Source organism: Colias eurytheme, chromosome 5, assembly GCF_061535395.1.
Source record: "Colias eurytheme isolate Ceu_HAF_F1 chromosome 5, ilColEury1 Martin Lab GWU primary, whole genome shotgun sequence".
NCBI lineage: Eukaryota > Metazoa > Arthropoda > Insecta > Lepidoptera > Pieridae > Colias > Colias eurytheme.
The window spans coordinates 4,308,998-4,518,874 of record NC_142984.1 but is presented as its reverse complement, the minus strand read 5'-3'; the positions used below and the strand labels follow the sequence as shown (position 1 = coordinate 4,518,874).

The following is a 209,877-nucleotide window of genomic DNA, read 5'->3' as shown; positions in this document are numbered from 1 at the left end:
TACGTGAAAACATTCGGCTACGTGCCTTAGCATAATGCCTTCCAAAGGGCGCTGAGGATGCTAAGCTTCCGTAATTCGTCTTTCAGGAATCCCTAATTTGAAATGTGGATGACTTTCGAAATACCGCGACTTAAATGAGAACCTCTAACCCTGAGAGGATATAGGACCTTGTGCGTAAGTTAATACATGACTCTGTATTATAAGATTATTTTATTACAATATAAGTGAAGGTAAATTCGGAACATGACCTTAATTATTGTGGTTAGTCATGATTTTTCTTACTAAATTATCTCACAGCATAGTTCACTATTTTTTTTGGAACGCAGGTGTCACTTAATGATAATTAGTAGGTAATTACGGTGGTGTGCACTTTGGCAAGCATGAGCTCTACAAGAAATTACTGGGTTTGACCCCGGTAGAGTCTTATATAAATATTAATACGTCCTTTAAAATAATTAAATAATTTTAGTTGGTAGGGTACATAAAGATAATTATAGACTAGCGAATAAAGAAATTTGATCATTGAAATCGATGCGAATCGAATCTCAAAAAGGGATTGTTTGTTCCATAGGTCATTTAGTGAAACTACAATACTGTAGACATGTGATTTATTTTTTTTTGTTTTATATTCACATTAATTATATTTAGCATTAGTATACCTACTACGTTACCATATGCTTTATAAACTATAAACTAGACACCGCCATCAAAAACCAACGATAACTTCACAAAGGACAATTAACCAAAAAATTATCTTTATTAAAAAGCTTACAACGTTCATGGACTTAAAATTTTCGCCTGAAAGTTGTTTGGAGATTAGCAACAAAGCCGGAGCGATATCTTAAATGTAGATCTGTTGTAAACAAATTCTCGCGCTCACCCCGATTTATGAGTTTATTTATCATTAACAAATTATTATTAAAGCGCACGACGCTTTCGGTTTTTTGTTCTTCCTACGTTTAAGCGTTAAATTTCCGCTGTTGTTGGTATAATTTGCGATACTTATCGCTAGTGTAAAGAGTTTTGCTGTCAAGCTTCAGTATTTAGCTAGCGATACTATAATTGAAAATGATTAATTAGCTAAGTAAATTTTTATGCAATTAGGTAAATTAATTGAATTTTTTTTTTCGAATGTTTATTAAATGTCTCTATTTTCAAGTACTTATTCTATTTGGTTGTGTTGTATTTGTGTTCAAGCTATTTAAGATGATACATAATATGATGATTATGTACCTACTTATAGATTAAAAAAAATACATAGCTCTATTTTAGCATTGAGTACCTACTCTATATGCGGTGAGTAAATTGTATAGACCATAGATCCCATACAATTTTCTTATAAACTTCCAGTGTCTACAAAGCAATGGAAAATGAGCAAAATGACTATCTTCAACTGTAACAGTTCGTCGTTTGCTTCATCCAAAATTCAATTAAATTTTTACTGAAGATTATCACGCAGACATAAACCATGAACCCCGAGAGGTTCGATTAAGTATTGCTATTCCTATCAATTCCTATCAAAAGAAATTCATGTATGCAATTTGAAGTAGGTAGTTACACAGTTATTTTATAAAGATTATATTATTCTAGGTATACTCACATATTACTTGGAAGTAGAATTACCATTGATAAGTGGAAATATTTATTTAATCTCATTAATAACCTATTAAAATAAAAATGAACAGGTAAAGTTTTTGTATATATGTATTCCTTTAACAAAGTCTACTTACAATGTCGATATCTATATCTATTGTGAATTTCATAGTAATCAATTCCGCCGTTTTGAAATCAACATATTATAAACAAATATATGTACTTCTTATAGATTTTTTCGAATTTGAAATCATAATATACTAATATGTGCATTTATAGTTCACACTACAGTAGGAGGTAGGTATAGGGTAAACTATAATTATAAATGATTCGTTCTAAACATTTAATAAAGTACCTTTTTATATTTTCAACCTTTTATAAAACTTTGAATCAAATACATCATTGCATGACAAATTAAAAATTTATGACTTTATCTATCATCTTAATATAATTTATACAAAATTACTTACTACATATTTGTGTTCATTCAGCAATAGACATCAAAGGCTATTGCAATGGCCATTCCACATCTGCGAGCTGTAGGGAGCGCTTGTAAATGAAAAATAAACACGCGTAGAGCTTTATGTGTGTCGCGATGTCATACATATTATCGTTGTTTGCTTCACACCGTTTCCTTTAATTTACTACTTTAATAATTATTTGCATTAATTATTTAATATTGCAATGTTTGATTTAAGTATTTGTCATTTACCCAAAAAGGCAGGTGTTGTTATTTTTGTCTACAATCTTATCTTATCCTACTATGTACTGATATCCTACCGATATCATAAACGTAAATGTTTATACATGGATGGATGATTTTTATTTTTGCAAAAGCAAATGATCGGATCCCTATAAAATTTGGTAGAGACAAAAGATTATACTCGTAGTCAATTAATAGTAGGTAGGTACTTCAAATGAAGCCGAAATCAACAAAAATCTGTTAAAACTTACATTAGATACATGGAATTAACAAACATTTCAACAACGTTCAATTGTTTTAAATAAGATAGTATATTATTAAGCTTAGGAATATATTTATCGGTTCAACCAAAACACGTTTAGACAAGCGCAGAGAGTTGTTTCCATCAAATGCAAGTGAGAATGATGAATGACTCCACAACACTATAAATATTTACGTCCAATATCCGTAGCGTAATATAAATAAAGAATTCGAAACAGATAAGAATTTCGTCTCATCTCCCGAAGCATACGATAGTGCTATACGAACTTACTTTTAATACATTCTATAATTCAGACAGCTCAATACATTTATCATCCCGTAATTATTCGATAAAAACCGACAGCTAATATCTTTATAAGCGTGCCCAAAACAAATTACCATAGAAAAGAGATTCAAAAACTTTCCTACACTCATACCCATTATAAGTTTTACGGAAAGAAGAAGCGTTTTTCGTACACACGTCGGCGTCGCTGGCAATTTTTTCTCCAGCGCAGTTTTCTAAGTGCTATAAATCTTTCACGTAAATAATTGAAACGATATTTTATGCCAAAACATTCTGCGGGTGGGGTGACGTCGCGGGCCACCTGCCGCCCTTTCTCCTAACTTGTACCACTTTCTCACTTTAATTTGGTTGCGTAATGTATTTTCAATTACATTCAAAGTAGCACCGTGATTTGTGGTTCGACTAAAGGAGATTGGAGGATAATAAATTCTTTCTTTACCTAATTTAGAGGCGCTACTGTCGTTAAATAGACTTTTCAGTTACATTCATTTATTATGTCGAATCATTGCTATTCGGACCGAGGATTTCATAAAACTTTGCTAATAATAGTTTAATGTAACTAGTAATATTTATTGCAAATTAACTAATATTATTTGAAAATAAATTGGTACATATTTTAAAAATTTACAAAAAGCTTCATCTATATTGTAATCAAAATCTTCGGCCTACTCTTTTGCAAATGGTCCCTCGAGGATTTAGGATATAATCCACCACACTGGCCAATATATTTTTATTTTTAATTAAAAATTGTGTAGGCACACATTTGGATAAAGGTATATATTAATGTCTGAGACCCAACAGGATCAGATAAAATCACTTGAAGGTTTCGCAATCGCTGTGTCATAAATAAAAGCTTACTTTTTCACATTGGACAAGAAATTTATCATTTCATTTGACTTTTTTCCCTTCCACCCACTTTTTGTACATCTCGAATCACACTTTAAAAGCCATTTATTCTCGATAACGTTTACACAATTTGATTAAGGTATGGCTTTTCGAATGTAGACAATGAAATGTTTGAGTGCATTTTATAGGTCATTTAACATTTTGATAATAGCTTTAAGAAGTGCGTTGTGCTACCTATTTGTGTTGTAAATATACGGAATGAATTTCAAAATAGTTGTATTCAAAAACAAAAATCGAATAATAGAAGGTTAAGTTGATTCGTAAGTTTAGTATAAAAGGCGCTAATGGATGTTTAATATTTTAAACCTTTAATTTACCATTTCATTCGAACCGAAAACGTGACTAATGAAGCGAATTTTTCGCTTTGTCGCGATCGTGTTTGTTGGCCCTAGATTTTTGAATAGAGTCGATTCCATTCTTTTGTGTTCTCTACATAAGTGCAATATATTTTTAGTCCTCTTTCGGCAATAAGTCATACGTGTAATGAATAAGGGTGATTTGTTTTGGATCCGTCCAAATTTATGGATGATATCGGGCCTTTTTACAAGCGTTTTTCTCTCCATTCCGGCATTGTGATCGCCTTTTTCTGGCTCTTTATCCGCGCTCAAACTTTTTTTATTGTCCTTAACACTGACACTTTACGAGTTATTAATTGGTTGTCACAAGTTTATTTATTTCTCTATTTTGACAGCGGAGCGTTTTTCGGGCGGATTGAAAATCTATCATATTCATGCTGTCGTAAATTCGCTGTGATATAGTGCTGTACATGGTAATAACTTAGCGTACGCATCGACTAGTGCGGACGGTTGTGACGCGTGTTAAATAATGACATTCGATATTAAAATTGCCCCTGCATACGATTTTTTGCGCAATTGCACATGTTGTATGCTCCTATTGGAATATTATGTACTAAATTTGTACAACAAAAAGTAAAATTATATGCTATTAATAACAATTTATCGAACACTTTCCCCACAATGCATATAAAAGGTGACGGTTGCTTTAATTAATAAAGGAATGTTCTGAAGTGAACATTGAGTTTGATAAATGTTGTCTATTACAGAATATTTTAACTAGAATTCATGACCCATGCATTTCTTTCGTAATTTAACAGGACTGGTTATTATCAGAATGTTGAAGAATTTACATTTAACAAGACTGAATTTTGATGATGAACGTTCATATTTACGGAGGTACTTTATCAGCGTAGCTTTCTCTTACGCAACACTAGCTCCCATAATGTATGTATGTGCAAAGGTCTGCATGCTATTTCTCCGTCTTATGTAGGTTCTTTTTTCCGCCATAAAGCATTGTTGGCTGCTTTATTCCTTGATTTATAAGAGACGTTCGAGAGACAAATAGCCGGATTGTGTTCCAAATTTTTAAAGCCACATTTCGTTTCGCGCAAACTCTCACCCTCTAATACATACTTTACTGAGTTTAAATAGACTTGACGCTTAGCTTTTACGTGCCTGATTATTATGTGATTATAGTTCCAAGTGACACTCCAGGCACAGCCATTTCAGTACAATGGATACGCTTTTATTCTAATAATGCAGTTTTGAGATTGAATTACAATCTATTTTCAATTTATTTATTTATTTTTATTTATTAAAGGTACATTATCTTTCTATTCTATATAATTGGTATCTTACAATTTTTACTATATCTTATCCAGACTACAATAACAGATATTTTTTTGGTTTCTTAATTCAATATTAATCCAGTTCTCCGTAAACGTGTCACGGACTCTTGTTGATTTATTTCTGTTTAGTTTTAGTTTCAGATTATCGAGTTGCTTGATTTTCTGGTGCTCTTGTTGTTTATGTGCATAATTTGAGAATGTAAATTTTTTTACCCAACGTACCTAGTTCGTTCTTTTCTTGTAGCTTTTGCTCTACATAATATATTTCTAACTATTTTTTATACTTTTATTTTTATAAACTTAAATGTTAAACAATGAAAGATTACTAATAAGAAACAATAAATGCGAGCTGTTTGTCGTTTTTTTCTTGTTTTCTTTTTCACGTCCGACGCTGGTAGAATTTTGATGAATGTTATTATATCTAATAGATAACACCTCATTTCTGCCTCTCTTTGTCAATAATCTATCAAGTCTTTCTTATATTTTATTATATACTTACTTTTTTTTACTTTGTAGGTAGAGACTCCATTGAATGTAACAAAAGCCGAATTGTTTTACCACTGTTCCCTTCCATAAAACTATTTGTATCCAATTGAAAGTCAACACTAAACTCCCGTCGCGACTTAATTTTTACCCCATAAACGCCCCCCACGAATCGCGATACCGTATGGTAATTCGGCCGTCGGCAATATTCGGCTGAACGTGAGTCCCGCGCTAAATTGCCTATTTATTCTTAACTTCATATATTACTTTACGCATGTTGTCTGCGCAAAGCAATATTTATTGTTTGACCGTTATTGCGTCAAATGACGTATTGTTCGTACGGATAGGTTAAGGATGGGATCTGCGTGAGGTTCGCTTGTATCCAACTGAGAATTTATATAGAGGAACTAATAATTCGGATATTTGAAAAATATTTAATTTTTAGTTAATATGTAGGTATTGAAGAGAAACATATTTTTTGTGATCTTCATTATAATAATTATTAATGCAGGGAAATCATTATTCGATTGTTTATTTAGGTATCATCTTTTATTTTCAGCCATTTAGGTAACATCATTTTATTATTCCGACATGAAATCAAGTCTAATCAACTTAGTTTCACTTTTATAATCTACTTTAAAAAATCTATGCTTCTTATTAAGAAAATTATCATTAACACACAGCACAGGTGGTATTGCCACTTAATACCAGGTGAATAGATATTAGAATGCACCTTTACGATGAAATTATCTATTAATTTTCCAAACCTTTTAATTGTCTACTTAGGTAACTAAAATCGGTCTCTGATATCTTTTCTCTATCTCTCTTATTATCCTCATTTAATGTGGAATTAATGAATAGGTTGTGTACTTTTCCATCTATATCAATACTGAATAATACTATATTACAATATTACAAATTCATAGATTCGATTTGTACCTAGTGAGAATATAATGATCCATAGCCAATTATTAAGTTGCCAAATTAAAAAGATCTAATGCAGTGCGATATAATTTCTACTTCTACTACTAATAAAAAATACCTCATAATATGTTTATGGACAAGCTTTTAATTTCCCACAAGTTCAACCAGTCTTTCCCACCCAAAGCTAAGGACTCATACAACTTCCTTAGTGATCATTTCCACTTACGATTATAATAGTCCGATATTAAATAGTTTCCTAAATGTGCGGGGTGATCAATGTGTGTTATTTACGAGCCGCAGACTGGCAGACGTACGATAACGTCCGTACCAATATCGTATCGCTATTACATTTGGTTACTATGACTTATGTACTTGAATGTGGTTCTATTGCACGCCTCATAAGCGAAGCGTTGAGGTGGGTACTACTGTCACTTCGCGCAAAACATCTGATTTTTCAAACTTAAAATGTCTTTATGTATCATACATTGCACTTGTAAGATAATACATACACACACATATTAAGAAAAAACACTATTTTTAACGTTCATGATATTTTTGATGTCATTTTTGTTATTTAAACTAGTTAAAAAACAGTTTAAAAAAGTTCTGTCTTGGACGTCCGTGTGTCTGTATGTGCGGATCCTTTTTCTTGTTAACACGATAGCGACCGAAATACTTTACTAATCGAGTCTTTTTTTTTCTCTTACGCTTGAGTATGCTCAGGAATAGAACCCTTTCATTTTTCAGGGTCTGATTCGATGTGGTTTAATTGTTATTAAATAAACAAAAATAATAATTAATAAATATTTATTAAAAAAAAATTATGAGGCGTGCACTTTTGGATTTTCCAAATTATTTTTATAAACTAGTATGGATATTTGGTTAGATTGTATGTGATTTTGTTTTTCGGCGATAATGGTTGCCTAGAATTTATTTATTGTGGATATTGCGTTTGTTAAAATGATATAGGTAAGGAAATCCTGTTGGTACTTAGTGGAATATAAAAAAGTCAAGTCCCATGTCCCCTAGTGGGGTAAGGGGCAGATGCATTATACATCTGTTTCACTGATCGATGTTCTTTAGGGACAAGTTGGTGATCAGCCTTCTGTGTCCTGCCATACCGAGACATTTTTTTTTCTTCGTCTCCACCGGGAATCGAACCCAGGACTCCTCGATTCTACACGACACTCACGCGTCAATCACTGTACAAAGGAGGCGGTCAGTGGAAAATAAAAAGGTGTGTTAATTGTACAGATTTTTATCATTATTCTTTTTATAATTATAAAAAATTTCGCATTTACATTTATGTATATAGCATGGTATTAACATGGTATTAACATTTGTGTAACATAACTACTTTAAATATCTACTTTAAGTTTTTTTTTTAACTTTCATAGAATTCTATCTTGAATAATTAAAAGCAGTTTAATTTGTTTTCAGCGTCCATTGAATTGAGTTTTAAAAACCTATCTACTGTAGTTCACCTTATTAAAGGTAATCTAACTCACAATCCGAATTACAATACCTAATACAACAATTTCAAAGTAAAACATAGTAATTTCACGCTTTGGCGAGAGAATAGGAATAAGTTGACAGGGACTTGGAGGCTGAGTTATGTTGCTGAAGATAAACGGCGTGGGCGAAATGAAGTCGCGGGCGCCCCCCCTCGCCCCCACCACGTATAAATTTCGAGAAAAATCCCGGTTTCGCTACGTGTGATTTGGATTATTAATTGAATGTATATGCGCTGTTCCATTGCTTTAATGGTGGGGTATAATGATGTGAAAGCGATGTAGAGACGAATATTTCGTACCTATGTACCTATGTATGTACTTGAAAATAAAATTGTCTCAAAATAAAAATGAATTTAGTAAGTATGTAGGTGTTCATGTACTTATTTACTAGTTTGCACTAATGCACCGTATTTTTATCTGATAATATTAAATGTCGATATAAGCATATCCTATAAACGATATTTCTCGAAGATCAATGGCCATATAAAACAAATGAAATCGCGTCAACATCTCATAACGTCCGGGAACTCCGATCACGACCATTTTATCCCTAATCGGCTTTTTTGTATGTTGTTCTTACATTAATAATGGTGTCGCTATCTCGTAAGATATCTATTGCTGACCTGTATTATTGTCATAGGGATATTTACAGCGCTCATTTATTTGTCGGTGTCCCCTCTTATTTTCCGTTCGAGGCCAATCCGATAGGAACGACTGTTGAAAATTTTTCGTAAGCAGCAATACATCTTGTCGCGAGTCCTATCTTTGGGCGCACATTCGACGGCCGCCCCACTGCCGGCTGCAAAGAGTATGTATCTGATACTAAATAGACAGTACATGGACGTGTAACAATATGTTTAATAAAATATTGTTACACGTCCATGTACGAAAATAGTACCTATCTAAATATGTTGATTAACTACCTTGAATATTATAAAATTTAGAATAGATAGGTACCTACCGCATCGTATTAAATTGCATTGTACGAATTTGCTGAATAACAGATATATTTTTTCCATTAGATTCATAGGTAGTTAAAAGTGTATATTATTGACTTTTTAATTTATTTAGCCATGATATAATTTACATGTAGTTGTCTGTTTAAAATTTCATCTAAAATTTAAGCATTAAACTGCTGATAAATATTTTAAAAATATAATTGTATTTGATGGATGACTTTACCTTAAATACCTGAATTTTTTATTAATTTAAGTTTATGCTACCAACCACATCTGTTTTTGAAACTCATCTTTGCACTTCGTCACCCTCTCCCTCCTCGCCCACCCGGCGCAGCTAAAACCACTTGTGCCAATTTTCTTAGGGACTTCTTCCACTTTACTTCAGCTTTCACCCATCTAAAACAAAATGACGTATGTACCAGCCTAGTGCTAGGAAATTCACTCTTACGAATATTAAAATAGAAATGAGAATACCCTTTCACTAAATTGTTAATTAAACTTTTATAGCGAGACACATGACAAAGTTAGTTTTGGGCTCAATACTTTTTCTATTTAATACTAATGCCTGTTTTAATGAGTTTTTGACAGATTCCAATACCAAAATGATTTATCGAAATCCAATAACTTTGCAAAAATAAGTTATTCCAAATACCTAGGTAGATATACATATTACTGCACGTTCTAATTAAAATTAAAGCTATAATATGAAATCGTGCAGCTTTAGGAATCATCAATCAAAACTGTAGTGTGATAAAAATACGAACGGGGCAAACAAGGGTCATTACAATAATCGTTGTGTGGTACTTTTTGTCACATGTAGGTAAATTATTTGGGAGCGTCATAACTCTGGGCGAGCTGAGGCCGCGGCCACACCGCGCCCAATAAATCCCGCCTGTCGGGATCAGGTGACACCATCTTCTTTATGTTTTTTCCCAAGCCATTTTACGGAAAAGATAAAAATCTTTACATATTTTGACGCTGCTTTACTGGGGTTATTCTCAAATTACGCGCGTCCATTACCTAATACCCGGAATGAACAGTTTTTTAGTGACACGAAACTCGAGTGTCAACAGAATAGTACCACGAATGGATGTCGGTAGCATTTTTCATTAAACGGTTCATAGGAATTCTTGTTAAGAGTTGTAATAAGAAACAGTTAAAAACAATAGACGACATTATGATAACAAGATATTTTGAACTTCATATCTTGGAGAATTTAGTAGAGCTATATAATTTTATATGAGAACCAAAACAGGTATGATAAAATTTATCATTTTAATATTATTGTATGTTTCGAATGTAACATAATATTTACTCAAGAGGCTATGAAAATATTTTCTGTAAACATAGTGACTTTGTGTTTTCAGCCATAAATGAAACATCACCGTAATGCTGCTTACATTCATCCATCCACATTTGCAAGTTTGTCTACCACACACAAACAAATTGCTACGATAGCGTTTACAGCAACAAAGATTTATTCAGAAATCGAGCAATTCTAAAGTCGATCTTATGTTTACAGCAGTTACGGCTGAATTTCAATAAAACGCGCACGAAATATAGAACCTTGTCTCTACAACTATCAGGACATACGCTACTCACATCAATTGCTGTGTTTATTTGAAATAGTCGTAAACGAAACTGTATAGATTTTAGGAAATAGAATCTTAGATAGAGAAAACTTTGTGCGTATTTCCATCGCTCTGAATGTGCTACTGACGATAGAGAGTCAGAGAATAGACGAGCAATGTATAAAACATTAGTAAACATAGAAAAGTAGCGAGGCGAACTGACTGGCGTCTATGTACCGTACACCGCACTGGGCAAAACGAAAATATATTACTTTACCGAAGATTTAGGAGTGTTTGGACCGAACAATAATGTCCGGCTTTTGTGGAAAAAGATAAATGGCGATGCATAGGTTACATTGAGCAGAGTTTTTCTTTTGTAAGCGAATGAAACTTCAGCATGATACGAACGTAGCGACGTTATTAATAATATTTATGTTTCTATTAAGTTCTATTGTGCTCATCTAAGGCTCATCTTATGTAATTTGGTGTTATTACGATCCTTATAAACGTTGGCTTCTATTGTAGGTGTATTTTCTAATTAATTAATACAATTATTCAAATAAATTCAACGCTTTGATCGATCGATCAATCATTCTGACAAGAAGTAGATACAAGAAGGAAACAGGTAAGTCATAACACGTAACACGATTGCACGGTAACCAATAAAACCTTGCCGGTGCCTTACAAATTTCTAAGCATAATCAGTTTACGAGAAAACAGCAATTTTATTTCTTGCCAGCTAACTCCTAACGACTCTCTTCTCACCTTTTTACACGAATATCGACACTTGTTAATGTCAGTATTACGCGACGTCGTCTTGGTCAAGTTTAAACGATCATTGCGAATTCGTTTTTTATTACATTGCATTAGCACTTTGAATTTCTTTGCGCAACTTAACGAGTAATAGCAAAGCAAATTGTATATTAACATACTGCTTTGGTCAGGGATTTGCATTGTAAATAGATTTCAATAATTTGTAAGTACCCATAAATGTCTGAGACGCCATAAATTTTAAGACGAAAACAACTCTTATCGAATAGATAAATAAAAATAAATAATATGACAGCTTTAGTAGGCGAGTAGGTATCTATTTGATAAAGGTATTCGCAACCAGTTACTATAATTTAATTAGTGTAATGTCTAAATGCAAACGCAATAAATTTATTTTCTTCTTCCAGTATCGTTGTTTGCTCTACCATTTATAAATAGAACATGGTTTTAGTACATAATAATGAAAACGGTAATGAATATTGTAATAGATATCTAGGTAAATAAAAACCCCGTAGTTTATAAAGTTCTCGTGTTACATAGTGTGTGGTCCAATGATTAGAACATTCATTATGTCAGGTTAATGATTTTCTTTAAATTACGAGGTTTAAGATAAGATTGGGGTATGCTTCCATACAGGACTGATGATCTGAAGCCATCAGATCATCTATATATTTATCTATCTACTCATGTGGTGTACTCATGTTTAATATCTACTCAGAAAACTCGTTAAAAACTTGATCAAACATTAACAAAACATCTTGGTTTAATCAACACTTAAATCAGTAGTGGGTATTAAAAGTTGTAATTTAATATTAAAGTTCTGGTGGTTTAAGGTTTGTCTAATAAGAAAAAGTGTTTCACTTTTAAGAAGTAAAGCTTGTTTGGTTGTTTATATTGTTAGCTAGAAATTGGTTCAAATAAAGATAAGCAAGTATTGTATAATTATCTTGTATATTAAATGCAGGTTTTATTAAAATGATTATTCAAATAATAAATGTTTGAGTTTGAGTTTGAGTTTTGAACTATTGCAACTTGTAACAAGACTCTAGGTGCCTGTCTTAGTACAATAAAATATTTTAATAAATTATGATAGGTACAATGACTTTTGTTCCTTCACCCTTTTAGGTCCTATAATATAGGTAGAGTTAATAACGACACTTATTTAATTAGATACTAGGTTACTTGTGCGTGTTTGACTGCTATTTGAAATTTGTGTAGGCTGAGACATAATATCTTTAGCTGTAGAGGATCAAATTCGTAATTTAAATGCGTTATCAATTTATTAGTGGGAGTTGACTGCTCGGGTAAGAATAGTTCACTATTTGGTTGCTATCAAATTTCCAAAGAAATTCAGCATTTACCTACTTAGGAAGTATCCTATCTTAATTCGAATATGCATGCAATTATAATTTAATTAAAATCATCAACCACAGGTAGGTGCTATAGATACCTACTACTATGTGTTATAAGGCTAGGTAAAGGCGGATTCCTACGGCCCGTTAGGCGACAGGCCGCGCCAGGTACTGCGCCGCCTGTGTAGGCCTGTCGCGATCTGTACTGAGCGTTCCCACGGCATGTGTCGGCCTGGTGTGGCCTGTTGGCAGTCATTCCAACATGTTAAGTGATACAGAGCACATGGTTGCGTGTGCAACCGCTGTGTTTTTATTCAGTGGTGAACATTTGATAAACCAAGCAAGAAGAAAGTAAAAGAAACGACGCTGGTGGGTGTCGTCATACAACAAGAGCCGATCAGGGTTGGCGTAAGCTAAAATTAACCCGACGGTCATGAAAATCTAAATACTTATATAAAAATAATTTTTGATTGAACAATCCTATAGACATCCATAAGACTATAGAATTACCTGTAGATAAAGAAAAGTGCATAGGAGCAACTAGCAAGTATTATTTGTTTACTTATTAGCAAATATCAGTAAATAGGTATTTAATATTTATGAAGTTTCTTGTACGCAGGTAACATGTATAGCTGCATATTATAATATGTTATGGATATCGAACAATGCGGTCACAATAGCAGCTCATTTGGTGCGTCCATCAGGAAAGTCGTGACTTGCAGTGGAATCGTCGATTACTTTCAGGGCCGTGTGGTCGTATACTAATCTGCATGTTAAGCAATACCGGTAGATTGAGCTGGTTTTCTAGTAGGTAAGGTACCTATTTAAAGCCTAAGATTCTGTTGTTATGGTTGCTTGTCATGGTTATGTGAGATGCATGTTTATTTTTATACAGAAATAAGTGGTTGGGAGACATTTTATATATCTAGGAGTAAAAAAGTAAATGATCTATCTTTTTTTCATAAAATTCAAACAAAATTTGTGTCATTTAGCATGTGTTTTAGTTGTTATTAGTTTGCCTAGTTGCCGTGTAATTAGCAATAAGTTTGTTTACTAGTTGTGAATTTTCAATTATCATCAATCAAAAATTATATCCTTAATTTTATGTTTAATTGATAAAAAAAATCAAATTTTTAAAATTTATCTAATTTCGGCAATGTTTACACAAACATAGGATCGATTCAGCCCGTAAGCTCCTACAGTGACGCCATGCTCTCGACTGCCGCGATCCCACTCCGGTCCACTGCAAGCGCCACGCGCGCCGCCCATAAACATGTCACTTCAGGCCGCATACCGCGATTTACGACCTCTCACTCTAACACACCCATAACTCAGCCAAACAAAAGGGAAAGCTATACACTCATCGGTCCCCAGCGAATAGTTTAATTTACACACACAGATGCAATAAATTGAACTAGTATGCGTCTTAGAAGAGCGTTTTTAAACTTTCTTTTAAATCGTGTTTTTATCGGAATGGTATTTTTTTATATTAATTTTTTAAATGAAGGTTTATTTATAATTTTATAATTATTATTCGTTCAAACTTTTCACTCTATCCCTGAGCGCGGGCTCACACAACGAAGTTTATCGTAACAAATGTAACGAGAATAGTATTTTCATCTCTCTCTAACTCACAATTCCCAGGTCGTAAATCGTGAAATGGCCGCATGTAGGTTACGCACACTGCCCGCGCAATTCCGGCGGGAGCGCATAAAGTATAGTTTTCTCTGTTTTATTGCGTGTTTTAGTGAGCGATAAAGGAGATGGGAATATAGCGGGAAATCAGCTGTTTGGGGCATGCTTTAAACGCGCTCAGGAATGTGGCGGATGAAATGTGCTGTGCGACTATCTGAATGTTACTCTACTTCGATAAAATTTTTAGTTTTGAAATTAAATTGTGATTTCATTTTTTTCGCATAGTTAATAAGAATATCTATGGTAAATTAAATTTATATGCTTACGTTACGTTTCATGTTACTAAATGTTTGTAAAGACGTATCTATTATGTGTTGTATAAATGTGACCGTTAACATTCTTGCAACCGTTAGCCTTTAATTGTACTTACATAAAATATTTTTAAAAGAAGACTTAGTTGCTATGCACACTGCAATATGTAGGTATGTTTTGTAGGCACCAAAACAATGGTTAGTATTTTTTTCTTCTGTTTCAGTTTAGGTATATGTGCGTCAAGCACTGGTCAGATTTTGACAAAATTTGGTACCTATGGGGAGAAACTAACACAATTATGACTACCTAAGTATAGATTTTTATTAAAAAAATGAGGTACCTATCATTGTATAGGTATTTGAACATTAAATGGTTTTAGCTAAAAGTAGTTGACAAGATGTAGACATCTAAAGTCTTGAAACTGTCTTAGGTAATATACCTAGATAGTTTATTCTTCGAAAATCAGCGAAATACAAAATTTGTAGGCTTGCATGCCATTCCATGCCGTGGGCGGGAGGCTAGTTTAATATAAACCGATAGGATTATTATTTATTCGATAATTATTATTTTTAACCGACTTCAAAAAAAAGGCGCAGGGCATCAAACATATTTACTAAATAGCACATCTAAATAATATGTAGTAGGTAATTAATAATATCAAATCTTATTTATTTTTTACATTTCCGTTTTTGAAGTTGGTTTTATTAACGTAGTATTTTATTATGATGAAAATTGAAATCTAGGCGTTTGCGTTTTGATCATTAGATAATTATATCGTACACTCTTATATCTGGAATGGGTCACAGCCCACAGGTAGGCAGAATTCCCGCAATTACCCATGTTCCTGGAATAAAATATTGATGAATTTGAATTGAGTTACAGTTCTAGTCTACTGTTGTCAGGCAATTTTATAGTCATAAGTGAAATTGTTGGTCGGTATAATAATTATATTAAATAATTAAAAGTATCTATAATAATAGTAACCTTAACGACAAGTATAGTAGGTATAGGTAGTTCAAGAATATGTTCGCTGTATTATCGTTAGAAGTTTTAAAAATTATTACCTACGTAGGTAAGTATATGGTGCTAGGTACATACCTACCCATAGGTAAATATAGGTACCTATGTATGAGAAATAAAATGACTTTTATGGTCATTAAGCATTTTGTCTTATTGTGCACTTGATAAATTTTATCATCATCAACATGTTTTTGTTACACTGCAGGAAATAAGCCTACCAAAAGAAATAGGTATGAATTTATCTGGCCGAGAGCGGGTTGATAGAGGCAACACATAATGGCAATTGACAAGTAAACATTTATAAAATTTATAAAAGACTGATAATCTTAAAAAAAAAATTATGGGAATTTCCAGCTGATATTATCCATGTTAAATAAATTTATTGATTTAACGTGCAGATTTGTGTCCGTAGTAAGTTTGATACATTTTAGACGAAGGGGATTGGATATTTTGTCAGTGAGTAGAGTGAAAACTATCCATAACGACGCGGGTTCAATGAGCCTATATATATGACTTGTGTAGGCATATAAATAGAAGCATTTAATAGTAATATTCGTTATTAAAATAAATTTTTAATATATCACCCAAGAGAGCGTCCATTGTTTAATTTGGAATGACAATTTTAAATAATGTAATAAAACATATAATATAAGAGCCCACGACGGCCAGACTTTCCTTTCTTTCGGAAAGTTGAAAGTTTCTCTGTATATGTGTCCGATACAGATAAGAACGACTAGCGATTATCAAGTCTGGGTTGTGGTTACTTTGGCAGGAAACAGGTAGTAAGGTTGTATAAAATTGTACCTAACTTTCATTATAATTTAAAAGCTAAATTTTATATATGTTACTTGGGGACCTATAAAAAGATATTACCTTAAGAGCCAGACAGATTTCATGGTTCTTACATCTAGCCAGACACATTTAAAAAATAACTAACATATCATCAAATTCACATAACTACCTAAAAGCGTAACAAATGTGAAATAACCCACTAAAAACATTAGTTAACTACAATTATTAAAAAAATAAAAGTATAATATATAAGTAATAAAGTTATTACTTATCTTTTACTTAGACTTATATGTTGATGGAAATTCACGTATCCCGATGACTTTTTTATTGTGTCATCGAGATACGTGAAATTCCATCAACATAAGCCCCCGTAAAAGATAAGTAATAACTTTATTACTTATATATTATACTTTTATTTTTTTAATAATTGTAGTTAACTAATGTTTTTAGTGGGTTATTTCACATTTGTTACGCTTTTAGGTAGTTATGTGAATTTGATGATATGTTAGTTATTTTTTAAATGTGTCTGGCTAGATGTAAGAACCATGAAAACTGTCTGGCTCTTAAGGTAATATCTTTTTATAGGTCCCCAAGTAACATATATAAAATTTAGCTTTTAAACTATAATGAAAGTTAGGTACAATTTTATACAACCTTACTACCTGTTTCCTGCCAAAGTAACCACAACCCAGACTTGATAATCACTAGTCGTTCGTATCTGTATCGGAGATATATACAGAGAAACTTTCAACTTTCCGAAAGAAAGGAAAGTCTGGCCGTCGTGGGCTCTTGATCTAATATAGTGCCACAAACTTATCTGACCCGGTGACAGTGTCACTGATGTCGCTTTCTTTTATATAAACAAAATATTCCGTATGAAAAGTCTGTGAAAATGTGACATTTCAAAATGGCGGCACGTAGTTCCAGTTTTTGCCACCGGGTCAGATAAGTTTGTGGCACTGTACATTCTAACACTTTCATCATGAAGTTGTCAATAATATAGTCTCTACTTAATAGGTAATATTTTTGTCAACGATAAATATAAAAACATTAGCTTCAAGCTAAAGTCATGTTGTTAAGTCCACTTATGAACATTAACATTTTCTATGAACGTCGCCTTACTCCATGACGTGATGGTATTGCCATGACGCGACCTTGAAATTTTTATCTCAACGCGCCTAAAGAAGTTTCACTTAAAAACATGAAATAAATCAGTACAACAAGAAAATAAAGCTCAATGTCAACGAAAATATTTTACTACCACAAAATAAATCAAAATACATAATAATTTAAGACAAATAATTAATCACAAAATATCAACAGTCATAAAAAAGGACAAACAATATACCTACCTAAGATAATAATGCTTATTTGACGAGCGTAACAGTCGGCCGTTCGGTGACAAATGACTGAAGCGTTCGTTTATCTCGCGGCGGCGAGTTTGGTGGGGAGAGCAATGGCACCCAAACGAACGCTTCTCATTGGTTATTATTATACTCCATTCGAATCTTTTCAATTTGGGCGATCCATGTCTTATATTCTTATGAACACTTCAGTTGTAGGTAAGTTACCATGTGCTCATAATAAAATGTGTATTCATAGTATATGGGAAAGTTGTTTTGTTAACAAAATTAAGCTCGGAATTTATTATTTATTTTATATTAGTTCAATTATTTATTTCAACTTGTTGAATTTATTTTTTGTTGTTATGTTATTCTTTTTTTCTTCAAATAAAGTGAATTAATTCAAGTTTAAAATAATATATACGTTATAATAGGTATATATTTTTTTATTTTATGTGTGCCTAAGATATCTTTTTATTGTCACAGAGATCAAATGGTGGATCGCCTGAAGGTAGATGTCCACCATCACCAGTGATAGAGCCTCTACAAACGCATAGCATGCCTTTAAACAGTAAAGAATAAGGAAATTATTGTCGAAAGGCATAAAAGAATGGACTACGAAGTGTGATACCAGCCTCCGGCTACCTCCTACTATAGGTACGAAACGTACCTAATAGCATTTCTAAAGAACTATTTTACACCGACTTGTGGAGGTGTGGTACTTTCTACGATGCAAGCTGGTCGATTAGTGTATTAATCTATAAATACAATCTATCCATAATATGACATAATATGACCTTCTAAACATCTGGTCAAAGAGTCTCAAGGAAAAAAGATAAAACAAAATGTTTAAAAAATACTTTTTTCAATTTTTTCTGTTTTTATTGAAAATCAAGGATTCAAATGGGATTGGAATTTTGATATATGAATGATTTATTTGACAAGGAATGCCTGCCTGTCAAACATGGAAAAAGAATAGCTGTGTAGGTATATCTGTTTAATTAGTTAGTTTTAGTTTATAAATAATGAAAACCATAGAAGTAGTACGACAAAGTCGTTTTAGTGATCGGTCCAAAATGAAATGAGGTTGATTGACAATTTGACAATCTATTAAGTCAATAGTTCCATTTGGTGCGCACGCGCCTTAAAATAATACATTGATGTATAGTGACATTGAGAGCTTATCTGAACGGCTGTCTTTAGTTAATAGATTCGTTCGTTATAAAATAGCATTCATAGTAGGTATATAATTATTTTATATAAAATAACGGGCAAATGTGTGAAGTAGAGACACTTTCACGTGAAACGTATTAGTTATCAACGTCTGGTGCATCGAACGATACACGAAGAAACTTTACGACGCCGCACTTGCTCGGATCGGCCGTGCTACGGACAACCACCGCCGATACAATTCTATCGCGGACGGAGTGTTCAATTAATCGGCTCGATTAACGTTGTCTCTCGGACATCAATGGTGCTGGCTTAACGGAGGGTGGTGTGTCCTTTTCTGTTGGTCGCAGATTTAGTGCGGCGCCGCGACGTACGTCGCTAGGCGGGGGGTGCGGCGTCGCTCGTAAAGCATCGGTCGGCACACTCAACTGACGCGCGCGTCGGCGACTACGCGTTGCGTAACTCAGCGCGCCATAAACAACGACTTCTCGCGTCGCCGGTCGCACCTGACGGCCGCGTACCCACGTGCGCCTGACGCATTACGTATTGCGCTCATGCCTTCGATAAAACGCTGACACGTGACTTGACGAGTGAAATTCTTAAACTCTGTAGAACTGTGAGTTTGTGAAGAAGTTATTAGCGAGCGGGATGCCGCGAGCCCATTTGCCGACGGCGGACGGCGGCCGCTCCGCTTAAGGTAAGGTTTATTGCCGATTTATTGCTCCCGACTTCGCTCACGCCGGAGCAGAGGGTCGCACATACGTTCTGTTCGCCGAACAAACTTTTGCGCGGGATCTCGATGACATTTCATAGGTATTCCAAATGATTACAACGGCGCATTCGTTGTAAAACGCCGACAATAAATAGCCCTACACACTACGACGGAGAAAATTATTATGAGTCATTTAGCGTGAAGAACGACGCTCACATTTTATTAGAGAAAACATCTAATTAAAAAGATTTTAGACAAACTATTCAATTTGTATGATTGCCAAACAATGACAATAAACATTTCAAAGTTGCTCTAGAACAGCTGGGCAAGAGGTTATTTGAGGAGACCAAAAGTATTTTAAAAACGAATGAATTTACTACCTACTCTGTCTTACAAAACAAACACTGAATTATGTATAAAATGAAAAAAATACAGACTATCACAACATAAATTTTCAAACATATCTACATATAGCAAATCCACAATAATAATCTATTTTCTTACTTAGCTCTACATAGTCATACATTCGAAAATGTCAAGTAGTAATGAACCTTACAACGTTGCTTTAAAGCCTATTTTTGCGTTACTTCAAAGGATAAAAATATATTATTTAAGAAGGCTCTTTTAAATATGCAATAAGTACAGCTACAGCTATTTTATTGTTAACTAGCGGTCCGCCCCGGCTTCGCCCGTGGTACATGTTCACGTTTTCTCTACATAAGAACCATCCTCGTACATCAAGGAATATAATAAAAAAAGAATTATCGAAATCGGTTCAGCCGTTCTCGAGTTATGCGCTTACCAACACATTTTGCGATTCATTTTTATATATTGTTAATGAATAATCTTATATATAAAAATGAATCGCAAAATGTGTTGGTAAGCGCATAACTCGAGAACGGCTGAACCGATTTCGATAATTCTTTTTTTATTATATTCCTTGAAGTACGAGGATGGTTCTTATGTAGAGAAAACGTAAACATGTACCACGGGCGAAGCCGGGGCGGACCGCTAGTATATAATAAAATTCATCATTAGTTTGGGTTGTTTGATAGAGACTATTAAAATTGTTTGAAATAAAAAATATTTACCTACTATGTGTAGTCATAAAACATCAACACCTTATATCTATTAGAAATAATTACCTAATATAAATTACTTACCTAGGTGGTATATAATTGATATATAGAGCTATTGGGAAAATAAATATACCAACCTCTAGAGGACATGATAAAAAATAATTAATAAATTATCTTTATATGAGTGTAGTGTAGAGATGTATTTTATAAGTAACCTAAACCATGTATGTATAATACTTTTTAAATACAGTCAGTACCATCATATTATATCCTCTCATAATTTTCCAATAAAATATAATTAATAATAAGGTACTTGATACCTTAATAAAATAGTGAGGCAATAAAACGGGTAAACGGTAAATCATTTGATAGGTAAATTTATGAGCCCAATAAGGAAATGTTAACCTCCTATTGGAAGACTATATCCACTTATAATTAACTGTATCTCCACCGCCATGTAAATAGTGCCATTAACTAAAATTAAAAGATAACAAATAATTACTTTTCTGTGGGTTCTTGTTTGAATTTAAATTAAAAATATTTCACCTAGCCGCGTGATAAGGGGTTAGTAACCTGGTTCAATGTACAAGGTAATGTTACCTGTTTTTCGATGACGTCAATTATTATATTATATACATGAATTATACATTTTTTATAGTCAAGAATTTGTTTGTATTTGTATTCTTACATTTGGTACATTTAAGCAAAATAAATCTAACTTTAATTTTGAAAGTTGTTTCCAATTTCTAAATTAATTAATATTTAAACGTTGATTTTTATTTAAAAATTGAGCATCAAACATTTTATTTTGTCTCCTACTAAGAAAAGTCTACCTATACACAATACAAAATACAAATGATAGAGCCAACTTATAGCTCCTTAAATTACTTTAAAATATGTATGTATATAAATTAAAACAGATAGTGGCTCTCTATGTTATGATCTTACTGAATACAAAGGATTAATTATATTAGATTCAATTTGTGTTAAATATACATTTGTGGAAAATATAAATAGATCTCTATTATTAAACATAGTGAAGTAAAGGAAAGTTACAAATAACTTACAAAACATCACATTCATTCTATCTAAGAAAAACAAAAACCTATCTAAGAAAAACAAAGCAAGTTGATAGTACCCTAAAGCCAGAAATGGTATGAACAATATTTTAAAACAATCAGCAAAACACTTCAATCTTAGGTACGTTTTATTTCCACGTGTTGACACAACATAGATACAGCATATATTTTCATTGTATAAATACCCAAATTATACATAATACATATTAATAAACTTAAAAAAAAAACCTCATACATGTTAATTACATACACAAAACTAATAAATGTTTTCCCACATAAAAATAGAACATCCATAAAAAAAGCAAAAATAAACTCCGCATTAACGCTTCATATTCCATATTTGTAGGAAAGAATTAAAAGTCCAATTGCAAAGAAATAAATGAGACACTGATCCTAAGATAATATTATAGGATATAATTTATCACACCGTACATAGCTGTATTGGGAGCAAGTTTTTATTAAAACTATCTTGACGAGATTTGTCATAAAAACTACCCTCATTAAATGACACCTACCACGTACTTAGAAAATTGAATTAAACATCGTTTATAGGTGTTAGTTATTGTACATGTATATTTAATCAAACACATCTAATAATGATATCTAATTGTAAGGTTTGTAATAATACAATAAAAATATTATATATGTACATTAAAACAATAATATGATAGTTGGTACCTATGTCAAACCTAAGTTTTGACATAGGTACCTACTAAAAATTTAAAGTGCTAACTTCTCATTGGTGAAAATACTTAATCACTACCAAAAACAAATAAATAATAATCCGTTTAAAACAGTTAATTTGTAATGTAAACCATATAAATTCCATTCACAGAATTATATTGTAATATTATGATGTGTTGAAAACGTTTGCGATTCTGCGCACGCGCCGCCATAATTTAGTTTTCACATAGAGTTTGATTACAATCTGACCTCTGTAGTGTTTTCTAAACTAAAATCTGTATTACGCTTAGTAGCATAAAGGAATAAACAATAGAGAATGTTTCGCCATTACAAAATATGCGAAATATAAAATATATTTTTAGCTCTACATTTTTTTAAACAAGTAAATCGTGATCAATTTGTCTTTAAAGGTTAATAAAACTGAAAATGTGTTAATAAATTTAGTATTTCAAGTTTACTTCATAAAGTTATTAAGTGTTTAATATCTGTTATATGAAATAACCCATTAATACACACAGTATGTGACTAATTAAATAAATATTTAATGTAAATTCTTATAAAATACCGATGAACACTGACAGGCAGTAATTGTATGTAAGCAGGTTTCAACAATGTATCAAATGCATTTTATAAAGGCTAGAAACGGCTTTGCACTAAGTCGGCAAATAGATATTTAGGGCAAAAAGGCCGCTCAAGTTCAAAGTATGCGTTGGGACCATTCATTGCTTTATTCCACTTGTAGCTATGTTATTGTCGCTGGGTATTAAATGATTTAATTAAAGAATTTCAATCTTATTCTTTAGTATTTATGTATTAATTTATGGGTATTCTGTTATATACTTACTTTCAATACAATAAATAGTTTTCCTTGATGAAATTAATGGCAGTCTGGAAGAGATCGCTGCCTAGCGATAAGGCCGCCATTTGTACATACGTGTATCTGTTTGTTCTTTTTTTGTGTTTTATGTAAATCTTGTGTGTGTGCAATAAAGTATTATCTATCTATCTATCTAAATACTTATAGTGTTGTATGAAGAACTTGCAAAGGTTCTGTGTCATTTTTACTGTCATAAAATACATGATGGAGCGACTTATATATGTATAGTTAGGTATGTGTTATGATTTATTATGTGAAATAAAATGGAAGTAGTTCTAACTTCCTACCAATGCTCATAAAACAACAGCCTATAATACAAATGCATAATTATGTATAGATATACATGTATATATATATATATATTTGTTATGCCATATATTTTGCAGATACAAATAAAAAATTAAAGACAAACTCGGTTTTTAAACTATTGAATATAAATGAAAACATAAAAAAATATAAATAAAATAAACGTACAACAACTCGCACAATCGTACCATTATTGTAGTGCATTTATTACTAAAACGGAACAAAAAAGATGAGTAGTAATGCAAAGGACTCTATATCGATCGTGAAATTGTCTCCCTCACGGTAATAAATTATCATCTTAATAAGTTAATGAGTGATTCCAACAATACCTCGGTTTTTGCGACGCGAGGTGTGCCACTCCACTCGTTATTGCCGTATGTGAATCGAGCATCTGCCACTCGAATTTGATTAAAATTCATGTTTATTTATCGACTATTTTATTTCAGTTTCTTGCTTGTTCACACATTAAGCTATGTTAAAAGAAAGTTAGTAAATTTTTTATAGTATCGATACAGACCTGTTTTTAATTAGCGCCGAGCTGTATCTACGATTAATGGTCATTTTACGATGCGCTCTCGATTTATTCGAGAGTCGAGACCGCAGCTTCCTCTAAGACTGTATTTGCATATTTTTATCTTCATGGCACATGAATGCTCGCAACAACTGTAGTGTCAGCGAATAATATAAATATCGATGCAGTTCTAAATATAGGTAGTTAAACGTTTTATTGGCGCCGCATCGCGTCGCGTAGATACGCCGTCGGGGCAGTATTTAATTTTGATAAAAACTTAATTCGAAGCGTCAAACATTCTGAAGTACCAGGTGAACGCGTTACCTCCCGCGATACTTGCAAAAAATCGACATCTGTTAGTGAAAAATGTATGCAAGCGGTCGTACACACGATCATATCTACTTGAAATACGTCGTTGGAGACAAATTGCAGTCACTTCAAACGTGGCGAGCGATCGTCTCGCAGCCGCAGCGGAATAAGCAAATAGCCGTTCGTATCGTACATACACCGGTGACCACATCGCAGCGAATCCGTCCCACCGGTGCGGTAACAAAACGCAAATTGCCTTATCGCTAGATATCGCGAAGAACCGTAAACCGGACCGTAAAGCACACTTCAGCTTTAAATCCGCATAATTATCGAATAAGCTATAAATTATACGGTGTGGGAGCGCACGTTTGTATTCTCATTGGGTCCCGCTTGTTACAACATCATTGTCTTATACTTTAAATATATTTATTACTTAATCGTCCACCCTAAGCATAGGGGAGACCGGGTTTGGTTGTCTCACGGGTTGATTGTCACAGCGGTCTTAACACAAAACTGAACTATCGAATAAGTCTGTTGAACAGCGTGGCAAGAGCGATACAGTGACAACGCTGTCCCAACTTCACGTCAGACCGCTCCGATCTGCCGTGAGGGAATCATACGTGTTTATTGTTTTCGGGCAGCAAAAGTAAATTTTTGTGCTGCTGTGTCGAACCTCGTAAGTATACGTTCTTGTTTTACAGTAATAATCTTTCAGTTCATTTGATGATGATAAAATGTGTTTTATAATATCGTAGTATAATTTTTTAGATATTCATTATCCGGAATTTATTTTCAATGTTATTTTTCTAAAACGTGTTATGGGGCTCGTTGTCACAAATTTTCGGGGTCTGGTTGTCACATGTGACAACCAGCCCCCTGTATGCGAGCTGGCTTTATTTTCGTTTTGAGATTGTTAGTTTCAGCCGATAATTTTCAATCAACACCGGAAAATCACCCTAACGAACCTGCTGGAAGTCCATCTATCCTTGATGACTCTATATTGACTCACGATTATTATAACCTGGCTCTTAATATTCGCGCAATAACGCCGAAAAAATAAAATTTTATAGATAGTCCGATGCTAGGGGAATCTTTGTAGAATCAAGGTCCCAATGAGCTCCTGGCGATACGAGGTCCAAGTGGAGTAAGAACCCGGGAGCCCCTAGCGATACCAGGTCCAAGTGGTGTAAAATCTACACTGAACGTATCCCGCTTATTTTGAAACCACTACCAAAAGCGCCTCCACGCAAGTCGCAGCAAGGTGATAAAATAAAATGTAAATCGGCCATTCTGACAGATATACCGAAAAAGACCTATTTAGAAGAGAAAAAAAGGCGGGTTGCACTCCGGGAGTGCCAGCAGAAGTGAAAACTTGATTATTAATGTTGAGCATGTTTGATATTTTGAAATGGTATCCGTCTTACGCTTTTTCGATCAGGTCACGTGTCCTGAAGCGAGTTTAAGATTTTATACCCATTACAGAAAAAGTGCTCAACGCTGCTAAAGAAGTTTTCACTTCCAAAAGAAGGAGCAAGATGCTAAGAAAAAGAAAGTATCAAAACGTGTATTGAGTGAGAAAAAATAAGAGAAGAAGGTTTCTAAATCTAATAAAAACAAGAAGAAATCTGACAACAATGAAGAAGAGAAAGAGAATGAAGATTTCTGCTTAGTCTGTTTGTCGCCATACTCAGCAAGCAAATCTAGAGAAGTTTGGGTACAATGCCAGGATATATTTTGGGCTCACGAAACATGCACATCTGATCTACTAAATTACATTTGCCAAAATTGTGATTCTTAATATTCAGACTGTAATAAAGACTGTCTACGGTTTTATTAGGTTAAGAGTTCTTAATTAAAAACTATTCCGTAAAATTATAAGACCAAAAAGTGACTTTCTATTTATAAAATACCTGTTATTTAGTATGTGACTACCTACCCTAGGCATTGTGACAACCATCCCTGACCCGGGGTTATAAGTCACATTTTTCTTTGGAGTGAAAATACAAAATATTTCTACAACTGATGATATTACACAAAAATACGTTTATTTATTTTGTACCAGAATAATTACACTATCCTTTGGTATACAAATATCATTCCTAAACAACGTATTTTGGAAGTTACACAAAAAAAGTTAAAAATGTGACTTTCATCCCCGCTCTCCCCTACCCTTTGTCCCAGAACATTCTGTATCCACATAAATATATTGTATTTATACTATAGATAGTTTATAACAAATTATTTCAAGTTTATTTCGCGTGTATAAATTATAATATACCTACCTGCAATCAAAAGTTTAAATAGAATTTTGTTTAAATGCGTATGCAATTTATATAAATACCTATGTATAAACAACAATCAATTTAAATAACTGCATGTAATTAAGTGTGTCACGATTCAGAATATATACTTACAATATTTTTCATTCTTATCCGTTGATTACTTACATTCTCATTTAAATGCAATGACAACATAATTTCGATAAGATTGACGTATATAGTCAATAAATGTAAACATAAAGCTCGATTATAGTTGATCAATTAGGACGAATACGTATCAACTACTTAATCATATTTTCGTCTGATTTAAAGATGTTTTGACCTCACACTTCGATAATGAATGAGGCGGTCGTAAACGGTAGAATCAAGAGAACATTAATGTCAATAAAAAAGCCATAAACTCTATTAGCAGTCATAAACCTCACCGCATCTGTTCAATAGCTGGTTTCGCGTACAAATATCGTTCAAACTCACATTATTTAATAGGCTTCTCATAAAAATATTATCAATAAAGTTACATTAAACAAAGTGAATTCTCGTGAATTTTTTCATACATTAAGAGCTGTAAATTTTCGTGTCAACCGATAGCGTCCTTTGATAAAGAACACGGAAACGAGCTTTTGTTATAAGCCTACATAAATAGAGCAATAAATTACCACAAGGTGTTTCAGCGCCGATCGTCTTTTGGCCACAGTTCTTCAAAACATCATATCATTGATTCATTGTCAAATGCATTACCATAATAATTGGTTACCTGCTTACTTAAGCAGGTGAATTGCTAGAAAATATGAGCTTTGTCTAAATCCTCTTTGTAAATTGTGCAATTTTATTGTCTCACGACCCCTGACGGTCTGTTCCTATTGTCACTAGATAAAAGCATTCTTTTATTTTTTTAAAGTTAACGGACCTTCAAAGAAATTTGTAAACATAACGGGTCTCGTGCGTTGTATTTGCATCTTTTCGCTGTTTAACATCACAATAGACGACAGAATGCAATTTTTTTACTGATTTACTACGAGATGTGCACTTTAGTTTTGAGTTTGTGATTACTGTTACGTCACATTTAAACACATGTTTGTATTTTTTAAACACGCCTTTGTTAAACTTGATGATTCTTTTGAAATGTGAAGATGATTCTTTTGTTTTAATAGTTTTTAATTGCTCCCGTCTCTATTGTGCGCAAATATTTATTATTCCTTTGTAACAAAGGTCAGTGAGGAGCGATTGTACTTCAAAGAAATTCTTTCATTTCTTTTTAAAAAATATTTTATAAAAAACAAACTTCACATGCGTATTGTGCAATTTATGCGTAGTGAATTTTAAATTAGTTTATAAAACATTTCACGGTTAATTAAAAAACTCGTGGTACATTAATAAAATAGAAAAAAACATGACTAAAGACTAACAGATATTAAAATTTAATAGATATTTTTCACTGATAAGACATGTTGCCTCAAATACATTTTAAACTTCCTTCGTCCTTTTCATATTATGACTTCATTATTTGAAACAAGGATTTTGCATTAGGACCACTTAATGTACCTAATTGTAAATTAACCTCCTCAGTGAAAATGGACACATTTTAACGGTTTGTTTACGTTTTTTTAAGCTTACGGTTTTGAAATGGAAATAATATTAATTTTACAACAAACATACATTAATTGTATAACTTCATTCTGTATATTTAACTAAAGACTGTTAATGAATCATATTACTTTGGTACGATAGTAATTGAGTTTTTCTTCAGATAAGCATAAAAATACTCCAGTATGAGTATTTTTCATTAAATTTAAAACGTTTTCTATTCGCTAAATACTCTAATAACTTTTAAGTAACGTTATTTATGTTATAAAAAAGTTTAGCCGGCCCGTCGAAGCTGTGGTATGACTTGAAAATTGTAATATTTCAAAATTACTCAAGAGTCGCGTTTGCTTGAATAATGTGCTAAGTTTTGGGGTGGTTGTTCCCCGTGCGTGCCGCGCCCAACTGTTTCTTAACTTCTGTTCTAGAACAATCAATCATTGTTACTTTATTAACTAAATAAGTTAGAGCTAAATAAGTTAGCCTGGTAGAGATCACTCTGAAATGACAAGGCCGCCCCATTATACGTATTAAAGCTGTATGAGATTTGTTATTTACTTTTCAATTTTATAAAAATATCTAGATACTAAATGAAATAAATAAGTCCCATAAAATATTGTTATCTGTGCAATTTCAATTTAGAAAAATATATGATAGAAAATACAGGCTACAGCACTCAAATTACATTTCGTATTAATCAAATATTTTATGAATTATTCAGAAAAATAAGTTATAAATAAATTTGAATATTTTATCAACTTAATATAAAATGGTATTGTATATCTGTATCGCATATTTTTTTTATTTTCTATTAAAATAAATACCATTTTATTAAATTAAATAGGTAGGTACCTAAGTTTATGTCTAAAACAAGCTATCATTAATCAAATAGCTTACACTATATTCAAGCACAGTCTACATTTTATACAGATAAAATTTTCATACTTTAAATAAAAAGTCCGTTAACATTTTCGTTTAATGGTCCACCAGAGGTCCGAGTCACCGTTTGATTATATATAGATAACTCCATATAGTATATTCTGGAGGCCGCACGTGGCGAGGGCCATGTGACAAACCGGTCTTGAGCAAGCCTAGTAACCTCTAAACGACTCCGTACGTGAGTTAAGGATTCCTCAATTCACTTTTAAGCCCCTTTTGTAACGCTCCGCGCGTGGGAATATGAAAATCGTGTGAAAACTTCACTCTTGCGAAAGTGCTAATTTAGTAACGAGACCGCTACGTTTTTATTTTTAGTAATCATTTAAATATATTCTTACAACGAACTATTTCACAATTCCTTTGAATACTTTATAAATACGTTGTTTATTTTATACTATATCCTTTAGTCTTCCAACCAGTTACATTATTGTCAGTCTCAGCAACTAAGCCATTTATAATACCATGTTGAATTATGAAACAAGGAGCTTATACAAGGAATTTTGTGTAGGTATCAAACTTGAATAGAATACCTACTGTTGGTATTATTAACAAGACAAACAAGTTTATTAAGACGTTTCAATTTAGCTAGATATTTATGGGGAATGATTAAATTTAAACGTAGTTTGAGATAGCAACACCATATTAATTAGATAAATTAGGAAAGTCGATGTTGAATATTTTTATTCGATATCATAATTCAAATTACAGTAAAATTTATGTTGAACCTACATTTTTATTATGTCAATTGAACGATAGGGCGCATTGAATACAATGATATCTACCTCGAAATGAACATTAGATACAATTGTAGTTAAAACTATAGCTTATAACTCGCACTCACATATTTCACAAACATGCTAAGTGCTTAATTCGAGTTGAACGTTAGACTTGGCAAATTCGTATAGAGTTTAATTGAAATCCTTCGCTAAATGTAGAGAAACCGCACCTGTAAAACTTCGAGGCTTGAAACTTGAAGAATTCGCTTCGCTACGCTCGCATCGTTAGATGTTCGCTCTTTGCAAAACCTCTTTTTATTTATGCTATAACTTTGATACGGTTGCGGTTACATTCGATATGGGAACAAAATTAAATCCACTATTTATGACGCGACTAATGTAAGCAAAGTAGAGATGTGCAAAATTATTTAATTTATGCTTCTTCATCTTATAGTCTTTAAAATACTATAAAAAATAATAAGTATAAAAAATAATTTGGAAAATCCAAAAGTGCACGCCTCATAATTTTTTTTTAATAAATATTTATTAATTATTATTTTTGTTTATTTAATAACAATTAAACCACATCGAATCAGACCCTGAAAAATGAAAGGGTTCTATTCCTGAGCATACTCAAGCGTAAGAGAAAAAAAAAGACTCGATTAGTAAAGTATTTCGGTCGCTATCGTGTTAACAAGAAAAAGGATCCGCACATACAGACACACGGACGTCCAAGACAGAACTTTTTTAAACTGTTTTTTAACTAGTTTAAATAACAAAAATGACATCAAAAATATCATGAACGTTAAAAATAGTGTTTTTTCTTAATATGTGTGTGTATGTATTATCTTACAAGTGCAATGTATGATACATAAAGACATTTTAAGTTTGAAAAATCTGATGTTTTGCGCGAAGTGACAGTAGTACCCACCTCAACGCTTCGCTTATGAGGCGTGCAATATGTCAACGCCGTTTTAAAAAGATTATTAAACATTAAATATTAAAATTAATGTTTTTACTTAATTAGATTCATATAGATATATGTGTTATGTACATATTACGTTTGAGTTTGTATGCTCATGCTAAAATGTTAATCTTTACAACTAGTTACCTACATAATATTATTGCAAATTTAGAAGTACAAAGACAGATCGTTTTAATTCGTTCTAAACTGAATACAACACATTTACCGTTTAAAATACCATAGCCAATTAAAAAAACGTACATCACTTTCTAGAATTCGCAACACGCAATTGTAAGGTGTCGGAAAAACGCTGGTAATTCTATGAAAATGCAGTTCATCGAAGAAACCTGCTTTGGAATGCCACATGCCGTCTCATATCAATATCGATAAAATTGCGTCACAATTGAAATTAATCTCTCCTGCTATAGGATTAATGTACATTTTGAAATAGCGGACAAATTGCTTTTACGTTATAACGCTATGTTTCCTTAATTGTTTCAAGTTTTTGTTTGAGCAAGGTGCGGATATAGTTACCGGGGAACCTAATAAACGGCTCATGCTGATTTATTAATATAGGTGGTGCTCTAGGATTACTTTCATGTCTATATTTTTTGATGCAGTTATGTCGTGTTGTGATATTGAATTGTAATTAAGAGTTGTTTTTAAAAACGGATATTGAACTCAGTGTGGTGTTATTATGAATTTTATTCATGCGTTATGTCAGTTGATATATTTTATGGTAAGTTTATGACAGTAGAATGATAAATTGGCATAAATTGCAACTGCTTCATAGCGCACGTTATCTATCTAGGCATCACAGAGCTGACTGCTCAACGCATAATAGCTTGACCTCGCTCTTTGCGATCAAACGTGGACTTCTACTTGAAATAAATTATTGCATGGCATACCTACTCAATATAGGATATAAATTATTTCTAATATATAAATCACTTGATGTTAATTACATGTTATAATAATTTATATTTTTCAAATATTAGTAATAAATATTAAAATCTCTAGTTAAGTGCTCTAACTACATTGATTTTGTTATTGGCCTTAGATTAAAATATTTATAAAGTAGGTATAATTAATACACAATCATATGTAATTTTTGTGTCAATGATTAGTTAATATGTAGGTAAATTCCAATATAATTAGGAATTCCTTTTAGAATGGCATAAGGTATGTACATACACACCTATGTGGGCTATATCTCTGTCAGTACGTGAGTAGGTACATGGTTAATTGTTTATGTATAGTATGGATTGTTTATGCTCATATATTTGGCATATTTACTAATTGTTATTACTAACTATACATTTATATATTAAGTTGGTATATAATATGTATGTATATTCTTGGATTTTGTGATATAGATAGACGATATTATATAATACGTCTCTTGACCCTGTTTGCATAGTAATATCTCATAAAATGTTTTATAATAAAACTTTTGTTTGGAGTGGACCATGTTTATAGATTTGAGCATAATTTCAATATACCAAAATCTGAAGTATATTCTGGTATATTGACACACACATACAACACTGAATCCACATACACGCACACCCTTACAGGCTTACATACACACACATTCGCTCTATATACATATCATAACAATTTGAACCAGTTCACCCTCAATCATCTTCCGTACTTCAATCGCACAAGTAAAATATAGCACAGATCTGAAATACACCTCGTTAATAATAATATAAGGCTTCCGTAGTGTTTAAAGCGTAGTTAGCAACAAAATAGCTAAAGATTGCCAACGATCTTCGCGTCTGAACTATAAATCTCCCCATCACATAGGACCACCTAATTAATTACTCCGGCAGCTAAAATTGTTCACGGTGTTCTGACTACACATAAGTACTGGTATGTAGTATATTAATGGCTCATAAACTCCTAATGAGATTGTATCACAATTTTGTATTCACTCGCGTTGCTTCTATCCCTTAAGTAATTGTAAATATGAACTTTCTAGGTAATTGGATTAATTCAATTAGGTAAAAAGAGAACTTTCTGAACCATTTTATTTGTGAGGTAGCCACTATAGATACTTCATTGTAACATGCTATTGTTGAGTAGGTACATAATAACATAGTCAATAATCTGTATCTTATAGGACTACACTCACTGTATTAACTATAAGGTTAATACAGTGAGTGTGAGTTTTCTATATTATTTTCTATTGATCTTCACTAAAGCATAAAAACAAAATAGGTACATGATTCTAAACTTTGTAATAATTCTTACAAAATAATGCCCATAATACAACAAAATATTGAAGTTTGCAGCAAGTACAAACGTTACGAGATGATGTTTATTGTAAATAATAAATATTTAAAATGTCTCTTAAAAACATAGTGTTTTATGTAACTATGAATAAAATAGACACGGGAAAACGTGTACTTAAATGTTTAAAACATAAATATGTAAAGTCATAATTTATTTTTAAATCATATTTTTGTACATATCAGAAAAATTCCTATGTGCCATTTGATAGGAATTTTTATGTAAAGCGACCAAGCTAGTTTTATGATGAATCATTTCGTTAAAATGAATCATACTTAACTACTAGGTATATTTATTTAAAAATTTCTTAACTATTTAAGATAACAATGATATATTTTTAAACATGAGGTAATTTTTTATCAACAAATCTATCTAAAGCTTACCTATCTCAATTATCTAATCTCCTTATTAGCATAACGCTTTTAAAGTTTTAATTCATACAATTTATTGAAATAATCTTCAATAAATAATTCTTAAGTTCTTTTATAAGCTATATATATACTACAAAAACGGTGGTTTCATTGAAACAATACATCATACACATAAATAATTAAGGGCACTATGAATAGTAAAAACGCTCAACAGTTATACAGCTAATAAAAAACGCGTCAATAATAGCACCCTGTATTAGTACAAAGCCTTAATTGAAGATTTCACCACACTGCCGTGACGAGTCGTCATTGGAATTGTTTTTTAATTTGTCTTCGGCTGCCTTTAACCCATCAATCAAGCGTGTAGCTGCCGTTTTCATTGCAAGCGCACCCATTCTCCTTCAATACGGTTTTTAGATTTCGTATGAACGACAGCTAACTAAGCTATTTAATGAATATTAATTTTACGCATTCAATAGAGTATAGACAGATATACTACAGCTTATAGACTTTGTTTACTATTTCTAACCTTTACTTAATATATTTTAGTTCTTCTGTAGCCAGAAGCCACTGTATGTTATTGCAATTTTATATTAAATTTAATTTAAAAATTAAATCGTTTTAGAATTTGATATTTAATATTGAACCATCCTTACGCACATTCTTCTTAAAAACAATGAAAGTGTAATACGGAAAAGTTGGAAATCCCTTCAATACTATATTTAAAGACTGTTAAGTCATGTTTTTCCCATGATTGATGTGCAACTCGGTGACTGGTATCGCTGGTACGAAAATACAACAAATTTTGCACATAAAACAATGACATATTATTCACTACCTTCTTCTCTAGGTATATCAATAACTTCAGCTATGAAGTAGAGATTTCAGTTATAATAAGACTCTAATTTAAAGTTCTTCAGCCTAAGATTGAGCGTTATATCAATTGGTGCTATTTTAAAATAATTAAGATTAATTACAATAAAAATATCAGGTAGAGGTAGAGGCGTCCGTCTTCGTCTGAAGTCACATCAAAATGACATAAAGTCGACTATGATTTATGCCTTTACATCTAATTAAGCCTGGGCGCATCTCATTCTATGTAAATTTGAACAGCCTACTGGATGAGTGATGAAGTGACATGTTATATGAAGTTATAGAATACAATTATTTAGAATCAAGAAGTTAGTTTAAATTTCTATAAAATATTTTTAATTTTTAAACTGAACGATTCCTATGAAAAAACTTCGAACGTATTCTCCTAATTTCGAAGCTATTTTCTATTAAATATACGACACGTTTCCTGTAAACTTAACTCGTGAAAACCCTGTACCTCGAGACTCATGAAACGTTACAAGTTGTCGAAATTGTTCTGAGATTCGAACATTTTGCTGGCAACGACGCGCACTCTTCGAGACGATAATGCTCCGTGGTACAGGGTCCGAGGACGAGTAATGTTATGAGCAAGCCATTATTGTCTCGGCCCATACCGTAAAACATTACGCAGTTGTATAAACTCAATGGATATATTAAGAGCTGCCAAATTTTCCTCTGATTATTTACTTACAAGTGTTTGAAGAAAATGTTCTGTGTTTAATGCGTTGCATAATTTTTACTGTATTTGTTCCCAATTTATTTAACAGTATTTAGTTCAAATCTGACATCTGGTATCATAATTCTTATTTAAGTTATTGTGCTACCATTTTGTGCTTTATAAATCACTTAACATTATCTTCTTCCTGAAACATTTAATTTAAAAGCTGTCCCAATGAATTAATTAAAGACTGAGAGGAACAACAAAGTGTTGCAATAAATTAACGATCAACGGACATATGTTAGCTGTCAAAATATTTCCCTTTTATTTTCTCTGAAAACACATTAGCAGCTCCATATAGTTACAAAATGTTTAAGAAACCAATAGTAGGGGTTTCAGTTATATGTTCGCAAGTTCTTATGGATATAAAATAGTTATCAATAAGATCGTATCCAGTAACAGATAAAACACATGAGCTTTGATACAAATAAAAATATTATTTTGTCGAACTTTACTTACTTTGGTAAATATTTAAATGACAAATAAGCATAAATCGTTGCCCTCTTTAGAAGTCATACTTTTATACAGTTTATTATTGACTTTTGCAGTAGATATAGAAAAAAATACTTCATAGATTCATCAAAAATTGAAACTCTACATACGTTTTCGGCTCAATTTATTCCTTAATAAAGTGTCCAATAAAATTTTTACATCCATAATATATAAGCGGGAATTGTCACGTCTGTCCAGCTTGACAGGCACGAAATCGCCAAATACAAAGCGAGCGTCAACATAAACTAACATCCGGCGAACGCTGATGTATTGCGGCCGCAGAACTATGGAAACAAATCTCTCTCCGTGATAATTTACGAGCGCAATATGGCTGCAAGCAAAACAGACAAACAGAACAAAAACAGAAGCGCGACCCGCGATAAAGGATGTCGCCACACGCTCGCTTTAAAGATAGACTAGCAAGGATTAGAAAACAAATAAACGAACACCTTCCGCCAATCAGCGCGCGCCGCGTAATTATAGGTTAGCGATAATGATGCCTGAGCGGTAGTTGTTATTGTAATATGCGGTAATTTCATTTTTAATACCGCTTATTAAATCATAATCAACTTATAATTATTGACGTTGTACAAACTTCTTTTTGTTAAAGGTAATTTAGTTTATCGTGTTTGTTAATATAGAATTGAATGAATTGATATAATATAATATACCTACTCCAGTAGCTGTATATATTTAACACTAGCTGTGCCCGCGACTTCGTCCGCGTGGAATAGTGACTGCATAGTAGTTACTACTTAACACACAATTATTGAGTAAACACGTCTTGAAACACGTACTACCATAAACAACTAAATTATAAATACTTACAGATTAATAACTGACTAAGATAAATAACTGTTTGGAAAATCCCCGGGAAATGCTCGGAAAATCCCCGGAAAAATATCCGGAAAATGCGTGAAAATGTCCGGAAAATATCCGGAAAATGCGTGAAAATGTCCGGAAAATATCCGGTAAATGCGTGAAAATGTCCGGAAAATATCCGGAAAATGCCTGGAAAATCCCCGGAAAATGCCTGAGAAATGTCTGGAAAATGCCTGGGAAATGCGTGGAAAATCCCCGGAAAATGCCAGGGAAATGTCCGGAAAATGTCTGGGAAACATCCGGAAAATCCCCGGGAAATGCTCGGAAAATCCCCGGAAAATTCCCGGGAAAATCCCGGAAAATGTCTGGAAAATCCCGGAAAATAACCGGAAAATGAAAGGGGAAATGTCTGGAAAATATCCGGAAAATGCGTGGAAATGTCCGGAAAAAGCGTGGAAAATGCCTGGAAAATGCCCGGAAAATTCTCGGAAAATCCCCGGAAAATTCTCGGAAAATGCGTGAAAATGTCCGGAAAACATCCGGAAAATGCGTGAAAATGTCCGGAAAATGCCTGGAAAATCCCCGGAAAATGCCTGGGAAATGCGTGGAAAATCCCCGGAAAATGCCAGGGAAATGCCCGGAAAATGCTCGGAAAACCCCGGAAAATATCCGGAAAATGCGTGAAAATGTCCGGAAAATGCGTGAAAATGTCCGGAAAATCCCGGAAAATAACCGGAAAATGCCAGGGAAATGTCGGGAAAATATCCGGAAAATGCGTGGAAATGTCCGGAAAAAGCGTGGAAAATGCCCGGAAAATTCTCGGAAAATGCGTGAAAATGTCCGGAAAATGCGTGAAAATGTCCGGAAAATGCCTGGAAAATCCCCGGAAAATGCCTGGGAAATGCGTGGAAAATCCCCGGAAAATGCCAGGGAAATGCCCGGAAAATGCTCGGAATACCCCGGAAAATATCCGGAAAATGCGTGAAAATGTCCGGAAAATCCCGGAAAATAACCGGAAAATGCCAGGGAAATGTCGGGAAAATATCCGGAAAATGCGTGGAAATGTCCGGAAAAAGCGTGGAAAATGCCCGGAAAATTCTCGGAAAATGCGTGAAAATGTCCGGAAAATATCCGGAAAATGCGTGGAAATGTCCGGAAAAAGCGTGGAAAATGCCTGGAAAATGCCCGGAAACTGCTCGGAAAATCCCCGGAAAATATCCGGAAAATACGTGAAAATGTCCGGAAAATATCCGGAAAATGCGTGAAAATGTCCGGAAAATATCCGGTATATGCGTGAAAATGTCCGGAAAATCCCGGAAAATAACCGGAAAATGCCAGGGAAATGTCTGGAAAATATCCGGAAAATGCGTGAAAATGTCCGGAAAAAGCGTGGAAAATGCCACTTCAAATTTGCGAAGTAATTAAAGCAGAAAACCCAGAAAAAAAAAACAAAGCTGTAACGCGCTGTACCTAACGTTCAAGCGTAACCCGGGGTGGGCCCCCTTCTCCTTTCCCCCCCCCCCCCCGCCTCAGCACCGCGCACCCCGCTCGCCGCAGCGGCCGTCGCGGGCCGCATAGTTATCTAGAATGTTCCCTTGCGTAGTCGCCGCAGCGCGCACGCCGTTGTTAATCGTATATTTCGATTATTGTAAGAACAATGTTATAAGTAATGTTAAAATAATGTCTTTGTTAATTTATATCTTAATAACATATTGTGTTAAAGTTAATAAAGTACTTTCAACCAAAATAATGTTATAAAGCTAAAATCTTTCATATTAAATGTATACGGGATGTTCACAATGAGCTCGGGAGGAACTCGCGTGTACGTGGGCGGTCTAGTTGAAGGAATCAAAAAAGAGGATTTGAAACGGGAATTCGATAAATATGGCAAATTGAACTCTGTCTGGGTCGCACTTAACCCCCCAGGTTTCGCTTTCATAGAATTCGAAAACATGCAGGAGGCGGAGGATGCTTGTAGCGCGATGAACGGTTTCGAGATGTTAGGCGCGACATTAAAAGTAGAACTATCGAGAAAACGTGACGGTCCCCGCAGAGGTTTCCGCGGCGGCGGTCGCGGCGGAAACTTCGGCGGGCGAGGCGGTGGCGGCCGCTCGTTTGGTGGCTCCGGCGGTGGGAGCAGACCCTATAACAATTACGGGGGTGGCGGTCGCTCCTTCAACCGCAATGGTTATGGGTCAGGCAACAGAGACAACGGCAGATCCAGGTCACCCATCGGTCGATTTTAATTTAATTGTAGTTTTTAGTTAGGTTTAATGTTAATTGTAATCTGAAGCCTTCCGAGTGTTAAAAAATCAATGTTCGTCTAATACTGGGGGTTTAATGCTAGGAACAGTTCTGTCGATGTCTTAGGACTTAGAGATCCCTTTATCTTTAATTACTTATAGTCGTCGTATCAAAATGAAGAAGAACAACAACCTTCAGTGTATCTTTAACATTGTACCTAAGCACTTTATGGGCTAAGTTTCATTATGTATAATAATTAAAACACAAATGAATTAAAACACAAATATTTCATACATACATAGGTTTTAAGATAATTTTTTTGATATTTCTCGATTTATTTTTAAAAATTTATTACGGCCATTTTACTCATTAGGTTAAGTACTTTCGATATCAGTTTAAAGGTTTTTTGTTATCTGTAATACTTACGGAAAAATCGCCTGTGCACACTTAACGATTACACCCTGTATATAGGTATAGTAAATGGATGAACCGATTTTGATTAAATATGTCTAATTATACTTTACACGTCATGCCCTTTCATTTCATATGTCACTTGAGTCAAAATTCACTTTTTTATTATCTACCACTTTTATACCTATATCAAATAAATGGATGAACCGATTTTGGTAAAATTTGACTTATTTTTACTGATAGGTCGTTCACTTTCATTTAATATATCACTAAAGTATATTCGACAACTTTAGTTATTTTCATTCTCACTTTTACCCCTATATACCTAGTTACAATAAATGGATGAACCGATTTTGATACAGTTTATTTAAGAACCAGCGTCGGAAAATATGCTGCCTAACTAAAAAACATCATCTAATTCGGATTACCTGCTAGCGAGCTACGGTGGCACAAACACACACACACACGGGGGGAGCGGTCAAACACTTATCACCCATATTTTTGCATCGGGGGTTAAAAATATAATATGTATAATACGACATAATTTAAAGGACATTTTATGTATAAAATTTACCTAGAAATAAGTATAATTTTAATTTGACCCCTCCCCCCTACTACCTCAGCTTACCCCCCCCACCCTTGGGGACTTTCGATATGATCACTTGGACATAACTGTAGCGTATAACAGATAACTTACGTTTTATCGTACACTGTATAGTGTACCATAGAATGCCTTAGCAAATGTTCGCCGTGAGTACTTAAATGGTCATAACTTTTTTATTTATGAACCGATTGACATGAAATAAACACTAAATGTTAAATGAAGATTACCACAATATATAAGTGAAAACCACATCGAAATCGGATAAGCCGTTTCTGAGATTAGCGTGTTCAAACATACAGACAAACAGACAAACAGACAAACAGACAAAAAATTTTTTAACTACAGTTTTGGGTTTGGGATCGATTTAATAATAGCCCCTGCTAATTTTTTTTTACATATTTTCATTGTACAGACACCACTTTTCTAGAATTTTATTATATGTATTGATTAAACGACAAAACGATTTCTCAATAAAAATGACGGTATTGTAGTATACGTACGAAAGGGTATATCGGCAACGGCAACAGAACCAGATATTGAAGAAGGAAATTGTTTGGTTTTGGCTTTGCATGATAATTGTACCTTGATATGCTCGTATAGACCACCTTGCTTTTCCAATCCTACTAAATACATAGACTCACTGGATAACATATTAAAGAATACAAAATCTAAAACTATTATATTTACAGGTGACATAAACATAAATATTCTTTCCGGTGACATAACAACACATGGTGCTTATTATTTAAGTTTAATGGCATTTTATGGGTTACTACAAGGAATTGACAAACCCACAAGAGACAAGACATGTATTGATCATGTTATGATTAAATCGCCGCTAAAATGGCAAACTGCTATTTTCGAACAATTGACTGATCACTCGCCCATTCTTTTAATAATAAATGACAGCAATATCTCAAAAAAAGCTTCCACAATTTCAAAAAAATAGGTTAAATTATAACATGATAAAGGAGCAACTGTCGAAGGTAGATTGGAATGAATACTTTCAAATAACAGATACTAACGAAGCCGCTGTATATTTTATATCTAAATTGCAGACAATTATCCAAAATAATAGCATAACCTGTGTCGTACCCAATAGGAAGAAATGTCTTAAACCCTGGATCACCCTAGGACTTTTGAGGTCTATTAGAAAAAGAAACAAATTACAAAAACGATGCAAAGCTAAACCTAATGACATAGAATTTAAAGATTATTTCCAAAGATATCGTAACACATGTAATTATATAATAAAAACAGCTAAGAAACAGTATTATCAAAACCAATTTAGACAGAATGCAGGAAATATTAAAAATACTTGGAATATAATAAAGGACGTATGCAACATAAATAAAACCGCACCAATACCTGATAAGCTCTTAAAAATAAAAACATCTACTACTGACTCGCTGAACGAAGTGAACAGATATTTTACTTCTATAGGTAGCGATTTGGCAAACAATACACTTAATATGTTGGGATGCACTGAGGATTGTTTGGCTAAAAAAGCTTCCTCTGTAGACGCCCCTCCTAATTCATTCCTACTTTTACCGACAAACTGCAATGAGGTTCAAAGTGTAATAAATAGTTTAAAATCTTCCTGTGCTCCAGGTTGGGACAATATATCTACAAATTTGCTAAAAGAAATCCAAAATCTAATCATTGAACCTATTACATATTTAATTAACCTTAGTTTTGAAAGTGCCGTTTTTCCAGACCCCTTTAAAAAAGCCATAGTATCTCCTATTTTTAAATCTGGCGACAAAAGTTTAGCCTGTAACTATAGACCAATTTCGCTTATATCAACATTTTCTAAAATAATTGAAAAAATCGTAAACAATAGATTGATAAAATACTTAACTAGATTTAAGATGCTCAGTTCACTGCAATATGGGTTCAGGATCGGTAAGTCTACAGAGGATGCAGTCTACAGCTTAACATCGAAAATACGATCTTACCTGGACAACAATGAAAAGTGCATGGGTGTATTTCTGGACCTTCAAAAGGCATTTGACACCGTTTCTATTCCCATACTTTTGTCACGTATGCAAAATATGGGAGTAAGGGGAATGCCTCTTGAATGGTTCAGATCTTATCTGTCAGGCAGAACTCAGAGGGTAAGGGTAAATGGCCACTTTAGCAGCAACGCTTCATGTTTGTACGGAATACCGCAGGGTAGTACCCTCGGTCCATCGCTGTTTATCGTCTACGTGAACGAACTATGTAATCTTCGTTTAAATAAAACCGACATAACCATGTTCGCGGACGATACTGTTCTTTTATTTCGTGGTCCTTCATGGAGTGCAGTACGTCAAATTGCTGAAACAGAAATGAGTAAGGTGACAGCCTGGTTAGAAGATAGCCTACTTACCCTAAACACCATGAAGACTAAATACGTTTGCTTTGATATTACAGCTCGTACATGCCCGAAAGAGTCATTCAAAATTCAATTACATACTTACCCATGTAACAGAGAAGTGAGCCTCCCCGCGTGTTGTTCATGTGCCACCTTAGAACGTGTTAAAACGATTAAATATTTAGGAGTCATATTGGATGACCGACTTACCTGGGACCCACACATAACTGAAGTCTCCACTAGATCTAGAAAATTGATGCATGTTTTTAAAAATCTAAGGGAAGTGGCCAGCCCTGATATACTCACTTTAACATATAAATCTTTGTGTGAGAGTATCATAACCTACTGCTTAACCATCTGGGGCAGTGCACATAAATGCAACCTTATACAATTGGAACGTTCACAACGCGCCATACTTAAGGTTATGTATCGTTTACCGTTCAGGCACCCTACCACTGATCTATATCAACAGTGTAATGTATTAACAGTGAGAAAAATGTTTTTATATCGCTGCCTTTGCAAATTTCATCGATACATTGTACCGACACTCTCACAATGTGACAAACGATTGGAGCGGGTTCCTGTTCCAACGTTTAATACTGCGTTCGGTAGTAGAAGTTCAGAGTTCTTTACTCCTAAGATATATAATGGCTTATTTGGTAATAACGTAAAAGTAGTTAAAAAATATTCGAATCATAAATTTAAAAAAGAACTATTAATTATTCTTAACAAGTTAGATTACGAAGCCACAGAGAATCTATTACGGTCGTATATTTAATAAAAAATATTATTTTATTACACACATACACACACAAACACACACACACTCACACACAAACACACACACACACACACACACACACACAAACTTTCATGCATGCAATCTTTTTTTTTCTTTGTTTAAATTGTAATTTAATTATATTTTAAGTTGAAAAAGGCAATCTACAAAAATTGTGAAGGGATTCTAAAGCCTGTAACACAGTTTCCAACTAACACAGGCTTTAGTTTCCCCAAATTTTAAATGTTTTATTTTACTTTTTTTCAATAAAGATATTCTTATTCTTATTCTTTCTTATTCTTATTCTTTCAAATAAGCATTTTAAATTACATTTTTGAGTTTTCTTAAAAGTTACACAAGTTGTGACCCTACAAATTTAGCAACGTTCAACTTTTAAGTTGTCACTTTTGTACGATACCAACAAGGAGTTAAATTGATAGGAATTCAACAATCGGCCCGAGCAATTATCACGACATTTAGTCGAATTTTATTTCAATAGTGACTCATAAGGAAACAAATTAAATGGCCACTGGCCGCGCTAGGGTTGGCAGCCCGATAAAATGCTTCGAATTGTCTCCTGCCTATCTTCATTCCTGACTCGATTATTTAAAAAACGCCCGTTGTGTTAGTGTTTTGTCCTTGTCGCTCGTGATTTAGTCGATATCAGCCGTCTTTGTCGCCGGGTAGCGGCTGCGTCCGCGTCGCCGATAGCAGCGGAATGCGCCGGCTGACTTCAGTCGAGCGGTACTCATAGACAATTTAAATTGGAGAAATTGGTAACCGGGTACTTCGAAGAACTGGTACTAACGGACAAATGTCGACGTATGTAGATAACACATTCGCTCGATAATATATTAAACTCTGGCACTGTCAATATATATACATTAATATTTATTGGACTAATGCATAAAATATGTGAACCGTTCGGTTATATTAGGGCAAGTGTACAAGGCAATTCATTACTTTTGTACCGATTAGATTAATAAATGGATACAAAACACTTTATTATACAATTTTACGAGGGTAATCATTTTTGATCCACCATCATCTCATGAACCGGTATAAACTACACCTTACCTACTCGATAAATAATAAACTTTTAATGCTAAGCATTATTTTTCTGCATTAGCTCATATAGAGCTACGCAGCGAATATTAAAACAAATTGAAAAAGGTTAAATTCAAAAAAAGGCACCTTAAACTAAAACGCTTACTTCCCGAGGAAATTTTCAAGTAGTCTTGAGCGCTGTATTAAGGGTAGCATAATAAGGCTTTTTGGATTAGGTGTAGCGCTCTTGAGTGAGAATAAACCCGGGGGAAATCCTAGCGCGCAGCTTTCCTCTAATTTATTACTCCTTCAACGGCCAGCGGCCTTTGTATTGGATGCCGGGAACGTGAAGCATATTTTTAGATGGATTAACATGTAACACATTGTAATTAGTGAATTAGGATACTTTTATTGAGATTTAAGACACGTCGTTTACACGTGTGTTTTGGTTAAATATAGGTACTTTTATGCTGCGTAGATATGGTATGGAAATTATTTCTTGGCATGATATCAATGATAGTTGTAATTCTAAGCCAGCAATGGTAAACTTATGAATCAATACATACCAACATTGATATACATCATGTGCAGAGAAAACATATTAACACCGAGGTACCTACCTATTACATTTTTAAATAACCTTTTTTGTTATTGTGATACACAATCTTGAGCTTAATACTTTTGATGATAGTCGTATACTTACTGAGATGTATTTTTTACTGCATTAAAAAGAAAAACAATATACAAGAGGTGCTAAGAAGTCACAATAGCCGTTAATAACTAAATTGGTCTTAAATGTTAACTTTATTTATCGTAAAGTATATGTAGCGCTATATGAAGATAAATTAAGATCAAGGTTACTGGACCACTGAGATTCTTCAGCCATAAATTAACTTTACATAAACAATCAACGGATCTTCTGAAAGCACCTAAACCGAGAACGGGAGATAAAACAAGCTATTTGGAGTGAAGCCATCGAAAACAAAGACACGTGATGTATTTGTGACTAAGAAATGAATCGATTTAATGACTCTCTTATCTAATTGGATTTATTTGGTCCGTGTATTGAGACAGACGTTCGTCAATTTCAATTTGTAGAGACTTCACACAAGTGCTTAATACAAGCCGTTGCTAAGCCCTTATAGAATGTAGATCAATTTATAGATTGGCATTAAAAGGTTACTTAAACAATGTGCGATTATCATTTATCCATTTACATATAAACGATTATAAACTGATTAATGGTGAAAACAACACAGCTCGTAAATAATAGATATCAAAATGTATAACGGCGGTAAATAATGACTGCAATGTTACTTTCTTAAAAAAAACGTTATTAAGTAAATCCCGAGGCATTAAGAACATATAAATACCAAAGACTTCTATTTAAATAGAAGTCGTCCTCAAAATACATATTATGTATTTCTTTTGTCAAATCGTTTAATATCTCAAAGCTCCAAGCTTATCTAACGTATTTACTTCGTTAGCTAAAACTACGCTGAAATACGCGATATATTTTTACCGGATGCGGTATACCAATACCGCCACAGTGCATCTAATAGTCGGTAGTGAATTAGTGCGCACACGTTTGTAGTGGAGACACTTCATTATGGGGGCAGGACATAAATCAGGACTTCTAATATTAAACATGCCTTGGTGAGGCAAATTGCGAGCCTGTCTGCGACCAGTTACCGTGGCCAAAACGATGAACTGTTCATATATTTGCGATCGCTAAAAATGTTATATTCGCGAAATTAAGTGTACATTTTATTATGTTGTAAAAGTGTCAATTACGCATGTAATATCTGATGTTAGAGTTCTAATAGAGTTAATAATATTTGATGTTTTTCGAGTAGGAATGTAAAGTTTGTCTGCATGTTTTATAATATTGGTATAAATCGTTTTTTTTTCGTTTCGTAATTCTTTTATCGCCCCTTCCATATAATTAAATTTGGAGCCATCATTTAAATGACATAATAAATAAATGTTTTATGTATTAATTTTTTTAACATCGTCAGATAAATTCGCGAACCCCTCTGCGTTTCTTACTAATGTGATTTTAATGTACCCACTTGAAATGTCTTTTTATTTATATTTGTATAATCTATGGAAGGTGCTGTAATTTTGTATTTTAGCTAAGCGTCTCATTACTAAGGGCCTAAGTAATTAAAATAAATACCTCATGATAATGATTACAGCGTTGAGATCAGATATGTATCTGGTAATGTATTTTTTATTAATTTTTTATTTATTTCTCAGAAGTTTAATTAAAATTTACGCCTCTGACGAAAATTATATACCTGCTATAAGTGTGTGCTGTGAAGTCTCTACTAAATTAATTAAAACTGATAAGTTTGTTTAGACAATGTTCATAAGGTGATAAATTTCCCATAAATAAATATAAGAAGTGGGTAATAGCAAAGAGGAGCAATTTATTTTATTTTTATCTTTTTTTGACACTATCGTTGTTTCGTTCAGAAGGGGACAGGGGTGTATTGAGACTCTCCTCCCCTTTTTGACTTACGGAATATTATGGAGATTAAAAGACAATGTTTTGCTGGAACCGTGAAAATGTGGATTTGATATTATGATATATGAATCACTGAACACAAAGAAATGATGTTTATATAAAACTCAGATTTAATATTTATTGAAGTTATATAGATTAATTTAATATTGCGCATTAATAATTACTAAAAGATACAATAATACACTATAAAACATAAAACTATTGTCTGTGTTGGTTTGTTTGATTGCATTCAATAATTCCAAGCTTACGACATTTTCAAACACACGTGTTTCAAATATATAACGAAAATCATCTTGTCGTAGAGCATCTTAGCTTAGTACATCAACTTATTCCACTTAATCGGACGGTTGAACGTGTTTCAAATGGATCGGAAAATGTTAGGATGTATGAAATTATTTTTGTCGCGTCGCCTCCCGTGGCGTACACTTTTATTTGCCAGTGAATCAACGCCCTGCTGATAAATTGCTGTATTCCCGTCGTATGTGCTCTATTACACATTTCTGTAAGTGAATTCTTGTTTTTTCTTTTAATTGCTTTGTGTAATTAGGAGCGTAGTTCAGTTGAAGGATGTTAAAACTTTTGAACATTGTTTGAGAGAGTTTGGCTTAGATGTTATATGAAGATATGATCATTGTTCAGTGAGAGGTTTTAAACTTGAAGATGTTCCATACGATACTGAGATGAACTAGTTACTAGAGAAAATGATTAAAAACATATTTTTCACAATATTATTCAAACTTTTAAAACTTCTTTCAAAAACAAATGTAAATTATAGTCTTCATTCCTGTCTGATTTCGTTACCGAAAGTTTGTGTAAGGTCGCTTAGACGTGGGTACTTACACATTAAAACTTTCTCGAGGTAAGTGAGAAGTTTCGGTGTGGCGGACATGGTAAATGCATTACGCAATTAGTCAATTAACTGCTGCTAAGAAAAAGTTAAGAAAAAAGCTATTATCGAGTGTTGGTAAGAATGTAGCGCGTTTGAAAATTTTTGGTGGACTAGGGTTTTTACAATTTATCTTTAGGATTTTTATTTAAGTTACTTAAACACCTTTAACAGTTGCTTCAAACTACATCAACTTATCATACAAAAAGTTTAAGTATTATATAATAAGGTTCCTTATATCTTATATCATAGACTTATATCTTTTCTCTATCAAAATAACGTAAAATTTTTGCTCATGAAATATACTGTATAATTTATCCCACAATTTCATTAAATTCGTAACGTTATTTCGCGACACCATTGAAATATTCGCGTATTGATCCAAATTATACCGCACATAACTCAAGCGGTAACTTAAAACAGTGTCTAACATAACACATGGTGCAGACACATAGTTGTAGAAAGCAATAATTTATCCCTCATCCCGACTATTCCCTTGGCACCATACATCTATCTATGTATTCGACGCACACGCATATACATACTGGATACATTTTACTAGAACAGCGTAGGACGGTTCTTGAGCTTTCGATTACAATCTCAAATCTTATCTGTGACGGACCTTTGTTATTTAATTAGATTTAAGTGTAAATTTAATCAATTTAAATGAGGATTTATTTTACTAATCTAAATAATAAACAAGTAATGAAATAAGATTATTTGGAATCAATTTTTAGACTTGAACTTTAAGATACTCAAGTTTAGTTAGCTTATAGCTATGACAGACAGTAATTAACATCTTAAATTTTAGAAATTAAATTATTCTGAAAAATACTATTTCAAATTAACGAAACTGAATACTATCTATGTAAATCTACATTTTTGTCATATATATATCAAACACACAGGTATAATGCAATATCAAATTTGATAAACATACACAGCATTCTAAACCTTTTCTATACCAAGAAATTCTTCATAAACTTTATTCTCCCCATAAAATATATTCTCGGAAAGTACAACGGTAACCGTCCATAGATACCATGAGATCTATGTAACTGATTCCGTTTATGCCCTTCCAGTTCTAGATATCCCCATAACTCTACCAAATATGAAAGTTACTCGCGAACAGCACACGCGTTGCACAATATATCACGTTTTGATTCGGCCGCGCCATAAACAATACAATATATCAATATGAACACACGGTGGCGAAAGGGCGTAACGTAGTATAGCTACATTTATATGAAGGCAAGCTTTATAAAGTTGTTGTATGTTTATTATTTTATTTCGATGTTCGCAGAGCGTATAAGATGGTTATTAAAGATAGCGATCGATCGGACAGTTTAATGTATTGCTTCATGTATGAATAATAAATATTAGTTACATTCATGTAATTTAAAATGCCTTTTTGTTAATTGTATCAGTTACATTAAAATTAACTGCGAATTTCGGTTTATTGTAGTAGCGAAAACGCAATTTAAAGGTCTTAATTGTTTTTATTTTTAAATCGTTTTTGTATATTAAAATTCGAAGTTAACGGTTTGTTAAAATTGTGTACCGACCTATGAAGCTGTGTACTAGCCTGATAGATATGTATATTATTATTATGGCATTATAAAATGCCACATTATACAATTACCTACATACCTAAATGTAACGGTTTTGTTATAAATTTTACCAATAGATATTATATAATAAAAAAAGTATTTAAAATGTTTGGATATTGCAATATTTAGTTACAAGAGCACGTTCTAGTAACGAGTCATGAATAGCATCTGCGTATTTTTCCTTCTAGTACCTTTATATCTTTGTAGCATTATAACGAATACGTAATTCATAATTAATGCTTCGTATTGTCATTTTGATGGAAGCATTTAACGTTGATGTCTCGAAACCGGTTGTTTATTAATTAATTCGTTTATCACAAATAGAATAAGAGCACTGAGAAGTGCACATTATAATGTATTTTCCATTTTACAATGTAACCTCGCTATATTTTTATTCGTATGCACTTTTTCTCGTAATTTGTCTTTTTTTTTAAGATTCAATGAGTTAGATCGTATCGATATACGATACTTTACATGTAGGTAATTAATTATTAATAAGTCAATTATAATAAGTCCCTATAAAACGTAAAAAAAACTGGAGTTCAATTTCTATCTTTAGCTACAGCATCATTTGACCTTTTGTTTTCTATTCTTGTAAAAACTGTAGAAAAAGTAATAAAAGTCAAAAGATTAATATAGTATAGTGCAATAGACACATACAGATACAATGTACGTGCCGCGGTCCGGCCTCACTTCACTCTACACGGCTTTGTTCTAAACTTTGATTAATTCAACGCTTGTACCGTGTTTTCTGTTGATTAGTTCCTTGTTGCTTACATCGCATCGCTAATCGCTATCCGTTTTAAAGTTTTCGAGATGTGCATTGATTTAATAAATATTAAATACTTACTTACTGCTAGTCCCTATAGGAGCGAAATTATCACTTTTATTGAGGTATGTTTTCGCCTTTCGGTAGGGCTTGTCACTAGAAAGTATAATAAAAAAATATTAATTTCTAATATAAAACTTTTCAGGAATATTAGACTAGAGTTAATAATTTTTGAAACAAAAAAAAATCGCAGTCGGATGAAACCCATTAGAAAAGGAGGGGAATATGATAAAAATGTAAGGAAAAATAAATTACGGTCAATCCGAGTTCGGGAAGCGGGAGGGGGGAGCTTTTAAGAGAAAAAAATGGTTTCTCTCGATTTCCGACAAAACTACAAGTCCTATAGAAAAAAGTTCAATGGCAAAGTTGTAGGTAATTAAAAGTTCTACAACTTTTGTATTCACAATTTTTTCACATAACCTAAAAATTTAGGTGAAAAATTCAAAAAACCAAGATTTTGGTCTTTTATTTCTATCTACTTCAAAATTAATTTTTTTTCTACGAAATTTGGTGGAAACTTACTTTATTATGTCCCAAATACACTGTAATTTATTTGATTGAAAATATTTATTTTTTCGCCTTATTTTGAATTAATACCAAAAAAACAACCTAATTTTCAATCGAAAAGTCACCCGTCAAAATATCAGTTTTTTTCAAAAACTTGGGGTGCCTTTTATTCATTGAAATCTCTACTTTCATATGGTGTAAAAAAAATAAACACCACCATAGTAAATGTTCTCAGGAAATGCATACAAACAGTCTGAAAATTAGCTTTTACTAAATCAGGCACACTTCTCGAACTACCTGAAATGTTTTTATCGACATCATTTTGCTTTTGAATATGCTGTAAAATATTAAACTTAGAACAGATAATTATTTTTCTTTTGAAATATTACCGAAAAGCCGATACAAGAGAAGATATAGAGTTCAAGAAGTGTGCCTGATTTAGTAAAAGCTCATTATCACACTGTTTGTATGCATTTCCTGAGAACATTTACTATGGTGGTGTTTATTTTTTTTTACACCATATGAAAGTAAAGATTTCAATGAATAAAAGGCACCCCAAGTTTTTGAAAAAAGCTGATATTTTGACGGGTGACTTTTCGATTGAAAATTAGGTTGTTTTTTTGGTATTAATTCAAAATAAGGCGAAAAAATAAATATTTTCAACCAAATAAATTACAGTGTATTTGGGACATAATAAAGTAAGTTTCCTCCAAATTTCGTAGAAAAAAAATAAATTTTGAAGTAGATAGAAATAAAAGACCAAAAACTTGTTTTTTTGAATTTTTCACCTAAATTTTTAGGTTATGTGAAAAAATTGTGAATACAAAAGTTGTAGAACTTTTAATTACCTACAACTTTGCCATTGAACTTTTTTCTATAGGACTTGTAGTTTTGTCGGAAATCGAGAGAAACCATTTTTTTCTCTTAAAAGCTCCCCCCTCCCGCTTCCCGAACTCGGATTGACCGTAATTTATTTTTCCTTACATTTTTATCATATTCCCCTCCTTTTCTAATGGGTTTCATCCGACTGCGATTTTTTTTATCTTTTCATTATTTTCAAAGGCTTCTACCCCAGTCTATATACCAAGATAATGATATAAAAATTGCTCATTTAGTTGACACAAAATTGACAAAGATCCCGTACCTATAACTTATACGCATTACCTATGGAAGAACTAAGTAACTACCTACTTCGTATAAAGAAAAATGTAGAAATTACTTGATTCACTAATGAGCATATTCAGAAATACTAACACAAGTTCATGTAGCTTCACATTTCACATAAATTACCCATTAAACGAATTTGAAAATTAAATAAAGACATTTATATTTAACAAATAGGTATACTTTAATAAACGATAGGTACATCCAGAATAAATAACTAAAACATTAGTTCATTGAAAATGTTTTTATCATTTGATTGAAAGGGAAACGAGCAGATGGTAAACAACAAACATACATTAGTATTCATATTATAGTGTATTCTAGATGTAAACGTCCAATTTATATATCACTAGCTTTTACCCGTGGCTTCACTTCAGTGGTTCTGTCGGATGTGCCTTTATTTATATTGAAACGTAAATGTTTTCGGCATAAACAGAAGTATGAATCAACAAACAATAATATATCTATATTCTATACATATTGTTACCTAGTTCTAATTATTCCTGTTACGACATAACTAAATATAATTCGTTTTAAATTTATCTTGCTTATGAATATTAATACATAAGATAAAATTGAAAGATTAATGAATGCATTTTTAATTTCAATTTACGAATAAATTTTGAAATGAAATTATTATAAATTTAAATTTATGCTTACATACATTGAGCTATTATTACTAAGTAATACGTATAGACTATGGAGGAGACACCATGAACAAAATCTGTGCTGCAGCGCGGGGGCGCTAGCCGCCCGGGCGGCTAGTGAGTCAGATTATGCGATGTCATCGACTCACCGCTATAGAGGCGACACTTTGTAAATATTCTGCCTATTACTAATTATCAATTATTAAGAACAATCAATTTAACAAAAACATATAATTAATCTAATAAATAAATTATTAATAAACTTATCAACTAAAAACTTTTCAATTAAAACCAATCAATGTAACAAAAAAAAATTGATACGTAGGTAATTTATTTTCATCTTTCATGATTTAACCTTTTTTCAAATAATATCCACAGTACAATCCTTTCTAAATGTGTAAAATTATTACCTATTTTCCACTATAAAAATTTACGTCATGTAATATTTGCCGCATTACTTGAATTATTAGTGCAATGTTGTAACACATTCGACATATTTGATGAAATTTATGGTTTTTTGCTTTAAAACAAACAAGACATAAACGCGACCATCGCGCTAAAGCGACTGAGTGCAGTGTGGCCGGTTGACCTATGTTGAGCGGAACATAAGTGATGTAGGCGGTGTCTCCTCTATACGTAGTAATAGTATCTCAATGCTTACATATTTTATTTTGTTTGTGTTTACAGTTTACTGTTTTGTGCACTATGTTCATTAATTGATTGAATATACTCACTGCATACTAACAATAGAGTATAATCAAGTTGATACATCATCATTGTATTACCAAAGAATCAGCAAGCCTACAATCTTGCAAATATCAATTAGAGCCTACAATCAAGCGCAAAAGTCAACTATCCATCGCAAATACGAACCACCCAGCCCTCAAACCAGCTGAATTGATATTCTTATCTCACGAATTACATTAATTAGAGCCTTGTCGGTAATTAATATTAATTTAAATCACCTTTACTTCGCAACACTGACTGCGTATCACAGTTAATAAATTTCCCCGCGCATCGACTGCCCACTACCTATGGACGTCTGATAAAGGCTAAAGAAACAGTTTTTACAATTTCTGCAAACAAATCTCAACCTTATTTCCTGCAATATCGACTGCTATTAAAGGCATACGCCACTTGGTAATCGCATGCAATGACTGTGAATATAAGTAAATTAAAACGAAAATTATAGTGATGTTACGCAGTGTTGCGTTAGTCGGAAATAAATAAATTCTGTATTATGTTTTTTTGTTGAGAGGCATCGTCCTAGCTGGCACGTGCCCAACCGAATTATTAACTGGTAACACCATACTTTTTTGTGTGTAATTGATATATGTTATCCTTCTGCTAAATATAATGTGATTTGGGGTTAAGAGCTTAAACACAAAAAAATATACGTGTGGCACTCGAGGACTGCCGCGGTAAAGCTATTGCATAGCATCGCATCGCTGTGTCAGCCGGTTGGAGTGGGGGGTGTTAGGTTTTTTCGTTACGGAATTTTTACATTCGGTCGCCGCGCTCAAAGTCCGAGACAAAAGCTATGCAATAGCTTAAAAATTGTAAATGAGTAGTACGTAACCTAGCTTTTTGTTAAATACAATATATATATAGGTACATAAGTTATTACCATCATAAATATTCATAAAAAAGAACCGAAAAGATTCGTAGATTTGTTAAAGTAAAAGTTAAATAATATTTACATTTAGTACGTTTTACTATTTAATTAATATAATCTTGTAGGAAAAAACAAGAATCGCCTATAATTTATTCTACGCGAGCTTTAAATTTAAATACAATATTCCGACAGATAATAATAAGCAACTGATTTTTTTTCTCATGCAGAAAACTGTTTCGGTCGTTTCGTCAGTCGTGTACAATAAAATTCATTTGAACGATTATTTGCCAGTTAGGACAGTATAAATAATAAATATATTATAACACCATCAATACGTTAAAACTGTTTCATAATTCTTTATAATGAGGTAAGTAGCTACTGTAACTTCAAATCGAAAACAATTAAATTGATAGTCCTTGATACTAACTTAAAAATATAAAAAACATGTGCCTATAAATAACAACGTACAATTATAAAGTTATGTGAACAAAAAAAAAACAAAATCATTTACTTTCTTTCGTATTATTATTGTGTAATTCAAACCAAGTTAGTAAAGTTAATTATTTTGCACGCCTCATAAGCGAAGCGTTGAGGTGGGTACTACTGTCGCTTCGCGCAAAACATCTGATTTTTCAAACTTAAAATGTCTTTATGTATCATACATTGCACTTGTAAGATAATACATACACATACATATTAAGAAAAAACACTATTTTTAACGTTCATGATATTTTTGATGTCATTTTTGTTATTTAAACTAGTTAAAAAACAGTTTAAAAAAGTTCTGTCTTGGACGTCCGTGTGTCTGTATGTGCGGATCCTTTTTCTTGTTAACACGATAGCGACCGAAATACTTTACTAATCGAGTCTTTTTTTTTCTGTTACGCTTGAGTATGCTCAGGAATAGAACCCTTTCATTTTTCAGGGTCTGATTCGATGTGGTTTAATTGTTATTAAATAAACAAAAAAAAACTCAGATGTTTTTTTTTTTTTTTTTTTTTTGAAGTGAATTTTTATATTTTTATTGAAATTGATTCCAGAAGATTACTGGGAACTTTAAAAATTCATTTTGTTACTTTTATTAGTAGGTACGATCCTTATAAGTATTTTAGTGTATTCAACCAACTTAAAAAAGTGTGACTATTTTACAACAATTTGAATATGAATTGTATTATTGTATACAATATCGAAGCTTTTTAAGAAATGTATAAAATACTTTTTTAAGAATTATTATCATACATAATATTATGTTACCGGCAATATATTAAAACCGGCATTGTATGCAATTCTTAGTAAATGTATGTTATTCCGAGAAACAGTCGGAATGAAATAAATTAAATTCGTCACATTACCTACTTATATCTTTAAATCTGAACTTTTCCTAAGTAGCAAACACATTTGCAAATGTGGGTGGTTTTTGGGGTAGCTATTAACCAATATGAGGTCAAAACTAAAATCCAAGATGGCGCCGACGAAAATTTGAAATCTTTTCGTCATGGGTGTCATTTTCATGGTTTTTGGGGTAGCTATTAACGAATATGAGGTCAAAACTATAATCCAAGATGGCGCTGATGAAAATTTGACTTTTTTTCGTGATGGGTGTCATTTTCATGGTTTTTGGGGTAGCTATTAACGAATATGAGGTCAAAACTAAAATCCAAGATGGCGCCGACAAAAAATTTACATCTTTTCGTCATGGGTGTCATTTTCATGGATTTTGGGGTAGCTATTAAACAATATGAGGTCAAAATTAAAATCCAAGATGGCGCCGACGAAAATTTTACACATTTTCGTCATGGGTGTCATTTTCATGGTTATTGGGGTAGCTATTAACCAATATGAGGTCAAAACTAAAATCCAAGATGGCGCCGACGAAAATTTTACATATTTTCGTCATGGGTGTCATTTTCATGGTTATTGGGGTATCTATTAACCAATATGAGGTTAAAACTAAAATTCAATATGGCGCCGACGAAAATTTTACATCTTTTCGACACGGGTGTCATTTTCATGGTTTTTGGGGTAGCTATTAACCAATATGAGGTCAAAACTAAAATCGAAGATGGCGCCGACGAAAATTTTACATCTTTTCATCATGGGTGTCATTTTCAAGGTTTTTGAGACAGCTATTACCAAATCCCCAATGTAACCGTCGATAATTAGGTATATTTTTCTTACTCCTTTAAAATAAACTTAAATAAAATAACAAAAACGTTAACAACTACAGTTTTGTAGAAAGTCTTAAAAAAAACAATTTTAAAGAACACTATTTTAAAGAACATTGAAATACATAATTATTTAGAAATGTAATATAAAACGCAACTCTGTGGCAATCATGTTAATATTCTGACAGATATTATTAACTTTGAATATATTCGCTAAACTTTACTTAAAATAAAGTTTATCTAAAACATTTAAACGAAGAGAATAAAATAAAAAAGAACGTGTGTGCCGAGAAAACGTGTCAGGAGTGAAACTTCTTTGGCGAGATTCATAGATACCAAAATCGCCGCCTTGCTCCATAACGCGACAGTATTACCATGACGCGATCTTGAAATTCGACGACAATCTTGGATTTTAGTTTTGACCTCATATTCGTTAATAGCTACCTCAAAAACCATGAAAATGACACCCATCACGAAAAAAGTCAAATTTTCGTCAGCGCCATCTTGGATTATAGTTTTGGCCTCATATTCGTTAATAGCTACCCCAAAAACCATGAAAATAACACCCATGAAGAAAAGATGTAAAATTTTCGTCGGCGCCATCTTGGATTATAATTTTGACCTCATATTCGTTAATAGCTACCCCAAAAACCATGAAAATGACACCCATCACGAAAAAAAGTCAAATTTTCGTCAGCGCCATCTTGGATTATAGTTTTGACCTCATATTCGTTAATAGCTACCCTAAAACCATGAAAATGTCACCCATGACGAAAAGATGTCAAATTTTTCGTCGGCGCCATCTTGGATTTTAGTTTTGACCTCATATTGGTTAATAGCTACCCCAAAAACCATGAAAATGACACCCATGACGAAAAGATGTACAATTTTCGTCGGCGCCATCTTGGATTTCAGTTTTGACCTCATATTCGTTAATAGCTACCCCAAAAACTATGAAAATGACACCCATCACGAAAAAAAGTCAAATTTTCGTCGACGCCATCTTGAATTGTTTTACCCCACCAATCTATTCAACAACCCATAAAAAAGAGGATCTCAGGCAAGGTAATTTTTAAAACATAATTGCACGCCTCATAAGCGAAGCGTTGAGGTGGGTACTACTGTCACTTCGCGCAAAACATCTGATTTTTCAAACTTAAAATGTCTTTATGTATCATACATTGCACTTGTAAGATAATACATACACACACATATTAAGAAAAAACACTATTTTTAATATTCATGATATTTTTGATGTCATTTTTGTTATTTAAACTAGTTAAAAAACAGTTTAAAAAAGTTCTGTCTTGGACGTCCGTGTGTCTGTATGTGCGGATCCTTTTTCTTGTTAACACGATAGCGACCGAAATACTTTACTAATCGAGTCTTTTTATTTCTCTTACGCTTGAGTATGCTCAGGAATAGAACCCTTTCATTTTTCAGGGTCTGATTCGATGTGGTTTAATTGTTATTAAATAAACAAAAATAATAATTAATAAATGATTATTTAAAAAAAATTATGAGGCGTGCACTTTTGGATTTTCCAAACTATTTTTTAATTTATTTTTATTCTCAAATAAAATATTATTAATTATTATTCTCAAATAAAATATAATTAAGTACATCCCGTTATTCCGCTTTACTTTACGTATGTGAACTTTTAACAGTAATTTTTGTTACGTTTATTTACAATGAAAGTAGGCACAGTACCCAATAATCGTTTCTCGATTAGTATAGAACATAAGAGCTTTTACCATTCCTAAACTACTTACATATAGGTACAACAAAACTTTAATAAATTAGTCATGGTTCGACCGCAGATAATTTCGAAATAGAAAGGGTTTAATTTATTATTCTCTTGCAGACGTATTAAAATAGGTCTCGTTTCATGAAAATTAAATACGGGGTCCATTACACCCCTTTGTCTATGACCACATGTGCCCGGGATATGCAAATGATGTATCGGATTTCTATATATACCTTTTTGATTAAAGCGAAGCTTGTACAGTGTACACGCTTATCTAGATATTGTATTCTTTTTGTTGTAATCATGATATTGAAATTGGAAATGTATGTATTAATGGTAAATAACATTTAGAAAACATTGAAAAGTATAAACTAGGTAATCCTTGGACGTGTTTATTTTCCGTATAATATTTCGCTCTAATTTTTTAAAGCAAAACCTATATTTCTCCCATGTGCCAGCGCACCAAAAACAGAGTCTAAGAAACACACAAAACCAAATCCGGACCACTTAAGATTCCAAAGATTACATGAATATAACATTAACAAATGCCTGTCTAATCCAACATTCTCGCAGGCCACTATTTTAAAATCTTTGTTTTACTTTTATTGTAGCGTTGATTCAATTTTATAATGCCGTTTATAAATGGCGGGACGTATTTATGCGGAGTATAACTCATTCTGTCGGCTGGACACGTTTTAGTTGAACTGAAATTGCATGATAATTTTGATTAGAATCCGCCCGAGTGATGAGCGATGCAAAAACACGATGATGTGTGCTTGTGTGGTTTGAATTTAATAGCTGTTAGATTTCATGATTGATTATTATCCGTTTGTACTGTGTTGTCAGCAGAATTATTTAAAATAGGTATGCAATATTTAAGCTTCCGATATATTATTATTACGTCTGGCTTTTAAACAATCCAATGCTTTTTATCAGAACAATCCTTGGAACAACGAGACTTTGAAACTGACAGTTTCAAACTTTTATTCGCAAATAAAATATATTTTCCATCCTCCAATCTCTATTTTCACAACATTACTATTAACTAAGGTAAACCGTATAAAATCTAAGTTGGTTGACCTGAAAGTAGGTAAATTGATCGACAATCGCTCCGGTATCTTCAGAACTACTAAATTGAGGAAACCACTTATCAACCTCGTTGACAAATCTTTGATGGAATCGCACTGCGGGACGATAGCCTAGTAAAATAGATCTGCTTATAAAGATAAGTGATGTTTACAAATAACCTGCATTTTGTCCGAAACCTACATAGGTACCTACTTAGTGCATAATAATAAAATCCTTGATTTTATATAATCAAACAATTGCTATAATTGAAAATTTGCAATTTAACCCTTAAATTGATTTCGTCCGTTGTAAAGGACATAGTATTTACACACATGCTGGCGCTGTTACAGTAGACCTAGGCATTTCCAATTGGTATATTGGGAAGGTACTAGCTATGTCCTTCGCGTACATGCTGGTTTCATTAGCGAACCGAAGTACAGTCGCGAATGGTGACCATTTGAAATTTGCAAAAAACGGATCTTTTGACTCTCTTGATAAAATTGGTAATAACTGTAAGTATTTTGGCTATTTTGCTTATAATGTTATATTATTCGTTAGAATACGATTGTAAGTATAGTATTTTGACATAATTTTTACATATTTTACAATATTTGGAATAAAAATCTTAGTTTATTTATGATGTCCTATAAAACGGACGTTGACAACTTGCAGTATACACTAGGGTATTCTTCACATGTCCTATGTAACGGACGTTGCCAATAAGGCCCTCCATTTTCAACGTCTTCATTTTGATATATTTTTCACTATTTTTATTATGTTTTACAGGAGCATGACTTGGCAATAAATAAAAAATTCCCTCACTACCTCTGGCGGAAGCTGAAGAGTCTAATATTGAGTTGAGATGACGATTTCGAAGGAAATGTAGACCTACGGGAGTGATTTCACTATGATAACAATGTAAACCATTTACCCCCAGCACCATACCTCCGGAATAACACGACATATTGATTTGAGTGATGAAATTTGACACAATGAAGACCCAAAAATTCAGAATTTTTACCATCACCAAATATTATTGCTGCAGAATTACACCCATTACATGCGGTGCCAGATGAATCTTCCCTACTTCTCAGTAGTTCTTCAGCCACAGCATCATGTTACTTACCAGAAATACCACCCAATGTTTGAAAATTTAAATAATAATACCTTACAAATTAAAAAACTGGCAGCAAATGGATATATATATCAAAGAATCCAAAAAAAAGCGTATTGAATTTCGTGTTTGTTTTCGTACTTTAGGCATGGTATATACGACTTCTTTGCATACGATGAAGCAAACACATTTCAATCTATACAATTTAGTGAATGGGAAGAGGACTTTCTTGGTGTATTAGATAAGTTTTCAGGCTATGTAATACTATTTCTATTCCCATTCTTAGCATATTCTTAGGCTGTGATTTTTGGTAGTGTCGTTTTTTAAAATCCATCATTTTTAACGATATCGTTAAAGTTTTAACCAATATTTTAAGACAGATGTTTGAAAAGCTTATACTAGATCGTCCATTATTATAATTTGATAACAATTTTGAATTACAGAGCTGAAAATGTGCATTGTATTCATGTACCACCGTTGCAGGAATAATGTGCAATGTCCGTTATATGTGACGGTTCGAACATGTACATATAATTGGCAATGTCCGTTTTATGTGACATAGTGAAAACCATAGAAAAAAATAAAATTTTTAATTTTTTTTTTCATTTTCCTCTTTTCTATCCTAATTCCAACACATCCTCCAAATTTCGACATTATACACACAAGTTATCTAGGGGTGACAATTTAAGGGTTAAGACGCAAACACGTACGATACATATCGTGAACGACACTAATAAATGATTATAGGTAGGTATAGAAATTATTTATTTTTACCATGGAATCTATTAAGCACATAAATTTACGAGCTAAAACAAAAATTCACGAAACGAAAATTTTATAAATTATTTGAACAATGGCTTTACTATAAAAACAATACCAGACTGTGAAGGCAACTAAATAAAATATGAGGCGACAATCTTTTATGAATGTTAATAATTATCAACCCTATAACAGGCGTTGCAATTACGTCACAATAAAACTGTATCAAACTACAGAAGGGTTTATTATATTCACTACATAAACCGAAATAGACAATCAAAATACTTTTATTCACTACACAGATCGTCTTAACCCTCAACCCTTTCTATTCGGCTCATAAAATTGGCGAAATGTACAAAAATACGAACATAACGCCATTTGCATAATGTTTTAGGCTTTGTTTTTTCATAGAGGATCGAATTTCAAATGTCACCGCAGAGCAAGGGTGCGAAAACATCCATTAATGGGGTGCAGGCCGTATTAAAAATCGTTTCGCGTCCTTTGCATTCTTAAGGTTATGAGTTTTGTGGTAGAACTAAATGTGAAGGATATTTATTGAAATAATCCGGCTTACAATTATGCAGATGCCGAATTTTCTAATAGTCTTATTTCTCTTTATAAATTGGTACCTAGTTAATTTTAAAATGTAATAAACAAGCTTAAAACTGTACAACTTTTAAGCAATTATACAAATTATAATTAGAAATTGTTAACTTTTTACCGAATTTAATCTTACCTTACCTACCAAACATTTGGTAAAATTCAATATTTCGCCGTAAAACAATACAGCATCATAATCCTTAAAACCCGCTTGGAATAAAAATACAAAAGTTGATATAAAATCGAAAGTAAATCGCATTGGAACTGGGAAAGTCCACTAGCTGGAGAATTTAATAGGTCGTATCTGTACGTGGAAAGTATACGCAATGACGTGGCCTCTACTAACGGTTGTGTCCACTGATTTTGTAGATAAGCTCATCGTCCACGTCTCTGTCGAGATTTGTAATCCGACAGAATGTTATTTAGATGTACTATTCTTGGTGGAAACGGCACTTTCGTGTACCCATATAGAAAAGACGTACGAGTAGTAAGAAGTCCCTTGTAAGTTGTAGTTACCTAATACGAATCATAATTTGGTGTGTTTAGGACCATTTCGTTTGCCTGATTGAATTATGGCCAGTTAATGAATACAGTCTGTATTATATTCAAAAGAAAATTGTACGAAGTATTTACAATGACAAAATAGCAATAAATATTTAGTACACGAAATTCATTTTGTTAATTCGTATTTTATAAACTGCGATGTTTTCAACAAAAGCTGTCACTTGGGAATTACGATTTATTTCCGTCATCTGCATCTTCGATATTGTTTATGTCTTTCGAACCCCAATCGGATGGCTATTTGGGGTGAATAACAATTATAAGAATCGTCCTAAGCATTTAATGTCATGCAAAATTTGTAATTGCGTAAGCAAAAGTAAAGAAAAACCTATGTAGCTACATTTATGTATATAGAATAATATGTATCCCATGTAACAAACAAGCAGAATTCACACAAACTATAGATCTTACAAAACTAAATCGTGAAATAATGATTGAGAGTTTATTAATATAAAGTATGTTTATTTTAATTACGATAGCATTTGATGGGAATGACAATTTATGGATATTAGAATATGGTAATGTTGGTGCCTGCTGCAGAGAGAGGGCCTTGAGTGTTTTTAATTTGGCGGAAAATTAATGAAGATTCCTTTATTTTATTTCGTGGATTGTGGTATTTAAGACGAACTCTGTTTTCTGTACAACGTTTTATCCTTTTATTAAATTTAATTCGTGTTCGTTTTGTATGTGAATATAAATCAAATGTTTGTTTTGAATACCTACGGCTGAACCGTGTGATTTACAACTTAGCTTTAGGCTTTCGATTCACACTAACGCGACGCGCAACATTTATCAACACATAACGTGGCACCCCATAATGGGATATTTTTACATAGGTCCCCTTGGAAAACCAATAAGAACAATAATAAATAACTCTTATCATATTTCGAGTATGCTCCTGGTCGCATCGCGAGAGATCCGAACCAATATATCACCAGGAATTTACGAGGCAAGATACGACAAGAAAATTGCAAGAATGGTGGCGCAATCTATCTTAGTTGGGTCGGCTAAGGGAGGCTGCTGGGGTAGCGCCGGAACGGGAGGCCGCGGCGCGGGCGGGGGCCGCAGGGGAAACTTCGAGAGGTTATTAGTCCAAGCATCTGTTGTTGAGCGGGGGCGTGATGAAACTGCTCGGGTACAAGCTAACAAATCTAATTGCTCAGTAGGCGCTCGTGTATAGTGGAGGCTGACAAATGGCCCCTCATGTGGTAGCGCGGTACAAGGTAGCAATTTGTTAAACGCACAGGTCACACATGATAATTGATGATTTTTCTGTTTTTTCATGAGATAACTAAATTTGGACGAAAGAGTGATAACAACGATCATGCACAGGTATATTAAACTGCCATTACTGCATTATGCATATTATATTAAACTGATAGTAGGATCTTTTTGATTCTGTAAATTAATCATTATTTTTCATTTTCGTATTTTCATCAGAGTAGTTAGGTATCTAGAGGTTGTCGGAACGCGAGCAAAATTCAAAACATCAAAGTTTAAAATCTATTGCCAACTTGAATTTTGGCTACATCCTCCTATGTTTCAAGGAATAGGTGTAGATTCTTTTATATCGGGCCCGCTTGATAACGAAATACGAAAAGTTTAGTTCTACCGTGTACCTACCTCATACAATCTTTTTATGCTTATCTTTCTGTGATTTATGACTCGTTCGGCGTCCAACAACGGGAAAGAAGGAAGGTATACAAAAGTAATTTATTTTTTAAGTTTGTTTTTCTTGTCTTCCCGTCCGTGCGTGTACTCGCCGGGCAAACATGTTTTTGAAGTTGGCATTTTTGAGTTGTCGTGTATGATTTATCTTTGACCCGAGTATAGGCGGTGCTTAGCCCGATCGGTATTTGGGCAGTTGGCCTGCCAGACATATATCAGTATAAACACAGCGCTTATGTAACGTCACCTCTTTTGTTCGACCGAAAAGGTGAATGAGATTTTTTAGAAATAAATTAACATTCAAATCTACTTAACTGCTAACAGTGATTTATGTGTCCGAGAGAAAGGATTGTCGTCTCTAGGAGCTGAGAGTTGTTGAATTTGTTTCGAAAGTGATTGACTGGTTTAGCACTACAAACTAGAAGTTGTAGTGGTTAAGAGCAGTTTAAATTAATTATTTATATATTTTAAACTATATTAAAAGTAGAGTTTGAATTTGGTTAAATACGTTTTATGAATTAATAGCAGAATCCATACAACCGAGTTTAATAAGATAAACACAAACATTACAATTTAGTGAAAAAAATATATGGAACTACGTACGCGTTGAGATTGATATAATGTGATAGGTAGGTACAATTCATTACCAACAAGGATGATTGCGTTTTATATTATGCATAAGATTGGCAGTAGCATTAATACCTATAATAATCACGATTGTTAAGAGGCGCTTTGATATATATTTTCACACGAGCTTCCTGATAACTATCTTGATATTCGTTCAATTAGGCGTCTTTACCAACCGGACGCGCCATTATTCATTATTCATTACACGACCCGAAGACATATCACCTGAATGATTTATTATTTTAACACATTACGTTTTCGGCTTAATTAAGATTATTTATTTTCGTTCCCAGGTATGCATCTACCAGATTCACGTGTTTATTTGGAGTGAAAGCCGGCGTAAGTAACTAGTTTTAATAAATTATTTATGTGTCATACATTTATGATGTTATGACGACTGTGTACGAGATTGTCGTATAAATTTAATTACGCGGGCGCGGTAATTAAGCTTTATTTTTTTATATCAACAGTTATTGCGGCGTGTAAATTGTAAGCAGGCATTACGTTAATTGGTTTACATCTGAATTTGCACAATATAAACGTCTTAATGGCCAGTAATATAAACATACGTGTTATGTTGTGACAGTTAAAATGATCTACATTATTTTAAAATGCATGAGAAACTATTGACGATAAATATGAGTGTAAATATTGTCGCAGTCGTCAAATAAAACGTCAAATCAAGCATAGAAAAGCTCGGCCCGAGGCTGTGTCCAGCAAAAGAGCATTGCATTATGAAGATTGCACATCTAGCCGAGCCAAGTAGCGGACTAACGTTCGTTGCCAAAAATCACACGATAAATAATAGAGGGGCAAGCTGCATGCATTATAGCTGCACCTTATCTTAGTGAATTTGAAGCCAAAAATCGTCCATTAAATATGCATTAAAATTACCTGTCTCGAATGAAAAATAAGCGAAATTTACGACCATTTAAACCGCTTGTTGGTTACGTGACAAATTGCGGCATGTTATATCGAATAAATGTATATTAAGGTAGCATTGAAGGTATCTCAGTGCATAATAAGTGTAGGAACAAAGATCTGCGAAACCCTACGCTCAGATTTCAATTTAAACAGTTGAAGGTGGTAAAAACGTAAACAAGTAACATCTATCAGCGTTAATGCGTAGAAGATCGTATCTCACGGTAATTTATGCGGTTACGCATACGAATTTCTTAATTAAATACAATTTTCAAACATTTAATACGTATCGAAAAATCATCACCTATAACTTATATTTAATTAACAGCATTCCAATAACACTTTAAATGAACGGTTATAAAAATGAATTCCCTCAAGCGCGATAGTATCAATTTCAATTATAATAGGAAACGTGGATTTATATATTCTAAGCAGGCGCTGGTCACAGCCTCCTCAATTAGATGCGTCGCGGATAATATTGTATAACTGGATTTTCTATCAAGTGACCAGCTTGTTTATTGCATTACATAATTCGGGTATTTCCATTTGGATCTAGTGTAAGTTTTGCGTTTGTTGTAACTTGTAATGTTTATGTAACACCTTTTGCTATTCGCACCAAATACATTATCATAACTAGTTTTACATACCTACGCGTGTGTGATATCAATTTTAATTGAGGCTGGGAAAAAAGTAATTGTGTAAATTGGTAGTGTAAAAAACGGTAATAATTTTATGTAATTATATTTGTTCTAGCAAGTTGAAATATTTATACACATCCAATATCAGACACATGTACCGAAATTTATGAAATTTAAATGACTAAAGAGTTCTTATTTGGAGATACATCCTTATAATTATTCGTAATTCCAATTAACATAATGTATTCCTAGTAATTGAACGACTTACCTACTATTTCCCAATAAAGTAAATAGATGAGTATGATGCGTACGATCGAGTTTATTAGACATGCACATTGTAGGTACATCCCTACTCTCATTGTGAAGATTAATATTATGTCAAATTTTCAAAATGAAATATTTAATAAACATAAATCCGCGTTTTCCCATGTCTGTAACCGGACATGCTCCTCAAAGTGCCAACGTATCAGCCCACTCATTGTCAACATCATTGTCCTTTGGTAACTGCCAAGATTCATACAACTGAGTGTCCCATACTATTGTATTCAATTGTGTGAAGTTTATAAATACAAAACATGTACGTGAAAATACTATAAAATACTTACCAGGAAATTATTGTTAAATTAACAACACTTTCTTCTTTGCCTTTTTAATCTGGACAAATAATTTCATATCAATCTTAGTTGCCACGATTCAGGTTTATACAAAACACAATGCGGAGCTTATATTCTTCCCTTCAAATTTATTTCCAACACTACACAAAATTTACAAATTCATAATTTCCGAATTGAGTATAAATATAATAATTCCACTTCACAGCTATGCGGTAACTTCACTACTCGAAGTCACCTCGAACTTATCTCGTACTCACTACTCGTGTCGAACTCACCTCGAAGTCACCTCGAAGACGAAGCCATAGTAGCTGAGCACGCGGCTTGGTGCCAATGTTCGTCGATTGTTATTCACCGGCCCTCTGTTGACATCGCGCGCTTACGACGAATACCCAATGTGGGGAATTTTTACAAACCACGCTTTTTGTATGGCCACTTATAGATTCTGATAAAATTAACGTGTCGGCGAAGGCTTTAATATACGCCGCAATTGCTATTTTTGGAACTTATTTAAATAGGGCTTGAATAATTGTACGTGTATGAGTAGCATACGAAATATTCTGTCGGATAAAATTTAACATCTAGGTAACTGTTGTGTTAATATGTTATTAGTTATTACAATATATTATTTGCAAACTTTATAAAAATTAATAGAAATTTTCTGAACAATTACGATAGAGAGTAAACGTGAACACTTGCTTTTCATAATATAACATACCTACCTATATTTTTAAATACAAGGACAAAGGGATAGGAAGTCAATAATACAATTAGCTTATATATTCTAGTATTCGGACCACAATAGAATACAAACAATGAGTCTCATAAACAATCCTACGGTGAGGCTAGGAGATACAATAAATATATGCACATTTGAATCATTTGGCCATAATTCACAGTCTCATTAAGGCACAGTTAATTTAAAGCTAACGGAAATGGATCTCTTGAAGCATTCGCCTTAAATAATCTAAATTATTAGCTTGGACATTTTCCTTTAATCGTTTGTTTTGGCTAATGGCTATTTGGATAATGATGAAATAAGATGTCCTTTTTATATTGCACTTGATAACTGATAATTGATATTCCGCTAGCTAAATAGCGCTTGAAAAGTAGTAAAAATATAATAGAAGATCACTCAATAATCACTTCTTTAATAATTGCATAAATTGAATTTAATTGATGTGGCAATTAGTCTCACTGTCATGTTTGACGTCAAATACAGACCTAATTCTTCTCCGAAACAATCATTGTGATAACTTGGTATTTTATTTAACAAAATATATTTTTAAAACCTTTTAACTCATATTTAGCTTCCGCCCGCGACTCCGTCCGCGCGGATGTCGGTCTTCGCGTGGATGGTCTCCATTTTGATTAACTCTGACAATGACATCTTATAAATATCTATTGGACCCAAATACGGCTAGGCCCATGATAATACGCGACGTGTGTTCGCGGTTCTACAGAACAACGTCTATGGATAAAACTGAAAAATTAAGATTAATTTTTTTTCTACGTATTTTTACAGGATAAAAAGTATTCTATTTTACGCCCAGTATAATAAGGTATAGGTAATTATACCAAGTTTCATCGAAATCAAAAATTTTTTTAATCTCATATTTGGGTTTGGTATCGATCCAGTAACACCCCCTGCTATTTATTTTTTCAATATTTTCAATGTACAGAATTGACCCTTCTACAGATTTATTATATGTATAGATAACAGTCATTGTTTATCCGTCATTATTATTTCCGTTTATTTATCGACAGACGATGCAATCATTGTTTTGTTATTCAACAGTACAGTTAGCTGCGTATAATTTAATTCAATTGATAAAATGTATTCCGAACACAAAGTAATCTAGAAGGCAAGTCACAAGCCGTCCGACTTTAGTTTTCAAGTATTCCCGCCTTGTCTTAGCCCTTCGTATCTACACTAACATATGAATGAGAGCGCTATCGGGTCCAGGACCAACTGACAGATGTATTCGTTCCCATGTTAGAAAACATAAGTGGTGTGACTGTCACATGGCATGCACTTGAATAGATACGTCTTGATACAAAGCGATCTCAACGAGAGCCTCTCATGTGAGCGACATCATACCTAAGAATAAATACATCAAACCGTATCGACATTTTAAAATTACAATCGTGACTTTCCTCCGTAGATGTTGAAAGCTCACGGCGATGTTTTATTTAAAGTGAAGGCGCGAGATCCATAAATCATTTACTGTCTTTCACTTCGATTGTTCGATTATATTTTAAAGAATAAATCGTAACAGAATACGAGCCTAATTGCACCGTTCCGTGCGGTGTCGTCAGTTGTAATAAAGAACGAGTTCATCGTATTTTCGTAGTAAAAACCGCGTATATTGTGTTGACTCGGTAAAAAAATTGTGGCAAGTTTATTATTTAAGAGAGATGTGAGAGAATTTCGCTCGCACTAATTATAATAAGTCAGAAACGGTACGCAATTAATCCCATTTGTTCTGCCGCTGTTATTAACATTGGAATTAGGAAAAACTGGTTCAGATGCGAATAAGAAGTGGATTTAAGTGTCCAGTTTAAATCAGATTCAGCGAAGTGCAAAAGCTGACGCGAAGTCAATCACTTATTTACATACCTACTTACCGCTGACAAAACATTTCAAAATGGTAATAATAGGAGATACCGTTTGCTTCTGACAAATTTTAGTGACCAACTGAATTGCTGGCTTAAATTAATTTGTAATATTGAACAATGAACTACTATAACATAGATATTGGGTAATCATATTGTAAGCAAATAAAACATTTTGCAAACATGATGTCTACCTACAAATGATTAGAACCAACAAATATCTAAACAGAACGCTATTCTTTACACCTCGTCAGTAAGAATGTGTTTTATATAATTGTTGGACGATATGCGGCTATAATGTCTTCATCAATAACTGATAATTTATGTACAGCACGATCTGTACACGACGAAATTGCGGCCGCCGGCTCCCCTTTGTAATCAGTGCAGAATTATAAACCCATTGCAACACCGCAGGCTCCGATCCATAAGTTATTAAGAAAGTTATATCTCAATGATTTCAGCGAATGACGATGTGAACGTCTGTCGTACCTATTATTTAGGTACATGTGCGCTCTATGGGTTAAATTATTAATTAATAGTTAATACATTGAAATGTCTTTATTTTTGTAGAGTTAATTTCAATTTATTATTTTATCTATACTTACTCGAATATTTCAAAATTTGCAAGCAATTATTAACAGATATTAATAACAATAATATAATATTAAGTTAAATATATTTAAATCTATTCTCGCTAGGCAGACATGCCCTTTCATAAACTGCATCACTAGGTATACTTACCATCAGGTAGTAGTGCAGTCAAATGCCTGGCTATTCTACATATATATAAAAAAGTGATTGGTAGTTACTCGAAAATCCAATAACAAACGTCTTTAAAATATCAAAGAAAATTCCCTCATACTTGATTCCAAGTTAAATACAAGACTCATTCTTGGATCTGAGCCTCTGCCAAGATTAACAAAAGTTATTACAATCTAATAAATAACCACCGAATTATTATATAATAATCCTAAACACCTCATCGTGGAACATTAACGTCCTCGAAAGGGTTAATAAAACAATACATAAAACACGAGTGAGATTGTTCAACAGATGTATTCAGTACAGATATTTTTGTACAGGGTGGATTGATGTACATCATTAGCTTTAAGATCGAACGGTCTTGTTTACCAAAGATAAACTCGGCCACTTGAAATTTTCGGTGGCTATTTTAAACGAGCTCTTTTATTAGTTTTAAAAAAGGCCGTTAAGATTAGAGCGTTCGAGGGTTAGCTTTTTGGTATTTGAAATATTAGGTGGGAGGAATGGCACTCCTACGCGCTATTAATAGCTTTTTTATGGACTCCTTTGTAAGTACATGACTTTTTGTTTTAGCGACTAAACGATATGGCTGTTAATTATCATAAGTGCTATGAAACGATTATATAAATTATCACTTAATTTTAAGTATAACATGCGTTGAACGAGATTAAAGAATTTAGTCATAAATTACGACACCTATACTATTGATTACTACTTATTGATTTTATAATCAACAATATATGTAGTAAGTTGGAACTGTAATGTTATCAACTGCCACCACATCATTGTCCTTTTTATTTAAAAGCTAGAATTTAGGTACACTTTCTTAATTTGTTCTAAGTAAAAAATCCACTACTTCTGAAAAAAAATCACATTGACTGTAATTTATATTATTTATCAAAACAAGAATTTCTGACGCCACCTTTGTAGGTATACCTAAAGAGATGCTACCTTGTTTTGTGTATTGTCCGCTCAAACAAAAATTGAAACTCTTTATACTGATGACGAAATTTTAATAAGAATTCAGAGAGAGATTCGCAATTCAACAAAACAAGGCGACAAGAAGTCATCTTTGGTATTTTTAATGCACAATCTCCTCCAAAGATCGCGAGATAAACGGTAAAAATGAGTCTTTTAAAGCATTTCTCTCTCTGGCGCAGTTTGTCATTTAGCACACCCTTATCGATGCTTGTGCCAGATAGCTCCGTGTTTATGTCGCTTAAATTAAATCGCCTGTGTTGATTATCATGACATTGCTTTTTATACATTCGCAGATTTATTTCACTCGAAACAAGTCTTTTGTTTTGTACAATAACACATCGCTCGCGTCTTTTATTTAGCGTGCGACCGTTTGTTTAGTTGTTTTGATCGTTATTTACATGTCTATCGTTGCGGAATAAAAATCGATTCAGCTGAACATAAACGTATCGGGCAATAACAGAACATAAACGGTCATGTAACGCCCACGGAGCCGAGCGGCTCGTAATAAAATTATTATCACATAAAATTCAATATAAACACCATAACATTCTATAAAGCTCGCCACGATTTGAGTTAACATCTTCATTAGGGATCGCACGACCTCCCGATTGCGGGAACTCGATGCAATTTTCGAATCGAGTCGAGTTGTGCTTCGCTTTGTTGCTCAGTAATTTGCGTTGGGTTCCGATTTGTTAGCCCTTAGTGTGTACCACGATTCGAAATGCGCTCGACAATTTCTTAGACGATACGTTGGGTAATTTTCGATCGCGGAGGATTGGCGCTTTCGAGGTGCCCAGGCTCCACGCCGTAATTGAGGCTTAGGGCAGGTCGTAATTTTAAAATTGCAAGCTTTGAATGTTTGCTTCTTATTGTTCAACTTCATTTAAAAACATTTTACTTAAAGGTATATTAAGTTTGTTGTAATGATCTGTAATTCAAAATTTTCATCAAAATTTACGAAAGGGTAGGTATTGTTTTTTGTGTTCAGCGCTAGGTACCTACATTCAATTAAATAGAAATAGAAAAAAAGTGAAATTATTGATAATAATTGTTGTAATTTGTGCAAAACCACTTCTATTATTGAAAAAAAAAAACCAAAAGACTTATTTGTAAAGTTGGGTGATTTACGATCCACCTTACCACACCACCATAGACACCTAATTGTATTACATTCCAAAAAAATTCGATGTATTATCCCGACAGTTGACAGGTAAGAAATCTTGTTTTTTTAAATATTACTCATCGTATTCGATTTGGGAGCGAGCTATGGAGCTTTATCACCACCTACTCGGTATCCCGCGGTTCCACGGCTCCCCAAACTTTAATCTAATGCGGCACACATTCCGCTAGCCGTCTCGCTCTAACCTAGCGTTATTAGGCGCCGGCGAACTATTGCTATCTCGCACCCCACTAAAATAGACTGCCCAAGCGCAACGCGCCGTGTCAAAACTTTTGTGTAATGGCTTACGAAATTTTCCCCTACCTCGTCACTTTTTTCTACAGTCGAGCTTGTGGGTTAGGGTCGTAGAGTTGTGTTAGGGAATTTTCTATAGATGCGATGTCGTGTTTATAGTTGAGCGGGCTTATATGCAATGCGCGGCAGATGCCTTCTCAATCGCTAGTCTTTTACTATTATACAATGAACAACAGTGTCAGTTGTAAATAAGGATTAGTATAGACGATACGTATCGGACAAGTGCATGAACTTTGTGCTTTTTATACAGCGCAATTATTTATTATTCACTCATTAGTGATCCAATAAGATACTTATTGAACTTACAGTGCTATACGTGATACTGAAGAATATATTTGGAGTGTTCTTGTGATATCACAAAATAATAGTGCTTTTTGTTTTGAAGGATTTATGTTGATTGTAAGTAGTCTTCATTTAGTTTGCATATTGTTTTTTTACTAGGACTAAATCAGGAGGGAAAATATTATGAATTAAATAATTCGTACGCTTAATATTAATGAAATACAAAAAATAATTTAAATAGCAAATCTTATCTTATCAGATTTAATTAATTATAGAGGCTATAATATATTAAAAGTCTTACATCATTTTATCTTTACATTGTGAAATGAATATCTAGTTGCAGATAAGTCGTTACCTGGTTATTTATGGACATTAGAAGATAAATATTAAATACTCCCCTGATCGAAAACTAAATTAGGTGAATAAATTCGCCAATTCAATGAATTGCAGTTACATATATAAATTATAAATTTGGGTCGAAGTCAAACTCTTTAAAGATCAACTTGGAATGTATCGAGATAAAAGATGTCATCCGAAGTATCAGACCTTAAAGCGAAAAGGAAATAAAGTTCATTGTGTACTGGAAAATGTGCCTTAAAAACTATGAAATAGAATTGAAGTTATCCTGGCAAATCGTAGACGTCGATTTACTTTTTTTGACCCATTCGGGATAAAACTTTTGACCTAGCGCTGAGAATTCATAATATCAAAGGTCCGATGTCCGATACGTTATTCTTCGAAATAGTTTTTTAAAATAAATATTATTTTTATGTTCTAATTTGTTCTTTGGAATTTTCAGGTAATTGTTAATTTATAAATCAGCACATTTTAAATGCAAATTACGAACGGAACATCAGAGATGTATTTTTCATATTGTAATGTTATAAATAATAATTCAAAAAATATTTAAGGCTTTATATATTAGGTAATATTCTTACTCGTGAAAGAAGCTCGTCGCAGAATTTTATCGTTAAAAGAGACAGGATTCAGTACTTTTATCACTTAGGTATTTTTGTCAGCGACTTCCTCAGATAGCGGAGGCTTTCTGAGTCGCGAGGAAATGAAATTCTTATCGTGCCTTCGGAGAAAGAAGCTCACTTGTCTGTTATCCGCAGGAAATATATAGAGGGGGAACCGCGGCACGCAATAACCAACATCTGATTGCTTTAAGGAATCAACAAAATCTCCAGCTCAATCTAAAAATGTATCGCAGTTCTTTGGAAAGAGCTTTGGCTTGACGTAAATCAAATGTAGGTAATACGAAATAGATATTCTAAAGAACATTCATATGGTAATGTGCTATGTGATTATTGTAGTCACGTTAACTTTAATAGAGCGATTTTTTATTAAAAATGTGGAAATTACTTCGTACTATTCGTTTGAATATAATTTAGATAGTACAGTAGGTAGTTTTAGTGATTAATATTAAAATGCTGCTTAATTATTTACATTGATAAAGCAGGTAACTTTGTATTATGTTAATAAATTTTAACTTAAATAGGGCGTATTGATATGCGTCAGTCGATGTGTTAGCGACGTAGGTAGGTAATATAGAACATACACTGAGCCTAAACGATATGATGTACCTATCGGGGCCATACTTTATGAAAATGTTGATAAATTTTATGATCATTATTATGCATATTCACGGAGCGGTTTAACGTTTGGAATCACAGAGCCCGCTTAAAAACTTTCAACAATGATGTCCCCTTTTTCATTCTGACGCTACACAAAATTTACGATCGGCCTGCGTTCGAGCATTGCGTGCTTGATGATTCTAAAAATGTGTCAACTTTTTTACAAACTTCTTTCATTTAGCGTCTGGCCTTCCAGTGTAGCCTTGTGATATTATTCTATTGTTCATTTTTTAGTATCTATAGAAATGTCTCCGGTATAGCAACGTAAACAAGGGAACGGCATGTGGTAGTGAAATTCGACTAAATATGCTTTTGTGTGTGTCATCTAAAAAGGGAACACCTTTCGAATTTTGTTGTGTACGCTTTTATTTTACTTTTTTAGAAAAAGAATTGGATTCCTGGAAGATAAATTGTAAATTATAAACTACATACTTTAATTAGAAATATTTGTGTTCAGATGATAGAGTCCATATAAACGGCATATCAAACATAAAAACTAAAAAGTCGATCGAGACCTACCTAGTCTCTAGCACCCATTACAACCAAAACTAAAACTTCTATCCATATAAAAAAGCTTTAGGTACATTATAAGACAAGCGCCCAACAATACATACATAGAGCCACGAATTACGAAGCGCCAAAAGCCTATTATTCAAACCGTTCTGTTTCCAGAGAGATAAAATCCTAAACCTCATCGAAGTGTACACTGTACACCTATTTCATACTTATCTGTATGCACAAGACATATTTGCATAATCGGTTTATTTTTATAAATGCCCCTGAGGAGACCATCGTTTAGATAATATTGTTCCGACTGCCGTTTGTTATAAATGCGCTCATTAAAATATATTAAAAAAATGTCGAGTATTTATTTATTTTATGTTATATGCGTAGGTCGAAAAATAAATGGATTGTATACCTAAAGTAAAATGTTAGATTTTTATGTAGAGATAAATAATAAAAACGTTTAATAATTTTGAAATATCATGTTTTAATATTTTATATTATAATAAAAATACAATACATATATTACAATATAATATCCACTGCAATCTGCCCGAAAAATATTTTCATAAATGTTAGTCATAGACTACAGCATGAGAAAATGAATAATTTCCTAAAGTGTTGACATCTACGTAATAATGTGCCGGCTGACATTTATGTTCACTCGTAAAAAATTGCAATTTATTATTTGTTTTTATTACTCTACATTCGAATTTAAAGCGAAAAAATGTTAAGGAATATTCGCTATTCATTGTCTATTCAATATTATATTTGCATTCACGTTGAAGTTAAGTTAAATTTGTGATAAAACTTTGAATAATACGTCTCGACGTTGGCTTCTAACCTCTATTTCGGAGTCTGATTACACGGGCAACGCAAATATATGGCTATTTTATTCGACGCAATAAAGTTTACGGAAATGTCGTACAGTGACAGACGAACAGCCGAGCATAGAAAAACAAATAACGTCATAAAGTAGCCGTGTAGTATTAGTGTCACCGAAAATGGAAAAACCGAATTCACCAGAGCTTTTTATGCTAATTACGTAAGCCAATAGTCTGTTTTAAGGCATTCGAGCGGTGTGTTCATATTACTGCTTATTCGAATTTCAAATTTAGAAATGCGTGGGCGCACAAGAATTAGGTGGTGTTTAAAAAGATTAAAATCAGTCGCATGCTTGAGTAGGTAGGACGTGAAATATCGTTTTATCTAATATACATTTTGCCTGCATGTTGAATTTATCTTCTAATGAGTACCTACCTACTCGGGTTCGATACTAGGTACATTTTAGAAATCTGTCTATATCCGACCGAGTGCAATCGATTATATTATAATGCAATACGAGTAATAGCATACACCTATTACCTAGGTATAATATATTTTGGGTTGATATTAAAATAAAGTATGTATAATTCGGTTCAATTTGAATTTTGAATAGTAACAAGTACCTAGGTATTAAGTTTGATAATTTTTTATTAAGTTTTTAATTAAATACCTATAGTTATATAAATGTATTTCTTTATTCACTAAAAAATAAAAAAAATATATTATTTAACATAAATTAAAGTAATTTTTCGTAGACATAATAATTTTTTGTAGTCAGGAAAATATAGCTTAAAAAATCAAGAAATCTAAAACTGACATACCTAGATAGTAGATACATGTGGCGCGCATATTAATATGTTCTTAGTCTTAATTGACATATCAGAAAAAATAAATATGTATTTTTATAATAATCCGTTTACATTGTACATAAAGAATGTCCTCATAAATAGATGTTATTCTTGCCATAGACCTCAGAATATTCTAAGCATCACTTCAATATTTAATAATTTAATAAAATGCAAATCAAGCATATTATATTAGCTGCGTTACTTACCTGGATATTAAGGGTTGTTACATAGTTGTAAGTACCGATGTCCGATTACAAAGAGCTTTTTGATTAGAACCCTCTATCTCACAACACGCCCAATCTCTCCAAATTATGTCGAACTAAATTACTAACACTAATAGCTTTATAATTTCGCTCATTTCATAAGCAGGTAATTCGCAAGATCAAATCTTTGTGAGACGTTCAAAATTCTTTTGGGTTGTTTTTTTGGGCGCGTTTCCCGTTGCGCGGGGCCCTGCCCTAGTCGCCTGTTGTGCCCAACCCTAATTTTAATGGCTGCTCTGCCATATCCGGCTATTTAAGTGTGGAAGACGCTCTTTTATTATTTTTTGTAATTTTTTTGTGTGATATTGATTTCGTAGTTATTAATTAAATCATAATTATTTACCTTAATATAATAAATCTATCAATATGGAGTCAAATAATATGAGCGTAGTACGGTTGAATTTTACAAATCGATTTTATGCACTTTTCAAATTGATTTTAAGGCGTTAAGATTACTGATCAAATACCTGCTTCCGATTGGCTCCATGTAATCTTGATAAACTCTGTAACAAGCAGAGCTTGATGATCGAAGAGGCATTAAGTGTTAATCGATCATTTTTTCCGCCATCTTTATCATCAATCAGCATGGAACGAAACGTAAACGTAACTTTTTATATATGATCTAAGCCGTTTCTAAAACATGTCAATGGGAATTATAACACCGGAGGCGTAACTAATTGCCGTAATTAAACTGCAATAAATCAGTCATTTATGGGCTGGCTATGTAGAGTAGCTGCTTTAATGCATAGTTTTTACTCTCTCACAAAGGTGGGATGGACTCTGAATAATTATCAATGTTCTTATTTGTTTTGTGATGAAAAAATAAATAAAAATAAAGTTGCTATGCCGATGCGTTGTATCCTTAGCTTTTTGTAATTAAAATTATAGATATGCCGTTCGGTATGCTAGAGTAATTCGATATATTTGCAATTATATTTTACTGTATGTAAGAAATTTTATCAATTGCTCCGCGTAATGTCAGTAATTTTTATTCGCTGCATAATATTTATATTGCGCGCTGTTTATAAAAATGAATCTGACCGATAATTAATGAAGGCTCCATAAATCAAAAGTAGGTACAATGTCTGGCTGTTCAATTACGATGTTACAATTATCTTAATTTCGTATAACATCAGAGGGCACGCATGGAGTGCACTTAATTTAGTGAGATAAGTGTGCCATAAAGCGGGTACCTTTTCAGACTGAATTAATTAACCCTCTCGGATCGGATTCGTGTGTTGGAGCGTATTAATACAAACTATAAGTCATCGGAGCTGCACTCGCGGCCAACCCTTCCGCGCAAGCTGATGCATGAGTTACGAGTGTTTCGGACGGGCCTCGTCGACCCCGCCGCGCCGGCCGATCGATACGCGCTTTTTGTTATATTCAACCCGTAATTGCTGAAAAGTTTTCACGCCGTAGTCCCGGTCACGCGTATTTTATTACTATGAAATTGAATTATTTATGACGCAATGCACGGTGAGCGTCCATTGTGAACGCCACGCAGCCGCCGCTGAATTTTAATATTGAAATTATGTATTTATACACGCGGGATTGTGCGATTAGTATCGCTCGGACCCGACTCTCGTCACAAAATGACATATCAGCGAGAGAGGCTTAATTGCGTCGGCCCTAAAGCCTTGCATGAGATTTATGTATATCCAATCCCGGCCGCCTAATCCCGCTCTTGCCCGGGTCAATTCGACCCCGGAAAAGGTTTTCCCGGTTATTTTCCGTGGAACTTTTAATCCAGCTGAATACCGACATACATCATAGAGGATTAAGAGGTTTAAATTGGAAGTTACCGACGTCCGAAATAAATTTAAATCGGCTGGCAGCCGGTATTGTGATATCGGTGCTGATGCTAAATGGGGACCAATTTATCCATAAAGTAAATCTTCTATTACTTTAAGCTTAAAACAACTAATATACATTGTTCGCCCACCAGACTCGTATATCAATATCCCTCTTTGCATTGAACAAAAAAATATCCCTTGATTACTGATAATTTATTTATGAAAAAATTCAAAACATTTTCTCTGAAATATCCTCAATAATTCCTTACTAAACTATGTAATTACTAGATAGTACATCCCGTACAATACCTATACTGCCATATTTCACTCGCTCCCTTTTCAACTGCAAGATTAAAAGGATATCAATAAGAGGCCGATAAATCATTGAAAACCTCTGACTGTGACCGACCCTTCGAGTGGACCCTTCTGAAACACCTGACCACCATATAGTATTATCCCATGTCCCTATATTAAAGCTAAATGCTATAAATATTGTAGAGGATATGCAATCAAGTATTTTAATTGTATTTTAAATATGGGTACTATCAGTTACCTACTACAATTACTGTGGGTACATTTTGTAATCTTTTTTGTAATCTTCCTTTAGTCAGCTTAAAAAAGTTTATCACAGAAATTTGATGAGTTGAACTTAATTAGTGAAATTTCCTCCACAATATTTAGTGTAGTTTGATACGATTACGTAATTTAATGTAAACATTTTGTAATTTATTACATATTCTAAGTTCAAGTTCGTCGAGTGTTTGAATATATTAACATTTTTTACTCTTTTTATAGTTAATGATATTTGATATTAAAACTATGCCTACTTAGATCAAATTTTCTATGAGGCGATAGGTCAAGAACGCTCCACTCCCTAAATATTTAATACATTAGTGTTGTGTTAGAACGGGTTTAACGATCTAAAATGCCGTTATGTTGAATTAGTTTCTTTTAAAGAATGGGTAAAGAAACAATGAATGTGAATTAATATTTTTTAAATCCATAGCAAAAAAGCATTCAACGTTTTACAACTATTTGTTACCAATTTTACTTTTTGTAGTCAATAATTACCTAAGGTATTTTTGTATATAGGGAATTTAGTATCTAGGTATTTCCTGTATTTCAAACCTATTTTTTAAGCTTCTAGGTTCAAATCGCATCTTTATGATATTTATTTTAAATTCCCGGTAAATTATCCGTGAATTATCTTTCTGAGAATTAACAAGTTAATCTGCATTTATCTCAGTCAACTCATTTGTTCCCGCTAAATTAGTAATGACCGTGCAACCCTTGAGCGAGCTTCAGATACCTATATTATTTCTTATTCTGATTGTATTTTTGAACTAATGTTTTCCATATTAAAAATAATATTCTATGTATCGGATATCTATTATAAAAATAATGATGATAAATGTCAGTAGGTAGTTTCCTCTCATTGCCGGAAACTATAAATCGTGAATAAAATTATATAATATTGATTCATACTATTTATTTTAAAACGTCAATTGAGTATGAGTAGGTATCTGATTTATATACACATAGGAACATGAATTATATACAAATTACTACATGTTTATTGAACCAGAACGAAGCATTAGCTTTGCTAAAATTTACTCAAATTATCAAATTTTTGACAGAATTTATGACTTATCAAAAGCCAGAATGCACGGGACTGCACAAGCTTATGAAGAAAACCTTAGAAAACATTCAAACCATCCTCACTTAAAGTAACAAAAGCTATAAAAAATATAGATGCGGTAATATTTCAAGCCCAGAACAACTTAGTTGCAAAGTCGCCTCAGCTAATCAAGTGTGAAGTAGCTTTACAGGGGGTCCTCTAAAGGGTGTAATAGAAGGGTTGGGCACAGTACAGGACTTCGGTGATTAATGTACGCGTAATTGTTCCCACATAATGTACAATAACTCGTGTAGATAAACACTAAGCCGCAAGAAATATTTATGAGACTGTAGATAGAGACAAATTGTGGCTGCACTGAATTTAGCGGATATTGTTCATCTACCGCCAATTTGTATCATGTGGGAGTGAGGAATTTTTATGTTACGACTAATATGATGAAGCTATGCGTATTGACAAATAATTATCGTTTATCGCTACATTATACCTACTTATATATTTTGTACAAAAAGGGTAAGCTTTGATAAAAAAAATATTAGATATATTTTCGGGATTAATTCTCATTTTGAATATAGTTTCATATGTGAAAACAATATGTCTTTAATAGTTAAACATGGTACCATTAAAATATTTCAAATGAATTGTTAAAGTCCTTAATAATTCACTCTAGTAAACTTTAACAAAGTTTATTTATTACGTACAAAAATTCTTAACCAAAACTTTGTACATTAATTTTTCCCTCAGTAATTGTTTACATTCCGAAAGTTGGTTCATATGTAAGGGTCGAATAGACCCAACCCGGTCTATATTAAACCATACCACTTTAGGCAAATAATTACACTACAATCGGGGTCATAAATACCTTTAAAATTGTTAGCTTACAGCTGCCCGAAATTCTTTTCTAATTTTATATCCGTATATTGCGACTATTTACCCATTTTCTATTATTTATTTTTAATGACAATAATAGGTACCTTATCTGATATATTTGTGCTTGTATTATCTTTGTTCTCAAAAAGGCATGATACCGGTTTCTTTTTTAGTTATAATAGTACCGAGTAGGTTTGTTTCTTACTACCTTTCTATAGATCCCAAATAATTTTCACTGAATACATTAAAAATTACATATTGTACAGCAAGTCTCTCTCTACACAGGAGTGCGCAATTACGCGTAAGCAAAGATGTATGATGGTATAAGGTTTATAAATTAAATGTGCTATCTTACCCACGATCTTGGAACAACGGCGTTCTTCTATTGTCATCGTTCCGTTTAATTCACCTTTAATTACGTATGTGGCTTAACCTTATTTCTTGTTCGATAAAGGTGAAGAATGCGTTTAGCCCTTGGGCTCAAAAGATAAATTCATGTAATATTTCTTACAACTTCGGCTTATTTCCTGGGTGGTCCAGTAATTGCGCTAATTACAGCATGCTTCTGTTTTAATAGAATGAATTATTGATGTTAGCTTTGATAAATGGTTATTGACCGCCGTGGTCAGTCATTTTTTGTCTATGCCTCCTGGCTGTTGGTATATCAGTTTGTGTGCATTTATTTTATAATTATAAATATTTATAATTGTTCATACATAATATGTAAATTGGATTAGAAATATCTTCACGATCTAAAACATTCAATTCGTTTAAATTCAAAACTTCTTTTTTACATTTAAATGTGCTTTAGTTTTTTTTATACCTATTCAATGAATCATGAAAAAGGTTTTAAACAATTAAATAAGATCATTTTGTAATTGTTGTGTAAAAACGAATACAAGTAAACGTCACGAATCTTCAACAGCTAGTGTAGAAAATCACCGCTAGATGGCACGCTTTTCAAAATTGTTTATTGTTCTCTATTTACAGCTGAGCACCTTTTATAAATCTTATATTGGTGAAAAATGATAATACTAAAAAAAAGTTTAAAAGGTACTAAAAAAAATAAGTATCTAGGTATAAATAATTAAATAATTTTGAAAATGCCTATAAATGTTTAGTTAAATAACTTTTACATACCTGATATGAATCTACGGATGTTATAGCACTTTTATTATAATATTTATTTTTTTGTAGAACTAACAATATAGTGGATACATAAGAGTACCTACATTGTACCTGTAGGCACACAAATTGTTGCTGTTAAGAAAAGAGCGTTTAGCGTCTTCTTCGTTTCTTAACTAATAAATGTTTTGTCATCGGAATGTTTAAATACACACCTACATAATTATATTATAAATTATTATTACCTACAACAAATTTTATCGATAAGTAGGTATACTGTTTCGACGGTGCTCATAATACAAAATTTATCAAATATAATAAGAGAAAACAAAAATAATTTCAAGATGTACTAGAATCTAGATGGTCTAAAAATCCAATTCACACGAAATGAGACAAAAAATAAAAAAATTAAATATTTTGCAATTTTATTCCACCATCAAAGCACCTACGAAGATTGCAAAAATTGTCTCCTCTCTTAATAATAATACTCATAAGGGTAACGTACCCCTAAAAATTAAAAATGGCCGCTAGAACCGCGCTCTCGATTGGTGGCAATAATTCATCCCGCCGCCGCTAGGGGCGCTAGCAGCATGTCATTTGTCTATGTCAACCCCCGCCCCCTCTCCGAGACTACTCAGCAAGATGTAAGCTACAATACTTGTATTGTATAGATATAAACTGAATCTATTATCCTAAATTTTAAATGCATTTAATTTGTTTCCGTAGAACACTTTCCATACTCTTGTTTCGCATTAATGAAATAACATTTTCGTTTACATTATTCATCGTGAATACCTATTTAAGGCTATAAATAACAAATTATGATAAATGTAGTGTGGGTGATATTATTATGATAATTTACCTATAGCTGTCGCAGGTATGTGGCGTAAAAAGTGTAGACTGGGTCTGGGCGACAAAAACACATTTCTTTGCAGTCATTGAAGTTATATCCAATTTTAATTTACCGAGTAAAAACTATAACGATTTTTGTTTGGATGTTGAACATCTACTTACAAATTTTATTTGACTTTTTTAATATTTTAGAATCTACAAAATAATAATCATAAATTTACGAATTCCATTTATAATGCCTGACAAATTTGTTTCTTTATAAATTCAATTTAGTTTTAGTTTTTGGATACGATACGAGTAAGATTTAATTATAGTAATGATAACATTTACCTATTTAGTTTTCTATTTTCTCACGATCGCGTCGCATATAACTACACATTACAAGTAAATAAATAATTGGATTAAGCGTGCCTTCTAAGCACACATAAATCTAGTCTGTTTTTATAAATACACTACCTAGAGCTATAAGTCAAGGGGACAAGTTCAACCGTTGATTAGATTTTCTAAATAGAATACTTTTATGGTCGCAAAATGGACCTTATTACCTACGTATTAAATCTGTATGTGATTGGAGCTTGGAAATAGGAAAAAAGTGGAGGAGCCATCGCGTGATCAAGGGCAGTATCAGAACGCGCACGCACTTACCCAAAATATTTTAATAAACCAGATTATGTGGAGGTTTTGATTTTTCCATACAAAATAGAAGTTATTCGGACGTGTTTTTATGGAATTTTCGTTCAGCCCTTTCCTTAATATACCTATCAAATTTCCCTGTTTTGATCGAAATATGTCGGTTTAATGTCAGTGCATTTTTAGTTCCCAGAAATAAAAGGTAGATACATTTTGAACGTTTCTATTAACAAAATTCATTTTATATTTTTAGAGATAAGGAATGAATATAAATTGTGTGAGAATGAGTTAAATTTCTTTAAATACAGAAACTTTTTGCTTCAAAAACTAGTTCACACTATGAAATTATATATTTAAATAAATAAAAGAGGACACAAAATAACCAGTTTCGAATAGTTAACATGTTACTTGGAAATTCAGCGTGGGAAATACAATACTAACATTTCTAAGAAGATTTTATATGACTTCTGTTTCATGACATAAAATGTGGCAACATTGTAAGTGATCGTGAGCAATTATCTTGATGTAAAAAATAACTGACCAGCGGTGCGATGTTGTCAAGTATAATTACTTTTAGGTGTTCTTGTATCATTTAATATCTAACTAGAAAATAAAAAAAAATTCCAGCTAGTTGGTAAAAGGATAATCAACACTGAATAATTACTTATATTATGAAAAGTTTTTTTTTTCGTTAGTTCTAATAATATATGTATTACTATTATATTTTACGCGTAAGAACGCGTCATAAATAAGGAATCTAGCAATCGAAAGCAAAAAGCGTACACAAAACAAACGTAAAGTATTTCTTTGCATAATTCGCGTTGCGTTAACCTCTATTAAGTCCAACAAGAGTTGACCAAAAATAAATCACCGGCGACAACTCTATCTTTGAAACAACAAAGCATTCGCATTCGCAACGATTATTATCTCTAAAACAAACTTAATGCATTTACGGGTAGTAGCGACACGCTCTAGAGACATTTTACTGCACACAAACTAATAAAGCCATCGCCCTTAACCTTTATATCGTACTCGATAAGGAATATTTTGCTTCGCAATAGATACATGCGTACAGAGCTAAGGTTGCCAACATGCGATTGCGGGCGGCGTAGGCTTTAAGATTAATTGGTTAAAAGTGATTTTTGAATGGATTAATGTTATGTGACGGAGGTGAATAACTAGCAGAGGACCAGTCGTGATCGGGGATCGTGATTGCAACACCGCTGCGTGCCCTTTGTACATGGGTTTTGTAGCCGTGAAAAATCACTTGAACATATAGTTGCGGCTGCCGCCCTCGACGTTCTAATCTAAGTAAGCGACAGCAAAACTGTTGAGCAACTATACTAAGGAATTATACATGTCAACAGGACATGTATAATCTACCAATTCCAATGAGTAATGTATTTGAACCGGGAAATGTTTTCAATCATATAAGAATTAATTCTTACTAGAAATGTTTTACTTCCCTTTCTGACCTGAAAGGAGTAGGTGTCTATTTTTAGCACATTCTTAATAGCTCTGTGAGTTCATCTCGCAAGTCTTCCGCCATGAACGATCCTATGAATCCAACGACATTGCTGGCATTGCCATTTTCAATTTAAATTCACCAAAATACGATCTTGTATTTCATTGCACATCACTACATAGTATAAAACAAAGTCGCTTTCCCTGTCCCTATGTCCCTATGTCCCTATGTCCCTTTGTACGCTTAAATCTTTGAAACTACGCAACGGATTTTGATGCGGTTTTTTTTAATAGATAGAGTGATTCAAGAGGAAAGTTTATATGTATAATAACATCCATTAAATAGTAGAGAAGTACTGTTATTTTTGAGTTTTCTGATGTGATGTCGTAAAAAATTACATTTTTTCCGCTTACACTGCAAACGCAGGCTGAACCCTACGAGTTTTATCAAAATAATGTACTAAGTATTATACACATTGAAAATCACTACATAGTATAAAACAAAGTCGCTTTCCCTGTCCCTATGTCCCTATGTCCCTTTGTACGCTTAAATCTTTGAAACTACGCAACGGATTTTGATGCGGTTTTTTTTAATAGATAGAGTGATTCAAGAGGAAAGTTTATATGTATAATAACATCCATTAAATAGTAGAGAAGTACTGTTATTTTTGAGTTTTCTGATGTGATGTCGTAAAAAATTACATTTTTTCCGCTTACACTGCAAACGCAGGCTGAACCCTACGAGTTTTATCAAAATAATGTACTAAGTATTATACACATTGAAAAGGTCTATAGAAAAGTCCGCGATGGTATATGTCTATTTCTTATGGATAACCCACAATAACTTTTTTTTGTCATTTACTTTTTACGACAAATATTGGCTAATTTTCGATGCGATTTTAACCAATACAGCATTAATCCTTAAGCAATTAAACACCTTCAATACATTGTTTATTTAATATAGATCTATATGGCCCTTTACACCGTATGATTTAAGTGAATATTTTCGAAGATATTACAGATTTAAAAATTGCGGGACGTAGCGTTTGCGGCGGTACCGGCCGGTCGCCCGGCTATCTATTTTATAACCGTGCGAAGCTGGAGCGGGCCGCTATGTTTTTATATATGTACAACGTTCAAAGTTTTTATGTAGTGTATTTAGTATCAGCATTGCACCCGTGCGAAGCCGGGGCGGGTCGCTAGTTATTTATATAAAATAACATTTGCATCAAGTATTAAATCATTCGAACAGATAATTATGAGTTTAGTTGAATTGTTTAAAAAGAAAATAAAATAATGATGGCGTTTAAAAAATCCGCTAAAACTAAAATACGAAAATCGCCTCAAACGGGTCAACGTAGACGGCCGCGGTTCAAACCGAGTTTAACAAAGCAAACCAGAAATCGAATATGAATGTAAATATTTCAAAATATATCTGAATGCATTTAATAAATACTGTTGTCCGACCTTTATAACGTGGAGTTCAAAGAGAACGTTCTCATCTGTTATTCAGAAAAGGTACCTCTAAGACTAATATAAATGAAATATAACATATATATAGAAACATGTGGTATTAGCTTGTGGTCCTTGATTAGTTGTGTTGTTGTTTAGACTGTAAACAAATGTAAAAAGTGACCTTATCTAACTAAATAATAGTTTAGTTGCGTTTTACATGAAGCTTACTTTCATGCCCTAGATATAGTTTTTTTTTTGTCGCTTACTTCCTATATCTGCGTGAATTTTGCAGTTACACTTCACTCTACATTCTTAGTCTTTTTTCGTGAATTGCTAGACAACTCTTAGAGGATTTTATTGAAATAGAAGCACAATATGTGAAAGTGCACATGACACATCTGTTTTAGATTTTCTCGAATATATCTCCACATACAAAAAAAAGACGTGTGGCACTCCTATTGCATGCTATGCCTTCAAGCCACACCTCCGCGCCCGTTGAAGTGGGGAGCGTGAGGTTTTTCGTTACTGAATTTCTGGATTCGGTCCCCGCGCTCAAGGCCCGCGATAGAAGCTATGCAATAGCTTAAAAATATTTTCTATACGCCTCCACATGTCATAAAATAACCATAATATATTTAATAAGGTCATTAACTGTTATCCATTCTATTTGCCTACACAAAATAAACACACAAACAAAACTATTATTACAAACGATGACTAATGTCAAAGCTATCGATATGTCTATCGGTTGAAATTAAAAATTCGAACACCGCCATATCCTAGTATGGCGCACAAGGGATCGTAAAAACGTTATGGCTCTATTCTACGACGTGATGACTCCTGGATCAGTGTTAGCTGAATTTTAATGTAGGGCCCGACTGACCAGTGCGCCATCGTTGGCTTCCGGGAAGTGCTAGTAGCTTAAGCTTGTTGATACGGTTTTCGATGAGAAATTTGAGTTTTAACCGGTTTAAAATGAAATCTTTTTAGTGTATTTTCTATCTTGATTAGTTAGATTTCTAAATTAATTCTAAATCAAACAAGACAATAAATAAGTTTTTTTACATAGTTTTTGATGAGTATAACGCGAAATTCATTACTTCAATTTTGGGAACGTGATTTTCTCATAGTCAGACTTTTCTAAGTCGCATATAAATCTGATTTAACATTTACGTGTGTACGATGTTAACATGATAATCAATGCAGGTTCTACGGAGGCACAAATCACACTGCATCACGTAACATCCTGAAAGGGCAAATGGCTCAGAAATTTTATGTGACACTGACTTGTTGAGACGATATTAATGTTACTGTTGTGAACAATTTATACAACGGTTACATCGATGTTATTGTTATTTGAAAGCGTGCATGATTTGTTTGTTTACAACGATAGATGGCTCTATTTATCTGTTTTAAGTGCAAATGTTTGTTTGTGACGTTTTTAAAGCTTGTGTTATGAGCTGTTGCAAAATTTATCAGGGTTATAGACGAATTTATTTTAATAAAATAAACTTTTTTATACTTATATAGGTACAACGTTCTTCTGAAATGAAAGAAGGGAAGTAGAGCAAACAAATAATGTTGATTTTCTTCGTATTAATTTGTTTTATTAAATTTCAATGCTTTGCCACCCAAACCGTAATTTCATTATTAGTCTAATTATTAGACTTCTTAAATATTATGAACTACAGAATTTTCCAAAATGCTAATCCAACCATACATTTAAAATGCGTAATTTCGTGAAAATCATAGGTGTTCGCGCATGCATAGTTTATCACTCGTTAGCTCGCCAATCTGCATGCATGTCCGCTCATCTCGCGGTGTCATTAATTATTTCGACACTGATTACGTTTAAATCAATCTTGTGATTGGCAGCTCGTATACCTTGTTAGTAGGGTAGACTGGGTACGGTTGTGCCAGGGTACGGTTGTGACAGTCGCTGTATTGTCGAAAATATAGGGATTAGCGGGGGGTGTGCAAGGGGAAAGACGGGCGCCTTGCACGTCTCAACCTGTGTCACAGTGTTGCGTCATCCGACGCGCAGAGTGTACGTGACCAGGAGCACATTTTGATTTTTGAACGCAAAAAGTAAGTATTTTGATTCATTATTATTTCGTAATTGCTATTACATGTATACTGATAGGGTATTGAGTGTTGTTCATCGATATAAATCAAATAGTAGCAGTGTAATATAAGTGGTTACATTTATTGTAGGTTATTTTGTTTTGACGTGGTGGTGTTTCTTTTATTAAAACGATCTGTGGGTACAGTTGTGACATTTTTACTGGGTACGGTTGTGACATAAGTAAAAGCGGTTGTTTATTGTTTTAGATGCCTAGAATACGCAAACGAAAGACTACAAGAGCACAGTGCAGCTTGAATCAGTATGAAGATGCTTACAAAGAAACTAAACGCGGGACTTCTTTGCGACAAGCTGCGGAAATGCATGATGTTAATCGCATGTCACTATTAAGGTATATTCGAAAACGCGATAATGCCAGCACGGGCGATAGTGAAAACAATAGCATTAGCATGGGGTATGTTTCTCACAATAAAGTGTTTTTTGAACAACAAGAGCAGCAGTTGTCAAAATATTTATAGCGTTGCGCGGACATTTATTTCGGACTTACTCCAAAAGAGGTGCGGAAGTTGGCTTTTGAGCTTGCAACTCAATATAACCTAAAGCAACCTGCTACTTGGGCTGAGAATGAGATGGCAGGCGAAGAATGGTTCCGTTCATTCCTGAATAGAAATCCTTCTCTATCTGTTCGAGTAGCTCAAGCTACAAGCCTTTCAAGGGCAACTAGTTTCAATAAAACAAATGTGGAAGCTTTTTACGACAATTTGCAAGTTGTTATGGATAGACATCCTTACGAACCACAGGATATCTACAATATAATATAATATATACAGGATATGTACTAATGAAGACTACTGATTGTAAGCAAAGATCCTATAGTGCCTTATATGTTGTAAGAAATTAAAATGTTCAAAGATTTTATTTCTTTTGTTAGGAAAGTATAATTTAGTTGATTATTATATAAAAATAAATAAATATTTTTTGCAATTAAAGTGTTTTATTGGCATTTTAGAGTATTTTTATTTTATTTTGTGATCATATTACAGTATTTTCATCGTGTCACTATTGACCCCCAGTACTGTCACAACCGCCCTTGGGGTGGGTACGGTTGTGACAATTTACCTTTTTTTTAAAATTTCATTTTATGAACTAACCATTTGATTTAGACATATACTTTCATGTTTATACGTTAAGCAATGAATAAACTTCATTAGAATACATTTTTTGTTCAGATTAATAGCATAAATAAAAAGCTATAGTCAATCATTTGAAAATTGTCACAACCGTACCCAGTCTACCCTACCTACTAATAATTGTGCATCTATTTATATATAGAATAGGTAAAACAAGAACAGCGTTGTAGAATACATTAATTACATATGTACCTACTAGATTTCCGCCCGCGTCTTCACCCGCGTTTTCAAAGGAAAACCCGCATAGTTCCCGTTCCCGTGGGATTTCCGGGATAAAACCTATCCTATGTGTTAATCCAAGTTACCCTCTATATGTGTACTAAATTTCATTGTAATCGGTTTTTACGTGAAAGAGTAACAAACATCCATACATCCATACATCCATACATCCTTACAAACTTTCGCCTTTATAATATTATATATGTATATTAGATTTGCTGCTAACCATTAAAATACACGCACAATGCCTTATATAACTTTAAATTAGGTAATAAAGCTCATATTTTAATGCAAAAAAGGATAAGCATTTAGCATCGTCCTAAGATGTAATGCAAATTTTTAAATTAAGTTATTTGTAAAAGTTAATGAAGCTATAACTAAAGTATTTCTTAATAATTAGACGCCGTTGTTCAGTTACCAATGCAAATATGCGAATCGAATGCAGGCTGAATGACCGGGTTATGTCTATTTTATCCGATATTTGCTAAAGGTTTTGCTATTATCGCTCATTTTTAATGAGACCGGTAAGTGTTATAAAAAATTAATGATTGGACGGCTGGTGTTCAAAGGATAGGCAATAATTCTAAGGAATGTAAACTCGTAAAATAATACGAGTGATGCATAAAGTTGGAACTGTATAAACGACGCTCGTATTAGCTTTGGTCCAAGGAATCTTTTTAAATGAACTGCTTCGTGCCAAAAATAGTGCATTGTTCTTCAAATGAAAAATTATTATGCTGTTTGTCTCACTTTTTAAGGGAAGAGCTTTAGTGTCATTTTCTTTTGATACCTCTGTTTTTATTGAATTTAAACTTTTCAGTGCGCTTTTAAAGACTGAGTCATGGGAAAGAAAAAAATAATATTTACATACCCATATACCTAACAGAGTACTAATAGTTAATTAAAATTAATAGTTACGTGTAAAACATTGACATTTCTCTATCGATGTGATCGTTTACTAAAGAAAATTGTCGCAAAACAGCTGGCTCGTAATAGAGACTTAAACGTAGTGATAAATGTCGTACGATGTCCCAAGTTGTAAGATCGTCAATTACACCGCACATAACACCTCATAAAGTACACGCAGTTTATATCCACTAGAACATCGCGTGAAGGAAATGCGAATCTAATGAAGAAATGATGGCACCGTAGTGATGTTTATAGCAACCGTGTCGGATAGCTTTCCTATTTTATCTTTGAAGGGCTAAGTGATGTATTATTATAGTCGTTCTATAATAATTATCGCCCCGCTATTTAGACGTTACGTTATTAACTATTATGTTTTCTTTTATATGTAAATTTTATTGCGAATAATTACATTTTATTATATTTCAGTTTACACAATTGCTCGTTTCATTTGTATATTTTTTCCAATAATCTCTTTCAATATTGTTAAGACACATGCAGCCAAGGTGCTAGAAAGAATTAATCTTATCCACGATAAACAAGCCGTAAAAGTCAAATAAATATAAGCGACCATAAACATACATTTTACAGATTAAGTGAATCTAATGTGAAGCCGATAATTTATGGTGTCATCAAATCAATTAGTTTAAAATCCCTGGTCACACCTCCATAATTCGAGATCGACACGCGCGCTCTTTTTTATCAATATAAGCGACACATTGATATGCGAAATGCCTCCGCGATTCGCACGTTGCATACATATGATTAAAAATCGCCGCGGTAGGTGACCGGTGCGTACACAGCTTTAATTGAATAGATTTAAAGCCACACATCGACTCTTAATTGTCTAATTTGTAGCGAAAACAACGCATGGTTTGGCGGACGAATATATTAAGTATGGTATGCAGAAGGACTTTCTTTTGGTACGGGAAATAAACAAAGACTTGTGGAGCATAGTAAGCAGTGGACGGTTTAGGCTTAAGGTGACCTCTGTGATAAATATTCATCCTGTGAGTGTGTGCGTAGATATAGGTGGATAGCAATATGCAACACGAATGCATCGGTTTTATCGGCGTTGTAACTATGTATTACATACAATCTACATTGCTAAACTTTAGCACAACGTTTATACGCATATATCTAGATATTAATTTCACGAATCCCTACTACCTACCTACTCATATAATTCCAAAGCATATTTAGGCTCCTTATAACTATTATTACATAATATAATATCATAATATTATTATTTATTGTGTGCACCGACCATATCATAGCAAGTGGGAACTGAGGTAGACTTTATCTTGTTGTTTACATTATATTATCGTGATAATTATATGTTATAGTTATCAGTATACGCTAATAAACGTTATTATAAGTTAATTGGCAGCTCAATATAAAATGGAAAGGCAATTTTTCAAACTGTTGGCATGTTTTTAATGTCTAAACTTTTACTACAAGGACTGTAGTAGTCCCTTATTACGGTTTCATACCAAAATTCAAAGTTTAAAACCTTGATATGAAGGATACTAAAGCCTGTATCACCATTAAAAATTCGTAAATTCTGACTTAAACGGTAAAGACATTAGCAGATTTAACTTGCTCTTGTGAAATGGGTAAACGTAGAGCTTTTATTTTTATATTAAATCAATCATTTAATCAACAAGTGATGTTTGTACTAAAATATTTATTTACTTTCTTAAACGGTGTCGCATTATATTTGAGTTTTCAAGTCACAGCTCTATGGGCACTACGTCTCAGAATCGTATTAGGATAAAAATCAATTAAGTCTGAGTATTGTGAAACTACATTACTATTCTTCAGATAGTTCGTAGTACGTTTTAGTCGTATAATATGGGTGGCCAGTTGGCCACGGTAGGAAGACCAACATTGTAGAACATACGAAGGTAGAATACGAATCCTGCTAACTGAATTGTATCTAAATACTAAAGCCAAATATAAGATATCGACAGCTATATTGATTCTTTTACTTAAGCAATAAACAGCCAACCTTTATAAATACATACAATATTGACAAATATAATAGTTAAAGACTTGTACCTTAGGAATAATTAATTTAGCAAATAGATGTTCATTTTCATTAAGCAGTCGGTACTCCGACAATATTCTAGCACATTTTTTCTCACAAAACAAGAAATACGTTCACAGTGAAACCGTTAAATAAAGACAAAAGACGACATCCATAAATCGCAGCTGAAAAGTAACCAAAGCATTATACAGTTGCATAACAGAACCGTAACAGTAAATAAAAAGGAGCAGAACTGCACGAAACTGTGCGCTTTTAAATACGGACGACGCTCTGCGCGGGCAAGGCAAAGACATTTATGTTCACTAAACAAGTAGTAAAAGTCACTACTTGAGCGTTTTTATGGCACTCATAAATGTCAGATTGTAAGCGGGTTTTAGCTCGGCCCGTGCGGGCTTTTCGTGGGCGGCCCTATAATTGATTCCGTACGTTCAATTTGTGCATTATAATGATTTCGTTTATGTTTACTTGACATTTATGACACTCGCGCCACGTATAATAAAACGATTTGTTTTTTTTTCAGGTAAACATTTTCTTCGGACCATTAAGTAGACATCAGGGTGCAAGTTAATGGTAAGATGTAGATGGTTTATTAGTGTAAAAAATTGTTGAGGGTGTCAGCTGTTCGCTGTCTGGAACTTCGCTATTCACTTTACTTTTATGTAGAGTAAATATTATGGTAACGTTATACAATGAACAGTTTAAAAGTAACCGACTCACGCTATTTTTGTTACGCGTGACGAATTAAATCAAAGTGAAAAAATTGTTTCGATGCAATCAAGATTTTCCAGAGGTTTATCAAAATGAATAAAAAAGAAAATAGGACAATACAATCATTTTCTCGGGAGGAGAAACATTTACTTTCGAATAATTAATTATATCCTCAATCTTATACATATCTACTTTAATGAAGCTTATCGGGAAAAAAATTGTATAAATTTTTAAGCCAAGGATAAAAAACTAGTGTCAGACTCTACATAGATGCTCTACAAAAACAGAATTATTGGTACTACAGCTTTTAACTTCCGTTACAATTAAATAATTTATACAAAATATATCTACTATTTGAAATAAGATTGTTTTGGATGAATAAATAATTGTATAAACGTATTTTAAAATACTTCGCTTCATTAGGTTCGTTGTTGTAGTAAATAAATAAAGATGTCTTTCTTGTAATAATTTGTCTGATAAAGTTGCGTGTCTAATCTATACCTATTATCAATTATTGAATAAAAGTTCAGTAAGGAACTTAAACCTAATCAATATTTTATAACGAATCATTTATTCAATTTCCAAGAATAAAATTCTTTGTCAGTACCTATTTAGTTACAATTGTACTTTTTTGTTAACTTTACTCTCACAATTGTAAATTGTTCGTTTTAAAATTATATTTAAACATTCTATTTTTTTTTTGATATAATGTAAAGCTCGATTTTCTTAACTTAAAAGCAGTGTTGTAAGCCCAGTGACATCTTGCTTTTGCATTCCTCACTTTCACACTATCTGAAAAATAGTACCAGCATTTATTTACCACCCAATAGATAATTCTCTACTACATTACTACCACCATACGTAATCCCTATTAATTGTAATACTGTGCTATTACCCCGTGTTAACACGTTTTACCGCTGCATAAACACTCACATTTTGCGTAACAAGGGTGTCGCTGTATAAGGCAAGCGATGGACACTAGAATAGCTTGCATTTCCACAGCCCCGCTATGCAAATTATTGCATCATTAAACAGTGAGCTTTCGTGTTAGATTGACAGTCTCTCGTCTCCGCGATTTGTTACTGGCTCTTGATTGGCGTCCTCACAATTACTGTTAGACGCGCGTTTAGTTTCGCTTGTCTTCTGTTTCCTTTTAGGAATTGCAACACCTAGATGTCAGTGCGTCTGTGCACTACAGAGGTCTGATTTTTTGAGTTTAGCTACTTACGTATGTTTTATAAATATTTGCCAAGTTTTGGATTATTTAATCTCATTTATAATCCAAGTTACTATCTAGTATCCACTTGGAAAACGAAGTACCATTCAATATAAACTTTTTATTCATCAAAGTATCATTCAAAGTTGTAAAGCACTTCTTCTTTAATTAATCGAATCCAGAAACAATACAGATTATTACGTCCCTAACTTATAGCAATCAGCGAAACATTACCAACTACAATTATCTAATAATTCTAGATAATCGTAATGTTAACGGTATCTAATGCCTATACAAAATCAGCGGAGGACAGCTGCACCTGCGGCGGGACATGTGTATGCTTGTAATGCGACTTTTATTGACATAGCGGCTCCGTTTATTGCTCATACTAACTGTATAAAGACTTATTAAATTTCTAAATATGTAGTTTTAACACGTTTGTGATATGAAAGTTATAAACGCCAAATTTGAAACGAAAAAAAAAGCCTTTGACTTTATTTACCTATTGAAAACAAATAGTGTATCCAGGATTCTTAGTTTGTTTGCCACACAATCACATTTATTCAGGTTCTGTGGGTTTAGTATGTCTTAGTGAGTTCAAGAAGTGATAGTATATGATATATCGCATCGTAAGCCTCAACGATATACGTCTACGTTACCATAAATTTGTAAAGGCAGTGTAGAGATTGGATCCTGACTGTAGTATCGAAATTGTACCGATTACAAATTTCTCATGTGTGCAAAATAAATAGATTTTTTTTGTGAAAAAAAAAAGTTATGGCGACAAAAGAATATTTCCATAACGTTTTCTTTGCATACTAAGCATATTATTCGCTCGATTGTACACTTAGAAAGGCATCTCTGGGATTTCCAACAAGATTACTTGTAACAGTTTATAGTTTTGTAGGTGCCAAACTCTCTACCTTGCGAATCTATTTGCAAGCCACGTACACGCCAGTTGTAAATTGAATTTTATATCTGCAATGATGGTGGCCTGATCGTGTGTGGCAAAGTGAAAACCTAGACTGTTTTAGAGGAAATTCTTGCACGTTTTTCTTGTATTAAGATGTAAGAGAAGACGCAATGAGGTGCAAAATTTCTTAAAAAAAGATAACTTTACGTTATTTAACAAAAATGATAAAAAACCCGTTAGATATTTTAAATTTTAAATTATCTAATAAAACTATATTGTATAATTGTAAATCCTTTGAGACAATTTGTTATTAACTTATTAGGTTTCCGAAGAGCCTAATGAGCTTTATTGAATAGATTAGCGAGCACTTATAAAGTTGATTTTAGTAGTAATCCCTACCGACCCTTACGATTACATTCAATCTTTATAAAAATCTTGACAAAATAGAAAAAATACTTGTTTGTCAAGGATAAATTAAAATTTAGCATTTTTTTTTCGATTACAATCATCAACCTGTGGTACAGTCATGATCATCAACAAAAAAAAAAATCTCAAAAAACGCTTTACACAAAATTGCGCCATTCCACACCTATTTGCCACACCATACTTGAATATTGAAAGCTAATCATTGCACCGCTTGCACCAATAGTAATGGCGCGAAGCCCGATGCTTGCCCGATAGCATTGTGCGCGCGCGCCGATCGCGTCGCCGATTGGGGCAGCCTGTCGCTTACGTGTCGCCTCTCGACTATCTCGGACCCCATCGCACGCAAATTATAATCGATACCATTATTGTAATATCCGAGAACATTCGAGAACTATTGTTGCTACGATCGCTGCGTGGGCGAAAGAAAAGAGTTTAATAGAAGTGCCTGGAGGCAGTCCCATTTAATTGCAACCTTTTAAGCTGGTAGAGCGCTACACATAATAATATTATGTACTGTTGTTAATCATTCATAGAATTCAATACTTGGTTGTCGTTTGACATTTTCTACGCGACTGTCCAATAATACTTAAATAAGTACTTGCAGTAAAGTGTTGCATAATAGCTTAGTATGTGTCTTCAGCTGCAAATAGTATTTGTATCGTATCAATAGAAATTAGACAATATGTTAGTTAGTTACATTTAAAAGCTTGAAAACATCACACTCAAGTTATGAACTGCTAATGTTTGATTTATGTATGATCATATCATAATAAGTTATAATATGATCGAACAATTTGTCCGATTCTTATCTTTTCAATTAATGTTAAAGCGTCGTTATTATAATTTTTAATTACCAAAAGCTCGCATACTGATTTAAATAAAGTATAAAAATTAAAATTGATTTAAACTTCATTTAAAGTAGTAGGTACATAATCTTTAGAATACGTAAAAAATGCTTAACATTACCGCAATACTTGTTCGTAATTAAAAATTTGTTCTAAAAAATATTTAATTTATAGCGCGAATTAAACAGTTCTTTTATCGATCGCAAATAAATGATTTGGCTTTACATAAAACTTGTAAACAAAACAAAGGGACAGGTGAAAGTCCTTTGGAACAAGGTTAATACACTAAGGCATCACGCGAGACACAACAGCTGTTACGTAAAAGAGCGTTTAACGGCTTTAAGCTATAAATTGGAACGATATAAGGTCAGGGTCCCCATATAAACGTTCAGTGCTCGATGCACTACACCGCAAAGTGGTCATTCGTTTCAAATAAATTACCATGTAATGGCACGTTAATTTGCATACTCTGGTCCTCCGCCGCAATCACGACACTCGAAAAACAACTTTATTTTGTAAAGTTTAAAATGGTTATTTCATTTTATGTGTGATTTCATTCAATAACTTCGGCTACAGTGCTGCCGCTGCGGATAAATTGAAGACTAAAACGTTTTTGGTAGTTCGAGCACCATCTACGAGATGGCGCTAGGGGACGAAAGCTCTCTGTGGTTCATGTCAAAGTACAAGGGTGGCGCAGGGGTTGTAATGGTTCGTGAAATGCACGAAGGGATGTTTTCATTCGACTGAAATATTTCGTAGCAAATCTCAAAGATGGCGCTCTACTATATTCGCATACCCAAAAGCTTTTAGGAGCGGAGTGAGAAATTCATTCGAATGTAACGTGTTGTAGGTATAATATGTAGATTTATGCGAAATTTGAAACTTGTGTATGATATTTATTTTAAGGGTATACAATTGCACCTCATCACTTAAAATTCAATCAAATAAAATTAAACAATTGTTATGTATAAATTTTAGGACATCTTCAAATAGCTCTACATTCTGGATCGTGCACAATAACACTGAATATTTAACCTATTTTATATTATTACCTACAACAAATATGAAAACATTTTATTATATACCTTTGCATAGGAAAATATAATATTTTGAAGAATGGGTCAATGGGATAAACATCGATGAATATTTTTAGCTTTTTTTTATTATTATGATTAATATAAAAATATTTAATTATATATCTTTGTACATTTGTACATTTATGAAGAATGGGACAAAAGCCGAACTATAGTCAAGAACTAACAACCCAACTTATTTGCCCTACAAGCAACTCGGTCAAAGTGTTAAGAGCTAGAACATTGTAATATGTTTTCTAGTCTTGATCTTACATAGCTTTATATTAAGTTTTAATAGATTTTGATATAATTTATATTTATATTTACTTATCATTAAATGTAGTACTTATCTAAAAAAAGTTAATTAGAAAGTTGGTACCTACACATCTATCGTATTGTTGCGAGGAATAAAATAAAACCTCTCTTTAGAGATTTATTAAAATAGACTAACTAAAACTTTATTATACTAAAATTAAACTTTCAAACATCGTTATCCTTGTAGAAGTTCATTTATAAAAATGAAATTAAAACATTTACCTTTCTATTCATTATTTTATTCATTTGCTCTAAGGTACCATATAATATAATGTATATGTGTCTCCATCGCGTAACTACAATCTAAGTCAATAGTACCTATTCCATTTGTCTAACTTTTATAATTTTTCCTTTGATAATAATAATTTGTCTTCGTTTATTTCCGCGTTGCGCAAACAAATCGTTCTCACAAAGCTTTGCAGTCATTCAACAATTCATCGCAGAGAACGCGACAGCTACCGTAGTCGCTTTTAAATCGCTCCATTATACTAATCTCTAACAATAAAAGTGAAAGCCGAAAACTTCATGCAAATTTCGTTTCACATAAACATACCTGGCTTCTTACTTTTGATGCATTGTTGAATCGGTATAAGCAAGCCAAGCGACAATGGCGGCAATAAATTAGAAACTCCCGAAGGATTTGACCCAATTGTCGCTTTTGTTGCGTTCTGATATTGTTCAGTAATTGTTTTTGACTTACCTGTTAATTTCAGTGGGCGGAAACCCATGGCTATAAATAACTCATACCTACGTTAAATATTCTTTATTATTTTATTCACGTATTCATCTGATGTATTTTAAAACAATCGTAATATGATCGTCCATTTCGTGAAAATCTATTACTCGCTTTTAAATTCTGTCCTTTCATGGAAGAAGTATAACTTAGCGCGATATTGATACGGGTTATATTGGTTTAACGTTGGAACTTGGGATTATTAAACAAATCCGCAAAACCACCCCTCGTTTATAAATTTCGTCGCTAAATTCGGTTTCAGCGAACATTTACAGCCGTTCGGGTCTCTCAAAACAATGTACGAACGCTCTGAACAATTATACACCCCAAGCCATAAATACGAAGACAATTCAAGCATACATCCGAGAAATTTAGACGTCTCATGCACTAAGCAAACACATATGATTTATAACTAAACACGGGGACCGTTGACGTTTCCACACCATAAATCGCGTCCCTTCAAGGCGAGCGGACATCGGGTGGTATATGAAGAGAATGGACTCGACGACAGTGCGGATAAGTTCTGCTAGGTACCGTGTACCGGGCCGGTGGCCGGTGCGCCGGGTGGCCACCCGGCCGGGTATAAATCTGGAGCATCCGGCTCGCCACCGCGCCGGTAGTGGCGACGATTATTCACCCAATATCGAGTTTTGGCTTCACTTGCTAGCTTCTAATCTTCGGTTTCGTCGCACACAATTTATGAGCTCACAGCTCGATATTTTTTAACAGTGTTTACAGGCATAGCTCTGAAATGGCGCTGTATTCTGATTTTTCATGATTTATTCAACATAATAATGCATTTCATAAGTGATAGGGAAACGTAGATAAAGTGTACATATACAAATAATCATCTTGCAGAATTATCAAAGGTTCAGAAGAACGATAATACAATTTAAAGGTCTCCTTATTTCAGTCAAGTCACGAATCCTTATAATAAAAACATTGTCCCGACCTATGACTTATACAAAGGCGACCCAAATCAGATAATCTATATCTAGAATACTAATCTACCTAAAGAATTACAACCTACTTTTATCAAATAAATACATCCGTTTGTTACTATTTCAAAAAGTTTCACATAATTTTCATGATATGTATTTAGGTATACCTATACAATTTTAATTTTATACTTGTAAGTATATTGTTTATTATTTTGGTGGCATAGAGACACCATCATTATGTTCTTTATTCAAAATCTTATAAGGAAATAGTGCAAATAAAAAAACCTGAAACAATTCATTTATCTTCATTTTATTTTATAACAAAATATTAAAACAAAATTATTTATCAATAATAATTCCAGAACACACGACTAATACAGAACCTTGGCAATAAATCACTTCGCCATTTTTGTTTTCAACGCACCGATAACTCTTTTGTCACGGGGTGATGTTGGGGCCAATGGAGTTATTTATATTTTCTTTTGCTGGAAGAAAATTTCCTTTCTGTAAGCTTCATGGGTCAGTGATCAGATTCGACGTTGTAGGCGAGCGGACGTTCTGAAAACCAGTGTATATTACATTTTCTATGGAATAAAGTTGAGTTAAATATAGTAAGAAGAGTCAAGAGATAGTTGATTGTTGTATTTTATTAAAACACAATTAAGAATTCCATTGTGAAAAGCTTAAATGGCTTAATGATACTGATTTGACTTTCCTTAACTTAGAGATAAGTTCTTTCAATTTAGTTTCACACATAACTTTATTATAAATGTATAAAATATCTGCCAAATTTCATTCATAAATCAAGTACAATAATTTCGCGATTGACGCATGTTTTATAAAGCTTCCATCATTATTTCCAAACCTTATTAGATAAGGTTCTTTAAGATTTATTTGTAAAAATGACATTTATTTTCCATATTCTCGAATTCTCAGTTGTACCCTCCTCCTTAGTAAAAGCACCCCACCGTTATACGGAACCCTGGCCCGAGCGCACCCCAGCGGGCAAATAATTGTTTATTTTCGATCGCCACACACTTATGTGCAACTACCATTTATTATTTGGCTCACTTTGAATTCATTTCGGTAATGAGTTTAAATAATGTTACAAAATTTTATTTAATTTTTTTATAATTATGAATTTATAATTCGTAATATTTCATGGCAAATACAGGGAAGTATTTACTTTAGAATAATTAAACTCAAACTATAAGTAAGTATGTAGGTATATTATTTATTACAAGTGTTATCATTCATATTTTCATTAAAAATAAGTGATTAAAACTTAACTAATATCCATGATTGAATAAATGATAACATTCATTACCATCCCCTTCACATTTCTGTTTTTGATTGATGATTCAAAAAAATAATGTTTTGATAATTATTGTGCATATTTCATACGGAATAATGCACAAAAAATTTAAACCACTACACTACACCACATTTTACCAGCGTTTGGTAGAAATTAGACCAATTGACCGACTTCCCCGATCTTAACCAGCCCATTTATATACTACCATGGTTCGTTTACCACTAATAAGATAATTCTTATCATTGTACCTACTTCTACTCATAAATATTTTTAAATTATTCAAAATTAGAAGATAAATAATTTTTGAGATTTCGTTTGACCATGGTTCGGTTACCACTTTTATGATTATTATAATTTTATTGTAAGTAGTTATTTACAGTCAGTTTATTTATAAATTTTATGAATATGAGCATAAAACCCCTCTGCAATTAGTGATTTTTGTGATAAGTTTTGTAAAATAATTTAATTAAATGAACTCTATAAATAACTTTACGCATATTTAATTGTTTAAAATCTAAATTTAGACCGGTACGCAATAACCGGCTCAAGTGTTAAAGAAAATTAATATATTGAGTTATTCATTGGTAGTTTTCATTATCATCCTTCACCCCGCCTAATTCTCATACATAGAGGAGTTGACATAAATAACAGAATATAGAGGAAAGCGGCGCATAGACAACACAATAGCAAATGTCGACTCACTCGCGACCATTGTACCGTGGCGCGGGAGGCGTTACGAATCAATGGAGGGAATTATCGGCACAGAGCAATACGTAGAAACGCATTAGAGCTAATTAATTTGTATAATTATTGTTTACAGAAAATACTAATTGTATAAGACAGCGTGCTTTCATTTGTAACGCTAATTAGATTGTGGCCCCTGAGATGATCTGATAAGTTGAAAATAATAATATACCTATATTTTACTACAGGTATAAAAATACCTTTACAAGATATTTTTAGTGTACAATGTTAGGTTAAATACATATATGTATATAATAAATTGTCCATAAAGAAGTATAAAGTGACAAAATTGTAGATAGGTAATCTTTAAATTCTAAAATTTGCATAATAACGTTGCACTCCATCGCACCTGAAAATTACAAGTACCTATACAATTAATTATTTAATAGCTATAAATTAAATGATGATGAAAATCAATACCGCTTGCAATTGTTATTTTATTAATGTATTACAAAACGATTATTCAACATGAACATAAAATATGATAGATATTATTATTAACGATGTCCGACGAAGCATGTTCATTTGAATATTTAAGCCGGAAAATTATGTTTTGCTTACTTCTAACGCGTTGTAATAATCGAATTTATATTTTCCTGTGTTGCGTATAAAATTGTAGAACGACTGTCTGATCTATGCCAGTCTCTGTTCAAGATTAGTCCGTCCCACGCAGCGTGTCGGTTGAAGAGGTAAATGAAATGCTATCCGGAGGGGAAAACTTAAATTACTGAATTTGGGGGTCAAAGAAATAAGTCTTTTAGACACATACGACACGCCACACTGAATTTATTGATTTAAAAACGCTGAACTATTTAAATTAAATTGTATTGATTTTTTGCTACCCTATTCGCATTTTACCCTAAACGTGTGCCGCTATGATAACTAGTGCTTATGTAATATATTAGTGATAGATATATAAATTATGAAATGTGTAAAATGAGAAGCACAAGCAAGCAATTTACTATCGATGTCATTTTAAATTTTGTTTACAACCAGAATACGAACCTAAAATAATTTTATTGGTAAAAGATAACAATCAAAAAATCTAATAAAACTATTACGTGATAGGAAGCTATAAAATAAGTGTCTTTCAAGTCGCCTACCATTAACTGTTTGACAAATGCATCACGTTACATATTGCTTAAATTAAGGAAGGGTCCTAGTAATGATACCATTTACGATTATCATCGTCGATCGCTACCGCACCGGGCTAAATGCCGCCAAATTTAAAATTAGAACGTCATAATCTAACTCATCGATAAAAAAAAATATATAGCCTGCCAGTTTTCCACCTTTGAATTATATTAAGCTTTAAGGTCGAGATGCATAAAGTTTATATTCAGTCGATTTAAATTAAACATAGAGCGAAACATCTGCCGTTTTAGCTCGGAGTCTACATTTGAAATTTTGAAAAAAGAAGAAGCCGCAACAGATGCGACATGTTGGATTCTTCCAAGCAGATGTTAATAAAACTCCCTCATCATAGATTAGACTGGCTGATTTTTTGTTTTTGTCCACTTTTATTGAAACAATACCGTTCCTTATATGGCAACGTTTGTTTTTTAGCATGCGGGTAAGATAATGGTTATAATCGGTCCGTCGCATTACGTGTACAATGTAATCGACATTTTTTATAATTTGTTTTAACAAGGTGTATTCATTGTTGTGCTATTGTAAATTAACGTAATCGCTAATCAAATTAAAGATCGCGATGACCTTCTCATATCCATATTATGCTTGTTACCAGCCCTTAATAGTAGTACGTGACAATTTTATTAATTAGGTTTAACATACTTTTGGATACTTAGTGTAAATGATCCGTTGACTTGTATGTCGCTAATGATCATTAGTGGACTCTCTTAAAAAACTTATAATTGCATTTTGTTTTCAAGAGCATTGATATTTAATTTCAAATAGTTAAACAAAACAATTACTTAAAAATTAAAATTAAATATTGCGAGTAATATTGAACATTTCAAAATCATAGAGTAGTAAACATTGCTAACACCCAGAACGAATCAAACATTCGTAGTATCGAAAAAAACCTTAACGAACTTTTGAAAATATCGTGAAGCCGAAATTTCACGGTCAATTTTTATTAGTGTCCGACCGAAACTGGTTTCCAGGCCGAAACCGAAACCGAAACCGAATGTTCGGCCGTGGATTCAGTTTCGGCCGAAACCGAAACCGAAACCGAAACTCACGTGGTCAAGTATGAAATTTCTAAAAATACTGAACTTTGGTGCATTTTACCTATTATTTTGCCTTAATTAGGGCATAAAATGAAAACAAAGTATATTAAATTTGTTGTAATCATTTATTTAATATAAAATAAAAAAATAATATTTTTAAAATATTAATAGTTAATAACAATTTTTATTTTTATTATTTTTTCAAATTAAGTTCTCAGTAAAATCAGTCATCTAAATCAAATCAGTAGGTCATTGTTACTGTTACTTTAAATACTAAGTATTGGTATTTTGAGATCTTTCTCTTTATTAAAGAGTCTTTAATACTTTGGATTGGTATTTGTACTTGGAATAATAATCAGTCTCTATTATATAATATTATATACTATAATAATCACCTCATATATAAAAATTATAATTACTATTACACCCAGTTCCAATCTCAACATAGATAATCAAAAATTGTTTCCACCAGCGTGGGTCAACCAACGCTTTGACAGCGTCCGTCAAAGCGTTGCCGAGGAAAGCGAAGGCGTGAACGTGTGTGAACTAAGTTCACTGAACTTGCGAAATAAGTTTCGGTTTCGGCAAAAGTTTCGGCCGATTCTGGCCGAAACCGAAACTGCGGCCGAAACTTAATTTTTGGCCGAAACTCAGCCGAAACCGAAACCGAAACCGAACCTTCGGTCGGACACTAATTTTTATATACAGCGGCGGTTGGCACTGGCTTAATCATAGTACAATCTAGTTTAACTGTCGTTTGACATGCGAGCCTTCGTGGACTGAAATTAGATAAAGAGGGAAAACAATTTCGTGTATTAGGAAACGTCGAGACCTTGGCCAGAAACGTTGAGAAATGTGCGTTCAAGTTTTGTGTAAAAATATGGAAAAGTATTACAGTTATTTCTGTTTTATGTTGTCGCTATTATAATGTTGCTTGCACGTTACTCGGCTTGACAAATTGCGGTCATATATAATTTCTTTCGACATACTCGTAAATATTTAATGAAATAAGGAATATGGTAAAATATCAACTTCTGATAAGACATTATGCAAATATTTTCCTGCCCTTTAGTAAATTTATACTGTGCAGGGTTGGGATTAACATAAATAGGATTAACTAACCATTTTTAGCAACTCAAAAAGTTTTCACGATGTGGTTTCTACTTTCTACTCATGCGTCATTCAGGGAATGTAAGCTTTTAGATTCAGAATTTTACATGTCCGTTACGTACGTTATACGTATGTAAAGTATGTACATGTGATTAGACAGTAACTCGCAGCATTATATAGCTCAGTTTTTCCACATCTATTGTAGCTAGTATTTAGGCATGACGTCACCAAACACCGCCATGGTCCGTGGTCTCATACAATAGGCGCCACGGGCTATTCCGTCGGCCTCGCCCTCCACCACGGATATAAAATTTATGAGGGGTACATTCTCACTCTATAATTACGTATCGATTCGGGGGCCCTGTCACGACGCCCAAATATTATTATTCATGCGTCTTCAATTACGGCTTCAAAGGTTACATAGATTGTTATTTGGTTGTTAAATCTGGGCTAGACGGACGATATTCGATACAATTAATCGCGTTCCTTTTTTACTATAATTATAAAATACCCTTTCGATTATAGGATTTGAATTGAAACATATAAAAACTAGGAAGAAGATGAAGTTGGTATCAGCTTCCTTACTACTGAATGCAAGCTTTTAATAATATCTACCTATAGACGAAGACCGCACACCGTCTCTACATCCAACGACCATCAAAGGGACAGTAGTCAAAACTCAAAAGTAAAGAACGAAAGGGAAAGTATGACACGTGATCGCAGTCCCGTTGCCACAATACCTGTTGCAGTCTTATTTACGACCCAAAACAATCGCTTTATCTTGCCTCATCCATATAATGCGACCGTAAAACCCGATTTTTTACACGACTCAACGTTTATAGCTTCTTGCATAACGTTTTGTTTATAAACAGTACTTTTCAAGGACTCGGCTACCTTCCGTGTTCCTTAGTGACAAACAAGTCGTCCCGGACAGAAGGTGCTTTACGAAATGTAACAAGTATCGAGATAATGGTCTATTAAAATTCATCTGGCGTCTATTAAAGTACGCGTTCGATTTATCGCTTTATTTAAATACCTTTACTTAATAACGGGCCATTTAAGTAAATAATGAAGTGTAATGCGATAATAATGTTCGAAATATATGTGTTTCAATTTGTATTACTTACTATTCTTATTAGTGCGACAATATGACGAATAGCTTTTTTCGATTGGAATAAGCCGAAATTTTAGTGCAGTGTAAAAATGTTGTGTATAATTTGATATAGTCTGTGAACAAAAAGCGCGGTAAAAAGTGTACCGTTCGTCGTACAAAAGATGAACAAAAAGTTCTTACGCGAGAAATGGCGGCCGTGGCTTTTGGGTGGGGAGACTGGGGACAAAAACTAATAATAACTGTGTGTCACCCCATCACCGCTGTCCTATTTTGCCGCACCTACTCGTCATATGAACTTCGCTATCGCGAAGATTTAAATACCTTACTTTGAAGTTCAAAGTAAGGTATTTAAATATCACAGTTATGTATGTATGCAGCTTTTCTACTAATTAACAAACACATTTGAAAAAATATATATTTTTTAATTTATAAACTCAAAACTTAATTTAATAAAAACATGTTTGTAAAATAATAATTGCTACTGATGTATTTTTAAAAGACTTTTTTTAACGCCAAGCACAATAGCCCAGACACATACCTACATGAATCGATACGACTAGATATAAAGCTCTACTACTCAAGCCTTAAAGAATTGTAATTTTTAACCTCAAAAATCACTTTAAAAATTCGACCACAATCTTCTTATCTGTAAGAATACTAATCACCTACAATTAACTTAAACACTATAATAGAGCATAGTCCCAAATTAATTTGCAGTTCATTTACACGATACACAATTATATTTATCTCAAGGGTCCAATCGGGTCGTAATCTAACGTAATTATAACATGCCTGCTAGTGTAAGTCACGATTTTAACTAGGCGTGGGGCGCGAGTTTAAAAAGTTAAGTCCTCGTTAGTACGAGTACATAGCAATAGTTAAAGAAATATGTATAGATAGCGTGGCCGGAATCAGATTATCATCGCGGCTTGGTAAAGGCGGTGGTACACTGGACGTTTTGGTATTATTTAGGTACTTGTTACGTGTACGAATAAATAAAAACTTGGGAATAGATCTCAGTTTTTTAAAGTGATAAAAAGTAGGATTATAAATTTGATCTTAAATATTGAAAGTAAAGATTTAAAACATTTCCAATTTGCATGGTTGATCCATCAAATATTTGACATATTATCAACCAATAGATTTTATAATGTACTCCAATCAGTAGTGTTTCTAAATTGTAATTTAAAAATAAAAGCTCATTGTGCCACCGGCGCTACACCGAGACCGTGAGTTAAAGCGGGCCGATAATCCTGGATGTAAACACGCGAAACACGATCAACTCCACCGTCTACTTCTTTACAAGTTTTTAAAAATATTACCAATAGCACATTATTAAATACACATACTTACAATTTAAATTTCTAAACATGTAAACAAATTAGCAATAAATTGATATCCAACCTCGACCACCTTTTAGTTAAAAAAGCTAGCACAAATAAAAAAAAAAACATATTTTTAATCTGTAGCAGTTTTCAATATGAAATTAAAACTCAAAAAGTTCGTAACATCCGGAATGCTGAATGAAATCAAATATCGAACGCGGAAGTCGCCCCCGTGTCTCCCGCGAAGATTTATTATATTTGTCCTGCGCTTATTTCATTATAGTCTGTCGCGAACGGCCTATATGATTTTTTTCAATTTAAAACAGGCACAAATAAATCTGTGAGGATTATTGTCTTGTAAATATAAAACAAATACGCTCAACGAGCTTTAAATGCAACAAAAAAGGAATGGGTAAAGTTTATTTATAATAAATAGCGGTTGGTTATAATAACCAGGAAATAATTTCCTAGTTATTAAATTTAATTAGGTCAGGTCCAAACAGTGACTTGATTAGCGTAGCTTATTTTTTCGTACTTATAAATAAAAATTATAAAATATTACATTTCATTCGCTCAACTCTATAAGTTTTGCTAAAGTCCGAAAACTAAAAAAACAAGAGCTTAATTAGAGATTAAGATATAAATTTTCAATTAGCCGTAGAATCACTTACTAGGATGAATGAATATCTGTCCCGTTCACACTCGCAAGCTTATCAATCTAACACGAGTCGAACAATAGCGTCGCATGTTTGATTTATACAGGCGTTTAGTGGAAACATTACGGATAATTATTATACTACGACCACACTACGACCGTGTAGTTTTAATGTTTTATGTTGCGTTTCGCAAAATATCGCGATTATTTAAAAAAAAGTTAACGATATTCGATTATATATTTGGATACTTGTGAGATGAAAGTATACGTGAAACTGAATTTAGGTGTAAAAACAAGTTGTGTTAAAAGTTTTTTGTCTGTATGTTTGTGTGCTTGTTTTGTGGTTCACAAACAGAACTTTTCGGATTTTTTTAAAGATAGTCTTGCTTTGTAAGAAGATAATTTTGAAGGAAATATACGTAGCCATATCCAAGATGTTCAGGCATTTCAAGTGTGGAAAAATCATAATGGTGGTTAATTTTTAAATGTTCAATACCATATTATATTTTAATACTATATTACTTACAACAAAAATATTTAATATTGAACGTTTCAACCTATTTATTTCAGTATATTATGCTTCGTTTAGTTAATGTGACATCAGCTTACATAATTCTGTAAATAATTCTTAAGTTCAGTACATGGGTATGGTCAGCAGATGATAATCTGATAACATATTATGCGATACGTTTAACAGTAATCGATATAAAATAAATACCTATTAACTAAGTACCATGATCTCGTTGGAAGTTCGGGAGTTAGGAACAAATCTTAAATTGCGAACTGTCAATTGGAGAGTGGAGAACAAATCCCAAGACGTTTCGCTCGAACTACACCTCCACAAAAGCCGAACAGAAGTAGGAGCTCAGCTCACGAGCTTTTCAAGGGTGGTGGCTGCTTTCGGCGGGAAAGCGGCTTGAAGCGGTGTAGGGGTGGGGTGGTGGGAGGGGGCGTGATGGCTCGTATTGATTTAGTGCCGTCGTCGACGAAGCTATGTACTGCTAGCTAGGTGAGTATCGTCGCTTGATGCGCTTTCTTCTGCCGCGGGAGCGCTACTTTCGCTTTATTGGTGTCGAACGCGTTATCGCATTTTAATTATAGTAATTATGATTCGGTCTAGTAGAAACTTCGATGGACAGGCATTGAATTGGAGACAGAAGTTACAATTTTTTGGATGATAAATTGATAATAGGAATCACTATTATATTCATGGAGCAATTAATGTATTCTTCCCATTTCTAGGTAGTTTTAAATTATTCGTCTAAATCATGTCAAAGGTACAACTAAGAGGTAGAAAACAAAAAATGCTACGCATTTACGGTTCAAATAACAGGATAATTTAGAAAAGCGCTTTTCGTAGCTGCAGCGCTGAATTCCCAAGCGTCTTCCCGGCGTCGAAGATTTAAATGGATATTTAACTTTAGTCTCAAGGAACCTAAAGTCTATTGCTTTTAACGTCCTCTGAGTCAAAGGCGTTTTTTTGGGAAACTAGAGAAGCTTTTAGCAAATGGCTTAAAATTGTCTGGATTTAAAAAGTTGTGAAACTTTCCTATTTACTTATTTTTTTGTTTCGACGATTTTGCATACAAATTGATTTCATATACACGAGCTAGGCTATTATAATGTATTAATTGTTATCGATAATTTGAAAAAGTTTATCATTAGGTACCTAACATATCATTATCAGTAGGTATGTGCCTTATATGCAATATTTTACATTATCATTATCGTACCACTGGTGTCAAACACACATAAAAACAGAAAGATCGATACTCATTATCTAAATTAATCTATACTTCTACAAAATATAAAACCTATCACTTAATTTACAATCATCTCACATTAATATAAACTGGTTTAATTTAATTACTCCACTTAGCATTATGTTGTAAGAATTTAAAATTGTTTTTGAGTAATAAATGTCATTACATCATTTATAAGATGTTGAGTACAGAGTAAATATTTAAACGCATGGATACGTATTACGTATGTTTCGACTTTTATAAACAAATTACCGTGTGTAAAATATCTTGATATTCACATAATTTAAAAATATTGAACATCATAAAAATAATATTACTTATCCAAACTATAGACTAGAGTAGATAAGTTTTGAAACAAAAAAAAAAATCGCAGTCGGATGAAACCCATTAGAAAAGGAGGGGAATATGATAAAAATATAAGGAAAAATAAATTACGGTCAATCCGAGTTCGGGAAGTGGGAGGGGGGAGCTTTTAAGAGAAAAAAATGGTCTCTCTCGATTTCCGACAAAACTACAAGTCCTACGGAAAAAAGGTCAATGGCAAAGTTGTAGGTAATAAAAGGATCTACAACTTTTGTATTCATAATTTTTTCACATAACCTCAAAATTTTGGTGAAAAATTCAAAAAACCAAGTTTTTGGTTTTCTATTTTTATCTACTTCAAAATTTATTGTTTTTCTACGAAATTTGGTGGAAACATACTTTATTATGTCTTAAATACACTGTAATTTATTTGATTGAAAATATTTATTTTTTCGCCTTATTTTGAATTAATACCAAAAAAACAACCTAATTTTCAATCGAAAAGTCACCCGTCAAAATATCAGCTTTTTTCAAAAACTTGGGGTGCCTTTTATTCATTGAAATCTCTACTTTCATATGGTGTAAAAAAAAATAAACACCACCATAGTAAATGTTCTCAGGAAATGCTTACAAACAGTGTGAAAATTAGCTTTTACTAAATCAGGCACACTTCTCGAACTCTATATCTTCTCTTGTATCCATTCCCGAACTCGGATTGACCGTAATTTATTTTTCCTTTTATTTTCATCATATTCCCCTCCTTTTCTAATGGGTTTCATCCGACTGCGATTTTTTTTATCTTTTCATTATTTTTAAAGGCTTCTACCCCAGTCTACTAGGCACTACAAAGAAATAAAAACTTCTTAAACTACTAACTCTGTCAAAAAATCACGGATAGGTATTTTAAATAGTTTCATAAAAACAATCAACGTACGATTTGTGAGCGTTGTATAAATTTAAACAAAACAAAAATAATATCATTGGACACGTTTAAACATTCAAATATAAATAACATAAATAACGTCATCTAAAAATGCGTAGTCGAACGTTCTAAATACACTTGAAAGTCTCTCTTTCGTAAGGTTAACCTGTGCGGGTGTAAAAAAATTTATGACTACGCGACTGCGCCTACGTTTACAACCTATTTTAGGCGCTTCCCGCATATTATAATCACGATTTTAATTACCAAAATTGATAACAATCATAATACCACCTATTGTTTAGATTCGCTCGCAGGGAACTAACTTAATTATTTCTGTAATTTAATTTTTATGTTCGTCGAATAATAAAACGTCTTTTAAAACCACCATACTTCATCCAGAATATTTGATATTTGCAATTCTCAGACAAAAGTCACCCACCAGGTAGACGACTTTAGAAAATCTTTTATTTATAAGTCCGCGAACAATCTACATAATATGTCCGTACTATATTTTTTCGATCGAAAAGTAGTTGAAATTCGTTAATAGGAAACATACATAAATGTAGTAAGTTTATTAGATCCATTTCAACCAATTAAGATAAATATAACGGCATTGTATATTAATTTACACTTCTGATGAATTTGTGCCTATTTTTTTTAAGTTCAATGACTTCAATTTTAATAAGCAGTTCTGAAATTATCTCATTTGAATTGAATGAAAAACTTTATGTCTAACGAACCTCGCTTTCATTTCTAGTTTAGTTTGCTTAATTACAACATCTAATTTATACAATCTGAGGCTATCAACTGCAATCTCTCCGGGTTCGAGTTTCAATCGAGTTCTAAGTCGAATCAATAAATAGTAGGATATATGTAAGGCCGGAAACCAGCGGGTGTTCGCTCTCATAATTATATTCACGGCTGATATTTTTGAACTTTCACGTGAGCTCTTTATTTCGGGTTTTTTTTCTAAACTTTGTGATTTACGCCGCGACTCTGATTCTGTGACTGTTGGGGGTGTCGAAAGCTTTATGCGACTTCCAAATTTATTCCATTTTAAACGATCCTTTAGTTTAGGGTTTTTTTATTTTCCTGTTATCTGTTGAAATTTATTAATTTCTACTGATATACTTAACTAATGTTGTAAATTGTAATAAAACAAGACAAATTAATTTTTGAAAGGATTCAATCTGTAATTACAAAGTTAAAAAGGCGCATATGAAATCGAGTATTTATCATAATAATAGGTCAGGTGCAAGCTGTTATTGAGCCACAATTACAAGCATTTATCGGCACAACAAAACTTATAGAGAATCAAACAGGAGGCCGCGACGTGGGCCACGTAAATCTTTTGTTCCTTTTGCTCCGGAAAAGTGCAAGGGAGCGAAAACTAACAGAAAAGTAATGGGTTCACTTCTCTGTAGCATTCGCCCGAACTAATTGTTTTACTTCGGAAATACTTCCACATACTATTTTATTTATAAAGGCTGTTTCTGTTATTTTTGTCTTTTGTTATGGTTCTGCAATACATAATTATAAGATGCTTTTATTAAAAAAATATTAATCTCTTATAATCCAATTTTTTATTACAGTCATTATAATAAAAATTGTTTGTGTTATTGGTATTGCACGCCTCATAAGCGAAGCGTTGAGGTGGGTACCTACTACTGTCACTTCGCGCAAAACATCTGATTTTTCAAACTTAAAATGTCTTTATGTATCATACATTGCACTTGTAAGATAATACATACACACACATATTAAGAAAAAACACTATTTTTAACGTTCATGATATTTTTGATGTCATTTTTGTTATTTAAACTAGTTAAAAAACAGTTAAAAAAAGTTCTGTCTTGGACGTCCGTGTGTCTGTATGTGCGGATCCTTTTTCTTGTTAACACGATAGCGACCGAAATACTTTACTAATCCAGTCTTTTTTTTTCTCTTACGCTTGAGTATGCTCAGGAATAGAACCCTTTCATTTTCAGGGTCTGATTCGATGTGGTTTAATTGTTATTAAATAAACAAAAATAATAATTAATAAAAATTTATTAAAAAAAAATTATGAGGCGTGCACTTTTGGATTTTCCAAATTATTTATTAACTATGATCCTATAGATTATTCTTAATCTATATAAATAATAGAATTTAACTGAAGGTAGAGTGAAAAGCAGATTCTGAATGTTATTATTCTAATTAAAATTTTCTTCTAGTTGTGTCACAGCTCGTGTTTCAAATTCGTATAAATCTTCGAACTCGTCGGTCGGAAATAGCACCTCGTCCGTGCATAAATCACGGTCTATTTAAGCAATCTGAAACGAAAAATCAAAAATAAGCCGCATACATGTCGCTTTACATTTTTTGTTTGTGCGCAGTCTTTTTGATCTGGTACGTTTTGAAAATCGTGTATTGGTAACTGTTCAATTGATTTTAATGGAAGTATTTTTCAAACAGATAATAATTTACAGTAATTTACGTTCAATCGACTACTTTTTGGAGCAATATAATACTTATCAGTTACAGTACGAAGTGCAGATGTTTTAATTGCACATTTTCTCATTATTTAGATATGAATACTCTTTCCTTACTCTATACAATATAATAAAAACAACAATGTACTCGTAATAATTCACCTCGTGCACAAAGAATTCTTGGAATGTAATTTTACATTTATCTCAGCATTAAATCTTGAGTCCTATTGAATATTCTGTTTCATTAAGACTGGATTAGAGCATTTTTGCTAAATTCTCATGAGAATACCGTTATTCTCTTAGTGTGTTGGTCACACTCATAATCAAAATATTTACACTAACTTATACAAATTTTGTGATCTACTTTCCGTGGGAATCGTATCGTTCTTGTTTTTAAAGGAAATAAATGTGAATAAAACTTGTTCGAAACCTGATTGATGAGTGAAATCAGCTCAATATATTAATTAAAAATCAAATATCCTGTATATTAACTCGGTGTTTTAATCGTAGTTTTAGATATATTATACCTTCAAGATAATTATATGAATTTTATGAATATCGTGATATGCATATTCATTCGAAGCATCCTCTTAAAAAAATATATGGAAGTGGGTAAATTATTATACTTCTCGTCGTAGTTTTTTAAATATTCCTACAGGCATATCGTAATGAACGTATATCCTTCTTGATTGATTTCGTATCAATCAAAAACGACTCACCAATTCACTTAGTCTATAAATGGTATTTGGTATAAAAAATACATTTTTGTGTAATTGCTCTTAATACTTATTTGTGTGTATAATTTATTGAGTTCGTACAAATATAATTAACGTGGAAAGGCTTTATAATCGTGCAGGTGAAAGCGCACATGTTTCCACTATACTTTATAGTTTATAGGCTTTTGTTAATAACTCATAAATAAAGAGCATTGTATGATGATTTTTAAAAGAGATCATAATTACCTTAACAATTAACAAGCTTACTTATTTTATTTAAGACTAAAGCCTGAAGATGCTAAAGCATAATGATGATAGGTATTCCGTATTTTTAATAGAAATGATTTAACTATGGAACATTTTAGTCGAGTAACTTCCTTACCATGAAAATAATTAACGTATTTAATTTATATAAGCATTCAATTTAGATAATTTTTCAAATGGTAACCAAATTCGTAATTTAAATAATTTAAATATGAGAGGGCATTGCGTCTTGCGGTCTTGGCAACAGAGCGTCGCGTCAGTAGAGCACATCCGTAACGCAGTTTGCGAAATTGTTCATTAAATTACCTATGACTGAACAAAATACCAAAAACTAGTATTAGAATCCGTTACACTAACCTCATTCTATACTTTATGATCAAGTGTGTACGAAAATGTAGATATTCCGTTATCTTTAAGAGGTACATGAATAAATTCAAACCTGACCGAAGTAATTACACGATGTTTACAACCTCTGATAAAACTTAATTGTTACTTCTCGTACATTACACATGAAATACATGCATTTAAAATTTTTGCATTCATTTCGCTATGAATTTGATTTTAATTAATTTTTTTAAACTTTTTATCTGCTATTATATTTCTGAACTGTTAATTTTATTTATGTTGTGTGTTTCATTTATATAATCGTTATAAACGGTAATTGCGTTTAAGATTTTGTAATAATTATAATCATATTATTTTATAACTTCTTAAAATAAATAATAAAACAAAAGAAGTGGGTTGGAACGCTTTTGACCACAATATAAATGAATCGAGGTAAATGATTACTTAACGTTTATTTCCATAATTTTGGAAACTTTTAAATTATATTAAAGATTAAATACGAAATGTATGAACCCAATTCAATTGAGTAAAGATTTGTTTTGAAGCAATCATTGAATGGAGTCGAATGTTTTACTGTTACTTAAGAGCCGTTCCAACAGTGAGGACGTTAGACAAGTTCTGTAATTAATTGTAGGAGCCGATTGTACCGACGACAGGGGAATGATCCAATAGATTTATCGTCTCTTATGCTCTGATTCAAGACTGTTAACTATTCTCGAGATAGTCACATGCGAGAGTGAGATGAGGTATTTATTAATATGATAAAAATTTAAGGAAAGTCGTATGGAACATTTTTTTATAGAAAAGCGTAAAGAAAAGCGATTTACTTCTTGAAATATTATAGATTATTGATGGATCAATATTATTTTCTGTTTATTTAAAAGCTCCGGAAAATAAAATTCATTTGCAGAAAACAAAAGGAATAAGGAAGTAACTAAAGTAAAACAAAAGTAGGAGCCCCTTATCGAACTAACGTCCGTCTTCTGTAGTAGGCTTTTTTATTGGGATAACAAAAACGCATTTTAGGAAAGGGAAGCAAATTAAAGTTATCGATAAAAAATCGAACACGAACATCGATAAGCTAACTATCGATATTGGCTACAAAAATCGTTGGTGGCACCTACTTAATCATGTCCATGCACCTGCTCCATACATATTCATTAACCGATATCGGCTACCGGTCAGTATCAATGACTGTTTTCGCGACATTGCAATGAATACGAGATAAAAATAATATGAATTATTCGATGCAAGAATACAAGTTCTCGTCCACCGTAATGGGTAATTGAAAAGCATATGACATCGTCATGTTTGACGTGAGAAACTGTTTTGTAAGTATTATTGATGAATGTAATTAATATTTATGTAATGTAAATTGGATGGTTATTTTATTTTGCATTTAATAGGTTTCATCTCATCTTTTAACATGTATAATATACCAGCTGTAACATAAAACGGTGTGTTCTTTTCAATTCTCTACACAACTAGGCTAAATCACATGCAAATTTTACCAATTAGAATTGTTACGAACCGAAAGAAATATGCAAAATGGAGACGAATTTAATTTAAAATGAGATCCGTCTACGTTCCGCTTGGGCCCGCGTCGATCGGAACGAAATTGAAAAAGAGAAAAAAAATTCGAGAGCGGAATAAATAAAAATAGATATCCCGCTACAGCGCAAGTCGCCGTTGAAATGAAAATAAAACAGCACAATGCTTTTTGTGGACGAAATAAATTAAAAAGTGTGTCGCGATTTTGTGAGCAACAAACCGTAGTTTCGCAATGCCCAATGTCTGTATATGTGGTGTGTATGTTGGGTATTCTGTATTGACATTCGAATAGTTTTAGCCGCGTCCGCAATATTTCAATGATGTTCAATTTACATTCTATTTGTGAGGATTATCGCATGGACAATCATTTAGTTTATGTTTGAATACAAGTGTTCCAATTCACTAGCACTCGCTTTTAATGGCTTTCATGTCACAAACCGTAAAGGATTCTTTAAGATGTAGGTCAGCTGGTAATGTTTTTTTTTTTTTTGTTTTATTCGGATATCCTCTATAAATTACGAGATCAGTTACATATTATTTTGCTACGAAGTTCAGAAGTGCCAAGGGAAAGGAATACAATTGAGGTATTGACTATAACTTTATTTACCCTACGTGATGTTTAAGGTTGATATTATGGATAGCCATTTGTTATACATAATGTACTTAATTACGTTAACATAATTTTCTCTTAGATTCTACGAGTTACTTGAAGGATCAAAGTATATCTACCTATTTGAACAATGTTCAGAAATTGCTAAATGAAAAACTGTCTTATTATTGTTTAAACGATTAGTTAATGCACTCAAAAACAGTAGGCAAGCATTAATAAAGGGGGAAAGTTTTACCTAAATTATATTTGTGGGTCGTCACGCTTTCCCGGGGTGCGGGGCGGGGAGGCGGGTGATAAGAGGGGTCCTATAGGCCGTAGGTGGATGTCCCGTATTCATAGACTAGGTATTGAGACACAATTGATGATTTTTTTATATTTCATATCTATTCTACCTATTTTACAGTTTAGTTTGAAATCATATTATATTAATGTAAACAAGCTCTAGGACAGATCATTGAAGTTTTACCTATGTTAATGAAATTCTGATAGTACCAATTGGGTGTCGTATAAAAAACACTGACAGAACTTTCTGGTCCAGTAGGATTAAATTAATAGTAGTAGGTATTCAGATTAGTAACGTGTTTCGTAGACATACAAATCGTGCTTGGCGTCGGATTTTTTATGGAAAACTGACTTATCAGTCTGGGTAATTCAAGTCATTTGAAATAAAATAAGTATAATTGTAAAGTAAAGTTTTTTTGTTAAATGAAAAATCGGAAGCAAATAAAAAGCTGTATAAAAAGAAAGAGCTGCCAATGTATCAACAAAGCTTTTAAGGTTATGCAAACAATTGCAGAATACATTCAGGGCGTGATTAAATATTCGAGTGGTCTATACTATAACTACATGTCTTTTGTAATCCAACAGCACTTAAGTCGCGGGGCGATCGGCTGTGCACACTCTACATTTACGCACTTTGACTAAAACCAAAGTTTTGCGTTAAGGACTCACTTATATCTTTACTGTTATAAGATTTTATCTCTGTAAGCGCTCCTGAAAACAGAAACGTTACAGAAAGTTACTATTTTTTCGAAAATAGACACATATCCGAGAAAGTTTGTAAAAGTTGTTAACGTTACAGAGAGCTACGATTGCCAAAAGAGTTCTGAAAACAATTACAAATGAGCTCCAACGAGCTGTCTTACCTGACCTGGCTCGCAAAGTAGAAGCTTCTGATGGGTCTTCTCCATCGACATGACAGCTCGTTTAGCTGAAGCAGCTTCAGTGAAGAGAAGAAAGTTTGCGAAGAATTAAGGAATGAGGCGTGCGAGTGCGGGGGCGAGGGGCGGTGTCGCGGCGGCGGCGCGGCAGTGCGCCGCGCGCGGCCGACGCGCCGCCCGCCCAGCAGTGGTTCCGCCGCCAGCCGCCGCAGTCGCAGTCGTCACCGCCGCCGCGATGCCGTCCGACCGCTCGCCGCGAAACCGCTCCGAAACGCTCGCGATTTGAACTCGCGCGCGAACCCCCACGAAACTGAATAAGTTCGACAAATCCTCCTCCTACCTGGACCACTATATAGACGGACGTGTTACCGGTGATAGTTCGATAGTTTTTTTTCTAGTACAAAATTGTATATCTTCGGTAGAGAGATGAAATTAGTATTTTTTAAAGTACAAAGTATTTAGCGCTGTAGCGACTATAGATTACCTTCTAATAAATACAGGGTCAGTTTTGTATGAATTCATTGTGATTGTAGATTAAGTCGCTGAAACGAGAACTCTATATAACCCATATACTGTTTTAAGGTAGCCTGGAGTATTTTTGTTTGGTAAGTTTATTGAGTGAACGTAGAAATTGATCGATCAATTCGCACCTAATCAATTAACTGTAGTAAAGAAAATAAAATGGAACATAATAAAAACATAAATTATATCGAACAACGATGATTAATTTATTCGATTAACAGTGAAGCAATGGCCAAACAAACCATTTATATCACGTCTGAAACTCGAATGATTTTCACGTCACGTAAACATAAACAATGTTTATTCCATTGTTTAAAGAGCTCGAGATGTAACGATAGCGTTATTGTTACAGGCATTAGGACCGCGGTAGGTGCCTGAGACGGTTGCGCTCGACAACACTTCGTACCTTGCAGTCCGAAAATCGTTTGTCCCGCCTCTATCAATATATATTTAGAACGAACAAATGCCGATCGTAAATCGAATGCTCCGCGATTGTTTTGAATATAGACATGAAACATAGCAGCAAAACAAAGTCGAACGGTGTATGCAGCTCAGCGCGTGCCCAAACTTTGATTAATAATTTCCCAGCATGCATCTGTGTTTTATTATGATGCATTGTTTTCGTTTGTTAAATAAATTACACGATAGATTAATATAGCACCTGAAGTTTACATGAACGATCGCCGGTCGAATGGCCTTTGTTTTGCAGACGCTTTCTCCTGTATCGTTAATCATTTAATCGTAGCGGAGTTGCGAGCGATAAATAAAGCCATAAAAAGGACCGACTGATTGAATAAAAGTTCAATAAAATTATATCAGACGTGTTATCAGACGCAATAACATTGATGTTTCACGGGGTTTGAGTGTAGAATTAATGTAGATATTCCACTTCTCACATATTTATTACCTAATTTGCAGTTAAATGTTATATTAGTGTCGCTCTCTATGCTCATGGGAAATGTCGGTCAGTGAGACAGGAAAAAATGCAACGCTGAATATAATAATATATCTTATGTTTGTAGCAATGAACGTTTGTTGTCCAAGCGTTAAAAGCTCTTAGGATGCTAATTAGATACACATTACAAGTTTCTTTGTCACGTATTTAAATATTTAAATCGATATAATATTATAAATAGGTACGTAGCAGTAATCTATAAAACAGTAGGTAATAACGTATTCTTTGAAATTTTTAATTAATCGATTCAGTTCATATTAGTACTATTGTTTGTTAGATGAGAAATTATAATAATTGTTCTAATGAAAAAACTGTAGTTAGAGCATCTGCAAAAAACAATAAATGTCATAAATCATAAACAGATTTTTTTTAAAGTCAAAAGGTACCTATTATGAGTTTTTATGAATAAGTTGCGTGGGCCTAACGGTGCAATGCACAACAATGTTAGTTCCCCAAAAAGGTAACAATGTGAATGGTCTTGCGCAAGATTTTTATTTTGTTCACGAAAAGTCGTGAACATTTCAAACGCGTATTGTAAGTGTCTCGTCGCCCGCGCCGGGGTGGCCAGTGAAAGCGCTCATTGTAATTTTAATATGCGAGACCTCTCATTTGTATCGATGCTTGCCTACTGAGCTTTATGTTTACTCATTTTGATGCGCATTTATTAATTTAAAAAGCGGATATTAGGATTTTATATATTTTTAATCACATGCGAAACTGTGAAACTACGACTGGGATCTTCGCACACGCAGCCTCCGCAAGGAGGCTGCGTGGGGAACACTGTTCGGGGCCTGTGAAACTAATATATGCATAAAACGTAAATCAAATAGGTATGTGTAGGTAGGTATGTAGCCGTCATTGAAAACGCGTCTAACCCATTCGCAACCAATAAAAACATTGTATCACCGCAACACAACGTGTCTGCCATTTGTGCACGATTGCAAAATAAATCATTTCTGAAACAAGTAATTAAAATACTAGTGGACGCCAGAATCAGGCATTCCGAATACGCGGCTGGCAGTGAGATGCAAAAACATGAAAGTGTTATTGCTCTCAGCGAATATGGAAAATAGTTTTGTGAAATTTAAATTGATTGCTTGATTTCATCGTTTGTTGAAATACAGATTCAATATTATATTTTATCTATATCATTGTCATCCAAAAAATATGGAGCACGATTTCCCGCCAAAATTCGCAAATGTATTTTTTTTCTTTTTGTCATTTTATATATTAGGTATCTTAAATCTTTCAATTTTTTATTTTATATATCTAATAAGTTGTATATAAAGTAATAAACATATTATGATCAACAAAATCAATAAATATTATGAGTTATTGTTAATTAATATCATCTGTTTAATTAGTTTGATACAATGCAAAAGTTTATTTAACTCTACGATATCATTTACAATGTAGCAGGTGGAGCTTTTAAAATTCTTCAATAACTAATGAGCATTGATAGTTGGTATTTAATATTCATTCCTTTTAAAGTTGAACAATTTTAAGGTAGGTATGGCAATGATTATTTCTCAGTAGATAGATATATAAATGGCCCTGGCAAGTCATTTATGATTTATATTTTGATGTTACTATAGTTTATCATTTGAAGAAAAATATAAAAACCTACCATAAATTGTAATGTAACATGATAATATCTACTTTTCTAACAGAACTGCTATATTCATTGATAATTGATATTATACACACGTAAACATTTTACGATACAATAAATTTAATTGATTTTATCACACATACCTATCGAGATCAATTAAAACATAAACGACACGTTATACGAGAAAAACAATTCGTCACAGGAAGTTAATTTTAATATCGATATATTAAAGCATCTTAACCGGAAAATCACGATCGTAAAATAAGTGACGATGACGCCTTAAAATCAGCTGTGACATTTATCACTACAATAATAAAACAAGCTGTAATAGGCATAATCTCAATACACCAATTAAGGTTAGTGTTACGACTGGTAAACGGTCGGCCGGCGATATAAGTGCGTCGTAAAGTTAAATTTAATGGCTCAGTTGAGCAGGGAATCCTCTATAAACAAACAGATATAAACAACTTTTCTTTTCTTTATCATTTGAAAATTGCTGCCCTTTAACAAAAAGGTGTTTTCGCGCTCATTAATTTTAATAGGATTAAAGAATTTTAAGATAATGTCATTATGGAAGCTAAGCCTTTTCGTTTAATTAAATGTTTTTATTGTATTTTATGGGACGTGTTCGGTTTGTTAGTACAATATAGTGTCATTATTGGCAGTGTTTATGACAATAAGCGCTTTGTGTTGTTTCAATAAAAAACGGAAGCAGAGAATTATGACTTTTGTTCACGAACAATTCCATCTATCCACTAAATATTAATGTTGTACCTACGTACTGATGAATGATGGTTAATATCTTGTAACATCAGGTGTCTTATTCTAACCACACATAGTTTTGTTGCAAAATGCTCGAACAGATATAATTATCTAAGTCTAAGATGGAAGCACTGTAGAAATAGAAAATAGAAACATTTCAACATCGCCAACCAAAACAAGGCTGAAGGCGAATTTCATCTATATTTATAGGAGCCAATTAAGCAAACGCCATTCCTATCTGGCTCATCTTTGTACGTATACACGGATACATTGCGTGACTCTAAACACAGAGTTTCTTGTCGTAGGGCACGCCGGCCTTAAATTGTTATGTATCGGATCCTACATCTCGAGCCGCGGATGTCTAGCGATCTCGCTATGTTTATGACGCTCTGCCTGGACGTATAAACAGTTGACGATGTGACATTTCATTTCAATGTATTGCATGGAAAAGCCATTTGTTATCAGTTATCACACTTAATTTTTGTCATAAAAATCATGATATAATTTTTTTCATACAATATTATAAATTAATTTTATCAACAACATTTGCGTCTAGAAAATGAATATGAAAATTTATTTGATTATGTCTTCAGATTTACAGACATCTTCATTTAGATTATATACAGTTATCAACGTTTATGTATGAACATTATTTACCAAAATCACTCGGAACATTTGCTAACATTCAGGAAAGTATTACATAGATCCAAGAGGCAAGCAATTTCCTCTCAATCCCGCCTGTTTGCTATGCAGGTCGTGGCAACCACTGATTTTTGCTCGATGTCGACACAGCTCGAAATGTATTAGTGGGTTTAACGCCTACGGAATAAGACCCTTGAACCGAACTGTGATACGAATTCACTATTAGGCCCCTTTTCAAACCTACCTTCTCTCGTATCTCATTCGTTAAAATATAATAATTACTTACGTATTTAAAAGAAAACATGATAATTTTAACTGAAAATAAAAACATGTTTTTATCAATGAAACTCATAATAACTCTCCATCATTTCAACAACTAGCGCGCTTGTTTAGTAATGAATATAAATTACGCCACAATATATAAAAACGAATAAATTTTATTAATAGCTAGTTGAGGGACGTGTCTTATTCTAAACGCAGACAGAAGTGGGTGTTTCGTGGGCTTATCTTGAAAAATATCAAAATCAACGGGGAGTCTATGAGTCATTACATTCGTTTCCACATGGTATGAAATCTACGAAATCGCCAATCTTTACTTTTTAATTTATGTACAAAATTTGGTAAATGAAACTTAATTAAATTTTAACGATGTCTATTTATTAAGAAAAGATAAAAATCGATAACTCTATGTAATAATAATGACTCTATCTAGATAATATTTAAAGTACCTACCTATGCTTGAGGTGTTTAGAAATGTTTTTTACAGGCTTTCTTCACTCGTTTATTATATATATGCTATTATATTATATATTTTGTTATATTATAATATTAAAAACCTTTGGCAACTGAGTGAGTTTACTAAATTTTTCTCTTACATATTTACCTGTTCAAAATATACATATAATGAGGTACCTACATTTTATTTATACACAAGAAGTAGATATACATTTTAAAGTGAAACTTTTATTACATCGTCTCAAACTTTTTGGTCTGTGTAGCGCATGTCGCGTGACGGTCGGCTGCCGAGTAGATATATAGCAGTGTTCGGAAAGTTTCACTTCCGTGGTTTCATAAAACCACACAACATTTTTTTATTCTGGCTCAAACTCGATAAGTGATCACTATTTCATATTTTGATATATTACATTTATTTAGGTACTTATAAGGGTTGTAATATCACAAGATACTATCATCAGCTACAATAAGCTGGTTCAAGCTTACTTGCATGACTCTATATTTGATATGTTATTGCGATAAAAAGTAATTATGTACCTGTCACATTTTGATAATTGTTTTACATTGTGGTCAATTATTATTTGAAAATTTTAATTGCTTTTAATCACAAGTTATGCATTTATCCTTTATATAAAAACATCGATGAAATTTTTATGAGCTCGTTTGAACGTAATTTAGCCAAATTATGTTTGACAAGTTTCTTATTCAAGTCAACCTTCATCTGTCTTCGCATATAATAATATTTTGTTTTAATTAAAATAAATATGTTTGAAAGTGGTTTACCGAAAATGACATCAATAAAACAATATAAAATATGGGGAAAAAACTGACAAATGCGAAATCTTACACATACCTTCAAAAATCACAGTTAAGACAGGTCTTTAACTAAATTACTCAATCTATATATCGAAGATCTAAAAAGAGGCACATATTTCATACCCCATGTGTTGTCTAATAACCGTCGATATGACAAAAACCGGTAGCGAGCGGGATCTTTTTCGTCAGCCTAATGCGATGTTATCAGAGGGGCGAAGGACCCGGCGGCAAGCTTTGCCACTTAAATCGATACTATTTATATCTTTAAAGTGTACTTTCTTCCATGTATGGATATGTACATCTGTCACATATTGTTTTCATGTTATAATTCATAAATATTTCGAAAGTAAATGATAACATTTGGCTTTCCAAACATTTGCATAAAATTACGATTTACTGTATTGTTATTGATTTAAATGTATTATAGATTGATTAAAGTAGTATCTAGTATATATTTTCTAAGCTTCTTAATTAATCTTAAAGACACTATTTATGTTTGGATTTACTTCTATTGAGCATTGAAATCAATTGGCTGTTCAGAGCATCAGAAGATTATATGTTTTTAATCATATTAAGCCGACTTAATGAACTCGATCTAGGTTAATAAAAAATCTAGGTTATACATTTAATAAACGTGTAAAGCGACTTTGCTTTAATTTATTGACGGATGTTGAATTTGATACCTACTCATTTTATGTTACATTCAAAATAAATTACTTTAGAGAAGATTTTGTATGTATTTACGATGTTTTCAAAGAAACTCAAGAGGTCATAAATTTCGAAAAATATTTGAAACAAAACTGAAATAAAGTTACCATACTATTTAAGAGTTAATTACGTAGAAAGTGTAATTACTGGCTATGAATTTTAATCACATTAAAAGAAATGTAAAACATTACATTTTGAGTTTGTACACCTTGAAAATATTATTCTGTACTCTCTGTAAGATCGTGGAGATAAATTAAGATGTTATAAATGTTTAATATTTACAACTGGTAATTACAAAAGTCATAATTTAAAATGATTCCTATTTATGTTTTGTTTCTTGAGAATAATATAGAATAAAATAATGTTGTAATACAATTCAATGTAGTAAATCAAAATGGTTTAACATATTTTTATTGTTGGTTTAAATAAATAAATATATTTTTTGTACCAAATAATGTTAATAACTTTATAAGTAATTCAAATCCCTGATGCTTTTTACCAACAAGCGACAATTCTTTAGATGATATTCTTTATAATTTCTTTTAACCCTAGAGTGGGCGCGTCTTTTTGCGTAACGTCAGTAGGCGCGTGGGGAGCATTTTGCCGCCTCATTTTCTTTGACTATTTTGACTAGTAATACAGCAATTTAATATTTTTTCTTTTAGGATTTAAATAAATAAACAGTAAGTAATAATAAATCAACATATTTATTCAACTTTGCAACGCAAAATGCTCATAGCGCGCCCACTCTAGGGTTAAACGAACATGGCCGGCTGTAGAGCTTTTTAAGTGTTTCGTAACTTAGGGACCAAAAGGCGTCTGTTACTTATAAATTAATACAAAAAGGGATCATAGACAGCCATTCATTAAAACCAGATGTTTAATAAGCAATTAAGTATGTGCTGTAAATGTCCTCGTTTACATTTGGGCGTTTATTCAATACATTGAACATGTAATACCTATAACAACTATTATACTAAATGTGTTATTTTTGTTTCAGGTAAATCTTCGAGATTTCTGTTTTCGAATAAGTTTTAATAGGTTAGTAAATTATATTAAATGTATATAAAGTTCAAAGTAAAATTTGAAATTGTTAAACTACAGATAGAAGATAAAATAGACATACCCAGCAACTTTACGGAACATTTTAGAAAGTTAGTACAACACAATGAAAAATCTCTTGTGCAATGCTCTTACAAAATCTTTAGATACAAAATGCACTAAAAAGCGTTGAACTTTACAAAAGCTCTCAGGTAAGTATACCATGTAATAGCTAGTGCCACTTATAGAATAGAACGGTATGATACGACACGATATCTTCCCCAACGTATGAAATAGAAATAGATATTTTTAATAAGTGCGAGCGCGACAGGTGTATGCAACTCGGTTGCGCCCTTGCAAAGCTTAGCGCTCAGCTGTCCGTTCGGAGCGGTGATGTTTGAAACACGGGACAGGCGGAGCTTAGCTACAAATCACTCAATGTCACATTTTGACATTTGAGATATTAGCTCTTTTTTTCTATAACTCCGCCACCTCTGTAGATATGTACATAGTTGCGAATGCGACGATATTTTTTTAATCGACACAAAATATTATCTACATATAATTTGATATGAAATGTGTTCTATTTCCGAAAGTATAAAATAGTTCTAAAGAAATTCTACTCTGTGGCTGACCATTAAAAATTCTCACGCCTCATCACAGAAGCCATAAAATTTACGATCGCCGTGTTAACATTGTTGTCGCGCCTTTTTTAAAATTCGAAGCCAACGGAACAAACTGGAAATGGCCCGCGTCCTAAAAAAGTAACATAGCCAGTTTTGATTAGGCCCGCTTAACAGTAATTAAAATTAAATTATATGATGTCGATAACGGGATTTGTTGGAAAACATTAATATTGTAAGCTTTAGGCAGATAAGAAGCAAATTTTTTGTATTATTTATTCAGTTATTTAGCTTGGTAGCGGATATCTCTACAATATAGGTAACGACGTTTTAACACGATAACAAGCAAGAATTTATTATGTATAATAAGTTTAATTTGCATGTAAATTTATTATTATTCCTCGTGTAATTCTGAACTTATCTATACAACTAATAGTTCAAATAAATAAAAAACCTTATCTGTTGTATGAATTCCGTATGAATAATGGATTTTTACAAAAGACATTTTAGGTTGAAAACGTGCGGTTTTGTTCCCCACACAAGTGTCACGTTCGTATTGTTGGTGATTACGCAAATTGTCCAAATAGTCCCCAAGTTTGTTTCCAAAGACAATAACCATGTTACTGAGAACATAATTAATTTCTAGCTCCGAAATGTTCGAAAGATCTTGCCGTTATACTCGTAAACGCAGCGGGGCTTTACACCTACAAACTTAATAAAGCGCCACATAAGTCCTTTAATCAACACGTTAAAGTTCATTTTTGTGTGGCACACACACGTTCCTATTTTTGTTAAAAATTAACTTCACGCATTCTAAATCCACATTTTTACCCATAGACAAAACAATACTCATAATGAATAACATTATAAGTAATTACCCAGGGATTGTTGCTTGCGTTTTGTTCTAATGCAATTCAAAAACAAAATTTACGACGCAATAAATGACATTATTCTATTTTAAAAACGTTCGTGGAATATTCATATTTTTAACGGTTTACAAATCCGCTAAAAAACTTTAAAAGGTCATTGTTTGAGTAACGAAGTAGTACGTCCACTCTTGCATCCGCTGACATCATATCCTCTGTTAAATTCTCAAGAAATAAGTAATTCAAACCTTGATGTTGATTGATTTGTTTCCCAATATTTAAAGGTTACTAATACTTGTTACCCTTTCTCACTAATAGACGATATATTATATGCAACAAATATTACCTTATCATTGTGCCTAATATATTGTATACGATGAATATTTAAAGTTCGGACATAAGCTTAAATTTAGATAAGATTACGTAAGTCATTATTTAGCATGGTGGAATTTTTGGGAGGGGCTGAAAGTATTACATATACCTATATCTAGCAATCAGCATGTTAGTTATCTAAATATTTTTTGTTGATATGAATTATTACACTCAAAGCTCTTAATATCTGATTATTTCAGAATGGTAGCTTTAAGCTTTATTAAAGCTCATAATCATTTGCTACTAAGTAAATTTCTCCACGTGAAATATTACAAGGACATCTGCATCATTACTAGGAGTTAAAAAAATTAATTTAAACAATCGTCAGTGGCAGGACCACCATTCTCATAATACTTCGCTATGTGCCAATTCTAACGCTGGTAATCCAATTTTAACGGATGCATTAAGAAGATTGCAAACTAGCAGTGTTAATTAAGACCGGACATCGGATCGGACGTAATCACACGACTTAGTCGTCACTAAGAAAACAATTTAACGCTTACTGACGAAGGTTGTCTCATATAGTCGACTCCCCGTTGGGCTAAGACGCCTTGATGGATGGTCACAATATTGAAAACCAATATACGTATGCCATACCGTGAGCTCACGCGAACCATAATAAGATTATAAAAGTAATGGCTCTTAATTTGATTATATCGATGAAAATGGACTGTAATTTATTGAAAACATTTTGATTATCATGTAATACGATACATTTATAAAAAGCTTGACGAATTGTACCTGTTTTATACAGGTTTTTGTATCGTCGAAATCAATGATGTAGGTAATGTTATGATATTTAGATATCTTATTTGCGTGAAATTGCGAAAGTGTTTACGTTAGAAGTATTTTTAACGTCACACTAACTGTTACTATTAAATCTGGTATTAGCCTTCTCACTTTTACTGTCAGAAATATGATCTCATTAACCATTTTCCAAAAGCAATTAACACAGTTTGTTAAGTTTCACTTACAAATTACTTATATCTAATTGATAGACCCATAAAACGCTGTCGCAAGATAAGTTAAATGTATCCCATAAAAATTATCGCAGGAGCTGTCAATCTAGCTAATTTATGATTCGGCATCAAAAAATTAATTATGACTTCAAATGAACCAAGGTCGCATATAATTGGGACTATGAAGTTTACAAGGGCACTCATAGACAAGTTTATTGCTTTTAAATTGTGGTCAGAACACGGTGTGGTGAGCCTGCTTAGTCGCGCCAACTTAGTTTTATGATGCCCCAATCATACCAACAACTGATGGATAGATACACTTTTATTGCCCATCAAATGTAAACGAAACTAAACCTTATGATTCATTATGGGAGTATCGAGTTTTCTATGCGAAAAACTTTGATGATTACGATTCAAATTTGATGTATAAAAATGCAAATACAAGTGGGGATTACGGTAAACTCTTAATGATGAATCGAACTTCCGTACATTATTATTTCATTTTTAACTGTGTTGCTTCGTAATTTTTAATATTATTTTTTCAATATTCTCCCCTTTATATGGTAAACTGATAAAGCGGCGCGCGGCTCGCACTTGCTTCTTAGAAAAACAAAAGAGATTACTCATCCGCTCGAACTCTATCTGAGAATTCTTCGAACCTATCGCATTGTAGCGACAGCAAATAAAGTAAGTAACTAGTAAGAGGTGAAAATTGCTTTGTTAGATATACGATCTCCATATTGATACAGATTGATAAATAGGTATAAATTAGTTAAAATAAAAAAAATATGTGCAAATTTATAAATACATATAACAAATAACAAGAGATAAAGTATATTTTAAACCTCTCAAAAATATTGTTGAAATTATTCAAAAGTTTGTATAGTTTAGTTTGGTTACCATTTGATTGTCTATTTACGGTTCTTCTATATAAAACGATTTTAATATTTAATAATAAATCGTGAAACTTTAATATTAGCGACAAAAATTCTTCATCAACCGCCATCATGTATATTCTATTACAAGCGCGAGATAAAAAGGCGATTATTTCGTAAAGTTCTATCCATACCCACCCCAAGTCCACGAGACGAGAACATAAGACGGAGCACGGAGAAAGTTTGAGTGACGTGCCCCCTCCACCGCTTCGCCCCCTCGAGGATTTATGGCGCCATATTGGATTGGGACAAGATGACACGATGCCCGGATAATTTGGGCAACGCTATCACGTGACGGGCACGAACTGAAACAGCACTTTAATTATGATATTCCGGAGTTTATGCCCCGAGTTAGCGAATGTTTGTAGTTCACTTCGATAGTTCTGTAAGCGAGCTCTGATTAACAAAGCTCGCAACTTTTTGTTAATTCCTCGTTACGATTGCGTCTAGCTGTAATGCCGCATTCGTAAGTTTTTTCCTGGCGGAATGAAAGATGTTATAAACAAAGTGTTCATTGGTGGGGCAATAAATTACTGGACGCTGCACGCACTCGCGCGCAGCGTCTGTCTTGACACGCATGCGCCGGTTTTGCGTGCCAAAACACTGCATCTATGCAGGCGTTTCGAAATATAGATTCCCACAGAAAATTTAATTTATGAGGCCATTCCGTTAAAGAAGCAACCGGTTTAATCAAGGTCGTCAGTTTCGTGCTTTTAAAAGTTTGTGTTTAGTTTTGGTCGTTTAGGCATTTTAATTATGTTCATTAATTTCTTTATCAAAACAATGCTACCGCTATTCGTTATTGATGATACTTGGTGATTAAATACTTATTCGTTTTAAATTATTACTTCATATTATTCATACAAAATATTGCTTAATACATTTTTAATTATTATCTTGTACATATATAGGATGAAAAGAACTGGAATAATTTTCAAATAATTTTCTCTTCTATATTTGCTATAATATTAAGTGCGGATTACCTAATTGCAAAGACGAATCTGTTTGTCAGAGGGCCCAAAAGTGCGAATGTTGCTAAAAGAAATCTTGTTAAGATGACAATTTATGGGTTGTTTTTGCTAAATGAAAATAGTCGCGGCCCGTGAACTAAGCAGACCTTTTTGATTTCCTTAATGGAATCGTTTCGCTTGGGATTTGAGCTGTGCGTTTCAGATCCGTCCTACGCGGAATTTTATACCATCGACGGTCCTTTTGTGGGAACGTTTTATGATATTAAATTTTAATAGTAGTTACATAAAATAATAATAAATTGTACGCAAATGTCAATGGAAAGGAACTTCGTTGAGCTATAGGTAGTTCAAATTTTTCCTCGTTTTTTAGTGAAGATACGAATATACATAGGTATTAAATTCTATTTTGTTTTTTTATAATCACATATTTCTTAAACAATTGCAAGTTGCTAATTGATTTCTATAATAAAGTTAACATAATAGTAGGAAGAAAACATTATAATAGTAATTAGTTTTTTTAAATCCTTTGTTACAATAATATATAATATATTGGTTATGCAATAGAATATTTTTTGTTTCTGTAAAATGACACCTAAAAAGTTACATTGCATGACTTTATCACATTTAAACAATTTGCATAACTAATTGTGCTAATCACTACCACATCACTACCTTGTAGGTATAGTTTTTATTTTAACGTGCATCTAATTTTCTATTATCATTATCTACAAAAAAGTGGAAGATAAACTAAATAAAATAATATTCAACAAGGCAGCTGATAAACTGTAGTCCACCGATTAAGGTTTAAACATCTATCAAAACAAAACAATGAAAAGTTTAAAACTTTCTTTGTACCAACGGTCGGATGTATTTCAGGATTTATGACAAAGCGAATTTCTGTACCCGTTTCTCTTTTGTTTATTTTTTTACCACAACTCTTCGCTGCTTTCCATTAGCGAAAATGCGCCATGAAAAGTCTGAGATGAAAATGTGAGAGCTGAAAAAGAGTGGAAAATGGAGCGTATGCTTTTTGAGAAATGTTAATGTTGTCGCGAGAAATCTGCTTTATAAAATACGTAGTAAATACTAAATACGCGATGACAGGTTACAAGTTACAACAACTTACAACTACAGGGATTGTTGAACTTTTAAGTGATTATACTACCTACTCGTGTGCAATAAGGATTTTTGTAAGAAAATAAATAAGACAAGGTGCTGCGGGTGCTAACCTACAACTCAAAATGGAACGCAAACTTGGAATTTAATAGAACATTTTATAGAACATAAATAAATATTAACGTTAATGTCCTCATTTCCTCTGTGTGAATATGCAAATGAATGTTAATAAAATTATATTAAAATATTAGAGAAATCAGGTTGTTGAGTAAAACGTGTGATTGGAACGCTTCTTATTGATTTTAATCGGTGTGTAATTTATTTTTATGTCAACGTTGATTTAGTTGATTAGCATCTGTTTGACATGAAAAGCCTTTCACTCTTAATTTAATCCAAAATAATAAAAACAGACAAAATTTTCTTATTAAATCAACAAATTACCTTCTAGATAAACAGACTGTATGAATAATATTTTTATATTTTCATATAAGATTGGTTGTGGCATAAATACTAAATGTGTTGTAATTAGGACTGACAGTGGTTTTGCTATTCCTTTTCCATATAGAAGTCGAAATTATTATGATTTATTAATACAAACAAATTTAAAATTCAAGCGAGATGTTGTAAATAATATCTATAATATTAAGCAGATCGAACATGAATATTCTTTGGTAATTCGATGCACTTAATGTATTATTGATAAATATATTTAAAACAATAAATTTACAATACTGACAGTTATTTTGTAAATATTTAAAGAGATAAAATATTTAGAGAGTGAAAAGAAATCGTACAGTACATCCTTAACGAAGTATAGTTTTTTGCTGCATATCGCCATAAAAATCATTTAGATAAGAAGGCGCTTTTCCAAGACTGGAATGAAAATTATTCTTAGAATATTGAGTTAATATATTGCCTATTTGTATATAAATTCGATAAGATATAGCTTTTATAAATATACGACATATTTATAATAGCTATATCGCATCGAATTTATTCATAATTATATTATAAATATACTTCGACACAATCACCCATCACTTAGTACATTGCAGCAAATGTTTCGTCAGATTCCACACAATTCAATGTACTGACTCCTTTATAGGGTTACGTTTTGTTTGACACAAGCGTTGTTCATAACCCTCGAGATTCGGAGGCGAGTTCCCTTTTTGTCCCGTTTTCCTGCCGCTTTCCACTTCCTCCCTCCTACGAGTTGGGATGCATTTGTTGTGTTTACTTGGAACTTTGTTTTGCTGAATATACGTACCTATAGTAGGTATGAAGTAAGGAAGGATTGAGCAAAATATGTTTTTCGCAATTTTTTTTTGTTTGTCTATAGGTATGTGAAAAAAAAATTGCAGTAATGATACAATTTAAAAAACGATTGGGTATATAGATATGAGTTAGTAGAGACTTTTAGTTATAAAAGAAGAAAAAATTAAAACATTTTAATACGCATAGGCATCCAATTTAGACAAAAGCTCTACATTGGTAGAGTTTTAACAACTAAGCAATATAACTTTGAAAAAATAAGTCTGTAAAGAACCTAGTAAGTATAAAAATACAACATAAAAATCTAATTCTAATCTCAAAAAATAAACAGTATTCGAAGTTGCAAATCTAGTACAGTTTTGTCGCGACACACGTCGGACTATTTTCTTTACTTCGCTTTATTTCGTTGCTTTGCCTCCCGCTGTTTCCGTACCGCGACCACTTTTGGTTACTTTGCTCTGTTTCCTTATAATAAATAATAAACCATTTTAGCCTTTTATTAAGAGAGGAAAAGTATAATTTAATATTTATGTGTCTTGCATTTAAATTATTGTCTGCACACACTCGTTTATGCAACGACTTAAAATGCAATACATTTCGCTCGGTTTACCAAAATTCAATTTAAAACGATGTTCACAAATTAAAAATGCATGAGAATTGCCGCACGAATGAACGTATTCATCGGGAAACCATCAATCAATATTTTCTTTGTAAAAAATTAAATAACCATAAAACCGATACTGGGACATTTAGTATGCAGATATAATACAAAACTATTTCTATGCTAATACGAATTTCATATTCTGCTAACCGATTATCACTCGTGTATTTAAAAGCTATAACTTTAAATGATTGTGATGTACGATCAATAAATCAACCAAACACAGTATTGTCAATAATGTGTTACGATTTTTAGCGAGCATGGCACGCGACGTCACCTAATATAATGTATTTCTGATAAATAGCCCTTATTTAGCGGGGCTAAATTATTGATATCAATACAATGACTTGATTTATACTGCACCGTGAAATACATCCAAAACATTTTAGTCATATCCCTTCGATAGGCCGTTAAATACGGTGAAAGACTTTCGTGTCTAGAAAGATAAAAATTTAATTCGATTCAGTTATAATAAACTTTTGTTCACTGTTGTCCATTTTTGTAAATGTCAGAGCACTTTTATCTCTAGTTTTTAAAATTAAACATGAAATATATGATAATAACATGAAAGTTATTCATTAGCGAAATATTCCAAAAACATTGTACGATCAACGTTATGTTAAAATTATTGTTATTTTATTATCATGTACAATGTGATCGTATAATCTGTACCATTTAAGTATTCCCAAAATGCTATTACGTTTTTCAAAGATTTTCAAATTATAAGAACTTTTAAATCATACCATTCATTTCCCAATACGTACACATCAAGATTAATAACTCGGTAAATGTATTTGTTCTGTGCATCGCGAAAGAATCAATTTTATTGGTAAAACAAGCGGCAGTTGATTTATGCCCTACGAACGTGTTCCCGCGATACCGTGTCACCGGTCCGCCATGTTCGCGCCTCGCTCTAGAATTTGCTAGAAATTTCTTTGTTTACTGTTTCAGTTATTTTATACTTTAGTCTTGGTATTTAAAACTACATATTGTAATATGAGAGTTGCTATGTTCATACAATTTCTAACTTTTTTTATCATAAGCTAAAATTAAAAAAAAAAAATGAAAAATAGACCACATACCTACCACAGAATATATTCTATGAAATATATTGTCTGTGATTTTCTTAATGCACATTAAAATATACCTACATACTTGAACCTTGTTTCATAACAAATAAGGTTGAAAATAAATAAACACTTCTACAGACAACATAATCAAAACATACCTATATCTTAAGCTCTTATTGTTTCTACAAATTATGTTGTTATGTTTCTACAAATTATATATCTAACTTGATGTGGCAAAATGTTAAATCCGTTTTATTAAAGTATCCGTTGTACTAAACACAACAATACAATTAAAAATATTCAACCACCACAAAATAAGAAACTATAATAGATTTAATATCGTGAATTCCGTAACTTTTTACACCTGCTCATACCTTCGATTAGAATCTTAACAAATTCGTTGGAAACTATGCAATGCTAATTGTGTAAGTTATCTACGATTGCTTTTGTATATTATGTCTGCATTAAACATTTTCTTTCGTATTAACATTAATAAATTAGTCAACCGAATGAAAACACTTATCATTTTTATTGGCTTCGCGTTTTGCATTCATTACGAATGGCGTTTTGTAAAAAATGTCACACAATGCAGCTTTCAACGTACCCAATTTAACAGGCGTTTGGAATAGGAAGAGTGAAAGTAGACGTAGTTTATCTATAGATGTACAAATCTGCGACATGATGTTAGCGTAGATTATAATAATAACAGTACTGTAGTTAAACAGTGTGATATAGTTTCATCATTAATATCAAGATAAATATCTACGACATTGTCCATTTAATATGCCCTCAATTTATTTTTCTTCATAATAGAAATAGGACGGTGTCAAATGGACCACCTCCCTTCTTGGAAGTTGGTTAAAAACATTAGCTACATACATACAAAGTATTTGTCACAATCGACAACATCACCTATTAATTAAATACTGTACTTGCCAATTTGTTGTATTTTTTTACCATTTGTCATCATTAGCGTACTTGGAATTATTCTTCATCAACATAGCGTTGTCTGACGCTCTTCGGAAAGACATAAATTACGGTCATCGCCTTTTTTACTACAACCAACGTTCAGTTATTGAAATATTTCTTTCATTCAAACATATACCTGCCACGCTTCATAAATTCCAACATTATCGTCGCTAATGCGGCTATTATCACTGTATCTAGAAAATAAAAGTACCCTTAAATGACTTGAAGACTTTAAAATATCTTAAGGGGAAAAACGGCGCTGTATAATGATTCAATTAACAAACACCAAGTACCTACCTATATTACCGAACAATACAGAAGTGAGTCTCTAATGAGGCGGTACATTTATAGCCCATAACAGTACGCGCACCTTGTCGCTCAAAAATAGCTTTAATAAATATTGTCGCAACACTATCGTGCAGCTACAATATTGTATCAGAAATATCTCGGGCGAAAGCTACCAGATCCACAAGGATTAGGGTCACGTATGTTGAATAATATAAAGTGGACACAGATATGCCAATTTCGTGACTTAGATATAAACCTGATATCTCGCATTGTTGCTAAACTGAGAACGAGTGTTACAATCGAACCGAGCATAAAAACGTTTGATTAATTGAATCGGACGGAACGAAGTTTTGGGCGAGATGTTTAGTGAATTAAGTTAATGGTTTCCATCAGCGATGAATGACCAATTAACTCTTCAGAAGCACTTCTGAGTTGCCGTCAATCATTATAATTAGTGCTCGGTGTGATATAAAGCTGCATAGCTCCGACCACAAATCCACGTTCGGCTTCAATTTCTAACGGCCCGCGCCGGCAACTGTTTAAATCATGCGCCTGATCCAAAAATAAACTGCGCGCGATCACTTCTCCGCCACGCTGTAAATTCACCGCTAATTTACAGCCCCACACTGTTATAAATAAATAAATATTCGTCGCCACACTATATCCTCCGCTGACAAAATGTGGCATTACTTGTATGGTTTTGTCATAACAGATCCTTCGTGGGATACACTTAGCGGATAAATTATGAACTGCTTCCAACATTTTGTCGAATGGGAAAATCACCAATATCGATATACAACTTTGATAGTGGTTTGTTTAGACGCGATCCAAATTGCCGCAATAATTTAGGGAAGTGCTCAGTAAAGTGTAATGTTAATGCCATCAATATGTCACACTTGCGGACAATGTAGAGAAAAATGTGAATCTCGTTTCAGTTCAATTAATTTGGTGGCACTAGGTAGTGAGCTACAAATTATTCCGCCACTTTCGACGGTAGGAAAGTTATTGAGTGCCAAATGGATTGAAGCAAGGGAACAGCCGGAGCGTCCGCTCTCGTGCCAGGGATCACTGCTGATTGTAACAGAAATTCTTTGACATTGTTACCGTTAATCTTGCAAATACGATTTTAAATAGAACTTTTGTTCCGATGACTCATCGCTTTTACTAAACGCTAGACTAAAGGTTAAAATTTCAATAAAAACTTTCTTTATCAATTTGTTGTCTACATTCATAATAAATTGCATTCATATTTCTAAAATCTAATACTTTTGACCTTTAAAGAGTGTTTCCTCGTTTGAATGTAAGTTAAGAAAGCAGCTGCTAAATTTATCGTCATTATAAATCGAGGTTGTAAGACCAAAGGGCGGACTTAAAATATGTATTGTTACACTATTATTTTTCATAGTCATTGAGTATTTGTTTCTTTAACCGTCGGTACTAACGACCGGCCGTTTTGTTATACATATTACATAATATTATAACCTATTAAGGTGGGTTTATTGTTCTTATAATATGATGAATGCATGAACTACGGTAGCGTAGCGAGTTATCATTTCTCATATTGTTATGACTTTAACAAAATATTTTGGTCTATATACTTACCTGGTTCCTCGTTTGTTTCAGTGAATTAACAACGTTTCATATTATCTTTTATTTCATAACAAAATATTATTCGAATTAAAAGGAGAGCTTGTACCTAGGTAATGTTAGTATACAATACTTTGAACGATGCACTACAATCTCAGCGTACGATATTACACAACCCAAACATCATTTACTTGAGAACACGTAAAAGCATCCAGATTATACCTATATCGACAAATGACGTAGGGAATTCATCTCTATTGAAATATCATGATGCTATGTTGCCAACGGGCGGAGTTTGGCCGGTGCCAAGTATGGCGGGCGCGTTAATGTACCGTCCAAGCTTCACAAAATGCTCTTATTGTCCGTCTAGCCATTAGTTGATCTATGTGGACACACACGGTGCATTGCGAAATGTCAATCTGTATGTAATGATTAAAATTGCTGCATATCCAATTCGAATATGATTTGACGGCATCTCGTCTCGCTCACGAATCTTGCCAAACTTTTACATCAGCATTGTTTATTTGTTTTGTTTTATAGGTCGGTATAACGTGTTCCGTAAATTTGAAATATAACACGTTAGTTAACTAAATTTTATTACCGTATATTTCCAGTAGGCATGTTATCGCATAGTAATTAATTAGTAAAATGCTAATAGAGGAACTAACATTTATAAAGGTTGATTATCTAAATGTCATTTATCAATGTGTGAATTAGCCTTGCAATTGAATAAACTAATCTTAAGTACAATTACGAATTATTTATTAAATGTGACATTTACATTACTGCGCAATAAAAACGCGTAAATCATTTTTTAATTATAAAAATTAAAATGTAAAACAAATGACGGCAAAAACAGTTGGATATTTATAAGTGGCTCGAAAAGTTTAAGCTAGTCTCTGACTCAGACTTATCTATTAATTCATCATTCAACCTTTTATTACAACTAACGTGCTCGCAATACTAATTTATAAGAACACACACGTTGTCTGTATCGATCTGCGAGACATTATAATCCGGTAGGTATTTTGTATTAGTGATTTTCCTCGTTGTAAATTGGTATTCGCAATAAATTTCTTTTAAATCTTTATGCAAGGTGAATTGGAATACTTAGTTAGTTTTTTGTCTAAATAAATAGTTCAATTTAAAATGCAAACGGTTACATTTTTAGAAGTGATACGACTGAAACAGTAAAACGTGTTGCTTTTTTAAATAAAAGATTACAGTAGAAAATCCTTTGTATAAATGTTCGTAACATGGAATTCAATAAAGCATTAAAATTAAGTGTATTCAGTTCGCGGGAGGAAGCAGTTCAAATCAGATGCTCGGATTAAGATAGGATAACACAACTTATAATGATATGTATGTACGTGAGAAGGGCCCGCCATGTTTTATTTATCTTCTCTCGTGATACAGTCGTGCCGTGAGATCGCTCGCCACGTTTTTTGCCCCGGTCCTGTCTGTATTGAGACGTCTCCGTATGCCTGTCCCTACAACCGACATGACGGGGACACTTATTTTTCAATGTTTTTTAGTCTTTAACAAGCAGTGTTTCACGTTTTTCCTGCTATTAGAATCAGTAGTACGGTAACACGCAGTTTTTGTCAAGACGATTCGTCCAATCATCTACCTACTAGGTACGAGTACAATGCGTATAAATTATACATAAGTCTTTAGAAAAACATTTTTCATCAAACGACCTTCGTATCGAGACATCTGCAAGGGGATATTAAAAATCCATTCATCACGCCAACAAAAAATAGGAATTCAGATTCACACTCAAATACGGCGACTGCAAAATCTTGAGAGACGAAGAGGTATGTGTATCCCACCCTCGCCCGGCCTCGCCGGGAGACGCCTCCCTTTTGACAGGAAATGATTGTCTAATATTAGCTTTGTTATAAGGCTCCTCTATTGGGATTCGAGCACACCTTTTAGACGTTTCGATATAACGTCGGATCGATTACACGTAGGTATTCGCAATATCAAAATAGCATTAAGGAAGATCACACAAATTAACGTCGTTACGACTTTCAACAATTTACTAGATATATCGCTCGAAAATAACACTAAATTAAACAAAGAATGTCGGGTCAATGGCCTCGTCTAGTCGATGGCATCTCAATTTTTTATACACCCCCGATTATCAACAAAAGTCGTCGCATGTATCGGAATGAACTTCAGAGTTTTATTTTGAATACAATTTATTGGTCGGACGTCTATTTCGACTGTGCTTTCGTCAACACCGGGAAGCGTTTGGGCTCGAATAGACGACACTTTGAATAGTAGCTTCGAGACGCGGAGTGGGTATCTGCCGCTGACAGATTTGTGGAATACACGTATCCGACACGCCACCGGAAGGTTTTTGAGGCCATAAATCTCCTTTATTACATAGTAATATGGCATTATTATGAAAAATCCCGCACGTTGTTTAAAAGAGATATTTTTTGTTTTAATCAAATTTCATCTGGAATACGATAGGGCATTTTCGACGGAATATTTTTGTCGAAATTGCAATAACTGAAACTCGCATATTGCGCGATTCGCGTGTAGATAACAGAAATAATGGGGTTCAAAAATGAAATTAATTCCAGGTTGATGATTTCAAATTGAAAAGTCACATCGGCTCGCGCCATAATTCATGATCCTGAAACGTGTCCGGGCGGCTGTGTCGGACGACAATAGGGTTGCCGCTATTGTGTTTGCGATACGTTCCGTTGTTGTCCTAGATACAAATTGGAAAACATCCTTTCGCTAATAGCATTGTCTCGATTCTGCTCGATGAGTTAGAGTCGTGACGACACGAAATCAACGACGGCGTAAATAACCCTATTTCTAAGTTTTTAGTGGAATGTCGGAGTTTTAAAACTTACCGGAACTTAAACAAACTGAACTTAAAAAGTTCGGAGCTTAATAATTATTTAATTGTTGTTTAACATCACTATATATTATTCAGAATAGAGAATAAAGGGAATCGTTCGTTAATCGTCAAAAATAAGCTTTTCAAAAATAAAACAAATTTTATTAAAATAACCAATATTAAATAATATAAATAATATAATATAAATAATATGCGAGTAAGTGACTTTCGTTCAACCCTACTCCGTTCATTTTCACAGTACTTTGTCGGGCGACTCTTCCGCTTCACCACACACTCTATCTCTAGAGGTAGAGCATCAATTTTAATACATTTACCTTTAGCCTTTTATATATACCTATAATATATTTTATATACCTTCATAATCTCGTTTCCTAAATATTTAATTCGTAAGAAAATTTTAAAATATAACATAATAATTAATAATCAAATATTGTTCAGCCCTGTTTCAAGCGCTCACCAAATATAAGTTTTCACAGCTCTTTGTCTACCTCTGAAACGTTGAAGTTCTATAATAATATAATCTGTTTCATCATATTACTATAAAATTTTTAGATGCGTAAATTTCTACAGCGAGTATAATTATAAAAGTAGTTCTAGGACAAAAAGAAGCTCCACATATCGAAACTGAATTAAACATGTTTAATGCAATGTTCACATAATTCCATAGGTTTTAAAATAGTATGTAATTTTGCACTTGCAAAGGCAATGTAAAAACAAAGTTTTATATGTAAATACTGGTCGGTAGCAGGCCTCATGTTTAATGCAGCCGCTTGTCATGAACATTTGTCGGTCGCAGTAATTCAAACCTTCCCACTTTTATATCACTATAGATAGATAAATTAAAATTTTTCAGCTTATCACTAGTAATGGAAACACAGAAAATATAATGATACTGTATATTAGATCGTTGGTTTTTTTGAGGAAAATCAAAGTATTGATGGCGATTTTTATGGGTAGGTACATTTTTTCTTATTTTTCCTCGTAATTTTTTTTTCATGCGACTCTTTTTAAATGAACTTCTTAGCCTAAATATACAATTATTTATAAGCATTTCTTACTTATCTATAAAATCTACTAAAAAATATATGAGTTAAATAAAATTTAAAAGTTAAACTATTAAGAAAATTAAATTGGCTTCTAAAACTTGATGGTTTTCATTAAATGAATGAGTATTATGAACACATAAGTCATCAGCCCAAATATGAAGTGCTATCCCAATTTATTTAATTTAGCAAATAGTAATTAGCATAATAATAACATAATAATTAATCGCCATGCCGTCTTTGGTCAAACACAAAAAATAATTCATTTTAATAAAGTATTACGATTTTATTTCGTAAGCTACCGTATTAAATTAATTACGACTAAACCTTTTTAATAACCTCGGTGACGTTGAAAAATAAAGCTAGCGTTACATGTTAATCCTACTAATTATTGCTACGAGTTAATTAGAAAAAACATCGTAAATCATTTAATCCACGACTCTCAGCTATGTAAAGCTAAGTTGCCAAGGAAATACAATGGGTGTATGTATATCCTTATCCGATGGCCTTTTTCGACTACAGTTAGAAAGAGAAACAAGGTTTCTCACACACATATACGAAAGCCGAGCCCGTAATTTGCCTGCACGAAAATTTGATAATAAATCATAATAGTTTTAGACAGACTTGGGGTAAAAAATGAACCGAATTGGAAAGTGAATTGTAAGGCACAGCGAGGTTGGCCTGTTATTAGAGCAATTATGTTACAGTAGCACCTCGTTAAGTCGAACCTCGATAAGTCAAAAACCTCCAAATCTCGAAAAAATGTCTTGTTCCCTTCCCTTCAAACCCGAAAACCTCCGTAACTTGAAATTTTGGCCCTCTGTTAGTCGAAATAATCACCGAGTCCCTTCAAGCCATTTTGGTACATATTTTCACTCTATAACTCGAAAAATTAAATTTGACCTCTGTATCTCGAACATGGCAACATTTTATTTTACAATCTTTATAACTTGATCATTTGGACTTTAACAACTTGCCGATAGTGCAGTACACTATAATTGTTTCTTAGAAAACATTTTAGGAGTATGCGATAATAAATTTATGACTCACGTAAACACGTGTTTGCATAAAGTAGGTATCTGATGACGAAATTATCGATTCAGTAGCTCAGAAAACCGATACTAATGATTAAGATGACATAGAAGACGTGAATAGTACATGCGCTCCATGCGTTTCCATCAAAGAGGCAAGAACCGCATTGAATACCTTACGAAATTTTATAGAGCAAACCAGTATCTCTGAAGAAGAAGAATTTTCTGTTCTTTATATAGATTAGACAATGCTAGAGAACAACCAAATTATATAAAGCAAAAAAAATACTGACTTTTTTAATGCCATATTTTTTATTTTTTTAAATGATTTGAAATAATGTTGATTTTTATTAAATAAAAACATGTTTGTCACCTCTGCAAGTTGAATTTTAATGTACTTTACCTCTCTAACTCAAAATTTATAAGAATAAACCTCAAACTCTTTATGTCGAATCAAAATCCGCCTAAGTCGAAATCCTCCTTAAGTTGAAAACTCTATAACTCGAATTTTTTGGCGTCTCCCTTGATATTCGACTTATAGAGGTGCTACTGTATTATGTTTGGCGTATCTAATCCGAAAAACTAAATTGGAGTCGCTCGCTGCCGGCGAACGCCCAATAGGTTCAATCATTTCTAGTTGTGGGTCGCACGAAATTCGTTGCGGAAGCAATAAGAAACACGAAAACTTCGACCAAATTACACGTAACCTAAGAAAACTATCGATCCACAAAAACTGGGGTGCTATCGAGAACTCTTTCGAGACCCTCATTTCGCTACGGTTCATAGTTTCGGACAAATTAAAAAGGGAGCTTCGATGCTGTACATATTTCAAAGTTCACATTTCATAACAACCCCGTTGCCCTTTAATATCCCTCACTCGACTCATATATCATTCGGTATGACCGTAATTGTAGTGATGGATTCGACTTCATTAGAATAAAACGCTTATAGGCGACGAGAAAAAGTTCACTATGGGCTGCATAAGTAACGGCAAATAAGAACACTGTATGAACGATTGCCTCTTTCACAATTTGTATCTTTAGCATACATTGCTCGCGAAACAGGTTTTTCTCCTATGTTATGAACACTTTTGTGTTTTCAAAACGCGTCGTCCTTTTGTATTATCTAAATATCAAATATGAATACCAAATAAGGGTTGGGACAAAAGAAAAACTGGCATGCTTTTAATTTATGCGTAAACGAGTACATGAAAACGTAATAATAGGAGCGTGTTTGGTAAATATATTATTGTAATAACTCTCTTGGGATACTTCAAAGTTGCCAGGGTCTATTTTCTAAAATTTCACGGTAGATACATCATTCGGCAGTCGTGGAAAATTGTTAACATCTTCATTATGTCCGCTGAGTGCCTTTTGGTTTGGATAATTGTGATGTTATTTTATTTGTCCAATTACCACCAGCTTGACCACTGGTTATTGTAAATTTAGATAAATCATTATTATTAGATACTATTCCATCTGTTACTATGTTTGTATATACTGATTACTGGTACATAATCATGCTCTACTTACTACAAGCATTACATAGTTTCTTTCATTTATTTTCTTTCTTGTATTCAATGACCATATTGTTTACCAATTTTTAACAAAGCAATATTTATGATGTTGACAGTAAGATAAAGTTGCAATAAATTAATTTTTATTAATTCTATTCAACTTTTGTTTATGGATCTGCAGTGCATTTGCTTCACGGCACTATCGTTTTAATTATTGTTTTTTGCTGATAATTCCATGTTTAACATTATTTCTATGATTTATGGTTATTACCGGTATCTATCCGTTTTGTAAGTAGATTATTGATTTGTTTTTAGTGATATTTACACTTTATTACTTTAACATTGTTGCAAATATTATGTTCTCCTCATTTCTTCTACTTTGATTATTTATTATTGTTGATGTCTGAAGCTCTTGGCTTAAAACTGATCTTTAAAATTATTTTTAAACTTACGTTTATATTCATTAGAAGCACAAAACTCACATCAAATCAATATACAATTGTACAGTGTGTTAAACATACGGTTAATAATATTAAATTGAAATATTATGTATAACTCTACATACAAAAAGTGACGTAAAATTTATTTTTTGTCTAATAAAAAATATTACACGAAACATGGACGTCATGATGTCAGCTCGCACGTCATATCGGTTGTTATGATTTCAATGTTAATGTTATGCTGGAGCTTAGACTCAACAAATGTCTATTATATTGAACTTGACATAGGTTCCTCATTGCACTGACCTACTTATCTCTTTCCAAACACAGCTGACCTGCAATATCTAAGCTAATGAACCGATACTGTCAGGTCAAATGATAAGGAGACGATGACTTTAGTTTTTCTCTCCCTTAAGATAACGAGCTAGCAATATTTTATTTTACGACATTCGAATTTGTAAACACGATGTATGATTCACTTGATGTATTTAGCATTTTAGTACAACTTTATTAATGTTCCTTTATTTTTGTTTCAGGTAAGGTTCGACAATTGGTACAGACAGCTCTATCGTATTATGTAATTGAAAATCTTTTAAATAAGTAAGTTAAATCAAGAAATTTTATGTCCTACATCTCATGCCTTCATTATCTTAAAGAAGTATCTGAAGGAGTTTAATCATTTAATTGCTTAACAACACCTCCTTGGCTCACATACATCATGAATGTTAAATAAGAGATCATTCATTTGATTCCAATCGCAGAAACGAGGACGCATCTCTACAACGTTTTCCGCCCATCCGTAGCAACGATGCATTCACACGCATTTGGATAATCTCTCATGTGATCGGCTACATAGGCGCGTGTACACTCAATCATAACCGGCCATTTTGTAAAACCGATACTCACTTCACATTCTCTTTTGCAGTTAGGCATCATTTCGTTTGGCCACGCTAAAAGCACGCTGCATGTTCGCACTCCCACCCGTAACAACACAAGCGCGTAGCGCGTATGATTCATGAAGCTTCGTCTGTGAGAGTGCCCGCACGTTCGCGCTCGGCTGGAAAGTGTCAGTGTAGTTGTGACTATCGCACGGAGCGGCTGCGGGTGTGTGCGTGCCCACTCATGGCAGCGGACTATGACGGCTCGTAGATTTGACAGCTAGCTCAATGCGGGTTCAGACGTTCATTAAACGACCACCGTAATTTCGTGAAATAGTTGACAGTTTACGTACAAATAAAGTTACGTTCGCGGTGAGCTTTACGCGGTGCAGCGCGAATTTTGTGAACGAAGATTTTCGCGCGCTCTTGAACTTGACGTGTTATTATGATAGAAATTGAATTGATTTGTGACATTTCCGTTCGTACTTACTTATCATGTTCGCAATTAGATACGCTTCGTCGGAAATCAGTCTGAGGGGCATTGGTATGAATAAAATATTACCCGCGGTTTGGTGGTCCCAACTAGGCAGAATGATATCACTAACGTGCGAAAAATAAACTGGCCTGTAATGACCTTGTTTGAACTATACCAATTAATTATGGCGAAAAAGAGGTGATATTGGATTATTAAGTGTGATTCAGTTTATTGTGATGTAATTGTCGTTTTGTAAACTTTTCTTTTTGTGCAACTTTAACATTTGTTTTTATTAGTGACTTGAAGTTTTTTATGGCTTATTTTAAGTGAAATTTATTTGGAATCTCTGCAACATACGTACGCTTGGTGAGTTGAACATTTGAAATTGATAACTCTACTTCTAATAAGAACTTTGTTAACTTACATGATAATATATTTATCAATAAACTAACGGTCCGCCCCGGCTTCGCCCGTGGTACATATTTACGTTTTCTCTACATAAAAACCATCCTCGTACTTCAAGGAATATAATAAAAAAAGAATTATCGAAATCGGTTCAGCCGTTCTCGAGTTATGCGCTTACCAACACATTTTGCGATTCATTTTTATATATAGGTAAGACTAAGGTCATTACTTCATTTATAATTGAGTTAATTAATATTTTCAAATTAAATATTCAGCAAATAATAATCTAAATAATAAAGAAAAATCAGAAGAACATTAGAGTACGAGATATAAAGTAAATATCTATGTACTTATTAGGTACTTGTAAACTTACATTTAATATTATCTAGGTAAGTAGTAAAGTTTTACTTATCCTATTTTTATCCAAAAACCCAATACGTTTTCCAAATCATCCATCAACTCCAATATTATAATTCCGTCACTTAAGCTTTGCCTAAAAACAGGATAAATAATATATCACACATTTTGCTTTGTATATTTCTATAATATTAATTCACAAACAACAACAATATACGGAAAATACAACCAATTCACAAAATAAATTGTAGGACATTAAGTACGCGATGTTCCTATCAAAATTAATATAGACATTAAATTCGTATAAGTCTAATATTTCATTGTTTTCTTTCGTCGAAATTCCTTTTGTAGGAGTTGCCGAAGACAGGTACGGCAGGCCTGGTCATTTATCATGTGTGATCTGAAGTCATTTGAAGGACTAAATAGAGTCGTATCTCTTTGTTAGACGGGTGTTTAGCACCGCCTTTGAAAATGTCATTAATCAACTTTTTATGTTATTTTTTGGGTATGTAACTACTAACTAACGTATGGTGAATGGATTGCATTATTATTGTTATGTCGGAAAATTATATCAAATAATCAGTTATTTAATAATATTTTAGTGGTTTATTAAAATTATTTCTTGTTGAAAATATTTAAAAAAATGTAATTTGAAGATTTTTGCATGTGATTTAATGTATTCTATTTCATTTGGTACTTAGGAATATTCTTATAAATACCATACCACCATATGAACCATGTAAAGTCATATAATATATAGGTATCCAATCTATTTTTTATTCATAAAATATAATATTAATTTATAGCTAAGGAATTGTACTTTTAATTTTCCTTATTCAGAAGTTCAAAAGCTACACATATAAACATTATCGACCAAACTGTTTAGATTCACTTTCAAAATTATTAATATGATAAATAATTCATTTCAGGGGCCGAATACATATTATATTATGGAATATATACAGAAAAATTACAATTCATATAAGAATTGTAAATTTCATTGAATATTCAACGAGTTGTGTTATAATAATTATGAGTTTAATTTAATACCTAAGACTTATTGTACAGGCAACTCTATCGTATTTCATTGAGCCAAAAGAATATATTATTTATTATATTTCGCAAGTTTTTCCTATCTACAACCAGAAGATAAAGTTTGTACGTATTTCTTTATATTCACTATATAAGTAATGATCGTAATTTTGATACTCGTTTATTAATATGGTAGAGCGTTGCATTTTGCACACCTCTTTAAATACCTACTAAAATATTTAATGTTGGAATGCTACATAACAAACTCACAATAAGTATAAATAAAAATAAATACTTAGTATTATCACATGAGTATCACATTCATAAACGTATTGTATTTATCTATACAAATACTATAAAGCTGAAGAGTTTGTTTGTTTATTTGAACGCGCTAATCTCGGGAACTACTGATCCGATTTGAAAAATCCTTTCGGTGTTAGATAGCTCATTTATCGAGGAAGGCTATAGGCTATATATCATCACGCTAAGAGTTAAGACCAACAGGAGTGAAGTCACGTGGGTGAAACCGCGCGGAGCAGCTAGTCCATACTTAATATTATAAATGCGAAAGTAACTCTGTCTGTCTGTCTGTTACTCAATCACGCCTAAACTACTGAACCAATTTTCATGAAATTTGGTATGGAGATAATTTGATACCCGAGAAAGGACATAGGCTACTTTTTATTGCGAAATATGTACCACGGGCGAAGCCGGGGCGGACCGCTAGTATTATATATAAGATTGCAAAATGGAAATTGGTATATTATTTTCTATATTATATTTTCTAAGATTACATTTATATAAAACACATTCAACAAATCTTACTAATTTTGTTATATAGTTGTCTAAAATCACTTTCCTAATATCTACGAATGATTGAAAATAACTGAAAGCACATTAATATATTTTAGACATATTGCAATACAACTTGCAAAACCTCGGCTTGAAACCTTGAAGATATCATAATAATATTTATATTTGACAGGACATTCATAAATTAAACTAGTTGTTTATATTTAACAAATGATTATAATTCTTACAATGATAAATTTAGATTGAAGCACGACTCTATGATTACCACTTGTAGAGAATATTAAAATGACTAGATCATTTATAATAGAAACTATCAATATAATTAAGTGTATTTGAAGTCAATATTATATTCATTTTATGCAAATAATATAAATTATTTCATTAATTAAGTTGAAGAGTTTCGCTTATAGTAAATTCTATAACATTTACAACGTTTTAGTCCATGTAAAACATCAAATCGTTAAAATTAAAGTTTTGTACAATCATATTATAACGTACGTAGAGGTATTTGAACTAGATTTTCTAACACAAAAAATAGAGTAAAATTTCATCCAACTTTTAAAATTTTATCTACCATAAGCCAAAAAGCACAAGCCATTAACTGCAATAAAACATCAATCTAGCATCGTAGATAATTCATATGCATTGCATTCTGAAAAAAAGCTTCATTACATATATAATTTGTTATGTACAATGGTCGGTATCTAGTGGCTATTACTCTAACGGTACTTTCACCGCTATCATGCTGACCATCAGATGGTCTGCTTTTTGACTGCCTTAATAAAGCGAGCATGTAAGATTTTAATGTGTAGCAAGAGATTTGGTTGATGCGATAATATGCCGTGACTGCAATCACGACTTTCTATGTTAGAGAAATCATGACGGCGTTTTTGATAAATTCGGCACGCCCTTACAACCTTACAATTGTATCATGTACTGGATTTTTATGCTATTTTGAAATTACGTTACCTAATATGGACCATATATAGTGTAAAGAGACTGTTATGAGATTGTAGATAGATGATATTAGAATTAAACCTACAATTTTTTACAAATATACTGAAACGACGATGAATCTTAAAATGTAAACATAAAAAAAACAAATTGAGATTTATTGTTACCATTTTCAAGACGATACCAGATGAAAATAACCTATAAATTTCAGTGAAAATGTATAATAAATAAAATTACAAATCATCTACATCGTATGTACCTACATGTGTTTCTAAAACAAAAACTTACTACTTAACAATAAACATACCTATTACCTAATTATACTGAAGATATTCAACTTTAGATAACAATTTAACAAAAATTGCATACCTTAGTTGTGTACGATTCCAAACAAAGTGCAAAAAATCACTTGATAAATAAAATATATGAACGTCTCACTTTTCCATTACAATTTTCTAAAATCTACACTAGTTCTAATATAATTATCTATTGCTATTTTTCTCAGTAATCAAGACCAAACCAGTATTAACACTTACGCAATAGTTCGTTCGTTGCTATCTGATTTGCTGTTATGCAAAACGTTATTGAAATGCCCTTTTCAAACGATAGATGGATCAATTATTTATTCACTACTAAAGGAGGTAACTAGAAATAAATGAGCCTTTTACGGAAAATATAATGAATTACGAAATTGGATAAATACCGCATTCTATAAATGGTATTCAACAATAAAAAAATATGCTAAACAATATATTCAAATGCGTTTTAAGTGATGAGATATGTCATCAAAAATTAAAAGGATCATTATGAATGTTCTACCAGAGATTATAAAACCTGGTAAATAGTTTATAAAGTGCCTACTTAATTATCTGTTACATTACTTTATGTAGAAAATATATTATGCTTTTTACTCCGGTTGGAAGGACCATTTATTTCTCACTGAAAATATTCCTGTGGCATAAGTATTTATAATGACATATATAATAAATATCTTAAACGTGTGAACGTAGGTATGTACAGACATAATAATATGTGATGACAACTTACATGCAACCGATAACATTTACAAAATACAAATATATAATCGCATAATCTATAGAAATGTCAAATCCTGTTTTCCTTATTCGTCGGATATATTCCATCTACCCAATTCAATTTCTTAAATATTATATTTGATCAAAACACAAACATTAATTTAGTAACAAAATTTCGTAATTAAACATACAAACAATTTAAACGACATTACTAATCTTCAATACAAAGTAAAACCGAATTGCTCGAGGCATTCATAATCGTTTTATAAGTTCTTCCATTTCAGAAATAATCAAACGGTATAATAATTGTTAAAACACAACTAAAATGATAACGCCCACCTCAGAGTCGCGTTAATTTAATATCATTTGTACGTGTCATCGGCTCCCACTAACGAAACAGTCGTCTCATTAAATATTTTAATTAACTTTCCATATTCATGTCCCATGTCAAAAGCTGTACGTTTAAAATTTGGGTTAAATTATTTAGAACTCTTTGTTATTCTGCCCACCAGAGACTAAAGAGCAGTAACAGCCCTTTTGTGATTTTTCGTTTTATTAGTGATTCTGAAAGCGGGTTTCTTAAGCTTTCTATTGAATTAACTTACTTATTTCTAAGACTATAAGAATGGTTTTTATTAAACAGTTTTCACTTACTGCAAACGAAAAAAATTAACAATTTGGCGTGATTTCCCAACTAAAATACAGTATAAATTATACTGCAGATTAAATTTTAAGGTTTCATAACTAAAATGCAGTAAGCAATATAATTTTACAGTTCTTTAGATAGTTTTATATTTCTGGAAAAAAATTAAAAAAAAAATTAATACGCAGTAAAATTTACCGCCATACAAGCTATTTTTACTGCAAATTAAGAAAATACAATTTAATGTCACGAACTCCCAACTAAAATGCAGTAAAATCAAAGCTTGTCGCATTTTAGTTGTGAATACTTAACATTCTTTTATCATTATAAACTGACTAACACGCAGTAAAATACAGCATTACTGCAGATTAGTTTGGATAGCATAATGACACAGATATGATTATTCCTAGCTAAAGTGCAGTTAGGGCGCTTGTGCACTACAAGGAATTTTACTGTCCGGCATTCCGATTTTTTACGGTCCGGTGTGGCATGAAAAAACCGATGAATTGCTTGTGCACCTGTCCGTCTTTACTCGGATCAGTGCGGTACAGTTCAAGGAAGTTTGGCGGTATAATGCTATCATAAATGATTGTTTTTGCATTTTACAAGAAACGAGTAAAAAATATAGAAGGTGAAATATTATATTATTTCGTTATAATAAAAAGTAAAGTTCCGTAAGAGATTTAAAATGCGTGTTTCACTTATTTATTTTAATCGGTGACGAGGAGCTAAAGCTATTCCCACTTGAACTTTAACTTACCAACACTTACTTAGATAATAATTATAGGTCACTGCTTGGTCAATGTATATAAAATAACAATACCGACTTCTCAAATCTCATTGCCAACTAAAAGAAAGTAAAACAAGAGCTTACTTTCAATTGGCATATGCAGTAAAAACAGTAAAATCCAAGCAAGTGGGCATTCGAAAACAATTATACCTACAGCGACTCGTAGACACATAAAACCATCCGGAATAGGGAAAAGTAAAATGTCGGACAGTAAAATTACGTCTAGTGCACAAGCTAGTATATAGATTAATGGCGTGCCATACCGGACCGTAAAAAATCGGAATGCCGGACCGTAAAATTCCTTGTAGTGGACAAACGCCCTTAATGTTTTAAATACTGCAACTGTGAACTAGCTATTTTTCTTACTGCACTAGTAAATTGAACACTTTTTTCTTAAAAAACTAACTAAAATGCAGTATTTTTTTGACCTTACTGCATGTTAGTTGGGTTTCTTGACAAAATAACTGATCCAAACGCAGTAATAGGGCTTTTTGCTGCATTTTACTAAGTTTAAAATGGTATTTTTTACAAAAAAGGCTATGCAGTAATAGGCACCAAAAAGAATAAATGGCCATAATAAATTCAGTTATTAAGATATATTTTTTTTTATTGCTTTAACGTGTGAACCTATGCCTTTACAACCTTTCTGCATTCAAATTTTTTTGCTTATCATTCTGTTGATTTTTTAAAATCAATTCTTAACTTTAAATGCGTTTTACTCGAAATCGTGATTTTGCTGTTACTGCACTTTAGTGTATGGTGGGCAGTATTGTGTAACTTGTAGACTTTATACTATGCTGCCTTTTGTTTAGATTTGGTAATTAATATATGAATTTGTATAAAAGATTTGTTATAAGAAAATAACATAACAGCCTTTTAAAATCTACTTCATATAAACTGTAGCAAAGATTTGTGTTGCTCTTAATTAAGACGTAAAATATTAACCGGTAGTGAATTGAGGAAGCAAATTCGATTTTAATAGTAGTTAGGTACATTGATTAAACGTTTTACATAAAAATGTTGTCCTTAAATAAATTCGAGCCACTAATAAACATCAATATCATAACTCATATCCGTTAATTTCGCCATAATTGCAAATTACACGTGTCAAAACATTACTGAATTCCGTGTTTTTTGCAAAGAGCCTTTAAAATAATGACTCGCCATGCTGGAACGGAAAGCGAATTACGTTACGTTGATAAATTATCACTAAATAAAGATAATCGGCCGCGGATTGCCGGTTTGACATGAGAAGTCGGGGATATTAATGTGTATTATAGGTCTCGGGACACCCGCTCGTTTGTAAAGCGAATTTGTAAAATTATCGGTCGAGCGTTTTGAATATTAATCTTGACGTCGGCCTGATGTATCGAACTTTTTAAACTCGTTCTGAATCGATATAGATTATTATAAAGGTGCCGTTTTTAGACGCTCCGGGAATATAATAGTGCTGATTAAATTCTTAAAGAAATAAAGAAATTGCCTGTTAACATGAAAAGGTTAATAAATAAAGTTATGAAATATATTACAAGTGATATTGTAATCATTTCAACTTTATTTTATATCTAGGTATTTGGATTGTTCTATCCTGTGTTGCTCACAAATATTGTAGCTATGAAAATATAAGAATAGCGTTTTGAATTAGAATCTAAATAAAAACTTATATACCTAGATATTCTAGTTAAAAAATGAATATTATATATGTATACAATATAGTAAAGTATATTTAATTAATATATATAGATTATTAGTTACAACAAAGGACTTAAAAAAAATTAAGTTTCATAGAAAGTAATTTAAACACTGTTTTGTATGAAAAATCAGAATCAATCGCTTCCTTTATTATATAGGTAGAGCTTTTACTCAAGCTAAGCTTTTGCTTTGCAGTTCCTACAAATACTAACATTCAATGTACCCAGCATTTAATTATGAAACCTACTAAGACAGCAACAATACTTCTTAGCTTTAGGCATAGAAAGAAGTTATAGTTATCCATATTCAAAAGATTGAGACAGTTACTTCAGCAATGAGAACACCCAAAACTAAAACTGGAATTAAATTAGAATACAATAGATTGTAGTTAATTCTCGGAGAGATAACAGTAATATATTATAGCCACAGGCGAAATTCACTTTATAATCATGTCATAAACATTAGATAATTATATAACGGTTTTATTATAAATGTCTTGCATTCATTAATCGAAGTTGTCTCGAGGTGTTAGTTGCATTAAATCGTGCGACTATATGCTATTAATTATTGATGCATATATTTATTATATATATACTAGTAATATAAACGACTAATTGGATTAATGTTAATTTAGTTTTACGACAAGGAAGTTCTGGGTTGTTTAAAGACGAAAAATGTATTGGGATGTATCTACAAATAAATTTTTAAAGGCTATAATTTCCGAAAAGATGATTTTAAAATCAAAATTATTTAATTCTACCTAGGTAGAATTATGTGAAATTATCCATTGATATATTTTGAAGCTAGGTACCTACTAAGTGGAGCAGAGCTATTAAAAATATTGTTAAAAACATGTTATATGTGAAAATTGTATCTATTATAATTGCAAACTTGCAAGAAATTTTTAGGAAGTAGGTATCATTGATATTTTGCTTATTTAAATTTACGTATTTTAAGTCGCAAATTTAACTTTTGAACGAAGCTATACCTACATCTGCTCTCTGGGTTAATTTCTTACGAATTCATTCCAAAACCATGATGAATTCAATTGCATAATTCAAATACAAAAAAATCTATCCTCAATTTACAAAATGGCTATAAATCAATAATAAATATCGGTAATTTGGATGAGGGATCACAATCATACCTCAAATTATAGATTGAGAAAAATATAGGGGTTGAATGAAATTTTCTTAATAACATGTCAGAGTTCTTATTTTTTGCACTTTGGTCAAAAAATGGCGGTATGTTTTTTTCGGATGGAAGAAAATAAAAAAGTACACATTTTTTGTGAGTCGATTGATGAATGCAGCCTCTAATGGTGAATGACGAAGTCATCTTTATTTTGGATATTTTATAAAACGAAACTTTGGTCGGAGCGTGGAAAAAGAAGATAAAAGTGTACCTACCTACTTACATAATATATATTTTGGTATCAATGTGAAATTGAGAATTAAAGGTAAGTTAAGTTAAGCTAAGTTCGTAAGAGTGGACTAGTTTCAGAAACCCCTCCTTCTCTTGATTTTGGATTGCTGTCTTTCAAACCTGGTACTTGATCAGATTGTCGAATACTAATGGTGGTAAATGTTAAAATATGTACTTAATGACGTTTCAAAAGTGCTTCTAGAAGAAGTCTAATTGAATAAATAAATGTTTGAGTTTGAGTTTGTTTGAGTTTAATAAAAGGAAGAATTTATATACTTTTCCCATCATCGTGATTATTGGCGGCGGACTACGATGTGCTTCAAGAGTTTGTTAGAACACTGAAGATAAAAAAATATTTGTAAAATATGGAGCAGTAGGTATTGTCTATCAATTATTTATTGCACATTTAATTACGTAGCTTAAAATAGGAACAGAGGGAAAGAGAGAGAGAGCTTTTCTCAAAGGAATATACAGAAAATTAGGCTTTAAATCAAAATCTTTTGACAAAATCCATACTAATATTATAAATGCGAAAGTAACTCTGTCTGTCTGTCTGTTACTCAATCACGCCTAAACTACTGAACCAATTTGCATGAAATTTGGTATGGAGATATTTTGATACCCGAGAAAGGACATAGGCTACCTTTTATTGCGAAATATGTACCACGGGCGAAGCCGGGGCGGACCTCTAGTATTTAATAAAATTCATAACATATCTACACTTAATTTTGTTAAACATTTAACATTTTTGTTTTTTACAAATTAGGCTCGTACGATAATTAAACACCTTCAAATTAGTGTAAATTACACATAAGTTGTACACACAGTAAGTGCTCATTACAACAGGTGTCTAGCCGACATCGTCACAACTGTGTAAATACTGAGTAGTTAAACGTAAACACTGGTAAGTAATAATTTGTTTGATCTGCTTGTTCTCGATTATATTCTAATACTAATTGACTCAACAATTTTAATAAGTGTTGTAATTATTTGATATTGCGATATCTATTAGAGATGTTTATTTACACTTGCTTATTATAAATATTGAATGTAAAGCCCTGTTAAAACGTGGCAATGTAAGCATAATACCTACATGACCACTACCTATATAAAAATAATAAATGTCTAGATTAAAAAATAATTTTAATGCTTTTACTTATTAATAGGTAACTGTTTGTGGTAGCGATTTAAAACTTAATTAATTAATGTGATTTAAAGCTCTCCTTACGATTAGAAATTCTGTGGAAATTCTATTGATAAACTGAATTAAAAACAGGCGATTGATTTATTGGTTCATTTAAATCATTTAAACCAATATTTTGATTTTGTTCATATGAATTCTTAATTAAACAAACGACTTATATTTGTTGAATTTTTCAATATACTTAAATGGTTAAAAAAAACCTGACTAATTTTTGAAGACTATAAAATGTATCAATAAATATAATAAATCGTTGAAGATAAGGTAGAGAGCTCATTAACTCGATTTAAATCTTACAACAGATTTCGATCGATTCATAATTAATTAAGTAATCTGATTATAAACATGTTAGTATAGATATAAATTTGTTTAAATATGTCTCTATAATCTATACGTTTGTTTGTTTGAACGCGCTTATCTCAGGAGCTACTGGTCCGATTTGAAAAAGTCTTTAGGCGTCGGATAGCCCATTTATCGAGGAAGGCTATAAGCTATATATCTATACTCTAATATTATATCATTAGTCTAAGACAAACAGGAGCGAAGCAATGCGGGTAAAACCGCAGGGCACAGCTAGTACCTATTAAATATAGGTAGAGAGTAGAGACCATAAATAAAAATGCCAAGAATATTAGCATCAAGACGGGTTATAAATGAAAATAAAAATAATAGAATATAAAGTAGGTAATATATTAAATGTAGGTAGGTACAGCAGAGGTAGGTACCTAATGCTACCATAATTTCATGCTTCAACTGATGAAGATATGTATACGCATTAAATAGGTGTTAAAATGTTATGTATCTACCTACTACCTATTTCATTATACTTAAATATATACAATAATGATTATTTAAGCATGGCACCTAACTTATAAAATAACAATGTAGGTACCTACCTACCTACATATAGTTACAAAATTTTGCATGCAAACTTATATCTATATACAGGTTGTTTCCAAATCAAAAACTTCCACAGAACACATAGGTATGAATAGCATAAATTTCGTAATTTCGAATTTCAAATGCAACCAGCAATAGGCGTAGCTAGTGATGTGCCGTGTCGAGGTGTTCCCTCGATAACTGCGCCGTGGCACGCGATTCGCTCCGCCCAACACCACGCACGCAAGCCTTACTATGACTTTCGTATTATGAATTACTTTGGCCCGTAATATAGACAGGCATTATCAGGCTAATCTTCCCTTTCAAGAGCTCAATAATGATGTAAATTATGTTTTTTCATTTCGGGTAGAGTCGTCAGATAGTAATCTATTTAGAAATAAAAACACAGTTCATTGATGTATTTTAATAACTTAATTAATACTGAATCGAAATGTCTTATTGAAAAATTAGGCAAATTTAAGTAACATTGCGGAAAACATTGAAACAAATTATTCAGAGCGCTACCTTTCCAATATAAAGCACTCACAAATAAGCTTTATTTAAAAGTTGGAACCACTACAAATACCACTAACGAGATAGATACTCAAAACATTCACACATTCAGTATGTTAACAGAGCTGTTGCTATTTATGCACTCCGTTCAAGAATCTGGCCGCATTAATGCAATCTTAGCGTCTAATAAAATCCAAATGCAGAACTAACACTCTTGATAAACGGCGGCCATCATTGCACGGCACGGCCTATTATGAGAGCGTGACGTCACCGCCCCGCCCCCCGCCGCCCGCTTCAATCAAACCGGGAACCCTCGTCATGCCCCCACCCCACGATCCGCTTTACTGACTCCGCATTTTTCTCATAATAATAACGTCGAAAAAATCGCACAAAAAATCCTGACAGACGCACCGATTCCATTCTGTCCCATCCCTACGATCCTCGCTGATCCGCGCTTGCCATTTTTTAGACATAGACATAGACATAGACAGACATTTATTTACAATCAATAACACACACAACAACTGACAAAAATAATAACAAAACACAGAACATTACAAATAAAGCAATAAAAAAAAGAGAAATAAAAAAATAAAATAGAATAAAAAACAATAAATACATAGTTGTTATTATGTGCTATGGCTGTAAAATGGTTCTGGCTCAGCATATGTCATGAGTCAGTGGACTCATGACGCTGTTGATTCTGCCAGAACCCAGAAGGTAGATGGTAACATAAGAAGAGGAAACAATAAACAACAAAGTAAACGAATAATATTATGTAATATAGGTATAGGTATGATTTTTGTTATATAAAGAGTCGAATGTAAAAAAGAAGAAAGTTAGTGCATACATATATATAGGTATATAATATATGAAATTACATAAATAGGAATAGGATAGATAGTAAATAAACATTAATAAGAACAAAAGGTAACATAAATAAATGAAAGCTACATGAGAAATAAACAATAATAAAGGGGGAAATAATAATAGATACAAATGCTGCTTAAGAGGGAAGGGAATTCTGAAGTGATAAAAGATATTTTTTGAAGGCACGTCGGAAGCTAAATTTAGACTGCAGACATTTTATGGGAGGTGGTATATTGTTCCAGCATTTGGTTGCAGAGTATCTGAAACTCCCACGAAATGCTGCAGTTCTGTGTGCCGGGACTGACAACTCTTTGGTTACACCCCTGACCTCATTTCTGCTTGTTTGACTTCGCCACAATAATTTTGTATACAGATACTCGGGCGCTTTGTTCTTTACTATGTCAAACATCATACAGGCCAGAAAAAGATTTTGCCGGTTCTTAATTTTCAGGTGGTTGAGAGAATTGATGAAAGGAGTAACGTGACTACGATGTGGTATGTTTAAGCAGAAACGAGTACAGGCATTCTGTAACCTTTGGATAAGTCGCTGAGATCGTTCCAAGAGACAAGGGCCGTATACGGCTACACAATAGTTCAGCTTGGATAAAATTATTGCTTCACAAACTCGAATACGCAGATCGACACTGAGGAACTCTCGGATTTTATAAATTGTCTTGAGACGGAAAAAGCAATTGCTCACTATTTCCGTAACATGCTTCTCGAAGTTAAGGCCTCCATCGAAAACAACTCCTAAATTACGTGCAACAGCGACTTGCTCAAGTGGAGACGAATCAATTTTAAGGGAAGGACTGTACTTAGAAACGTAAGAAATCTGCTTTTTCGAACCAGTTATTAAAAATTTTGACTTGGAAGGATTAAGGCACAAAGAATTCCGCATTGACCATTCCGAGATTCGTTGAAGGTCATCATTAATGCTCTGAATGCAGTCTTGAACACAAAAACGGTTGATAGGGAGATATAATTGCAAGTCATCTGCATATAGGTGGTAATTACACTTTTTTAAACAATTTGTTATGTCCGCTGAGTACAAAATGAATAACAAAGGCCCCAAAATTGATCCCTGTGGAACTCCTCTTGTGACAGGATATAAGGCTGAGAAAACATTAGACCCATCAGATTTAGTAAGAACTACTTGTTGGCAGCGGCCATAAATATAAGAATAGAACCAGGACACGGAGTTCTCGTCAAAACCATAGAAAATTAATTTAGAAAGAAGAAGAGAAAAGTTGATGGAGTCGAATGCTCTGGAAAAATCAAGCAGGGCGATAATTGAAGCATGACCAGCATCTCGGGCAGTTAGAAGATTGTCCACGACATCAAGAAGGGCAGTGCTGGTACTACGTCGCTTTCGAAAGCCAGATTGATAGGCAGGAAAGATGTTAGAAGATTCACAGTACTTACTCACTTGAGCGTGGACAACCTTTTCGAGAATTTTGGAAATAAAAGGGAGGATACTGATAGGACGAAGATCTTTTACCGTTGAAGGATTATTCGTTTTGGGGATAGGGCGTATCAAAGCTGTTTTCCACTGAGAGGGGAAAACTGACGAGGCAAGGGATCTATTTATTATAGCTGTAATGGCACTAAGTGAATGCGGGAGCGTAAGGATTAACATATCTCTAGATATTCCATCTATTCCCTGAGCGTTAGATTTAATGTCCAAAATCACTTTACCAATGTAATAATCACTGACAGGAACAAAACTAAACTTATTTAGGCCGAAACGATTACTCGTAAAGAACCTAAGATCGTTCTCCTCCACGTGGTTAGATCCCGGTACATTTAAGAAATGCTCATTAATGCCATCAGCATCACATAGATGATCAGGGAGATACGAACCGCATTTGAAATTCGGAAGTACCGATCTTTTTAAATTTTTCCACAAAACTTTACAATTATTAAGGTTGGAATTAATGTCTTTGTCAAAATACGCCTTTTTTTCAGAGAATAATGTTACATTTGCCAGCTTTTTCAACGATTTATAATCCTCAAATCTATTTTTATCCTTAGTTTTACGGTATCGAGTGTGAGCATTGTCGCGTAACTGCATCAAATATCGAAGATTTGAGGTAAACCAGGGAGAAAACCTATCTCTTAACGTGACCGATTTAAGGGGCGCATAGGTATCAAACAAAGCTATTATATATTGATTCAACAAATTAACCATAGCCTCCACATCAGACAGTCTCACTATTTCATTCCAGTCAATATCATTTAGCGACTCATTAAAGTCATTTACATTAATGTCTTTTAATGGTCGGAAGGAGAATTTCTTTAGAGGAGGTTTATTTTTTTTTAATTTGAATTCAGAGACGATGAAAGCATGGGCTCCGAGATCAGGTATGTAGTCAACAATTACACTAACAGTAGCTGCATCACTACAGACGACATCAATAAGAGATTCACTATGGGAAGTAAAATGGGTGGATTCACTAACCTGATTTTGCAGTTTTAACGAATTCAGGAAATTTTGGAAACGAAGTGTATTTCTATCATCAGGGCACAGCAAATTAATGTTAAAATCTCCAAGCAAAATGAGGTGAGCAAAATGAGGCATTTCATTATTGAATGTTTTGAATTTTGATGAATTTCGTTCAATCTGACATTGAATTAATTGGAAAGTTAACATTTTGTCTTGTAAACATAACCTATGAATAATTAATAGTCTACATAAATAATCTTTAATACCTAATAGAAAAAAAACAATATTGCTACCTACTAAATTATACACAATTTATATACCTATTAAACGTATTATTTTTTTTTTCAATTCCTAAGCCACCTATTGTGGTTGGTGTTAGCAGGTTGTAGAGTCCTGTAAGTCCTTACCTATAAGCTTTTATGTGTAATATAAAGATAGAGAGCTTTATTTGCATAAGGTACCAATAAGTATTATTTTTACCTATGTCTTTTTAGTGATGACATATTAGTTATTGTTGCTAAATTTAGTTCAATAATTGGCAATGAAGACCATTAAAAATCAGCCTCAATTGTTTGCAAATTGATACATACTTAGTACAAAGTCTATGGAATAATAACACTTTTTAAAATTGATGTAATAAATATTTTATTTATGAAGTTGTTCATAAAATGTTGCCTTTGCCGTTAAAAGGTTGTAATAGATGCAATTAGAATCGAAACAAATAATAATCGATAGTCAAAGAATCGATTCCAATAAAAAGTTAAAAAATCCAATAAGTAGAAGTAAGAAGCCAATTAAATGATGAAGAATATAATATATTTCACTTGACTAAGGGATAATATTTTAATTCTAAGATATGATATTAAAGCACTGCATACGAAATAAATTCTAAATTAAACTCTTCTTTTTATACCTATATATTAAAATTGAAGAATAGAATTCTTAGATTCATACTTTTGTAATTTTTCACGAAGCCACAAATAAAGGAATGGAAGAAATAAAATAAATTATAAATAGCTTTAATTAAATACAAACTTCATGTCTTAATTAAACATGAGAACTGCATTATAATATCTGGACCAAATTCAAAACGTCTTCATATTAAAAAAACAAATTTCTTCGATAAATACTTAAGCATCAATTCAGTACCTACTTGTAACACATTCAGTACTTAACACTACCATCTCAATTAATTTAATAGAACAATACTTCGTAGGTATAATATTGGTGTGAGTTACAAATATTATTTGTTGAGATAAGGTAGGTACGTATGCGCGTGCGCAGCTATTCTTATTGGATTAATGTTCTCATTGGAATAATACTTTACAATTTTCTGTTAACTTCTAACTAGATTCACAGTGCAATTTTATTAAGTTTATCTTTTTTAATATTTTACATTTCTGGGTAAATAATATTCAATTAATTATAAAATAATCCAATTATACTGCAATGCCTTCAATAAATTCAAAATACTATAGTGCCATCTATTGATGAAAAGTTCATAATTAAAATTCTTTACCATTTCGTTTTGTGTTGCTTCTCACCAATAGATGTCACTTTTGAACAGGTTTTTAAAATGCGTGTGTGATACGATAAGTTCTTATAACTTAGTTTGAGCATGTTACTATAGATGGTGTTGATATAAATAAAATAATATATAAGTAATATTTTTTTTCATCTAGGTCTTTAACGTATTCAGTATGTATTTAACGTTTGAAAAAATATTATTGTTGAAATTATTGTTTTCGATATGAATAGGTTAATATATTGTATTGCTTTACAAGAAATAGTGCCAAGTATCATATTTGCAAACATTATTTCCTTCCTATAACTATTATTTCCTTTGCCTACTTAAAAGTAGGTATAATAAACGCTCGTCAAACTGTTGACGCCAACTCATGGGCCCTCTTCACAATGGGCAGCGTTGGGCAATCATAATTGTAGCTGTTTAGGTATCCATATTCGCCCTGATTGCGGCAAACATGGAGGAGTATTTGTTGGGCCACTGTGAATAGAACCTATTTGATAATAGGTACCATCAATAAAAGCACTTATTAAAATAATGTTAAGGCCAACAAATAACAATTTAATTAATTTTCTTGATAAGCTATCCATTGATGTTTTTATCTTATTCATGAATGTGCTACAAGACTACCGACCAAGAAATAACGTGATACCTAGGTAGGTATAATAAGTAGGCTATAATACCTACTTATAGATCAACCACGGTTCATATAAAAAAATTGTTTTTATAAATTTATCGTTCATTCAGTCAACAGCTAGAAATAAAATAAAATAATAAACAAATAATAAACAAAAATTAGTAGATAACAAATTGATCATTCTATACTACCTACCTCTGAAGTTGATAATCCTTCATCATGTATGCATCGGTTAACAAATAAAATACATTTGTTTTCACAGAATATAGGAAATGTAGATAAGTAAATATGAAATAGGTACATTTTATGATGTTAGTATGAAACAAATGCCAAATCCTAAACGATTCCAAAGTTATTACCGATGATTTTAATAATTTCTGAATACTCGTATTATCGATACTCGAATATTGTATTCGTAGACTATTAAAAATAAAATAAAAATATGTGTGAACAAACATACTTAACACCCTTTTGTACTATGTATGGTGTCAGGTTCGAAGGATCAGTGGTATTTAGTAGTTTTTACAATAAATTACAGATGGCGCTGCTAGAAGTTAAGCATATTCTTAATAGATGGCGCTGTTTTAAATAAAATTAAAACGCAAAATTAGAGCGTTTATTCATTGTAATATTTATTACTTTCAATATGTACATATTATGTGCAATAATTAAGGAATTTGTCACAAATGAATAACAGTAACTGTACGCATATTACAGGGGTATGATAGCTTGTATGTAAATGAATTTGTAGCACACTGAGATTGTGTTTACTTATGACTAGTAGCAATTATAAAGGTGTCGGTGTCCGTATCACATCGTAAATCACATCTGCGTGATATAACAATTAGCCGGTATGATAGCAATGTTAATTAAACTGCAATAATACGTGAATGCACACTGCATATTGTTCTTGCGTTTTATCCTCCTGGAGCCTGCGGTCATATATACATTACATAAACAATAAAAAAATATTTCAACGCCATCTTTTGCGTATATGCGGGAATAATACCTCAAATCGATGTAGTGGTATGTCATCCACTATACTAATCGGTTTTTGGTTTTATAAGTGACAGTGATTTGAAGTATTCTCATTTCGAAGTTGACGATGGTTGTGCGACGGCAAACACGTGGTCAGTAATCTTACATTTCTAGTGGAACCATTCGTATATTGCAGTATATCTTTGTATATCTAATGATAATAGATATTATTTCAGGAACAGCAATAGTTATTTTGTAAGATAAATCTAAAACTTGTGAAAAATAAGAATGTTTTCTTTTATGTCATACTGGTAAGACATTTGGTCTCAATTCTTGCCAAATTGGTATTGGTTACAAGGGCCCCATGTATTACCTATATGACATTATTTAGTTTATGTTACAGATTTTATTATAATTTTCAAGGATTATAAGATACTGAGATCTACCAACACCTGGATGGGTCAAATATTGACCAATATGATGGACCTATGGAGTTACTTGCCGGTTCTTCTCCATAGATACTGCTTTCCGAATCGATGGTAAATGTTAATACTGTTGGGACGATTCAAAATTGCTTTTAGAAGAAGTCTAATTGAATAAATAAATGTTTGAGATGAAGATAATCCCCCAAATGATACCGATGAAGCCGCCCAAATTCCAGAAAATTATTCTTCTTCCATTTGTCCAAGGAGATTGAGTCATTTCAGAACAGAATCGTCACTATGCATGTGATCTTCTGTTGTTGGCAGACCATCTCGGGGACGCACATGACGTGGACCAAGCATCAGAGGAGGCTGACCGAGAAGATGGATTAGAAATTAGACCTAGGGGTGGACGTGACAATATAAATACACCGCCGCGCCGGTGCAAAATACTTGAACTGGTCGTTTCTCACCCTTAAAAATACCTAACTTTGAACCAAGGTGCAAAAAATAGACACAGAACAATGGATAGAATAATAAATATTTAGATTCAAGTTTAAAAATATATAATAACTAAAAAAACATGTAGTTTTTCTTCATTTTCATAAACTTATTACACTTGGAACTGGGACCCCCTGTAATATATAAATGACATAAAGAAAATCCAAGTTTTCCGCGAAAGATTTTTTTTCCCATTTTTTTGAATATCTATAATTGCATTAGAACAGATACAGCTAATTTTTATTAAAAAAGAAAGAAAAAATAATCCTGGGTCTCAGGAGGTTAAATTGGCGTTTCAATTAATTTGTGTGAATATTGTGAATATTTCAATTATTAATTATACCGCCTCTAATAGATACGTACCTAATTATGGCACGGTTGATTCAATTGATGCTAGATAAAAACCATTTTTATACTGGATAAATTTGTACTCAATAACAGAGCAATTTAATTTATATGTTATAATAGAAAATTGAGATTAGGTACTTACAATCATCTTTCACACTTTGATTTGAACGTAGGTACACACTCTAGTCACTTCTAGTTCAATTTTTTTGGGATATAGGTATCTAGTGTAAAATGTTTACGAGTTATAATTATTTGTGTTCCATACTAAAAAATCATTTCATTCAAAATTAAATATTATTCCTTACATACAAGTAACATACCTAAATAATGCTTAATAATATGCAAATGAATGTTAATGAAACATTGAATCCTAGAGAGACAATAACAAACACGGACGCGTGGAATGTCCGGCCGCGGCGTTTTGATTGCGTTACATTTAATTGATAGCTGGCTTTGATTGCCAGATTCCTGCCGGCTCTATCAATGTGTCGTACCTTCGTATAATTATTACTATATTTGACATTGTAGGGTAAAACTCAGGTTTTACCCTAGGTTTACCCTACAATGTCAAAGATAGTAATAATTATACGAAGGTACGACACATTGATAGAGCTGGCAGGAATCTGGCAATCAAAGCACATATAGGATTAAAATTCGATGTTTATTTTTCGTATTACAAAATATAAAACAAAAACAATTGAATGGATTGATACCATATAAATATAATTGTGTATCTCATGTTTTGATCTCATGGGATTGTTTTATTATGTAGTTGATCCTTGGATGATGAACAATAATACACCAGACGAATTTATGTAATTAGTCTGTATTAATCGCAGATGAAATGGTTCTGAATTTTAGCAGCTAAGAATCTTCGTAGGTAGCTCTACATACATACCTTACTTTTCCTAGCTAAAATTTGTATTCATATTTCTTTATCAAAATAAATGTCACATTCCAAAAATCTGCACGTGTTTCAAACCTCTAGAGGTGACCAGCATTATTAATACGATGCGTGTGAAAAATAAGCCCAGAGTACAATGAAAATTAGGTAACTTGCTTGATTAAATTACGAACTTGGGGAAGGTAATTAGTCGTGTACATAGGATTTCACTCTGAGTGTCACACACCCGCATTCACTCCTGAGAGTCGTTTTGACGTCACTTTGATGACGTAGAAAAATTAACCCGAAATTTTATTTGAAATAACGACTGTCTATTCCCCGTTGGGAGAGTTACAAATGTACATACTCGATATGAACATTTACGTTTGTATAAAGTAACTTTTATGAAAGTAGGTAGGTGATTAGCGTTTATTTTATTTGGGTTTATTTTTTGATAACATAAGCATAACACTAGATTTATCTAAGAGCATTAAACTTAAAAATTATCATGAAAATAATTAAATGTGGTCACGCCAATATAAAAAATATACGTAAATATATTCTCGATATGAAAGTGTATATATATAAACTAATATTGTCTTTAATGGAAAGAAGTTAGAATTGGGATTTAGATCTCATGTAGGTATAGTTAAATGGCAAGGTCTTTCATTAAAACTTATACATAGAGAATGTAAAGCTAAATAATAAAACACAACTTATACGAGTAACCACGTAAAATATCAAAAATCTTCTTCCGTATATTACGTCCAAACGATTTCAGTACCAAAATAAATCAGGACCACTTTATTCCAACAATAGCGCTAATTGACAAATAGTGGAAATGATAAATACAAGCGTCAGATATTTTCTTAAAATACACCCTTTGATCGTCATTTGATTAACAGCACTGACTGTCGTTCGCGAGCCGGTATTAATAATATTTTTAATTTAGCCCACATTCTATTAGACCAGTATATTTTAACTACCTATGATTTATCTCGAAATTCACACATACTGATTCACGGGTGGTTTTTTGGCCAATTCACACACCTCTTATGTCACTTGATGTATGTTGGATTGTTTTATTATACACTTATGCATGGGCGCGATTTATCTTAAGACGTTTCGTTTGAAGTAATATAAATGTCACTTAGTACAACTATTTGGCTGTTTACATAGTTTTTAGATACCTAATACATAATATATCTTCTTTAAATACCAGTTACCAATTTTTTTATTTCTATTATGTATATATTATGTAGTATGTAACAACGTTTTAAAATGGGTAAATTAAACACCAAGGTTACATGCATTCTATCCATATCAACAAGTCATCTTTATTATTGTAAACATTCAAATGCACGGTAATTTAATATCCTACGTGAAGTTAACTAATTACGCGGCACCTTACCTAGAAACTCCGAAAGGGCATGAGAACGTTTCGCTTGTGACTCACAAAACCAGTTACGAATAAATCAAAGCAGGTTATCAAATTATCAAAAGCACGTAAGACTGTTAATTTCCTCGTCGGTCAGTTTAAAGACATGTTCCTTGAACTGGGTCGAAGATCTTATCTTAACCCCATAATTGCGGGCTAGAAACATAAGCGTCGTAGGTACTTCACAGATAAAAACTGAGTGGACAAAACGAGTAGATACTTACGTAAGATCGTGGATATCATTTCATTTCTCGGTAAAGAATAGTAATTACTACAATGTTGCCATGAGATGTGTACGATAGGCTTTTTACAGTAATTAAGGTATCAGTTTGGTACGCAAGAAAATGTCGTGAATTTTAATTAGTGCAAAAATGCAGCTGCCGTCGACCTCCCCCATGCAAGCGATTCTTAATCCCAAAGTTTTTAATGAACATTTCTATCATATATTTATAAGTGTATACGCAAATTGGACAAAGCTAGTGGCTGGAATGTAAATGGAAATTGAAAATTAAAAAAATGCGGGGTCCGTCCCGCTTGGGGAGCGCCGAAATCGTAAATTTAAATTGTCCATCCCTCAACATGCAAATTTTTTCGAGAGAGCCTTTCAATTCAAACCTAATGCGAAGTACAATCGCTTATGAATTCATGTAAAAATATAAGGAGATTATAATAACAATTACCTACTTTGTATAGCTAAATTTAATGTTGGGGAAATTATTATTAAAGCGAAGCCTAATTAATCTTCTGGTCGAAAGGAAAACATACAACAGATATTTCCATTCAAAATAAGCACTATCTGATTTAGCATATTATTTATACAGTAACCGCATAACAAATAGCATCTGCAAGGAACATATTGTCTAGAGAGACGCCGCCATCATTAACTGTCGCTAATGAAGCTTGAGCTTTTGAGTTTTAAATAACTTGCCTCCGTTCAAGGGGCGGTATCAGTGCCTTGTACTTTACTATGTAGATTTTTTACTTTAGGGAAATGTTTAACAAACCATATCAACATTTTTGCGATGTGACTTTATGAGCACGTCCATATTTTTCTTCTCAGTCTGAACTCAAGAGTAGAAGTAAAATATTCAGTAGCGATGTAAACAAGGAACAAACCTTTATGGCTATGGCTTCATATTGCGTGTCTAGTTTTTATTGTTTGTGAATTCCAGTAGCTGTCGCGTTAAGTACGCTATAAATTTCATACATTAAAACCAGTTGAGTGAGATCTTGCGATAAAATTGTAGATACGGTGATACTCGCCTCTCGACATACGAATTAACGTCATTGTAAAGTTATGTCGCCGGTCTCATGCGCGGTTGTCACTCATGCTTCATCAACTGCTTGGAAATGTCGAGGCTATGACAACAGGTCAGCCACATGTCGAATAAGACGTGACAGTATTTCATCTCCCTGTCTCATTTTTGAGGAACTGTTTCCTCTGGCAAGACAAAGACGAACGTCTTTCAGATTCAGAAATGCTTCATATATTCATCTAACGAACAGGGGGTCCTCACTATAGACAGGTTGTCGCTAAAAGCGTTTACTCAAAAGTTATGCGGTTTATTAACGTCATGTGTGTTCTAATCGCAGGACACGTGTCAGTCTGTACATCGCCAGGTCGATGGCTGTTTGTGATGGCTCTGGCGCAACTAACTGCGAGCCCGCCAATAAAAACATTTAATCGATCGATCGCTCGATGATTAATACCGTGAAAAAAGGGTTTAATAATAGATTTACTAAGTGCATTCACCTTTCTTTGCAGATTCACCGAGTGTCTGATGAAAATTCACCGTCCGTGCGTTCTTCGTGAAGAATCTGCGGGCTCGATCGCTGCCGTGTAGTGAATGGAATCCGAAGTGTGTGTGTGACTGATAAGGTGATAGTGTCGGCCCCGGAGGCCGAGAACCTGCGACGGAAGATACGGACGCGAGCCGCGCGGGCTGCGGGCCCGCGATGAGCGCCAACAATTGCGACAGCATGACATATTTCTCAAACGCTTACATGCCAGACATGAGGAACGGAGGTGGCCACGACCACCAACAAGCGCACGCGCACTATGGAGCGGTGCCACAGCAGGGGCACGAGATGGAGGGCTGCGACCCGCAGCTCAGACCCGCACAGCACCACTATTCCGCGCAGACAGCACCTGGAATGCCCTACCCTAGGTTTCCACCGTACGATCGGCTGGGATACTATCAGCAAATGGAACAGAACGGTTACCGACCAGATAGTCCATCGCAAATGGGTCACATGGGTCCCAAAACAGATGGATATGGACCGAACGGTCACCAGCCACCTACCCCTGCGGTCTACACGTCGTGTAAGCTGCAAGCTGCGGCCGCAACGGCGGGAGGAGTTCCTGGAAGTCCGCCGCTGGAGCAAGCGCAGCAAATGCCGCACCATATGCACCCGCAACAGCATATGGTACAGCACGGTGTTCCGCCACACCAACAGCACCTCATGTACCCGGTGGATGACATGCAGCATCAGACGCAGATGCCGCCGATGCACCAGCAGTCCATGCACGCGCAGCAAGCGCCTCCCCAGCAAGCGCCGCCAAACACCAATGCGTCGCTACCCAGCCCGCTGTACCCTTGGATGAGAAGTCAATTCGGTGAGTACGCAAATATCCTAATTATCGAAAGTAAAAACGTAGGTAGCTGTGCAAAAACAATTTCGCCACTCGCACGCATTGATGAGAAACAATGAGTGCCAGAAACAATGAAATTCCTTCTGTGTAGGGATTATTTATGGGCTTAACTGGCGTTCAAAAGGAATTTCACTTTTCATAAAATTTACAACTTCCAACACAAAAGCGTTCACCTTCTGTTTTGCTGACACCGATAGCGAACAATACGCCCTCAAGTTGCGCTACCGTCTCCTACTGTTTCTGAATTTGTCTGGGAACTAATTTATGGGCAGGTTGCTTGATTTAGGGCTTTTATTGTAATTTGCAACACTCACTTTCAAACTGCATTAAAAATTTAGTGTAAGTCGAACAATCGCGCGGGATACATTACTTATTTGCAGTAATGTCAAGATTCGTAGTTATTTGTTAAAATTGCGTAGTACCTACTTGTTTTATCAAAAAGTGTTAGCATTTTAATGTGATAGGTTAGAAATATAAATTCAATATCTGTGAAAGTGAACAAATAGTAAACGATTGCTTACTTAATGATAATTAACTGTTTTTATTACCTAGAGAAAAAACAAAGTAAGTATACGATAGTTACATATTATATTAAAATAAATAGGAAATAATGAACACGTTACATCCATACGATGTTTCAATGAACACAATTGAAATCATTCAATTATGTTTTAGAAATACAGAAGCAATATATATCATAGCACTTAACTGAGTCCATTGGCAGACAGAACTTGCCAATTTATACTCAACTCTTAGAAGCAAACTGTTACAAGTTTGTCGAACTTAATTAATTTCAAACGTTTGATGAGGCAGAGATGGATTTCAACTTTGGCTTTGTACTCCGTGCCAAATAATGGCAGAAATGTAGCGCTATCTAATTTGTTTGTCAACATTTATGAATTACAACAATGCTCTTTGATAAAACAAGATTGATTTGTTGAATTTGACTATAGATCTTCATTAATTATTTAGAAAATGAATGTTTGAAATACAATTGATGATAACGTCACGACCTTTTAAACTTTATGAATGTATTAAATACAACGAAAACAAATACGGTCTCCAATTGAAAGAAATTTATCTCTATAACGCATTAAAAAGATTCCTTTTCTTTCCTTTTTTTAAAAAGTTTTCCAATTCCTGCACTGTGATAACTATTCTCTGCGATCGGTGGACAGGTTAGTGCTATCTATGCCTCCGCACCACACACAGTTCTACGGTGGCTCTTTTTCCGTAAGGGCTACCAGATTATGGAACTCCCTGCCAGTTAGCATCCGACAAGCTCAAACGCTGTCCACCTTTGCCAAACAAGTCCGAAACCCCTACTTGAACTTGGCATTTAACTCGGATTAGTAAGATTAATTAATTTATTTTTTTGTGTTTTACTTTATTTTTCTATCTAAACTACAGTATGAGTTTATGTATATATATATTATATTTATTATATTATATTTATTATTTGAATGTGTATTATATTATATTATATGTAATACATATATATATAATATTTTATATGTATCTCTTTCATAATATTACTCCACACAGTAGGTTGCCTGGAAGAGATCACTCTTAAGTGATAAGGCCGCCTTCTGTGCTGGACTAGTTTTTAAGTTTTAATTTTAAGGATTAATTTGTATGCCAGCACAATAAAGTGTAAATAAATAAATAAATAAAAAGAGAAACAAAAAAAACTTTCAAGTACATATATCCATAACATTTTCAAACAAAAAGCTAAGTAACAGATGACAATGTATTTAACGTAAGAAAAATACCATTCGCATACACTTGAGCTTGTTCTGTTTGAAGTACCTTTAAGTTCATAGCCTACTTGAAACAGTTGCCTTATTTATCATTTTCAAAAATTGGCTCCCGAAAAAACTGAACCAATGTGACGTCAGCTTCTGAAATAGACAGACAAGTTCTAAACAGACAAGTTGATGATTACAGTATGCTACACCTACTCTGTAATACGTAATAAAATCCAGCTGGCTTTATATACTATTTTAATTATATCTGTACTTTCGTGGGGTAGTGTAATGATGTACAATATTGAGACTTGGTTAGAGTAGACGCAAGTAGCATTGCAATATAGTTTTTATTTAACACGTCACATAGATCATTCTCATCATAAACAGCTTTGTTTTGGAGCATTAATTGCTTTTGGTTTTTCTTGGTTACACACTTTTGGTAGAGAACAGTAACCTATAAAATATTTTTTTTGCACTCTATACAATTTTTTTATCAAAAATTTGATTTTCCTGTAGGTTTGATTTATACATTCCATTTACAAATTGATTATGTAGTTTTAAAATGAAAACAATGTAATTTTAAGCATGTATTTCGTGTACAATTAGTTTCTTACAAAAATAAAGTGCATTTGAACATTTAAATACACCAGATCCAATCAATTCAATCAACATTCAAATTCAGAGGAATTCCACGTGAAACATTTATCGTACATTGACGAATAGCACAACTGACTAACCGAATAGAAAGATAGACCCACCTAGTCCGAAGGTAGGCTGCGATAAGTCGCTCGAATTGAGGTGGAATGGAATTATAATGGAAACCTCCCCCACCCTGTCAGCAGCCGCGTACAATGCCGAATGGACGGCTTGTTACATTTCATTGTTCAGTTATCAGGCCTCAGGCTTTTGTGTACGCTCGATGATTGAGTACAAGAATTTGTTTCGGGCCTGCCTCTGATTTTCCACTGCCGCTGAAAGCTCAAATCGTTTGGTAAACGGTATACAATTACAAATAAATGCCAGTTATTGTTTTATTTGAATGATTCTTAATCAATTAGGATTATTACCTGAGAACACATCTATTTAGTCTCTTTTTAGTATTTTTAATCAACTGGTCAACTCACTTTTTTCAATCAATCGGTATTACTATGATAATAGCACACTCATTTTCTTCCTTTTGCTTTTTTGAAACAATCATACATCACTGCTAGATACATTTAAGTAATTTGGTGATGTATTTTTTCTTTATCCAGAACATTCAGATGTCATTAATGGCAAAGTCTAATTTAAAATTGATTACATTTCAATCACCATTATATTCAAGTTATAAAATTCCTATCCCATTTACGTAACGCCATATACATCGGTTGAGTTATATTATTTTTTCAAAGTAAAGAACAGTAAATATTTCCGAGTTTTTCCCATTAGGTACTTCCTTATCAGATAAGTTCCATTGTACGAACTTACCTTTGATCGATTCTCAAACGTCGCTCCTAACAATGACGACAAATGTGCCCCTAGATTGAAGTTCCGATTCTTTTCGAGGGTTGATTTTCTCTTTTCACTAAATAATGAAATAAAAGATTTGGTCCTTACAGATATCTATTACTTCGATTCAACTGCTTGACAAAAGACTGCTTAGAATTTAGTGTAAACCTGTGTTCATTCATTACAATAATTGTTAATTGTTATTCAATATATCCTTATACTACACGTCATTATTTAAAAGAATCAATTAGGTAATCGAAGTCATCCAATTTGCATACAGAAAATTTTCTCATGTCTCTGACATTAAATCATGGAAAAACATAACGTTATGTTTTTATTAGAAACTAAGAGACCGTTTCCCTCGTTTTCAACTTCCCCTTGTATTTACACGTGCTGTTATTTGCATAAAGATTTTTTTATTTGAGGGGTGCAGTAAAAATACATTTCTAATTTTGTTCACTGCCAACTTTCCGGTGTAGTCGTGGTTTAGACGTTGAATGATTGCCTTCGATCTAATAATATTGTTTGAACTGTTCTGAAGTAAACTTGAAACATTCCTCGTCAGAAACAAGGAAAATATTTTAAATTATCCAACTGAATTACAAATTATTGAACCTACGTACGTACCTATTACGTATTTTCTGTCATGAGTATTTGTCCAAAGAAATTATCTTATATATAAAAATGAATCGCAAAATGTGTTGGTAAGCGCATAACTCGAGAACGGCTAAACCGATTTCGATAATTCTTTTTTTATTATATTTCTTAAAGTACGAGGATGGTTTTTATGTAGAGAAAACGTAAATATGTTCCACGGGCGAAGCCGGGGCGGACCGCTAGTATATAATAATTTCGTATACCTACACTCAATAAATAATTCCTTACTGCAGAGATATTCAGTTTTCATAAAAGCGTTAATATTGTCCTCAATAATTGTGTGAATATTCTTTTAAACCAGGAATTAAAAGATACGCGAATAAAATGAATTGATTCAAAACCTTGCAAAAGGATGCAGTCAACTTAAAAGCTCCCGTTTTAGTTGCGCTGTATATTAATAGATGGCGCTGATAAATAAATATACAGTTTGAACTTTCGAGTGTATGTCATAATAGTGTTATAATTTATATTTATTTTGACAAATCGAATTGATTAAATATAAATAAATGAAGAAAATTTTAAAAGTTCATTTTAAATAAATTCTAACGTAGATCTCCTTTTGTTCTTGGCATTAGTTATTATATTGTCATGGCAGATTATGTAATATTTTTTGATTCAACTCAGAAACAAAAAACAGTTTTTGGAGCTTATTAAAAAACCATTATATCTCATAATTGTATACCCTCATCGGAGAACACCAATCCCATTAATTTACGTCCAGCGAAGGATGACGCACACACACATGTTTGAAAGGATGTGTGTTGACAACGGCTGATGTATGTGTGCAGTGTGTTGATATTGCCATACTTTAATATTTGAACAAAATTGTGACAACTTAAGTATTTTGGGCACTACATGTACTGTATACTATTTATGGGAAATTTGGTTTATGGAAGCAATATTTTAATTACATATTAACTAAGACGGAAAGGCAATAAAAATATTTTCACCGTAATATAGAAATAGAACCTTTAGTATTAGTACGGATTTCCTTCCTGGTTTTAGTAGCGTCGAGGTTACTACGTAGCTTAGTGACGAATGAAAAATTGGTTCTACCTAGATATAGAAAAATGTAATCATACTCAAGTTTAATAATCGAAATTTTAATCTATTTAGCTGTAATTTAAATCACAGCCAATAAACAATGTAAATAACATTAACTTTTACCTAAGTATCTAGGTATTTTCTTTTCAAAACCACCTCTTCAAAAAATGTAGAGCAATATTATTAAAGTTTTCACTCCAATGCATCTGCAGGCAAATTTTGTTGACAGTGCTGGCAACATTATTAAATTGCTGTGTTCCTTTTTCCATATCGCCATCTCGCTCTCGCTCTAAGTGAGGTAAGCTTTACCCTACATTAATTAAACGTCGAGATAGAACGCCAATCAAACTTTGACCGCCGCTAAGCCGATGAAGCCGAACTTATTATATGGTATTAAAATTCCATTTACTTCGTGAACCGTTTCAAATTGAAACAGAAACGTAATAATGCGTAAAAAATACATAACAAATTTATGAAATTGCTCCAATTACGCTATTAAACATAGAAACTAATAACCATCTTTATTCACAACCGTAACATTAATAATGTAATACGAGTAATTGTGGTCGCTTTAAGTTCGTGTAATGTTAATTCTATCATCGCCAGCCTTATTATTGTGATATTAAAGTACGTGTCATTAGTCTAGTAAAAAAGCATCCCATCACATGGTGGGTACACATGTGCGAGTTGACAGAACATAAATCATAAATATATACGCGTAGGTAGCGATATCGACGGAGGAACGGAAAAAACCCCTCGTTTCCTGCCCAGATCACACATGACCGGCCTGTCTATCTGCCAGACCCGTGTCAAATATTCTCTGGAGCGAAGACCGCCCCCACTCGGCTTTGGGGAGACCCCAGGGGACGCGTTGTCCCGCAGCGAAGCTCATCTTGAAGCCCTAATGCGTTCCACGACTGTAACACATACACGAAGCTGAGCTCATACGCCTCCCACACATCGAAATCAGCTTTCAGATAATCCATCTCGATTATTCTTTCTATCGTTTCTTATTCAGATTGAAGTTTTCTTTTTCATTAAGATTTTCGCGTCCGTGACAGGCGTTGAAAAATCACCCTCGCCAGCACCTTTCATAACTTTTCGCTTCGTGATCCAAAGCAATTACTCACATTCTATCGCCTTCTCAAATATTCATTCGTGTTTTGCCCGCTGCAAATTATCTTAATGGTTCTAACAAACTGTAATTATGCTAGAAGGGATCGCCGTTTCGAAAGCTATTAGGTATTGTATTTTTATGCGGCGCACATGTGATTAGTTAATGATCATATTTTCAATTTCCTCAATAGAAACGTTGGTCGGAAAACGTTGGTTATTGAAATGGGGATTATTGATCGATGTCGGTGCGGGAGTTGGAACGAGGCGGAGGACGCTACCGGTATCCGTTGACAGGCGGAGTCGGGCGCGGAACAAAGCTCCGGCAGCCTAACAAAGACGTCACCGGCCATGCCAGCGACGCGGAGTTATGGCATCCATTGTGCGCAACAATACCCAACAAACGAGTTTGTATAAGCTATTAGGTACGCGCATTAATATATATTTTTTGTTCACCCGAAAATTTAGCATTCCATTACGAGGGAGAGAAATGAAACGCCCGCCGCATGAATTATATTAAAATATATTTGAATATTTCATTTGACACCTTTTTTGCGGGCGGAATTTCGTTCAATCCCCGGCTCGGCGTAATTTTTAGCGTTCACCAAAACGAAATTTTCGGTGAATAACATTCCATTTCGGATGCAAAACACGACGGGAATCAGCGTCGACACAACACTGACTGATGGCTTTGTATTCGCGATATAAATTCTTTTCGAGCTCTGACCAAATGTTTTTGTATGATTTACCATTTTAACGTCAGCATATATTTCAATGAAAACATATTATATCTGATGAAGTTTACTTTAAAATATTTTATTCATAGTGAAATATGTTTTCAGAATAAATCTTTATTATCGTAAAAATTAACTTACCATGACGAGAATGAAATGTTTAAAATATAATATTCTTTTAAGGCAAACATTTTAATCAGACCAATATAGTAGACTATTTTTACTTAACCCTTAGCAGGAAGTGGTCATTCAGAAATAATTTACACAATCAAATGTACCTAACAGTACCAATCACGACAATCATGGCCTACACAATCCTTAACTGAGCTCAATTTTACTCAGAATATCTTTACCTATTCTATTATTTTATAAAATACCGTTAAATAATTAAATAAATAAAAAATACAAATTGAGATCTCACGTTCACATCAACTTAATTTTTTTCTACAATAAAAACATTGTTATAAATATTAAATACCATAATCTTTACATCAATCTCCAACTTTAAAAACACATCCATAAAATCCGTAGTATTTTTATCTCTCATTTTATCTCTAATTTTTGCTCAGAAAATGTTCCCATTCTCCCAACTAGCACATAACAATAGATTCTATATAAGTGAAGTCATTAGGCAGGTTCGTATATACTGAACTGCGAACGCAGATTATGTCTACGACCCGCCCAGCCACGGGATGATTAATAACCTAGCTTGAAAGACTCCCACATTTTTGTTTTTTACCGTTCGTACGTATCGATCAATTGTTTCATTTCCTTGTAATCAAGATTCGTGTTTCCGCTGTGTTATGGAATGTTTGGGGTGAATTCGAACAAATTACTCTACATATATATAATTATGGTTTGCTTGATAACAATAATGATGAGAATTTTTAGTTTTTACTATTAGGTTTAAAGTTGTTATTAGTAATCGTATGAAATGTTAAACTAAGTATTTACTAACAGTACAATATACGAGTAATGCATCGTTGTAGGTATATAATCGTAATAAAAATGACAAGTATTTTTGTAACTCTCTAGTCTATAGTATACACTATTGAAAAAGAGGGATCGAAGACAAACCACTGACATAATACCCAATCGGGTTAATGTAGCTTTTATTATAATCTACATAAAATGTGTTACCAAAATACTTATAATCGCTGGTTTGCGTGCCTGCATGGGTCATAATATAATTACTTTGGACAATATTGCTTCGATTATCTAGATAAATTAAACAGAAAACGTTTCACTTCTGTGAAGATTTCAAAATATAAAAAATATTACAGTTATTAAAAAAGGAGCGAAGCTCAAAATATTCCGTTAAAATCAAATCATTTTATATCGAAGCAACTTAATTACCTTCGTGTAAGCAATGAAGCCTTCAACTTGAATCCTTTTTGCACGATGCTGTATCAATTAAAATTATAAAGCAGCTTTAACCTTCGCCAACGAGTTCTCTGGAAACCAGCAATTTTATTTACGACGTGTAAGCGTTTAAGAGAAATTGCATTAATCTGAATAACCGTTTGATATCATGTACGATGTTGCAATACACTGAGTGCCGCGAACGTTTAAAAGTGTCGTAACTTTTATATATCGCCGAAACAATTGTAACTATATTACTCAAGAGATAAGGGTCTAAATGAAATGTCATAAAAGTTTGAGTTAGTCGCTCGTGTCTGGCCGAAACATATGAAATTGTAGGACATGAATTATGGATTGTCGATATCGCTTCAAGCTGTTGCTGTATTTTTTTCGTATTTCTCCGGCGCGATACCGCAACGAATTAAATTAAAAGCTCTTTTCACTTGTCATCCCTTGATGAATTTGGTATTTAGGATTACACGTTCGGTGTGTGTTTGTTTATTTTTAGCGACTTAAACATTATGAATTGTATGTTTAATCAGAGACTGAACACATTAAACTTCTTAAATATGAAATTGCTTCAATTAAGAAAGCTTGGAATAGTACACAATACCAAATATTTTTGGGGTTATTCTCAAGTGTCCAAAATGATTACGTCGTGTTTATTCATAGCTTCCGTTATAACATCATTGTTCCTCTTTTTCCTTGAATACTCGAGAAATGTAAGAAATACCATCGTTTACCTCTACAGTATCGTAATCAGTACAAATGCGATCCCAGATACAGGCCGGTCAATAATTCAACACGCACTTTATCCGGATAAATGTAACACTACAGGTCTCTAGATTAAGTGCTCTGCGGAGATTCGCTGTAAATAGTCATACTTTTATAAACCTACACATATTTTATAAAAATAAAATAAAATTTAGAGGTGTAAAATCAGAGGCTCAGAAGTCAGAATCAGAATCACGATGATATAAATAAAATACTATGTATAAAACTAAGATATTAGAAGTATGAAGTAGTGAGAAATGTTTGTGAGTTATGGTTTTCTCTTAAGGAAGCGCTGTCGGAAGGAAATAACTTTTCTGGTAAAAAATGTCCCTCTTAATTATTATTGTTTACTCTAGCGATACAGTCCAAGAAATGAGTAATCCATGGAGCTATATTATAAGAGGGTAAATCTTTTCCCCAACTAATCTAAATGATAACACTTATCAAGATCGATCTCGTCACTGCCGTCACGTGTGTCCACGGACCCACGGTAAAGTAGAGCGGAGTGTGATTCGCCCCTTAAATGATTTACGACCGCGGGGCGACACATGCAACGTCCCTGTAGATGCGATTTTTATGTAAACGGGCGGTTAGTCGCCGCTGTTTGAACGCTCGTTTACAAAACGTATAAACGTTTCATTCAAAAAGCGATTTAGGAAGTGCAGTTAATCATGATGCTACAAAAAAACATCACTTAAGATAAAGAATAAGAAAATGTGGTTGTATAGGTTGTACATTGTATGTCATTTATATGAAGATTTCAATAGTTCTAAAACTACATCTACAAAATAAGAAAGTTGTACAATTAAGCAAGCTGAGCGCATCTTATACCTCTCAAACGTGTCCGCCTAATACTCTTATTACGAACGCTTTAAATCTGACGTTGGGATCATGTTTTATGCATCTGCGAGCGCGATGAAACCGCCAGTGTAATATATAAAGCCCTATGGGAAGGGGATTTCATGAGCTTTATTGTGTATGATTTTGTTTTGTGCACGAGATGTGAGATCTTCGAACGTGTATTTATTCTGCGCGCTCTTTAATTGCATGCTTTTATTTCTCCATCACCGGAGCACTCTCGTATTGTAGTTTACAATTTAATCCGCACTGGTTCATGCTAAAGAAATATCAAAGACAAAGAAGTCCTTAATCTAAGTTCTTTATCTATTTTTAGGTCCAACAACACCAACTGGTAAATCGTGTTTATGATTTATGATTAGGCTACATGTTATCTGAAATAAAAAACTTAGTACAAATAAAATAATATTATTATATTACATATTCTATGTGTAGACGGTACCATCAAACGTAACCTACAATTTTAAATAAATAATTTGGATTTGGTCCCTCGAATTAATTTCACGAATTGTAATCAGGCCACCGGACGTAGCTATATGCTTATGGTATCGCACGCGAACAGAATACCAATTGTCATTTAATACGAACCAATAGTCGATATCCATTGGACAATATAATTTACATTCTTGAATGCGTCCCAAAATCCGGGTACGATGAGGCTGTTATCAATTTCCTGAGCAACAAGTGGGCGATAATTTTGAACCCGTGGCTGCATAGCATGAGTACTTGAATCTCTTACATTTTTACCATTTAATACAATATGATTCTGCTGAACGTTTTCGTTGTATATCGCTTTGATTTATTGCATCTTTTGTTTTTGCTTGGAAGAACTTTTATTTATGATTATTATCATTGTAGAGCCATTTTCATGATTAAATAAACGGCTTTCCCTTTTACTAAAAGAACGTATCGATCGGATTGAAGATTCTATCGTACTACCAAATTTTATTCATAGTTTCATACTGAATTAGCAAATTGCGACGTTGTTTGCATAACATGCTTGCATGCACAGCTGTCGTAGCTACGTTTAACTTTTTTGAGGTATCATTACGTTTTTCCAAGAAACAGTAGTTAACATGGCGTTATTCGCAATGTTCCTCACTTTCGTGCTACAAATTCTTCGAAGTTCGCGTGCCGATCTTGTAATGCAAGCTGTTTTGCGTGATACAGAAACGAAAATAGTAAAACGAATCGTGTTAGCTTGAATTTTGTAATTTTCAATTTCATTTGCGTACTTTATTTTGTTTTGACCTGAAATTGACTTTATTGTTTCCAATGTTTCGGCTATATGTGGTTTAAAATATTAAAAGAACTACGTATTCCTTTTCACATAAATCGTTAGGCAGACCATATTACTTCTTGTGTATGAGAAATAAATTACGGCGGCCAATGCGTCTTCTAAACCGTTTATAATAGGCTTCGCATCATCTCAAAGAATAATGGGTACAAAATAAAAAAGACTAAGGGCATTTTAAATTATTTTAATTGGCTTCGGTAGCGCTTTAAACCGTGTCTTCGTATAAACACAGCTTATGACATATTCCTGCAATATTGCGTGCATTTATACGACAACGGAACGATCTATCAGAATTAATAAATTATTCATACTTTTGCACCTGATGCATGCACATTCTATATATCGATCATCTCGAGGAAAGTTTTATCACTGACGAATTAATATTCATTTGAAGAGAATTTTATGGGCAAATGAGTGTTTTAATTTCTTTTCTAAAATATTTTTCAGGGTACCTATTTGCAATACTAAGACTCAAAAGTTTAACAGTCAAAGTTAATTATTAATTCTTTTAGTTTAACATTCAAATAATTCCATTGAACAAGAAATTTTACTTTACCATCAAGATCTAGATAGCGAATAAGCTTTCAAGTTCAGTTTGTCCAACGAAAAGAAATAACGAACAAGCAAAAACAATTAACAAAGTGATAAGCTCAAAACAATTTTCAATTAACTCTGTCCGATGTTCACTGTTTACAAATAACCACCATTTATCAAGAATACCTATGCAGTTTTTAATCTGGCGGGTTGCCTCGAGGCGAATGATTAAAAGCCTACCTCCTGTTACTTTTCGGAATTAACGTTTTTTTCTGTCTAATTTCAGAGCGAAAGCGGGGCCGGCAGACGTACACGCGGTACCAGACGCTCGAGCTGGAGAAGGAGTTCCATTTCAACCGGTACCTGACGCGGAGGAGACGGATCGAGATCGCCCACGCACTCTGCCTCACTGAACGGCAGATCAAGATCTGGTTCCAGAACCGCCGCATGAAGTGGAAGAAGGAGAACAAGACCAAGGGCGAGCCGGGCTCCGGAGACGAGCCGGACAACATGAGTCCGCCCACCTCGCCTCAGTAGAGCCTCCTCACCTCGCGATCGGTGAAACATCTGTTTCAGGTTAAACGACGGCCTTCAGTGTTCATTTATTTTCATATAAAAGTTGTGCACCGGTACACGAATCTGAAACGACGATCGTTACGGAATTACTAGAACAGTTTAATTTGTATAAATTGTATGTTGGACTTTTCATAATATTACATTATAACTAATACGTAACTTAGTGACTTGACATAAAGAGTAATGATAGTGTGATGAAGAGATTTTTACAATTGTTAAGTATAAATTAATTTATAGAACAATCTCAATACCAATAATTACCAAAAACGCGGTATGTATAAAACTGCGACTTTATGTGATTTCATTATTTATGTAGTTGGAAAAAATCATTATTTGAAATCTGATGAATGTGTATTCTTCTCGATTGGAATGATAATTATTTTAAAGAGCTTTGCTTTCATTTATTTTACGAATTTATTTTGCAACAAGTCTTTTATAATTTATCTAATTAGAATGGTTTGTTTTCTTTTAATGCGAGACGAGCCCTTTAAAATAATTGAACAAAATTCTTTATTTTAATGATATTGACATAAACAAAACCGTAAGGACCTCTTATAATTAACCATTGATAAGAAGGCAATTAGTATCGATATTGTTATTATTTAATATATTTGATGTTTTATTTCTAATTAAGCTATCGAAGTGCTATTCTGTACATATAAAAATGATAATTTGTAGATTTTACGACTATGTACAATTGTTTTAGTGTGAATAATATTTGATATAAATGATAAGTTCTCGTTCTATCTCACGGCGAGTATTTATTTTATTGTGAATCTTCTCTGATTTTGATTTTTACTTTGTCGAGGGGAAGGCCAGTTTTACAAGTGCAATGTATACGATTTTCGACGACACATATACGTAATTATAATAACTGATAATAATCTGATAGGAAATTTATATAAATGTAAAATTATTGCGAGTACGACATATGATTGTAATTTATTGAAATATTAATTTGTAATGTCGAACCATACAGACGTGTAAAGAATAAATGTTGAGACAGAGAAATTCACTGAAGGTTGTAATAGTTAAAGTGGAAAGTTACCTTCAATCTCGTAGGTGCAAACTTGATACTTATTTTTCTCATAATCTCTATGAAAAGTAGGTACGGGACATGTACACAGTATACCAAAGTTAGGGAATAAACTTGGTTGTTCAATGTAGACCTTTAAAGAGTAGGTACGTCATCGAACCTTTCATATACAAGTCTTCGAGACACGATAAATGGTATTTTTATAAAATCATTGCCTAAAGAAACCGATATACGTAAAAAATTATCGAACATAATAATATTTACTTGTAACATGTTAGTTTTACTAGTAAGTACTGTTAAAGGTGTGATTTTGTCGGGATTCACGTTATACGTTCTTTAAACTATTTATTGTAAATTGTTTTTCACATAGTTTGTAGCTAGCAAAACTTTCGACTCTAAACTGTCATTGAGCCCGTTTCTTATACATAATATATTTCTTTTTAATTTGTGCTGTGTTCGTTAAGTAAATGTAAATTGTATTAACTGTATATTGTCGATATAATACACTATATTTATTTATTGATTCGCTTAACTAGATTCGCTTTTCAATACTTTTACTTGATTGGGTATGTTTTTCTATAGATATCTGGCTGGGATTTATATTCTTTATAAGATTTGCTCAAGTGTTTCGTTTATTTATTAAGCCGAATGCGCATAATATAATGTGCTAATAATTAAAAATAAGTATAAAATATGTTTGGCAATTTGAAATTATGCTTCTTTAGAAAGTTGTACCTTCCTTATTGAATCTACCTACTTCTATCGCCTATATGTAATAATGTACTTATACAATATGTTTTTAAAACTTTATTTAGCAATGTGCAATTTCATATGATCCCTTGCCAGATGAAAATTTAATAATTGGTTTGTAAAATTTTATAAGAAATTAATTAGGTTTTTAAAAAATAAGTTCTCACTCTAGGTCTATAGACGCAGTCCTTAAACGTTAAAAGAGTCCGTAGAAAGATTGAATGAATCTAATTTGGACAATTTTATTTACCATTGTGTCCTATCGATTCGAAATTTATTGAAATATAACTATAATTAGTAATTTAATAAGGTTAGGCGAGACGATATTGTCATAAATATATAAATACATGAAATTAATAAAGCATAATGATTGTAACGAAGATTTTTATTGATTACCTTCACTTTAAATTTGTTATACCTTCTGCAAGCAATGCAAGTATTTTATAAGAATATGCTACAGAACAATTTAAGATATCGATGGTTATACTTTATTCTGAAACTTGTGTACAACAATGAAATCTGCTCTCAATTGTTACAAAAATTTACACATCATAATATTGTTTATAATTAGATTTAAACTTTCCACAATACACACCACAGGTACATTACCTATAGGTACCATGGACGGGTACATTATAATATTTATTCGAGTCTAATTCCACCGCAAGCCACAAAGCAGCTAATGACAAAATAATGATTTCGCGTGAGCCTTCCGGGTCATGCCATGCGATTGGTCAACAATCACAAATTGCCTTATGTTTACCGGCTAGGTGTGGCCTAATCACTTTTTAATAATCCCATAACCAATGCAAGCCATTTTTCTTGGCCCAAGCTTGGCCAAGTTGCGCTAATGTGATTTTGACAAGTTTGAAATTGAGGCCTTAATGATTTTCGGTTATAACTATGTATTTGAAAGGCACGATGATAGATGCAGTGGCTGTTATTTTGTGTTATGATAATGTGCAATTATTATACGCTTGTTGCAGTTTTTAATTTTTTTTTTTTGGTATAAAGAGGTCGCAATATATCTACGAAATTAAAAGTATTCAGATCTTACGATCACTGTGTTCAGATCTTACGTAGAAATAATACTCTTATAAGTTATACCTAATAATAATTTAAATATTAAAATCCATTTGTTTTCCTGGAATATGACAATGTATGCACTTGTAGAGAAGACTCTACATACAATGACTGTATTTAATTGCTCCATTACTTTTATAATTGACATTAACACACATCCCATAATTCTTATAAGACATTCTGAACTGATTGCTGATACCTACATTTCTTATATAACTCGTATCGTTTGAATGTTAACGGTCAAAGGTCAGTATAAATTGGTCAGTCAGTCATCTCAGCGTTCCACAATGATAGCCAAGTGTTATTTATGAGCCCCGATGTGCCATTGCACTTCATTTAAATTGGGTTCACGGCCATCTTGGACGGGACGTTTGATAACACGTAATTTTTGTTGTTGTTAACGTAATATTTGTATACAAATGCTGTGATTAACTCATATAGATATAGATATAAAATTTAAGAAATTCTTGTCAGACATAACGGTTTTTTTTTAGTTTGTAGATAGGTAGTAAAAAAGAAAAAAAGCAATCCTTTAAAACCAATAAAGATATCGATGTTAAGACATCTGAGCACAATAAAAACGCCTTAATACGAAGACATAAATCACACACAATATTTTGAACGTCCTTGCCTCATAAAGTTTAATTTTATTGACTGCAATAAACTAAACCAATGCTTAAATCAACACTACTGTATCGACAAACACTTCATGAAGATGTCACCTCTCGTTCCCACCTGTGCACATCTCCATTTGTCAGACAGAGCCAGGGAGATCTCTGCTGCAACAGAGCAATAGTTTACAATGTGTGAATGTAGTGAATTATGTTGCGAAAATGAATCTTAATAACATGGTATAGAGTTTGAAATTGATTGCATTTTTAAATTTATAGGTTTTAAATGGGTCCTTAAATCGCAATAACGATTTGTTTATAGTTTGTTAAGCCGGCGAGCCTTTGTATGATCTTAATTTATGATGCTTTATAAAGACATTCATCATTTCGGTGTGAAAGTCCTTTCGTGATATCAGATTGCATTGTTTTATTGCCTTTTAACTGTTTCATTGTTTGCTGTTGTGACTATGGGCTTGAATTATTATCATTGAGACATGCATTTTTGATGTTTTTTTTAAATGTGTATCTATGATTGTAGAGAGTGTAGAGTTCTGCTCTAAAAATGAATTATTGTTTTAGTTTATAAACTATGATAATGTCAATTTATTATCTAAGCATGTATTCCACGATTATGAATATAAAATAATTAACACAGGTAACTTATAATATAACAATACTTTATTTTATTTTTGTAAGTAAAGGAGAATTAATTTTTCAAATTCTACATTATATTCCACAAAACACCATTCAAATAGGTACCTATTATAACAATCATACAAATTAATTTTAATAATTGTCACAGCATAATGTAAACTGATTCACAAAATATTGTACGGGGCCCAATAAGAACGGATTCGAAATTCAAAAATTGGCGCGCAAGTCAGCCATTTTGTTTAGGGCGGGTTCTTCTATGCCCCGCCTCTACCACACCCAAGTGACAGCCACTCGGACGCAGCCCAACTCATTTATTATATTGTACGGTAGGCGCCGCAGGTTAAGACCTGATGAATTTATTTAAAAAAACAAGAAATATTATTTATAATAAAATAAGTTTATACATGTGATAGAGGCCGAAATTTTATATTTTATCTGATATCTTAAACATGAAAATGTAGGTCTTAGTCTTATCTGCTTTAATTTTCAGTTTCTTATACCTCCAAGATTTAATTATTTCATAAATGAGATTTTATAAAAATACCTACTTAATAAACACAGATCTAACAGAAATAAAATAATTGTCCTATGGTAGAGTCATTTGCCATAGGTAAATGACTCTACCATTTCATTAGGTATTGTGAACTTCCAATTATAACTGTAGGTAATACTTATCTATTAAAATGATTATACTTTGCAGTTCTTTCTTGGATAGTAAAATATAGATATCAATTGGATATAAACATGAAATCAGGCTACCTGCCTAACTCAATTTTTAAGGTAGCTAAGGTATTAACATTGACACCTTTGTATTATTTTAACGTTCTATTTACCTTTGATAGTTACAATAATTATAAACAATTATTTAAATAGAAATCTTAGAAACAATGCGAAATCAAATTTACCACATTGGTTCAAATATCTATTAATCTTTTCAGTACAATTCCTGATTGAAGAAATTACAAAAGAATCTCTCCACTTTTTGTCTCAAAGAAAACAAGCTTATAATATTATATTCTATTATATTATATACCTTTTTATTTCAAAATCAATGTATTTGAATCAAAAATATATTTCAAAATACTAAAAAGCAGAACTTGTTATCACCGAATACACAGCAGCCGTTGCATTTGAAGATGTCATTCACTAACATGCGATCATCTCCTTTCCTTTTATGGTGAGTTGTATCTATCTATCCTTCTTCTTCTCAGCTTCATCTAGAAGCAGGACAGATGTTACGTCACGTCACAGCTTAAAGAACGTATGAATCCAACATATAGAGACCTCTACGCTCATCTTATAAATGTATTTAAATAGGGAGAAATTAACGAAATTCTGATATATCCGCTTTAGTTCATAGTTAACGTATTTTGTTAGGAATCAATTGCAAAACTTTAGCATCTGCATAATCTCTGAACTTTGACGAATAAAAATTTCTTGAATTGTGTGATTTTGGAACAAAGAAAACGTTGTGTTCATAAAGACAAAGGACTGTTTGACTGCCTACACTGCCTACAGAAGCAAATCACAAAATTTTGGCATGGTTGTTAGAACTACTGAATATTAATTGAAATAAATAATTGATTTATTTATTTTATATACTCTTAGGGATGTTGAGACTTGAGAATCCTAAAATTAAATTATCTTTCACGAGAAAAATGGTGAAACCGAGTGATTACCTACCACCTACCTCCATGTATAGGTATAAGCATGTATTATATAAGTAGTTTCATAAAAAGTTAGTAAGTACATGTACATTTTTTATCTTGTAAACATAATCCGTAATTTTCACAACAACAAAGCAATACGATGAAAGCATGTAAATGATAAAATCGGTCAATTACAGCTATCACAATTATAACGTCATCAAGTGAGATACGTTTCGATTAATGACGTTTTAATGATTATTGTAACGTTTATATGGCGTTTATATGCGAAAATTATATCATTATCATTACACATGAGGAATAACATAATGATATAAAGATGACTATAAGATATGAGTATCTGGCAATCGTCATTTTTCATGGCGAATACTTCATCGCGGTCTTACTTTTGCATTTGAGAAATAATGTATTAGTATGAACATTAGATTTTTTTTAATTGTGTTTAATATTAACAGCTCTACATTAAATCTTAATACATAAATGAATCTAACATTTTTCTATAGGTATAGGATAATAGGAAATACCTACTCAACCTAAAATAGATCTTAAAAGTAATTTTAAGTGTAGTACCTACCTAGGTACCTTATAGATAATTCAATTAAATACACTAAATATTACATTATCTTCACCAAAACTTCTATGAAGATCATTTTCCAAAAGAGCGAACATTAAGAGTCCTTAAAAACAACATCTACGTAATTCATCCAAAATTCCCATACCTAGATAGTATAGATACACATTTTTACACGATCCTATAAAAATACACAAATATACCATTCTATACGTGGCCGAAACCGTCGGGTGTACCAAAATAGCATCCGACGGGAATAGAACGCGCTATTAGTTGCTGTTACATTGTTATGTCCATATTTATATCATCACTTGAGTATGGGTGAAGTCGGAAGGCGCTGGTCAGTTGTTATTCTTAATTAAGTTGAAATAATTAGTTAACATCGACTGAAATTATTTTTGGAAATAGTATAACGACATATACGACGTAATAAAAATACTTTGTAGATGGTGAAATTACCATAGGTAAGTATAAACCTAGTAACTGAGACTAACGGTGTTATTAAATAATAGGTAGATAGGTAGGATAGGTATGTAAAAAAATCAATTCAATGTAAGTCCAATGTGTTCAATGTAATGTAAATCCTATATACTTCCCAGGTATAAGGTTTCAGCATACAATTGAAATCATGACTTCATCAACAGGGCAAGCACATCAGCAATGTGTGCTTGCCCTTTTACACATAGACGGGGTACCTATACAGCGTGTTGAGGAGGTTAGAAATCTTGGCATCGTTTTTGATGAGAATCTGAGATTTGAGAAGTACATTAGCACTACAGCAGCTAATTGTTTCTATAGACTTAAGGTTTTATATCGCATTAGACAATATATTGAACCCAGCCTCAGACTCAAATTATGTGATAGTCTAGTTCTATCAAAGTTCAATTATATGGATGTGATTTATGGACACCGGTTATTAGGTCGTACAAAACGGGTAATCCAGCGAGTGCAGAATGCATGTGCACGGTTCTGCTGGAATGTCCCTCCGAGGGAACACATCACGCCATATCTTAATAATGCGCGATGTCTAAACATGGAGCACCGCAGGCAACTGCACTTTGCGTCCCTTCTCTTTGGCGTTGTCAAGACAGAATCGCCTCGCTATCTGTTTGAAAAACTTAATTGGAGGAGTGAACAAAGCACTCAATACAACACCAGGGACGCACACAAACTCCTCGTACCCAAACACCATTCCGCTTGTTTTAAGGGTAGTTTTAAATATAACGCCACTAAATGCTGGAACAATTTGCCACCACCGCTACGGAACTTACGAACACTATATACTTTTAAATCTAAATTTAAAAGTATATTATTAGCTCACCAAATCCAGGTTTAGTGGTAAATTAAACATACCTGAAAATTGTCCTAAAAATACTTATTATTTATGTATTTATTAATTATTATTTATATGTATTTAATATTTACCTTGGCCGTTAGTCGCGTTATATCGTCGTATGATCTATAAGTTTATTATAACTCCTTTATTTATTTATTTTTATATATTTATGTATATAATATGTAGTCATAAGTAACTCCTTTCGTCCCAACTCGAAGCCTTTATTATAAAGGGGGCACTGAAAAACAGCGCTGCCAATGTTCCTGGACGTTGCAGCATATGCTGAGCTGCCTCCTTTTTGTCAGGGTCGTAGGACACACCTTAATAAATGTAGTTATCATTCTATTCTTTTTTTTTTATACGTGTTTTTCATGTTAGTAATTTAAGTATTTGCTTCTTTTATTGTAACTATTTCTTATTGCGATGTTTTCTTATTTTACTTGTACGGTTTTATGTTTTATGTCTATGTATGTGTGTGTTGTGCTGTCTCTGATAAATAAATGTTTCTTTCTTTCTTTCTTTCTTTCTTCTTCAATGTTTAACCATAATTGTTAATAACAATTAACAATAGCATAATAATTAGGTACGTAGTTATGTCTGTCTTGTATCTATCTTGTTTTCATTTCTCTCTCATTTCTATGATAAGTAAAATGTTCAAAACTAATTGTTTGCATGAAAGCGTTTGAAAGCTTTTCTACGTCATAGAACAGAAATTTTATATAGAAGCTAGAAAATTCGATAATAAAGCTTAAAGGACCTAGTTTATACGTACTGGAATCATATTATTCTTCTTATTAAAGCTTATTTCTTCGTTCATAAATGTTTACGAAATTAAATTCAAAATCATGGCGCATATATCTACTTACTGAAGCTTTTGACATATTATTAAGATAGATAAGCAGTCTATTCAAAGGCAACGCAAAAAGTCACTTAAAAAAAAAACAGACAAAAAAGTAATAAGGAGATTAACAAGTTAGGTTGCAAGTTAGGTACACAAAATTAATAATCAACGTTATTTGACCAAGAACCTTTTGGTTAAGCATCTATACTGGACATAGAGTCATGGTATATAAATTTTTATTCTGCCTTTTTAATTTCTCTATAAGGTACATATTATTTGATATCCAGCGTTTATCATCCTACTACTTAAAATGTTATTCTCTAAATTCACAAACGCTGCTTAATTATCTTTGTTTATACATCCGAGGCTTTAGCTACAAGATGTCAGCTGTCGAATCTTCGTAGTTTAATATCCGCTCCGGAACATTTTGCATGCCGCCTCTAACCCGCGTCTAAGCTGCAAAGTAGGTAAGTCTGTATCTAGCTTTCTGTTAATATATCTAGAAACATAGTTTCACTGCCTAGATAAATATCTGACTTATTCAACTTTAATTCGCGAATTCATTGCCAAAGATAATTTATTTGTTTTTAAGATGCGTTGATAGATATACTTAGACAAACAATACCAATTGAAATAGGTATCTACGATTAATATTAATTATTAGGAGTGCAAAACAAATGTAATTGAATTAATTATAAAAACCATATAACTTATGTGAGACACTCATTTAAAAAAAATGTTATTTTAGATAACTTTTAGAGTAAAAACTAAACTGACTCTATTATAAAATATATCGTAAAATTTGCATAGTTATCTGTATCCAATAAAAAATAAGTTATATTCTACAGTAGGCCAAGGGAATGAGTTTGGCATTTTCACAAATAATTCCTTGACATTATGGATGAGATCTCTTTAAAAAATTATTAAATAAATTATAATATTTGCACCATTGGAATACCCACGCAGTGTTTTTCTATAATCTAATTCATAAAATTTTAGCATTTATATTTAATCAAAAATTGCAAGTACAGTTAGTTTCGAAATGTTTGTTTCAAAATTATTTGTGTAAATTACCTACTGAGTTTTTCACATCGTTAACCAGTAATATAATTTTCCATAGCTTGTAGTAAGACTTTATTTGCCCGTTTGTTGTTAATTACCCCTATACCTTTATAGTAACACCACATTACAATCTTAATAATCTATAGATTACCTCTAGAAAAATCTAAATAGAAATTATAAAATAAATTAAAATAGGTATTTGGAGAGCGAAATTTTCTTAGTTCACAGCGTCCGAAGGTAGCGGCACGCTGGGAGCAGCATGGGGTGATTCAATAAAGATAAATCCATGAGATACGGGTTTGATATAAATATATCTAGAGGATAACACTAGGAAATAATTGAGTTACTGGATAAAGCTCTACTTAACCAAAAACAGAATAATTTATTTATCTTACGCAAAGGGAATTTTCATTTCTCATACTTTTATCCTATAAAAATATCAGTTCATGTATTTGTATCTTATTAATTTAAGTGAACTTTAATTATAATTACCATTTAAACCCGAGTATAATAAAATTTTAAGACGGATTTTCTTTTGCGATTGCTTATTTTTTTTAAACCACTCAAATTTTAATTTTTTTCTTAATTTTATTTCTACGGCGTAGGTATATATATGTACACCTTAGTCTGCTGGATTGATTTCTTCTTCGTTTGCCGCCGAAATAAGCCGCAGAAAATTATTATGTATTTTACATTCCGAAAAAAAGAAAGTACAACACGGCTTACAATATTCGCTCTTTTTATCCAACAAACGATGCGAAGTTACAGCGAACAGCTAGTCAAACAATTCTCGTTTAATTAGTACAGGAATAAATGTTATGTAAGTATATTAAATAGTGTTTGCAACATAGCTATCGGTTCCAAACATCAAACGAAGCGTATGAAATTAATGAAACGTCTGCTGTCTGTCTTGCACGTCGTACGTCTTTGCCGATTTATCAATTATTTTTGTACGATGATAGTTTGTCGTACAATTTGATAAACTAGCACGGAATGTAACTATTTATGATACTTTATATAACGCCCCATTAAATAACACTTAAAAGATATAGTATATCTACTATATTTCCGCACGCGGCTTCGCCCGCGTTTTCAAAGAAAACCCTGTGGGATTTTGGATAAAAAGTAACTTATGTCTTTTTCTGGGTCTTCAGCTACCTACATAGCAAATTTCATTATAATCGGTTCTGTAGTATTTGCGTGAAAGAGAAACATCCATCGAACCATCTATCCTCACAAACTTTCGCATTTATACATATATAAGGTAGTATAATATAGTACGATTTGTATAATAGAATAAAATCTACAGAGAATGATATAAAAGCGAAATGATAATTTTGTTGGAAATAATGAAATTATAATTAATTTTGCACTCAAGTGAAGTGCTTATGTAACTTAATAATAACATAAGCTGTAAGCTCAAAGACAATCACAAAGCGAGTCCTTGATGTATTACACTCACGATGAGATGGGAAAAGGATAAACGATGGGCTTGCATAAGCTTGCATCTGAGGGTGAGAGATTTGGCCTCTCGTTTTTGATTTACCATAAAAACACGTTATATTTGAAACTCTGCTTTTATTAAAATTCCTTAGACATTAAAATTCCTTAAATATAAGTCAAATGTGAGTATTTCATTTGTTTTTTATAACATAATATACCCAAAAGAATTTATGTTAAAAAATAACTACAATTTTTATGCATGATTTCTAGCAGTCGAAATTCAAAGTGCTAGAAATATGTGAATCAAAGTGAAGATGTCCAAAAAAGTTCACACTAAAAATAAAGACACCAGAATCATAAATTACAAGAACATAGAAACCACAAGTTGGCAGCGCACTGCAGCGTGATACATCAAAAACAAAGGGCTCCGATGTATGATTAATACGGACTTCCCGAAGCCCGCTATGTGAGGATTTCCTCAGCTAATGAAATTATTTGGCTCTGGAAAATATTTAGGAGGGTCGTGATTAAACGCCGCCGTGATATGACGAGGAATTTAATTTTATTCATCTAAGGGATTTTGGCTCGACGCACGCTAATGATTTTAGCAGCTTTAGTTAACTTTATGAGATACATATTTTAACCTCTTGTTTACATATTGGATGTCGTACAAATAAAAGCAGGGTGACGTGTGATAAATAAAAACCAACGTTATTATAAAAATTGATTTGTTTGTAAATATGTATTTTGAATTTAAATTGAAGTACATGTTTAGAAGGTATACAATAATATAACAAAAGAAACAATGCATCGTATTCTTACATAAAGTAACACGATACAGTTAAAAAGGTTAAAATTGGAATAAATTATCAACGGCTACAAGTACTTAATTGGTATGAATAAGTTGTAGGTATACTGCACGAATATATTAAAATCATTTTATTGCAGTTATTTTGTAAGTATACAAGGTATATGAAACACTGAAGCTTTGCCTACGTAACATTCGAAAAAAACACGAAATTCATTAAACACTTGAATCACAGAAATAAAACTAATGATGACTATCTCCACACCCAATAAACGTGGGTAGAATCGAATTGTCACAATAACCGTTATCCGCCTTGTAAGTTGTTTGGCTTATTATGTAGATGAATTCACAGACTGTACATCTAACTATCGTGGCCAATATATCTTGATCCGCCGTCCCTCCTCAGTTTCCTTTCACTGACGCCGGTCCAACAGTGAATCATCGGTATCAACGGGGTCACAATTATTTGGCTAGTTTCTAAGGCTAAGGTGTGCGGCTCTATTGTCATGGGCAATTGATTAATGCCGTAGTTTATCTACCGATATGACAACAATGGCGTCTTTCCCAAATGCCTTAATGCGTCGTGCCTCTTAGTTGTCGAACCACCCTTGTACATGGTGTTTGATATAGGAGTAAATTTTTGTTTTTGTTTGCAGGTGCAGTGCGCGGTCAGCCGTGGAGAAGTTCCTGAAAAGAGAGAATATTTTTATAAACATATTTTTGAAATAAATTCAAATAGGTACAGTTAACAGGTTTTTGCTTTATATGAAACCCTTCATTCTTTTCTTTCCATCATCCTTAAGTTTATTTATTTAGTCCGATGAAATTAAGGATTACGATTTAATGATCTTTGTTTTTATTACAATTTAACACAAAAACAACTATTAGATTTTTTAAATTCTTTTAGCTTAGCCCTCTAGCCCCTTCTAGGCTGGCGATACATATAGTTAAAGATAACTATTAAATATGCTTGATACACATTAAATGCATATGACCAACCATCCTCTACGTCTCTACGACAAAGAATGTGTCAGTCACATTTGACAAATAGCTCAGCAGGGCTTTACCATTGTATGCAAATGTTCATTCTCATGTTTAGAACACATTTTGATAATATTGATTGATCCCAACAGTCACTTGTCCTACACTTATACCAGTTAAGTTTGATGTATGACCGGTAGTCGGGATGATTTTATGATGATATATCGTTGGAAGCTCATTGCTGTATTCGTTATAATGTACTGAGGATTCAAGAAAGGTTAAGCGTAATAAGACAGTTGAGAATATGTTGCCATCAACGGAAGAAAAACGATCATTCAGTTGTATATAAACGATGTGACCAGAATGACCATACTTTTACAGGATCGGTCTAGAAATTATTTAACACCACAAAAAATCTATACTTAATCAAAATCAGGGCAATCGTATGATAAAGCCATGGTTAATGTAATAAGACATACAAATGATAAGAATAAAGTTTCAACCATTCTCTAAAATTACATTCAGTATTAAGGTACTTAATAAAAAAATCTTTTTCAGTTGATTAATTGCAACAGCATATTCAATATTATTATATCATACTAGCGGTCCGCCCCGGCTTCGCCCGTGGTACATATGAAAAATAGATGTTGGCCGATTCTCAGACTTACCCGATATGCACAGAAAATTTCATGAGAATCGGTCCACCCGTTTCGGAGGAGTATGCAGACTAACATTGTGACACGAGAATTTTATATATAAGATTATCCATTATATGTATTATCGTTTTGTTGTAAACAAACATTCCAACCCATCTGTATCAAAACGTTGACTGTGTAAATAACATTAGTAGCATGTTTCCAAATGTTTGGTTTCATTTGAACCCCCGTTGTCGTCGGCAGCTTTCAGCGACTCCTGATAGTCACCACGTGGTTCTACTGCTTCGTGTCAACAACTGCAAATGCGGGATAATTCAATTTTAACATGCACTCAGTGTGGAGAATGACTTATATTAGCTTATGCTATAGTTTATCTGTCCCCTTGGACAGGTGGAATAGTTTGTCTCGAGTATTGTACAGTTATGGTGGTTGAGGTACTATGTATTTATTCTTATGTACATCGACAGGAAAAATAGCTTTTTCTGAAAAAGAGCTTTGAAAAATACTTTTCGTCTGTTAATTTTTATTAATTCTGAAATAAACAACAGCCTAAAATTCCGTTTTATACCAAGATGTAGATAACGAAATGCTCAAGATATAGAAGAACGTAAGAACATTTTCTAAAGATCATCGCGTTAAATAAAGAAAAAAAAAAACATTTCGTGATAAAAACAGGAAAAAAACGAATTTCATCTCGGGAAAGTAAGACTCCAAAGATCCGAAACCTTTTATAAACGTCGTATGTGATAAATATCTACGGTTTAAATTGATCCCAATGGCAAGAGATATAAAGTTAATAGTTCTCCTAAAGTTTAAATGTTTTATAGCAATATGCCACTTGAGATTTCGTTACATATCCATGACTTGTTAGAAAAGGAGGTCGCTTTATACAGAGAGGGACAGAATTATGTCATTTTGATTAATATGAAGTCATTGCTCAGAGCGGGCTGTGTACCATTGCTAAGTAATGACCACTCCATAAAGACATGGTTAAGGTTAAAAGAAAATTACTTTATCAACGCCTTGTTTTAAATAAATATCCTGTTTCAGGAAATATTATTGTTGTATCGGAAAGAAATTGAGATGTAAAGATGTTAAGATTCAGCCGCTTTATTGATTGCTACACATAACACAACTGATGTATTATTAAGTAGATATCTTTTATTGTTTCTTGATGAGCGTAATAAATGATTTTATAATGAAATATAATGAATATTTATGGACTGTGATTTAGTTTTATTCATTAACCATTTATTTGATTATAATACAAGAAAACGTTTATACCGAATCATTTGGAAGACGTGTTAGAATTTATTATGTTTGTTTTTTGCTTTGCTGCTCTACAATTTTATCAATTAGGCAGTGTTAGTAATGTATTTCTTAATTCATTTAATTCTTAATTTCTTAATATTATTAAGATACAAAATTAAAGCCCAATTAAAAACTTATTCACGTATCTACATCGGCAAAAACGTACCTAATGTATATTGTATGTCTACGACGTTCATTGGTTAAAAAGGGTTGAGCTGTCAGATTGGTCTCCCAGCAAAGCAATGACAAATGGTCTGAGATAATCTGTGACAGATCCATCTTAGTAAAAAAGCCGACGCTTGACATAGATAAATAAGATTATTCAGGTATATTTAACCTTGAATTTTAGTTTCCTGTATTAATTATGTGAATTCTCACAATGTTAGTATGATAGATTAGTATTGTTATTTCGGGTAATGATTAAGTGCGCCGTTAGCTAGAGAGCTAGCGCAAAGCTACCTGTATGTATTTGACCAGACCTGGATTTTTGTGTGTTGATTCCCCTATACCTACTATACATGAGATGAGGAGTCACTAAGCCCAGAGTGGTGGACGAGCCGCGCGCTTAGGTAAGACAGGTGGAAATTTTTGGCGAACTTTGAAACCATTTGACCACGTCTGCCATTTTGATATTTGAAAATAGATTATTATTACTATCGGAAAATAACAATGGCAGACCATTATCACGCGGATAACATTCTGGCAGACACTTATGAAAGTGCTGAAAAAAATACAATTTTGAAAGTATTTGACCAGATCTGCCATTCATATATTTTATTTATTAGGGTCTTAAAAACTTATTTTCGAAACGGCAGACATTTTCATTGCGTACAGACTTCAGCAGACAACAAAAACTAGCTACTACATGGTCAGATCTATGCATACAGTACTATCTCTGTAGCTATTTTTTTCCATATATATCAATATTATTCTCACTCTAGCCTATAGTATTTTTATTTTATATAGTTACTAGCATTCAAATAGTCTAGGTTTTATACCTGAGAGGGCTCTTTTCGGTTCCCACTCTAACGGTTATTGCCAGATGTTTTCAGTACGGATTAGATACTAGCAGATACATCACTTCCATGCAAAAGTGAAAATTACTACGCTATAAATAGCCTTAAAATCTTAATAATAATAATTATGCTTCACAGCAAGAAGAAATGTACCATATGTACCCGCACAAAGTCGATATTGTGTTGCCTACCGTTCGACTCAATGGCTAGGGTTGTAACTACCTTTAATAATTATGTATTACCAAACTAATAAACCGAGTGATGCGAAATAACCATAATTCTAAAATGATCAGGCAGGTATTTTCTTTAATCCTTCTCTGAATAATCGGTTACTAAATTGTATCGTTGAAATTATTCTTAATCGCGTAAATTTAATAAATAATCATATGGAAAACATTTTTCATTTGTTTTTTTACTTTCACGCCCAACTACTATACAATAATTACGTTGTTTCGGTATTTTGACGAGAAAACGCAGGAAACATCCGTTGTATCATTTTAGATAGATTGTATATTTTGTATCTGTAGAATTGAAATCAAAGCTATGTATATGTTGTCTCCATTCTTTTTTTATCGGATTGTTGATCCCAATGCGAATGCGTCACTTAAATTTTATAAAAGACAATTAAGAACATCAAAAATAAAGTGATACGTAAATATTTCACAGTGCACTATATTATGTAATTAAGTAATAATAATTATATATTTATGAAAAAATAATCACATCAGATTTAATAATCGCAATTGTTTTGAATGTACATATGAATAAATGATTACATCATAATAGTAATAATCACAATTGTTTTATTTCCCATTTGTTGCAACCCTAGCATATTTTCATGTAGCAGCAGAAGTACCTACACTGGCGGCGCGGCGGCCGCGGCATCGTGCGACATCAAAGGCATTGCCTTACTAGGTAAGTTTATAATGATTAACTCTTTAATAATTATTTTTGACTTTACTCATTTCTTTTATTATATAATTTACGTTTTACTTTTACAGAATCCGATTCAATAGATTATGAAGACGAGTCACACAACGCCATACGATAGTGATGATGAATGAACATTTCAATAAATGCATGCGTGTTTTTTTTATGTTGTTTTGTAATTGTTAATTGTTTCTTAAATAAAGAAATAAACTAAATATTTAAATGATGATTTGTTATTTGCAACACAACTTTATATTTGAGATTCTTTACAAAATGTATTTAGTTTTGTATCATCAAATTTATGAATTTTATTCCATAGTTTTCAAAATTAAATGTAAATGACCATAAAAACATTAATAAAGTAAATCATTGATGTAAGGTCAGGGAACGTAATACATATATACATCTGACCATGTAGAAGCTAAGTCTTGTTGACTGCTGAAGTCTGTAAAGTTTTGTTTTCTGCTGAAGTCTGTACGCAATGAAAATGTCTGCCGTTTCGAAAATAAGTTTTTAAGACCCTAATAAATAAAATATATGAATGGCAGATCTGGTCAAATACTTTCAAAATTGTATTTTTTTCAGCACTTTCATAAGTGTCTGCCAGAATGTTATCCGCGTGATAATGGTCTGCCATTGTTATTTTCCGATAGTAATAATAATCTATTTTCAAATATCAAAATGGCAGACGTGGTCAAATGGTTTCAAAGTTCGCCAAAAATTTCCACCTGTCTTACCTAAGCGCGCGGCTCGTCCACCACTCTGGGCTTAGTGACTCCTCATCTCATGTATAGTAGGTATAGGGGAATCAACACACAAAAATCCAGGTCTGGTCAAATACATACAGGTAGCTTTGCGCTAGCTCTCTAGCTACGTGTGACTCAGATATGAATGAAGATGGTTGAGCAATTTTTTGCATTTCGTATCGATCCTTGTGTATGATAAGTATACGTAATCAAAATTAATGGTTGTCCATTAATCTGGCTGGATTATTGTATTTGCATTTGAATCATGCAAATATCGTTAATCGCAGCATCCTCATGTTGGTATGACGGTAAAATAAAAAAGGATGCTTCGATTAGACATGTTAATTGCATAAATAAAACAAAGACACGTAGAATGCGGATGAAAGGGTTCAGGACAATCAATTATGTATGGCTAGGTGAGGCCACCGCGGCAGTTAGCTGAAATGGTCTCGCCATTAACGACTAATTCCTTGTCATTTGCCTGCGGCTTTACGCGACGGTCAACTGATCGCTTCTATGGCGCTGCTTTGATTGTACGTGGACCTGAAAATCATTTTCCATTTCGATGGATACTGCTAATAAATTGCCGGAGCTGTCTACTGAGATACGGCCCAAATACTCTTTAATTAAGTGAAATTTTGGTATTTGGACAAGTTTATACAAATGATTAATAAGCTCAGTCTGCTCAGAGACACTTCAAATTCTCTTGACTAGACAACCAAGCTTTATCTGTGTAATGCTTCGCTTTGATCTGGTTCATATGAAATTTACATAAAAACTTTCAAGAATAAAACAGCTTGAAGACACATCGCTAAACAGTTTACTCAGAAGATATCCTTATTTACTCCATCCCTCATATCCGTCCTATTATATCTCTCTTTTCATTCTTGAAATGATATTATCAAACAACTTTACTTAATTAAAAACCGCTTCACCCTACGCTTGACCTCATTCAACATTATAATGAAAATTCTTTACCAACGAAGGCCAAGTAAATATATAACCAGAAGCAAGACAATCGATTATGCACGGCGGGCCGAGTTCAACACTTAACGGGAATGGTCTCGCCATTACTGGGTAATCCAAGCTATTTGCCCGTGGCCACTGTTACAGTACTAGAGGTGTTTTAATTAGGATTTGTAAAACTTTATATTAAACTCTTGGTGGAGCGTGGAAGAAATTTTAATATAGGTGTAGCTTGGTAGGTATGTGTTTTTATTACTATTGGAGACATCTCCTAACGTAAGTGATATGGATATATTATTGAGTAAGTTGTTTAACAAATTGAGTAATCAAAATACGTTTTGTAATCTATACTTTTAAATATTTGAAATTATTTAGATAGTAGGTAACTACGTCAGTATCCCTTGAAATTATAATATTTTTGCTATTAGGAATGGATTTCGTCTTGGCGTAGTACGTTATGAAAATAACTGTTATTTTGAACTACCTTAACTACGTTTACCAGTATATTAATAGATGTCAATTTACTATATGAGTGTACAAATCGAATAACGATTCATATTATTCAAAGCAATTCACTCGGCATGAATAAAAATGATCATATTTACCACAATATTGCTCACTTAAAACTAATTGCTCTGTTAATTGACTCAGTCACGGCTACGAACGAACATGCAAATATCTGTTTAACTTATCTAGCCACTTGAAGCTCCACGATCCTAAAACAAACAAATAAAGGAAAATATCTCCAGCGCGTCTTCCCCTATCAATCACCAACAATATTTGCTATTGCGCCGTAATCTGTGTGCCCAAACTTGGCTCTAGAGGGACCCGGGCCTGTATGGGATAAAGATCGACTCTCACGGAAATTATATTGATATTCAATACACAATAAATGGCCGCTGTCAAAAACTTGCTGTTCGTTCCTACGGTCATCCCTAAGCTATCTGTGTCATTTGCCATTGAAAACGCAACAACGTGCGTCCCTTTTTAACTGATTATATCGTGTAAGTATGAAAGAGATGATGCCATATAGTGGGTTTAGCGCGCCTTTGTCACAAGGACTGAACTAATTTTTCATCATACGGCCCACGACAGTTACAAATGCGGCCGAACTGTCTCCTTCTTTAATAATACTTTTTATATTTTTTCAAGGGTAGTTCGCCCTCCGTTGGCTCAGGATTTCCGTCTGCTCTAGGGAAAATTGGAAGAAGCTTAAAATGCTATTTATTTCTTAACACTCTTTAATGCATTTTTGATTAAAGAGAAATCCGCTATTTTGTGAAAACTAAAAAGTGGTTATATTCATCTCGATTAATTACCTACCAAGTTACCTTATTTTTTCTTTTACAATTCAATAAACTTCGTGTTTTTGGAAATGGTTACGCTTTGATTTAATTACCCTTATTGGCGAATTTACACCATTTCAGTTAAAAATACAAACTAGTCTCTACTGTGGAATAACTCTAACTTCTTAATCTTACGACTACCATTACAAGAACCTTTATGCGCAGCTAATTTGCAAACGATATTATGAATCTAATTCCCAATACATATACGTATACATAGGCATCGTACCCTCCGCATTATAATTCGGCACCCCAGATCAGCGTTGCCTCCAATCAATCACTGTACGATCTGTCATGTTCGGTTTATGAGAAAAATTGTTAGACTCCCTTACTCCCTGAACACCCCAAGTTATGGTAAACAGTTGTAAGTTTATATAGTGGTTAGTGTATGGCCGATATTAATAAATTGTACGATGGAAAATCTAGTTTTTTGGATAAATGAATTTTGGTACTTATAAAAATACCTACAACTATTAATATATTCATTTCTGTACCTATGATATCCTAAGTCCTATGTGACATGTATTTATGCTTTATTAGTATCTACCTAATATATTAATATATTATGTACATATTGAAATAAAAAATACTGCATGAAAACTAACTGAAACGTTTGTTCAGTCCAAGCTACGCAAAAAGCATTTTGTGCAGAGCACTTTCCTTACAATCATTTGTCTAAGAATTGGAGGGTCAATGCGGAGGTTCCCACGCCAAACCTTTTAAGATACAGGCTTATTTCCACTCTATATAAACAAAATAAGTTTAAATTAATTCTCTATAGCCAAGCCAATAAAGACTACTTTCGTGTGTCACGGTATGCTATGTAGTTTCATCAAGCTATAGGTATTTCGAGAGAGTTTCCGCTAATCGAGTAGAAAAAATATTTGCCGATTCCGCACCCGGCTTTTTTGGCGCTGATAAATGTGGTCGGAATATATATCTGGCGATTTAGATGTAGTTTTTCCATTTATCCCGTTAGAAACCTTAATCTGCGTTCAAGTTGAATCAAAAAATAAAATCTTTGTACGCATTAAAATATCTGGAATTTACGATTGATTACAATATCATTGACTGGTCAGGATTACTTGGGTAGATATTTCTTATTGTCATCGTTAAATAATACTATTAAAAACATGCAAAACATTGGCAAACGAAACACATCACGAAGGAAGCTCTTGCTTACACTACACCCACTTTTAAATATATTTATCTATATTTATAGATAAAAACAAAATATTTATAAATCTACAGAAAACAGACATATTACTGCAGATATAATATCCTTCGCATTACAGTGACCAGATTGGACAGATATTGAAATTCAAATGGCCACCCGTGATTTAGTATTCATTTGACGTGATGGAGGCTTTACCTCGCTTTAGGTTTCGCTAGGCGTCGCTTTCTCGTACATCATACCGTGCTACGCTTCACTCGCGAGGTGGTGATACACTGGGTGCGATCAAAATTACTATTTGTCGTAACATAGAGTTATCTGAACATTATATATGGATGCGGGTCTGTCTTCTCGTGTCTGTTTATAATTTACCAAATTAAATAACGGAATTAGAAATATGCCTGAAACAAATTTATGAATATTGATTTCTATATACTTGCGATATAATAATGTTCACGAGTTTTAATAATTATTATATTGATTTCGTATCTGAATATTATTTTAGTGTTCAAAATAAAATTTGATTCAACTCTGATGCAACTCTACCACGAAATGTATGTTTACGTATGTAATGATAACAATTTAATATGAATGATACCATTAAGCATCAATTTAAATTATTTATAAAAATAATTATTGTAAAAAATAAAGAAATCCCGTTGTGTTTCAGCCTAACCAAGATGACGGCTCCGTAATCCCAAAAGATTTCCACTTGGAGCGAGCATCGACTTGCGTCGCCCTAACGCTACACATTCTAAATAATAAACAGGCTTTTCTACCTAGAATCTTGTTTTATAACATCATGTTTATAAAATTAAGACTATTAAAATCCTTCAAGTACCTCGAAAATATATTATGATGTTCAAAGATACAAAAATGTACAATATTCGATGAATGATAAGTAAATGAATATTACTCATTAAATTATCTCAAAAATAGTTAATTATTTAGTTAAGATAATTTTAATAATGAAACTGATTAAACTTCGATACTTTTTAGTAGCCAGTGCTTTAATGGAAAAAATATGTTTGAAGCATGAGTGTAAGCTCGTATTGCGCGTTTGTTTATTGAAATTATTCGTGATCTACATGAATCATATTATATATTTAAAAAAATGTTATAAAAATGTTTGTCATCCGTAATTACAACTCAATAAATGTTCAACTAAAAAGTATTTTTAAAATCCATGAAATCGGTGTCCAGAGACCAGCAGTAAGTGTAGTCACGAACAAATGATCAGAGAAAGGTAGAAACTGCACATCGTTGACCTTAGAATACAAATATCTAGACGCGAAAAGTTTACTCTATCTACGTGCGAAATTTCAATTGCGTGTACATTGCTTGTGGATAACGTAGCTTTGAATATAGTAGGTAAACTGAAGAGGCAATGTATGTCGAACAAAGTGGAAATCCCGTTTGGATTATAGAGTTGAATTTCAAGCAATTGTGCAGTAGTGCATTGATGCATGTGCAGTGCGCCAATGGGCCTTCGATTGATGCTTTCAGACGGTTTACGTATTGCAATCGTTATGCACCTAATGTCAAATCGACGGTACGCTACTCTCTGTCTGTGTCTGAATGTTGAAGGAGTTTTATTTCTTTGCGCAGCCTGCTGAAAACAGCTTTAATATCTGCTACTGTACAATTTTATTTAAATGTGTATTATGTAGTATACTAATTCCTTTTGGGTTTATATTTTATGACAGTAATTTAATAATAGAAATTATATTATAGTTATATACGTATGTTAATATTCAGATTTTAATAATTATTATTTATCTACGAGGAAAGCTCTACCACGACTAATAAGTATGATTTATGATAAAATAAAACATTTTTCCCGTATATAACTATAGCAGACATATGTCTAGAAACTATGCAACAAAAAAATTTATTGTTACAACATAAGTTAAAAATAAAGGTAAATGTTAGCCTAAAGCAAAAGGTTGTGTGGCCGGAGGAAATAAGAGACAGTCAGGCCTGTATGATAGAGCGTTCAGTCAAAAGCAATATAAATTAATAAAATAATTTAAAACCTTGGTTATTCCTAATTGTTTTCTTTACTAGAATATACTCTATACCTTATTATTTATATAAGTAATTTGTATTAATAATAAATATCATATAATTATACTTGTACGTACACTATCTAAAAGAAGTCGATATCCCTATGTGGATAATTGAAATTTTGTCTTTCAAAAGCTTTAAATATTCATTACTCATATTTATTGCACATTTTAAAATAGAATTAACCCACCCTTTTTCTGTAATTTAATTTATTGAATTTATATTAATTTTAATTAAGGAGCATACTGCATACCTACTCCTTTAAAATAGCTTACAATAAATTAATTAAACTTAGAGCCCATATAAATTAAACCTACCCACATAATATTATAAAGTTTTAAGTTACATTATTGGGATTTAGGTAAAATTGACTTGTACAATGTAGGTACATGTAAACACGCCATTTAATATTAATCTTTTTAAACATCTTTTACTAATTTTAAAAGACATAATAGGGGCTTTTTATAAAAATATTGATGTTTAAATGTCCCTATCATGTCCTACCTATGTATAAGTGGAAAAGGAATATAGGTACATATAGGTATCACACATGTGACCAGCTTATCGAATCCGAATACCACAATGATGAAATAGACCAAATCGACCAATATTGCTTATTTACCGCCTTAATATAACCCTTTCTGATTCCATACCTACGTAGGAAGCTCATGCGACTGGTTGAAACATAAATCTGGCTCCAGGCTCGGTCGCGCGGAAACTTTTTGAATTATTAGTTTTAATTTCCGCCTTAGATCCGTTCCCGTATCTGTCAAGCGACATATACACGGATAGACTTGTAACCGGAGTTTAACAAACCACGTCGTCAGGACTGCGTTTAATATAGCTATGTTTGTGGCGTTAAATACATTTTCCGTGATATATAGTTGGTACTTAAGGTGCTTGGTTAATAATTAAGGCTTTCTCTGCACAAAGGAACGAGCTGTTTCTTCATACATCACGATCTCGTAAGTATCTTTAATGTAGTTTTAAGATAAAGATAGAAATTGAGTTGTGTTTTATTTAGATCTAAGTTCACAGCATTGATTTTGCTTTTATTTACTGGGTTATTTATTTAATTAGGTACGTTTTGTAACAATAAATGAGTAGGTAACAAATTCTTCATTTAATAGAATTATAATATATAATTTACATTAGGTATATATAAAGAAGTGTTGACTATAATAACGATAAAACAATAATGATATTGTATGTAATAATTATCATGTTTGAACATTTGATTAATTCGATTCCATATCTATTAAACGGCAAAATACAACCCATACAAGAAACACCTTCATCAGAATGCATAAGTAACTTACTAATAAATCCCTGCTCGCTATCAGATCGCTACAATTCTTAGCACTCTATTAAAATTGCAGCAGCTTATTATTGAATGGTACCATAATAACATAGTGCGTTGGTAGCCACCGGGCACGTATGTACGCGATCGAATGATATGTAAACATATGCGAAGTATTCGGGAGTATTGAATGCGGTAATACAGGTATTTATTATTTAATGTCTTAATTTTGAACGCGTTTTGATTTATTTATGAAACGATTCCGTGGAATTAATACGTGATTGGAACGTGTTGTTAAAGGTGTTAAAACCATTATGAAATTATACGCCGAGTACGTATATAATTCTTAAATGTGTTACTTATGTCATAAATATTTAGGAACTGGGAAAATATATATAATTGAATTACCTACTCGTAGGTCCTACCTATACGCGTCCTGAAATCCGTTAGTCCGGGTAAGCAATTGTTATTCTTTTATTTTCCAATTGCAATGAAAATTAATTAAAATGCATAATATATTATGCGAAAAAATAAAGAAGAGAATCTATCGGACGAAAGGATTAATAAATATGTCTAGTGGAAAGCCGCGCTTTCACCGTGCCCCTTCCCGCGTTTCCACATTTTTCACGCGATAAATCAAAATTTTTTCACCGGTAGCACTTTTTGTGTAGCGTCCTTTCGGCTAGCTCGAGCGTAATGTCATTTTTTCACTCGGACATAGGAGTTTGCACTCCGTTTCGCTTTTGTTTTGCACAACAAATTTATGATTAATCTACACGACGTAAGGAGGTCGCTGACCCCGCTGCCGTTCATATAGGTATTTGCACGGAATTTGTCTTGCTTACTACCCACTGAGCGTAAGAAAGGCTTGACGTTAAAATATTCTCCAATGCATGGATTTTGTACGAAATGATTGAGTAAAGGAATATAACCCTTACCATAATATTACTATTTTTATCGCAATCAGTCAATGACTTTTTGGAGATAAAAAACAGGCCATTGAATAGTTAAGTAACACTATCTAATTTAATTACATCGTCGTTAAAGTTTCATGGGAGTAATTAATTAAAATAACACCCAAAATATATAATAATTAGATAAAACAATTTCCTGGCGACGCGATAACAAATGCGTGTCGGACAGCAACGATGTTCCAAGTCGACACTGCTGTTAATTTTAATTTAGCTACCTCAAGAAAACAGTTTAATTTAATTGCCAAATCATTAAGTTAAGCACAAAATATTAGCGAGCTAGTGCCGTATAAATTAGGCGGTAGAACAAATAAACAAATCGGTGCTCATGGAAAAATGGCAGAGTACAATAAGTGACTATAAATTAAAGTGTGTCTTAAAATTAAGACAACAAGCCTCTTTAATCTACAATAAATGGTGGTCGTACGAGACCGGTTTCGGACGAGCTGGAGGCGTAAAAGAAAAAAGAATAATCCGGTCCGAAGCGGGTCCAAAATATGATAGGCATCCATAATACAACATGGCGGCTAAGCACCTATGTGCCTCCTTATCACTCACACGGCAATCGAATAGGGCTATTTCAGTTTGTTAAGTTGACCACATGTGGAGTGTTCCGCTAAGCCTAACCTTGATATCATACTCTTGATTATATAGGGTGATTATTGTTCTGTGCCTAGACTACCTATATATTTATGTTAGCAAAGCCCTTTCAGTTTACAACGATAGTCTCTACACAGAATTTTAATTGATACTGTGTAAAATAAATAAGTATAAAAATTCTAGACCATAATTATTTGTTATTGCACCCCACATAATAATTCTATTCATACATTTCAAGCTGCACAAGTGCTATGGATTCAAAGAAAAAAGTGAATTAGGAATCCAAAGGTGTGTAATTTATATGTTTATTTTTCCTTCCTTCACGTCAAAATGAAGCAATTATGGCGCGTACAATTTTCAAGTGTAGAAATAGTTATAAGCTACAAACAGGTAGTTTTACGTCATAATACTGATATAAAACCAAAATAAAAATACGTGTAATGGTAATGAATACTCATTGGAGAAGTACTTTTGCTTTAAAAAATAGAGTTGGGTAAATATTTTTTTTAATCCTCAATCCGAAATTTCTTTATACAGTTACTTCACACAAATAAACATCCTGTATAGCATCCCTCCCCGCGACTACTCAGTCGACGAACACAGCATTCCACATTATTACGAACACCACCTTATAAATAAAACCGCTTACGAGATTCTACCTGACCACAAATCTTTAAAAATATATACGTACCTCGTTGACATCTTTAGATATCCTCATACATAGGCTGACCGGTTATCGTTTTTATTTATATCCTACATAGATTATCGATATGTCGGCTTTTCGTCACTTAATTCGTTTTAAATTTTTGTTTTTCTTTACACTTCGACGTAAGTG

At 32.9% G+C, this 209,877-nt stretch overlaps 1 protein-coding gene and 1 pseudogene across 6 annotated transcripts; both read left to right on the top strand.

The window, feature by feature from the left end:
- The first annotated feature begins 19,437 nt into the window (after positions 1–19,437).
- LOC149908415 (homeotic protein antennapedia-like) lies at positions 19,438–185,273 on the top strand. 6 transcript variants are annotated; one of them, XM_090101880.1, is made up of 4 exons: positions 64,706–64,720; positions 93,540–93,589; positions 170,044–170,895; positions 182,827–185,273. In XM_090101880.1, the coding sequence occupies exons 3-4, from the start codon at positions 170,235–170,237 to the stop codon at positions 183,075–183,077; spliced, it is 912 nt and encodes a 303-aa protein (XP_089958006.1). In that variant the 5' UTR covers positions 64,706–64,720; positions 93,540–93,589; positions 170,044–170,234; the 3' UTR covers positions 183,078–185,273. The 6 variants fall into 6 exon arrangements, with proteins under 6 accessions (XP_089958003.1, XP_089958006.1, XP_089958004.1 ...); XM_090101878.1 differs by lacking the exon at positions 64,706–64,720 and adding an exon at positions 72,427–72,783; XM_090101877.1 differs by lacking the exons at positions 64,706–64,720; positions 93,540–93,589 and adding an exon at positions 19,438–19,934.
- LOC149908416 (RNA-binding protein Rsf1 pseudogene) lies at positions 38,644–39,366 on the top strand (annotated as a pseudogene).
- Positions 185,274–209,877: the final 24,604 nt, after the last annotated feature.

Bases quoted from the DNA above. Each gene is read 5' to 3' on its own strand.
- LOC149908415 (XM_090101877.1), top strand. From the start codon at position 170,235: ATGAGCGCCAACAATTGCGACAGCATGACATATTTCTCAAACGCTTAC. The intron at 170,896-182,826 runs GTGAGTACGCAA...GTCTAATTTCAG, and splicing joins TTGGATGAGAAGTCAATTCG to AGCGAAAGCGGGGCCGGCAG.